This window comes from Panthera onca, chromosome D2, assembly GCF_046562875.1.
Source record: "Panthera onca isolate mPanOnc1 chromosome D2, mPanOnc1 haplotype 2, whole genome shotgun sequence".
NCBI classification, from domain to species: Eukaryota; Metazoa; Chordata; class Mammalia; order Carnivora; family Felidae; genus Panthera; species Panthera onca.
Window position 1 is genome coordinate 26,903,396 of NC_138349.1, and position 229,914 is coordinate 27,133,309.

Genomic DNA, 229,914 nt, shown 5'->3' on the forward strand with positions numbered 1-229,914 from the left:
TGAATCGTTTTCTATTCCCACAGGACGGGAAGACGGCTTCTACTTAACAGGACTAAGACTCTGGTTTGGTTGGCCAACCCAGCTGGCCAGGGGAACATAGCTTGACCATGCCTTCCACCCTAGGTCGTTACTTGTATGAGAAGGGGACTAACTAGGGCTGGGTGTGGCTTGGACCCCTGGCACAGGACTCACTCATGGCTTTTGGGGGTAGGAGGCATTCAGGCCCTGACTACCCAGACAAGTGGAGAGAACTAGGCACCAGCAAAGGTTGCCCCTCCTTCTAGTATGGAAGGGCACAGGCTGCTTTATGACATAAGATCCAAGCAGAGTGTTAGGTAACAAACCAGAGATCCTTTTTAAAGTTCACTTCCTGGCCCCAACAGAGGAGTGCCTTGGAGTGCTCCAGCCCCTCCTTCCACCCAGGGGTCTCTATAACAAGCAAGACCCTAGCAAGTCCTTCATCGCAGCACTTTTAACTGGGGAACTAAAACGCAGATTCCTGGGCCCTTGAGTCCCACGGAGTCTAAGCAGGCCCCAGGAATCAGCCCTTTTAACAAGCTCCCAAGACATGGTCGAGTTTGAGCAGTTCTGCCAAGGGGGATGGGGGTAGAACGTCTTCACCTACCTCCACGTGTCTCAGAGCCAAGTATTTTCCTGTCTGCTCTTCTTCTATGCGCGGGGGCAGGGGCCTAGACCCAAACGAAGCATGGAGTTGAGTGACTCCCCCAGTGGTGGCCAAGGCCTAGTTCAACTAAATCCCCAAAAGAGGGTCTGCTCTGTTTATGCCCATGGCCCCACACAGTGCCTGGCACTTAGCATGTGCTCAATAAATATTTGTGGACTGAAGGAGGTAATTTTGCAAGACTCAGAGAGGTATTTCTTTCTTTGTCTGTTCTAGCTAAGAACATGCTGGCAGAACCTCAAAGAGATGCCAGGGCCTATGCAGCAGGGGGCTGGGCCTGGGAGGCCCTCACTCAGCAAATATTTGTCAAATGAACCCAAGGCTGAGAGTGGACGTAGTGCCTGACAAATTGACATTCACAGGCCTGGAACAGACTAGGTCGAGCACAGAATCAAGGCAAGGAAGGCAGGGGCTTCCTTCCCTCAGTGCCCTTTCTTGGACCAACACCTAAAAACTCCAGGCCTGGGGGAGTGGGCGGGGTAAGAGGCGAGGCAGGGAGCGGGACTGCGACTGCGCCATTATGTTTATTAGAAGGTTGGATTTCGGTGTGTGCTCTAGATAGATTACAGAATAAATACCTGCGTCTTGAGAACAGGAAGTCCACGATTCATACAAAGTGCTCACTACAGGAAGTTGCTGTGTCAAAATCCAGGCAAGGACCCAACTCGGGGCAGCCCCTCCTCCCCCACTGACCTCAACAAGGGCTGTGCTATGGTTTTTTTATTTTATTATTTCTTTTATTTCTCTTTATTATTATTAATATTATTATTATTTGCTTTTGCTGTGGTCACTATCATTGGCAAAGTTCCTTTTCCCCTTTCCTGGACATGGGGTTCCTGTCTTTAAGATTCCACTCTGAGGCTGAAGGTGCCAAAAGCTGCTTGAGAAGTGGCCTTTGAACTCCATCTGGGAGGATGTTGAGAAGAAGGAAGCAGGAGAAATCATTCTTGGTTTTAAAAAAATTAAAAAAAAAAAAAAAAAAAAAAGCCCCACAATCTACAGGTCATTCCTTACTCAGTCAGTGATCAAACTGCCCAAAAGAAAAACAAGACGAGCAACAGGCCAGTGGGCACTGGTCCATCCTCCCCGGGCTGGGTGAGGAGAGTGGGATCCCCCAAGGCTTTAGGGGAAGCTGAGGCTCCTACCAGCCAAGGGGGTGGGAAGGGGAAGGAGTAGAAGAAAAAAGGAGAGACAGAGAGAGAGAGAGCTCAATGCCTTGAAGTAGATGCTTTCCCAACTCCAGGGCTACCTGCAGCCCAGCCCAGGCCAGCTCTCACTGTCACCTCCGCGTCCAGGAGATTCATTAAAAAAAAAAAAAAAAAAAAAAAAAAAAAAAATCAAAAACAAAGCCCAAAACAAAACAAAATCCAAAAGGAAAAGACTTGGGGGGGGGGGGTGAAGGAGGAAGGGAGGGAAGACAGGAAGGTAGAAGGGCAGGTCTCTGGATGCATAATTCCCGAGCCACTGGGGGCTAGGGGGGAAGATTCCCCAGCTCCCCACTGCCTGCGTGGCGTTAGCTCGTCACGTAGTGTTTGGTGGACGGCTGCCCATACACCCTGTAGAAATCCTGGTGGCCAGGCTGCTGGGAGGCGTCGAGCCAGTCTCTGACCGCCAGGCCAGGAAGGGACTGGGGGACGGAGGGTGTGGGCGGGAGCGGGTGTGAGTACTCCTGTGAGGGCACTGTCCAGGGAAAGTGGCCGGAGCGGGGGTAGGGCTGGTGGCCACCATGGTTGGCCACGGAAGAACAGTAACAGTTGTCCACAGAACAGACGAGAATCTTGCGGCCGCCATACTGGGGGAGCATGGGCTGCTGGGTGGCAGAGCCATTGGGATACTGTGATGGGGGGAACACAGGACTTGAGTGCACTGGTTGGGCGCCGCCCGGCAGGGCCACCAAGTGCTGCGTGGAGCTGCAGGGCCCCAGGGGCTGCCCTGACTGGCCCTCGCCGCTGGCTGTGCCTGCTGCCCCATATTGGCTGCCCACAGGGCCTGACGACGTCTCTAGGAAACTGGCCTCAGGGAAGGCCGTTGAGTGCTTGCGCTTTTCCGCCCCAGAGCTGCTCACGCCACAGGGGTACAGGGGGACGCTCTGCAGGAAGGGCACCGGTGTGCTGAAGGGGCCTGTGGAGAGTTTGGGGCAAAAGTCGCCAAAGCTCCCATCCCAAGCAACCCAGGTTTCCTTTCCCCACTTTCTGTCTATAGGACCAAGCTCGTTACATCATGCACCATCTTGGTCAATGCTGACTACTCCATTAGCAGGTAGATACTATTATTATTCCCATTTTACGGCTGAAGGAACTGAAGTTTAGGGAAGGCATGTGGCTTTTCCCAAGGTCCAATAGCTAGAAGGGGCAAAGCCAGGATATGAAGAAAAGACTATCTGACTAGGCCATGCTGCCTCTCAGAGAGAAGGCTCTGGCATTTACCCCTGCCCAAGGGGTTCTCTCCTTTCCATTGAGGATACCACCCTCACCTTCTAGCATCTTGCGCAGCTGCTTCTCCTTCTTGGCCACCTCATTCAGGAAGAGCTTGGAGTTCAGGTGGCCGATCTTAGGGGGAGAAAGGCTGCTGCCCGTGCAGGTCTGGGTCCTGGGGGCAGTGGACGGGGCATCTGCTGTGAGGAGGTATCACCGGTGAGCCTGCCCTACCTCCCCCCGTGGGCCTGGCCCTCCCTGCCCTCCCCCAGATGTGTTCCCCTGGGGGCTGGGGGCCATCTGCTCACCTGTCCATTAGGATTTTCACAGACTTGGTGTTCTAGGGGGAGAGAAAAGGGTTAGTCAGTGGGTAAGGCAACATGAGAAAGCAGAGCTGCCCCATGCTCCCTCCCCCCAGGCAGGGCTGATTGTCTGATTCCCCCAAAGTATGGTAAGGGCCGATGGGGGGGGGGGGGGCAGTCCTCCATTTCTAGAAGTTAAGAATAGCTAACGTTTATTGAGCACTTACTACGTGACAAACACGGTTAAGTGCTTTCTATACATCCATCATTTTATCTACACAACTACGGTAGCAAGGTGTTACAGGCACTCAGTCTTTTATCTGAAATTCATGGGGCCAGATGTGTTTTGGAATTTGGAAACTGTTGGATTGTAGGAGGGAAAATATGGTGCCTGTTCTATACGTTACGTATTATCCCCAGTAGGACACCATCATCCAATACATCAATGTTTCTGCAGCAAAATGTTTGAATACTTGTGTCAAGCAAGATAAATAAAGACCATTAATTGCCAACATGAGCTCAGGTCAATTTTTTTTTTCTGTTAAATGAGTTGTCAGAATTTTTCCTATTAGTTTTCAGAGATCTTTAAAATTTGGAATTGTGGATAAAGGATTATAGATCTGTATCATCAACCCCATTTTATAGGTGAGGGAATTTAGGCATAGGGAACATATATGACTCGCCCCCAAGCTCACGAAGCTAGAAAGGGCAGAAGAGGAGGGTTCTGAGTCCATGCAGGCTGGCTCCAGAGCCCTGGGAGCATACTGGTGGGGGAAACTGGTTGGGAGCAAAGAATGCCAGACTCCGGCTGAGGAATGACCCGGATCCCACCGGCTGGTCCCGGTCCCAGCCCACCTTCATGAAGCTGACGTCTTCTGTCTTGTCGAAGAGCAGCTGCAGGGAGCCCAGCAGCTTCTTGGCCTCCTGCATGCGCTCCCCGAGGTGCAGCGCCTGCGCTGCGTTCTCGCTGCAGAACTTGGCCTGGGCCTTGTCCAGGACCTCCACCGTCTGCCGCAGGTCCTCGTCCAGCAGCTGGTGTAGCTTTTCATACTGCAGCCGCACCTCTTCCTTCAGCTGGCTCACCTTCTCCTGCGGGCGCGGGGGCGGGAGCGGGCGGGCAGTGAGCGCCAGGGACCTCGGGCTGCGCTTCTGCCTGTCTCGCGTCCTGGGCGGTGGAGTCTGGGACCCCGAATCCCCAGGCTGCCCACGGCTCCCCACGGCGAGGTCTGAACCTGCTAATTTCCCTGCTGGTAGCACAGGGCTCTGGGCCGGCTACCCCTGACGTCAGTGGGGGCTCAGCAATCGACAGTTCATTGAATAACTGACCAAGGGATTCTGGCACAGCGTGGACCACACAACAGATCCTAGCCCCAGCAGGGAGCCAGCCCAAGGCCCTGCACCCAAGCCGGCCCACCCCATACCACGGGCTTGGGCTTAGCTACCTCCACTAGGCGCTTGTCGGACTCGAGTTTGTACAGCTGGTCCTCAATGTCCTGCTCTCGCTCCTCCAGACGGTCCTGCTGCTTCATCAGCATCTTCTGCAGGGACAGGTGGGGAAGGGGTGTCAGAGGGGACTGCGGCTCTATCCCTTACCAAGGATGGGTGAGCACCATCCTTCCTGCTACAGAACAGACTCATCCTATAGATTCTTGGACTCAGATGACCTAAATTTCTGCCATCCAACCCTTTCTGGCCCCCCATGCAATCCCAGGGGCCTGGTGACAGCTGTCTGGGAAGCCTGTTCCCAAGAACTGAAAGCCTGGAATAGCTTTCCACACGTATCTAAACCATGAGCTTTCTGAGGGCAGGGTCCAGCCAGCCCGTTCTGAGTGCTTTTCCTATACAGACTTATCTAATCATCCCAGTAATGCTGTGAGTTAAGCACTACTATTATCTTCATTTCAGAGAAGAGGAAACCAGAGAGATTAAGCAATCTGTCCAAAGTCACAGAGCTAGGACACAAACCTAGGTGATTCAGCATGTACAAGTCATGCCGCTTCTCTGGGGAGCCCCATCTTAGAGATGAGTACCCTAGGTTGCAGAGGGACAAACAACCTTCCGAGGTCATCCAGGCCCGCTGGCCTAGTCCAGAGATATCACCCTACACTTGCCTTACTTGCACTTAAGGGCATCAAGGGCAGCTTTGTTCTTGACGCTGAGGGTTAGGCCTCTGAAGTCCTTGCTAAAGCCTCAAATGAGCCTCCAAATGAGAGCCTCAGCCTCTCATTTGGACCCAAGTGGAAGGGAGACTCTGTGGCTTGCTTAAGAACCTGAGGCCAGTCTACTGGAAGGTGCTGGATGAAGCTGTTATTCTCAGCCCTTGATCTCCTGTCTCCACAATCCTCCCTTCCCGGCCCTGTCCATCCTGCCTGTTCCATCCATCCTGTCATCCTCCCTTACCAGACATGCTTCTTCGAACACGGTCTCTTCCTGCTCAAGAACCTCAATGACTCCCTCCTTCCAATATTTTGGCAATGACGGCTCTCTTACAACTTGACACCACCCCCCGCCCCCCAGCCAGGTGGGCTGGTATCCTGTCTCCAATGCTCTGTGCACACTTGAACTCCCTGCACTCTGCTGACGTTTTTCTTTTTTCTTTTTTTAACATTTTAATTTATTTTTGAGACAGAGAGAGAGCATGAACAGGGGAGGGTCAGAGAAACAGGGAGACACAGAATCTGAAACGGGCTCCAGGCTCTGAGCTGTCAGCACAGAGCCCGATGCGGGGCTCGAATCAACGGACCGCGAGATCATGACCTGAGCCGAAGTCGGACGCTTAACCGACTGAGCCACCCAGGCGCCCCTCTGCTGACATTTTTCTACAGCCCACCAGTGCCCCCTTCCTCCCTCTGTCCGTCCTTCAAGGCCCAACTTAAGGCCCACTCCCTAGGAAACTTTCCATGGCCCCTGTTCGAAGTTTGCACAGGTCACTCCCTGTCCTTGCCATGCAGTGGGGCTGTCACAGCGTGCCTTCCCTCGCAGCTGTACTGTCCAGTATGGTAGCAGCTAGTCACATGCGGCTATTTAAATTTAAATAAATTAAAATAAATTAAACATCAGTTTTAGTTGTACCAGCCTCAGTTTGAGTGCTCAATAACTATATGTCACCAATGGCTAATGTTCTGGACACCACAAATACAAAACATTACCATCATCACAGAAAGACCTATAGGACAGCACTATTCATTTTTAAAAATCATTTACTTATTTATTCATTTTATTTTAGCGAGAGGGAGAGTACGAGCGGGGGAGAAGGGCCGAGGGAGAGAGAATCTTACACAGGCTCCACACATAGTACAGAGCCTGACGCGGGGCTTGATCCACAACCCTAGGATCATGACCTGAGCCAAAATCCAGAGTCTGATGCTCAACGAACTGAGCCAGCCAGGCGCCCCAGGACATTATTCTGTAGCCTGCCTCTCCAAGTTGGTCTGATTTCCCTGCAAAGCTCTGAGCCTGCTGAAAATAGGGTTTGCTGTGGTCTTTTTCTACCTCCCTTCTCAGCCAGGCGACACAGAGACCCCAGCACTCGACAGATGCATAGCATGTTGACTGGATAAAGGCACGGTTTTGCCCACAAAAATAAGGTTTGCAAAGCAGGTTACACAGAACCTAGCTCACAGTAAGTGTCCACTCAACAAGGAATCGTTCTTTTTCTTCCTCTGCGGGGGCCTCAGAGTGACCCTCAAGTTTGACCTAAAACCCCCATTCCCACCCACACCCAGCTGGCTCCCCAGAGACAACCACTAATCCCTTCCTCACTCTTCTGACCCATTTTACATTTGGGGAAACCAAGGCCGGCAAGAGAGTTCAGCAACCTCGCTGCAAGTTGCTGGCTGCCCCAGAAACAAAAACCCGGGGACAGGAGGAGGTGGGGAGTATGAAGCCGGATTCTAAGCTGGAGAAGCCTGGGATACTGTCTGCCCCATCAACTTGACCAATGACCTAGGACAGGACCTGTAAGAACCAGCCCCAGGAGACCTTGCCCTGTCCCGGGCACTTTGCCCTTCCAGCAGGTCCCCACACCAGCCCAACATGCACAAGGGTCGCTGCCAGCCTGAGAGTCAGAGCCTGTAAGGAGACACAGCTGAGTGGCAGGGGAGGAAAGAGGCAGTCATGCGTCCTCCCTGCCAGTGAGACTGCCCACAGCTAGAGCAAGAGGGTAGCAGCTCCTGGTAGAAGTGCCCAGAACACACACAAGCACGCATCGCCACTTGGGCCCTGGCACCACCTCATGCACAGTGCCGCACAGAGCTACACGTATACTTGCATCCGGCCCCCTACAGGTGAAGACTGGGCCTCCTGAAGGCCCAGACACTTAAGGGAGGCCTGCCATAAAGGCAAGGTGGCCAGGACACCCCTTCAGGAACAGTAGGGCTTTTTACCTCCCTTGTAACAACTGGCCCTCAAATTTTTGCCTTCTGGATGCCTTGTACCCACACTGAGAGGACAGGGCCCCTCTCTGCAGATGTGTCTCAGACAGCGGGCCATTCCTGCCTTCCCAATGCTCAGGATATTGGAAAGCCCCCCACCCCTGACTCCATCCCATACATCTGCGCACTATGGTCTCCCCACCTAGCTAATTCTCATGACCAAACCCATCAGTATCAGATTAGGGGCACACCTGGGGCTAAGTCCCAGATGAGAGACAGGAAGGAGGCAGCACCAAGGTTAGCTTCCCAGCCCAATTTCCCTCAGAGGACTGGAATGGGGGCTGTTCCACTCCCATCCTTTGGAGCAGTGGGAGGCCCCTCTCCCGCCCCTCTGGAACCCTTCAAGGAACTCATGGCTGACTCCTCAGGGAAAAGCCAAAGGAGGCACCTCCTGTCCAGTTCTAGGGGTGGAGCTCAGCCCCGGCCTTCTTCCAGACCTTTCTCAGAGCCTTTCCTGGCAGTACTTCTACTCTGGGACATTGCCTGCCCAGAGCCCTCTGGGGTGGGAGCCCAATCTAGGCCTAGCAAAGGCAGGGGCCACACTCTCTAGCAAGTGGCTGGGTTTCACTCCCCCTCCCCCATCTCAGAGGACATGGAGCTCCTGTCTCTGCTGCAGGGGTAGGTAGGGGAGGGGGTAGGAATGGGAAGGAAACTGGCCAAGAGTTGCCAGTCATCACAGAGGGCTGGGAGGAGGGCCCAGGGACCCAGGCTGGCCAGTTCACCCTTGCAGGGATGGCCCTCTCTTGGGACCAGATGATCTTAATCCTGCCACAGACAAAACCTGAGGGAGCCAGAGGGTTGGGGGGAATCACTATTACCTCAGGCACCGGGAAACTGGGGGAAGGGACAGGAATATTCACTTGTTGCCTCTTCATTACCCCTCACCTCAATTCCACCAAATGACTGAATCAGGCTGCTGAGAAGCTGGAAGACAGGGGCAGAGGAAGCAAGGCCTATACCCCTTCCCGCTACCAGCAGCCTCTTTCCATCCCAATGTCCGAGGAATCGCTGAGAGCTGAGGCCCCATTTCCCATCTGGGAAAAACCCAAAGCTGAGAGATAGGACCAGATTTTCCTGCTTGATTCAGAGCAAGGGCTCTCAGTGCAGGGGGTAAGGATATGGGGGCTCTTTACAAACCCCTCCCAGCGCTCAGTGAGTCACCTGGACTGTGGCACACCTCAAGAGTGCAGTACAGGAGCACAGCGGAGTGGGGAACCCTGGTCTAGACTAGCAGCGCTGGAGGGACCAGGCCTCCAGCAGGAAGGAGGAGGGGCGATATGAGGCCCAACTCCACTCAGAGGCGCTTGTCCCTTAGAACCTAAGTAAGGCCTTTTGTGGTCTCCTCCTGGTCCCGTGAGGGCAAAAACATCAAGAAGACATGGGGGCACTCCATTCCCATTCCATCATACATGACAGGTATGAAGAACAGGCCCCAGGACATCCTGATCCTCCTACCTGTCGCCCAATGTTCTAGACTCCGCCCGGAGCTGCTCCCTCTGAGAGAGGGGCACTCCTAGCTCCTTACATTCCTGCCCCAGGAAAGCCTCACATCCCTCTGGAGTCTGACTGGTCAGGCCCAGCTGGCATTGTTGATGCCAGACTGGACTGGGCAGACGGGTAGGCCATGGGGACTCTGGGCTGCATAAAAGTTAATAAATAATACTAAAACCCTCAAGTCAACCTTGAAGAGAAGCAAGGTCAGGAGGGAACAGGGCCCCAGGGGTTGGGCCAGAGGCAACCCCTGTCTGAGATTTTCAGACAGGGCCAGTGCTGGATCCAGCAGCCCCTGTGGTGGTGGTGGTGGGGAGAGTCATGGGGGGCAAGAAGAGGGGGCTGGGCTGCTGAGCACCTCTCTCTGCTCACACCCCTGCCCAGAGAGCTGCCATTTCAGCTCTAGCTCTGGCTGCAGCCCCTGCTCAGAGCTACCCCATCCTGACCCCCTCCCCAGCTTCCAAACCTGCCCCCCACTCTCACTATAGGCCTCGTCCCAGGAGCATGCTGGCCTCCTCTCTCCCTGGGCCACAGCATTCTCCCCTTGTCACAGGGCAGTTTCCAGGCCTCGGCCCTTACCTTGGGCTACCATGCGGACCCCCAGGCAGAGGCAACCACAGACGCAGAGGGAAGAGGCTGGAGGGCAGAAGCCAAGGCAAGGAGAGAAGCAGGCTCTCTGAAACAAGCCCCGGCAGACCCTAGAGAAGGTTTCCCAGCTGCAGAGTGGAATTAGCTTTTGCCATGCAGAGAGCAGCGCTCTGGGGCAGCAGAACAAAGAGGCGAGAGAGAAAGCCCCCCTTTGTCTGGGTTTGAATACCAGGCCGGCCGGGAAGGAAGGCTTTCCCAGAGCAGGGAGGAGGCCAGCCAGGCCTGCCTGCTTGGTCCAGGGCAGGGGCCCAAGCCGGGCTCACCTTCTTCCTAGGCCCACCCACACTGCCCCCAACACAGCATCGCAGGAGCCACCTGGACCTCTGCCTCCGATACCGGCCACAGGCAACAAGCTCGCCCGAAGGTGAATTCCATCTTTTCTTCCCCTCCCCAACACCCCCACCAGTTGAGAAAGTCGCACAAGTCTCAGAGCCCGAGCAGGCAGCCACATGCTAGCAACATGGTGCTGACAGTCACGCAATACACCCTCAACTTCCAATCACAGGTATACAGCAAGCGGGCCGTGCAGTCAACCTCGTCTCTCACAGACGCGCGCTTGCACGCCTTCTGGACCCCACAGCCACACGCAGGACAGCTACACAATTAAGTCGGTCACTCACGCTGTACCTTCTCAGAGATACACACAGGAGATACAAGAAAATCGGTCACATGGGGGATGCACAACCAGACACTCCAGTTACACGCGTGCGCGCACACCTGCAAACAGACATGGACGCACGGCCATCCAGAGCTGCAGGAGGCCGAGTAATCAATAGGGTGTGCATGACAGGCGCCTGGCTGTGTCAGCAGGATCCTGGGGTGGCGGTGGCGGTGGGGGCTGGGCCTCTGCCTCAGACTCCTCTCTGCCTGGGGCCCAGGGAGGAAGGCTGAGCCAGACCCACCTTCCCTGCAGACTCAGGATGATCAAGGAAGGGACAGCTACATTGCCCTTCACCTTACACAGGTCAGCTGCCTCCCCACCTGAGAGGTCAGGAGTCTGGTCTGGGGAGGAGGGAGCAGTGGGGTCTGTGCTGCCCGAGTCAGCTGGGCCAGGGCAGCCTCCACCCCCACAGCCCACCCAGAGATGGACACATGGGGCGGAGACCTAGGGTCCCCGCCAGGGTCCCAGTGCAAGCCCTCCAGCCAGGGGCAATGGGGGCAGTGAAAGCGCCACCTCGCCTCTGGCAGCTACAAACCCCAAGTTGGCCCTGAGCGGTGGGATCCTCTCCCTGCCCCCCCACCCCACCCCAGGGAACATCTCTCAACATTAAACCTATGAGACATTTAAGGAAAAGGGTTCTGGCAACATTTCCAGTCTTGATCTGGGAGCCTAGGAATGACACGGGGGCACTACTATGACCTGAACACACACACACACACACACACACACACACACACACACACACCCTGCATAGTCCCTCATACGTATAACTAGGTCTTCTTTTCTTGTTGAAGGAGGTCATGAGATAGGGATACTCCCGGCTTACACCAGTTCCCTGTTGCTTAGATGAACCCCTAAACCTGAGGGCTGGAAGGGGCTTTGACTACCTAGGGCTGCCAGACTCAGGCCCACCTGGATAGCCCCATTTTGGGCCATTATCCTCTCATAACCCCAAGGGAGAACACATTTGGGGTCTGGGCATGTCCCACAGAGTGGTCTCTGGGGCCAACCCAATGGGCCTCCAGGCTTCAGGGCAATGTGGTCTACACAATGGCTTTGCAAGGGCAGAGTGGGGCAACAGAGTTGGCCTGACTCCCCTGCTAGTGCCCTAGGCTGCAGAGAAGCCCTGCTTGCCTCCCTGCTGGGCTCCTGCTCTAGGCTACTGGCCTTTGCACATGTGGGTGCTTGTGAGTATGTGACTAGAGCCACCAAGGAGAGGTTGATCAGAGTTTCCTATTTCTAACCGATAGGACGTTTCAGCAGCACCTCCCACCCCTACCCCACAGAAGACATAAGAGGAAACACAAGAAGCAGAGCCGTATTTTAAGGCATGTGCCAAGTCTCCATGTATCTGCTCCTATATCCCGGAGAATTCTGTTGCTCTCATCCGTATCCACGGCATCAGAGGCCCTCAGGCAAGGGAAAAGAGGCCCAGGAAAAGGCCCTTCTCCCTGGCTGGAGGAAGGACAGCGTGATGGGTTCTTCCATTCAGATTCCCTATGGCTCTTCCCCTCTCCTGAGGGTGAGGCCCCTTTCTCCACGTTCAGTAAGTCCAACTCAGACTGAGGGGTGCTGGCCTGTTGGAAGGGTTTCCAACTCCAGTGCCCTGAGTCACCAGAGAGAATCCAGAGGGCCTGGGGTGGGGGCACCCGGAGGGGAATAAGACTCAGGTTGCTGGGTACACAGACGCTGGATGCACAGAATTGCACATCTGGCCCTGATGCAACCCCCCTACTTGTGCGCCTGCCCACATCAGGAACAGGAATGAACACACACACACACACACACACACACACACACACACACACAGGCATGCTCACAGGGGCTGACAAAGTTCAGCACTTCCTTCCCAACCAGTTCCTTCCACGAGCCAGGATCATGGACCTGGTGGTGGGAACCCCAGAGTATACTCTGCATGCCTGGGCAACCCCTTCCCCCACCAATTATACAGACGGGAGACAGGTGCATTTAAGGGCAAAGCAAGCAGTCTCAGAGGCACTTGCAAACATAGACACACATCTAAAGATACCCTCCTACTACCGAATCAGGCACAATTATGTTTTCTCCCCACCCAAATGAAAAGCACCCCTAGCACTCAGACACAGTTAAGAGCAAAAGCGTGGGTGCAGGCACAAATTCACTCATCATCCTGGCTGCTGCCCCCTCCTTGGTTCCTTTCAGCCACATCTCGGTCTTTTCCCTTCCCGTCACTTTCCACTGCCAAACCCAGGACAGAGAACTGGACAGCGCTCCTTTCTCCTGCCTTTGCGCTTTTCCCTTCCTCCCCCAGTCTTTCCATCTTTATTAATACCAGCAGCTTCCCCATACTGAGAAAAGTCTGGGCTCTGCCTCCCGGAGTTGCAGGTGGGCACTAGGGGTTCACTGCTTTCCCTAGGCCTCTGATTCTCAACTCCAGGGAAAGGAAGAGAATGGCTCCTCTCTCTATCCCCTATGCTTCCTTTAAGAAACCATAGGTCCTGTCCTGTACAAAACCCAGAGTTAGCCCATCCGATTGGAAACTAATTATACAGCAAATTTTATTTGTTATCCCTGCCCTCAGCTTGCGGTGGCTCTCCTGCCTTTTGTTAGTTGTAAGTGTATGTTTTTTAATTGCTAAACAGTGACTCATTCTGACTGGTTCCCCCCCACAGGAAACAGCCCCCATCCACAACCGTCCAGGCTCAGAGCTTCCTCATACCCAAGCTCCCCACTGGCCTCAACTGCCTCCAGGGCCCCCACCCATTAAACGCTCCCAGTGCAACCAAAGCCCAACCTCACCCCCATGATATCACACCCGGGCTCCAAGCTGGGGCTTCTGAGATGGCTCAGGCCAACCCCTTCCTTCTGGTATGACTCAATGCTGAAAGCCAGGGGACCAGGGAGGGACCTAGGAGGAGCCCCCCTCCACGGAAGGGGACAGAAGTATTGCCTCAGTCCAGCTCCAAAGCCAGGCCCAGAGGCCTGAGGGAGAAGGCGGTTTTGACATTGGCCGCTGCTGCTGGGTGTATACAATGGGAGGGGATGCGGTTCTGTAATCACCCAGCCGGCAGCCCAGGGGAGCCAGCTGCCTGAAACCAGATTGCAAGGCAGCTCAACCTTAAACCCACAGGATTCTTTTTCCGTCTTCCACTTCCCCTCCCCAAATGTGGGAGGGCTGTGATAGAGGACTGGGCTGGGAGAAAAGGGTTCACAGTGATGAAGACACATACTTTAAGGTTTGTTCATGCAGACGCATGCAATATACACAGGCACACAGAGAGCAGTGATTCTCACAAATGAAGAGTGGGCAATTGGGAATAATCAGAATGGCTGAGACTGTTCAGTGATGCCGCTGGCTGTCCAGGCCTTGTCCAGATAGATACCAGAGTTCTGTTCTCCCTCCGGAAGCTCCCCTCCACCCCCCCCCCCCCCCCCCCCCCCCCCCGCCCCCAGTGTGTTTCCAATAGGGCTTGAAACTAACATGGCTGCTTTTGTTTACTTCCTCATTGGTATGCCAGCATCATGGATCATGTCAGCCACAGCAGCGGCACCAGGACACTCATTACATAAACAGCAGCTGGAGAAGCAGGACCTGGGTCACTGCCTTGGTGACTTCCCATAGGGCCCACAGAAACAAGGCTGGGGGAGGGAGCCGTGCGCAGAACAGAAAAGCAACACCCAAACTCTACCCCTCACCTCAATTCTATAAATGACTCAAAAGATGGACTCTATGTGCACAGGTGCAGAAATGTATCAAGTAGTGGGAGACCTTTCTTCCCAGGACCTTGCCCCCAAACTTTCAGGGTATAAGAGTTTGGAAGGGCGCCTCTGGCCTGATGTCACAAGAGTTAGCCTGTCTGGAAGGGTGGTCCCGAGGAGGTAGGGGGAGTGTGTGTGTGTGTGTGTGTGTGTGTGTGTGTGTGTAGGGTACTTGCCCGGATCTCATTCCTCCGGATCTCCACGTCGCACACCGAGTGTCCCTGATGCGCACCGCTGTAGTAGCAGCAGTACTGGCACACGGCCACCTGCTCGGCCTCGCAGTGGTAGAGGCGGTAGGCGTTGTGCTGGGGGCAGCTCCAAGCCCGCACGTCGTCCGCCTCCACCAGGAGGTGCCCGCGGGCGGTGGAGGGCTGCTGCAGGTGCGTCTGCACGTGGGACTGGCAGCAGGGCGCCTCGCAGCGCAGGCAGACCTTCTGCGCGGGCAGCGGGGGGCCGCGGCGGCAAAACACGCAGTGCAGCGCCGCCGGCGGCTTCTCCACGTGCAGGGCGTTGAACTTCTCCACGATGTTGGTGAGCTTCAGGTTCTTCTCCAGGCCCGGCTTCTGGTTGTAGGCCTGGTTGCACTCCGGGCAGCGCACCAGGCCGCTGTCCTTGGCCCACGCCTCGCCAATGCAGCCCCGACAGAAGTTGTGTTTGCACGGCAATTGCACCGGCTCCACGAAGACATGCAGGCAGATGGGGCAGATGAGCTCCTCCTCGAAGCAGTTCTTCCAATTCTCCGCCATGGCTGCTGCGGGCAGGGGGCCCGGGCAGGCCTCCCTAACTGCCCAACTCTGGGGGGCCGTCCGGTGCAGCTGCAGGCCCACCGAGCCCCGAGCTCCGGCCCCAGGAAGCCCCGACAGTCGCTCAGTCACCAGCGCCCTCCGCGCGTCTGCCCCCCAGAGGAGGGAGCCTCGGTCGTCCCGCCGCGCGCGCAGCCGGCTGCGTCTCCTCCTCCTCGCGAGCGCCTAGCGGGAGGCGGCGGACTGCGCCAGGGCCGCGGCCGGGCACCAGCCCTGGAGGGGAGCGCCGGGGTCCAAATTCCATATAAGAGGCCGGCCCCCCGACCGCGCGGCTAGGCCAGCGGCGGCCCGCGGCCTGCGCCCGGCTTCGCGGCTGACATTGGGGCGCGCCCCGCGGCGGACAGAGCCAGGGAGCCGCACACTTCCTCCAACGACGGCGGCGGCGGCGATGGGGCTCCCTCTCAGGTCGTCAGTGCCGCACCTCACTCGCCTCGTCCGGGGTCCGAGAGGCCGGGGAAGCGGGAGCGGCCGCGCCGAGGGCGGCTAGATCCGGAGCGGGCGGGCGAGGCGAACTGGCGGTTCTCGGGCTGCGGCGCGGGCGTCCCCCGGCTGGCCGGCCGGGTGCGGGTGCGGGCTGCGGGGCGCAGGCGGGCCGACTCCGGGGCGCTGCGTGCGCGCAGGGGCAGTCATTCAGATGAAATTCCAGTCCTCGGCCAGAGACACCAGCCCGCCTCTGCCTTCCTCCTCCCTTCACAAATAGAAACGGAAGGGGGAGGGAGAGAAGTGGAAAAAAAAAAAAAAAAAAAAAAAAAGCCAACCAGAAAGGGAGGGAGAAGCCCCGGCGGTGCTCCGGCCTGACCCCCTCTTCGCGACTTCTGCGCTTCCCGGAGGCCCGGCGCCCGGCGCCCCCGCCGCAGAAAGACCCCGCTCTCGGTCTCCGCGCTGGGCGGGCGCCTCGGCTCTGCCGAGGAAAACAAGGATTGATCAAACTAGAAAGGAATTTTTCTCAACTGCTAATGAACAGGAGGCTCGGCTCCCGGCCCTCCCCTCCCCCCCGCCCCGGCCCTCCCCCTTCGCCACCCCGGCCCCCCTCCCCCCCACTTTCTTTTCTTCTCGGCCTCTGCTCCGGCCTGGAAGGCTCGGGGCTGCGGTCGGAGCCAGCCTGCGGCGGCGGGGCCGGGCCGAGCCAGCCGGGCCAGGCTGCCTCCCTCAGAGCCCAGCCATCTTGGGCTCCTGGCGGCAGCCGCGGTGGCCGGGGGTCCGGGCGCGCTCGCTCGAGGGTCCTGCAGCGGGCTTTCTCTATCTCTCTCTCTCTTCTCTCTCGGTGGGATTTTTTTTTTTTTAAGGGGAGGGCTGGTGGCCTCCCTCAAATTAGGAGAGAGAGAGGAGAAAATGCCAAGTCCCGATTTCTCTCCACCTCTGCTCCACCCACCCCGGTCCTTTCCAAAAAATAAAAAAAGATTAGAATTGGAAGAAGTCGGCAGAAAGGCGAGCGCCGGCGGCCCCCGGCTGCTGCCCAGGCGACGCGTCCGGGGCGGGCCCACGCCAGTCGCTCGGTCTGTGGGTCCGTTTGTCCGCCCGAAGCTTCAAAACTGAGGGGAGGGCACTTCGGGCAGGGTCTCCGCAGCGGCAGTCGCCTCAGAGCTTTATCCTCAGATCAAAAAAAAAAAAAAAAAAAAGGAAAAAAAAAAAACCCAACAGTCTCATCAGGGCCACCTTCAGCCATCTTGCGCGTATTATTATTTCAGAAATAATCTGTTTAATAAAAATAGCTGCGTCTCTAGCCCCCTCCCCCGCATCCTGCGCTCCCCGCCCCCTTTTAATAATAATCTCGATAATAAAAACGAACTGCGCGCCGGGCAGTTCTTTTCCTGCCTCTGCTCTCTAGGGCTCCGGCTCTCCTTCCCCGGGGTAGGGGGCGTTGGGGGGGCGCCGCTGGGGATGGGGGGGGTTGAGTCCCTGCTGCCCGCCTGTTGGCCCCCTCCGCCTCTGCACCGAGGGAAGGGCGCCCTCGCCGCTACCTCGCTGTTGCAAAGAGGGCGGGCGGGGGAGGGGCCCGGCTCGTGGGACCGCTGGAGGGGCGCACAGGGGTCCCCGATCTTCCCGCCACGGCCTGGCCTCGGAGTCTGCAGCCGGGGGCGAGGGGATACAATGGGCTCGGAGCAGAGTGCGGCCGGCAGGGTGGGGATGCGGGCGGGCAGGGGGCTGCAGTGAGCCGGACTCTCGAGCTACAGCGGAGACAGGAGGAGGGTGGTGTCCCTACATCAAGGCCGGTCCCGCTACACGGGAAGGGGGCGGGGAGACCGGGAGGGGGACGCGAGGAGAAAGCGGCATCGCTACGGCGGCGCCTTTAATCGGCACCCGCTGGTACTGCCCACCCGGCACTGGAGACCCAGACCGACGGAGAGGGGAGGAGGATGAAGGCGGAGCATATTGTCCGGAAGTGCTGTTACAGCTGCTGTGGCTCCGGGCTCCTCCCCTTTTCCCTGTCTGGAGTTGGGGCTGTTCCGGAGGCTGCTCCTGCTATTGGTCTCCAAGCTGGGGCTCCGCCTCTTCAAGGCGGGGCAGCCCCCAGAGCCTCACGTGACTAGCACTTACTTCGGTACATTAAACACTAGGGTGGGAGGAGAGTTCCGCGCTTCTTAAAAGGGCGATGGTGCCGCTGCGTAGTGGGACCTCTTCTTCCTGGGCCTTTTCACCCACAGCTGTTTTTACCTGGGAGGAAAAGGAGGGTTTATAAGTGTGCACCTTCTGTCTGAGGGAACTGAGCAAGGAACTGCGAAGGTTCTCTGTGGGGCAGTTTCCTGATGTCCTTAACTTTTCCCCACATTTCTGACGCCTAAAACTACCAAGCAAAATAGGCATTATAATCCCCCTTCTATTAATAAGGGAACGGAGGCTTAGAAGTAGTCTGCTGGAGGTCCATTGGTCAGTTAACAAATATTTAACAAAAGCCTTTAAGTGCCCGGCATTTTTTAGGGGATTCCCTGGAAAACATATACATACATGCATACATACATATATACACAAAAAATACTAAATATGTAAGAATTTCTGTGATAGAGCTTAAGGGGCTCACACAGACCTCTCTGGAAAAGCGACATCTGAGCCAAGACCTGAATGTTCAGGAGGAATCAGGCCATTGACAACCTGAGGAAAGAGTGCTTCAGTCAGAAGGAGAAACAAATGGGAAAGCAATAGATTAGGCATGTTCCAGGGCAGAAAGGAGGCTTTGTGGTGAGAGAGAAGACAGTCACGGCCAGAACACACAGGGCCTCGTAGGTCACGGTAAGAAGTTTAGACTTGAAGCTAGTTATAAGAAGCATCAGATTTGGGATATATTTTGGAAGTAGTGCCAACAGGACTACATATGGGTTAGATATGGGGGGGGGGGGGGTGGTGAGTCCGTGCTGCCCACCTTCCCCATACAGAAATGGGATAAGAATGGGATCGAGATGTGCTTTTCACTGTATATAGTATATCCTTACGAACTTTCTGTCTTTTTTTTTTTTTAAGTTTTTATTTATTTTGAAAGAGACAGAGTGTGAGCAGGGGAGGGGCAGAGAAAGAGGGAGAATCTCCAGCAGGTTCCACACTGTCAGTGCAGAGCCCCATGTGGGGCTCAAACTCAGGAACCATGAGATCATGACCTGAGCCAAAATCAAGACTGAGGTCACTTAACTGACTGAGCCATCCAGGCACTGACCCCCAAAATGTTTTTAAGTGATTGTTAGGATTTGGGCTTCAGCAAGAGGCTGGATGGTCGTGTCATTTACCAAGAAGAAGAGAATTGAAGATAATTAGCTCTAAGTTGAATTTGAGTTGGCTCAGATATCCTAGTGGAAATGTTGGGACGACAGACTCAAGGGGAAGGTTTGTCCTGAGATTATAGATTTTGGAGTCATCAGCAATTAACGTTCTAAATGGTAGAACTGAGATTCAAATCCAATTCAGTATAACCCATGGGTCACTGATCCTTCCATAAAACCAGAGAGCCTCTCTGCTCTAGGACCTCCATGTCTTTATTCCTGATGGGGGGTGGGGTGGTAATGTAGTCCCTTTATGGACAGAGCCTCTGTCTTCAGCACTTGGCATCCCCTCACATGGGAAATCTTATCCTGAATGGATGAATAAATGAATGCTTGCATGTCTGAATGAACAAACAAGGAGAAAATGGCTTCCAAGTCCTAATTCTTAATTCCATGTTCTAAAGATGGTGAGGAGAAAAAACAAGGTCTATCTTAGAGCAGCTACAGGGTCCTTCTCTGTCTTCCTCACCAATGCCCTCCAGGATAAGGATTCTTTGCATTCCTTACCTTTCTAGACCGCTCCCCTTAACTTGTAAGACATCACACTCTTCTTCTGATTTTCTTCTTATCTTTCTAACCACAGACTTCTCCAATTTCCATCTCATAAAAGTTGACAGTCCGCAGAGTCCTGCCCTCCAACCTAGTCTCTTGCTAATAATCGACACTGGCTACCTGGAGCCTTTGGCTCCTAAAGCTTTATTTCTGTCTACTGGTGACTCCCCAGTCAGTATCTCCAGCCCACACATTTACCCTCCTGATTGCAGATCAGGTAGTCAACCAATGCTGTCCACCCAGATGTCCCACGGGCACTTTGAATTCAATGTATTGGAAACTAAACTCATCATCTTCTTCACATTCCAGCCTGTTCTCCTCCACTGCGTCCCCCATCTCAGTCAGTGGACCTGTCAGCCACTTAATCACCAAGCCAAGGATCAGGGAGGCTACCTTAATATCTCCCTGTCTTTCACCTCCCTTATCCATTCAATCAGTCATCAGGTGTTATAGATCCTTTGTTAAATATCTTTCAGATTATCCACTTGTATACTAGTTGCCTACTTGACATCTTCACTTGGAGGTACAATGAACATCTCAGTCATCATGTCCTAAATTGTACTAATTTCTGCACACTTCCCCCCACTCGCCCCTCTCCCACTGCCGTCTTCCACTTCTCGGTGAACATTCCATAGCTAAACCTTCAGCAAATCTCGACTACTTCTTCACATCTCCATTAGTTCACCATAATCTCTAGCCTGGATTGTTTCCTAGATCCTGACTGGTTTCTCTGCTTCTGCCTTTACCTTCTGGAGTCAGTTCTCAACACAGTAGCCAGAGAAATCTTTTAAAAATGTGTTAGATTGTGTCACTCCACTGCTCAAAATCTCCCAATGGCTTCCCACTTCAACCAGAGTAAAAGTCAAAGTTTTATAATTGCCTGCAAGGTCCTACACAATCTGCCATCTGTATAAGTAATCTCCCGTTATTCCTCTCTCATTCTGCTCTAGCCACACTGGCTTCCTCTTCTGTTCCTTAAGTAAACCTGGTGTGTCTCCCCCTACCCCTGGGGTCTTTGCAGTTGCCCTTTACTTTGCCTGGACCACGCTTCCTCCAGATGTCCCTATTGCACGCTTCTTCCTATCATTGAGATTGTTTGCTCAAATGTCACCTATGCAGCGAGGCCTTCCTTGACCTCTGTATTTAAAAACACACTCCACCCCAACCCTCACCGTCTCTCCTCCTCTGCTTTATTTTTTGTCCAGAGCGCATATACCCATGTACTCTGTATTCTATTTTTCAAAAACTTTTTTTAACGTTTATTTATTTTTTGAGAGACAGAGAGTGAGTAGGGGAGGGGCAGAGAGAGAGGGAGTCACAGAATCCAAAGCAGGCTCCAGGCTCCAAGCTGTCAGCACAGAGCCTGATGCAGGGCTTGAACTCAAGAACCACGAGATCATGACCTGAGCCAAAGTCAGACACTTAACCAACTGAGCCACCCAGGCACCCCTCTGTACTCTATTTTGAACAAATATTATCCACCTCCCAACACTAAAATATAAGATCTGTGAAAGGAGAAAATTTTTTAAAAAGTTTTATTTATTTATTTATTTATTTATTTATTTATTTATTTAGTAATCTCTATACCCAATGTGGAGCTCAAACTCACAACCCTGAGATCAAGAGTGCCATGTTCCACCACCTGAGCCAGCCAGGCACCCCAGGAGGAATTTTCTTTTAATGATGTATCTCTGGTGCCTAGAATGGGACCTATCATGTAGTAGGTGCTCAGTAAATATTTGTTGAATCAATGAATGAGTTCCATTCTCTCCATCCCCACTGCTTCTCCCTTAATCCGGGCCTGCCTGGGCCTTACCTCTAATCTTGCTGTCTTTCAAAATGTTCTCCATCCAACAGGCAAGGGAATGGCTCTCAAATGAAAGCTTGATGCCCTAAACCTAAAGCAATTTGAACTCTACCGATCCCAAGAAGAGTTGGGGGGGCCTTTGTCCTTGTTCCATCTGCCTGGAGGGCTTTTGAAAGTAAAGACCCCTCTTCATCCTTAAGTATCCTTCAGGTTTTGACTTAGATGTCACTTCTTTCTGGAAGCCTTTTTTAATCTCCCCAGATGGGGTTGGGTACCTTTCCTATGTCTGTACCCTAGCATAGCCCTTTAATAAATGGTTAACGCTAATTGAGCAATTACTATGTGCCAGGGGTCTCATGTGTATTGTCTCATATAATCCTTGCAAAAGCTCTGTGAAGCGAATATCCATTTGCAGATGAAAAACCTAAAGTCATACTGACAATAAGTGGTGGAGCTGGTGTAGGACGGAAAGCGGCTTACTGCCTTTCTCTTTTATGGCTCTTCCTTGCAATTGTTTCCCTGTTTTCCCCACTGCACTACATACTCTTTAAGGCTGGGCCTGTGTCCAGTCTCCCAGAGTATAGCAGAGGGCCTAGCATGCATTTGTTCAAAGAATGAGTGAACGAACACAGACCATGGACTCCCACCAGCAGGCATCTTGCCCCCTCCCCCATCCTGTCCTTAGCTCTCTCCCAAAGACTTCTGGAAGTAAGGAGGAGAGAAAGGGACTGTCCCATGGTACCCCCAAGGAAGGGGCCTGGAGATGGTTGCCCCTCCCAAACCACATCCTGACCTGCCCCGCCCTCCCCCCTTCCCCCCTCCCCCCCCTCCCCCGGCCCCCAGCCTCCCCGCTGCTGTATTGGGACAGATCTCTCCCTTTTCCTGCCCTGCGCCTCAATCCCTCACCCCCACCCTGGTCTCCCCAACTCCTCTGGGCTGCAACCTGTAGCTGCCTCAGTGCCTGGCAGGCTGCACTGAGTCACTTCCAGCTTGCATTCTCCTTCTGGTCAGGCTAGTTTGGCAAATCTCCCAGGCTCCCTAGCCCCATGGCTCTGGAGCCTGTGGGTTCCCCACAACCCAGGGCCCCTGAACCCCATCCCACCCCCTGCCCCCCAGATGGGGCAGAGCGACACCTGGAGGAATGTACAGGTCTTTTGGAGGCTACATTACGTAACACATGGCAGATTTCTAGGGTGGGGTCTCTGATATAGGCACAGGAGCCTCTTTCCAGAAATAACCACAGCCTAGTGCTGTCTCCTGGAACTACCTAAACACAGAATCTTGCAATTCTGTACTCTCTGGGGCAGGAACTCTCTGGCCCTGGGTCCTTCTAGGTTGGTCAGATGAGGAAGATTAGATAATCACCCCCCAACCTCCAAGGAGAAAAGAAAAGGGGAAGGGGTGTGGCCTGGGCCGCCCTGCGCTTGTCAGCCTGGCTCCAGACCCTCCCAGCTCCCTTGCTCTGACTGCCAGAGTGACTGAGGGCCCCAGACAGGACCTGCCCCACTGTTCCAGGGGCCAGCCACAGTTCAGTAGGAGTTCACAGGGAAGGAGTACTGACCTCGGCTTGGGGAAAGTCCCCCAGATACGACTGGTTCTCAAAGAGGACAGGGAGTCCAGTCCCTTCATAAGAAATGACACCCTTTGCCCCCTCCCTTCTCGTGATCCCCCCAGGACTTCTGCCAGTAGCTCCAGCAGAAGCCTCTGGGTGCTACGGCTCCATCCTGAGGACCAGAAAAAAGGTCCTGCTGTTCTCCCAGACAGACAGCTAGGCCTAGCAGGAAGGGAAAGAACACGTGAAGGCCCAGAGCAGTCCTGCAGGTTCTGGGTACCCTGTCTGGGTGTGGATCCTCTCCTTCCTGCCTCTGAGGTCCCAGGCTGTTGTCTTCTCCCCACGGGCACTGGGCTCTGTTGTTCCATGCCAGGCCCCGAAGAAACAGGAGCCGGGCAATCCACGGAAGGAGGATCCATCACCTCCTCACCCAGGCCACAGGAAGGGAAGGCTGGCTTCTGTGTCGCCCAGTGGGTGTGACGGCTCTGAGGCTGCCCCCTCCAAACTGCTATCAGGCAGTGGGTTAGGAGGCTGAACTTAGATGGTTAGGGGAGTGGCTGTCTCCTGGCCCTTGCTGGAAGGGACACGAGGACTCTAAAATGGGAGGTAAGGAAGGCCCACCTTCCCAAGGGGAAAGGGCTTTTTGGTGAGAGGAGAGCAGAAGGGGAATAAAGAGGGTCTTGACCCACCCACTCATCTCCCCAGACCTGTGCCTTGCACCTACCCCCACGACCTTAGAGGAATTTAAGACCAGTGAAAAGGAGCCTGTCCCTGCAAAGTCATTTCTGCATGACTGAAGAGTCACCAGCTGCGTGATCCTGCTCCTTGGCACCCCCACCACTCCCGACAACAGTCTTCTGGGGCCTTCCCCCATCCTGGCTTCTTCTAAGTGGCTGCGTCCAACCCACCCCCTCTACCAGGGCCCCAGGCTTTCCGCTCCCCTACTCCAGGCATCCAGAAAGGAGCACAAGATCCAGGCACTTCTGCAAATATGTTTAATGCACTTAGATTACACAGAGGAAGAGGGAGCAAGAAGGAAACGACATCTAAGTGAGTCACCCAAAAATTCTTACAAAAGTCCCAAGCTGGCTGCAGCCCCCAGGAACCGAGTCACAATTGACATTAGAAACTAATATAAAATTTTACAAAAGTCTGCTCACTGCAGCATTCAGGTACTTATACAAAAGGAGGGCTCTCCCTACAGGGCTCCTGTCTTGTAACAGGGACCTAGGTACCTCCCCTGGCATAGAGGACCTGGAAGCCAGAGAGGAAAGACCACCAGATAAAAAAATACAGTCAAGGGAGTTCTCTACTGGTCTGCCCCATAGGGGCACCAACCTTCAGGGTTTTTTCCCTGCTCTCAACTCAATCTCAAAACCCAGTCCCAAGACCCTGTGTTTATTTTTTAAAATGCTCTAGCCCTTTAGACTCTCCCCAAGGCTTCCTGGTTCCTGCCCTGAAGGCTTGCCTTTGGAAGAGGAAGAGAAGGGCAGGAAGAGGCACCCAGCTCCCTGGCCAGACCTGAGACCTTGCATGAACCGCTCTACCTGTCAGAATGACAGCTGGGTCTGTGGTCCTCTTGTAGCCCACACTGGACCTGAGAAGTTCCAGAGTGTACCATATGTACGTGGAAGTCCAACTGCATGGGGGAGCCCCTTCCTCTCAGAAGCTTTAGCCACAGGGACCTGGAGGGAGGGACTGGGCAAGCCACAAGGAAGCCTCTGAAAGGTGCAGATTTGGGGAGGGAGGCTTCTTACCTCCCCAACTCACTATGTCAGGGCTCCCAAAGAGCTGCAGGGAGGGAAAGAGGCATTTAATGAGTACCCACCATATGCCAGGTGCTATGCTGGGCATGCTACACGGTCGGCCTCACTTGGTCCTCAGTGAGGGTCCCTTCTCCCCAGCCAGAAGCTCAGTAGAGAGTCCCCCTCCCAGAGAAACCTCTGGAAGGCCAGGTCAGAGATGGTGTATGCTCTGCTACTCCACCAGAGCCAATGCACTGTAGGGAAAGGAGATGGACACCTGGCCTCAGCCGGACCTTGGAGGTTCCTGACATCACGGGGCAGGAAGGGGCCATAGGCTTCACGCTCATTGTCTCAGAGCTCACCTGCTTCCCGCCTGCCTCCCATACTGATGACAAAGCTTAGCCCAGAAAATACCCTCCTCCCCATCAGCCAAACCAGACAGGAAGAGGCAGGTCCCCAGAAGGAAAGAATTTGTGGAGAGGCAAGGTCAGGGTGGCAAGGAAAGGAGACAAGCTAAGGGCACCTCTCTGGCCATGAAACATCAGATGACAAGAGCTTCAAAGGCAGTGATTCTATGGTGCGCGAAGGCCAGAAAAAATGTCCTTTTGGAAAAGTCCTTGGAGCAGAAGGCACAGCTATTGCCAACATCAGGTCCAAAGGAGCTTCCTCTTCATTGGTGGAGGCCTGGAGCCTATCTTTCCCCCTACTCCAGGCTGATCTACCTTGAAGCTCTGAGTCTGATGGAGTTAACTGAGTAGCCCTGAGGGTATGTGCAGAGAAGCAGCCAGGCCCCAGTGGTCCCTTGGAGGTCCAGATCTTGCTCCCTGGAGGGCCTGGCCACTGCCCTCATGACCCCTAGAGGCAGCTCTTTGGCTGAATCTCTCATCAGAGGGGTCCTGCCCCCCATGGGCCTCCTGTAGCACTATGGTGGTGCCCACGTGTGTATGGCAGTGCAGATGGGGCAGTGCGTGGTCCTATTAGGTCCCCGACAAGACAAAAGGAGTTTGCTTTGGAAAGGCCTGAGGGGTGATCTTGAAATAGCAGTCCCTAGAGTCGGAGGTAAGAGGGCACGAAAGGGGCTTGTTGATTCCAGGTCAGAAGTGGGAGATAACCCAAGAGGAACCCTAAACCCACGGGCCAGAGATTGGTCTGTTTCTGGGAGGAAGACCATGAGTTCTGCAGTAGGGGGGCAAGAGACAATGAGAGGCCAGGATGCAGGGAAAGAGACCCAGGGAAGGAAATGGGGAAGGAAAGACGAGAAAAGAATGGATGCAGGGAGGAGGAGGGTGGCAGAGTGCGGTGTTTGCAAAATCAAAGTGAAGGACATGTTGAGAAGTTGATTTTTTCCATTTTTAATATGCCAGAGTCCTGCAGCCTGGAGGCTGGGAGGCCCAGGGGATGAGGAAATGGGACCGGACTGGTCAAAGAGCTGGAGACCTAGGCCCTGAGGGGCAGGTGGGGATGGTCTACGCAGTGCTGGGCCTCACCCTCTCAGGCGAGCCTGGCTGGGTGGACAAGGCCCGGAAGATGGGGCCGGGGCTACCAAGTCTCTGAAACCCTGGTGGTCCTTGAACTCTGCCAGGGGCCTAGTCCACTTGAGAACAAGCAGCACGTCCTCCTGGCCCCAGCGAAACTCGGCTGAAGGCTGCATGGGGGCGGAAGTCAGCTCTCCCCCTGCCCCAGGCTCCACCAGGCCCAGCTGGGAAGAAAAGCCTCTCTGTGAAGCTGGCTCCTCTGGGCCCTGGGCTGGCAGGCGGACACCGGCACCTTCTCTGGTGGTGGCTCAGGGAGGGCGAGACGGCCCTAGGCCCCTGTCCTAGAGAATGAGAAAGTTCATCTGGGAATAAAGTTCTGTTTAAAAAACATTATATACACGGCTTCTGGACATCTTTGAAGACCAATAAAATACCATCCGGTTTCTACAAAATAAAATAAGGAGGAAGAAAAGCAAACACGGCCGGAGGAGCTGTTCCGTGGCCAGAGGAGCTTGCCTACCAAAGGCTTCCCAGAGCAGAACTGGGCAGGGCACACACGCGGCCACTCCACTCCCTCGTGCTGGACTGCGTGGCAGGGGATAGGTGAGGATGAGGCCTGTCTCCACCTAAGGGCACATCGAAGGTCCAGAGTCAAATCTCAAACCACAGCCTGTGGCAGCAGCTGGAGGGGAAGGTTTGCATTTGCCGGCTCCCAGCCCAGGGGGCTTGGCTGGCTGGGGGGTGAGGCCCCTGAGCTGCAGGTGAGGCGGGGGTGCGGTGGCTGCGCAGTCATCCTCACACTTGTCCTTTTATTTGTGGGAATCTCTTTTACGCAGTTGTTATACTGGAAGTCACCAGGGAGCAGCTGGGCTCTCCCTTGGCCCCTGCAGGGCCCAGCCCAGGCTAGTGCAGTGGACTATCGAACACCACGTCGGGCAGAATGGAGACTTTCAGCTTCTTTTCAGGCCAGCTGTACTCTTTGGGAAGTTTGAACTGTGGAGGGAGCAAGCACAGAGCCAGAGTGCACACAGTTAGCAGAACTTACTGCCTTCTTTCCAGGCTGCCTAAAGAGAGGCCAGGGCCCTCACCCATGCTCTGTCCCCCAGGTGCTGGGGGCAAGAGAGGCCACTGGTTGCCTGGCTTCAACTGCAAATGCTATTCCCAGGTGGGTGGCTGGGGTCAAGCTGCTGGAGTTCGGTGACCCCTTCTTTCCCCTTGCCCTGCCAATAATTAACTGGGGTTGGAGGAGGCATGTTTTCTAACTCTTTCTTGACTGTGCTGACCTCCCTCCAGCTCACTTCCTTGGTTCTGCCTCCGGCCACAAGCATGTAAGGAATCTGCTCCCTGAGGCCCTGGGGCTGGGGGGATGGGGGGCAGGGGGAGGGTGCAGATGATACAGGGAAGTGGCTTGAGGTCTGGAACTTTGTGGTCCTGTCCCTGCCATGGCTTCTCTTCCAGAGGCTGGTGCAGAAGGACCCTGGAACCTGCCCTCTGTGCCCTTGGCCAAAGGGTCCAAAGGGAAGGAGGCCCTGGCTTGGCCTCAGTGGGAGCAGGGGAGCAGGACAAGGGTGGCTGGAGGTGATTTCTTGGGCCTGGTGCATCCCCATCCTGCTCTCCTTGATTCAAGCTCATCTGTTACCCAGGGTTACCAGCCTGAGCATGGTGCCAGAGGAAGCCAAAGAGAGTCCAAGTTCTTCCTACCCCAGCCCAGGAATCATGGATTTGCTTACACTTTTGTTTCTCCAGCTTCTGTTTGGGGTAGGGGAAAGAGGCTGATACATCTTATTCCCTCTCCAGGACCTTGCATGTGGTCTGGTACACAGCTGGTACTCACTAGATGCTCACTGACTTGGAAACTGGGTCTGCTGTTTATGTCTCCTACTGTCCCAGGGCTAGGTGAGAAGTCAGCCCAGCCTGGAAAGGTGGGAAGAACAGGGCCCTCAGCCTGCCTAGAGCTGGGGCTGGAAGTGGACGGGCCTAATACTTCCTGGCTGGCCCCCTCTCCCTTCCTCTGATGGGGGACTTGTCCAAGCCAGGACCAAAGTGAGTGGAGAGTGGGGCAGGATGTGGGGACAGCCTCTGGACAGAGAAGCAAAAAAAAAAAAAAAAAAAGTCATTTTTAGTGACCTACTTTCCTAAGCTCCCCCTGGCTCCTGTCCCTCCTGCCTGGACTGTCCCCCTCCTACCCCTTCAACACCCAAGCTCAAAGCAGCAGTCTGGCACGGTGCCATCCTAGTGCGACACGGCCTCTCCGGAAGCACTTCTGGGCAGCTGGCTCTGGTCTGAGTGAATAGGAGCCAGGCCTCAGGGACCGGTGATTTGTGGGGGTTGATTGGCTGGCACAGACTGGGTGCTTGGTGACTTTGGAATGTATAAATGAGTTAATTTATCAAGCCACATCCCAGAGGGCAGAGGTGACCTCAGGTTCTGAGGAGTTCCTGTCCACCTGGAGACCTGGATAGGACAGTCTCACCCTGTGTTCTCTCCTCCACCTGGTGGACATCAGAGGCCACCATGTCCTGGCTGATACGGCCCTGGGAGCCCTGGCAGCTGTAAACTCCAGCCCTGGCTGAAATCTAGCCCCTGTATGGCCTCCCTCTGGCTTGAAAGCCTGGCTGCTGGGAGGTGAAGGAGTTCTCCCCCAAACACACTTCCCGGCAGAAAGGCCAATAGAAGCATCTGTCTGTCTCTCGCATAGGCAGAGGAGGGCCCTCCAGAGGCCTGGCTAGGTTGCTAATGTTCCACTAACCTATGGGGCATTGAGGCCAGGAAGGCTCAGATCCCACTGGGGTGCAGCTTAGTAGGAGGCCGGGGGAGGGGACGGGACTTTCCAGGATGAGGTAAGTCCCTGCAAATGAGGATGCCAGGAACAAGGAAGAAAAACAAAGGGGATTATGGGCTCCATTCATGTACCCCAGATGAGTAGCCAGGGAAGGCACAAGCCCCCACCTGGCCTGCCAGCTCCTCCTGCTGGAAGAGGCAGACCAAGAAGGGAGAGCTCATGGCTGGAGAAGGAAGGAGGCTGGCTCCTGGGTGGCCTGAGGCGAGAGCAGGAGTCCCTTACTGCCCACCAGAACTCCCCAGTGGAATGTTCTCTGGCAGCAGGCGTGGGCTTTCTGTTCAGAACCTGCCAGGGAACAGCAGGGGCTGAGGAGAACCACTAGCCCAAAGGCCCTGGCTGCCTCTTCAATGAGGTTCTCGGAGCCACCTATTTGGACAATTTGCTGGGTGTCCTTATGGCAGCTGGGGTGGGGCAGGGGGTGGTGGGAAGACAGAAATAAAGCTGTTTAACATCTCCAGGGTCTCCTTTCCAGCCTATCCCCACACCTTGGAGACAGACAGACGGAAAGACACACACAGGCTCCTGGAGACTGGAAGCCGCTGTTAGAGAGAATCAAACAGGCTTACTTCCTCTGGAGAAGTCAAATCTTCTAAGTCCTCCAACATTTTCTCTACAAACTCTTCAGTCAACAGAATCTGGGAAGAAGGCACAAGACAGGCTTTTATTATTATTTCTTAATATATGGTCTTTTTGCCAACTGCCAAGCTGTGGATCTTTCTTCTGGCCACGGAGGAGATATGAGCCCGTGGTGGATCTGTTCTAGGGACAGAGGGAAGTGCTGGAAGCCTATCCCTGACTGTCATTTCCCCCCAACTCCCACCAGCCTGCCATATCAGAGGGACGAGGACAGTGAAGGAGGGCTGTCACAGGACAATGGGGAAGCAAGGTGCAGGTACGTGGGAGAATGGTACTGCTGGTCCCCAGAAGGGACAAAGGAAAGGGCAGGAAAAGAGCCTGTTTGGCAGTTCGGGCCCCCTGCACGAGGTAGTGCAGCAGAGGGGAAACAGAAAAGCTGATGGCTGGGGAACGGAGATTGCCAACCATCCTCCGTGCCCAACTGGGCTCACATGTTCCTCTTTACCCCCCACTTGGTAGGACAAAAGAAATCTGTTTGGATTTGGAATACAAGCCTCGTCTGGAATCTAGAAATGCCCCAGAAGGTACATCCAAGAATGTGTGAGCTGGAGAATTTGCAGATTGTGCACCAATCTCTCTCATTTTACAGATGGGAAAGGGGCTCTCAACCTGTTTCCCTCCGCAGTATCCACATCTCAAGCTGGAAGCTCCCAAACCCCTGCCCTGCTGGGCTCACTCAGCCACTGAGCTCTCCAAAGCTTCCTTCGAGAAACCTCTCCTCCAAGTCACCTCCCAGCTGTCCCACTTCACTGCTCTAGTCTGATGCCTTGTCACTTCATGCTTTGATGTTCAGGACAGCCTGGCCCCACTACTCAGCTGGCACAACCACTACCCTCACAGACCTTCTTCAAGCTGGTGGGCCATTTCCCCAACTGGCTCAGGCTGGCTCTGCAGAGCTAGGCCAAGCTCACACCAGGCCTGCACCACAATGGGCCCAGGCTGAGGACGTCTTTCCTCTTCCCAACCTGACTCTCTCTTCCACCCTTTTCCTTCCTGTGCTGGTCCAGGAGCCTCCTGGTCTCCACACCTGACCCTTCCCTACCCTCCAGGCTGTGGCTCCACCTGCCTCTGTTCTGCCTCCTCCAGCAAACTCTGAACACCTTGGGTGAGGCACAGAGGAAGAAGGACAATGGGGTGAAGACCAAGGTGAGTGACTCTTCTGAGGGAAGCCCCTTTAGAAGGATGGGGATCGAGAACTTGAGAAAATACCCTTCAGGTTTCCCCTGGGAGTTGTCCACTCTGGGAAGAAGAGAAGTTTCAATATTTGGAACACAGTCAGCTTGTGAGATGAAGTAAAATGGCAGAGCAGTGTGGGAGAGCAGCAAGCAGAGTTGCTGGGGACCACAGAGGACGGAGGGCTCCAGAGGAAGGAAGTTGATGGCCTGGAGGTGGGAGCGAGGAATGAGAAAATGACCCCAAGCGAGCAAACCACCTCTGGACCAAGCACTGTGTTGACTGCTCAGTGTATCTTATCCCCTTCAGTCTCCTCACAGATGAGGAAACTGAGGCACAGACAAGTTAGGTAATTTGCCCAATGTCACGTGGCTTGTGCGTGGCTGAGCTAAGACCATATCCCAGTCGTGTCTGGACTCTAAAGTCATCCCTGAAGTACTGCTCTTCCCCCCACAACATTTACACATTTATTCATTCTTCCACTCATCTGCCCATCAATCTGTTCAATCCCACAGCATTCCCTGGGTGCCTCTGCTAGGCCTGGCCCCGGGCGGAGCCCCAGAGACATAGGCATGAAAGCAGTCTACACTCTACCTGGACATGCACCCTCTCCTGGTTGACAGGGAGCCAAAGGACATCCTCCCAGGCTGCAAGCCCACAGTCAGCAGCAAACCGGCTCTGACCATTGGCTCCCATCTCACCGAATTTCTTCTTTTTTTTTTCTTCTGTTTGAGGAGCTCAGGCCTCAGGTGAGGGCAGAGACCAGATTTAGACAGGCAAAGTCAGTGGAGAGAAATGCCCACTTGGGGTGGGGGTGGGGCCCTCCACCCACATTCTTCTTCCAAGTGCACCTTGAGCACTCCCAGACTCCAGGGACTCTTTCCTAATCACACCTCAGTCTTCCCACTGCCAGGGCCCATGCCCCTCCATTATCCCAGGGTCCCCCCCTCTCAAAGTCCAGAGTTTCCCTACCAGTTATCGCCAGTCTGCGGGAGGAGTACAAAAGTCACATTCATGGTTTTGGCATTTCCGGGGCTTGCTGCCATCTCTGCAAATGCTAGCACAAACACGAGCATACCTAAAACCCAATTACATTACAATGGCTCCAGTCTGGGCCAGGCCGGGCTGATTTCTAAGCCACAAATAATCTGGAGGGAGGGACTTTCTGCCAGAAAGGTAAATAGGTCTGGGACTATAGTGCTGGGCTGAGGTGGAGGGGAGGGTTCACCGGGACTGGACCACCCAGTGAGACACCAAAGAGCCATTTTTCGACAAAGGGAAAGGCAACCCCACTAACATGGAGTTCCGTCCTAAGCCAGTTCCTGTGACAAAGGTCTGGAATAGGTGGGGGAGAGAGGGTACGCTATGGTGGCTTTTAGCAGAACAACCACCAAGCGCGTACCCTCTGTGTGTGGACTCATTTTATACCCGGCTGGCAGAAGGGATGGCAAGACCAGAAAAGGGGACAAACCCTAGTTACTCCTCAATTTTCACTTTTGGTGCTTTGCTGGTTCCTGCTGGAAACTTCACATTATTTTAAAAGAATTAAACAGAGAAAATTATACATAAGATCTGCACGATATTAAGGGTGACATTCCCTGCAAAGAAACACGACAGACTGTCATAGCTGCAGGCAGCTAATTTAATTTCCTTTGGGAGTTAAACCTTAGAAGCTTGGATTGAACAAGCAGGCCCTGTTCTTTGTATATTTCAGACCTGGAGCTGAGAATGGTAACAGATCTTATCCACAGGACACTGGAGATAGACAACTGTGACGGAGCAGCTCCTGGGCGCTCTCATGAGCAACAGACTCGCCGTTGTGATGCAACTGTGGGAAAAGCCTGCGATGCTACGCTTGGGGCTCTTGAAGCTCACTGGGTCCCTGTGGAGCTGCCTGGCTCTGCCACAAATGAAAACAGGATGGTTATGATGACAGTGGCAATGATAACACCACCAGTGGCAGAAGCAGTGGTGCCTCCTCCATGTGCGGGGCACTGGGCTAAGCGCTTGACTGGTATTGTTTCACGGAACCCTCCTGGCAGTCCCGCAAAGGCGGTAACTATCGCCCCCATTTTGCAGACGAGCCGGTGTCGAGAGGAGACAAGGCTCCTGGACTTTAGAACAGTGATCTGACCTCATGGTGGTAGAGGATACTCTTTTTCCTGTCTGGAGAAAATACCTCAATTCTAGAAGCCTTGTTTACTCACGGCTAACTCTTCTCTCTCTCCTCTGAAAGAGGAGGTAAAGGTGACTTTGGCTTCTACCGATGGCCTGGAAAACCAGCCATCCTAACCCCAGCCAGACCTATATCTCCTCGAGAAGAACAACCCTGATTAGCTCAAGACAGCTGAGTACCATAGACACCCAGCTGCTCAAAAATTGAGTTGGCCAACTGGAAAGGAAGGCAAACCATGCCCAAAGATGGTTTCCAAGTGGGAACAGCAAGGCAAATTTCCAGGCCAGCTTAGTGAATGCATACATAAGGGAACATTTACTCTAACCCAGAAAAGAGCAGTAGAAATAACAGTAATAATACTGAAAATAACAACAGCACTCAGTAACACGTGCAGTCCCCATGAGCTGGGCATAAAATGCTTAGGTTTCTGTATAACCAGCCCTTGGAGGCAGGAGGCTCTCTGGTGAGAGGAGAAAGCTCCCACCAACCAATCTGAACAGCAAACTCCCCTGGCAAGCTTCTGAAAATATGAAGATGCCATCCAGACCTTCAGTACTGGAATATCCTGGCAAGGCCAAGGCATCTGCACTTTTGAGGCACCCCAGGGGATCATGGGTGGGAAATACCCAGGCTCACAGGGGAAGGGGGTTTGGGCGCAGGCTTAACCAACAGGGGTGAGGTGGTGGCTGCAGCTTCAACACCTTCTATTTGGCCAAGATGTGAGGGGAGCAGTGGCTCCCTGCTCCCCACTACCAACCCCCACTGTTGGTCAGAAAGGGGGCTTGGGATCCAGATGGCAGCTTACTCCACGTGCTCGCACCAGGTGCCTTAGGACAACCTGGCTGGCTGGTGATGAGGGAGGGGTGTCAATAATCTCCCAATTCCCCAAGCCCCAGCAAGGTCCAGAAGGAACCCAAAAAGTGATCTTTCATGGGGCCTGCCCTGGGCAGGCCCTGCTGTGCCGCAGACAGGAGCCCAGCTGCTGCAGATCTGATTCAAACGTCTGTGGTTGGTGCTATTTCTGAGTCTGCAAACAGCGTTGACAATGCCCACTCCTTCCCCTTGATACGACAATCCACACTTTGTCCGGGGCCCTGTTTGCTCTTCGTGTTGACACGTTGTTCTTGCTTCCCAACAAGTTTGGCTTTCTTCTTCCCTCTCTTTCCTTCTCTCGGAGGCGGAAATGTGTTGTTTACAGGGTAAGGCCTGCCAAGGAGCTGCTCTGGCACCCACAATGGCCGAGGAGGAGGCAGGACGAGGAAGCAGTCCGGTCTGTGTCCACCCCCCTCCCCAGACTCCAACAGGCCAGACGAAAGCTGGAAAACAGCCTGGAGACCCCCCAGGCTTGGGGGCAGAGGTGTGTGTGGCACACACTCATTTCCTGTTCTCAGTGGGTGGTGAGAAGTTGGCTTTGGTGGCCAGGAGCAGGCTCAGAGCCCTCCTGCTCTGGTTGCCGGCTTGTGAGGGCAGAGTGGGCCATCAGTCTTCTCCTAAAGGGAGGGTGCTGTACTCCCCAGGCACAGTGCTAGGATTTAAACCCTGATGGGTGTACCCTGGGACAGTGAGGTCCCAGGACGGCAAACGTCTCCAGGGAGAACAAGTTGTGGCCGGGTTTACCAGAAGAAGGAGAAACAGTAGAGGCACCGGAGAGGAGCTGCCCAGGGCCTGGGCCAGGGACTGCCAAGTGTCTTCCACACAACGTCCAAATGGGTGGATGAGGACAGAAGGCGGGGGCTTGTCCAGAGGACAGTGGTGAGTCAGCCACTGGGCTAGGACGAGAGCCCAGTAGTGATTCCCAAACTTGGCCTGGAGCGGTGAGCCCACTCAGAACAGCAGCTGGGCATCGTATCCTGAGGCCGGAGCCTCCCATCAGGGCTGGCAGGGAACGGCTGGGAATGGGGGCTCCACTTGGGTGAGCTATCAGACACCACACAGCTGAGAAAGCATTGCAGGGCCTAAAAAAATATTCTCATATTTGGTGATATGACCTCCATGTGACCTCTGGGGCTGACTTCTCCCCCCTTCAGATCAACCCTGGCTGGGGATAGACGAACAACTCAGTTCTGGGCTGGGCTCCTGCTCAGAAGACTAACAACCCAATGTTGACAGCCTCAAGGGAGAGAGGCTTGTTAAAGCTACCGGGATGTGGAATGCTGGGGGAAGGTGTGCAAGAGAGGATGCTGGCAGGCCTCCCCCAGGGCCTGGAGACCCTCCTGAAAAGCTCTGGAGCTGGCTGACAGGCTTTACAATCTCCACGAGGATGAAAACAGCAGATGGCAGGGCAGATGGAGTCAAGGTGTTGACCTCCGGAAACTGAGAAGCCTATGGAATTGGTGCAGGATTCCTGACTCTCCAGCTCCTCCAGGAAGCAGGGAGTGTCCACTGAGCTCACCCTGGGGTTGCAGACGGCCCTGCCTTTCTCTGGGCTGGGGACTTGACTTTCCTGCGGCTGGAGAGTGGGGGAAGGGGAGGAGCATAGAGGGTAGGTGCAGGCCCAGGAGAAGGTGGGTGTGGAGGCCTGTGTGGGGCCACTCTGCACACTCCAGTGAGGGCCCAGATTCCCTCACCTTCTGCCTTTTCCTCTCAGCCTCTCCTTTGTCACTCTTCCCCCATGTGGGGTGTCTTTGCCATGCCTTTTCCCCAAGAGATAACAGGCCCGGGCTGGTAGCCAGAACAAGGTGCCAAGGCTGGGAGCAGGGCTTCCAAGGCTGTTGAGGCTGATGTAAGAAAGTCATCCCAGCCCCTCCCCATTCAGCTGGGATCAACAGGGAGAGTTCAAGCAGCAGCCAAGAAAACAGAAGTCTAGAGCTCTTCACGTTCTTGGGCCTGCCGCATTCAGCTCCTTCCTGCTCCTCTGTCCCTAACAGGCCTGGCACACAGAGGCCAACGAGACACCCCAGATCCTGGGAGCATGCGCAAGAGATGCCTGCAGCGGGGGGCTGTCCTCTCTGTGTTGGGGAACTCCCTCCAGAGGGGCTTGGGGCCCTTCTTGGTCCAGTGGAGAGGCCCCTCTTCGGTAATGAGCCTAATCCCAGGCCTCCAAGAGGTCCTGCAGACTCCTGGGGAGACAACCAACCCCAGAGGGAGCCCCAGAGGCCCACAAGTAATTACAAGCCCAGGTTCCCACAAGCTAGGCAGCTGCCTGTGACCACAGTGGCAAGACCCTAAAGGGGAAGGCGAACTGGCAGTCAGATGCAGAAAGTGCTGACTGCTTTGAGGGCAGGGAGGAGAGCTGTTTGGGTGTTGGCTCCATGACTGAGGACTGGCGGACGGAGAGTGGGGGGTACGGGCAGAGGGTTTCCCAGGGCTCCTTAGGCCTGAGAATCCCCTTGGTGAGTGAGGGTGCAGGCTTGGGGAATGGGGCCCCAGCCAGCCTTCCTAGGAGCTCCCCTGTGAGCTGGCCCGTGCTGGACCACACTAATGAGCCCATAACACAGGCCTTTGATTAAGCAGCTCCCCAGCACAGCAACTTTATTGAAACATGCCGAGGCCAGCGGCTGGTTCCCACCGCTCCGGTTCCCTGGGCAACAGTGCATGGGAGGGGCCATGCCCAGAGCTTCAGCTCCCTTGAGGGGGCTGCCCCAGGGTGAGGGGAGTGGGGCTGGGAGTACAACGCCAGTAGCCCGTGGATAAGCGGTTGGATTCAGAACTCTGGGGGCCCTGAGGGGCATCGTGACATCTGCTGAGTCCTCTGGGGGCTGGGGCTCCTAGGCTGATGAGAATGGAGATGATGACCAACCCCTCCTTAGGGTGAGAAGACTTTCTAAGGGGGATGGCAAGACTCTAAGGACAGGTTCAGAGTTGAAGATGTAAAACGTACTGGGGGGTAATTTCTTCTTGAGTTTGGGGAGACCCTGGTCCCTACTTTCCCAAGAAAATGTGCTTGAACCTCCAATACACACAAATGCCATCTGAGGACACTTCTGAGACCTGTCAGCACAGTCATCTACTGGGAATGATGACCTGTGAACCCTTCTGCTGGGTCCCCACCTCCCCCTTCCTTACCAGCAAGAGGCAGCCTGGCTTCCTGGGACATAGTTGGGGTGGGGCGGTGGGGGGCGGGGAGGCCCTTTCCACTTGTGCTGGGCTAGTTTCAAATGTTACACTTCAGAGCTTTTGCTACAGTAACTACCAACACCACATGGACAGAAATCTAATGTTACCAAGTGGGACTTTTAAAATGTATTTATAACTTTATGGTTCAAAGTAATTTTGTTATGAAACAATGTAATAACAACAGTGGAAAAAGGCAAGATAATTTATGGAACACAATATTCCTAAAGCACTAGCTTCCATTTCTTCCTCACTTAGTCTGAGGAGTGTGGTTGGTATTCTTTGTTTGCTGTTTGTTTTAATTAAGGGTTAGTATTTGTGCAGGGGGGCGGCGGGGAGGGCTGGCCTGAAGGAGGAGAAATTCAGTGGCAAGCTCAACCACACACACACACACACACACACACACACACACACACACACACACGCACATCGACAGTTAAGTATGTTTCACAGACCCCCCCAGACAGGGTTAACCCCACAAAACCAGCATAATTCTCTTCCCCGCTACTATAACCATCCTTCCATACACCATAAACAGGGCACAGGCACAGTCAATTTCTGAATTACGGTCAGATCCCCTTTCTTGATACTCCTCAGAGAGGTAAGATAGAGTTTTCTTCCTCCCACGCACCCAACAAACAAAGAAAAAAACAATGTTCCCCTAATACATCTGGGAGTGTGCTGGACCAGCCAAGCACCAGTTATAGACCTGGGACAGGGGTGGGGGCTGGAAGGAGGCCTGTGGCTCTCAGGTCCCAGCACCCCACTTGGCAGTGGCTCTGAAGCTGTGCTCCAGCCAGAAGAGCAAAGGAAGGACAAAGTGTTCTGGACAAGCCAGCAGGTTTCTGTGCAGAAAAGCTGGGTTTCCATTAGGAGGAACAGGACAACCATTAGATGAGGGGAGTGGGGAGGCTCTGTCTGCTGAGGCCTGCCCAACCCAGCCCCAGTCCAGGTCCACACGTCCATTCTCTAGGAGCTCTGGTGGCATTTCCACAGAGGCACCTGCAAGTGGCGTCCAGACTCCATCTTATCCTGCTTCACCCTTGGTTTCCTGGACTTTGGTTTACCCGGGGTGCGGAAAGTCTGGTACCTCTCAAACCTAGATATCCATGGCAAACCAATGGCCAGGGCCTAGAGAGTTATCCCTGGTGTCTCAGGGGATGGCGGAGAGGCCAGGAAGTACTACAGCTGATGGGATAGGCAGCAGCATCCACACTCCACATGGCTTCCCATAACCAGCCCTTCTGGAAGGGAGTCAACAACAGCTGCCAAGGGAGGGGAGGGGGAGGCAGGTGTGGGAAGAGCCCATGGAAGACAAGGTAGGGAGGGGGAAAAATAAGGTAGGGAAAGAAAAGGAGCCTCTCACTTGTAACCAGGGTCCATGGGCTGCGTAAGGGTGCTCCTCAGTGGCAAAGGCGCCTTCCACTCCCGTGGAAACAAATGTGATGGCCATGTCACCTGTGATACTTTTATACGTAAAGTGCCGTCCATGCAGGAGCCTGCCCCTGGGGGTAGGAACACAGAGACAGTGAGCAGCAGCCTGGCCAAGGCTCAGGGACTGTGGGGGCTGTGCTCCCTGGGACAGGGTGCCTGGCAAATGCCCTCCGGACTGCCCACCTGCCCGCCAACAGGGGACTGTAACCAAACACGGTCCAAGAGAAACCTCTCACGAGTTCTCTACTGCCATTCTTCCGAAGTGCTCAAAGCTAGCAGACACTAGATCAGCATTCAAAGGGCCTGCAGGGGCAGTGGAGTACAGCTCCTTCACGTCCTGGTGAGGAAACTGAGACTAGAGAAGGCAGTTAGCAATATGCCCAAGGCCATGCCCAGAACTAAGAGCAGGGTCATGTCCCCCTTTACTTTGAAGGTGGGAGTGAAGCAGTACCTAAACAAACTTCCCAAGCCCCAGGGAGGATGGCATAGTGCCTTCGCAGCACAACTCCTGTGCTCAGGGCAATGTCTGCCACCTGCTCCTGGGACCTCCCACAAGAACAAAATGGCTAGCCCCGGGGCACCTGTGTGGCTCAGTCAGTGAAGCATCAACTTCAGCTCATGTCAAGATCTCGCTGTGTGTGGCTTCGAGCTCCACATCGGGCTCTGTGCTGACACTGCAGAGCCTGCTTGGGATTTTCTTTCTCTCTCTCTCTCTTTCTCTCTCTCTCTGCCCCTCCCCCACTCGTGCTCGCTCTCAAAATAAATTAATAAACTTAAAAAAAAAAGGCTAGCCCCAAGGCCACAAGCATACCTCAAAACAAACAAATAAATCATAAATCATAATCATCACCATCATCATCATCATCAAAGCTGAAGCCAAATGGGGTCACTCTGAGGGAGCCACAAGAAGCTCCTGTTAATCCCCAGTCTGGAAATACACCTGGGGGAAGGGCAGGCAGGGACAACTAGTGAGCCAGAGATGCCAGTCAGCAAAGGAAGCAAAGCCTGCCCTTGGCTTTCTCAGGCTGCCTTGGATTAACCCTTTACCAGTCTAAAGATCTTGAGCTTGGGCCAGAGAGGGAGCTGGGGAGGAAATGGCTGGGGTCCTGGGGCAGGGGGCGGGGGGTCTTTCCAGCCCTTGTTCATTCTGACCACTTGCTATCTTTGCCCTGCTGCCCAGGGTGGTTGGCCAAGGTTGGTTAGCATCCAAACTCTTTTCTCAGGCTCTGGGCTCAGTGGGGAGGGACCAAACCAGGGTAACCCCGTTCTTCCTTGTCATGTTGTCTGAGTTCAGAGTTATTCTGGTCGCCTCCCCTGCTATAAAAGTGAGGGTGGAAACCCCAAGGGCTATGCAAGAGGCCAGCTGAACAGAGTCAGCCCAGTGCAGCATCCCCAAACAGAGAGCTGAATGCTGGCCACAGGGCTGGGTTTTCTGGCACTGTGGACAGCAGCAGAAAGGACACAGCTGGGCTTCTTGGTCCCTCAAGGAGTTTGTTGTGCTGGCCACTGGGTTTGGAGAACTGAGCGCTATGCATGGGAAAAGCAACAAGAAGAAGAAAATAGAGCCCGACCCACCAGAGCCCTGCCCTGCTATTCCAGTGCTACTGACATTGGGCTTGTGGGATGGCAGGGGCGTCTGAGATCGCCGAGACCACTGAGCCTCCCGAAGAGAGTAAGGCTGGAGGGACACCTCTCTGGACAAAGGAGTGTTCTTCCACACAGTGTGGGCTACAGGCTGGTTCAGAGTGCACAGGCCCCCCACAGGCCCAAGATGGAACTGCCTGACTGGCTCTCCTCCCTCCCTGGGTCCCAGACTCCACCCAGGTGTGTGGGAGAAGGCACGCATAGGCCCGGTGGCTCCTTGAGGATGAGCTGTGTGCTGTGGGGCTCACCTTAGGCAAAGGGGAATGAGAGCCCCTGACTCCTGGTTGAATTTCAGATGCACACTCTCAAGTTGTCGTGTGCGGATCAGCTCATGGGGAATGATGGCCGTGGAGCTGTCGCTTTCCAGGCTGTCTTTGCGGCTTCTGCAAAGCAAGCACAGGGACAGGTTCAGCACAAGGTAAATAAATACTACAAGGAGGAGCAAGATGGGAGTCTGTCAGGGTGGGCTCCCGAATAATGACAATGACCGTGACTGATGATAGTGGTTAACAACACCCACCATTCACCCTGTGCTGGCCAAATGCCAGCAGCTGTGCAAAGCACTTCTCACTGACTACTCTCAACATCCCCATGAGGTGGGTACTATTGTTATATCCCTTTTACAGATAAGGAATTGGGAGATCAGAGAAGTTAAGTAACTTGTGCAGCTCCCACTGCCAGGGAGTATGGAGCTGGAAGCTGGTCGAAGTTAGATTGGGTTCCAAAGCCTCATCTTTGGCCAATACACTATATAAAAGTTTACCTCGCAGTGGCTTGTTCTTCCCTATATAGCAGCAGGAGCATCTGGGAGCCCTTTCTCCCCACCCTGGAGTCTCAGTTCCCAAGGTCTCCAAAGCTGGAGTGCTAGAGTACCAGAAGGTGCGGCTCCAAGAGCTTCCTTCCAGCCGACCCTGAAAAGGCTATGACTTTCAGCAGGCTCCGAGCATGCTCGCTCCTGCTAATGGCTAGGAGCTGCAGTGACATACACATCCTTCATCTAACCAGGAAATGATACAATCCTCAGTGAGGGGGTGGAAACCAGATTCTTAGGAGTCAGACCAGTGGGCCTGGCTGGGCAGCAGAACCAGGCCACCATCCTGCTGGGTTTTGAGGCCCCAGGGGCCCTGTACTAGATTCCTCCTGCCTGTGGCCTTGGCCACAGTGAGCTGTCACTGCTGCCTCACACTCCCTCCTGTCCTGCTTCCCGCCAACAGCTTGCCCACAACTGGGCCACGGGGTCCCTTTGCAATCTAAGATATGTTCTTTCAAATTCAGCTGCCCCCACTGACAGCCTCTCAAATCTGCCTCAGCCGGAAATGAGGGTTACCCACTGATCCTATTCAAAAGGCCGGATCCTAGTTTGGGCTGTGAATCGCAGAACAATTCCCCAAGTGTCCATCAAAACACTGGGTAAGAAGCTCTAGTTATTTATCATTCAAGGGGCAGGAGCCATCCAGGATGTCCAGGCTCCACAGTCAGACAGTCAGTGAGGGGCAGGCCCAACCTCCTCACATGCCGGGGGCGCTGAGGTGCTAGGGCCTTTGGCCAGTGAGGCACCCCGACAGGCAGAGAACCTCCCCAGAGGGAGGGTGTGAGGTCAGCAGGCAAAAGGATAGAGGGTGACATGGGGCAGCCAGGGTCCTGCCAAGGCAGTGGTTTACGAAAGCCCTTGAGGTAACGGGGACCAGTCCTATCAGCTGTGTGGATCCACCCCCAGATGTAACCGCTCTGTCACAAAGTGGTCCCTTCCTCTGGTTTGCCAAAGTGAATTCTGAAACTGCCCTTTGCCCTAGCTTCTCTTTTGACAAACCCTTTCACAAGACCCGTGAAGGAGACAAATGCTACGTACGGCCAAGCAGGTCATGGAAGTTCAAGACTGGCAGGAAACTCTGAGGCAGTTTAATCTACTTCTTTCCTTTACAAAAGAGAGCTGGAAACAAGTCCAAGGCCACAGAGATGGTCTGTGGCAGGCCAGTGTGGGAGCCTAGGACCTCTTGCTAGATCTCCTTCCCTTACCACCAAACACCACATCGCAGTGGGTGCCCTCAGGGCCCAGACAAGAGCAGAACTCAGAAGACAGCAGCCCTATTCTGCCCCAGAGCGAGGAGGCCAGAGACTCACTCCTGAGTCTTCACAGCAAGCACCCCCTATATAGGCTATGGTTAACCCTTCTTTCACAGATGAGGAAAATGGAGGCTCAGAGAGGTGAGGTGACAAGCCTGAGGTCAGAGTGAGTTTAAGGGGAAGAGGCAGGGTGTCATTCTTACAATCGCTTCCCTGTGCCATCTCTGACAACGGGCCCAGAGACATACCACCGTGTGCCCAAAAGGAGCTGAAGCCTGGCTGCCAGGCGGGGCCTCTGAGCCTATGGGGCCCACTAGAGGATCCCCGCCTCTCTGGCATGGGCAAAATGCTGATGAACAGCAACTGGGGTAGGGGTGGGGGGTGGAGGGCTGAGAGAGAAGAATCAACAGCACACAGGGCTAGAGACATCTCACGCTGGAGGGAAAAATAAATTGTTGAAAGTCAGCTAAAGTCACCTTGGTAACTGCTACAACACACTCACCCGGAACGAGGACATCAAACCCAACTGCAAACAGCTTTAAAGAAATGGAAAAGAACTTAATCATCTGAAGAATTAATGTGACAAGTGCCCACATTTACACCTCCCACCAACCTTCAATCATTTGAAAACGTACTTTAATCTTTTAAGAGAAAAAAAAAATTGCAAAATGCTAGATCTGCAATCCTGGGGCTTGGGTATTTCCGGCATGCTGCTTCAATGGAAACGCGGCTGCTACACACACACAAACACACACACACGCACACGCACACGCACACACACACACGCAGGAGCCCAGCTTTTTGCTGATTTGTTTTTTCTGGACATCGATGCAGAAGCATGAATTATTTGTGTGGCTGGGTGAGGTATTAAATCTGCAGCCGACACAGGTTTGCAATGTTTTGCATGGTTGTCAGCTTAATCTTAGTCATAAAAAAATAAGTACTGTGCTCGCCAGCGTGGCCTAATTTTTCAGCTGGGCTGTTTTTGCCCTGAGCTCCCCGTGGAAGAGAAGGCAGAGCTCCAGGGGGCTGGAAGGGAGAAGGGCTCCCAGGGAAGCACGCCCTACACCCACTGGGGACTGCTAGGGATATGGGGCCGGGGGTGAAGGACTGCTTCAGGTGGCAGAGTGGCTAACGTGTAAGTGCTGGGTTCGACTCTCTCGTGACCTTAGGCAGATAATGAACCCTCTCTCTAAGCGCCAGTATCCTCTTGATGGGGATAAATAATAATACGCTTTTGTTATGGGGATTGAACAAGATGACCGACATGAAGCATCTAACGGTGCCTGAGATGTAGCAGGGGCTCAAAATATATCTGGGCTGGATCAGGAGGCTGCCTCTAGAAGTCTGTCTGCTCTTCCTGCAAGAATGCTGATAGCTTAATAGGGACTTATTTGCCTTTACCAGCTGCCTCTGCCAAATCAGTCTTTACTTCTGAACAAAGGTCCTTGCCCTCAGCTTGGGAGACGGGACTTCTGAGATTGGGTTGGAGGGGCTCCTGACTCCCTGAGCAGACACAGTGGGCCCTGGTCAACTGCTGGTCCTCTGAGAGGGCCCGACCACAGGCCAACAAAAACCCTTGAGGCCTTTGTTCTGCTAAGGGAGGTACCGGCAGGGCCGTCTTCCTTCTACAAAGCACAATGGTCTTCCTGCAATTCTCATCTGCTGGACCTCAAACTACCCAGAAGTAATTTAATCTCTCCTCCCATGATAGCCTTTCAAATCCCTGAAGCTGCTCCCACAGGCCATCATCAGTTTCTCTTTTCCAGTATCTGTGGCTCTGACTTTCAACTATAATCTTAAGACATGGCTCTGAAATCTTCCAGCTATCCATGTCACTTTCTCTTGCGTTTACTCTAGCACGTCAAAGCCAGAGCATCATGTCCAGAAGTGAAGTGTCGTGTGTGGAAATAAGTATAGCATGTGGTCTAACCAGGGCAGATCAAAGAGGGACTATGAGCTTTCTTGTTTGGGAAACTTTATTTCTATTAAAACTGTCATCAAATTGTCTATTCTTTATAACTTCGTCATATTACCAACTTTTACAGCACACCCTCTGTCAACATCTCCCTCAGGCTCTCTCCCATGGTCTGCGCTTGGACCTCCTCTCCCCCATCTTGTATGTACTGTGGATTAGTTGGAGCTGAGAGACAGACTCTGCATTATCTGGCTACTGTTTCAAGCAGTCCAGGTATTTCTGAAACCTGACTCTGGCATCCATCATACTGCCATTCCCTCCTGACTTCAAGTCACTGACAAAACTGATAAACTCACCATCAATGTTCTCATCCCAGGCTTTGATTAAACAGTGAACAGGACAGGGTCAGGCAGACAGGCTGACAGACTGACATCATTACTCTCTGGGTAGGCTCATCCAACCAATTATAAATTTGCCCAACCGTCCCATCACCAAGTCCTTCACCCTCCTGGATGCTCTGTGGACATTCCTCTGTCGTGCCAACAATGATGTCAGAAGACATTCTGAAAATGTCTTGCTAAACCCCACCTATAGATCTATAGCACTTCCTTTGTCTATCAGGTAGAAATAGGTAACTATTTTTTTAAGGGGAATTTAAAAAAAAGTTTTTATTTGTTTATTCATTTAAGTAATCTCTACATCCAATGTAGGGCTCAAACTCATGACCCTGAGATCAAGAGTCTCAAGCTTCTCCAACTGAGTCAGCTGGGTGCCCCCCTCTCCGCCCTGGCCCTCCCCATAACTATTTCTAAAAATAGATGAAGATGGTCCAGCAGGCCTGATTCTGATTCTTCGTGAATCCATGCCAACTCTCAGGGTTCACTGTGCCTCTTAAAGAGTATTCACAGCCTGTTTGCCTTATAATCTAGTCCAGAATTTTCCCTGATGGCTGACACTAGTTTGGAGAGTGCAAGATGCTTTTTGCATTTTGAAACTTTTGAGTGCTTTCAGTCTGCCAACACCTTTTTCTTATTCCCTCAAAGGTTGGGGACACCAGCTTCATAAATCCCATCTGCCAATTCGCCTGGTGTTCTGGGGCACAATGCATGTGGACCAGGCAGTGTGAAATCGTGGCTTTCCATCTTCTCATCAATGCCTGTGTGACTCCACTCTGATAACCATTTTTTTTTTCTTGAGATGGAAGCATAACAGAACTGGAGTAAATCTTGCTTTCTCTCTGTGTTACTGTGTCCAAACGATGGGGCTTAGGTTTTCTTCTTGTTGCTCCAAACAGAAGTACAGAAAATAAAGTCCTTTTTGCTGGTCACAGCACTGTGTTGCAAGACTCAGTTCTTCTTGCGTTTCAGCCTATTTTGACCCTGTTCCTTAATAGTCTGTGCTGGTATAACATACTTCTCCTTCTAGATTTTGTTCAAACTCTTCAAGAAATCTGAGTTAAGTAAGATTCTCTACATACCTGTACTGGTCCCTGGAGGTATTACACCTCCTTTTAGTTTCCAGGGGACTAGTCACAATGCTAATAAGAGGGGCCCTTTACTGAGTGCAGACCGTGGTGCCACGTCCCCACGAAGACCCTTTATATACTTTGCTTCCTTTCATTTTCATGGCAACTCTGTCAAGAGGTATCCTTTTCCCCATTCTACAGATGAAGAAACTGAAACTCAGAGACTTAAATAACTAGCCCAAGGTCACACAGTGAATGAATAATGGGCTGAGACAAAATCCCCAGGTCTTCCTGACGCCAACTATAACAACCACAGTATTTCTCCTCAAGAACTTCCCATCCCTTTGAGTGGGCTTTCATTCTGGGCTTTCAAGGCCACAAGGACACATCTATTTTTTTCCCTGAACTCTTAAAAAAAAAAAAAACCCAACCTACTTCGTAGAAGCCAAGGCAGGGCTTCCCAAAGGGTATTTGATGGCATCTTAGTTTCAGGGAAGCTCCTGGAAAAGCAGATGGGGCAAGAGCCGGATGCAACACACTGGGTCTCAGGTTAGAGACCTAAAATGCTGGCATTTTGAAGACTCTGAGGACTGCAGAGGGCAAACCAGCCAGTTTCATTTTATGTAAGCCACCATCTTCCAACCTTAGTCATGGAACCCCCTTTTACTTAACACCCAACAAAACCCCCTAAAAGGCTGTGACGACCCTCTATCTGGGGACGACGGGCCCGGCACTGCTCTGACAGGGCACAGGGTTTTCCTTCCTGATCTCGCTCTGCCCAGATGCTCTCTTCCAGCGCCCTATCACTTCCACTCCATCCGTCTCCACTGCTGGTCAGCATCAGGTGCACAGCCGAGTGCCCCTCACTGTTCCCTTTATGCCAAGATAGCTGCTCTCAGGAGACCTGTCGGGCGGTTACCGGCTGCTAACCTTCAGCTCTCAGCCCAGTGCTGGGGCAGCTGAAGTGCCTCTACATGACCAGGGCTGCCTTGGTGCCAATTCTGTGATTTTCAGTGAGAACAGGTTATCCTTTCCTTTCGGTGGACGGGGTGAGCTGGAACAGCTCCTACAATATCACTTCTTGGACTTTTATTTATGATTCTTTTTAAAGTTTAAAGAGTCACAGAGTCCTGGCAGGTTCATTCCAACAGGCAGCAGTCTTCCCATCCCACTCCTCGGAGACAACCACAATCCTCTCTGTAGGCTGACTCTTTTGATGTTTTCCTCGTTATTTCTGATATACTTTATTTCTTTCTACTTCCCGATATTCCCCTCTCAGGTTTTACCTATTGACTTCCTACTAAGGAATATGAGCTTTTAGCTCTCTTCTGTCCCCTACTCCAGCCCTCCCACCTTCCCAAGAGAACTGTATCGTAAGTTGGTTTGGATCAGTATCAAGTGTCTACATTATTATATGAAACCAAGGCTGTTTACAACTGAGCCTGTTACAACTATGATGTCTACTCTTAGTAAAGTATACTTCTCTGGTGCAGTTTTCTATTTTCCTTGGTTTTAACAACAATCTTGGTTTTCTACTGTGTTTATTACTAATTAAATCCTAAACTACCAATGGTCTAGAGATTTCCCCAAGACACTCATACACATCAAGTATTTATCAATTTTATCTCTTTTATTAAATTTTATTTGAGAGAGAGAGAGAGAGTGAGCGAGCAGGGAGGAGGGACAGAGGGAGACAGAGAGAATCTTCAGCAGACTCCACGCTCAGCCCGATGCAGGGCTCAATCTCATGACCCTTGGTATCATTACCTGAGCTAAAATCAAGAGTCGGACACTCAGCTGACTGAGCTACCCAGGTGCCCCTAAATTTTATCTTTTCAAAGACCTTCCTCCAGAGGTCCTTCCAAACTGGCTGCCTTCCATTCTTGCTGCACAGCTGTTCTCACCGTCACCCTGGTGATTCCCCTTGCCTCTTTCCCATGCTGGACCCCATTTCCTGTACCCCACTTGTATGCCTCACTCATTCTGCTGGAATAGTGAACAGAGTTCACTGTAGTTTTTGGCGTGCTTTTCTCAAACAGTGCCCGTTGACCTGCTACCCTCATGGGTTTCGAGGCAAACTAAGATACCAGCTTTACTCTGTACAGTGGTGTATAAACTTCCAAGGCCTACTTTCCAGTTACTTTTTCCTATGATTGGCAGGAATCCCCTCCACTTTATCCTCTTTTAAAGGCAGCACCCAAGTGGTGAAGAGGCCTGGCTCAAACAACCCAAGGTTCAAATCTTGGGTCTGACAATTATTCCCAGCTTACTGACCCTAGATAAGTTATAAAATCTGTCTAAGCCTCCGTGTTGTAATTTGTACCAACGGGGACAACAGCAGCCCACAACACGGGGCCTGGCACACGGCAGTGCTCGATAAAAACTGCCTGCACAGCCACAAGAACCTGTCCAGCCCAGGATGCTTCCTGTAGTGGGAACAGTGAGGGGTGGTGTATGGGACAGCTTAGATGCACACCTCGGTAATTCAGGAATTGATCTAAATCTTTCCATTTATTTCTTTACCACCTGTCTATGTAACACATTCTATATTTATGCTTCCCACTACATAAGGTGACTTTTTACATATCCTAAAACACTCTCTGCTTCCAGTGTCAAGAGAGATTCCTGATTTCTAGGACTGTATAGTTTATGGCACATGCTCTGTTCACCCTACCCACACTTTACAGACCGACAGAACTGTATCCATATTTCCTCTCCACACAGGTCTCTTCAGATCAAAAAGTCTTAACTTTTCCATTTAAGCATAAGGGTACTTATTGGTCATATTCTATCAATGGCAGCAGGCATGGAAAGGAGAGCAGCTGAACCTCTGAGGCTCCCTTTAGCCACAATCCCAGTCCCGTGACAGTGGTGACATCTGCACTGGCCACACGACTCGGGGCCTCCCCCTTGGAGATGCCCGGGAGTGGGAACCAGGGCATCAGAGTTGGCAACTATTCAATAGTGAAGCGGGTTTGGCATGCGGAGCCCAGCCCAACCTCTGGCTTCCGCCTCTAGCCTGGGAGATTATTCCTTTTGCTTTCAGACTGCTGACGAAAGCTCTGAACTTTCCAGAGAAAAAACCAGCTGAAGGTCCCCCTTCAGGGCAGGATTGGGACAGGGTATAGGTGTGGGGTCGGGGTAAAGGCACTAGCTCACCTCCACAGCTACTACTAAGCCCAAGGCTGTATCACCTGGTAAACACCAGTAGCCAAACGATAAAGAACCGTATTTTCACCGTGAATACCCCAAGGGCAGGACATGACAATGGAACAGCGGGGCAGGGTGTGACTAAAGAAGAGTGAGTGAGCAAAATTGCCATGATGGTGAGGGGATTCCTTCAGCAACCATTAACTCCTCTGGGCACCAGGGACCCCCGCCCCCTTGCCCAGCCCCCCAACTTGAGTGGGAGATGAGGATGCCTGCTTTCCTGAGTGAGCCCACTCTCACCAGAACGCCTAGCTTTCTGTTTTCTGAGACACTGAGTCATTTCCTCTCTCCAGCTCTCACCTTCGAGCCTTCCTTTTCCCTTCCCTGGAGAAGTGACTCACTGCTGAAGTGTTGGGTGACACTGAGGATCAAAGATGGGCGATAAAAATACTCCTGATTGTGCAACTTGAAGAAGGGGGATGCAGTGTAGACTGAGGATTCAACACGCTGGCCATGAACTCTGAGGCCACGGCTCCATGTCTCTGGGATGGTGGAGCAGAGCAAGGAGTTCAAACACCAATCGGCCTGGGCCGGATTTGCTGTGGGGCCCCTTGTTCTGTCCTCTCAAATGTTTGTCTCTGAGAAAGGCACACAAAGGCAGGCACTTAGCACAACATGCGTGGATCACAGAGGCCTGGGCCCTTCCTCCCATCAGCCCTGCGGAGCCTGGCTGGGGCCCTGTGAGCAGGGCTGTTTCTTTCTGGGTTTTCTCTCCAGTGAAAACAACCGTACTTCCCCAGCGTGGGAGTGGTGAGGGAAGCCAACGTGACAGACTCAGGCTCCGGGCTGGCCGCTGCACTGATGTGATGGATCCTTTGAGCAGGGTCACCCACAACTGCCCTGCACGTGAGCCCTGCGCCCCAGTGGCCCAGCTGTTTTCCCGGACCGAAACTCACCTTCCTTCACCCAATTCGCTAGATGCAAACTGGATATTTTCTTCTCCTAGTGAATCATCACAGACCTCATAGGGTGAGCAAAACAAAACACAAGTTTCTCTAAAGGATGACTCCCTGGCCAGGTTATAAGCTATTCAAGATGGGAACAGAGGCAGCAAAGTCACTCCGTCCAAAAGGCAAACAGATGGGAGCAGAGACACTCATAAAAGTGGGGAGAAATATATGTGCACGCGTGTGTGCGTTGGGGGGTTGTGCAGTGGAGACTGTCACAACCAGAGAATTCATGCTAAAAACCTTAATTCTTCAGGAAATTAAGACCAAAAAGCAAAAATGAAAAAAAAAAAAAAAAAAAGCCTTAAAAGCCGCTGGCATGATCCCAGAAGACTGAGAAACTTGGCTCAGAAATGATGGTTAGTTTGCTTTTTAAAGATGCCTCAACTACAAAGTGGTTTTCTCACAGTCAGGAACCTTCCCCTGCCAACACATATGTACACACACGCATGAGCCCTGCCCTTCTGTGGGAGGGTATGTGACCCAGAGAGCTTTGTAAAGGTCCTCCAACCTCAGTCAAGTGAGACCCTGGCAGAGAGAGGGGGAGGTCCTGGAACACTGCTGCAGGTTCCCAGCATCAGAGAAGTTTATGAAAATGCAAAGCTCCCCACCCAGTGCACCTGACCACACACATCCTCTGAGTCCCTGCGAGAGGCTAGGGAGCAAAGTCCAAACTCCACAGAACAGTCTAGGCAACCTCAGACAGAGAAGATGCCCGGGGCCTCTTTTCCCCCTCAGGTCCCTACCACTGCCGGCAGGCACAGTCCTTAAGCCAGGCTCTCAGTGGTCAAAAGGAGTTGCTTCCCATGCTTCCCAAACTCACCCGGGGAGGGCAGTGGGAAGGGAGGCGCCAGTGAGCCGAAGGAGGCTTTTCTCAACTGATCATCTTGGGAAAAGCCAGATACAAATTTCACGGCTGGAATGCAAGGGTTGTGAAACCCTGAAAGAAGCCCCAAAAGGGGCCAAGGACTCTCCTTCCAGGAAGGCGGTGGGAGGAGGGCTGGCAAGCGCAAGTGGGAGAGGAGCAGGTTACCCAGAGGGGCCTGCCTTTCTGGGAAGCAGGAAGTAAGGTCAAAAGAAAGAAAGGAAGAAAGAAATCCCCTAGCCCTGAGGTGGTAGAGGGGACAGAGATAGGGTTGGTTTTGCTTCTGAACATAAAGAAAACTAGGCTTTGTGTCAAAAAGTAATTCTGGTATAAACGAGCCAAATATGATACAGCTCGTTATCTCTGGGATTTGGAAGCACCGAACTGACCACATGTCCTCCCTAGAGTTAAATAAGCATAGTAAGCTTCTAACATGGGACTTAGTCTTGTCCTCAGTGTCATGTGAGAGGTTCCTAGTCCTGCTCCAACTAGTTAGATGAGGTCCCCCAATGAGGGTCACTAGTACCTCAGCCTTGTGTGTCCCTCATGCGGTCCCTGAGAATGGGGTAAGGAAGGTCACAAGTAGGGAAGACTGCCCTAAGCTCCACCCTTTTCTAACCTTGGACAAGTTACTTACTAGCCTCTTTGTACCTCAGTTTCCTCACCTATAAAAGGGGGATAATAAGATTATCTACTTCACAAAGTGACTCAGAGTAAATTAAGCTCATGTGGCATAAAGCACTTGGAACATTACTTGGCACACAGTAGTCACTATGGAGACGTCAGCTGCTTTTGGGGTGTGAAAAGAGCAAGGGCTCGACGCCCCCCTCAAGTGGGCCAGAGTTCACACTAATGCCCAGGCTCCATCGGCTCTTCTGAACCGTAGCCTTCTCAGACCATACCCAGACCCATGTGGAACCAGCGCGCCCCAGCCTAGAAAGCCTGGCTAAAGGAAAATCAGACATGCACACACAATAAGGCCCACGCTGGTTGTTCCCCCACAGGGAGAGGAGCAAACACGAGTGCCAGCACATTTTGGGCCGGCTTTCTCAGTCGCATCCATGTGGTTTATCTGAAACGGGGTCAGGTCCCAGAGTGGGCAGCATAGATATTACAATCGTGCTTGCTGATCTAAACTGAGTCCATCATCATCGATCGTGAGATAACAGCGAGCTACAGCCTCGAGACACTTGAAGAGTGTGTTGGAAAAGGTTCTTGGCAAAGCAGGAAGAACCATTTCTCAACCAATTGCTAACAAATTGGTAACCAGTACCGAGAACCTCAGAAGAGACGTTCTGATTCCCTCCAGGCTGCAGATTCCAGCACTTTGGAGACCTGACTGGGCACTTGAGCTGCAGGGAAGGGAAATGACCCCAAAGGGCCAGCACCCCTGATCTATTTCCACCCATCTACAGATAGCCCTTGGACCAGATCCAATGCCCCTCTGCCCAGTCAGGGGTGGGCTGAGTCTGGGCTGTATGTATGCATCCGGGAACCCTGAACCCTTGGGTCCCCACAACGGGTGGAAGTGCAGCAGCTGGACGTATGCCCAGGACAGGGAGCGAGATTTCAAGCCTGTTGTACAAATATAAGAGGGGCAAGTGGGGTGTGTCTCTGCAGGAGCCCCTGCCCTTCTTCTCAGAAACCTGGACCTTCCAGAGTTGACAAGGCCGTCTGAACTGAGACAGTCTACAAGTTATAGGCAATATGCTTAAGCCTTTAAGCCTTCAAGTACCTCCCGGCCTCCCCGCCAGTGCCAATGGGGCCTAGAAGGAGAAGCCAAGCTCAGGGCATGGGAAGGAGCATGGCCCTGGGACAGGGTCCAGACTCATAGGTGGAGAGCTTCCAGATGCCCCACGCCTCAGCCTGGCCATCTGCTGCTGCCAGGGGAAGATCATGGTGCCTCACGCCAGCTAGTTCAAAGCAGATGGCTGGAGAAACCCAATGGCTGGAGTTGAAAGCTGCTCGGAGGTGGCAGTGGAGGCTTCTCCAGGCTCTTGCCAAAAAGTTCAACCCGCCTGGCTTCTGGATGGCAGATTCACCAGGTGAGCCATCTTGGGCAGCCAGAGTAACCAGCCCTCCCTCCTCCACAATCTGCTCCCAGGTTGAAGCTTTGACTTTAACCAGCCAGGCCTCCCCTGTTCCATCCACGTCAGCTCCTTCTCCTGCTTGAAAGTTCTAGGGCACCTTCAGGGTCCGTCTCATGTTCTTGCTCCTCCAAGAAGCCCTCCCTGACTATTCCAGATCATGCTGACTTGTCTTTTCTGTAGACTAGTAGATCACTACCACTTCTGGGGATCATGGATGAGGAGATGGAGCTAGAATTCAAAGAGGTAGCTATTTCTAACTAACTGCATCTACACCCAGACTCACACCAACTTCAGTTCACGCACCCCCAAAGGAAGAGCCTATATCCTAGGTGGCCCTCTGGGCCCTGAGCTTGCCACACAGCAAGCATGTAATAAAGACTTCTCAGAAGAAGGATAGATCACCCTGGTCTTGCAGGAGTTCTGTGCTTCCCTTTTAGCCCAGGGTGCAGCAACTTCCTCCCTGGCAGGCAAGGTTTCTGCTCTGGGCTGCCAACTCCCAGGCAGCCCTTGCCAGCATCTATTCCCTATAGCTTCCCTGAATCAAAGGGCAGAAGGGGGTGCCCAGCTCCAGCCCTGCCTACCACTTATCACCTATCAGAGGAAGAGAGGTCAGCAGGAAGAGGATCTGACCTGTAGGGGTGGCCACAGTCTCTCCCAAGGGCTATTGGGGCCCCACGACAGGCAGCAGAGGCCTGCAAAGGACTTCCCTTCCCTTCCCTGGGCCTCATGGAAGGGAGGCAGGAAAAAGGGCCTCAGCAGCAGGCATCCACTATGGGGCTGGCCAGACAGGGAGGCCCCTGGGGCTGCAGCTATCAGCCGGAGACCAGGCTCCAGGAAGGAAGGAAGGGCAACTCTGGCCGAGGCCGAGATAAGGAGGGGAGTCGTGCTCAGCACAATGGGCTCCCACAAGGCTGGGATTTTGCCCCAACTTGGCCTCCCGTCTGCTCACACAGCCCATGTAAATATTTACTGATGTTTATATTTCTGGTCCACTAGGTTCCCTCTGAGGCCCTTTTATGACCCACAGATCTGTGTGCCCCAGAGACCCTGGGCCCATCCAACAAGGGCTATGGGCATTGTTCTCTCTCATGCAAGCCCCAGGGACGGACCCTTCAGAACAAAACTTCCCCCCACTTGTACCAGCCCTGGAACACTGCTTTCAGGAAGCTGTACTAGCCCCCTCTGTGGGCAAGGAACTTACGGGGCCCGGTCGTGGGTGAAGCCGTTCTGCCGCTGAGGGTTGATTGGCGGAAGGACAGGTTTGCTGTTGATCTCAAGTCCTCTCCTCAAGGTCTCCCGGATCTGCTCCGTGTCTGCAACAACACCACTAAGCTGCCTCATGGGCTCCTAACATCCCACTTGGAACCTGGCTCTGCAGACATGCTGGGGAAAGGCCCTGTGAAGCCCACGAGCCCACCCTAGAGCTGAGTGAGAGCAGTACGAGCACACAGGGCAGATGAGGCACCATGCTCTCAAGAAACTTCTGGTCTGAAGAGTGCCATTCTTGTAGAAGACAATAGGAGGTGACCTCCAGACTTCAGAAGGGCACCTTCCAAGACAGGGCTTTTCACTGTCCTTCCCCTTCCTGGGCCACAAGCCCTAGGTTTACCCTTAACATAGCCCCAGAGAGTGACTAACAAGGTCTTTGCCAGTGCCCAAGATCACTTAGGGATGCTTCCCACTGTAATGGGTGCCACTAAGGGCTGCAAGTGTCTTGCCATAAATGAACTCTTATATAGTTTCTGGGTTCTGGTTGGTCATATGGTATCTGGCCCTGCCACCCTTCTCCTTGGGCTAGGTCAGTGGGATGATGAAGTCACCTCTCTACCTTGGCCCAGGAACCTTGTCTCTCCATGGGTCTGCCAAGGGCCAGGGGGTGAGAGAGGAATCTCTTGGTGGGACTATTTCTTTGCAAGGTGCTTTGCTGATCTTTGGGATGAAGCTCACTATCTGGTCCCCTACAGAGATTTTGGTCTAAGACTTACCTCTGCAAACTGCAAACACATCCAAAAAAGCAAATTAATGCTGAGTGCTCCAAGGATGGGCTTAAAGTGGACTACAGAGGTAGTAATACTCACTTTTCTAACTGTCTGCCTTGTTACAGTGATGCAGGTACTTGTATAATTTTTAAAAATTAGCCAATCATGAAATTGGCTAATTGAAATTGTGGACAAGACTATGAATCCCTCCTTATACTACCTCTTTAGTCAAAAGCAACTGAATGATTTTAATAACTGCTGACTTTCTCTCGGAACTTCTGATGGGTTTAGCACACCAACAGAACAAGCAAGAAGGCAAAAGGGAGTCAGATATTTGCACCAGGGGTTTAAGTTTGTCCTTTATGGAAAGAGAAGTGCTTTTGTGCTATCACATGTGTAGGTATTTTATTCAGGACTGTGGGTATCTTACTCTTCAAACAATAAGAAAAGGTGGAGGAATTCGAGAAAGAAAGTAGAAAAAGCTGTGAACACACGTATATGTAAAGGCCTGCTTTCCTTTTGCAGTTTGGTAGGGATGCCCTTTGCTAAGAACCACAGCTGTTTCTGCTGCCAAGACCACCTTGGTGAGCTTCTAACAGGAGAGCCATATCCTCCTTCCCCAAGGCCCTGCTCAGAAGGCAGTGGGTACAGGGTGCCCGGCACACAGCCACTTACACTATATCTGCAGGATATAGTGTCCTGTCCTCAGTGAGGCAGGGAAGTTAGTGGGCTGGCCTCACACTCAGGCCTCTCTCATCTAAGGCCTGGGAGGGCCTGAGGCCATAGTGATTCTTGGGTCTGGCATGGCTTTCAAGACGGAGCTGGGCCCTGTGTCAATTCCGTGGGTGGCCGATGCTCGTTCTTTTGCGCTTGGGTGGACTATGGTCTTTTCCTGTAACTGTTCTGTGGCTTCCACTCACCTCCATGACCTCAGATAGCAAGGGGCAAATCTAAAACACAATGGTCACTGCTCGTGGTGCATCTGAAATACACACAGGAAACACAGGAGAAATGGCCCAATAAAGCTCTCCTCATGCCACCCTTTGGAAGGCTTCACTTGCTGTTTAGATCCTGCCAGGAAGGGAACTATTGAATGGGCTGCTGTTGTTAGAGACTCGTCCTAGAGAGCCCGAAAACTGGGCCTGGGGCAAGGGGAAGGGGAAGGCTTGGTGGTAGCAGCTACCTTTGCCAGAGAGCCGCCGTGGCTGCGTGCCGATACAGATGCTCCGGCTGTCCTCGTCATCCTCAGGGGGCCGGCTCAGGTCATCCCAGGCACATTTGGCACTGACGCCACTCAGGTTGGAGCCATCCGTCTCGATGCCTTTGTCAACTCTCTCCTGCTTGGAAAGAACCAAAGAGCCAGAGTTCCTTCAGCGAACCGGTGGCCCAGGGTCACCACCACCCTTCTGGTATTTAACGATTCTTGTAGGTGCTGAGCACAGGATAGGTGCTGGAAGAGCAGGATCTCTGATCTTGTTCTGCCCTGGTTACTAACACATGACAGTCTCTGCCAGCCACTGGACTCCTCCAGGGGAACCAGGGGTCAGGGGAAGCCAGGAAGCATGAAAATCCCAAGGGAAGCTTCTCCTCTAGCTCAACCTTCCAGTAAAATGACATGCACACCTGTTTCGGAGCTCTAATTCTGCCCACCTCATGCCAGCCCATGGAGCTGATGCGGCAGAGAAAGGAACTATTTCCCTGAGGAAAGGTACAGTCCTTCCTCTCCTCCCTGGTTAGCCAGGAAAAACCCCTTGTTACTGCTACAGAGAACGGGGCGGAAGCCTGCCAGGTGGGAGGGGCCAGGGCTCAGCCCAACTTCTCCAACCTCACACCTGCAGTTTCCTCTTCTAACAGCAGAGGGTGTGGTCACCCACAGAAGCGTCACCAGAGAGCAGAAGGGCAGGACTTCCTCTAGCTGCATCACTAACTTGTTTGGCAAAGGATTCTGGATGGAGTTTCTTTTCCGTGTCTTAGACTGAAATGGGGGACTGGAGGGCAGTGACCAACTACAGACCCCACCAGAGGCCCTTCCTTTGTGCAGGCCTTGGCACTGTGGAGTCCAAACGCTCTCCAAATCGCCTCAAGGAAGAGCTGTATCCAAACATCCCTGGGATTTCTGGTAAAACATAGTTCTGTGATGCTGGGCGTTGGATTAAAGGTCATCTGGAAGGCTCTAGCAACATTGCTTATAAACAGCCACGTGGGCCAAATAAAGCTCCTAAGTGAAAGCACCTCAATAAGAGTCTGCACCCCGCTGTCTGCCTGACCCTCTCCCTGCGGCTCCACAGGCATCACACCAGCCTGCTTCTCAGCCAGGGAGCTATGTGTGGAAACACAAGGAAAGGTCCTTATTTCTTGAGACCAGTAGCAGATGGCCCCGCCCTGATGCCTCCTTTCCAGCGCTACCATCAGCTTAGGTGAAGCTCAGGATTCTTTTTTTTTTTTTTTTTTTTTTAAGATTTTATTTTTAAAGAATCTCTAACACCCAGCGTGGGGCTTGAACTTGAAACCCTGAAATCAAGAGTTGCATGCTCTACTGACAGAGCCAGCCAGGCACCCCAAAGCAGGGGATTCTGAGCAGAGACAGGGAGAGGCCGACGGCAGGAGCAGCTCCATGCTCCAGGTAGGAGCGTGTGGGCCCTGCTTTGCTCAGGGTAGAGTCTGAGTTTTTCTCTTTCCATTGGCTGCCCTGAGGACACTCACCTAAGCAAAGAACTGAGGAGGTCTCCTGACTCAACTAGTTCAGCCCACTTACTTTATAAGTAAAAAAAGAAAGAATTAGGACCCGGAGAAGGGACTTCTTTAGGCACACAGCTGGCTGGTAGCAGGGCCTGGAGCAAAGGAACAGGAGCCAGCTTTAAAATGAACTGCCTATGAGCAGGCCCCAGACAGCTACAAACGAGTACAGCACAGTTCCCCTTGGTGCACAGGGCAATCAGGTAAGAAAGCTGGACTTTCTCACCAAGGTCTCCCCTTTTTTTTTTAATTTTCATTTTTTATTTTTAAGTAAACTCTACACCCAATGTGAGGCCTGAACTTATGACCCTGAGATCAAGAGTCGTGTGCTCTACCACTGAGCCAGCCCCCCAACACCTCCTGCTTGCTTTCAAAGACCAGTAGGTGCTCTGGGTCCTGTTGGCTGGTCTCAGCAGAGCCCCAAGACTAGGATGGAGAACTGTTCTTGGCATGCAGAGAAGGACGGGCTGCTTATCCTACTAGTTCAAAGGACCAAGTTCTTTCTTAGTACTTGGCACTTATGACAGGGGCTAAACAGTGGCCCATGTTGGATCCCAGTGTGGCTGCCGAACAGTGACATAGGGAAACAAACCTTCATGGTTCCTGGTTTTTGCATAAGCAGAAGCTACAGGGAAACCAAGTATAAAGCAGTGATAACAAAGGATCCTCCCAGCAATCTGAAAACTTCAGTGTTACAGGCACTAGGAAAATAGAGGAGCATCATCTGTGAATGAGGAGGGCTTCTGCCCAAGAACTCACAGGTCTACAGTAAAGAACCCACAGGGACTGCTGGCTGTATGTCTGCCTGCCACCTCTCGTTCCTCCTGAAGGACATGGAGCTCCTAGTGCCTGCCCGCGGCCTACCAGATTTTTACAGAAACATAAAAGGTTCAGAGACGGCAATGACCTGCAATTGGTGGGGGGAAGTAGAAGAAAGCGTACACAAGCCAGGGACATTCTTAGTTGTGTGCTGTCCTGTTTCATGAGCAGCCCATTAGGAAGGAAGTTATGCTCTAGGTGGTTTTCAAAATTAACTTGCATGCAAAGAGTGTTTCTTCTAAGAAACCAAAGATGTCACTGCACAGCTGGGTCACAGTGAGTGGGCAACTGCAGGCCTGCATGTATACAGACTTCCTTTAGACATCAAAGAATGCCAGCCTCCCCAGGGGAGGAGCTTGGAGTCTGACTGCCCAAGGGGAAGATGTATCTAAAAGGGGGGAATACGATCATTAGACCCATCAGAATTCCCACTGCAGCTGGGTCATGGGGTCAGTATCACCTGCTCCGTCTGTTATGGAGTGCTGGCGGTGGAGGGGTGGTTCCCTGAAGGGCAGTCTATATTCTTTTAAGAAAGGGGAAGTGGGAGGAAGAGTACTGGGCAAGCAATATTGATTTTCTGTAGCTGCTGCTGATCTTTTTTTTTTTTATGTCAGGTGTACTGATGTATGATTTACATACAATAAAATTCATCCTTTTTTTTATCCTTAAAAAAATGTTTTTTATGTTAGAGACAGAAAGAGAGAGAGAAAGAGAGTGGGGGAGAGGGGCAGAAGGAGAGAGAGGGAGAGAATCTTAAACAGACTCCATATTCAGCAAGGGGCCCGACTCGGGGTTTGATCCCACAACTCTGGGATCATGACCTAAGCTGAAATCAAGAGTTGGATGCTCAAATGACTGAGCTGCCTAGGTGCCCATTTTCATCCTTTTTTTTTTTAATGCTTATTTATTTTTTGAGAGACAGAGACAGAGCATGAGCGGGAGAGAGGACAGTGAGAGAGGGAGTCACAGATTCCAAAACAGGCTCCAGGCTCCAAACTGTCAACACAGAGCCTGACGTGGGGCCCGAACTCACGAACCGAATCGCGAGATCGTGACTGAGCTGAAGTCAGAAGCTTACCCGACTGAGCCACCTGGACGCACCCTGCCACCCCCTCCCCCCCCATTTTCATCCTTTTTAAATGCAAAAAGACACGTGTTAGAGGCAAGTTTCCTGGCCTGAAATCTCTGCTCCCTGTGTGCTCTGCAGAATTCAAGGGACAAGTTGAAATCATGCCATATTTCTATTCACTCACAAATAAAACTCCTCCATTTTCCCAGCATGAAAGCCAGTGTTATTTGGAAGAGGCCTAGGCAGAATGTGCTAGAAAGGTTTTCCTCACTCAAGACATACTTGCAGGTGTGGATCGATCTCAAATATGGTCTCTCCCCTCCGCATGTCAGTTATCAGCCAGGGGCCGCCAGCGCTGTGGACAAGGAAAGGGGAAAGGATGGTAACTGAGGGCCTGGGGCTGATGGTCTGGGGATTCAGACTGCCCTGTTTGCTGCCTTAGGCCCAGAACACAGGGGAGCAGTTAGAGGTCAGGGGCTGTCAGGGAGCAAGTCGGTAGGAATCCCTGACGTGAAAAATAGGTGCCTGAAAAGCAACGTAAGGGGAAGCCCACATATGGGGTTAAGGAGGAACCCCCACCCCCAGGCCCAGGGAGCCAGGCCCCCACCTCATAGGCTGGGGGTGTACTCACACAGGCACCGTCCGCAGCAGCTCCAAGATGCCCTGCCCGTTCCACTGCTGGGCTGCGTGGAGCTCCTCGGTACAGACGCCAACAATCTGAGACCCCGGGGACAAGATGCCGTTGTGTGTTAATGACCACTCCCCCTCCGCCCCACCCCCCGCCCCAGAAGAACCACCACCTAGGCTCTTTTAGGGTCAACTCAAGTTGGGGGACCACAGGCAAGATCTGTGGTCAGAGGCTGGTCTATGCAAAATGGGACGGTTTCCTGGCTAGGAGGGAATAGCTGCCTGGCTAGGAGATGGAAGAATTCACAGATGGGGCACTAAGGCCTGACCCTTGCCCCGTTATAATGGGCCAGACTTGTGTCTGGGTGACACAAAGTCTAGCCCTAGACTACAGAGGCAAAAATCAGTCTGGGTCCTCAGCCCGTCTCTGGAAGCAGGGAGTGTTCAGCGAGATGTTCCTGCCTGGGCTGTGATCACAGGGAATGTAAACAGAGGAGATTCTGAGACCCTTCAAGCTCAGAATGACAACCAAAGGGCCCCAGAAGTTTGCAGAAAAGCTTCCTTCCTCGTCAGGGGCTGGGCCTTTATGTAAACCTCAAGGGAAACAAGTGAACCTTCACACAGACAGCATCATGCCCACAAGCGAGCCCAGATGCAGCCAGAGTGGAGGCACACCCCTTCGGGTGAGGGCAAGGCCAGCCCGACGCTGCCTTCCTGCTAGGAGGTCCTGTGCCTACTGCTGTCTGGGTCTTTACTAGTTCATCAAATACCCACCCTGTTAGCCACTCAACTACAGCCATTCTCCAGCCACCCCCACATGGCCCCTTACCTTTCCCCCTTCTCCCATCTCAGCAGGCTAAATCAGACCATCCGACTATACCTGACGAACCATCAGAGGGGACAGAAAATGCAAGAAGACCGAAGGAAATCTCCTGTTCCCTTCACCTCCCCTACCCAAGCCCTTCTGTCCTACTAGGACTTCTCGCCCAGGGAAGGCTTGAGCCCATGTCCAACCCGCGCCTCACCTGGAGGAATGTAACTACCCCAAAGGGTGTCTGCACGGGCTGCATCTGTGGGTCTTCTGTCAGGAGCATGTGCTGAATTCTTGACTCACTGTTATCCAAAGGGCTGTGCCAAGACACGTGGTCCCCACTGCAGAAGGTGTTCTCTGTGGGAGAGACATGGCGATGCTCAGTGTTGGAGGCCTCGCATCTAGGCCTGGAACCCTGGTATCTGAGAAGCCTGGGCTGGGAAGCTGCCCAGCCTTCCAGGGGAAGCATTCACTCATATGGGAGAAAATATTGTGGATATTCCCCCAAAACCAAACGTGTCCCTGCTTGCCAGTTCTGCCAGCCTTCAGTAGAATAGGACAGCCTGCTAGTGTGGACGCTCACTTGGCCTGGCACATCCAAAAACTTATTTGGGGTGGGACGGAGCCATGATCAGGTCTGCCAAAAAAGAATAAAGTGCTTTAGTGTGGGACCACCTGGCCAGAAATCCTCAGGGAGGCTAGAGGGCAGTGAAAGCACTTCACCTTGGAAAAACACATGCGTGGTTCCAATCCTTTTCTGTGCTGCTGAAAGTGTTCTAAAAGGAACCAACAACTGTGGAGAGCCTTTGAAATTGGTCACTGGCTTCCCACAGGTAGACAGATACAGGGATTTCTGAGGAACATTGGAGGCTTCAAGTACATGGAGGTCTAAATTGGGCCTCACACACCTCAGCAGAGATGTATAGTCTGGAGGGACAGGTGTTTCCATGAAAACACAGACACTGTGCCCAGGAGAAATGTGCCAACATGGCCAACTCACAGCCTCACCCCTGCACTTCACACAGGCTCATCACTTCAAAAAACTGTTTAGGGTACCATAACCACACAGAAGAAAACACCCATGTGGTATGAAGTCACCCCTGACCCCTGACTCTTATGTTCGGCACCCTTCCAAAGGTGCTCTGCATTTACCAGCCTGTGTGCATCTACAGTTCTCTCCACCCCTTATTTATTTATTTTTGTAATACAAATGGCAGCACACTGTTTTGCATGTTTTGCTTAATGATATATCTTGGGGGATCATTTCATATCAGCACATAATAAGCTACCTCATTCTTAAAATATGTTTTAAGTTTATTCATTTTGAGAGAGAGAGAGAGAGAGAGAATCCCAAGTAGGTTCTGCACCATCAACATGGAGCCCAACTCAGGGATCGATCCCACGAACTATGAGATCAGGACCTGTGCTGAAATCAAGAGTCGGAAGCTTAACCAACTGAGCCACCTAGGCACTCCAAAAGCTACCTCATTCTTTTTTTTTTTTTTTTTTTTTTGAGAGAGAGAGAGAGAGAGAGAGAGAGCGAGAGTGAGTGGCAGAGATAGAGAATCTCAGGAGGGGCAGAAGGAGACAGAGAGAGAGAGAGAGAGAGAGAGAAGTGGGGCTCACCCGAAGCAGGGCTCATGTTTTTACCTGAAGCGGGGCTTGTGTTCACCTGAAACGGGGCTCAAGCTCACTCGATATGGGGCTCAAACTCATGAACCATGAGATCATGACCTACCTGAGCCAAAGTCAGATGCTTAATGAGTGAGCCCCCCAGGTACCTGCTACCTCATTCTTTAAATGGCTACATGGTAGTTCATTGTGGTCTATCACTTATGACCTGGGAACCTTAACAGCTGGGGAATCTTCACTTTTTATCGATATTTAAGGCAAGGCAGAACATGAAAACGCGTGCGCGCACACAAACACACACACACACACACACACACACACACACACACCAGCCAGGGAAACCTGAGAGAGCTTCTGCTCTCACTTGTCTCGGTCTGAATACTAATTCCCTCCTGTGTCAGGTGTGGTTATACAACTACTTTTTCCACCTAAGAGGCTCAGTTTTTTGGTCCTAACCTCAAAAGCATTCATTTATGAGGGTGAAGGAAGACTACTTCATCTAGGAAACATGGGTGATAAAGGGAGAGAAGACACATCTCCAAGCAGAGTCAACTAGAAACCTTCAATTTTCCCAATTCCTGCTGTGCCTGCTCTTCCCAGATTCCTTCTCCTTTTACAGAAACGTGTGTCTACAAGCAGCTTGCATGATCTACAAGTTAGAAACAAGGCAACAAGTAAAAAAGATTGAATTAGTTAATTCAAAAGCTTATCCCACAATAAGCTTACCCCATATGGCCTCACTGGCAAATTCTACCAAACATTTAAAGAATTAATACCAATTCTTCACAAACTTTTCCAACAAAAATAGAAGAGGTAACACTTCCCAATTCTTTCTATAAAACCAATATTACCCTGATACCAAAGCCAGCCAAAGGCATTCCAAAAAAAAAAGCCATAGACCATTATCCCTTATTCATACAGACATAAAAATCCTCCACAAAATAGTAGTAAACTGAACATAGCAACATAAAAAAAAAGGGTTATATACAATGACCAAGTGAGATTTATCCCAGAAATACATGGTTAATGTAACATAAGAAAATCAATGTAATACACTACATCAATAGAATAAAGATTAAAAATAACCCCACAGGATCATCTCAATAGACAAAGAAGAAGCATTTGCAAAGTCCAATACTCTTTTATGATAAAAACACTTAAACTAGGAAGAGATAGGAACTGCCTCAAACTATAAAAGCGCATCTACAAAAAACCTACAGCTAACATCATATTTGATAGTAAGGACTAAATTATTTTCCTCTAAGATCAGGAACAGAACACAGATGCCTACTCTTATCAGTTCTATTTTACATTGTCCTAGAGGTTCTAACCAGGGCAACTAGGCAAGAAAAATAAGCAAAAATCTGGGTAAGCTGGAAAGGAAACGAAAATGTATTTGCAGATGACATGATCTTGTACATAGAAAACCCTAAGGAATCCACTAAAAAACTCTCAGTATAAACAAGTCCAGCAAGGTTGCATGGTACAACAGCAATGTACAAAAATCACTTGTATTTCTGTACATTAGCAGTGAACAATCTGAAAATGAAATTAAGGGGCTCCTGGGTAGCTCAGTCGGTTAAGCATCCGACTTTGGCTCAGGTCATGATCTCGCTGTTCGTGGGTTTGAGCCCCATGTCAGGCTCTGTGCTGACAGCTCAGAGCCTGGAGCTTGCTTTGGATTCTGTCTCCCTCTTTCTCCACCCCTCTCCAGCTTGTGCTCTCTCTCTGTCTCTCAAAAATAAATGAACATTAATAAAACTTCCATTTACAATAGAATCAAAAAGAAAACAATGCTTAGGAATAAACTTAACAAAAGAAGTGTAAAACTTGTACTCTGAAAACTACAAAACACTGCTGAAAGGATTTAGAGAAAGCCTAAATAAATGAAAAAATGCAGTATTCATGGACAGAAAGAGAGACTTAATATTGTTGACCGTAATATTCCCCAAATTGATCTACAGATTCAATGCAATCCCTATCAAAATGCCAGGTGCCTTTTTTACAGAAATGTACATGGTGATCCTACAATTCATATGAAAACGCAAGGGACCCAAAATAGCCAAAAGAGGCTTGAAAAGACAAACGGGGTGCCTGGCTGGCTCAGTTGGTGAAGTGTGCAACTCTTGATCTTGGGGTTGTGAGTTTGAGCCCCACGTTGGGTGTAGCAATTATTTAAAAATAAAATCTTTAGGGGCCCCTGGGTGGCTCAGTTGGTTAAGTGTCTGCCTCTTGGTTTCGGCTCAGGTCATGATCTCACCAATGTGGGTTTGAGCCCCATGTCAGACGCCACAGCTGCAGCGTGGAGTCTGCTTGGGATTCTCTCTCTCTTTGCCCCTCCCCCCACTTGTGCTGTCTCTGTCTCAAAATAAATAAATAAACTTAAAAAAATAAAATCTTTAAAAAGAAAGGAAGGAAGGAAGGAAGGAAGAAAAAGACAAAGTTGGAAGACTTAATCCTACTGATTTCAAAACTTGATACATGGCACAAAAACAGACACTCAGATCAATGGAACAGAATAGAGAACCCAGAAATAGACCCACAAATATATGGCCAACTAATCTTTGACGAAACAGGAAAGAATATCCAATGGAATAAAGACAGTCTCTTCAGCAAGTGGTGCTGGGAAAACTGGACAGCGACAAGCAGAAAAATGAACCTCAACCACTTTCTTACACCATACGCAAAAATAAACTCAAAACGGATGAAAGACCTAAATGTAAGATAGGAAGCCATCAGAATCCTTAAGGAGAGAGCAGGCAAAAACCTCTTTGATCTTGGTGGCAGCAACTTCTCCAGAGGCACATCTCCAGAGGCAAGGGACACAAAAGCAAAAATGAACTATTGGGACCGCATCAAAATAAAAAGCTTCTTCTGCACAGTGAAGGAAACAATCAGCAAAACTAAAAGGCAACTGACAGAATGGGAGAAGCTTTTTGCAAACGACATATCAGATAAAGGGTTAGTATCCAAAATCTATAAAGAACTTCTCAAACTCAACACCCAAAATACAAATAATCCAGTCAAGAAATGAGCAAAAGCCATGAACAGACACTTCTCCAAAGAAGACATCCAGATGGCCAACCAACACATGAAAAAGCACTCAACATCACTCATCATAAGGGAAATACAAATTAAAACCACAATGAGATACCACCTCACACCTGTCAGAATGGCTAACATTAACAACTCAGGCAACAACAGATGTTGGTGAGGATGCGGAGAAAGAGGATCTCTTTTGCCCTGCTGGTGGGAATGCAAACTGTACAGCCACTCTGGAAAACAGTATGGAGGTTCCTCAAAAAGTTAAAAATAGAACTACCCTACGACCCAGCAATTGCACTACTGGGTATTTATCCAAGGGATACAGGTGTGCTGTTTTGAAGGGACACATGCACCCCAAGGTTTATAGCAGCACTATCCACAATAGCCAAAGTATGGAAAGAGTCCAAATGTCCACTGATGGATGAATGGATAAAGAAGATATGGTATATATATACAATGGAGTATTACTCGGCAATCAAAAAGAATGAAATCTTGCCATCTGCAACTACGTGGATAGAAATAGAGGGTATTATACTAAGTGAAATTAGTCAGAGAAAGACAAATGTCATATGACTTCACTCATATGAGGACTTTAAGATACAGAACAGACGAACACAAGGGAAGGGAAGCAAAAATAATATAAGGGAAGGGGACGAAACATAAGAGACTCTTAAATATGGAGAACAACAGAGGGTTACTGGAGGGGTTGTGGGAGGAGGGATGGGCTAAATGGGTAAGAGGCATTAAGGAATCTACCCCTGAAACCATTGCTGCACTATATGCTAACTAACTTGGATGTAAACTTAAGAAATTAGATTACATTAAATTAAAAAAAAACAACTTGATACAAAGCTACAGTTACCAAGACAGTGTGGTACTAGCATAAGGATAGACATTTGATCAATGTAACAGAATTTAGAGTCCAGAAATAAACCCTCACATTTATGACCAATTAATTTTTGAAAAGAGTGCCAAGACAATTCAATATAAGAAAGGCAGTCTTTTCAGAAAATGGTACTGGAACAACTGGATATCCACACATGAAAGACTCAAGTTGGATCTCTTCCTTACACCATAAACAAAAATTGATTTAAAATGGATCATACGCCCAACTGTAAGAGCTGAAACTGTAAAACTCTAAGAGACACAGGAATAAATCTTCTGACCTTAAATTAGGCAGTGGTTTCTTAGACACCAAAAGCACAAGCAACAAAGGAGAGATAAATTGGACTTCATTAAAATTAAATCCTTTTGTGCTGCAAACAGTACTTTCACAAAGTAAAAAGAAATGCAAACCAAAATCACAATGAGATGACACTTCACAACCATTAGGATGGCTATTATAAGACAAAACAAAATACCACCCAAAAAATAACAAGTGCTGGTGAGGCTGTGGAAAAACTGGAACTTTGGTGCACTGTTCCTGGAAATGTAAAATGGTGCAACCACTGTGGAAAACAGTGCGACAGTTCCTCAAAAGGTTAAACATAGAATTATCATATGATCCAGCAATTTTACTTCTGGATATATACCCAAAAGAATTATTTAAAAAATTCTTTTTAATATTTATTTTTGAGAGAGAGAGAGAGACAGAGACAGAGTGCGAGCGGGGGAGGAACAGAGAGAGAGGGAGACACAGAATCTGAAGCAGGCTCCAGGCTCTGAGCTGTCAGCAGAGCCCAGTGCAGGGCTCAAACTCACTAACCGTGAGATTATGACCTGAGCCAAAGTCGGACGCTTAACTGACTGAGCCACCCAGGTGCCCCTAAACACAATTAAAAAAAAAAAAGAGAAGAAAAGAAAATGAACAGACAATATACAGAATGGGAGAAAATATCTACATAGATCTTATAGGTATCCAGAATATATAAAGAAACTTACAGCCCAATGATAAAAAGACAAATAATCCAACTTTATAATGGGTGAAGGATCTGAATAGAATTTTTCTTCCAGAAAGATATACAAATAGCCAATAAGCACATGAAAAGATGCTTTACGTGATTAGCCATTAGGGAAATGCAAATCAAAACAGCAGTGAGATACCATCATTTCACACCCATTAGGGCAGCTACAATTAAAAATAACAATAACGAGTGTTGGTAAGGAAAGAAATTGTAACCCTCACACACTGCTGGTGGGAATGTAAAATAGTGGAATGCTTTGGAATACAGTTTGGCAATCCCTCAAATGATTAAACTTGGAGCTGCCATATGACCTAGCAATTCCAAGCCAATGTATATTCCCAAGAGAAATGAAAACACGTTCACACAGAGACTTGTACATGAATGTTCACAGCAGTGTTATTCACAACAGCCCAAAGTGGGAAATAACCCAATGTCTATCGACTAATGAAAAGATAAAGGAGAGGCGCCTAGGTGGCTCAGTCGGTTAAGCGTCCAACTTCGGCTCAGGTCATGATCTCACGGTTCGTGAGTTTGAGCCCCGCGTTGGGCTCTGTGCTGACAGCTCAGAGCTTGGAGCCTGCTTCACATTCTGCGTCTCCCTCTCTCCCTGCCCCTTCCCTGCTCATGCTCTGTCTCTCTCTGTCTCAAAAATAAATAAACACACACACAAAAAAAAAAAATTAAAAAAAAAAAAAGAAAAGATAAAGGAAATGTCGTATGTCCACACAATGGAGTATTATTTGGCAATAAAAATGAAGTACTGATACATGCTATAACACAAACCTTAAAAACATTATACTAAGTGAAAGAAGCCAGTTCCAAAAGGACATATGCAATTCCATTTGTATGTAATGTTCAGAATAGGCAAATCTATGCAGACAGAGAGATTGGTGGTTGCCTAAGGCTAGAATGGTTAGTGACTTGTATGGCACTGCTTTTGGGGGTGATGAAAAGGTTCTGGGGTGCATTGTGGTGACAGTTTCACAACTGTGAATTACACGGTATATGAATTATATCTCAATAAAGATGTTAAAAAATAAAGAATATAGTAGGTGAAAGGGAGGAATCTTGAGGGAAAGGCAAAGTAATCAAAGCAAAGCCAAGGTCTTGGATTCTTGGTTACTACCTTCTCAGGTAAGCTGTGGCCTGGGAGAAATGTGACTCATAATGCCGAGACATCACAGCATTTTATGGTCTACACGACCTGAATGACCAACGTTTTCATTTTCCACAAATCAGGAAAGGATCCGTGAGACAGACTGCCCGAAGTCATGGGGGCAAGTCAGTGATGGTGAGCACAGTGCCACATTACCCAAACTTTCGAGTCATCCGTAACACTTCTGTGTTGGTACCAGCTGTATGACAACCTGCATTTACCCCGAGATTGACTCACTTTTTAAAACCTAAACAAACTTAGTTTAAAAGGAAACTTCAGGGGCGCCTGGGTGGCGCAGTCGGTTAAGCGTCCGACTTCAGCCAGGTCACGATCTCGCGGTCCGTGAGTTCGAGCCCCGCGTCAGGCTCTGGGCTGATGGCTCGGAGCCTGGAGCCTGTTTCCGATTCTGTGTCTCCCTCTCTCTCTGCCCCTCCCCCTTTCATGCTCTGTCTCTCTCTGTCCCAAAAATAAATAAAAAAAAAGTTGAAAAAATAAAAAAAATAAAAAAATAAAAATAAAAGGAAACTTCGTATTACTACTAAATCAGGAAAATAAAAGGAAAATCAGTGTTGCTTATGGTAACTGCAAAGCAATTTCCTGAAAACAAATTTAATTTCTAACAGCTACTGTTATCTACCTGACATTATTAAAAACTGAAATGAACCAGAGTTGAAGAGCCATTAGAGGTTTAAAGAGTCATATCAAACTGATAAATCAGAAGGATTGAATCAGAGACTTGAAGAGGGAAGAGAGTCCTCACTATTTGGGTCATTGAATGCCTTGTCCAGTCATGAACTAAAATCTCCAGCTGGCTTTGGCAAACCCTGGTGTCGTGGTTAACTTTGTAGTTGGGAAGGCCCAGTTCCTATTTGCTTCTGCCCCTTACTAGTTATAACTCTCAGCAACTTGCCCAACCACAATTCCCAAGCCAGTTTCCTCATCTGTAAGCAGGGAATAGTGTGCCTCAGTTTGCTTTCCACTGTTGCATGTTATTCCTATACTGGAATACGGTACAGCTATTCCTGCCCAGGTCCTAGTCCCTCTACCAGAAATCAAGAACCCGCCACAGAGCCTGCAGCTCACAGCACAGGCCAGTAGGTGGCACCATCGCTCCTGTTTTAAGAAAGAGTTGGTCAAGTTCTCTCCCCTGACCCACATCTGGCTGTCTGGTCTATACAAATATACTCCAAACCTGACAGGAACAGAAATTGGAAACAGGGAAAAGGCTGAACGGGTTTGGAGCCATGATGTTTTATTAATCAGAACTGACCGGGTTTAAAAATAATTGTTGTACAAACCCAAACTGTTTAAATGAAATAAGAATGACCAAAAAAATACCTCGTACAGGTTTAATTTGGGAAGGGGCTTAATTTAGGCAGCTGGGAGGGGAGAGACCCTAAGGCAGAAAAGGGAGACGGACCCAGTGGCTGCTCTGGGACCAACACACGTGGGATCAGGGGTGAGTTAAAAAGAAGGAAGGGAGAGGAGAACGCATAACCACACCAGAAAGGTTTAGAGCGTGAGACGCTAACAACCTTCCAGCATAGGACATGGTCTTTCTTCCCCAGCCCTGCCTGGTGGGGGAACCAGACTTATTAGCTCTGCTGTGGCCAAGAAACAGTCTTTCTTAACAATGAAAGAGCCTTGGTCACAGTTTTCAAGCCTGGGACAAAGCCACAATGGGCTCATTCTTGAGTCCAGTCTGGTCTTTATGCCCTGGATGCTCGGCCCCATTCTGTGTGGAGCCACTGCGGGCCTCAGCACTCAGGCCCCAGCGCCCACCCCAGGAAGCTCTCAGCCCCTTCAGATGGGTTTTCAAATGCTAATAATGCCTCGGTCGGAGGCCCAGCTGTTCAGTCCAGTGGTTAGAGGGGCGCCATTTCCTCTCTCTTCAGCTCCCTGAAGTGTCCTAACCAAGACATTAGGATGCAAATCCCTGGGACCTCCACCCAAACCACATTAGCAGAGGGGCCTTCTAGGGTCTCAAGGCAGGCCATTCCAGGTGAAGCCTGGATGCTCACTTTCCCTTCCCTTCCCTCTTCCTCTGAGCTCTAGCTCCAAGTACCCTGAGAAACCTCCCTCAGCTGCTGCCTATTGGGCAAAGTCACAGGGGGGAAGGCCCTCCAGGCTGGCAAAGAGAGTCCAAAAACTGCTGGGTATACTTCTGCCCCTTGCTTAGCTGAAAGAAAGGGTTCACTACTCTGTGTCTCCTTCCCCATTAACAAACAAACCCCTGGCAAGAACTGTATGGGAACGCGAGTGCTAACAGGCCCCTCAGATTGGCCCTCACCCTACCCCCACCTCCCAAACATCCAGCTTTAGTCTAGCTGTTTGAAGTTGCGCTGTGCCGGATATAAGAAGTTAGCAAAATCTAGGGAAATGGGTTGCAGAAGAAAACAGCCATTGTTTGTAAAATAATTAGTGCTGCCTTTGAAACACTGAGGAACAAATACATTCTCTAAGAGTTCTTAATTCATCCCAACTCTGGAAAATGACTGTCGGTCTCCATTCTGTGTGAAAGTACAGTCCCAGCGATGATGTTTTCCACAACAGTTTGGAAAGCGGTGCTCCACCCCCCACACCCTTTACTCGAATTAATTCACTTGGTCGGAAGAGAATGGGTTAATGTTGTCTTCCAGAGCGGGAAAGAGTGGGTTTCTCATGGCTGAAGCTTGGACCCCTGAAGTCAAAGGCACTTTTGAGAGAGTGCTCTGAGAGGATGAAGGGCAAGGGCAGGAAACCCTGCTGAATTGTGCCAGGTGTCACATGAGTGGCTGGTATACAAGGGGGATTTTAGAGAGTGCAGGAAAATGGGAGGTGGTGCAAAGCAGGCTGGCAGACTGGAGTCTGTCAACTCCAAGGTCAAATTTTTGAACGATGGGGTCGCCATCACAGTCTCTCAAGAATTGGTCTCCAGTTTTCTTGCCTTCTTGGCGCTCACACATCACACCAGTGCTCATACCTGCTTTGACAATACGGGCTTCAGTGTCCTGTATGAAGACCCAGAGCTGGCTGGTTACTAGGAGGGCTCAGCAGTTCTTCCCTAAAATGCCAAATGCGCCAGACACGCCCCCAGCAACACAGACTGCTGATAGGGAAGCGTCAGGAAGCCTGTCCTCCTGTCTCCTGAAAGTCCCAGCATGAAACCAAGGCCCAAGGGGAGCATCTGGCAACTGCCTGACCCCACCCTCCTTCCTGAGAAGGCCTAAGAGGCTACTGCAGCCACTGTGGCCTGCTCGGCGGAGCTGGGTCCAAAGGCTCCCTCTGAGATTAGAAGACGGCCCCTTAGAGTCAACTGAAGGCCCACAAACTGAAATATCCTTATGGGGGCTGAAACACAAATCTGCACAGTCCCAGGCAGCCTCATGACACCCCAGTGAGAGGAGACAACCTGGAGGTTTTGCTGAATGAACCAGCCCTGGCCAGAGCAGTGGAGGAGGCAACGTTCAAAGTCAGTCCTGTTAGCCTCTGCCCAGCCCAGATGGTCCTAACTGGGGCCAATGAGTTGGCCCACTGCCCCCGCTGGATCTCTCACGGAATCCTATCCTAATTTCTAAAGCCCAGGTGCTTTCTCCTTGCTCTATGCCAAGCTGTGGGGAGGGGAGGGATGTGTGTGCCTTGTTTACTTGTTTCTCGAGCCTACAAAATTTTAGGAGGGCATAGGGTGTAGGACAGCCTAATGTCACTGCTACAGATTACATTTCTGGAGGCCTCAACACAGCCATGAGATGCTATGCCGATTCTGGGGAGAGTACGACCCCAGGCACTGCACTAAGACCCAGGGCCTCCTCCAGGTCTCCACTGCTTTCACATGACAGCACCCATCCAAGGACTAGTGGCACAGACCCTCTTCTCGCTGGGGAAGATCAGCAGCTCTCCTTCCTCCAGGAATCCAAACAAAGTGGTGGGTAAGCACTTCCCTGCCTGCCGGCCCTTACTCCCCATCTCCAAACCAAGGCTAGGATTTCAGCTTAGAGACTTGCAGCAGTGATAAGGCAAGGCCCATCTCAGGAACTTGGGATAGCAGTTGAGAGCAGTGAGGAACGCACACACAGAGGAGCAAAAAATAAATATGTCCTGGGTTGATTCCCCTCTAACACTTCAGCGTGGCAAGGAGAACATATAAAAGGATGGGATATTCTAGAGCTTAGAGGCTTCAGCTGGTACAAAACAACAGAATTTGGCGCCCCCGCTCTTCTTCACACACACATGCACAGCAGACAAGATGCCTGCAGGGAAGGAGATCTCAGGAGCATGATGGCACACCCCCCCTTGCAGGGTTTCAGATCAAACTTCTCCAAAGAAAGGCCATTTTCTTTTAAGAAAGAAAAAATAGCAAGAAGGCAGACAAACTGTGGGGGGAGGGAGAGAAACAGGTTCCCTGGACGTGTGGGGCTGTCCGGCAGAGTTCTTCATAGCTGGATGGCGTGGATGGTGGCTGGCTGACAAGTTTCTCCAAGCCGGTCGAGCGGTAGAAGAAAGAATGAACTCCTCCCGGCCCCTTTGAAGGTTCTGAGTGCAGTTTCATGACTTGAAAAGTTAATTTGAGTGTTTGGTTAGAGAGCTTTCCTCAACCAGTTCTGTCTGATATTAATTTGGCTAAATGTGGTTGCAAGACACTGCGAGGGAAATGAATGTGCTGTACCACTTAATTAAATAAAGAAGAGCGAGGGGACATGTTTGTTCTTACAAAACTGAAAGGAAACGTAAAGGATATTCCTTATAGGTTTTGCCCAGAATCAAAGGAATCGCCAAGGATTAGAAAGCCAGTCAAAAGAGACTCAAAATTGTTTCCCTATGTATGTATTTTCTCAAAAACCTCTGGCTCCCCAGCTTCCTCCTTCTCCCTCAAAGCCACAATCATGAAGGCAAACAGTGAAGTGTAAGGAAAATCCCTTTTATAAGCAGAGAAGCTCAGCACCCTGGAATAGGGGTCAGAGCAGTGGAGGCAGGAGGCTGGCGAGCTGCTGGGGTCTCGGGAGACTCTCACCCACAAGTGAGTCTCTGGGGCCTGCAGGACTTTTAGGACTGGCAGGACAGCTTCACTCCCCAACCCCACACCCCCCGCCCCAGAGGGTGAGCCCCTCAGTGCAAACAGAGCTCAGTAGGGTTTACCTGCCACAGCTTGTTGCTGTCACAAATCCTGTCCGTCCACCCTCTATGTGTCATGCTCTTCTATGAGGAATACAGATCCTTGCTCTCCATTTCCAGAGAGCCCTGAGTCCTAAGCTGGCAGATGCTTTCACTTTTCTTTTAAGGCAGCTCCATCTGTTTAGACACCTGTCAGTACGAGAAGGAGAAGTCTTTTGCCCAGAGGCTTGTAACTGGGCAAAACCCACTCCTGCTCCTCTCACGCTCCTGAGCCGGCACGGAGGGCCTGCCAACTGCATGCAGGTCCCTTTGTTCTTAAAGCCAAAATAACTATAGAGGGTTTTAAATGTGCAGTCCCTATATACATTTCAACCCCCCCTCAAAAGTGCCAGGAGATGCTTTGAAGCTTTAAAATCAAGCACATGCTTCTACTCTTTCCATCTTTTTCCTGAAGAGACTAGGTAGGTCTACATCTACAACAGATGCTGCCAAGCATCTGTAAAGTAGCACAGTCACCTTGGAGGGCCACATGGCAGAATCTATTAATATAGAAAGTACTTTCCCTTTGACCTAATCGTTCCACCTTGTAGTACGTATCTGCCCTAGAGCAAAACACGTTCACAAGGAGGAATAAGGATGCTCACAACATCTGTGTGCTGTTTGTGATAGTGAAGAAATGGAAACAATCTGAATGTGCATGAAGGTTAAAATATGGCTTATCCATACTATAAAATCATGAGCAGCAGTAAAAGGGAATTAGGTAAATCTTTATATGTTGAGGTAGAAAGATCTCCAAGACGCACAGTTAATTAAAAAGTCCAATTGTTAAGGACAGAACAGTTTCGCTTACATTAAAGAAGGAAAGAGGCACCTGGATGGCTCCGTTGGTAGAGCATGGGACTCTTCATCTGGGGGTTGTGAGTTTGAGCCCCATGTTGGAGATACAGTTTAAAAAAAAAAAAGGAAAAAAATATATACACAAACCCAAACCACTCTATAGGTACCCAGAAGGAGGTGAATGCACAGAAGAAGTCTGGTCTGGTGCAAGGAAGCCACCATACAGATAAAGTGGTTTGGGGAGGGGCCTGAGATTGGGTTGTGTGGTCAAGGAGGACTTTGGCTTGATTCATAGAGTCTGAATTGTTAACTTCTGTTAACTTCCAAGATGGATTTATGTATTATTTGTATGCTTAAAAAAATAAAATGAGAAAGCAGCACTCCTCCTTCACATCTCTGGCATGCAGTGCGAACTCCTTTGGCGGCTCCAGCAGCCATCACACTGGCTACCATGCCACTCACTCTGAGTGCAGCGGTTACAGAACTGGGTGGTCCCAGAACCCAGGTGCCCATCCTTGGCTTGTATCTAAAATGTCACCAGTGGCACTTTCACCAGCTAAGGCATTTAAGTTCTTGAACAAACACCGCACCTTATCTTAAATTAACTAGGCTAATGATGCTGGTACTCTTGCCACAGACTTCAAACTTTTCTTGTTTTTCTTCTTCTCTTAGTGGTTATAGTCAGTTACATTAAAACAATCCCCTTTCTCTCCCTTGCTGTTTTTGTTCTGAGTCCTATTTCTGTACACTGTACATTTTTTTCCCATTAGCACTTGCTAAAATCTAACATCAAAATGGTAGACACATCTATAGATCAACAACCAGACAGGGCCAGGTGACGATGGCTGCACACATCCATTATTCCCATTTGTTAGGGGTGGACACAGCTGATGCACTGCATCTATAACATTTTTTTTTTTATTATTTTCTTAACGTTTATTTGTTTAAAATTTTTTTTAACGTTTATTTATTTTTGAGACAGAGAGAGAGACAGAGCATGAACAGGGGAGGGGCAGAGAGAGAGGGAGACACAGAATCCGAAGCAGGCTTCAGGCTCTAAGCCATCAGCCCAGAGCCCGACGTGGGGCTCGAACTCACAGACCGCGAGATCGTGACCTGAGTTGAAGTCGGATGCTTAACCAACTGAGCCACCCAGGCGCCTCTTAATGTTTATTTTTGAGACAGAGAGAGACAGAGCATGAACAGGGGAGGGGCAGAGAGAGAGGGAGACACAGAATCTGAAACAGGCTCCAGGCTCTGAGCTGTCAGCACAGAGCCCGACGCGGGGCTCAAACTCACAGACAGTGAGATCATGACCTGAGCCGAAGTCGGATGCTTAGCCAACTGAGCCACCCAGGCGCCCCTGTAACATTCTCTTAAGTCGAAGAACTTTAGCATAGTCCTCATTCTGCCTAAATTCCAAGGAGGAAAGGCATTTTGCCCCTTTGCGGTAGTCTGGAAATCTGGAGGGACAGCAGACACACTACTTTAGGGTAAACTTTTTTGCTTTGTTGTCATTTTGTGTTTGTTTTTGGGAGTGGAGAGAGTTGTATTCTTGGCACTTACGGGCTAGGGAGGTGCAGGCAAAATAAGCATCTTTTTTTTCCCTTCAGGAAAGAGGATGATGAGGACAAAATGTGGCTCTGGCATCTTTCAAAAGGAGAATCTGGTTCTGACCTGACCCTGTGTATATAAAGCATTTGGTTTCCAATTAATACAAAAAAAGAAACCTTCTGGAGCCAGGTAAGAAGTTAAGTAGACCAAAGCAGAAATTGTTACCTTGAGCGCTACCCTCATTACAGAAAAAAAGTCTATCCTCGCCTAGACTGCAAGTTCAAGTGTAGCCAAGTATGGAACTATTCAAGGGCAGGCCTGCTGTGGAGCACAAGGTTTTGCCCTAATACTCTCAGGAAGAAGACGCTGCTGAGTGGGTCACTAGATTCAGCCTGGCAGCAGAGAAAACTGGATCAATCAATCAAACCAAACCAATAAACTTCAATCCTTCTTCCTATCCACCAACCATACTGAGACAGTCTGAAGAGAAAGGAAAGCAAGGTGGTATGAAGGTGACATGAGTACTAAAGAAGATGGTTTCCAAGGAATTCTTTTCACATAATCCACTAGGGCTTGGCCAATGCACCATACAGCTTTGGACTTCAAATGTCTCCAAAACACATTAAAAAAATTATTTTCCATTCCTGGTCTGAAACTCAGGCTTTAAAAACAAACACATACACACACACACACACACACACACACACACACACACACACGTAACTTGTTAAGGCGAATTTTTAACCAAAATCGAGAAAATAATACAATGAACTCCCATATACCCATCCCTTGGCCTCAATGATTATCAATTTATGGGCAATCCCCAAATCATCTATAACCCTACCCCCAAATTCCCACACGATCCCCATAGGATTATTCTGCAGCAAATCTCAGACACCATATCATTTCACCCATAAGTATTTTAGTACAGATTCTAAGTGGTAAGTACTCTCTTTTAAAAACATAATTATGATTACAAGCATCACACCTAAAAAATTTGGCAGTAGATTCTTAGTATTGTCAACTATTATTGTCTAAATTGACTTTCTATAAATGTCTTTTACAGTTGGTTTGTTCAAATTACTATCCAAATAAGGGCCACACAGTGCATTTGGCTGGTTTAGTTTTTAAGTCTTTCCATCTAAAAGTTTTTCCCTCTTCCTCCTTTTTTTTTTCTTATTGAAGGAACCAGGTTGTTTGTCCAGTAAAATTCCCCAAAGTCTGAATTTTGCTGATTGCATCCCCATGCCATCATTTAGCATGTTCCTTTGTCCCTTGGTGTTTCCTGTAAACGCCAAAGGTTAGAGCCAGAGATTGTGAGGTTAGCACCATGATGACAACTGCTAGATCCAGTATTTCATTAGAAGGTTCCAAAAACTATTCTATCACCCTTTATAATTTTCTTGCTGGAAATCTTCTTTAAAGGTACCCTGAGGTAATTTATATAGGAAAGGCAGAAAGTGTGGTTCTTTTCCATTATTCACTAACTTTCAGAATAATAAATTATCAAATCTTCTAAACATGGTAAGTGAAGTTTTCCATTGTTTGTTTGCCTTTTTAAGTATTATTATGAACACATGGATTTTAATATATTTGATATGTTTCAATCCACTGCAGTTGTGACTGTTATTAATATTTATATTATTCCATCTTTGGCTGGTAGATGTTTCTAAAAATAGAGACTCTCTTGGGTCTGTTGATATGACCCTGACAATCTTTGGTAGCTGCCTTGTTTTCTGGTATAAAAAGATGTCATAGGCTCATCCTGTATATTTTCTGCCCCAGAACTGGACATTTCTCCAAAAAGCCTTAGTTTGTTTTAGAAATAGTATATGGGGACCACAATCTGGAACCAGAAGTGTCTACTGCTACTGGATTATTGTTTCAAGACTTTTTCAGTAAACAAAGATAAAATATACATTTTTTAACAAAAAGAGAAAATAATCTCAGGTTCATCAATATTTCCAGTTAAAATTTAAGAACACAGAATTTTTATTTATTTGATCTTATATTTGTGCTTCTTTTTCTCTTACTGAAAATCTTGGGTTTTTAAAAAATTTTTTAAATATTGTTGATTTTTTCTTGTGAGAGAGAGAGACAGCATGTGAGTGGTGGAGGGGCAGAGAGAGAGGGAGATACAGAATCTGAAGCAGGCTCCAGGCTCTGAGCTGTCAGCATAGAACCGGACCTGGGGCTCAAACTCATGAACCTCAAGATCATGAATGACCTGAGCTGAAGTCAGACGCTTAACCAACTGAGCCATCCAGGTGCCCGAAAATCTTGGTTTCTAATATAATCATTTATTTGCTTTATCCTATTATATGCGTATACTAGTTTCAGAATAACACTATTATTAACAATATGATCACTGAAAATAGGTTTTTTTGCCTTTGTGATAGATTAGAGGTCTACAGTCACATTACTGTGTTTTAAAATCTATGTGTATTGTTATGATATCAATTGGATACGCTATGAATTTCATTTGTCTCATTTTGCTTATAATTTTTAGGAAGTGTTGGTAGGCCAACTTAAAGGTGGCCCCCAAAATTCCTCCCTACCTCCAGTGTGAACAAGACTTGAGTGTGAACAAGACTTGTAACTTGCATTTTGCTAACAGAATATGGCAAAAGCGAAGGTATTTTACAGGTATAATTAAGAACCCAAATCAATTGATGCTTTAATTTTTTAATTTTTAATTGTAGTAAAATACACATAACATAAAATATACCGTCTTAACCATCTTTAAGTTTACAGTTCAGTAGTGTTAAGTACATCCACATTGTCATGCAACCAATCTCTACAATTCTTTTCTTACAAAACTGAAACTCTGTACCCATTAAACACTAACTCCCCACTCCCTCTCTTCAGCCCCTGTCCCTGTGCATTAAACTACTTCAGGTACCACATATAAGTGGAACCATCCAATATTTGTCCTTTTGTGACTTTTTTCTAAGTACTTAGCATAATGACCTCACAGTTCATCCATGTTGTAGCATGCTCAGAATCTCCTTTCTTTTTAAGGCCTAATAATTTTCGCTTATATGTATATACCACATTTTGTCTATCCATTCATCTGTTGATGGACACGTGGGTTGCTTCCACCTTTCGGCTTGTGAATAATGCTGCTATGAACATCGGTATACAAATATCTCTTTGACACCTTGCTTTCAATTCTTTTGGATGTATACCCAGAAGTAGAAATGCTACATCATATGGTAATTCTATGTTTAATTTTTTTGAGGAACCGCTATATTGTTTCCCATAATGGTTGCACCATTCTACATCCCTCCCAGCAATGCACAAGGGTTCCAATTTCTCCACATCCTTGCCAACACTTGTTATTTTCTGGTGTGTGGTTTTTGTTTTTTTGTTTTTAAGATTTTATTTAAGTAATCTCCACACCCAATTGTGGGCTCAAACTCACAACTCCAAGATGGAGAGTCACATGTTCCACCAACTGAGCCAGCCAAGAGCCCCTTTTGTTTTTTAAATAGTATCCATCCTAATGGATATGAGGCCAAATCAAATAATTTTGAGTTAATTAAAAGGAAGATTATCTTTGATGGACTTGACTGGATGAAGGTAAAAGGCCTTAAAAAAAGGACTGTACATTCCACCTCACCCCCACACTTTTCTGCATTGCTTGCTTTGATGAAGCAAGCTGCCCAGAATCCTGCAGCTACAAGGAAAGGAGTTCTGCCAACAACCTCAGGGAACCTGGAAGCAGATCCATCCCTAGCAGAGGCTCCAAATAAGAATGCAGCCCAGGGGCGCCTGGTGTGACTCAGTCGGTTAGGGTTAAGTGTCTGACTTGGTTTTGGCACAGGTCATGACCTCGAGGTTCATGGGATTGAGCCCCGTGTCAGGCTGTGTGCTGACAGCACAGAACATGCTTGGGATTCTCTCTCTCCCTCCCTCTCTGCCCCTTCCCCACTGACATGCATGCTCGCTCGCTCTCTCTCTCTCTCTCAAAAGTAAGTAAATAATCTTAAAAAAAAAAAAAAAAAAAAAAAAGAATGCAGCCCAGCAAACACTGAGTTCAGCCTTGTGAGACTGTGAGACCCCGGTGAAGTCTAAGCAATACCCAGACTATTGACCCAAAGAGGCAATAATAAATGTGTGTTCTTTTAAGCCACTAATTTAGTGATAATCTGCTTTATAGCACAAAAAAAGCTAACACATAAAACTACTCATTTTGACTTGTCTTATAATTATATAAAATTTTAAATGGTTCCAAAGTCATAAATCTAAGAACAAGATATATTCAGAGAAGTTGGCTTCCTGTCCTCTCCATCTGTTCCCTCCTTCTCCCATAGATTACCATTTAAAAAATATTATGGTTTACCCTTCCATTTAAAAACATAAAGAAAAACATGTTTTCTTATATAAATGAAACTCACTATAGACACTTTTCTCTGCATTGCTTTTTTTTTTTTTTCTTTCTCAAGATTGCAACGGCCATAGTTTTATTTTGGTTACACTACCACCACACACTTGATTCCATATCCCTGAATATTCAACAAATCTTTAGGCTATATGAAAAACAGAATTCTTTGCTTGATTAATTTGCTGGACATTTTAAATAACTGAGAACATTGCACAGATATTCTTGACGAGGCAGTTCCACTGGTCATCCCCATCGGTGTTACCATTATTGCCATCAAATCTTTTACTGCACAGAATGATAAGGATTCATATTCCCAAATATAACTGGCTAATGTATACTGAAATATCTGAAATAGAGTAGTTGGGTATATACATTTTAAGAGACATCTTGTTAACTTAGAGTGTATTCTATTTATATGATCAAGATCATAAATCTATAAACCATGCTGTATGAATTACACGAAAGACTGCAAATTCCCTATGGTAAACTGATTGCATTAATGGCCCCAATTAATACCATCTCTGAGGGTATTAATTTTGTAACTTTGTAGTCCCCTCCCTCCCTGACCCTAGGCTTAACCATGGGACTTACTCTGGCCAATGGGATAGTCAAACAGAGGCTTGACTAAACATGCACACATTTCCACTTCCTCTCATGGCCCCACCGCTGTCATAAGAAGATCCTTGTGCTAGTTATTACAAACACTGCTTCAGCTAATAGCCATTTGTGAGTATCTTTTCATGTTTTTGCTCATGTCTTTGGGATTCCTAGAAGTGGAAGTGCTGCATCAAGGGGTAAATAGATGTGTTTTGCTGGATATTGATATGTTCTCTTCCACAGGGAGAGCACCATTTTGCATCCCACCATGAACACATGGAAGTCCCTGTTTCCTCACAGCTTGACAACAGGATATGCTCTCAAACTTGGAATCTACCAATCTGACAAGTGAGAAGTGGTGTCTGAGGGTAGTTTGACTTGCATTTCTCTTATTTTGAGTGAGATGACATCTTTCTTTTCATGTGTTTATGGGCCATTTGCTTGAAACATCAACATTTAACCCAGAGAGCTTTTTGGTTGGCATCATCTCTGGCAACTTCAGAAAAGATAAATTAATGAAACACTGACTTCTCTTAGCTCTGTCACTGGCCACCATGGTGTGAGGTGAAAGCATCACTCAGCATTGACTGATTTTATTCTACCAGATCATGGGGGCAAACAGTCACCTTAAATGTATGATATTTACCCTCAGGGAAAAGGCAAAAACAGATCCTCGACTGAAAGGTCTCCATGTAATGGTACTTCCCTTTGCTTTATTCTTGGGTGCATTTTTCTTTGCTGTTTAAGGTTACAACCTTAAACAAATCATTTAAATTCTCTGCATTTTGGGGCGCCTGGGTGGCTCGGTCGGTTGAGCGTCCGACTTCGGCTCAGGTCATGATCTCGCAGTCTGTGAATTCAAGCCCCGCATCGGGCTCTGTGCTGACAGCTTAGAGCCTGGAGCCTGTTTCAGATTCTGTGTCTCCCTTTGTCTCTGCCCCTCCCCTGTTCATGCTCTGTCTCTCTCTGTCTCAAAAATAAATAAACATTAAAAAAAATAAAAAAAAAATTCTCTGCATTTGTTTCTTTATGTATCAAAACATGATCATACTATCTACCTTGCAGGGTAGTTTTTAGAATCAAATAAATGAATTAAAATACATAAAAATTGCCCTATGTGCTGAATGTACTATACAAATTAAGCAAGTGTTATTCATTGGAAATATTCTATCACTGGAAAACACAACCACTGTTTATAAGAAAAAGATTAATCCATCCACTGTGGCAGAGCAGACATCTTCCTCAGGGAGCCAGGACTCTACTTTTTGGCTCAGGAAACTAACCTACTTCCATAGTTTACATCAAGAAACACAGCTACGGTATTTATGGGTGTTCTCAGAGATGACCCAGCTGGATGAGACCTGGAGGGTTGTGGGACAGAAAGCATCAAGGAGGAGGAGGCAGGCTATTTGCAGAAAGCCAGACTGGAGCACAGCAGAAGCGGTCATAAGCACACTGGATTAGAAGAAAAATCAGCAGGTATTAAGTGGCATCTGGGCCCAGTGGTCTGAACTCCTAGATCACCAACCCCATACTTAGCACTTAGAGCCCCTCTACAAAGGCCCTGGCCAGCAGCTGCCCAGACTTTACAGGGGCAACTTCAGAGATGGTCAGTTTACTGCCTCCTGAGGCCTATGCATGTTAGAAAATGATTCTACATCCAAAAGAATAGTTAACAGCTTCCTAGTTCTCTTCTCTGGGCAACAAAGAAAAAATCCAATTCCTCTTCCATATGGCTAGACCTCAATATTTTTAAAACACCTGTTGTAGGTCATAGCTCACCACTCCCCACACCTCATCCCAAAGTCTTTTCTTCTCCAGACTAAAATGTTTCCAGTTTCCTTACTTATAAAGCCATTTCTCACAGACCACAGTTTAAGAGAGCTTTTGCCAGTCTGAAAGTCACTCTTCTGGAGATATGTTCTGAATTGTCCATGCCCCTTGCAGAATGTGGCATCTAAGGGACTGTTGGGTTGGAGACGGAATATGAAGCAGGCACTTACTTCTGGGCATATGTGTAAAGACCAGACGCCCCACTGTCTGTGTGTCGGCCCACATACTTCCAAAATTCCCTATCAATCAGACACAGGAAGAGGGTTGAAAATAACCAATTTTGGGTGATATGGGTATGGGAAGAGGCAGCAGTAAATTATGCATGATAACATTTTGGTGCTTAGGCCAGACTCCTTGCCAGGACACTTCTTCTTGCCTGGAGGGATGGAATAGGGAGTGACCATGAGGGTGAACTTGGAAGTTTAGCTAGGTTTTCCAAGAGCCATGGAGTCTGCTAGGCCTAAAGGCCCCAGCCTCAAAGAATTTCCTTAACATTGGAGTGAAGCCAGCCTTGGAAGTTACCGAAAACTGGAAGGCTCTCGTGACTCATTCTTTGGACTTCAAAGGCTACCCAGTGCTTCCTTAGTGCTGGGTTGCCAACTGGCCATGACTACAGGTTATGGCACAGGGGCAGTTGTGGCCAGGGGCCAATCAGCCTCATGGAATGTCCTTCATGGAGGAGAGCTGGGCATATGTGCCAAACTGCAAAAGTGCAGACCTTGTGACCCAGAAATCCCACTTTAGAAATTTATTCTGAGATAACTGAACATGGTTGCCAAGACGTACATACATGTTCCTTAGAGCATTGTTTAAAGGGAGGAAAACTGGGGTGCCTGGAGGGCTCAGTCAGTTAAGCGTCTGACTTCATCTCAGGGTATGATTTCGTGGTTTGTGAGTTCAAGCACCATGTCAGGCTCTGTGCTGACAGCTCAGAGCCTGGAGCCTGCTTCAGATTCTATGTCTCCCTCTCTTTCTGCCCCTCCCTCACTTGTGCTCTGTCTCTCTCTCTCTCTCAAAAAATAAATAACAAACATTTTAAAAAAGGGAGGAAAACTGGAAACTATCTGAGGGTCTGTTTGCACTGGAGGAGTCTGTTATCTTACTATCTGTGGTATCAGGATATAATAAGAAATATATATTTTGGCTTTGGTCCCTGGCTCTTGGCCAGAGCTCTTAACACGTTTGCCATTTCCTAAGTAACAAAGGCGTTAGGAGCATCTTTTGTGCTTGATCTTTGACCCCAATTCATGACACAGAGCTCCTAAATTCCTTGGAATTTCTTGAATGATAGGAGTGTCTTTTGTGGTAATGAGGCAATTCTTATGGGCTCCTAGGTAGCTTCAGGATGGAAGCTAATAACTAAAAAGACCAAGTCATGATTAGAAGCTTGGAACCTTCTGTCTCAACCCCCATACTCTGGGAAGGGGAGAGGGGCTGGAGATTGAGGTAGTAATTGATCATGCCTACATGACGAAGCCTCCATAGAGACCCCTGAAGTATGAGGTTCAGAGATGTTCCAGCTTGGTAGTCAGGTGAAGGCACTATGAGGGTGGCACCTTAGACAAGCACGGAAGCTGTGCTCCTTCCCACATACCTTGCCCTAAATAATACACCGCTTCCATCTGGTTGTTCCTGAGTGGTATCTTTTCTTTTATTTCTTGTTGAGATATAAATGGCATATGACATCATGTTAGCTTCAGGTGTATAACATAATGATTCGTATTTGTATATATTGCAAAATGAGCACCACAATAAGTCTTGTTAACATTCATCACCACATGGAAGTCATAAGTTTTTTTCTTGTGATGAGAAATTTTAAGATTTGCTTTAGCAACTTTCAAACATATAATACAGAATTATTAACTATAGCCACTATACCATATATTGCACTCCCATGACTTATTTTATAACAGGAAATTTGTACTTTTTGACCACCTTCACTCATTTAATTTGCTCTCTATATCTATTAGTTTTTTTTGGGGGGGGCGGTATTTGGTTTCACATATAAGTGAGATCATATGGTATTTGTCTCTATCTGACTTATTTCACTTAGCATAATGCCCTCAGGGTCCATCCATGTTGTCACAAGTGGCAAGATTTCCTTCTTTTTATGGCTGAATAATATTCCAGTGTATGTATATACAGCATTTTCTTTACTCATCTGTTGATGGACCCTTACATTGCTTCTTTGTCTTGGCTATTGTAAATAATGCTGCAATTGAGTTGTATTCTTTTATAAGAAATCAGTAATCTAGTAAGTAATAAACTATTTTCTGAGTTCTGTGAGCTGTTCTAGCAAATTATTGAACTCAAGGAGGGAGTCATGGGAACTCCGATTTATAGCCATTTGGTCAGAAGTATAGGTGACAACCTGGGGCTTGTGACTGGCACCTACAGTGGGAGCAGTCCTGTGAGACTGAGCCCTAACTTGTGGGATCGGACATTAACTCCACAGAAATAGTGTCAGAAGTGAATTGCATTGTAGAACACCCAGCTGGTATCTACACAGAACTGGAGACTTGTGTGCTGTCAAGTGGGCTGGCTGTGTGGCCAAATCCACACATTTGGTCACATAAGTGAGTAGAGCAGTGGAGGACAACAATGCATTTTCCCTTCACTACCATACAATGGAATGCTGTACAACCATTATGAACACTGCCATTGATCTCTATTCACTCAACTAGAAAGACTTCTATGATGTGACACTGGGTAAAGAAAGCACGCTAACACGTACAGCATTAAGTTAGTAAAACTCTATTTTCTGTGTAGAGACATGTCTAGAAGGATGGTAACCAAATGCTAAGAGTAGCTATCTTAGGGGCTAGAATTTAGATAATTTTTTTTTAATGTTTATTTTTGAGAGAGTGAGAGAGACAGAGCTTGAGTCAAGAAGGGGCAGAGAGAGAAGGAGACACAGAATCTGAAACAGGCTCCAGGCTCTGAGCTGTCAGCACAGAGCCCAATGTGGGGCTCAAACCCACAAACCACGAGATCATGACCTGAACAGAAGTCCGATGGTTAACCAACTAAGCCACCCAGGAGCCCCAGATAATGTTTGGGTTTTTTTTAACATTTACTATTTATCTTTGCGAGAGGAGAGACAGAGAGAGAGAGAGAGGGAGAGAGAGACAAGAGTGCAAGCGGGGGGGAGGGGGGGGAGCAGAGAGAAAGGGAGACACAGAATCTAAGGCAGGCCCCCAGGCTCTGAGCTGCCAGCACAGAGCCTAATGCGGCTCAAACCCATGAACCGTGATATCATGACCTGAGACTAAGTAGGACACTTAACTGACTGAGCCACCCAGGCGCCCCTAGATAATGTTTATTTTTCATTTTCAATTACATGCCTATTTAAATTACTAAGTAATACAGGCTTATCACACAAAATTCAAACAACAGGCCTATGTATAATGTAAAAAAAAAACAAAACTCTTTTCCCATCAGTCCCATTTCTCATATATAACCACTGTTAACGTTGGCATGCATTCTTCAAGATTTTATTTTAAGCATATACAATCAAATACATCATTTTTAATTTTTTTAAATTTATTTTTAAAATTTACATCCAAGTTAGTTAGCATATAGTGCAACAACGATTTCAGGAGTAGATTCCTTAGTGCCCCTTATCTATTTAGCCCATCCCCCCTCCCACAACCCCTCCAGTAATTCGCTGTTTGTTCTCCATATTTAAGAGTCTTTTATGTTTTGTCCCCCTCCCTGTTTTTTATATTATTTTTGCTTCCCTTCCTTTATGTTCATCTGTTTTGTCTCTTAAAGTCCTCATATGAGTGAAGTCATACGATATCTTTCTTTGACTGATGCATTTCACTTAGAATAATACCTTATAGTTCCATCCATGTAGTTGCAAATGGCAAGATTTCATTCTTTTTGATTGCCAAGTAATACTCCATTGTATATATATATATACCACATCTTTATTCATTCATCCATCGATGGACACTTGGGCTCTTTCCATACTTTGGGTATTGTGGATAGTGCTGCTATAAACATTGCGGTGCATGTGCCCCTTTGAAACAGCACACCTGTATCCCTTGGATAAATACCCAATAGTGCAATTGCTGGGTCGTAGGGTAGTTCTATTTTTAACTTTTTGAGGAACCTCCATACTGTTTTCCAGAGTGGCTGCACCAGTTTGCCTTCCCACCAGCAGGGCAAAAGAGATCCTCTTTTTCTGCATCCTCGCCAACACCTGTTGTTGCCTGAGTTGTTAATGTTAGCACTTTTTCTTATTTAAAAAAAATAAAGGGGCGCCTGGGTGGCTCAGTCAGTTAAGCATCTGACTTCGGCTCAGGTCATGATCTCATTGGGTTTGTGAGTTCGAGCTCCGCATCGGGCTCTGTACTAACAGCTCAGAGCTTGGAGCCTCCTTCAGATTCTGTGCCTCCTCCTCTCTCTGCCCCTCCCATGCTCATGCTCTGTCTCTCTGTGTCTCTCAATAATAAATAAACATTTAAAAAATTTTTAAAAATAAAAAATAAATAAAAATAAAAATACACTCCTATCCACTGTTCTGTGACTGCCTTTTTTCAAGTTTTAAACACTGCTTGGATTTTTTTTAGCATCACTTTTTAAACCGGACAAACAATAAAATTATTTTTGTTTGGGGGAATAAAAGTGCATCAGCCAGGACAGAACATAATGCATGTGTGATCTGAGTGGCCCTGTGAAGAGAGGCGCAGGACAGAGGCTTCCTGTGTTCAGATCACCATGCTGACCAATATGGGTGGAGACCCTGACATGTTCAGTCAGCTCAGGAAATTGATTAGTGTCCTGTTCTGCCTAAATCTTTGAACCCACAGAGGGACTATCAGAGGTAGGTCCGGGACTCAGGAAGGCCTAGACACTGGGCTGCAGCCTGTCCCAGAGATGCTTCCCCTGCATCAGGGCCCCTAGGTACAACTTCCATAGGCTCAAGCAGGACAAGGAAGAGGAAGAATACCCACCGCCGTCTGGGAGGCCCCCTGCTACACGCCAGCAAACCACCACCTGCTGCTTGGGCTTGCTGCAGTCCCTCTTGAAAAGTACCCAAGGTCCTTTCTCTTTTCCTCCTCTGGTTCTAGTTTCAGTTGTTATATTCCTGGAGAAGGGGCTCTGTGAGGGGTCAGAAATGCTGCTGGAACCTCATCAGAACTCTGCAGGGAGGAGCAGGCTGGCTCCTGGCCCCTGAGTCCCGGAGAGAAATCAAACAACAAGTCTGTTGCCACATCTGCCCTGTAAGGCAAAGAAGTCAGGCCTGGCCATGGAGACCCAATGCCAGGGAAGCCAGAGCAGAACTGTGTCTGGCTTAGGGAAGCCATTTATTTCCCACTGAGAGAACTGTGAAGAAACTGAGCAAGAAAGCAGAATCCTTTGCACTGGCAGACCTCTGCATGGTATTCAAAGCTTGTTCCAGTAAACGCGCCAGAAGGCACACCCTGAGGTGGTGACTTGCCGTGTGGTAGTGGCCTGGGGCCGCTTCTCAGGGCTCACTGTCCTGTCCTCTGGGCAGCTCTCTGAAAAATTCACGTGTGGTTATCCTTTTGGTTTTTCTTTTCTGATAATAACACCCATGCTCTGTGCAGAAAATTCTAAAATGACAGGAAGGTCCCAAAAGGAAAATGTCAATGACTCATAACTGTGTCATCCTAAAATGGCCTCTGTGATACATCTTCATGTGTCTCTTCCAATCATCCACGTGAACATGTATATACTGTTAACAAGATTAGGACCGGACTCTATACAGTGTTGTTTGGGTTTTTTTTTTCTTTAAGCCTATTTCCTTTTTTTCCTGCAATATACTTCTTAAACAACAATGTAAATAATATTAATTGCTTCCATCTATTATTCCAGATATAGTACCAGGAGTATTAAATATATTGGGAAGTAGATATTAATATTACCTCATTCCATAGATAAAATAACCAAGTCTTAGAGATGTGCACTTAAAAAAAAATGTCTATTCATTTTTGAGAGAGAGATAGCATGAGCAGGGGAGGGGCAGAGAGAGAAGGAGACAGAGGATCCAAAGTGGCTCCGTGCTGACAGCTGCAAACCCGATGTGGGGCTCAAACTCATGAACCTCAAGATCATGACCTAAGTCGAAGTTGGACACTCAATGGACTGAGCCACCCAGGCACCCCTTAGAAATGTGCACTTTTGACCCCAGGTCCCCCAAGTCCCACAAGGTCAAGCTGGCAACCTGCCTCCTGGGCTCCTGCTCCCATCTGCACTATTCTCCAGCCCTCGTCATTGAACATCTATTCCATCATGAGCCATTTCAGGGTACCAAAGGGCTCACTCACCTCCTGCAGAGGTGCTGGGTCTACTCCTAACTCTCCAGCTGCTGGGCTCTACTTGCCCGAGGCTTGCACCGCCCCCTGCAGGGAGCATCCCTGAAATGCAGGTGCTAGAGACAAAGGAGCCACATTCTGCTTAGAGCCAACAAATTAACACTCCACAGGGGGCCAGAGATCAGAGAACTAGCCTGAGGGTGAATCATCTAGCTTAAAGGCTGTTTCAACCCCCCCCCCTTTTTAAAAGAGTTTATTTTTAAGTGATCTCTATGCCCAACATGAACCCCCAAAATCAAGAGTCATATGTTCTACTGACTGAGCCAGCCAGGAGCTCCTCAAATAACCCCTTACTATTAAGAAGCTCAAAGCATTTCATGCGGTTCTCCAGGTAAGATACTGATCCATGTAAGCTGAAGGAATTTGCCTCAGATCCTGCAGCAGCTCAGCAGGACATGCCTTCACCCCTCCCCAGCAAACCTCTAGGTACTGTGATCCTTCAATCCTGGGCCCGGGCACAAACCCCAGCTAAGGTAATTCATTTCACAGGGCATCTGGATATATCATAGAGATTTAAAGATGGCCACCCCTCCATGTAGGTAGTTATTCAGAAGTGGAAAACACGAAGTCAGAGGTTGGCAGACTTATTCAGTAAAAGGCCAGATATCAAATATTTTACACTTTGAGGGCCATATAATGTCTGTTATAAACTACTCAACTCTGCTGTTGTAGCACAAAATATGCCATAAGTAGTATGTAATGGGCATGGATGTGTTCCAATTTTATTTACAAAAACAGGTGGGTATCAGGATTTGGCCCGCAGGTTGTACTTTGCCAACCCCTGCTTCTGGAGTTTGAATCTTCCCTAAAAACACCTAGACTTACTATTGGATAGACTAAAATTTACATGGAAACCACCTAAATTTTAGGGCATACGCTCATTTCTGAGGGTTTGGCTCCTCCCACCCTCAGTGGAGTATCTTTCAACTATTAATCTAAAATCTTGGGAAACTGCAGAGAAGTCAAGGATTGTTTAGCCTTATAGTTGGTCGGTATTACTAACAGATGAAAGGGAAAATATTTTACAGATCCATAGCAACCAGAAAAGAGGATAAATCAGGCTGAGGGAAAGAAAACGTCAGGAAAATTAAAAAGAGTACGAGGAAGAAAAATGATATTAATATAACCAGGCAGTTCCATTTGGCTTCAGTTAGCTGACTGGGGCGATGGGCAGCTTATCCAAACCAGGAAACGAGAGACCTTGACAGCTCTCATTGGCAATGATGGAGCGTCTCCTTTCAGAAAACTTTACTTGAGGCAAAGATATTAAGATCACATCCACTTGGGACCTCTAGAAAGAATGCCAGGTAAGCTGCTGCTGAGAGCTAAACTGCTGCCTAGCAACATCTCACACCTGGGGACATGCTCTAAGCTCCTCACTCAATCTTCCTGACTTCCTTCACTCACCTGCAGAGCAGGAGTGAGGAAGCAAAGCCTGATCTGCCTCCTGGATCTGGAAAGAGATCCCTGTGGTATGCGGTTGGGCATAGGTATGCAGAGGCTGCTTACACCCCCAACAGAGAGGAGGGGCCCCTCCCTAGGCTGGAGGGCCTTACAAGAGAGGGGCTGGGGGGCAGGATTATACTAAGTTAAGGTCCCAAGCATTAGCAGGGCAGCACTGAGAGGAATCCCGGGGACTCCAAGTGCTGCAGGGGGCCGTAGCACCTTCTGGGGAAGAGCCACTCCCAAAATCAGGCAGAAAGTCTCCAATATGTCGAATCCAAGCACGTCTTAATTTTTTAAAAAGGGGGAGGATGGTTTCAATCCCCAGACTAGTCATTTCACCTTCCTCTTTCAAATGCTTTCTACTGCCCTTTGAATCAAAGTCAGACTCTTCATGAGACTTTAAGCGCCTGCAAGCTCAAGGTCCAGCACTTCCCCATGCCTGCTAAGCCTCCAGCTCTGCCTGAGCCCTCTCTGCCCCGTCCCCTACTTCCAGCCTCAGGAGCCTTCTTCCAGCTCCTCATATGCCTCCAGCTCTTCCCCTCTTCCGGGGACTACATACTGTGTTCCTTCTGCAAAGAATGCTTCTCACCTTTTGCCTTCATCGTGTCCTTGCTTGACTCTACAATTTAAAATGAGCCCACCATCTTATTCTTTTGAAGCACCTTGATCTTTCCCTTCCATCGACCTTATAGAATCAGATATTTCTGTGCCTGTGTTTTCAGTGTCTCTCTCTAACGCCTAAGGGGAGGGACACTATATGTTCCACGCAACTTCCTTGGCATCTGGTACAGTCCTTGGCATGTAGTAGGCCTTAAATAGAAAATACAACTGATGAGGGGCACCTGGGTGGCTCAGTCAGTTAAGCGTCCGACTTTGGCTCAGGTCATGATTTCACAGTTTGTGAGTTTGAGCCCCGCGATAGACTCTGTGCTGACAGCTCACAGCCTGCTTTGGATTCTCGGACTCCCTCTCTCTCTGGCCCTCCCCCACTTGTACTCTGTCTCTCTCCCAAAAATAAAGTCGAACATTGAAAAAATAAAAATAAATAAAAAGTATATACAACTGACAAAAAAATAGCTCCTTTCCTTCAAGTCCTCTCTTCTTTAAAATGGATCCGTGGAGGCTCAAGAGACTACAGCATGCAAACCAGTGCTGGTTAGGGTGTTCCTGGAGGCTCGCTCAGCTGCAGGAAATTCTGCAAGGCTCGCCACTTCTCTGAGCCCATATTCCCATCTGAAAAGTGGTGGCAATACTAATATCTTCCTCTTTAGGCCACCTACTGAGGAGGTTAAATAAGAGAATGCAAGTGTCTAGGATAGCTTGGTGCGTAATAGCTACTGTTCTATTCACTTACTTTAAATTATAAAAAAGCAAGTGAAAAAAAAAAGGGGGGGGCCTCAACAGGAAAAGACTGAACTGTAAGAATAACTTTAACCTTAGAAAAGGTAGGAGAAGGCAAAAACTCAAGAAAATGCCATAATTCATTGAGATTCTGTATATAAAACCTGACCAGCTGTCAATATCTGGAAAAGTCTCTCTGACTTCAGGCAGCAGGCTGTGTCCCTCACCACTTCCAACTTCAGAGCCAAGAAGCATGATGGATGTGTTCCTGTGCTAACTATAAGCCATATGAGACCCTGTATAAGGGCCTATTCCCTTCCCACCCCCAAATGTATGCCATTTAACATGTATTAACGATCTCTCTTACGCCAAAAACCTAAGAAAGGGGACCAATTCTCAAGGACTCAGGAGGCTACTTTGTCGTTATAAAAACAATTTTATATAACAACTATTCTGTTGTTTGTTGAAAACAAAAGCATTTACTACACAATCACAACAGTATTATTCTAATAATATAACCACTCATCTCAACAGCTATTAACATGTAAAATGTTCATTTCACCTAACCCAGCAATCGTGCTTCTAGGAATTCATCCCACAGAAATTCTTAGGCAAGAGTATAAAGACACACATACATGTGTGCTCACTGCAGGTTTGTGGTAGGGAAAAATTGGAAATCACCCAAATGTCCAATAATGGGAGACTAGTTAAATAAAGTACAGTGTAGGGCGCCGGGTGGCTCCATTGGTTGAGCTCTGACGCTTGGTTTCAGCTCAGGTCGTGACCTCAGGGTCGTGGGATAGAGTCCCCATCAGGGCTCTGTACTGACAACTCAGGGTCTGGAGCCTGCTTCAGATTCTGTGTCTTCCTCTCTCTGCCCCTCCCCTGCTCATGCTCTGTCTGTCTCTCTCTCTTTCAAAAATAAATAAACATTAAAAAAAATTTTTTTTAAAAAGAAAGAACATACTAACATAGGAAGATGTCCAAAGATAAAGTAAAACAAGCAAGCTGAAAAACACTATGAAAAGTATGGTCCACTTTTATAAAATAATGACTATTCTATATGGATCTATGCATTGAAAAGAAAATTTGGAAACAGGATAACCAACATTTTCTCAGGAGGGAGATGAATTATGAAGGATTTTCACTTTCTGGGTCATAAATCTCTACGTTTCAGTTTTCATAATGAGCAAATATTTCTTTTATAAATGGGAAAAGGAAAGAAAATATTAAAAAAAAAAGAAGTCTCTGTTGGCCTTAGTCTGTCAATACCACAGAGTTCAATCAGCTACCGGCTCTGGTAACTCAGGATGCTCCACTGTGCTGCCCTGTCCCCCTGCTTGGGCCCGAATCACAAATTGAGCAGACTCAGCACATGTCATGAGGTTGTCATTAAACAGCAGCAAGCGAAGGCACTGGAATTTCCACAGTGTCAGTTACAAGGTTGGGGGGCCATGTTTCTCCTAAAACTCAAGTGAAATTGCCTCGGAATCTGTGGTTAAGGCCCACCAATGGCAGAACAGGGAGCAGACAGCCTCTCCAGCAGAATTCTGAAGCGCAGCTTGGAAATCAAGCCCTGCTGAGTTGGGGAATGGTTTCTCTTTAATGAAACCCAGAGGGTGGGGGGGCAGGGGAGCAGTCACTGGCAATCTGAGAAGAAGGAATAAGCTGATCATAAAATTAAAAGGGAATGGGAAGTAAGAGAAACTGGCTGCAAAGTGGGAAGGAAAGAAGCTGAAGTGTTTGCTGGTAGTTCCTGATGTATGTACTACGGAACTTACCAAATGATTCATGACGGAGGCTGGATTTGATTCTAAATCTCCTGTAGCAGGTGAAACGACAGCTCCCCTGTCCTCATGACTAGAACATTCTCTTTCCACTTGACACCTTAGTACTGGCCAAGTGTCCTGATCAATATGCAAGGGTCCTCTGACCCCAGGCCGGGAAAGGGCTCCTTGGGTGGGAGTGCAGATACTGTTTTGCCCACCTGGAGCCATTCCCTTCCTTATTAACAGAACTCCAATTTTCTTCCTCTGCCTTTCCTTGGCTGGCCCCTCAGGGCACCAGGGCCCATCTCAGCCCTAGGAGGTGGATACTAATTTGTAAACCAACATGATTGCACCTTCCTGACATAACCCTAGCCAAGGAGATGTAAGGGGAGATCAATAAGGGCGGTTCTATGCAGTTGTTTGGTCTTTAAAAGAGACACAGGGCAGAAGTGTCTCTTTTACTGCTTATAGACTCTGTCAAATGTGATTCCAAGATGCTAGAGATAATGGTAGCCATCTTTGGACTATGAAGGAACCAGTTTAAAAAGGCAAGCCAAAGTGCTGAGTAAGGCAGAGCAGGAAGTCAGATGGAACTCAGGTCCTAAACAACTTCACTGAACAGAGGACAACCAACCCAGGAACTGCCCCGCTTCTAGATGACTTGTAAGACAAGTGCCATTATTGTTAGGCCATTTTACTCAGGATGTTCTATTACCTGTGGTCAAAACCATCCCAACAGATACAACAAGGCAGAACAAAAGGCACCCGCTCAATCTATGCACTCTCTAATGATTGGACTTCCAAGCATAACTGCACACCAAGATTACTAGGTAACAGATATCCCTGTGGCCCATGAGAGCTGCTGATTTTGCCTACCCAGAACTGTACCTAATCTTTTTCTTCCAGGAGTTGCTCTTTGTTTTAGAAGACTTCTTTCCTTCTCCATGTAGTTGGAAGTGAGGAGAGGGGAGAAGCTTAAACATAAATTCTGGTGCTCCATCTCAACCACCTCCAACAACCAGGGTGGTCACATGGCCCAGGCACAACTAATCTGAGTCCTTCCCCAAGACTGATGTAGGAATGTTGGAAGAAAAAAGCCTCCTACCTGCTGGGACTACAAACTGAGAGAACCAGGAACTAACTGGTGGTGTTCAATTTTCCTGGAATGTAGGGAGAGTCAGTCTATAGTACAAGACCAATACGTGAATCAGAGCCTTGAGGACACTGTTTGAACAGATAGATCAAGCCATGCCTGAAATCCTGGACATCCCATTTTCCTGAGCCATAAAGTCTGTTATTGTTTAAGGTAGTTTGAGCTGGGTTTCTGTCATTTCCTTTTTTTTTTAATTTTTTTTAATGTTTATTTATTTTTGAGACAGAGATAGAATGTGAGTAGATTAGGGGCAGAGAGAGAGACACACACACACACACACACACACACACACAGAATCCGAAGCAGGCTCCAGGCTCTAAACTGTCAGCACAGAGCCCGACACGGGGCTCGAACTCATGAGCTGTGAGATCATGACCTGAGCCGAAGTCGGACGCTCAACAGACTGAGCCACCCAGGTGCCCCTGTCATTTTCTTACAACTAGAAGCAACCTGACTAAAATAAACACTAACCTGCCCCGCCCCTACGGCTTGAATCCTTCACCTTCTCTGGATATTCTTTCCCAGGCCTCTCTCATTTCTACTTCCTTTTCTCTACAGCTCAACTTCCCACCTCTGAGCAAACCAACCAACCGTCCTTCGGCTAAGTTTCAGGACCATTCTGAGTCATTCTTCAGAGCTGGCTTCAGAGGCAGCCTCACACAGCCCCACAACTGGGTGTGTGCCCTGCCACCCACCACCACACTCCCTAGAGCTTTGTCCCTCTTTCCCTTGCCTATCAAGTGCCCTGATGCTACTTCCAAGGCTGTGGATGCTATTTAGACCTGGAAAAGCAGGTCTAAGCATTCCACTTACTTGATGATGCTGCTCAGCATGTTCTCACATGCAAATGGGTGGAGTGCTCCATATAAAGTCACTGAGTTTAAGGTAGGCAGCACAGGTGAGGCAAAACCACCAAGCAGAATTATATTGTTAGTTACACACGTAGGTATACCTGTGTACACATCAAACCTAAAATATGTGTTCTGTATGACAGCATATGTGTAACCCTTGTAGAGGGTACCCACTCAGGGCCAGAGCAATGCCCACTCACTACAAGGGAGGTTCTCTGCAGCATCAAAAGAAGGATCTGAGAAATCCTGAAAGGCCTAAACTCAGTCTTACAAAACAGTTACAATAGGGGCAATTATTCACACTAAAAAGATTCGGGGAGCCTGGGTGGCTCATTCAGCGGTTAAGTGTTTGACTCTTGATTTAGGCTCAGGTCATGATCTGATGGGTTCATGAGTTTGGGCCCCACGTGGGGCTCCACCTCGGCGCTAACAGTAGGGAAGCTGCTTGGGATTCTTTCTCTCTCCCTCTCTCTCTGCCCCTCCCTGGCTCATGCTCGCTTGGGCATGTGCACATGCGTGCTCCCACTCTTTCTCAAAATAAATAGACTTAAAAAACATAAAAATAAAATAAAAGATTCTTCACCTAATAAAAGGAATTACTACAAGGCCCCACTAAACTGCATGGGCTCTATTGCACTTAGAATATGAATTGATCTGTATAAGATTTTACAGGTACTGTCAACGACATAAACCAAGGAGACAGAGTTAAACTGAATTTGTTTTTTCGTTGTATGTGATGAACACAAGGTAATTTATTTGTACCACTATTACTGATTCTCTTTGTGGCAGAAAGATAATGGCATCAAATATCATCATATCAGCTGAGACAAGCATCTGATTCAGGGACAAGCAAGTCACTTCCTTCCTAACAGGGTTTTGCTGTCAAATGGCATCTTTATTGTCATTGCAAAGAAAGATCAAGGTACCGACCTTCTCCATCCATACAGTTTTTAATAAAAATATTAATAATATTACATATTTATAGTAATTGTAAATTATATATCAATTATAAATTTATATATGTTTATATTATATATAATAAATATATAATAACTACAATATTATTAATATTACAGCTAACACTTATATAGTTCTTACTTACATATCAGGTACCATTCTAAACGCTTTAGAGGTATTAGCTCATTTCATCCCCTCAATAACTTCATGTGTAGTTACTATTATTACCCCTCCTTTACAGATGAGTAAATGGGTTACACTGCCCAAAGTCAGGAGGTAGTAACTGACAAAGCCAAGAATGAAGGCAGTGGATCAGGGGCCCAGGGCCCATGTTCTTAACTGTCATACTAGGCTGTCCCCTTGATCTGGCAGTCACACACAGGATGGTGAACAGTACTCTTGGTTTAGGAGCAGAGGAGTGGAAACGGGGGCTCCTTAGCTTAGTACCAACAAGTTAAGGCATATGGCGCTCAGGACTTGTATTATGCAGTGAAATGGGGGGGGAAAAAGGAAAGAAAAGAAAAGAACAAGGGACGGTGATTAAAAGGAGGCTCAAGGTAGGTTTCTGGAGAACTAGCCTGTTTCTTGATTTAGGTGCTGGTTATATGGGTGTGTTCAGTTTGTGAAAAGTCAATTTTCATATACGTGTAATTTTTATATACATTTTTTCATGAATGAAAAGTAAAAGGGTGGAAGGACGGATTTAAGAGGATTTTGGTGATATCATGAATGGTTTCTGTTCGCTCTATTTTTCAAATGTTCCAGAGTGATAGAGTGAGACATGATGGAGCTCACAGGCCATGTGAACCAGTGGATTCATCCACAGTCTCCAATCTCATTGCCCAGCCTGAGACATCCAGTGACCCAGACAGCAGCTGAGCCACAGGAAACACAGCCTCATGGTTAAAAGAACGGCATTAAGAACTAACCTGCCTGCATTCAAATCCTGCTTTGCATCTCCTAAATGTGTGATCTTTCACATGCTACTTCACTTTTCCATACTGTCTTGCTCTCTGCAACTGTAAAGCTGGTATAACAGTGCCTAACTCATGGGGCTTCACTACATATTCAGTGAGCATCTGTAATCGTGGCTGGCACATGGAACACACAACTAAATGTGAGCTCTTGTCCTTACCATTTAGGCACACAGCCACGGTCTCCTACCTTATATTGGTTACCATATACTTTTAAAAGTCATTTTCCCATTATTTAAATAATTTATTATTCCCTGCCATGTTCCAAAAAGAATTTCAGCTAGACTTGTTTTAGCTATTATTTAAGTTGTATTATCATATTACAGAAAATCTGGAAAACAGAAAATCAAGTATCACACTTTTAGGAGTGTAGTCATCCTGCTGCTGCTGTGCAATGCCTGAAGTGATCTGAAGTCACATTAAAGACACCATGAAAGGGGCCACTGGTCCAGAAGGGACCGTGGAACATACACCAGCCAGAGTACACTCAAGGAACAGCCTCAACTTTTTATTTAAAAATTTCAGTCACATAGAAAAGTTAGGTCAGTACGGTGAATACCCATATACCCTTCACCTAGATTCACCAGGGTCATTAATATTTTGCTACATTTGCTTTCTCTTCTCTCTCCACACGCTATTTTTTTGCCTAATCATTTGAAAATTAAGTTGTAGAATTTGTGTCATTTTATTCATAAGTACTTCAGCTTTTATCTCCTAAGAACAAGCACATTATCCCATATAACCATTATATTATATCACACCCAAGCAATTTCACAGTTGTATGATACTTTTATCTAATATACAACCTATATTTATACTTTTCCAATGGACCTAAAAATATCCTTTTTTTCCCCAATTCAGGGTGCAATCAAGGATCAAAGTGCATTAAAAAAATTTTTTTAATGTTTATTTTTGAGAGAGAGAGAAAGAGAGACAGAACGATTGGGGGTGGGGCAGAGAGAGAGGGAGGCAGAGGATCTGAAGCAGGCTCCATGCCAACAGCAGACAGTCCAACGCGGGGCTTGAACTCACGAACCATGAGATCATAGCCTGAGCCCAAGTCAGAGATGTTTAACCAACTGAGTTACCCAGGTACACCCCCTGTTTTTAAAAATTTTTTTTAATGAAAAGTTCATTTAAACTGTTATGTGTCAGGGCACCTGGGTGGCTCAGTCTGTTGAGCATCTGACTTCGGCTCAGGTCATGATCTTGCAGTTCGTGGGTTTGAGCCCCGTGTTGGAACCTGTGTTGACAGCTCATAGCCTTTAGATTCTGTGTCTCCTTCTCTCTGTTCCTCTCCTGCTCACGCTCTGTCTCTATCTCTCAAAAATAAATAAAGATTTAAAAAAAACCAACTGGGGCGGCTGGGTGGCTCAGTTGGTTAAGTGTCCGACTTCGGCTCGGGTCATGATCTCGCGGTCCGTGAGTTCAAGCCCCGCGTTGGGCTCTGTGCTGACAGCTCAGAGCCTGGAGCCTGTTTCAGATTCTGTGTCTCCCTCTCTCTGACCCTCCGCTGTTCATGTTCTGTCTCTCCCTGTCTCAAAAATAAATAAAACGTTAAAAAAAAAATTTTTAATAAAAAAAAAAAAATACTGTTATGTGTCCTTTAATCTAGTATAGACCCCGACCCCTGCCCTTGTATTATCTTGCATAGCATTGACATTTTTGAAGGGTCCAGAAAGTTGTCTTGTAAAATATTCCTATCATCTAGATTTGTCTGACTGTTTGCTCATGATTCAACATAGGTGAAACATTTTTGGAAAAGTGCTACACACTTGATATCTTAATGATTATTTTTTAATGTTTATTTATTTTTGAGAGAGAGACAGCACAAGTGGGGGAGGGACAGAGAGAGAAGGTGACAGAGGATCCAAAGTGGGCTCCGTGCTGAGAGCAAAGAGACGAAAACAGGGCTCAAACTCACGAACTGCAAGATCATGACTTGAGCCAGTCAGGCGCTTAACCAACTGAGTCACCCAGGCACCTCTCCCACCACCGTTGATGTTTTATACTTCACACTGTCACACATAAGAAGGTACATAAATAATAATTTATTTCATTATTAGTATTACTATGTTCTAGCATTTGGTTAAGGTGATGTCCAACCAAATCTTGTCATTGTAAATGTATTTTTCTCTATAGCAAATACGTAAACTGTGGAGGGTTTCTCTGAGTCCCTGAGAATATCTTGCTCCCCAACAATCTTTTTATCCAATGGTTTTTTTTTTTTAATTTTTTTTTTTTAACGTTTATTTATTTTTGAGACAGAGAGAGACAGAGCATGAACAGGGGAGGGTCAGAGAGAGAGAGACACAGAATCTGAAACAGGATCCAGGCTCTGAGCTGTCAGCACAGAGCCCGACGCGGGGCTCAAACTCACGTACCGCAAGATCATGACCTGAGCCGAAGTCGGCCGCTTAACCGACTGAGCCACCCAGGCGCCCCTTATCCAATGGTTTTAAGCAACTGTTGATGATCTGCCTGAATCAATGATCACATTAGTGGTTCAAAATGGTCACTAGTGATGTTTACTGTGTGAGTGAAATGAACCACTGCAGGTTAAATCTTACTTTTCCACTTACTTGCACTATTACTTCAGAACTATAAAGGAGAACTATTTCAGAAGTTCATCTGCTTGACTTCTCCTGACAGTGATTCATAATACCCATTTTTACCTTTCTCTGATCTCTACCTACCCAAACAGGTACATTAAATGGAAACAAACATAAATGCACTGGCTTAAGCAGTGGGCAGGGAATTACCTGTCTATACAAGCAAGACCTAGTCTTTAGAGCCCCCTTTCCTACAGCAGATCAAATTCCCCATCAAGAAAAGTCTATTTTTCCAAAGACAGGTTTTTTTTTCTAATGTTTATTTATTTATTTATTTTTTTTTTTTTAATTTTTTTTTTTTTTTTCAACGTTTATTTTATTTTTTGGGACAGAGAGAGACAGAGCATGAACAGGGGAGGGACAGAGAGAGAGGGAGACACAGAATCGGAAACAGGCTCCAGGCTCTGAGCCATCAGCCCAGAGCCTGACGCGGGGCTCGAACCCACGGACCGTGAGATCGTGACCTGGCTGAAGTCGGACGCTTAACCGACTGCGCCACCCAGGCGCCCCATGTTTATTTATTTTTGAGAGAGAGTGGGGTCTGAGGATCCCAAGCGAGCTCTGCACTGACAGCAGCAAGTCCGATGCAGGGCTCGAACTTGCCAACCGTAAGATCACCACCCAAGCCGAAGTCTGATGTTCAACAGACTGAGCCAACCAGGTGCCCCTCCAAAGACAGTTCTGTATTAGAGTCAGCCTCAGGCATCCCAAGAAGGGAAAGAGGGAGGACACAAAGGGTTCAGGCAATAGACTCTTGGCACAATTTTATTTTATTTTGTTATTATTATTTTTTAAATTTATTTATTTTAAGACAGATAGAGTGAGAGCAGAGAAGGGGCAGACAGAGAGGGAGAGAGAAAAGATCCCAAGCAGGCTCCACACCGTCAGCACAGAGCCCAACATGGGGCTTGATCTCACAAACTGTGAGATCATGACCTGAGCCAAAATCAAGAGTTGGATGCTCAACCGACTGAGCCACCCAGGCACCCCTCCTGGCACAATTTAAAAGATTCTGCAAACCACATTAGGACAGTACCAAATCACATGGTCCACTGCTTCAAGCAGCCTGCTCCCCCTTCCCCTGTGAATGTTACTTCTTCCTGGTCAACCATCCTTTAGACCCCAAACATCATCCCCAGACCAGCTGCATTAGAATCCCTTGGGAAGCTGATTAAGAAACAGATGCCTCAGTCTCATCTCTGATCGATCAACTGAATCACAGCCATTCAGGGGGTCTGGGAATCCGTGTGTGGACAAACTCCCCAGAGGATCTCATGAGCAGCCAGGTTTGGGAACCCTTGCTTAGAAAGGGCCTCCTATAGTCTCCCAAAGGGGACTATCCTATAGGACACACAATGGTAGATAGTAGTTAAGGATCAGTCCCATTATGTGACAGTCACCCCGCCAACAACTGACCTCAGGGGTCTGGAACAAGGACAGATGGTGCAACCTAAAGGATCTATTGCACCTCCAATTTATAACGTACTTAAAGCTGTGGGGGGAAAATCACTCTACTTATTAGAGAAGCTGCCAGATCTATGGTTCTCCAAATTTAGTCTCTACCAGAAGCATCTTGGAACATCACCTCTAAAAGACTGAGTCAGAGGTCTCCTTGGGGCCTACGAATGTGTGTTTGTAACAAGCTCTCTAGGTGCTTCTGATGCAGGGGATCCAAGGACCACACTTTGAGAGACCCTGGCCTAGATGCTGCTCATTTATGGCAACCAAAGAGCAAATGAGTTGGACAAAAAAGTCTTGGGCTTCATCTGAAGGCTACTTACCGAACCCAAGAAACAAAATCTGAGGTCATATGGGAAATGTTTCTCAGCAATTAATTAGCCGCACAGAAACATTCAGATGATAAGAAACCCTTCATAAAAGGTACTAAATTTTGCTCTAAGGTTTCATCCCACTGAAAGACTATAGGCAAGCTGAGCTAAGAGCGGGAGACCAAGGTGCCAGCACAATGTCCCCACTTCAGGTACCATGTTAGCAGTCTGCAGAGGGGCAGTAGGAGCACAGGACCATCCCCTGGAAGCCACTTGAATCATGTGAATCAAATTTTTCTGACTGTCAAGGTCCTGCCTGATTCCAGCTTCCCCTTTACACTCTGAGGGAGCAAACTCTTGGCAATTCTCTCTCTCTGTCACACCCTCTACTGTTAATCCAAGCCTTAACCAAGATTAACACATGAGCTTGTAACCCCAGAAATAGAGATGGCTAGGCCACTGGCAGCATGGAGCAAGGACCATGCTAATTATGGGAAATGGGACAGAGAAAGAGCTAGTCAGTTCCATGCTGAGTTGGAATTTGGCTCACTGGGCATCAGAAGAATGGCTGGCAGTCTGCAACAAGGGCTCAGGGTATTAGAATAGTGGCAGGAACCAATCTTCGACAAAGCAGGAAAGAATATCCAGTGGGAAAAAGACAGTCTCTTCGGCAAATGGTCTTGGGAAAACTGGACAGTGACATGCTGCAGAATGAACCTGGACCACTTTCTTACGCCGTATACAAAAATAAATTCAAGATGATGAAAGACCTAAATGTAAGACAGGAAACCATCAAATCCTAGAGGAGAGCAACCTCTTTGACCTTAGCTGCAACAACTTCTTACTAGACATGTCTCCAGAAGCAAGGGAAACAAAGGCAAAAATGAACTACTGGGACCTACCTCATCAAGATAAAAAGCTTCTGCACAGTGAAGGAAACAATAAAACTAAAAGGCAACGACGGAACGGGAGAAGATATTTGCAAATGACATATTGGATAAAGGGTTTGTATCCAAAATCTATAAAAAACTTACCAAACTCAACAACCAAACAACAAAGAATCCAGTGAAGAAATGAGCAAAAGACATGAACAGACACTTTTCTAAAGAAGACATCCAGATGGCTAATAGACACATGAAAAAATGCTCAACATCACCCATCATCAGGGAAATACAAATCAAAACCACAATGAGATGCCACCTCACATCTGTCAGAATGGCTAAAATTAACAACTCAGGAAACAACAGATGTTGGCAAGGATGTGGAAAAAGGGAAACACTTTTGCACTGCTGGTGGGAATGCAAACTGGTGCAGCCACTCTGGAAAACAGTATGGAGGTTCCTCAAAAAATTAAAAATAGAGCTAAACTATGACCCAGCAATTGCACTACTAGGTATTTATCCAAAGGATACAAAAATGCTGTTTAGAAGGGGCACATGCACCCCAGTGTTTATAGCAGCATTATCAACAATAGCCAAATTATGGAAAGAGCCTAAATGTCCATCGACTGACAAATGGATAAAGAAGATATGGTATATATGTTCACAATGGGGTATTACTCAATAATCAGAAGGAATGAAAGCTTGCCATTTGCAATGTGGATAGAACTAGAATGTATTATGCTAAGCAAAATAAGTCCGTCAGAGAAAGATAAGTATAATACGATTTCACTCATATGTGGAATTTTAGAAACAGGACAGATGAACTTAGGGGAAAGGAAGGAAAAATAAGATAAAAACATAGAGGGAAGCAAACCATAAGAGACCCTTAAATACAGAGAACAAACTGAGGTTGCTAGTGGGGTGTTGGGGTGGGGGATGGGCTAAATGAGTGACGGGTGTTAAGGAGGGCACTTGTTGGGATGAGCGCTGGGTATTACATATAAGTGATGAATCACTAAATTCTACTCCTGAAATCACTATTACACTATATGTTAACTAACTTGAATTTAAATAAAATTAAAAAAAAAAACAAAACAAAACTGTGGCAGGAACTCCCACTTGCTGCTGGAGGTCAGAGCAGCATACCCTTCTCTTCCCTGACCCAGGTAGCTTCCCACCCAGGAAACTCCAGGCAAAACAAGCCACCTTCATAGCACAAATGGGATATGGAAGTCCCAGGAAAGGTCACTCCACAGCTATCAAAATATACCTATGAGTTCCCCTTTAAAGCCAACCAGGCTTATGGCAAAAGAACCCCCACACCCACCAGCTCGTGGGGCTCTTACCTGACTGGAACACGTATCTGGCCAAGCCCTGCATTAGTTCTGCTGGCCATGTTGGGGGGGCAGACTCTCCTGTTTCTCTCTTCAGACGAAATGTCAATTCAAAGCCAAAACCACTAGGTCCGTCTGTTCCTGTAAATCTGAAAGGAATAAAAAGCAAATGTTTTTAGTTCAACTACCTTAAGAAAACACTGTTTTTAAAGTTCATTAAAGTTCTCCCCTATTTTTGGTGGCCTCGGCATCCAAACCCCTTAATCAGAGGACTCTCCCTCAATAGCCTGTAAGGAGCCACAATACTAGTCTTGCCATCCGGCCAGCCACAGTACATGGGTCTGACCTTGGCCCAGCCAATCAAATTCCCCTGGTGGCACTCTAAATTATGAGTTCCACATTTTGTGGCTCTGGAACATTCCTCTGTGTGATTAAGGCTCCATTACTGAAAATCTTCCTTATTCACACTCCTTATTCCTTTGAACTGTTATTAAGTACCTACTTAGTGAGCTAAGGATACAATCCTACTGTATGCTCTGTGAGGATGAGATCCTTTCTCCACTCTCATCTGTACTCTGTCCCACAAGGGTACATACAATCTTTGAGCTGGGCTGGCTGGTCTCCAAACTCAGCAGTTGTGGACACATCCCCAGGCAGATTCCAAATACTGGGAAGGCCTGTATTCTTCCTGAAACCCAGCAAGCCACATGCACTCATCGATCAGCACATGCTCTTCCTGAAAACTGGCACCCTGTGTATACCTGTCAATCACTAGAATACGGGGGAAGTATGGTTTGCTCCCACTTCTCATCCCCAGGTGGCCAAGAATGATGACAGTTACTGCCTCTGTGGCCACACGCATCACAGTGACGATGAGGCAAGGGAAGAATGCCTGCCTCTGACGGCTAGGAAACACTCAGGGGCCCCAAGTCTTCAGGGAAGCCCCTGAAATGGACTTCTGCCAGAGAGGAAAACAATGTAGATGTGATAGCAAGGCCTGGCTGGGGAGTGGCATGCCCCCTTATGTGAGGGAAGAGTCCAGGGAAGAGTTCCTGAGAACTCAGGAGGCTTGCCAGCATGGGAAGGGTTAAAAGTTAAAATATGTTCATGATATAATTTCCAGTAATTATATCTTGTACAAACATGAGCCACAATGATTATACACATGTAAACTCCTCAGCAGACAAATACAAACCATAAACTAAGATGACAGCCAGCACCTCCTTGCTAGACAAGCTACCGGAACAGGCAGTCCGTGGCAAGAATTCTGAAGGGAGGGTGATGATGTCCAACTCTGGAATCCTGCGTGGCACCTTTCCTTCATCATCATCCTCATCAGCCTCAAGAGGCCAGGCCAGGAGACTGGACAAAAAGAGAGTCCAAAGTCTCCGAACCTCAGACACCTTGCTTGTGTGCCTGGGTGAGCTCAGCCGTCCTGCACTTGCTGCACCAGGCAGATCACCTCTGAGAAGCCACATCCTCCAAAGGACTGAAAAGGAATCCGTCCTTAAAGTTGTCATGCTTGTGCCTAATTACATCTAAAGGAGGTGTCCATGGTTTGCAACGTGGGAGACAGAATCCATTTTGAGGGTACACACCTAGAATTTCAGAGACCAGACTAGAAGTTGTTTGGCATGACACAGTATGAGCTATTTTCTTCCCCCGATGAGCTGTCAGGTTTGGGGGCAATTTGATGCAGGGGGGCTGAGGGAATAGCTAAGCAAGCAGAGGCCGGGAAAGCCACCTCCCTGCGGCTGCAAGCGTGAGAGGAGTGTGAAAATCCGAGGTAAGGCAAGACTGACTCAGAGTTAAAACTCCACCAAAGAAGATGGGTCACTAGGCCAAAGGGAAGATTTCAAGAAGCCTCCAATTAGAAGCAGCTTTGTAAAATGTATTAGACCATTATTCCAGGGCTTTCATCTTGGGCCAAGAAAAATACATGATTTCTAACCACAAAAACTTGAGAAACAGACAAAAAGAACATGTTCCTCAGGCTGCGCGATGGGGAGAACTCTCCGATGCAGAGAGAAATCATATGCATCCAAGCAACACCACCTCTCTAAGGAGGCTGTGCACACACACATGCACGTTGGGGCGTGCGTGTGCGCACGTGCACATGTCCACCATCTGCCTGCACGAAGGGTGCTTTCTGGGCCAACTCTGTGGTAGGCAGGCCAGCCCTCACTTGGTTGGCTGGGAAGGACAGGCCGGGCCAGATGGTGTCCACCTGCATTTGATTACCACCCACCAGGCTGGCTGGAGGCAACCTCTAAACTCTGAAACATGCGTTTGGAATGGCCCAGCCTCAGGATAAACACACAACCTGGAGCCTGTCAGAAGGTCTCTTTTTCAAAGCAGACTGCCGAGGCAATAGCCAAGTGACAAGGTCATTCAGTCTTTAAAGTCCCCCGGAGAGGCCTGGCTTCGTCTGGACTTCCTCACGTGAGCGCTTCTCCAGCCAAACCGGTTTTGTCTGACCAGAGGACGAAGCCCCTCCTAGGGGGTGGCTGTCTCTCACATCCTCTGAGAAAGAAAAGCATGAGAGGAAACTGGCACACGCTGCAGGAGGAGGAGGGAGTTGGGTCAGAGCAAAGAATGTTTCTAACACAGAAGGCTGCTAAAATACTAGCTGGTGGTAAAGAGGGCCAGTGGAGTTTCTTCCTACGGAGATTTTAAAGGAATACAATACAGACTCTCCCCAATCTGGTAGGAGGGGGTGAGGGGTTCTAACGGTCTTGTTGCAGAAGGATGGTTGAGACCGTTTTCAGCTGAAGAACTTCAGATCCTGCTCACTGAGGTCCCCAGGGGAGAGGCTGGCTTTGTCCCAGCAGTTTGGTGAGCCTAAGAACGGATGTGGCAGCCTCAAGAGTAACACCAACCTGTGCACAGAGAGAACCTGTGCCTTTAATCCCAGACACAGCTGCCCGGCACTGGAATCTGCCCCAAAAGCCTGCCCCAAGCACCTGGACTAAGAAGGTATCAGTCAGCCTCCAAGAGGCCAGAATGACCACTAACACCAGGCAGAAGATGAACAGGAAACCAGGAGACACTTTCTGGAGGAAACACAGCAGCTGGGATGGGCAGAAAAGAGCTGACCTAAAAGCTGGCATCTCACACGCAACACTGTTAGTTAATAGGGAAATTCAAATCGAAACCACAGTGAGGTACCACTTCATATCCTCTAGGATGACTAAAATAAAAGACAAGAACAAGTCTTGACAAGGATGTGGAGAAACTGGAACTCTCACACGCTGCTGGTCAGAATGTAAAATGGCAGAGCTACTTTGTAAGACAGTTTGGCAGGTCCTCCTAAAGTTAAACATAAACTTGCCATAGGACCCAGAAGCTCCACTCCTAGGTGTACACCCAAGAGATGGAAAATATACGTTTATACAAAAATTTGTACATTAACGTTCATAGTAGCATTATTCGTAATAGCCACAGAAAGTGGAAGCAACCCAATGTATCAATGGATGGACAAACAAAATGTAGTCTATTCGTACAATGGAATAAAGAAGAATGACGTACCGATACAACACAGATGAACCCTGAAAACATGATGCTAAGTGAATAAAGCCAGATACAAGAAGCCACATAGTGTATGATTCCATTTATACAGAATGTCCAGAATAAACAAATCCAGAGACAGAAAGTAGATTAGTGGTTGCCAGGAGCTAGGGGGAGTAGAGAATGGGGAGTGACTGCTAATGGGTACAGTTTCTTTTTAGGGTGATGGAAATGTTCTGGAATTAAATAGTGATGATGGTTGCACAACCTCATGAATATACTAAAAAAACACTGAACTGTATACTTTAAAAGGATAAATTTCAGGGTATGTGAATTATATCTTTAAAAAAAGGAAAAAGCTGATGTCTCAGGTACAACTAAGTGCTAGAGGAGGTAAGGCCAACCACACCAAGTAAGCTGGGTTTACCTGACTCTACCTATTAATAACCACTATGATTAACTGAATGCCTGTTAAGTCTGAGGCCTTGGGCTAAGCACTTTTCTTATAGCATTTAATTTTCCAAGACTCACCCACTGTTATCTTCATTTTAACTCACATGAGAAAAAGACACCAGAGAGAGTTTAAGTAATATTCCACATGTCACACAGCAAGCAAGTGATAGAGCTTGGACTTGAAGTCTGCCTGACTCCAAAGTCCATCCTCTTATTGCTATGTGACCTTAGTGAGACATTTAACCTCTCTGTGCCTCACTTTCCTCATCCATTAAATGGGGATAATAACAAAACAGTCACTATATCAGAGTTGTTATGAGGATTAAATGTTAGAAACGACCTGGAATACTGTAAGCATTACATCACTTACGGTAAGTAAAAGGAGCCAGTCACAAAAGACTATATACCGGGGCATCTGGGTGGCTCAGTCAGTTGAGCATCCAACTTCAGCTTAGGTCACTATCTCCCAGTTCCTGAGTTCGAACCCCACACTGGGCTTGCTGCTGTCAGTGGCAGAGCCCGCTTCATATCCTCTGTCCCCCTCTCTCTGCCCCTGCCCCACTTGTACTACCTCAAAAATAAATAAACACTTAAAACACATTTTTAAAAAGACCACATATTGTATGATTCCATCGATATGTGACGAATGATATAACTTGTAATATATAATACATATTATGTGTATATTATATAAAATGCCCAGAATAGGCAAATCTGTAGAAACAGAAAGCAGATTAGTGACTATGTAGGGCCAGGGGACTGAGGACAAACATGAAGTGTCTGCTAATGGCTATGGGGTTGCTTTTTAGGGTAATGAAAAAGTTCTAAAATTAGATAATGATGATGGTTACATAACTCTGTGAATGCACTAACAACCACTAAATTATACACATACATGATATATGACAAGTATGTATTATATATGACAGGTTTATGTTAGGTGGGTGAACTGTATGGTATGTAAGTTATATCTCAATAAAGCTGTTCTTAAAAATTGAGAGGAAAAAGAAAAGATTGATAGTGAAAAAAAAGGACAAACTATAGATATATAGATATAGGTACAGATATATCTGCTGTAAGCATACAAGGAGATGTTCAACCTCACTCATAAGAGAAATGCAACTTAAATACAAATTAAAACAAGAGACACAATTCTCATCTATCAGGTTGGCAAAAATTAAGACGTAGGATATCATTCTCTTGATGAGGCTGTGGGCAAAGAGGTATTCTCATACACTGCTCGTGGGGATACAAGTTAGCACAACCATTTTGGAGAGCAAGGTAGCAATACCTAAAAAAATTACATATATTTTACCTTTTCTTAGAGAGAGAGAGAAAGGTTGCAAGTGAGAGAGGGTGAAGAGAGAGAGAGAGAGAGAGAGAGACAGAGAGAGAGAGAGAATCCCACAAGGGGCAGAGAGAGAAGCTGGGCTCGAACTCACCCAATGTGGGACTTGAACTCATGAACCGTAAGATCATGACCTGAGCCAAAGTCAGATGCTTAATCCACTGAGCCACCCAGGTGCCCTATATTTTACCTTTTGACCCAGAAATCCCACTTCTAAGAATTTGTAATTGCAAAATAGCGGATACAATCTAACTGCCCATTCAAAGAGTATTAGGCAACTATGAGGGAGAGCTAACAAACTGATATGGATACTGTCAAGTAAAAAAAAAAAAAAAAAAAGTACTACAGAATACTACCTGTTGAGGAAGAAAGAGGGGGAAGATAGGAAAATATACATATATCTGCTCATTTGTGCAAAAAGCAACACAGGAATAATAAATCAGAAACTAATAATATTGGCTGTCTATAGGCAGTAGGCAGGAACTAGGTGGAAACGACTGCAGAGCAGGGAGCAGGGACACTTCTCTGAATATATATCTTGGTGTACAATAGGTTCTCAGTAAAGACGAAAATAATGAGCTAACAGACTCAGGCAGCAACCCTTTCCATCAAGAACCAGCCTGACCCCAGAAGAAGTGGCCCCTGCTGGTCTCGAGATACTCTAATATCCAGTGGAAGTGCTCTGGCAATCCTATAGTGTAGCTGGCAACAAGCCTTATCCCTCTCACGTCACAAATGTGACCACCCACCTATCTTTTCAAGATGTGTTTGCCTACTGCCAGCCCACAGCTCAGGATGTTGCAACATACCTGAGCTGCACAGCAAACACTCTAGGCATTGTATAATTACACTCAGCTGTGCTCTGGGCAGAAAAATTGTGCTGCAGGGGAGGGTTAGGCTGTTAGCCAGCCCAAGTATCCGGGGTCCTTTTACACCCCTCTCCAAAAAGCAGCAAACACCCACCAACCATCAAAAGACAGTTAGTTACGAAGAGTCATCACATAATCTGATCCACTGCTCTGCTGGGCAGTTTAAATTCCAGAACACCAAGTAGGAGCCCTGGTCAGTGTGCCCAGAAACAAATGTGGACAGGTCAGGGAACAGGAAGTGTATCTGGCAACTTCCTCTCATCCTTCTGGCCATCACCGGCCTCCCATGATCTGGGGAAGCTCCAGCTCTTGACCTACTTACTAAAAACACTTCATCATGGGCCCCAGGACTCCGGTGTCACTGAAATAGGGTGACCAACTTGTCCTTGTTTTCCCAGGATTTCCTTGGCTTTAGAACTGAAAGCCTCATGTCTAGGGAAAGCCATTAATCTTGAGCAAATTTGGGCAATCACCCAACACTGAAGTGTCACTATCTGACTCACACAAAGCAAAATGTTGCCAAATTAGAAAGCGCCAAATATGCATCAAGAACCACCAAAATGTCAGCAGTGCAGAAAAGAAAGTCTCCGGAGCCAGGTGACCTATGCTCAAGTCCTGGCTCTACTACTTCCTGGCTGGAGGGCAAATCACCTATCCTCTCTGTGCCTCAGTTTCTTCATCTATAAAAATGGGGACATGAAGAATAAACCCTAAGGTAAACTATGGAGTATGGGTGATAATGATGTGTCCGTGTAGGTTCACCAATTGTAACAAACGTACCATTCTGGTACTGGATGTTAATAGTCAGGATGGGGCACCTGGGTAGCTTAGTCAGTTAAGCATCTGACTTCAGCTCAGGTCATGATCTCACAGTTCACGAGTTCGAGCCCTGTGTCAGACTCTGTGCTGACAGCTCAGCGCCTGGAGCCTGCTTCAGATTCTGTGTCTCCCTCTCTCTCTGCCCCTCCCCTGCTCGTGCTCTGTTTCTCTCTCGCTCTCAAAAATAAATAAAAATATTTTAAAAAAATAGTCAGGGAGGCTGTGCCTGTGTGAGGGCAGAGGGTATACGGGAACTCTACTTCCACCCAATTTTGCTATAAACCTAAAAAATAAAGTCTGTTTAGAGAAAATAAATAAATAAATAAATAAATAAAGTCTGTTTTCTAAAATGGAGATATGAGGGGCACCTGGGTGGTTCAGTCGTTTTAAGCGTCTGACTTCGGCTCAGGTCATGATCTCACAGTTCGTGGGTTCGAGCTGGGCTTCGGGCTCTGTGCTGACGGCTGAGAGCCTCGGTGGAGCCTGCTTCGGGTCCTGTGTCTCTCTCTCTCTCTGCCCCTCCCCTGCTCATGCTCTGTCTCTCTCAAAAATAAACATTAAAAAGAAAGAGCGTGAGTCGGGAGGGGCAGAGGGAGAAGAAGACACAGAATCCGAAGCAGAGTCCAGGCTCTGAGCCCTCAGCACTGAGCCCGAAGCAGAGCTCGAACCCATGAACCGTGAGATCGTGACCTGAGCTGAAGTTGGACGCTTAACCAACTGAGCCACCCAAGTGCCCCTAAAAATTTTTTTACTGGAGATACAAGTAGCTATCATATGGTAACTACTTAAATGAGTTAATATATATGAAACACTCAAAACAGTGCCTGGAATACAGTGGGTACTGTCTCAAGTGTCAGCTATTATCTATAGTAGTTCCCAGTTCTGGAAATTCACCCTAAGAGGATAATCTTGTATTTGGAAAAAGTCTTTTGCATAAATATATTCCATGGTATTTATAAGAGAAAAGAATTTAGAAACAGTCTAAGTGTTCTATAAGCTGAGGTATTCTAAGTTCTGGTGCATGTTGTGGTGGGACATCACAGAGACATTCAAAATGAGAGTTCTGAAAACAGGAGGACTAATCTCTTAAGCTTTGAGAAGCAGCCAAGGGCTTTGCACCTCTAACTGGTGAGGAGAGAAGGGAAGATTATGTCAGAACCCCACTCTAAAGCCTCTATTATTTGCTGTTCACCTATTGTTAACTATAGAATAAACATATAAATAAAGTGGTCATGACACTAGAAGTCTTGTGAGTTGCTGACGGGAATGCAAAATAGTGCAGCTGGAAAATAGTATGGTGGTTCCTCAAAAAACAAAATAAACATAAATCTATCATATGATTCAGCAACTCCACTTTTGAGTATAACCCAAAAGAAATGAAAACGGACTTAAACAGATACCTGTATACCAATGTTCATAGCAGCAATATTCACAATAGTCAAAAGGTGAAAACAACCCAAATGTTCACTCACGGGTGAATGGATAAAGAAAATATGGTACATCCACACAATGGAATAGTATTCAACCTTAAAAAGGAAGGAAACTCTGACACATGCTACAACATGGATAAACCTTGAAAAGGTTTGTATCACTTATGGCTAAGTGATATAAGCCAGACACAAAAGGAAAATGTATGATTCCACTCATAAGAGGTACCTAGAGTAGTCAAATTCATAAATACATAAAATGGCATGATGGTTGCCACATCTCCATTAAAAAAGGAGACAAGACTAGCTAGAATAGGGGTGGGGAGAAGGAGGAATAGGGAGTTACTGTTTAACGAATACAGAGCTTCAGCTGGGAAGATGAAAAAATTCTGGAAACGGATGGTGACTGCATAACAATGTGAATGTATTTAATTCCACAGGACTGTACATCTACAAATGGTTAAAATGGTAAATACAGGGGCACCCGGGTGGCTCAGTTGGTTAAGTGTCTGACTTCAGCTCAGGTCATGATCTCCTGTTCAAGAGTTCGAGCCCTGTGTCAGGCTCTGTGCTGACAGCTCAGAGCCTGGATCCTGCTTCGGATTCTGTGTCTCCCTCTCTCTCTGTCCCTTCCCCACTCATACTGTCTCTCTCTGCCTCTCAAAAAATAAATAAATGCTAAAAAAAAATTTTTTAATGGTAAATACATATTTTACTACAAATGGTCATGAAAAAGCATGAACCAAAATTTAATACAAAATGTAGTTCAAAATATTTGTGCAGGGGCACCTGGGTGGTTCAGTCGATTGAGTGTCTGACTGCAGTTCAGGTCATGATCTCACAGTTCATGAATTCAAGCTGCACATCGGGCTCGCTGCTGACAATGAAGAGCCTGCTTCTGATCTTCTGTCCCCTTCTCTCTGCCACTCCCCTGCTTACGCTCTCCCCAAAATAAATAAACATTAAAAATATATACTTTGGGGGGCATCTGGGTGGCTCAATAGGTTAAGCATCTGACTTCGGCTCAGATCACAATCTCTTGGTTTGTGAGTTCGAGCCCTGCATCGGGCTCTGTGCTGACAGCTCAGAACCTGGAGCCTGCTTCAGATTCTGTGTCTCCCTCTCTCTTTGCCTCTCCCCTGCTCGCACTCCATCTCTCTCTCTCTCTCTCAAAAATAAACACTAAAAAAAAATTTTAATATATGTATTTGTGCATACACACACAATTTTATGTAAAAATTTTATGTAAAAATACATAAAATATATGTATGTGTGTATGTTTGTGAAAAAGAAAATACAATAAAATTATTATAGTGGCTACCACAGTCAATTTTTCTTTCTCAAAGTCTTTGCATTTTCCACATTTTCTGCTGTTATAATCTCTGGTCTAGACTGTAAACCCCACAAGGACAGGGCTGTGTCTTATTACTACTGTTATCTGCCAGACTTCTCATAGAATCTGTTCGCTGAGTGTATATATTGGACATTCATGATATGACAGGAGAGGCCCGTGGGCAGTGCACCCTTTCCCTGGTGGTGGCTTGGATATGTCCATTGGTATCTGAAGCAAGGAATGCCGGGCCAGCTAAGGCAGCTGTGAATGCTCCGCCTTGAGAAGGTGGTACCTCTAAAGGCAGGTCTAGGGACTGTGGCTCAGTCTCAAGCTCAATATTGTTATCAAAAGAAAAGGAAGAGTAGACTATTTGCCTCAGGAAACATAGGGCACAGGAGGCCAGGCCAGTCCAATTTCAGAACGAGGGGTGATGTCACTTCATTCCCTACAAAGGCTCCTCTTATCTCTTCTTCCCCCTTCCTCTTTCCCTACTCCCTCGTTGGTCTTCCCTTCTAACCAGCCCTTCTTCTTGGAAATTAAACTTAGTTCCCAGCCTTTCTGGGTTGGATATTCTCTCCCAGAAGAATGGAGCCTTTAAATCCTATCCCTGGGAACAGACCTACAGACCTTTTCCTTTGGTGGCTTCCCTCCAAGGCCACATACACCACCCCCCCCCCCCCCCCCCGCCATGCATATCTCTAACAGGCACAGGGCAAAGCCTAGCCTTAGTCCCAGCTGGACGCAGAAATTACAGAAAGACCTCAACCAAAGACCTCCAGTAGCTCTGGGGCTCTGCAAGGAGACTACCTCTTCACCTCTGCCTCCCAGAGCATGCCAAATAAATTCAAGGGCCTCTCATCCAAACTCTGGCACTTGCTTAGAGCACCAAGTTTCTCAAAAGTCAATTTGCTCCAAAGTCCTCAGTGCTGCCCCAAACCTCATGATACCCTGGAATTAGCCACTACTCTGTCCCTTATACACATGCAGAGAATATAGATTTGCTTGGCAAAAGGAGGGCACCATTGGAAAGCACTTCCTCAGGGAAAACAGAATGTGAGCATTTCTCTGTTCATGGTCTTCACCCGTCCCCTAGGGAACTCTGTAAGTGAAAAAAGGACAGAAGCCAAAGCCCCACTTCCTGCAGTTTCTGCCATCTCCTTACCATACACAATCTCTGCAGGTAACCACACAAAGTGGCTTCGGGCACCATGCCTCTGTTAAGGATTCCCAAATCTATCCCCAAACAAAGGAGCAGACTCTAACACCTCCAACTCAATATATGCAAATCTGAACTCAGTATCTCCCCAAAACTGGTCCTTCTCCATCTTTCCCTAACTGAAAAAGAGTACTGTCATGGTAGTCTATATAATGGCTCCCCAGAGATGTCCACATTCTAATCCCTGGAACCTGTAAATGTTACCTTACATGGCAAAAAGGACTTTGCAGATGTGATTAAGTTAAGGATCTTGAGATGGGAAGATTATTCTGGATTACGTAGGTTAGCTCTATCTAAGCACATGAGTCCTTCAAAGAAAAGATGAGAGATAGAAGATGTGGAAGAATAGGCAGACAGGTGTGGTATGAGGACTTGGCCTACCCTTCCTAGCCATGAAGATGGAGGAAGGGGCATGAACCAAGAAATGAGTGTGGCTTCTGGAAGATGGAAAAGGGAAGGAAATGGGTTCTCCCTTCAGCCCCGAGAATGGAATGCAGCCCAACTGACATCTTGACTTTAACCCGGTGAGACCCATGTCAGACTTCTGGCCTCCGTAACTGTGAGATCATAAATGTGTCTTTAAGCCACTAGCAATAGGAAACTGATACAGCCATGAAGCCAGAATCCTGAGTGTCATCATCCAGTCCTGCCTCATTCCCTTGCATAGCCAGACAAGCAGTCACCAAGTTGTCACCAAGTTGTCCTTCCTCCTCAGCAGCTCAAATCAATCCTCTTCTCTCCATCCTAGCTGCAATACCATAGGTTGGCCTTCTGCATTCTTCCCCTGGATGTCCATAACACTCACTGATCTGCTTCTTGCCCTCCTTAGTTATTTGCTCTGACATTCCCCAAAGGGAATATATCTCCCAGCTGCTTAAAAATCCTCTAAAACTCCCCCCACTACATCTTCAGGAGAAAGTCCAGACCTCTCCCCAAACCTCACAATGACCTGGGTCCCATCCACCTCTTCTGCCGAACACTCTAAGCACCAAGCCTAATGAATGGAATGGCAGATATCTGGATACCCTAATGACCTCCTTGCCTTCGAGACTCCACACAGGTTGTTCCCTTCTTCTCTGCCCTCTGCCAACCTTCAGGAAGGATCAGGTGTTAATCACCTTCTCTGCACCAGGTGTCTGAGCTGAATATTTTATTTGCCCGTCCAGATCCATCCTCATTATAGCAGATGGATCCTGAGGTGGCGCCTGTGATCTCTGCCTCCTCTCCCTGAATGACAACAGGACCTGTGACCTGCTTCTAACCAACAGAATATGGCCAGGTGATGGGTTATCATGCCCATGAGGATGTTACATTATATAAGACTATGTTTTGTTAGCAGTCGCTATCTCTGTTGTTGGCTTTAAAGAAGCTTCTGTAACCCCTATAGCTACAAGAAAAGGTGTTCTGCCAACAACCTGAGGGAGTTTGGAAGTAGATCCTTCCCCAGTGGGGCCTTAGATGTGAATGCAGCCCAGCTGATACCATGATTTCAGCCTTGTGAAATCTGAAACAGAACATTGAGCTAAGCTACGCCTGGACTCCTAACCCAAAGGAGACGTTGAGGTAACGTGTGTTGTTGTAAGCTGCTGAGTTTATGATAATTTGTTATGCATAGAAAACCAATATACTCACCTTGCTCTCTGCCTTGTGAAGCTGACCTGTGTCAGGGTCCTAAGCCCTCTGGCTTCCGATTGGGTTCAGTCAGTGGGAGCTCTGACAGGAAATTAGAGGGAGGCAGGAGAGAGAGGCCAGGGCTCACTCTCGCACGACTGCCTAGGGCTGGCAATCTCCCTCGATAGAAGGTCACTGCTAAAGGTCACTCTGAAGAGGAACACCCTACACAATTCTTTCTTTGCAGGTTCTCAAATCTCAATCCCTCCTCTGGTCCCTTCAGCGCTAGGAGAGTGGCAACCAAGCCAATCACTATACACTCAGACAATAAAGAATTACTATTTTCTTGGTTCACAAACGTGGACAGATTTTTCATATTGGAAATCATTTTTGCTATTATGAAAGGAGTAGAACTATCATATACTACAAAAGAGGAAATTATATATGCTCCTTTACTTGACCAAGGCTTTCTTGTAGGACAGGCGGTTGCTTCCAAAGCTGCACTCTTTTGTGCTTTGGCAAACATCTTGACGCATATTGCTTGTTTTCTTTTTTCCCCTCAAATAACCCATACTGGAGGAAATCCATATCATTTGCTTGGGTTTAGGAGTCCCAGAATAAGAGATTTCAGAAGCTGGTCTATGAGCAATAAGGAAAGAAGGCATCATGACTAGGATCCAAGTGTGTGTGTGCGTGAGTGCGTGCGTGTCCAAGACTGTATCATGTTATCATGTGTGGCTAACTTCATCCACCATTTTGTGCAGGGTCACCAAACTGGTAGGTCAAGAAAATGAGGCAGGCCACAGGTGTTGTGCAGCATTTCTGACATTGAGCAGCCTTTCTGCTCCTAGGTCCATACCATTACCAACACTACACCATGACACCCAGCAACCCCCATGTCCCAAACACATGATCCCATGACTACTGTTGACCTCCCACCCTGGAAGGCCCTTCCAGTCCAGGCTTATCTTCCCAAGTCCTCTTGTCAAAGCCCTTCTCAATTACCACATCTTTAAGTGAAACTATGCTCTTTTTTCCCACATTATGTTCTCTCAAAGCACTGTTTTATCTCTAATACAATTCTTTGTGTGGTCTCCCTTACATTTTAAGCAAGGGTCTCTCACATTATACTGTGGAGTCCTGCCATTCTTCTACCTCTTTGTAGTCTCCCAAAGTGACACACACTGAACACAGACCAATGCTGGGTACTTAGTAGGTGGCAAAAGACATCGGATGACTGACTACTGGTGACGTGCACACACTGAGACCAAACAAAGGTTTACTAACTACATTGAATCTGAGAAAAGAGGCAAAGTTTTATAATATTTAGAATGGTAGGTAAGGGGTAAGGAGGGAAATGCTCACCCAAGGTTATGGGCTGAAGGGCTTAGGCAGAGTGGTGAGCCCGCCAGCAGTGATCAGGAAGTGGGAAGTGAGGAAGGTAGATGTCAGAAATTCTTAGTCTTGATCTCCCTGGGCCCTTTGGAGGTCCCAGGGTAGACTTAGGGTGAAAATTACACAAAATTATACTACTCTAGCATCCAGTAAGATGCCAGAGACGAGTCCAGCAATGTGGGCAAGAATATTGGCAGAGGAAGATGCCTGAGCTAACACAAGCCCAGTCCACTACTCCCTCGCTGCTCCTTGGGCAAGTTAAGTTCCACATGCCCCCATTTCCTGAGCTATTAAACTGGGATAAGGATACTTGCCTCAAAGGGCAGTTAGGAGGCTTAAAATGGGATGGCCCAGTGTCCAGCACCTGGCCAGGGCCCCCCGCCTCCCAGAGAAGCTAGTATTCATCCTTCCTTTGTTTAGTGCTCACTAGAAGCAGTCTCTGCATATCATTTCTCCCTTAAAACGTCAGCAGATGACTCTAGGTTCCCAACTTCTAGGCTCTGGAGTTTAATCAGCTGCATCCTTCAAGGGCTGCCCATGTCGTCCAGCTTTGCCCAACTTCCCAATCTTGGACCTAAACATTTGCAAAGGTGACATTTTTATTTTTGAACAATTCACATTTACAGATAACTTCATTAGCTGTTCTAAAATCGTGTTTGGTGACTTACACAAATATTATACTGGGTAGTGAAACTTTGTACACTTCTTTTGAAATATGTTTTATGGTAATATTTTGACATAGCTAAGATTTTTTTAAAAACTTCCAGCTATATTATAGTAATTTTGTATAATCATAACAAAAGAAAGGGAGGAAGGGAGAAGGGTAGAAGGAGGAGGGAAAGAAGGAAGGAGGGAAGGAAGGAAGGAAGGAAGGAAGGAAGGAAGGAAGGAAGGGGTGAGGGAAGGGCAAAATAACACCCGCCAAGACTGCATTCTCACACTGAGCTGGGAGTCTGATGAGGCCACGGGGCAGGGCAGTGGCCTCAGAGTTTTAACTCTGAGTAGTAGATGCTCTTTCCACTACACAGCACCCAACCAGATTCATGGAATGCATTTGCCTCACTCAAGTAGATGTTTCCTGAGATCCCTTGCTGGGAGCCAAGGACCACATTCCCAAAGCATTCCTCAAGTTTAAAAACAGTAGCTCACAGGACTGATTCAGCTGAGAAACCAGCCGAGTTCACCTGGCTCTCAACACTTAGGGCATTTAACTCTATCCCAGGCTTTCAGTGAACAAAGAGCTTCCCCAGACTGAGACACTGAGTCTAAGAAAAACACCAGGCAGTCAAAAGGTACAAACTTCCAGTTACAAGGTAAGTCCCAGGGATGTAATATACAACATGATGTCTGTAGTTAGCACTGCTATATGGTATATTTAAAAAATTTGGGGGGGGGGGGTGCCTGGGTGGCCCAGTCAGTTGAGCGTCCAACTTCAGCTCAGGTCATGATTTCATGGCTCATGGGTTCAAGCCCCGCGTCGGCCTCTGTGCTGATAGCTCAGAGCCTGGAGCCCGTTTTGGATTCTGTGTCTCCCTCTCTTCCTCTCCTGTTCACACTCTGCCTCTCTCTCTCTCTCTCTCTCTCTCTCAAAATAAATAAACATTAAAAAAATTTTTTTAATTTTTTAAAGTAAGCTTCATGCTTAGCTCCAACATGGGGCTTGAACTCATGACACCGAGATCAAGAATCACATGCTCTTACTGGGTGTTGTACAGAAGCCAATTTTGACAATAAGTTATATTAAAAATAAAGAAAATAAAAAGAATCACATGCTCTTGGGACGCCTGGTTGGCTCAGTTGGTTAAGCATCTGACTTTAGCTCAGGTCATGATCTCATGGTTCACAGGTTGAGGCCCCACATTGGGCTCTGTGCTGACAGCTCGAAGCCTGGAGCCTGCTTCAGATTCTGTGGCTCCCTCTCTCTCTTCCCCTTCCCCTTGTCTCTCTCTCTCTCTCTCAAAAATAAATAAACATTAAAAAAATTAAAAAAATAAAAACAGTCACATGCTCTAACGACTGAGCCAGCCGGACGCCCCGATGTGAAAGTCACCAAGAGAATAAATCCTATGAGATCTTATCACATGCATACACACACAAACACATATACATTTCTTTCTTTCTTTCTTTCTTTCTTTCTTTCTTTCTTTCTTTCTCCATATAAGATAATGGATGTTAATTAAACTTACTGTGATAATCATTTCATAAAATATGTAAGTGAAGTCATTATGCTATACACTCTAAACTTACACAGTTGCTGTATGTCAACTATATCCCCATTAAACTGGAAAAAAATTTTATGTTTATTTGTTTATTTATTTTGAGAGAGAGAGAGAAAGCAGTCATGTGCAGGGGAGGGGCACAGAGAGCAGGAAAGAGAGAATCCTAAGCAGGCTCCACACTCAGCACAGAGCCCGATGTGGGGCTCAATCCCACGAACCGTGATATTATGACCTGAGCCAAAGAAAAATATCAGACACTCAACCGACTCAGCGACCCTGGTGCCCCAGGAAAGATTTTTGAATAAAATAAAATAATTTTTAAAAAGGAAAAACACCAAGCCAAGAGCAGCACCTTTTCTGCAAGGTGGTGAAGCTCACAGTTCAGCCTCCCTTAGTGGAGACCTACTATACATTCTCCCCTCTACTCCCAACTACCAGCAAGAAACCAAAAGGTTGGTCTCCAAGCCAGCTGGTGCTGTATAAGAATTCTGGGCCAATGAAGAGCCTAGTGCTTGGGTTTCTTGGCATCATTACAATAGCTCCCACTCTTGGCTTTGGCTTAAACAACATCTGTACAAAACCTTTTTAAAAATAAGAATACGTTAAAAAAAAAATTAAAAAAAAAAAAGGGGGGGCACCTGGGTGGCTCAGTCGGTTAAGCGTCCGACTTCAACTCAGGTCACAATCTCGCGGCCCGTGAGTTCGAGCCCCGCGTCGGGCTCTGGGCTGACAGCTCGGAGCCTGGAGCCTGCTTCCGATTCTGTGTCTCCCTCTCTCTCTCTGATCCTCCCCCATTCATGCTCTGTCTCTCTCTGTCTCAAAAATAAATAAACGTTAAAAAAAAAATTTTTTTTTTAAATAAGAATAGATTGGGGCACCTGGGTGGCTCAGTCAGTTAAGCGTCCGACTTCAGCTCAGGTCATGATCTCACAGCTCGTGAGTTCGAGCCCCACGTCGGGCTCTGTGCTGACAGCTCAGAGCCTGGAGCCTGTTTCAGATTCTGTGTCTCCCTCTCTCTCTGTCCCAACCCACTCACATTCTGTCTCTGTTTCTCTCAAAAATAAACATTAAAAAAAATAAGAAGAAGAATAGATAAGGGGGGGGGGGCACCTGGGTGGCTCAGTTGGTTGAGCCTCCAACTCTTGACTTCGGTTCAGGTCATGATCTCATGATTCATGAGATCAATCCCCGAGTTGGGCTCCAAGCTGAACATGGAGCCTGCTTGGGATTCTCTTGCCCTTTCTGCCCCTCCCTGCTCACTCATTCTCTCTCTCTCTCTCTCTCTCTCTCTCTCAAAGTAAATCAGTAAACATTTTTAAAAAATAAGAAATGATGGGGCACCTAGCTGGTTCAGTCGATAGAGCATGCAGCTCTTGATCTCCGGGTCATGAGTTTGAGACCCACGTTGGGTGTAGAGGTTGCTTAAATAAATAAACAAAAAAGAAGGAGGAGAAGGACGGGGGGGGGGGGGATGTGGGGAGACAGGCTAGGCCAACAGTGGCAATACCAGTCTGATATGGTAAGCAAGATGCCACCTGCATACAGGTGTACAGCTCGGGGCTTCTTACAGACCCAAGGGCCAGAGCATTCTGCCCAAGGGCCTTTGTCCACCCACTATCCTCCAGGACCCTGGGAAGCCAGCCGCCCCAGAAGATCAAGACATCTGAAAGAGGATAATGGGAAGAAACAAATCTTTTCAGCATCTCAGTTCCCCAAGGGCAAGGACTGTACTTTTTGAGCTCTGTACATGGGTACATTATGTCACAGCTGAGCAAATGCTAAATGGTAATCATATTCCCATTGCCATCCAAAGAGATAATAAGGCTGAGACATTCAACAACAAGCAAGATAAGACAGTATTAAAAAAGCAATGAGCCTTCCTCTCAGTCACTATCAAAATGACTTAGTGGCATTTCCTTTGAGCCACTTTTGCTGCTGTTTCCTTTTTAGGGAAATAAAACACATCACTCGACTCTGTTCCCATGCTTTCCTACTGGTGCTGAGGTCCCACACTACTGGAAAAGTTTCCTAAAACCATACTCCTGCTTCCCCTCATCACATCATCCCTTGACTTCCCTCGAGTCGACAGATAATTTGTTGAATGTCACATTCTTTACATTGCCTTCAAACTCTCCAGCCTCAACATGCTCCATTGTCCTTCTCTCTTACCAAGTCCCAGACATACTGGCGGGTGGTTTTTTTGTTTTTTTGTGGGTTTTTTTGTTTGTTTGTTTGTTTGTTTGTTTTAGTTCCTTAAACACCTCAAGGTCCCTCCTGCCTCAGGGTCTTTGCTCTACCTATTTTCACTGCCTACAATTTTCACATGGTAGAATGACCAGAGCATTGTACAACTCCAAGGAGCACCAAGTGCACAGAATAATATGAATGGTGCCCGTGGACTTGAATAATGTGACAGCCCTGGTTACCACTTTGTCAATGAGTTCAAATGTTATATCTTCAGGGAAACCACCACTGGTTCCCTACTAAACATACCCTCTCCACCCACCTCAGCTCCTACTTCCACTCAGGTGCTCCCTAGCACATCACCCCTGCTGTATTTTCAACACAGCACCTGCACTATCTAAACGTATATGAACCTTTTACATGTTTTTCCTATAAGAATGTAAGATCCATGAGCACAGAAACATTGCCTTCTTACTCCCATGGTACTCTCGGCATATCACAGAGCACCACACACACGTTTAGATAATGTGCACTAAACGGGTACAGAAATCAATTAAAGGTTTATCGTGTCCCAAGCATTGCGCTAGATGCTGGAAGTACTCCACCACCCCGATAAAGCAAAGTTCAGACATTTTTACCAAAATCACACCCCTCCTCTCAAAGGAACGCTCTGACTCTATGAAAATGCTGTGCACTTGGATTATCTCCCCTCTTAGGGGAATAAGGGTCCAGACTGAAGGAATCCTCCCGAAAGAGCTAAATGCTCAGGCTTGATGCTGAACCGAGAGAATTCTTCACCTCCAATGTGAGAATGCTTTCTCGACAGCCAGAGAAACCCCAAAGTTACCAGTGGGAAGCCAATGGATGGTTCTGAGCAGGGGAGTGATATGAGTAAGATGCTGTGGACAACTGCCCTCAGCCACAGAGCTAGCACAGAACTAAGGGATCCATATCAGCAATGTTCCTTCAAAGCTCCAAACCCAAAGGCTCCACGTGCAGCTACTGCCTTCCTTCTGGGCCTCTTCTCTGCACAAAACCCTGGCCACGGGAATGAAAAATTGTCAGACTGGCTCCAGGAGGGCAAGAATCCAGGATGCCTGCAACCTGATATATTGGAAAAGCTAGAGCAGAAAGGAGAAGGGGTTAGGGCAAGCCACAGCATCGTTGGCTGTCAGTTTTCACTACACTTTCTCCTCTAACCAACCAGCTTTTCAGAAGCATTTAGGAGTCAAATCCATCACAAGCAGAAAGTGCAGCCAGCTGGCTTGACCCCCTGGGATCAAATGGAGAGCCTGGGCCAGGCCCCATTCTCTAGTAGTTACCCCTCCCCACAGGCATGGCTCCTGAGCTCCTGACCTCATGTTAAAAGGCCTGAGATCAGAGTAAGGGAAACCGGTGGTCAGAGGCAGGGCTCCAAGTGCCCCCAGGCATCACAGGGCGGTCAGTCCTGGAAAAACAAAAGCATCTCCTTGACTGGCCTTCTTGTGGCAAAGCCGGTTCTATGACCGGAGCCTCAAGAAGCCTGAGTAACATGGAAGGGAGTAGGAAGGAAAGGGAGCTTTGAAGGCCACTATCTTTTACTAACACACTAATATAGAGCCTGGAGTCCAGTGGAACACGTCCCTCTCAGAAGTTGCTATGAACCCACTTTCTCCCCAACAAATGGGCAACTGGTCTAGCCCCAAACACAGGCCTCGCCATGTTTCCGAGTCTCAGGACTCCTGCTTGAAAAAGCCTTCCACCAGGCTTCAAGGCAGGGACTGCAGAAAAGAAGGCAAGGAGGTTCCGTGTGATGACCTCAGGCTCCGAGGCTGTTATCAGGCCCACCTGCCCATAATGTTTTCCAGTTCAAGGACTCTTCAGCCAAAAAGACTGGAGGCTCCGTGAAGACCAGACCAAGAGTATGCTGCCATTAATATATACCTCATGCCCAGAATTGCCCAAGCAGTGACTATCTCTGTACCAAATGAATGGCTGGCCTCCAAACAGGCCAGTGATTAATGCTGAATGAGAATCAAGTGTCCCCACCCATCAATGGGAGACCCAGTGCCAGGAGAGATCTACTATTGTTCAATTATTTGATTCCTGTGTATGGCAGAAAGCCTCACAAGCCCTGAATGACAGCCCATTTATTTCAGGCAATTACCTGAAAAGGATCTCATCCTTTGTGCTTATACTTGTGCTCATACCTATGAAACTTCTGTGCACATTGGGTACGAGGAGCCTGGGGCACTATGTAAGCCATCTCAGTCTTCTGTATCCACACACCCAAGAAAGGGAGAAATAAGGAGACTCATGGTGTCCATTTCCGGGTGATGGTGATCACCAGATCTAATCACCGATCACATTTCTAAAGGGAAAACAACAGTTGGAACAACACACATCCTCAGGGCTACCACCACCAAGCATGGTGATTTGTATTTAAGGGACTAGGTATTAACTGAGAGGTGGGTAGCCAGCACAGCACATTTACTATGGAAACTGCTCCTTATACCTGTGAGAAGTCAATCAGCTAAAGCAGGGGGGCAGGGGGCCGAGAACGAGGAGAATGTAGTTAATGCAACATGGCAATGAGTAGGAACCATCTTCCCAAACAAATGTGCTGTTTTCAGAATTTGGAAACCCTAGCAGCTGTGGGCTGATTGAATTTCGAAAAGAGCATTAGCCATGCAGTGGGGAAGCTCTGAAAGACGTTAACTCCCAAACTGAAGGGACTCGAAAAAGACAGAAGCCCTACACACACCTGGGACAGCAACACTCATCACGAATTACTTATGGAAATCACCGTGAAGATAGATATAGGATCACAGACAAAAGGTGAGAGGATTAGGAATACTTTTTTTTCCTCCCTTCTCTAATTTCCAACATTTTGGGTAAAATGGTTCAACTGTCTTTATGAGTGAAAAAAGCAAACTTATAACTAAAAAGTAACAACAATGATGGATGGAACAAGAGAGGTACAGGCCAGGAAAGTTTTGGATTTTGGAAAATCTTCTCAATGCTGGTTCAATTAAGACGGAGAGTTTGAGGTCTGGCTGGGACCTCAAGGAGCCTGCTGTATTAATTTCTCATCTAAAGCAAGAAGAAACTCACCAGGACCTAGAGTGGAAAGTTTGCTCACAAGTCCTTCTATCATCTGTACTGGAAGGCACAATCAATCTTGAACCTTGGTCTTGAGACTATGGGTCCCAGTACCAGCTACAGATTTTATGGAAGACGCCATGATCGGGGAAAAGGTAGAGAATTCACGAGCTAGCCCCAGTTAGTACCAATAGAGACGGAGGAATTCTGATGTGGACTCAGCATCTACTCAGGGGAACTAACTTACTTAATAGCTTGAGAAGTGACCAAAGGGCAAACATGCCAAAAACATGATTAGCCCCACTGTCTGAACCCATAATGTGAGAAAAAGGGTTTGTGTGTTTGGGGGTGAAGTGGGGAGTGGGAGGACGTTAGGAACAGAAACCAAGTCACCAAAGCAGAGATACAGATGGCAGATAAGCAGATGGAAAGATGCTCAACATCATATGTCATCGGGGAATTGCAAACCAATACAACAATGAGATACCAATCCACCCCGATTACAATGGCTAAAATCCAAAACACTGACAATACCAAATGCTGGTGAGCACACAGAATAAGAGGAACTATTATTCGCTGCTGGTAGGGATGCAAAATGGTACAGCCACGTTGGAAGACAGTTTTGCTGTTTCTTACAAAATTAAATACAGTCTTACCATATGATCCAGCAACTTTACTCAAATGAGTTGAAAACATGTCCACACAAAAACCTGCATATAAATGCTTATGGCAGCTTTATTCAAAATTGCCAAAAACTGGAAACAATCAAGATGTCCTTCAATAATAAATAAATTGTAGTACATACACACACAATGAAACATTATTCAGTGATAAAAGGAAATGAGCAAGCCACAAAAAGACTTCAAGGAACCTTAAATGCATATTGCTTGTAAAAAAAAAAAAAAAGTCAGTCTGAAAAGGCTATGTTTTGGATGATTCCAACTATGTGACATTTTGGAAAAGGCAACACGGCAAAATAATTAGTAGTCACCAGAGGCTTGGGGAGAGGGAGGAAGGGATGAATAGGCAAAAAACAGCACATTTTTAGGGCAGTGAAACTATTCTGCATGATACTATAATGGTATTTGTCAGGACATGTATTTGCCAAAACTTACAAACCTGGGGGCACCTGGGTGGCCCAGTCAGTTAAGCGTCCGACTTTGGCTCAGGTCATGATCTCACCGCTGGTAATTTCGAGCCCTGCGTCAGGCTCTGTGCTGACAGCTCAGAGCCTGGAGCCTACTTCAGATTCTGTGTCTCCCTCTCTCTCTCTGTGTCCCTCCCCCCACTCATACTCCGTGTGTGTGTGTGTGTGTGTGTGTGTGTGTGTGTCAAGAATAAACATTAAAAAAATATTTTTAAAAAACTTATAAAACTGTATAACACAAAGAGTGAACCCTAATGTAAACTGTGGACATCAGTTAAAAATAATGTATCAGTATTGGTTCATCAATTATAACAAATGTATTGCACTAATGCATGATGTTAATAACAGGGGAAACTACAAACAAAGTAAAGTAAAGGTGTGTATGGGAACTCTTTGTCCCATTGTTCAATTTTCTGTTAAGCCTAAAGCTGCTCTAGAATATAAAGTCCATTGAATAAAAAAAATCATTACATTTCATTCATAGGTGGAAATTAAGAAACAAAACAAATGAACAAAGAAAAAGAGAGACCAAAAAACAGACTCTTAACTATAGAGAACAAACTGATGGTTACTAGAGGGGAGGTGGGGGGAGGGAGGGGGAATGAGTGAAGTAGGTAAAGGAGATTAAGAGTATATTTATCATGATGAGCACTGAGTAATGTACAAAATTATTGAATCACTATGTTGTACACCTGAAACTAATATAACTCTGTATGTTAACTATACTGGAGTTAAGATTTTTAAAAATAATGAAACAAAATTTTTTGAATGTTTATTTTGGGCAGGGGGCAGAGAAAGAGGGAGAAAGAGAATTCCAAGCAGGCTCTGTGCTGTCAGCGAGGTTCAATCCCACAAACCATGAGATCAGGACGTGAGCCGAAGTTGAACGCTCAACCCGCTGAGCCACCTAGATGCCTCTGAAGTTTTTTTTTAATAAAATTTTTAAAATGGCTAAAATGGTAAATTCTATGTTATATACATTTTACCACAATAAGATAATTAATTAATTACAGAAATTAAAGTGTTTTTTAAAGTAATAAACTAATTTGCATTAATACAAGGACAGAGGGAAAAAAATATCCTCTCCAGGGTAAAAAGACACCTTTATATCAGAAAAAATATCCTTCCCAGATTAGCACTGCAGACGCCCCAGCCAGACGGTGTAGGCACTCCCAACTTTGAAGTGTTCCTCATTTCCACACGCCCTCCCTCCCCAGAGAGAATGATCAGAGACCCCACACATCCTGGTCAGGACACACCCTGGGCTGATGGAATGCTGGGCACATCCCTGGCCACTAAAGAAGCATGACCATGTGAACTTGACACCCAAGCTGGAAGCATCACCTTCGTGCTTTTAAGAGTCGCAGACTTTTCCTGGCAACTTACTAAAAATGACTACACTAAGGCAGCAGAGGCTCTGACTGGAGAGATGACACAGGATCCTGTCACCTACCCTCTAGTTTTACCCTCTTGCCATTACCCAGCAGGACTCTTTCTTCTCTACAAAGTTGCTTCAACATCCAGTTCAACATTTCTGCTACAAAGCACTTCCTGCTTAACTATTCACACTCCATTAAGCCAAGATACTTTTGAAGTTAGGTGCACAACTGTAACAGCTGCCCCCCACTCTGCCCCTGTGCAAGCAGAGGAAAGGACGGGTGAGGCCTGCTGGAGCCAGACTGCCTGGGTTTACGGCCCAGCTCCAGCATTCACTGGCTGGGTGCACAAGTTCCTTAACATTTCTGTGCCTCAGTTTCCTTACAAAAAAGATATCAATTCCTATCCCACAGAGCTGCTGAGAGAAAGAAATTAGAACAGTGCCTTGCACATAGTGAGAACTAAAGTACTTACAATTATTATTACATATTTTGAGTTTCTCAAAGCCCTGAAGTTCACAGGGTGAGGGGAGGCAGCCTCAAAGCCACAGAAATCAGGCAAAGCCAAAAACACTGCTCCCAGCCCCAAACCTCATTGTCTTCTTTCCCAGGGTCTCGGCCCCTTTTATCAAGCAGATGTTGGGTGTTTTGAGGACAGAAGGTAGGTGTAACTTCTCATTGTCCCCCCACCCCTCTCCAAACACATCACCTTCCCAAATGTTCTGTCTGACGGGGACCCTCGAGATAGTTTTGCCGGGGAGGTGTGCTGTGCAGCTCCAGGCTCTGTGTCAGAAAGCTCGGCAAGCAGGGCGGCAAGCTACAAAGGTACATGCCGCGCGAGGAGACCATGCCTGTGGAGCTCGGGTCAGAGAGGACAAGGTCACATTGCACACATACCTTGGGACCCGACGTCAGAACTACACTACTGAAATAGAAAAGGTAGCTGAGTGGGATACCTCAGAGGCAGGATGGAAGAATGAATTGAGGAATCAAAGATTAAAGTCCAGAGTCATGAGCTCTGAGTCAGAATTCTGGGCAAGGCAAACGCTGGCAAACTGAGACCCAGAACACGGCCGGTGCAAGGACCAGCAATCGATACGGAAAAAGCCTCATGTGTGGAAGACGGGAGACTAGCAGGGCAAGCTGAACAGGGAAGATTCCTGGGACTGAGAGATCCAATCATGTAAAACCCATAAAGGCTTCCAAGTCTTTGTTTCTCTCTGTGGAAAGAGAAGGAAATCTTCCAGTGCTGACCAGCCCAGTGTCGCTGTGAGTGGCAGTCACTCCTGATAATCAGGCTGCTCAAACTTTTTAAAGTGCGTTTGACTGGGCCAGCTCAAGGAACCTCTTCCCAATTGTCCGCTATCCGAATTGTCTCAACTGTCTGAACTGAAATATCTGGAATCCTTACCCCATGAAGGAAGAGATGATCCACACTGCAAATGAAATGCTTTTTCAGGCCACATACCCACACAGATCTGCTGGGAGCCCCACACTTCCTTAGGTCTTCCTGAGGTTACAAAAGAAACAGAATTCTCAACATTTCAAAACTCGGAGATCTGGGCCCTGAAATCCAACCCAAAGTGGTGGTTTCAGCTTCAAGAATTCTAGCCCTGCTGCTGGCCGTTACTCTCTGGGCAAGGACCAATGGCACCCCACTTTCTCTAGGTAGTCCAGACCCTCTGCCCTTAGCAGAGAGCACCACCATTTCACACGGTCCTCCCAAAACTTAACGCCTCTGGGATGAAAGGCGGAGGGGACCAAAGCTTCAGGGAGGCCTGCCCTGCCATGAGCCTGCAGAGCACTTCCTCAGCCTGCTGTGCCAGCCAGGAGGAGGGCCAGGGCCTGCCATCTGTAGGTGGCTTACAGAAGGGATTCCGGTTGTCAGTTTCTCGAGAGCTCTGGGAAGAAAGCAAAGGCCCGACCAGAGGATGGACCACGCTCCCAGGACAGGTGTGTTATGGCAAAGGCAGGATTTCCACTGGAAACCCCAGGGGATGAAATGACACATTAAAAAGTTCCTGCAGGGGCGCCTGGGTGGCGCAGTTGGTTAAGCGTCCGACTTCAGCCAGGTCACGATCTCACGATCCCACGATCCGTGAGTTCGAGCCCCGCATCAGGCTCTGGGCTGATGGCTCAGAGCCTGGAGCCTGTTTCCGATTCTGTGTCTCCCTCTCTCTCTGTCCCTCCCCCGTTCATGCTCTGTCTTTCTCTGTCCCAAAAATAAATAAACGTTGAAAAAAAAAAAAAATTAAAAAGTTCCTGCAAACCCAGCTTTAAGGAGGGAAAATTAGCATTTCCCAACTGCAGGGGACCAAGGCCACACAAAACAACAAGTGGAAAAGTTAATCTGTATCCAGTATTTTAATAAATAACTCATTGGTACAGAGCCCAACCTGAAGGGAACCTGAAGGGAAAAGGAGGTCCTCTACCAACCCAGCAGGGGCAGCCACAGAAAGCCGGGCAACAACAGTTCCAGCCCCAAGGGGAGCAAGAACAACTCCAAACTCCAGACATACCCACCAAGAAGCCAGCGTTTGTGGGGCAGGGCCCAGATCGACCATGGGAGGTAGAGGTGAGGCTCTAGCCTGTGGAGCGGCCAGCCTGTGGGCCAACACCACACAGAGTCTGTCTTTGGAACCAGCCAACATGTACAGCAGATGATCTGCTCAGTGGAATCCCACCAGGGAAATCGGCCTGAGATCACAAATACACTGTGCAACTGGCCAGCCTCTTGCACCCTGGTTAGGCCTCCTGTCGTTTGGGTCCAGCTAGGGCTGCTGGAAGCACCAGGGCAGCTAGAAATCCCCACAGAGAGTGGTGCTGAAGCCACCTCTTCCACAGCCCTGCAAATCTTCACGTCCCAGTACACAGCTGCCGGCCACAAAGGGAAGGGCCAGAGCTGGAAGCTTCCAACAAGCACTTGGCAGCTGACGCTCACACCTCCCAGCCCAGGGGAAGAGCAACACGACAATCCCGGCCGCTAAAGTCAGCTGAGGGGAGCCTTTGGGGTTCCTAGAAAAGCACTCCATTCTTGCCCGTGGCTGCCCAGAGCTGGAACTTGTTCCATCTCTCCAACTTCAGAAAGAGTCTCTTAAGAGCCTTTTAATTCAAACAAGTGCTCTCTTGTCCTGTTTCCTTTGGTGAATGTGAAGAGGGAAAGAACCTGGCCATCTCAGGGCTCATGCAACCAGCTTGCTCTTCACTCCTTTTAGGGCTACCAGGGTGGGGGTCCCCTCCTGCTCCCAAAGCAAGCCTGCTAGGAGCAAGAAGAAATGCAAGGGACCCCTGGACTTCTGCTTGTCCTTATCCTCGACAAGCTGTGAGAAGGGAAGATCTTAATGGGAGGAGGCACACTGTAGGCATTTAATAAATGCCAGTAACTCATTAAAATGGAAAGACAGGGACGCCTGGGTAGCTCAGTCAGTTGAGCATCCGACTTTGGCTCAGGTCATGATCTCACAGTTCGTGGGTTCGAGCCCTACTTTGGGCTCGCTAATGTCAGCCTGTCGGCATGGAGCCCGCTTGGGATCCTCTATCCCCCTCTCTCTGCCCCTCCCCTGCTTGTGCTCTCCAAAAAATAAATAAATATTTTTTTTAATAAATATTTAAAAATAAGTAAATAAATAAGATAAAACGCAAAGGCAATACAGCATAGTGGTTCAGAATACAAGCTGTGGGATCACTAGACATGGCTTCTAATTTACCACCAATGCAGTAAGTTCACAAAGCCTAAATGCCTGTATCTATAAGCAAGATGTAATAAGAATTCCTTGTGTCGTAGAATTACTATAGGGATTACATAAAGGGATAACTTTATAAAAAGAATTTAGCACTAACCTGGAATATAGTAAAAGCTAAAAAAAAAAAAAGTTTGCTTATGTTATTAGGTTAAAAACAAACAATATCCATGCATTCCTTTCTTCCCATTCATGAAAGAGAGCTTAGGAGAGTGGGGACACTGGGAGACCCTGCCACTCTCATTTGGTTGTTGTATGGTCTTTAGCAGCCTGCTGTACTTTCCTCCACTTACAATTAAGGGACATGGACTAGATCAGTGTTTCCTATTTGTCTGTGACAATAATAGTACTGAATCAGGGGCACCTGGTGGCTCAGTTGGTTAAGCGTCTGACTTTGGCGCAGGTCATGATCTCACAGTTCGTGAGTTCAAGCCCCGCATCAGACTCTGCTGACAGCTCAGAGCCTGAGGCCTGCTTTGAATTCTGTGTCTCCCTCTCTCCCTGCCCTCCCTTGCTTGTGCTCTGTCTCTCTCTCTCTCTCAAAAATAAATAAACATTAAAATAATTTAAAAAATAATAATAATAGTACTGAATCATTTTTTTTTTAAGTTCCCTTTACAATTCACTTTCAATTTTTCTAATCATGTCTAGGGCCAGGCTTTATTTGGTGTTAGTGTATCTTTTTAATACCTCTCTCATACTTGCTTATCTCTTGAACAAAGAGAATGCTGGCCGGGGCACCTGGGTGGCTCAATCGGTTGAGCATCCAACTTCGGCTCAGGTCACGATCTCGCAGTTTGTGAGTTTAAGCCCCGCATCAGGCTCTGCGCTGACAGCTCAGAGCCTGAAGCCTGCTTCAGATTCTGTCTCTCCCTCTCTCTCTGCCCCTCCCTTGCTCACACTCTGTCAATCTCTCTCTCAAAAATAAATAAACATTAAAAAAAACTTAAAAAAAAAAAGAAAGCTGGCCTCAGATTTAGAATCTTCTGTGACAGGCCACAGTACTAAATCAGAATTTAATAATATTGCTTTGTTATCACTGCATTTATTTCTATAGTTACCTTTAAATTATGGCAAGTGATACTGGTTTCCATACATGGTAGTGACTGAACTTTTATTTATTTATTTATTTAAAAAAAATTTTTTTTAACGTTTATTTATTTTTGAGACAGAGAGAAACAGAGCATGAATGGGGGAGGGTCAGACAGAGAGGGAGACACAGAATCCGAAACAGGCTCCAGGCTCTGAGCGGTCAGCACAGAGCCCGATGCGGGGCTCGAACTCACGGACCGCGAGATCATGACCTGAGCTGAAGTCGGACGCTTAACCGACTGAGCCACCCAGGTGCCCCATGACTGAACTTTAAAATATATATTTAATATATATTAAACTTTTAAAAATATATTTATAATAGTTTTTAAAAGGGGAGAGTCAGTTAGTTTGTTGATTTTCAGTGAGCTCTATGCCCAACGTGGGGCTTGAACCCATGACCACAACATCAAGAATATCACGTTCCTCCCACTGAACCAGCCAGGCACTCCAAAAGGGGGGTTAAAAGAGAACATAGAATAGATGATCTTACTACATGGCAAAAATCATGAAGGCAGCACTAGAAGTTTGGGAAACACTGGGCCAGAAGATTTTTTTTTTTTTTAATTTTTTTTTTCAACGTTTTTTATTTATTTTTGGGACAGAGAGAGACAGAGCATGAACGGGGGAGGGGCAGAGAGAGAGGGAGACACAGAATCGGAAACAGGCTCCAGGCTCCGAGCCATCAGCCCAGAGCCTGACGCGGGGCTCGAACTCACGGACCGCGAGATCGTGACCTGGCTGAAGTCGGACGCTTAACCAACTGCGCCACCCAGGCGCCCCAAGAAGATTTTTAAAGTCCCCTCAATCCTGACAGTGAGTGCTGGCACCCTGAAGTGTCAGGTTGCAGATTCCCCCTGTGCCGTTCCTACTGGCCTGCAGCTTGCAAGTGCCTCTTAAACTTCACCTCCTCCCTGGAGCTTCTTCCAATCCAGCAGCTTGACTAAAAGTCACACCCTCTACTCTGCTCCCAGGTCATGTTCTTCAGCCATGGATTACGGCATTTATTACCCAGTACTATAAGCCTCTCTTTATATTCATCTCCCCTCTAGAACATGACCTCCTTAAGATAGGAATTACGTCTTGGCATTTTATCCCTCAGACACCTATTAGGATGTTCTGCGTCTGGTACAAAATAGGTGCTTAACGAATGTATGCTGAATAAATGAACCAATGCTTCGGCCCTTTTTTCACTGAATGGAAAGAGAAAAGACAGTGGGAGAAGAGCATTACCAGAGACTCATTTGCCATAATTCCAATTCAACATTTCTTAGCACTTAAACTGGATGATAGAACACTCGCCTTTCTAACCTCAACTTCAAACACTAAATTAAATAAGAATTTTTAAATCTGTTTCAAAGAGGCCTTGCCACATGAAATGTTTGGAAAAGCAAACTTTTCTTTAAGAAACTTACCAGGATCGAGAAGAGACCAGTCACACCAGCACAAGGCCAATTACAAAGGTACTTTTGACTTCTGTAACATAGACCAGAACTGGGTAAATATCCAAGAACACTCCTTCCATGTCCTTCTAGATGTAGGACATAATATCAAAAAACACTAGATTCCAGTGGTGAGATACAGCCCAAATGGAGATCTCACTATTGTCATAAATGACATATAAATATCAAAGTGTTTTCTCAGACAGAAATTGTACACATATAAAGGGGTACTTTCAAACATGAAAAAACAGTAAGGAAGGCCGTCTTTAAAATTCAGAGGTTGCCCCCTGTGAAATATGGAGCTTTCTCAATTATGTTCTTCTTGTCACTTTAGGCCTTGGACCCATACCCGATAAGCAGATAGAGTGTAAGAAGCTTTAACCCAAATAGGAAATGATATTCCTTTGACTGGAATAAATCTGTCAACAAAAAGGTACAGGCTCACTGCACTCTGCAGGTTCTTATTAAAAATATACATTAAAGTCCAGCATAGTGCCTTTACTCCCCACATCTGTTTGCTATTTTATCTCCATTATTAATACTGTAATGCAGGGTCCCCATTCAGGCAAGATTAATTCACTGTTCCCAAAGCCTTCTGCTGACATTGCAATGGATCTGTTTGGAAGGCTGTAAAGGCAGGCCCAGGCATTGCTCTCGACATGTGATCAGTAAGGAGATGAGGCCTGCGCCCCCAGCTTAACAAGAGAGAAGAGGAAGTTGGATTGGACCTGTGATCAGAGAGGTAAAGTAGCCCAGTGGTTAAGAGCTCAGACTTTGGACTCAAGACAGCTCAAGTGAATCCTAGTTCTTTTATTTTAGGCAATTCATTTACCCCTAAGTGACTCCGTTTTCTCATCTATAAAACGGAGATAACAAAAGAACCTGGTAAGATTGTAAAGTATTTGATGCAATGATAAAGAAGCTAGTAAGAACTACAAAAAGCAAAAAAAAAAAAAAAAAAGATTATTATCATCTTCTTCATCATGATACCATGATCATCTCCAGAACCAGCCTCTTATGCTGAGGCAGGGCAGGAAGAACGCTGCTAGTCTTTCAACCTACACATGCTAAGTAGTCATCACCAAGATACCAAAATGATAGTATAGGAGGCAAAAGGGGACAAGAAACAAAAAAACAGGAGAGGCTATGATAACAGAAATAGAATCAGCTCTTGATTAACCATGCTAACAAGGGGGAAGAGAAGGAAAACATTTATTTGTTTGTTTGTTTTGAGAGAGAGGGCGCAAGTGAGCGAGGGACAGTGAGAGAGGGAGGGAGAGAGAAACCCATGAGGGGCAAAGAGAGAGAGAAGGAGAGAGAAGCAGGCCTCACCGAAAGTGGGGCTCAAGCTTGCCCGAAGCAGAGAAGCAGGGCTTGTGCTCACCAGATGCGGGGCTCAACTCATGAACCGTGAGATCATGACCTGAGCCAAAGTCAGATGCTTAGCTGATGAGCCACCCAGGTGCCCAAGAAAACATTTGAATTGAAGAAAAGAATCCCTCCCATGAAAAGGTGTAGATGGAAACAAAAAAAAAAATTTGTTTTAATTACAGACAGTAACTTACTGGAGTACATGACATAATTGTTTAAGAAATGGGAGAGCACAGTCATTAAGAATATGAAGTCTGGATGGGTGCCGGGGTGGCACAGTCGGTTAAGCATCCGACTCGTGATCTCGGCTCAGGTCATGATCTCATGGTTCATGGGTTCAAGCCCCATATTAGGCTCTGAGCTGATGGCACAGAGCCTGCTTGGGATTCTGTCTCTCCTCTCTGCCCTTTCCCTGCTTGTGCGCTCTCTCCCTCAAAATAAACTTAAATTTTTTTTTTTTTTTTTTTTTAAAGAGTATGAACTCTGGAGCCAAAATGCCTGCATTAGAATCCTGCTCCACCACTTCTAAGCTGCGTGACCTTAAGCAAGTTATAGATTCTCTTTGTGTCTCAGTTTCCTGATCCATAAAATGGGGCATATATGAGCATCTACCAGTATTACATGACTGTGTTGAAAATAAAATTAGTTTATATATACAAAGTGAAGAGAAGAATACCTGGCTCATCATCAATACTTAATAAATGTTAGCTTTCATTATTGTTAATGTAACTTATTTTTTGAGCGGACTTAACACTAAGTTGATGTTTAACTTAATATTAAAAATTGTTTAAATTCAGTGGTTATAGAGGGAAGTGGGGAAGGCAGGTGTGTACAGAAATGTACAGGGCAGAAATGTACAGGGCGGAAAATGGGACTAGACTAGACTAGAATAAAAAATGTACTATAGATAATCTGAGTACAGACAACCCCAGGTTAAAAGGAAGTAGACAAGGAGTAGATAAGATCAACAGAAGGATAGAGATGGATATATTCATAATAAAGCAAGTAGGTAAAATGTTAATTGCAGAATCTAGGTGGTGGGTATTTGTGTGTTCACTATAAAATTCTTTCAACTTTGCTTTATGTTTAAAATTCTTCATAATAAGCTAGAGGGAATAAAACAAGTAGACCTAAAAGCATCAACTCAAATTCTGGGTCATAGCTATGCTGACTGTCCTCTGGGCTCAAACACCAAAGCAAGCTTAGAAAACTCTGATGGTTTTGGAACACTTGCTCATCATCAACACTGTCCCACACCAGATGAGCAGAGCTCGGGTGCTGACGTGGATCACTCTGGCATATGCAGGTATAAGCAGAGGGCAGAAACCCAGAGGTTCCACCTGAAAAATGCCAACTTCACAGAACTATGACATTATCACCCCTGCTGAGGGAAACCCCAGAAATAAGGCTCAAGGCTAAGAAACAGACAGGTGGAGGGTGGGCGGGTGTCACACACTCACTCATGGACTCTGCTGTCACCATAGAGATCACTCAGGCCAAAGCTGATGTAGTGCCAGTGTTCAGGGATATTGGCAGAAGGGCTCCCCACGTTCCTGTACATGCTAACATAGTCCAAGGGGTCTGGGCCGCCCAACCTGCAAAACACAAAACACAAGGGAGTCAGTGTGAGTCTGAAAGCAGACAATGTGAAGCTAAGCAGTTATGCCTTACAAATCTAAAGACCCCATCGTGGAGGAACCTGGGATGAAAGATAACTAAAAGGAGGTCATACCTCTCTGGGATAAGACCAAGGGATGGGCAGCCAGAAACTGCCCGATTCCGTAAGCACAAGAAGCTCCCTTCTCCTGTCCCCTATGTGCAGGAACTCTTTTAGAAATAAAACAGAGTGGGTGGTTGTCCCTTTTGATTGCTCCTGTTTCAAATTACCAATCCCAAACGGGATTGGAAGGGATTATCTCTCTTCCATGGCGCCTGTAAACATGCCAAGCTTCAAAGCAAGAGGTGCATTAGTCAATCAATTGGCTTCTGTTGAAAGACCATCCTGAGCATCCCCAATGGGCATTGTTCCTGGAAGCAGAGGCTCAGCTCCACTCCTGCCTCTTAGACAGCTAATTCCTGAAAGACTATATTGTGCCCTATGTTAATTACAGTTTGTTCTAAACAAACCCAATGCTTCTAGACCCCAGCCTGCACCCCACAGACCAAAGCTCGTCTTTTATCATGCAAGTGACAAAGGCCAAACTTAGGCTAGCCCAGCTCTGCACAGAGAACCGCAGCAGGCCAGGCTGAGCCTTGTGAGTGCCTGCATTTGGAAGATGATCCTAGGAGACTGTTGCCTCAAAGGTAGAGCTAGAATATTAAATGATTTGGGGCCTCTGAGGACCACATTAAACTTCCCCCATAATTCCAACAGAGAAGCAGCTGAGGAAGAGATTCAGTCATTATCTCACTCTGAGGATTTAATTCCATAAGGGTTTATTCCTTTATTCCTTTAGTAGAGCAATTAGTGCTCTTTAAAAAAAAAAAAAAAAAAAAAAAAAAGTCCTATGTTTCTTCAGAATGAATAGGGAAACTTGGTAGACTTGAGAAACAGACTAAATGGAACCATCAGCGGAAGGAAGTCTGCATTTAGCCCACAAACACTCTGCATTTGAGCTGCCTTGGACATCTGACTGTTTCACAGACTGCAAAAACTCTGCCTGCCCCTGGGACATTGATGGAGTGCACTTTGCAATTGGGATCATATGCTGAAGGAACGCTAATGATCAAATAAAATACATGTTACATGTGATCCCAGCACGTGTGCCAGTATCATGTAATTTAAATACTATTTAAAACTAGTAGGTCTGGTTTCATCCTCCTTTGTCAGGGTATTACTTGCCTTTATAGAAATCCTTATTCTCTGCTAGGAAATGCTGAGTTATTTATAGAACTTGTAAGAGAGTTGCTACAAATAGCTAAGAATACGAACTGAGTGGATCAGGAAAGGGGACAAATCTCTTTGTCTTCCCTTAACTGTGATTTGGCCAAATCATGAGACTATTTCCACAACCAGTTGGATACAGAAAAGTTTGCTAGGGAAAGGAGGAAACAAAAGGGTAGCTACCCCGAGAACCACATGGTAGTTGCCGAACCCCAGAACAGATGGGAGTGCCTACAGGCTCCATATCTGCTTGGGTTTCCTGCTGCAAATTCCCAATCTTGCTCCTTCTTCAGCCTAGGTCCATCCAGCAACAAGTAGAAAAGAGTATCTACAGTTCCATACTCTGCCACACCCCCTGCAGCCCTCTTTCTGGCCAAGTCTCTCAGAGGATATAGCATCACGTAATGAGGCTTTATCTTAAAACTATAACTGCAGGGAATAACCAAGAGTCAGACAAAATTAACCTTGTCCCAAGCACAGAGTGTTCTGTTCTTACTCATAAACCTGATGGGAAACAGATGAGTATATAGAAAATAATCACATTTTGCACTTAGAAAAAGATGTTATCCAAGGACCCAGAGAATCCCTTGATGCTCTTCCTTGAACTTACTTCCTTGAACACCTAACTACACCCCACAAGGCAGTTGCAGGACTGTAGTGACTCCAGGTCACTCCATGCTGTCAGCCTCTTTACATCCTCCTACTGACGCACGGAACTGGCCTCAGCCCTAGCCAGTCTAGTTTCTGCCACCTCCAGATGAAGTTAAGAGGTTATCCTGGAGAAGACTCAGCCCTAAAGGGAAAGGTAACCAGCAAAGACATCCATTCTATCAACCTCCCCCTTTGGGTCTACCTGCCCCGTTGGCCACATTCCAAGCTGCTTCCTGAAGAGACAGTCTTTCAGGACTCAATGAAGGGGATCATCTAACACAATGCATGAATGCGGTTCTGGACAGATTCAACCAATTCCTCAATTTGGTCCAGAAAGACCATGAAGACAGGCTCTTTGTCAGAGTCCCTATAACACCTGTTTTGCCCAGAGGCTGCAGAAAGAGAAGGTTGCAAACAGGAATGGGAAACAAGAAAGGACCATTCCTACCCCAAGGGCAGCCCTTCTGTATACAGGTCTGATCTTAACAGGGCCACTTGAGGATTACTCTCTGCTTCCCTTAGAGACTACAGCCTAAATCCTGAAGTTTGTGGACAGGAAGCTCCTCTTAACATCTTAACTGCACTTCTTTCCTCCGTGTCCACGTCCCAGGTTTTCATTTTTTACTGTGGTCCTCTTCAATCCCAAACCATGGCTCTCCCGGATCCTGCCTCTGTTCCAGTCAATGTCCTAAAGCAAAGCGGCTGCAGAGCCAGAGGCAGCTCTGCTTGAAGAAAGAGAACCGTGCCGAGTAAGCAGAAAGTTTATCGAGAAAACTTGCTCCGTGAAACTTCAAACGCGAAAGCACGGCACCGATCTGACGTCTGAGTTCACTGGGAAGGTATCAAAAGAGACGTCCTCCTCTCTTCACCAACACAACTCTCGAAACTTGCTCCCCCTCTTAACCTACGGGAGAGCCGGGGTTCCCAGAGCCGCCCCTACCCTGTGCAGTCTCCAGCCCTCTGAGCTCCGCCAGCCGCACTCCTCCAAAGCCCTCTCCTATGCTCCCCAGGCCCCGCCTCGCCTCCCCCAGCCCACTTCAGCGGCCCCCCGCCCCCGGCTTCCCCTCGCCCACTAATGACCCCCTACAGGCGCCCCCTCCTTTCACCACGTTTACAGTTCCCTCTCTCCTGTCGCCCCCCCCCCACACACACCCCCAACTCACTCTATTCTCCTAATCCTAGTTAACCCTTCATCCTCCCTCGTTAACCCTTCGCTACCCACTGGCTCCGTTAACCCCTTTGTCCCCATTCTCAACTTGAGCCTTAACTCCTTCCCTCGCAGCAGGACGCCCTCCTTCTAAGTGCTTTAACCATTCTTCTCCACCTCCTTCTCCCCAGCAAATGACTTCGCCCTCGGCGCTCTAACCCTTCCCATCCCGCCCCTGTCCTTCTCCCCGCGGCCCAGAGCATACCAGTACTTGACGATAGCGGTAACCTGGAGCGGGTTCGGCTGGTCAGGGTAAAGGCGGCGGCACTCTCCGTAGATGGCGTGCAGTCCCGGGGGGAAGAGCGAGGCGAAGGCCGGGGGCGCATTAGGGCCAGGGGCCGGGGGCGCGGTGGGGCCGGGGGCGCCGCTAGGCCGCAGCTCCGCCATCCGGGCGCGTAAGGGCGCTGGGGGGACCGGGGAGGGTGGACGAAAGGGAGAGCACTGACGCGCCAGCAGGAGGACTCCGTGGGTGCGACTCCCCGAGGCGATGGGGGCTGCAGCGAGGTCTAGGCTCCGCGCCTGCGCACCGCGCACAGTCTGCCCAGGCCGTCGCCGCCGCAGAGACGGCCAGAGGGTGCCTTGGGGGCCGCGGGGCGCTCAAAAGGGCGGGGCGTCGGAGCGCCCTATTCCGGCATCCATTGGCTAGTGTCTGTGCCAGTCACAGGTGGGGAAGGCGTGACTTGACAGTAGGTCCCGCCTCCTTCTCCTTGTGTTGTGGTGTCCCAAGGCTCTTGGCCTCCCCCTAGTGTTAGGAGGAACCCAGGTTTAAATAGAGATGTTGCGGCATCCTGAGGTGCTAGGGTCCCACGAAAGCAGTGGGAAGTGCGCCGCCAAAGAGTTTGTCACTATTCCAACATGATGCTAACAAGAATTTAAACATAAATCTGACAATAATGGATTGATTCATTCACTCCTTAGTGTGTCATTAGTTTTAACAGATTATAAATCTGAATGTTTCCTACCGTCTTTGAATGTCTTTCTGACATTCTTACTGACTGACACTAACACCGCCAAATTCAGGAGTCCTATGTTGAAATACTTATTTTGGACTCCTGTTAAAAGTGGCAAGAGTTAGTTAAACTAGGATCAATTTAAAAGACTTGGTAATTTTTTTTAAGTTTGAGAGAGAGAAAGAGAGAGAGAGGGTGAGAGAGCACGTGAGCAGGGTAGGGGCAGAGAGAGACAGAGGGAGAGAGAGAAGATCCCAAGCAGATTCCCAAGAGAATCTCCACTGACAGCGTGGAGTCCTATGCAGGGCTGGAACTCAGGAACGGTGAGATCAGTACCTGAGCCAAAATCCAGTCAGACGCTTAACCGCTTAACCAGGCGCACCAAGACTTGATAATTTTTTTGATAAATGCTTTTAGTGATGACAATCTCTTCTTTGTTCTGTTTTATGCAGATGTATGCAGATTGCCTTGAGGAACACCAAAATTCGTTATCTACTATGGATCTGCTCTTTCCCATTACCTTTGACTTTCTGTAACTGGGAGAAGTTTTAAAAAGATTTTATTTTTTAAGTGATCTCTACACCCACCGTGGGGCTGGAACTTACAACCGCCAGATCAAGAGTCATATACCCCACCGATTGAGCCAGCCAGGGATCTCTGGGAGAATTTTTAGTTCCTAAGGCACCGGGTTGAGAATTATTTTCCTGTGTACAGTAAGGAATTCCAAGAGAAAGGAATAGAAAGAAGTCCTGATTACCAGTGCTATTGACTAAAGGGTTCTTGCAATTTGAAGCGGCGGGAGGAGGGAAGGGTGCCTAATCTGGAGAAAAATGCATTGGTGTCATTTGAAAGTAGTGACACAAAACTTCTCTTCACCTCCATTTTCTCATTCATCAATGTCAATTCTAATTCTCCATGAAAAATAGAGATATTAAAGCAGTTCCTGAAGCTATTAAATGAACGATGTTTTAAAGAACAAAAGATCATCTGTACCCGTAGTTACAAATGCCAGTCTTCAGACCAATGTTAACCTGTTGCAAAGTCTACACCTACCCAGGAATAAATGCGAAAAGAAGCAAAAAATGTGCCGGTTTTTTCCAAAAAGCAAATTTTATAAAATGCATTTTCTTTTGTTCTGAGAGTATGTCCTCCTTCCCCGTGTGCGTGTATTAAATGTTCCTTTATTAGAATGTGATGCTGATAAATGTTTATTAATGTCTTATTGACCCAAATAAAAATACAGCAATTGTCCAGGAGAACTGGTGGCAGGGACTGACCTGGAAAATCTAAACATCCACGAATTACCGGCCAATTCAAACCCAACTACAGACAAGTACTCCAGAAGACTACATACTTCAGCATGCACTGCGAATCCCTTCAATGGAACTACAGATCCAAGCGTGCAATACAGTCATCAATCTGCGTCCCCGTCTATTCATCGAAGGAGACTACAAAGCCCAGGGTACTGTGCGTCGAAATGCGACGCCCTACTCAAACTGGGCGGGGCTCCAAAGGGGCCTGGCGAGTTAAACCCAGGGGTAAGGCATGCTGGGGGTTGTAGTTCTTCGGAGGCGAGGTCTGGCCGCTCCCTAGCCGCCTTGGACCGGCGGCTAGACTGCGCATGCGTGTCAGTGGCGTTAGCAGCAGACCCGGCTGGCAGTTCCTTCCTCGGAAGGAGATATTCTTCTGCCATGGAGTCCTACGATGTGATCGCCAACCAGCCTGTCGTGATCGACAACGTGAGTTGCATCTTTCCTATCTCTAAAGGGGTTTATGCTCTCTTCCCCAAAGGGATCGCTCCCGGGTTTCGGCCTGGGCCACCGGCTCTTTGTCACTGGCCCAGCCTGTCAGGCGGGTTCAACCGCCGCCACCTCCGTCCTCCCTTCACCCGTAGTCCATAGGCAGGGCGGCTGGCCAGCAACCATGGGATGGAGAAGTTTGGGATGGATAAAGGCAAAGGCTGTAGTCCGAGCCGGGTTCTTGGGCCCTTGGCTCGAGGGGCCTTAACCGCTCTGTGAGCGCCCGGCGTCCGCCCCGTCCCCTGTTTCCGATCATGCTATTGGTTGTTCTGGCTGTCCATCTTGGCCGATGACCCCGCCTCTGGGCCTTGCCGGATGAGGGCAGCCCTCCGCAGTGATTGGCTTGCGCCCCTGCCGTTCTTCCGGGCCGCCATAGTAGTTCCTCTCTCTAAGGGGCGGGCGGGTGCACGAGGGCTGTGGGGATTGGCTTCGGGAACTCACAGCGGAGGGGCCTGACGGGCTAGGGCCCGCCCCCGGGTGGGGAAGGGCTAAGTTTCCTTCGGTCCCCAGCAGGGCGGGTGGCTTGGTGGTGTGTATGGGTGGGGCTCGGGAATCTGGTGCCGGAAATGGCCAAAGGACTGCAGTTATTTCTGTGATAATAAATTACAACGTTAATAAAGATCCAGAAGAAAGAGTGACCAGGCAAGCAGGGAGATACTATCCTTTTCGGAATGTGGGAAAAAATTACTAGACATATTTGCCAGGTGCTCTAGCACGTACAGGGGGCTTTCACATACATTTGAATTGAAAAATTGGGTGCACAGTTAGGCAGGAAGTTTGATCCTCGTTTTACGAATGAAAAAAAAAAAAAAACCTGAAGCACGAAGAGGTGAAGTGAACCCAAGGTCGTACAGTGGAGGTGACCTAAAACCAGTGCTTTATCCGCTATTCCTCCTGCTAGTAGCCAACGTATATGCATCTATAGTGACAAACGGAAAGAAACTGAATCCTGCTTTTATTTTGGGCGGAGGGTGACTTTTGTAAAACAACTCAATTTCTACCTTCCACTGAAAGGCTTCGTATCGCTGAGATTGGTTGGTACCTTCTGTGCCCCTTGAGGCAAAACTGCCAGTTCTGTCCTAAACTATCAGATTCATTCTGTTGATCCAGCCTTGAGACCTTAGGCATGTTACAAGGTGCTTTTGTTTGCATCATCTCCTTGAAGCGTCAGCTCTAGTAGGTGGATAAGAATTACTTTCCCCCCGTTTATGCAGAAAAGTGAACCTTGGAGGTTAAATAACAGTCAGTATTGAAGCCGCCTGTCTTAGAAGTTGAGCCAAGACTCAAACTGAGATCGATCGGGTTCCAAGTTCCTCACTTTTTTTTTTGGGGGGGGGGGGGGGTCTCCCTCACTAGACTGTTAAATGCTTGGAGGAAAAGATGGTATTCCTTAATTTTTTTGTTACTCTCCCCTTCCCGCCCTCCTTCATACACACAGCATCTAGAGCCTATCACCACTATGTGCTCAATAAATGTTTTTTGTTGGATTGATGAGTGGGTGGATGAGTGACCAAATGTCACAGTAACAAAGATGCCCCTAAATAAAGATTTGAGGTGGGGAGAGAAACCTAGTCAGTTGCTGCAGCGGGCTGAGTAGGGGTCCTTGTTAATTGATTTTCAGAGAACACTATTTCTATCTTCAGCCAGTTTATGGGTACTTCATCTGCCTTTTTCTTAATTTTAAAAAGAAAAAAAATAGAAATTATCGATTTCCTGTTTCCATCAGCGATGCAGAAGGAGCAGTCTGTCCATCTTATTAGATCCTTTGATTCTGGAATTGTTGGGCAGGAGTTCCATCTGTAGCCATTTTCCTTAAAGTCAATTAAGCTACTGCTTTTTAGTTCCTCCTTTGTCTCTCTCCATAGTATATCTGAAATACATCAAAGCAGTGGTGCATGTTGAGTTTTAAGACTTAAAGAATTGATTTGTCTATTTTCTCTGGGAAAATATTTTTTTATTATGCCAATAATAATGCCAAAAATTGAAGTAGGAGAAATTCTCTCACATTATTATTTTTTTTTTATGTTTATTTATTTTTGAGAGAGAGAGACAGAGTACGAATTGGGGAGGTGCAGGGAGAGAGAGGGAGACAAAGAATCAGAAGCAGGCTCTAGGCTACAAGCTGTCAGCACAGAGCCCCACACAGGGCTTGAACCCACAAACTGTGAGATTGTGACCTGAGCTGAAGTCGATTGCTCAACCAACTGAGCCATCCAGGTGCCCCTCTCCCACATTTTTAGATCTGGGGCCTCAGATAGTTCTTGCTGTTTGACATTTAGAGAGCTTTATTTTGTTTCAAAGTGAAATAAGGATAGGAAAAATAATTTGAAATATTTGAGCCAACTTTATATTATTATGAGAATGGTGTGTATCTAGCAGATTTAACTGCTCCATAGCTTAATACATTGCTACAATTTTATTTCTGGGCTACAGAGAGTATAATTAAAAGGAAAGGAGAGCAAAGAACAGGAGAAAGAGAGAAGAGGCTCATTATCATTTCATAGCCTTTCTCAGTCTTAAAATAATTGTTGACCACTCCTTTCTACCTATTCTGGCACCAAACCAATTCATCAGAATTTAATGAGGAAAATGGGAGGGGAGGTGTACATACATGTACTTTAATGACAACGATAAACTGATAGGTGTTTTTAAAAACTAAATACAAGTCATTCTTCCCAAAGGTATGTAATGGATAGTAATACAAAAGGAGGGCAGCTCCCAGGCCACATTTTGAGGACTTATTTTTCAGCTTTCTTCTTTTTATTATAGAAAATGTGAAACATAAACAAAAGGAGAGGAAGAGTATAACAAATATCCACATATTCACCTAGCTGTAACAGTTATCAACTTGTGGCTAATCTTTTTTAACTTATTCCCACCTACTTCCCACTCCCATACCTTTATTTTTTTTTTTTTTTTACTTTTTTTTAATTTATTTTTTAAGTAAGCTCTATGCGCATTGTGGGGCTTGAACTCACAACCCTGAGATCAAAAGTCACATGCTCTACCAACTGAGCCAGTCAGGTGCCCTCTCCCACACTCTTCTAAAGACATAATCAGTATACTACTATCAAACCTAATACAACTCATAATTCCTTAATAACATCAAATATTTTGTCAATGTTCAAATTTTACTGATGGACTCAATTTTATTATTATTAGCTTTTTACAATTTGTCATCAGCTCTTGAGATGTACTGATTCACTTAAGTTTAAGAAACACTAGAATTAGCTGAGGAAATGAAGTCACTATATTTATTTTCCACTGTCACTTGCAATGTGATATTGACCCCATTGGTTGTACAACAAGCAACAGCAAGAATCCATCCCGTTTGTTGGCAAGGCTGAGAAGAGGTGACTTATAAAGATAGCTCACTGTTCAATTATGTGTATTTTGAGAGCCAAGGATGTGCTTCACACCAACCTAAACACTCTGAGGGTAAAGAAACCAGGTATCATGTGGAGGGGGAATATATCATGAATTAGTTGCTGGCAATGCCTTGAATAGGAGTTTCAAACTCAGTGCTTGCAGAGGCCAAGCAGGCACACAAAAAGGGGGAGGAAGAGAGTACCTTTAAAGAAGTCTTGAGGAATCTGAAAGGTGCTTTGAGCATGTCTAACCAAAGGGCCGGCTGCTTTTCATTTCCAGCCAGTGGTCCCCATCCAGGAATGCAGGCCCAGTGTTGCCGGATTTTCTGATGTTTCAAGAGAAATCAGAAACACCAAATTTTATGTGCAGTCTCTAATTTTTAACTGTTGGAAGTTAACGTAAAAGTAATTCGTGGTCTGCAGAGACAGAAAGTAGATTAGTGGTTGCCTAGGACTGGTTGGCAGGAGAGGGCAGGTAGGATGGAGAGAGTGACTGCTAATGGGTACAGGTTCTGGGATGATGAGGAAGTTCCAAAATAAGATTGTGGTGATGATTATACTACTCTGAATATACCACGAACCATTGAGTTATATACCTTAAGTGGGTAAATTATACGGTAGCGAATTTTATTTCAATGAAATTGTTTTCCAAAAAGTACTTTGTGGGCCAAAATATATCTTTATGCCCAAATGAGCCACTAGTGCCCTAGAATCTGAGGCTCCACCTCTCAGCATCCTTTTCCCACTTGTAAAATGGAGACAACTAGCCTCTTTGCCAGCATGTCAAGAATAATCAGGAGTGCTTAGGCTAAAGGTTGCCCAAGCCCCAGGCCCATAGTTAGCAGATAACTGGGAGAGCCTTGCTGAGGGATTTGCTGTCTGTTTGCCTGCTTCAGAAAGAGAATGGTCATTGGTGACTGGCCGCAGACTTGAATCCTCAAAAATCAAATATTTATTATGGAACTGCTTTTTCAAGAAGCCTCTGCAAGGCGTTTGTTTACTTGGCTTTGCCAGAGTGAATAACAAAGAAAGTGGCAGCTCATTTGCCAGGTACATAGTTCCTAGTTAACAAATACTATTAAAGAAATTGACAGGGCCTTTTTTATAATCTTTGGTTTCAGCAGAATAGAAGCCGCTCAGCCGCCTCCTCCGTCCCACTCATTCTTTCCCCAACTGCTGGCCTAGCAGGCCAGCTCTTGGGACTGCAGGGACAAGCCGGGTCTGGCTCCACCTTGTGCATCATTCCCAATGCTGCCTCCACCTATCCAGCACCACCTCTGCCTGGGGCTTCTGGCATTCCAGCTGCTGGTTCAGGTTCCATATTTTAGGCTTCATCTGCCAATCGTTTGAGCTTGGATTTAATTTTAGGCAGCCAGCATCTATTTGAGTACCCTCAAATGCCAGATACTGCTGATATAGAAAGTCTCTGAGCTTGAGGACCTTGGGCTGAAAACAGGCAAAAATGGAAACCATAAATTCAAATAGAAGGCAGAAGGAAGGGGCGCCTGGGTGACTTAGTCGGCTAAGTGTCTAACTCTCGATTTTGGCTCAGGTCATGATCTCATGCATTCGTGAGATCAAGCCCCACATCTGGCTCTGCCCTGACAGCCCAGAGCCTACCTGGGACTCTCTCTCCCTCTCCCTCTGTCCCTCCGCCTCCCCCTCCCTGCCCCAGTGCGCTCCAACACGCGTGCTCTCTCTCAAAATAAACCTTAAATAAAAATAAACATTAAAAAAAATAAATACAGCAGAAGGAAATGCAGACTACCTTGTGGTATTGTGGTACAGGTAATGGTGATTCTGTGAAATAATAGGAAGAGGATAATTAATTCCAACGGGATTATTCTTCATGAGGAAGGCGATGATATTTGAACTGGGTCTTTATACTCTCTTGCTAGGAGGGCCAGAGAGGAAGAAACGAACCTAATATCTTCATTTGCCTTAATTTACTCAGACTCTAGTCTGATTTTGCTATTAAACTCACAATTAAATATCCAGGAAAATCGTCTCTTCAAAATATCTAGAGTCTGAAATGTAGGTCTCATCTTTACCTTTCTTGTTTTCAACCTCTGCCAGGAGGTCCAATTAGTCTGTTGGCATCACCACACCCAGGTGAAGGCAGTGAACAATTACTGGAAGCGTGAGCCAACAAGTGCCCGGAGTTCTGTACAGTGCTGTGTGCACTACCCATGCCACCGTCCCAGAGCCCGCAGGCTGCGGTACGATGGTTCTCCCTCCTTCCCAGTCTCTCAGCTCAGTTTACAGCTGCACCTTTTCCAGGCTCCTTGCTGTCCTGCCCAGGCCGATGAGTTTGCACATTGTCTCCTGTTTTTTCTGTTGGCAGAGGTTCCTGCTGTCTTAGAGAACTGGCATTCCCTATCCTTCAGCCACCCCATCCTCTCTGTTTTGCCAGAGTCAGGCACCAGAATGGCCTATCTACCCGCCCCCCCCCCTCCGCCCCCGCTTCTCCTATAGAAGAGCAGGAATAAGAGACAGAGAGGGAACCAGGGATATTGCAGGAAAGCCTTTGGTGCAAAGATAACCTTGGCTATTTAGCATCTCCTGATGTGTTTACTGCTTGCTGCGTGGGTTTGGAAATACCGCTCTCTGCCCCAGGAGAAGTGGTTAACAGGCAGCAGGAAAAGGCTTGCCCCTACTACATGTGCAGCTGCAAACCGTGTTGGGGTAGAAGGGTGAGCATATTGGGTGTAGTGGTGCAAGAGTTAAGAAGGAAGAAGACAGGCTATATTTGCAAGCAGTAGCAAACCTCGACATCTGTCCTGCACAGAGTTGGTATCTGTATCTAGAGTCCCTGTTTACTTTGGTTGGGCCCCAGGAGGTACCAGAGATGGTGGTGGGGAAGTCACTCTCTTCCCCACCCGACTTACCAAGTATTGGAGCAGCAGGATTGTAACGTGGGGTCTCTTTGTAGCTGATGCTTTAGAACTTCCCTGCTCTTTACAATCAGGAGACCAGTGAGTAAAACAAAGCATAATAAAAAACAAAAAGCAACCACAATCCTCCAAGAAAGTGTAGAGGTTTGCCCCTGCAGTAAAAACCAGACAACATGTGCTCCGTCGGAGTCAGCTTCAAGCATGGCAGTGTTCCATGGTGGTGTCTGTCATAGAGACCCTGAAGGACAAGGAGAGTTCAGGCTTGAGCTGGGAAAGTAGGTTAACAGCGTCTTGGTGGTTTAACAGAATCACGCGTTCTTCCCACCTTGGTTATGTTCCTGAACTTGGCTGCTCTGATGCTTCTAGGTACTTTTCTCTTCTCTCCTCAGGTTTTCTCTTTTTCTTCCCTGTGTTAATAGTATTTTTTTTATGTTTATTTTTGAGAGAGAGTGAGCATGCACATGGGGGAGGGGCAGAGAGAGAGGAGGACAGAGGCTCTGAAGCAGGCTCTGCACTGACAGCAGAGAACCTGATGTGGGGCTTGAACTCATGAACAGCAAGATCATGACCTGAGCCGAAGTTGGACTGAGCCACCCAGGGGCCCCAATATTATTTTCAATTCCAGAAGTAAAGCATGTTCAATGTAGAAAAGTCAAAGAATAAAAAAAAAAAAAAAAAAAAAAAAATCAAATAATACTTTGAGTGTGCAGTGAAAGCTCTCCTCCCCGTCCCTAGTCCCACTTCCCTCCTGGTGACACGTGTTCCCTCTATAAATGCTCATACAGATGGATATACTATACGCAGATAGAAGGTCGTCTCTGTTAAATAAAAATGGAACCAGGGGTGCCTGGGTGGCTCAGTTGAGGGAATGACTCTTGATTTCGGCTCGGTCATGATCTCACAGTTTTGTGAGTTTGAGCCCAATGTCAGGCTCTATGCTGACAGTGTGGGGCCCACTTAGGATTCTCTCTCTCCCTCTCTCTCTCTCTCTCTCTCAAACAAAAAAACTTTAAATAAATAAATAATAAAAAATGGAACCGTATTATACATATTGTATGATATATATCTCCTCTTGTTTTTGTCATACTTCTGACTTTTCTTTGTCTCTCCTCTCTCCTCAGGGATCCGGTGTGATTAAAGCTGGTTTTGCTGGTGATCAGATTCCCAAATATTGCTTTCCAAACTAGTAAGTAATTGTGTACCTTAGTCAGAAGCTTGAGAGGTATGTGTTGCCTGGCCGGCTCCGTTGGTGGAGCACGCGACCCTTTATCTCAGGGTTGTGGGTTCGAGCCCCACATTGGTATGGAAATTACTTAAAAAATAAATAAAATCCTTTAAAAAAAAAAAAAGCAGCAGAAGCTTGGGAGGCTTGTCAGCTTTGTTATGGGGTCAGCCCTCTACCTTTTGGAGAGAAGGGATCTCTCGTTTGGGTCAGAAATTTGAAATAATATACAAAAAACTTAAAATAATACATGTTCATTGTAGAAATTGCAGGAAATGCAGAAAAGTAGAAAGAAGAAAATCAAAATCAACTGTAACCTCACTCCTCAGAGATAAACACAGTAGAACTGAGTCCAGCTCTTCCTGTCTAAGCATACACATCTGCACATCCTTCCTGTGTTATGTCATGAAAGGAAAAGTGACGGTCCCCCTGATCTCTTTTATAGTGTGGGCAGACCCAAACACGTTCGTGTCATGGCCGGAGCCCTGGAAGGTGACATCTTCATTGGCCCCAAAGCCGAGGTAATTCCCAGTCCTACTGTAGAAGCCTCAAGCCAACAGAGGACCTTCATTATTCCCAACATGGGCAGTGTCCCAGCAGTGGGACAGCCATGAGTAAAAGGAGCAATTTCCTCTTAAATCCCCCTTTGGTCCTCTCATCCTAGGCCTGATTGGTTCATTTCTCTCAGGAGCAGCCTCTGGTTTTGGAGAGGAAATATCTGGAAACCCACTTTGGGAAATAGAAACCAGTCTAGAAAATAGGGCTTTTGCTTTCCTTCTGTATTCTGTCACTACCTTGCCAATGATGAGATTAGCTAGCTTGGTTCTTGTTTTGGCAAAAGGGATTCAGGGGGATATCCTAGCTGGGATACCCTGGGGATGAGTTAATTAGCATAGTTTGGCAGAGCCCTGGGGCAGCCTCTGGATACAGAACAACAGAATCATTGTTGCCAGCCTGGGCTGCAAGTGCTGACGCCCAGAGGTGGGAGCCAGGAGATTGTGTCCTGGGATCAGGCAGTGAGAAGGGTGCCTCCTGTCACTTGCCATAAGGGCACCCAGGGCCCAGGGAAATGCAGAAGCCCTCTGCTTTGCCAGCTAATCAGGCAGTGAGAACAGTTTACAGCGTACAGTTTAGAGACTTGGCAAATGGGGGCCTGCCTTTAGCCCTGGCTGAGGACTGTGGGGTGGGAACTCCCTGTGCTGGAAGAGTGGGCCGCCTGGCTGAGAGACTGGCTGCTGCTGTAACTCCTGCTCTCTGCCCCCAGGAACACCGAGGGCTGCTGTCCATCCGCTACCCCATGGAGCACGGCATCGTCAAGGACTGGAACGATATGGAGCGCATCTGGCAATATGTCTATTCTAAGGACCAACTGCAGACTTTCTCAGAGGAGGTGAGGGTCCTATGAGCACGGCACCCATGCACAGTGTGAGAGCTGGACAGAGCCACTACCCCAAAGAGGAGGAGGAGGAGGAGGAGGAGGAAGGGGAGGAGAAGGAGGAAGGGAGGATAACTGCCAGGAGGGTTTGAGTCTTACCGTGGCACCAGGCCATGTGCTCTTCAGACATGTTTGCATTCAATCTTGAATAGGACACCAGTCCTATGAAATACAGATAGTATTATCTCCGTTTTACAAACAAGGGAACAGAAAAAATGTTCAGAGAAGCCAAGTAGTCTTTCCAAGATCACCCAGGGAATAAAGTGGTAGAGCTAGGATTCAAACCCATGTCTTTCAGACTTCAGAGCTTATACTCTAACTTCTAAGGAAGAAACTCTCAGCTCAGGAAAACAAAGGAAGGTGTGTCCTAGACATCAGAATTTCCAGGGGAAGGAGATACAACGTCTTTCAAAAATATATTCAATATTTAAATGTAATTTTCTATTTAGAAAAAAATTTTATACTATTTTTTGTTTCATAGTAATTCCAAATTTAGAGTTTAGCAAAATCTTCTGGACAATTGGAGATTTACAGTAAATACAGAGGCCTATGTAAGAAACTTGGAGGATAGGGAGGGGAGGAAGGAGGCAGAGGCAAGGACGGAATGAGACTTCAGAGTGAGCGTGAATTTGGAAGGCTGACAAACTGGCTCACGCTGGGGTAGATGGCAGGTCCAGCTTGCCTGTTTTTGGAGGGAGGCTCACAAAGTTCCCCTCGGTTCTCTAGCATACCACACAGGGGCCTCCTGCCCGGGTGCTAATGAGAGGTAGAGATCTCACTTGGCCCTGATTGCCCTCTGGGCATCTTTCACCAGCACCCTGTGCTCCTGACGGAGGCACCTTTAAACCCACGGAAAAACCGCGAACGAGCTGCTGAAGTTTTCTTCGAGACCTTCAATGTTCCAGCCCTTTTCATCTCCATGCAAGCTGTGCTCAGCCTGTGAGTAGCAAGCAGCCTGGCCCCTTGCGGGCAGAATGGAGGCTGCCTCTCCTTTGGGTAGGAAAGGGGGTATGGAGATCTTCTCCCAGTCTCGCTTCTCTTATTCTCTCAGTGGTTTGGTGCCCAAGGCTCTCTGCTGTGCCTGCTGGGAAGGCCACACGCTGCTACAGCTCTTCCTAAAGGCCCCTGTAACTTATTGAGATATTTATCCAGTGCCTGTTTATGCCAGACGCTGTGCCAGGCTGGTGACAGAGTCGTGATGAAAACACCACCATGGTCTCCGTCTTCATACGCCTGTCATGCCTGTCCTGCGCCCAGCCTGCCTCACACTAGGGTTAGATCTAAGGCCAAGATTATACACTGGTGAGCTGCAGATAGGATGTGTTTGACCCTAGTGAGCCAGCATTTTAAGTTTACTTATTTATTTTGAGAGAGAGAGTGCATACATGCGAGCGAGGGAAGGGTAGAGAGTGGGGAAGAGAGAATCCCAAGCAGGTTCCACGCCCAGCGTAGAGCCCAAAGGAGGGCTTGATTTCACGAACCATGAGATCATGACCTGAGCCGAAATCAAGAGTCAGACGCTTCACTAATTGAGCCACCCAGGCGCCCAAGCCAGCATTTTAAAATTGGGAGATTTCCAGGGCACCTGGCTGGCTCAGTCAGTAGAACATGAAACTCTTGATCTCAGAGTCATGAGTTTAAGCCCTACATTGGGCATGCAGCCTACTTTAAAAAAAGAAGGAGGAGTGGATTTCCTATCAACATACTAATTTCTGGAAAGATCTGGCAATACTGGGCATGTATAAAACATAGGACAAAAGTCATCTAGAGCTGAAATAGCCACTGCCATGTTAGGTAGTTTGCAAGTTTGACTTCACCGCAGCCTGCTCTATTCCCTGCTGTCCTCCCAGCACGAGGCAGCGTCAGTTGCTACTTATCAAACATCATGGGTTTTTTCCCTTTGGATCACAGAAATATATGTCTGTACCCTTGTCTTTACCAAAAGAGGAAAAACAAAAAACAAAAAAAAACTACGGACCTAGGAGGCCATGTGGGAAAAAAGCAAGTGTTTTGTGGAAGTGAAAATATTCTTATTTTCCTTTCTTACCTGGCCCCTGTAGGCATTCGAGTTTTTTCTTCTTGTCTGGGAAGTAAAAACTGCCCCTGGGCTGGGACCCTGAAGCAGTTGAAGGCTAGGCTGTCTCCTGAGATTGGAAGGCCTCTTCTTCCGGAACAGGGGAGGGGCTGGGAGAGGCTGGGCTCCTTTCATTCAGGTTTTTCAGGCTTGCTTATGCTTGGACTTAGTACTGTGGCCAGTCTAAGGCCCCTAGAGAAAGGCAGGCTGCAGCTTAGCTTAGCTGACTTTGAATTCTAAAAAAAAGCGAGTGTTTTGCCATAGTAAAGAGGCAGGGGTTAGTGACGATTTGTTCCCTGTGCTGCAGTTATGCCACAGGCAGGACCACAGGTGTGGTGCTGGATTCTGGGGATGGCGTCACACATGCTGTACCCATTTATGAGGGCTTTGCCATGCCCCACTCAATCATGCGCATCGACATTGCTGGCCGAGATGTCTCTCGCTTCCTTCGCCTCTACCTGCGGAAGGAGGGCTATGATTTCCACTCATCTTCTGAGTTTGAGATTGTCAAGGCTATAAAAGAAGTGAGTGCTGCCCCATGGGCCCAGGGATGGGATGGAGAATGGAAACAGGGCAGCCGGGACCTCTGTGACCTGGAGTGAAAAGAGGCCAAGCCCCTGTCTTGGGGGGGGGGGGGGGGGGATCCCTAGTCAGGCTCTGTTCTCCCCAGCCAGGCCTCCTGGCTACCCTGTGATCCCAGCTAGGCCCCCCTCACACTGACGGTCACTGTCCCCAAGTGCTGCCATCTTGTGGGAAAAAGGGAGGTGCTGCTCTTTCTTAAGCTGGTGATGGGTGTACCAATGTTCATTATGTTTTTATACCTTATGTCCAAATCAGGTATGTTCTTTTACATCTTTGAAGAAGTCACAATACAGTTTTCTTTTTAAGTAAACCAGATCCTTCTGCCACCCACGGCTCTAGGGAAACCTCTGAGCTGGGTAGACAGGCCCCAGAACCATGAGTAGTAGAAGGAAGAAGAAGCCTAAGTCTAGATTAAAATTGGGTTTTGGTCTCAGACCCGGCTCCAGAGAGCCAGTTTCCACGCCTGCCCACAAGGAAGGTGGAGCAGGTAGGAACTCCTGTTCGAAGTGCCACCCAGTGTAGGCCGACAGGCCATCCTGCCCTGGCTCCAGAACAGCAGCTCTGTGGACCTTTAGGGCAATCACTGTGGAGAGGCTGATATCTGCAGGAGTGCATCTGGCAGCCCTGGGGCTTCGACCAGGTGGGCCTAAGTTTCATGCCTGCCTGACTCCTGCTCGGTTCTGCAGAGAGCCTGCTACCTGTCCATAAACCCGCAGAAGGATGAGACACTAGAGACGGAGAAGGCTCAGTACTACCTGCCCGACGGCAGCACCATTGAGGTAGGCGTGGATCTCCCTTCAGTCGTCCCAGGCTGTCAGAAGCTCTGAGCCCAAATAACTCCCCAGGGGGAGGCTGGAGTCAGATGCACCAGCCCTTTTACACCCTCTGCCTGGAGCACCGGAGCTCTGGAGCAGCACTGTCTCCCGCAGAACGAGGCGTCAGGAACTTTGCTTCTCCCATGTAGAGGAGAGGAAGCATCAGGGGCATTTGCCTAGGTCAGGAAGGGGTTCGGAAGAGGGTGGTTCGTGTTCTCCATAATCACTTGGGTACAGTATAGTGTGAGCTGCCTCTTCTATTTTCACTCCCAAAGGGACCTCAGCCCTGGTCCCAGCCTCTGAATTTGCTCTCCACCCTACAGATTGGTCCTTCCCGATTCCGGGCACCTGAGCTGCTGTTCAGGCCAGACCTGATTGGAGAGGAGAGTGAGGGCATCCACGAGGTGCTGGTGTTTGCCATCCAGAAGTCGGACATGGACTTGCGGCGCACGCTTTTCTCTAACATCGTCCTCTCGGGAGGCTCCACCCTGTTCAAAGGTTGGTCTTTGCTCTCGGCCCATCTCCAGGAAGTTTCCAGATCTTGCTGGGCCCAGACGCCCAGAGGATTGACATGAGATTCTCCTGTCTTGCCCATTCAGGTTTTGGTGACAGGCTACTGAGTGAAGTGAAGAAACTGGCTCCGAAAGACGTGAAGATCAGGGTAGGAGCATGGTGGGGGCTGGCGCTGGGGCTGCGTGGAACCGGGGCTCCCCTCCAAGGCTACACAGTTCCCAGATTCCACATTGACCTTGAGGTCTGCCAGCGGGAAGAACCCATTTTCCCTCTCCTTCCCCACAAAAGGGGGCAGTTCTGAGACCCTGATGTGGCAGGGTGTTAGGCTAAGGGCCCACGTGTGGTCTGTCAGAGAAACTGTAGCATTGGCAGGCTGACTCTTGCCACTCTCGTGACACAGTCTGACATCTTGGTGCCTGTTGAGGGGAGCGAAATGTTGGAGTGTAGTTCCTGCCATGGAGTCTGCTTCCCATCAGCCCCCAGCAAAGCTGGATCTTGGCCCCTGTTAGCACCAGCTTTCCTGGGAGCTGTAGATACTTAGCGCTGCTGGAAATCTGCTTCTCCAGATGAGTGTCAGGTTGGCCACAATACCCCCCAGAGAGCCCACTGGGTCCAGCAGGGACATAAGTGAAAGCCTGTTATGTGAGACAACACATCCACTGCCATGGGCAGTGGAATGGGCCGTAAGGATGAGCGTTGGGCAGAAAAAGGACAAGGAGGTTGAAAGTCTCAGATTCCTCTTTCCACCCACCTTTTCAGATATCTGCACCTCAAGAGAGACTGTATTCCACATGGATTGGGTGAGTAGTTCTCCTAGGGAATAAGAGTGTGACAGGAAGTGAGGGCATCATTACCACTCACCACCCCATCCCTTGAAAGCAGAGCCTCATCTGCTTTGGCCCCACGGGGACTGGCTGGCTCCACGAACACTTCCTCCCTCTCACAACATTCCTTGGGATTCCCTCCACTCCAGGGGCTCCATCCTTGCCTCCCTGGACACCTTTAAGAAGATGTGGGTCTCCAAGAAGGAATATGAAGAAGACGGTGCCCGATCTATCCACAGGAAAACCTTCTAATGTTGGGACATCATCTTCACCTCTCTCTGAAGTTAACTCCACTTTAAAACTCGCTTTCTTGAGTCGGAGTGTTTGCGAGGAACTGCCTGTGTGTGTGAGTGTGTGTGTGAGTGCGTGGATACGAGTGTGTGCGCATATGCGAGTGCCGTGTGGCCCAGGGATCCCAGGGCCCAGAAAGGACGATGAACTACCCATGATGGTGATGGCCTGAGGCCTGGGGTTGACCACTAACTGGCCCCCAACAGGGAAGAGTGCTGGCAGAGGGCCACTTCGTCAGCTGGGCCTTTGGCTGGCTGTGTGGGACTATGTTTACTACCATAGGGAGACAGAGAAGGTAAATCCCGGGAGACCTTGCTGCTGCCCATCCCAGGCTGGGCTAGCCCCACCCCGTCCCACCCCCAGGGTGCCCTGAGGCCCAAGGCAGCCGCTGCCTCCCTTGCTGGGCCTTCTGCTCTTGATGCCAATCAATCATGGACTGAGGACTGGGGCCAGGGTTGAGTTCTGTCTGGTTTTGTTGCAATTTGGGTTCGGGAGTCTGGAAAAGCACTCCAGGAGCTGTTACTGAGACTCTGGGGTCAGGAGACGGCAGGGTCCCCTCAACCTCACCTGGGGACCAGTACCATGCTGGGCATTCAAAGAGGCAGGAGTAGTGCTACTTCTGATTGGTGGCAGAGCGAACACCCCAACCCTTAGCCCCTGTCCAGGGGGGTCTCGGGAGAGTTTCAGGAGCCTGTCAGCCCCAGGCCCTGTTACTTGCTTTTCATCCATCCTTGGGCAATGCCATCTTCAGTTTTATTTATTGAAGTGTTTGTTCAGTATGGGACTGGAGAGAGGGAGCTCATCGCCTCCTACCCACCAGTCACCCTGTTCACACTAATGTTTACAGCACCTCAGTTTAGCATAGCGTCCAGGGCCCCGCCATTCCCTGCTAATGGTGAACCGACAAGTATCCATAGGCCTCGGGCCTATTTAGGATCAGAGGCTACATTCAAAGTCACTACCGCCAGCCTCTTTTTTCCTCTTCCTTTTGCTCACTGCCCTGGAATCAACAGGCTGGTTGCCGGTTAGATTTTCTGAAACAGGAGGTAGAATTGCTCTTTGGCAGAGGCCCCTAGCAAAGGAGGGGTACTGGGATCCAGCGCTCTTAGGACTAGAGAAAGAGCTGCAATTAACCAGGTTGCCTTTTCCTACTCTAGCTGACCCAGGGGGGTAGGCTGTAGAGGAGAGAAGGCCCCCCACTGGGCTGATTTGTGCCATTCGTAATTTTGGACTTGTCTAGTTAAGGAGGGAGGGGGCCAGACCAGAGTGCCAGGAACTAATGGGCCTAGGCTCATCTCCTCTCCAGTGGGGCCCGGTGCCTACCCTGGACTGGGCTGGCCTAGCAGTGTCCAAAAAGGCTCCTCAGCCCAGATGTGCAAAGCTGGGGCTAGCAGATCTTCACCGGCACCCTCACCTGTGACACCGAGACCCGCCCCAGTCCCAGATTCCAGGCAGCACTCCCCCCATGCCGTCCAACGACCAAAGGCCCTGCCAGGTATGGGCCACAGCAGCAGGTGTGTGTGAAAGCGATGTGGCGACCCGCAGACTGCAGTGTGCTTAACCAGCTCACCTCCCTTCTCTTAGCCCAAGCCTGTCCCTTGCACAAACCACGTTGCCTGGTGGGGCCCAGTGTACTTAAATAAAGTCGTTCCAATAGACCCGGCAGCTGGGCCTCTGTCTCTTGGTGCTGGGTGGGAAGAGAGGAGCTGCAGGCCCTGAATCTGAGGCAGTGATTGGGCCTCATCTGTCCTCTAGAGGGCACTCTTGTACCAGCAAGACTCATCTAGCTCTCAGCCCAAGTCCCGGCCTGTCAAGTGGATACAGAGAAGATGGTGTTCATGCCAAAAACCCAGGGACTGAGGGTCCCAGCCCTGCACACATACACAAAAACCCATGAGTGAGACCACCTCGAATGAGGGGAGCAGCTATTGACATCCCTGAAGTCAGAGGCTCTCAAAGCTTCCACATGGATGAGAAGCTCAGGAACTTATTAAAATACAGTTCCTGGGGCATTCTGACTAATCAGTTCTCCATTTGAAACCTGTATGCTTGGGGGGGCGGGTGGCAGGGATTGCCAGGCATTTTACAAACACTAACGTATTTGATCCAACAACCCTACAAAGTGTGTAGGTATTTTTATTATCCACCTTGCAGATGGGGAAATAGAGCCACAGAAAGATTATGTAATTTCCCAAAGCTCTGCTCTTTATTAGCTAGGATATGAACTCAGGCAATACAGCCCTAGAGCCTAAATCTTTAGCCACTGTATAGACCTTCAAAAACCATTGGCCTTGAGCAGTAAGTAGTTCCCAATCAAGCCAATTTTGCCTGTGGGACACATTTGGTGATGTCTGGAGACATCTGGTTGTCACAACTGGTAGTGAGATGCTACTGGCATCTAGGAGAGGCCAGGTGGGGCGCCTGGGTGGTTTGGTCGGTTAAGTGTCTGACTTCGGCTCAGGTCATGATCTCACGGTCCGTGAGTTCGAGCCCTGCGTCGGGTTCTGTGCTGACAGCTCAGAGCCTGGAGCCTGTTTCAGATTCTGTGTCTCCCTCTCTCTCTGCCCCTCCCCTGTTCATGCTCTGTCTCTCTCTGTCTCAAAAATAAATAAACGTTAAAAAAAATTAAAAAAAAAAAAAATAGGAGAGGCCAGGGATGCTGTTATAAATATCCATAACAAAGAACTATCTGGCTCCAAGTATCTCTAGGTTGACAAACACTGGCCTAGAGCACAGGGGCATTAGTCACAGGTGCCCAGTAAAATCACAGAGCTTTCCAAAACCCCAGTGCTCAGGCCATACCCCAGATCCATGAAATCCGAATCTGGAGGAACAGAACTCGACCTCAGCATTTTTGAGAGCTCCCAGTGACTCCAGGGTTGGGGACCTCAGTCTTGGAAGCAGCTGCTCTTGCTCACCGTGTCTGGCAGTGGTGTATAGGAAAGGCACCGGGACATGACCACAGGCCTCCAAGTCATTTCGCTCCCAAATACCCATGCAGATACCAGTCTGCATGCTTTTCCTGCTCCCTCAGTGAAAAATCTGATGAGGGTGCCCTCCCCCATCACCACCACCAACTCATCGGCAGAAGAACGTTCTCAGGGTACTTTTCCTATTAAGTGAGGAGTCCTGTTCCCCAGCCCCACCAACCCACTGCTCCCACACACAGCACACGCCTCAAGAATGGGAATAGAAATGACTGACTTTAATCAGTCTGCGATGAAATGAGCCTCTTTTAGAGGCCAGGTGGGGTGGGGAAGCCCTGCAGCAGCTAGGGCACACTCCTTCAGGCACAGCTGAAGCAGACAGCTCAGAGAAACCACTGGAAAGGTGGAGGGAGGGGGCAGTGGGACTCACAGCTTCCCCTGAGTGGGTGAAAGTGGCTTCTGAGACCGCACAAAGCACCGGCCCCAGCCAGGTAGTGGGATAGGCCCCCATACTGCCCATGCAGCAACCCCGTGTGACCACAGGGCGGCCCATCCCTTCTTGGTTCTCTTCTTCCTCCAGCCCCAAAGGGGGGGAAGAGGTCCCTGAGCACATACAGCCCAGCCCTTGCCCAAGCTGGGTCAGACAGCCAAGCAGGAACTTAGACCCCAGTGACGCTCCCGGCTCAGCCTCAGAAACTCCCACTCTGCCATCTGTCCTCCAGGCTGTGCCCCAGTAAAGGCACAGCGGCAGGATGGGGGGCTGGCAAAAGTGGCTTCTGACCAGGGTGGCAGACAGTGTCATCAGCAGGATGGCCTTGCTGTGCCTGCCTGTCACACCATCTTAACCTCCAGGGTTTGGGCCCGTGATAGGTTCTGGCGCTGGGCTTTGACCATGTGCAGGCGTCTCCCGTGCAGCGTGAACTGGGACCAAGTGAACAGCTGCAGCACAGCACAGGTGATGGGCACCAGCACCAACAGGTAGAAGCAGCCCTGGCGGAGCGTCGGGGCCTGCGCCGGGGGCGGGGCCGGGGGCTCTGGCCATGGCTGAGCACTCCCCACAGGGGCCAGCGGGGGCTGCTGGAAGAGATCATGACCTAGGACAAGAGAGCATGCAGAAAGAACAAGGTCAGCCCTGGTCTCCTCCAAAGTCCACAGCACAGCGCCACATCTCAAACAACACACGTGTACGTCTAAACCACAGCTCAATTCCTCCCCAAACTTGCTTCGCCTCCGCTCTTCCCTTCTCGGTGTCTGGTACCACTGTCTACCAAAACCTCAGTCTTCCTGGGTTCCTCAGTAAACCTCACCACTCCCCAAAAGCCAATCCTTCACTTCCCCCCAATTCCAAAACACATCCGGTACCGGGACACTTTCTTCCGGCCCCCTTGGCACCGCTTGCTCCAAGCTTCTATCGCCTCTGCCACAGCCTCCCCACAACCCACTCTCCACACAGCAGTCAGGGTGAAGTTGAAAAAACATAGATCAGACCACGTCACTCCCCTGCTTAAAACCGTGGCAAATACAATCTCTTCACAACGAGAATAAAATCCAAACCCTGTCCTGATTTACAGAGCCCTCTACTTTCCCAGCCTTGTCTCCTAACCACCCCTGATACCTGGGGCCTTTGCACTTGCCTCCCCTTCTGTCTGGGATTCACTGAGGTCTTTCAAGACCAAATCCTTGCTCTTCAGTCCACATCCTAGGTGTCATCTCAGAGAAGCCTTCCTGGACCACACTAAAGTAGCTTCTCAGTCCCACTGTCCATTGTACCATTGCTTTTACCACTACCTGCTGTTTTCTCATTTGGCTGTTCACTGCCAACCCCATCCCTCCCCTCTGACTAGAATAAAAGTTCCATGATGGCAAGGCCATTGTTATTTCCCTAGAGGACCTGGAGCAACTCTTGGCAGAGAAAGTATTCAATACACACTTGTTGAATGAATGAATGACTGAATGAATGAACGAATGAACGAACGAACGAACGAACGAACTATTGAAAGACTGGAAGACTGGAGACTCAGTTCCTCTACCCACGTAGGCAGAGGCCGAGGAGGAGTGGCCCAGGCACAGCTTCTGTCGGCCAGCTGCCATTCTCTCTCCCTTGCTGGACCCAGTTTGTCTGCTGGTGTGCCAGGTAAGCTTTGACCCCTGGAGCCTCAAGAGCCCCTGCGCCAGCTCCCAGGGCCCTCACCTGTGTAGAAGCAGAGCAGCCAGGTGCCCAGCAGTGGGGCGAAGGTCTGGCCTGGCTTGGTCACCAGGGCCACCATGCCAAAGAGAAGAGCTGAGGCCGCCTGTTTACGGTGGTTCAACACCAGGTCCTCGTCCACCAGGTCAGTGACCACCAGGGTCAACAGCTTACAGGTGCCCTCAGTGAAAACACGGTTACTGCCAGCAGAGAGAGGGGGCGAGAATGAAGGGGTGGAACAGAGGCGTGGGGGTGAGGGAGGGCAGCGCATACCTGGCAATGAAGATGCAGAGCAGGCCGGGGCGGTCAGGGCCAGCCAACAGCATGAGCAGGCTCAGGCCCAGCTTGAGCAGGAAGAGCCCCCGCACCACGGCGTAGACGCCCCAACGCCGGCACAAGGGCAGGAAGTAGAGGTTGTTGAGGTGGGGAGCGACATAGGAGATGCCTGGGCAGAAAGGGTGCGGCTTTGTCAGGGGTCACTGCCATAGCTTCCACAATTACCCACATCTTGGGGTAACCCGGGCGGGGGGGGGAGGAGGGCTCAGTCATTTGAGCAACCAACTTTGGCTGGGGTCATAATCTCACAGTTCATGGATTTGAGCCCTGTATCGGGCTTTGCATGGACAGCACAGAGCCTGCTTCGGATTCTGTCTTCCTTTCTCTCAGCCCCCTCCCCTGCTCGAGTTTTCTCTTTCTCTCAAAAGTAAACATTAAAAAAATTGTTTTTAATTATCCACATCTTAACGATCAGAATCAGAGTTGGCATTGATTGAACACTGACGACGTGCCAGGCTCTGTGCGAAGAGCTTCACATCCTTTTCTTTAATCCCTACAACTCTTTAGGGTAAGTACTATATTATTCCTACTTTACAGGTGACAAATGGAGGCCCCAAGAGTTTAAATAAAACATACCCAAGGCCACACAGTGAATAAGCAGAGTCAAGAAGCACACCCAAGCCCCTCAGCCTGTAATCCTAGTTGTTAAATAGCTACTGCGGGGGGCACCAAGAGAGCAGCCCTACCCTACTCACATCTGCAACAGGCCCCACCCCTCCCCCCCGCAAACAGGGCCGGGTGGGGGCTGGACATGCAACCCCACAGCGGCCTCTGCCCCCCTGCCCCCTGCCAGCCAGGCCCCAGCGCGGGAGGGAGTTGCGTCTGCAGCTGGGGGAGAGGTCCTGGGGTGCAAGCTTCAGTTCCTCCAGCCTGCACGAGGCGCCCACTCACCCAACAGGAAGGAGCCCGTGGACAGGGAGATGTGGTCCGACAACAGATGCTCCAGGAAGAGGGGGAAGAAGTTGCTGTTGAAGTGGCAGTGAAACACCTGCAAGCCGACAGGGGCAGTGAGGAGGCCGCTGGGCCGCAGGGCTGGGCAGCAAGGGCACGAGCAGGCTCTATCCTCATATCCCTCCACCTGGAGCATGCCAGAATAAAACCCCAAACCAAATTCCTATTGCTTATCTAATTTTGCTAAAAGGTAGAAGGAATGATAAGATGATCCACGGAATGATTAAGATTTTTTTTACTGTTTAGTTTCAAATACTTGAGTAAAACAAGCTTGACAGTATAAACACCATCTATGTCTAGGCTGGGCTAGCCTCTGCACTGCATGTGTTTTAGCTATGGCACTTAGTGTTTTAAAAAGACTGTCACAGAGTTCCCAAAAGGGCACCCCTTTTTCATATCCTCACTGTGCAGGTGAGGACACCCAGGTCTGCCCCGACAGACCTTCCCAAGATCACACAGGGAGTTAGAAGCTCTGAGGGCGCCGGAATCCAGGCCTCCTAACTACCCGACCTGTGTATCCGTTATCAAATTGCCCAGCAGTCCTCACACGAGGCCCAGAACTGCTTTCCCAGCTTTTGAGGAGCCTGTTCCCTCGAGTGGAGCGCGGCCTACCTGTCGGGCAGGGGCCTGTTCCCATACCTGCACCAGGTCCATGCCCACGAACCACAGGAAGTTCCGGTGGCGTGCCAGCTGCTGGAGGTACTGGCCCAAAGTGATGCTGCCTGCTTCCTTGCAGCCCACAAGCAGCTCCTCTCCACACAGGCTACAGGGCAGAGGGGAGTCACTGATGGCCTAAGGCTGGGCCAGAGCCATCTGCCACCCCAGGCCAGCCACCCATCAGCCAGGGGACTCAGCGTTGAAATCACACTCAGAAGTGTTGGTGGGAACCAGAAGAGCTGGGCCAGGCCACTCACCCGCCATCTACAGCCAGGGCTGGGCACTCCGGCTCCCTACCGGCTGCCTCAACCCGCCTCCTAAGCAGCCGTGTGGCCCCCACAAAGCCCAGCCCAGAGCCAGTGGCCAGTGCCACGCAGAAGGTGCGGAAGGAAGAGAAGTCTTCCTTGTTCCAGAAGGCATAGGAGGCAAAGACGGAGAGGGAGCCAGCTGCACTGAAGAGGGAGCAGTAGAAGTTGAGGTGGGTACGGTCATGGGCAGAGAGGGCCAGGTCAGCCAGCAAGGCATGATGGTGCAGGTCCACGAGAGTCAGGAAACCATCATAGAGGCACAGGCACAGCAAGAACTGCAGGCCAGCTGGGGCCCAGGGCACCCAGAATGCCAGGAACGACAATGCCAGCAGCGGCCCGTGCCAGCCCAGGGCCCGCACCCTTGCCAGCACCACGGCCCTGGAGGAGAGCCCGGCACCCGACCTGCCAGAGAGAGGAGGAAAGTTGGGAGATGCTTTTACAAACTTGATGAGCCCCAGTCCCCCCCTGCCCAGGCCCCAGAGGAAGGACAGAGGCCCAGAGTATGGAACTCACACCAGGGTGGTCCCACTGAGCCCTGAGTCCTCAGTCTCTGATTTAGGAAGCACAACTCTCCAGGGGGTACACTCTCTTGTCTGGTCCCTTGCCAAGCCTGCCAGGGCTGATGGCCAAAGGGTGGTGGGACACCTATTTCTCAGGGTTGGGGGCAGTGGTGGGCCCAAACAGGATGGGGTAAAGGAATTTGCCAGAAGCAACAGAGAGTGTTTGCTGTACAGCTCCCAGTTCTAAGGACCTGACAAGGCAAGCTGAGGTAAATCTCTTCCCATGTGAGCAGGGCAACAGTTAGTCAAGGCCATTCTCCCACATGGCCAGAGCCTGACTGACCTTGGGAAGGGAGGGAGCCTGGTCAAAAGCTGAAAATGGTTTCCTTTTTCTCTCCCCACCCCAAACACAGACACCCCCTGGGGAGGAGTGGGATGGGACAGGACCCGTTGTGACCCACCCACAGGACACAAACCGGGGCTGGGAGCTGAGGAACTGACGGTCACTCAGCCAACCGAAGAGGGGGTCGTTGAGGCTGTTCCAGAGGAGAAACACCGTCTGTGGGCAGAGAGGAGATGGGGCAGGTGGGCTCCAGGCAACCTCTTCTCCGGAGGTTTCCCCACCCAGCCTGCTCGCCACCCCTCAAGATGAGCACAGCTTTCCTGCCTGCAAACCTCTGCTCAGGTCAGCCCCTCTGCTAAAACCCACTCTACCAGCCACCGCCCCCCCATCAAACTCCCACCCATCCAGGGTGAATTTATCCAGCTGATAAATGAACATTTATCAAAGCTCCAGCTCCAGCTTTTCTTGCTGAATTGAGGTGGGCAACCTGGCCAGCCCCAAGCTCCAGACTGGGTGGGACCCAGCCTTGCAATCCGCCTGGCTCCCACCCAGTGCTGGCCTACCTCTCCAACCCAGAAGGCAGTTTTGTTGATCTTGTACACCGAGACAAAGGTGTCCACATAGTAAAGCAGGAACACGTTGTGCAGGACGGAGATGAAGAGGGCCAGGGAGCCATAGACCACAGCCGTAGGCAGGCCCAGCATCCAAGCCTGGAGCCTGCCCAGCCCCATGGCTGCCAGCTCAGCCTCAGCCCCAGGAGCACTGAGGAGCGCTCACAGCCAAGGGCAGTCTGGCCATTCTTGTCCCTGGGGAAGAAGGAGCCCGTTAGCTGCAGGGATCAGAGCCAGCTCTGTTCCCAACCCCAGACCTCTGAGTCACTTAAAAACTCATTTCCACTGGGAGAAAGTTTGTACATCAAACCAAGCTGGGGAATCATCACTGACATCAATGACTGTACAGCGGAAACAGTGCTGGGCTGGATACCACTGAGAGTAACCCAAGAAGACTGATAAAGTCGTGGGAAAAGAAGTGCTGAGCCAGGTCACATGCTAGGGGAGTGTGCTCAGTATCTTCTTTCATCCACACTATCTTATCACACACACCTTCACAATCTGGATGTGATGACTGTGGGCCTGGGCACACAATGTCCCTGTAACCTTAGGCAAGCTACTTGACCTAAGCCTCAGTTTCCTTTTCTGTAAAAGGGCAAAGGGGATGATCATGTCCACTCTGCAGTGGAGGGTAAGGGTCAAGTGAGGTAACTCACAGAAAGCATTCAATAAATGGATGGTGGTGGTGTCATGATTATCCTTATAAAATCCTACAATACAAAAATTATAGCACAATTACGATGTTATTGGAAAGCACCCCCAAGCCCAAATATGTTAAGTAATTTGCCCAATGTCAGACAGCAGAAAAGTGGGAGATTTAACCCCTGACCTGTCTGGTTCCAAACCCTTTTCTGCCATTTGACCTTTCAAATCAGGTTCCTGTTGGGTAGAATAGAGAAAGTTGCTACGATGTCAGGTTCTGTAGGTATAGAAGAATGATAAGATCTGGCAAAAGTCCACACCTACTCAAGCACTTTGATTCTGGAAATTCCACTTCAAGGAACTAGGCCCAAAGGAATATGTACAGAGACGTTCATGGCAGCAACAGTAATAAACAGCAAAAAGTTGGACACAGCCCAAGATGCAACAAAGGGACTGGCTCAACAAGGCCAATGCTCTCCAGAAAAGGCAAGCATGTGGGCCACCTTGACACGCAGGAGAGAAATTCAAGAACATGTTACATGAAAAGAGAGAATAAAGCACAGTGTGGGTTCCTGTCTTCCAACCAGGCTGACTTGTACACAGAGGCGGGAAGGCAAGACTGGCCATGAGTGGGAAGGAAATAAATCAGATTTTTATTGGAGCAGGACTTCTCAAACTGGAACGTACTTTCAAGTCACCTGGGTACTTCAAAATGTAGATTTTTGACTCAGGAGGTCTGGGGAGGAATCTGAGATTCTGTATTTCTAAAGGGCACCCAGGTGGCGTTGGGCTACTGGGCCATGACCACACTTTAAGCAGCGAGGCATTAAGTCTGCCTTTAAGCAAGGCATTAAGTCTAATCTTTTTTTAGATTCAAAGCTGCTGTTCTCTTTTCAGAATAACCCGTGTGTGTTTGTCTGACCCCCCAAAGGGAAGCTATGAGGACTTCCTTCTAACTCCCTGTTGCAAGTTAAATCAATGTCCCCCCAAAAGATATGTTCAAGCCCTAACCCCCAGTACCTGTGTGACTTTATTTGGAAACAGGATCTGTGCAGATGTAACCAAGTTGAGATCATAATGAATTCGGTGGGCTCTAATCCAGTGATGGGTATCCTTACAAGGAGACAGGAATTTGGACACAGAGACAGACACACACAGAAAGAAGACGGCCATGTAAAGACAGGCAGAAATTGGAGTGATACAGACACAAGCCAAGGAACGCCAAGGGCAGCAGGCAACCACCAGGAGCTAGGGAAGAAGCAAGGGAGGATTCCTCCCTAGAGCCTCTGGAGGGAGCACAACCAACCAGAGTTGATTCAGACTGTGAGAGAATAAATTTTAAGCCACCCAGTTTGCAGTAATCTGTTACTGCAGCCCTCTGAAATTTACACATACTCTCAAGGACTATTCCTCTTAGAGCCCTTGTGACCCAAGCCTAAACTCAGGCACACTGATGTGCGCGCACACACACACACAGTTGAAACTTCTGCTTCCCATCATAGTCGGGCCCTAGAGAGCCAATTTCAGCCCCAGTCCAACAGTAGTGACCCCCAGGACCTGTCCTTGCCCCATGACCCACTATGGCTCCCCCTCCATGTCCGCCCTTCCAGAGCCTCTGCAGTCTGGCTTCTCCCTGCCTCCCCGAGTCTCCAAGTCACCCTCTCCCCTGGCCAGGCCTTTGTCCTTGCTGGTACTCCTGCCAGAAGTGGCCTCCCATATCCCATCCTTCAAGAGACCACACCATATCCAGACTTTCTCCAGCCCCTCACGGATGCCTCCTGCCGAGACTCTCCTGACTGCCTCCACTCCAACCTGTGGGTTTCTAAGAGCAGGGCCTGCTTCTTTGCCCGCCTTCTCCCTCAGAGGGCTGGACTCCACCACTCTCTGGTAGAGAAACAGGCCCTGAGGGGAGAATAAGTAAGGAATCCCAGAGGGATCTCTCAGGCTCATTGGAAAATGAGGGCAGTTCATTCAAGAGATCCAACCTGGTGCTCGTCTTTGCCTAGTGGTGGGGAATGAGGGAAGGAAAAGCAGATGGAACAACCTAAAACCAGCCACGTCTGTGACAATGTCTCCTGAGCTACAGTGATCCTACTTTGGCATCAAAGCCAGAAGATGGCCAGGTAGCCTCTCTCTGGGGCTCTTGAGCCCCTGAAGAAACATTTGTTAGGAAATATTCCCCCCCCCCCAGTTTTATTGAGGTATAATTGATACACAATGATCTGCATATATTCAAAGTCTGCAGTGTGATCAGTTTAAACTGTTTACACCTGTGAAACCACCGCCACAATTGACATCATGAACATATCCATCACCCTAAAAGTCTCCCTGGCACTTTCTAAGGAACATAGCAGAAAGAAAACACAGTGGAGGGTCTTGTAAGTCCTGACTCTACCATTTACTTCCTGTGTGACATGGAACGATTTGCTTAACCTCTCTCTGACTTTCTTCATGTCCAATATGGCGCCGACTATCGTTAGCAGTCTAGGGGAAATTATTCTAAAGCCCTTAGCACATAAGTGTGGTGAACACTCAAACTTCAGACATTACTGCTATTGAGCCTCTCAGACCTTCCAAACCCACCACACAAGGATGGGGTGAGTGTTTAAGTAGGCTTCACGCCCAGCGCGCCCAGCGTGGAGCCCAATGAAGGGCCTGAACTTCCGACCCTGAGATCAAGACCTGAGCTGAGATCAAGAGTCAGACGCTCAACCAACCGGGCTACCCAGGTACCCCAAGGATGGGCTATTAATCTAAAGGTGCTTTGGGGCTGTGAAACACAACTTACACCTCTGTTGCTATCCTTAACCCAGGTCACTTTCTCTGATTCCCCAGGGCCTTTCAGAACCCCTTGCCCCCACACACACCCCACCCCACCTCACCTCACCTCCAAAGCCTTTGTCCAAAGGGAGTGAAGGCTCCCAGGCCCCTACCCAGATGTCCAGTGACCTGCCCTGGTTGCTAGAAGGTAAACCTTGCAGGCAAGTCCCCAGCCTCCACCAGCTGGCTTCCTGCTGAAATGGCAGAAGAAAACCTCAGAGGGGGTTGAAGTGGGAGGGAAGGGTGTGACTTTTGCCATCAGAAGAGGGAGAGTTTAAATCCCAAATGCACTTCCTACTAAGAATGTAACCTCAGGCAAGTCACTTAACCTGTCTGAGCCTAGGTTTCCTCCTGTGTAGGATGTGAATAATAATACCCATCCTTTTTTTTTTTTTTAACATTTTTTTCATTTTTGAGAGACAGAGACAGAGCACGAGCAGGGGAGGGGCAGAGAGAGAGGGAGACACAGAATCCAAAGCAGGCCCCAGGCTCTGAGCTGTCAGCACAGAGCCTGACGTGGGGCTCCAACCCACGAACCGTGAGATCATGACCTGAGCTGAAGTCAGACACTTAACCAACTGAGCCACCCAAGTGCCCCATAATACCCATCCTTTAAAGGAATGCAGGAAGGATTAAACTAATGTCCAGAAGCCCAGAGCACTGTTACATGGAAGATGTTTAGAAACTGGCTTTTTCTTGGGCTCACTCATAAAAGATCGGAGTAGGAGCAGGGGAATATCTTGGTAATCCAGTCCCTTCTCATGGTAAGGCAATTTGAGAGAAAAGACAGGGCACACAAGGGTAAATCAAAAGAGAGAATCTAGGGGCACCTGGGTGGCTCAGTGGGTTAAGTGTCCAAATCGAGTTCGGGTCAGGTTATGATCTCATGGTTCGTAAGGTAGAGCCCCTTGTCCTGCTGGGATTCATTCTCTCATTCTCTCTCTCTCTCTCTCTCTCGAAATAAATAAACTTAAAAAAAAAAAAAAAAAGGTTAAGAAAAAGAGAGTCCACAAGTAGCAGGAATGCACGCAAAATTCAGGAGTGCCAGACACAAACCCGCGCCACAGGCCAAAGCTGGAGGCAAAACAACCTGTCCAGATAAGCCTCTGCCTGGAAGAGGAGCTGGGGAAGGAGTGTCCAGGGTCCTTCCAGCAGTTTCTCTTCCAGATTCTGCTCCTCCCCCAGGAAACACCTTCTCCTACTCACCCTTCCCACCCTCAATACGCCCCAGCAGAGAACAAGAGCTCAGCCTCTCCAGGGGAGGAACAGCTTGGAACCCACACCAGCTCAGGTGCATAACCCAGGGGAAATATCCTGTAACCAACTCCACCCCTACCTTGGCACCTGGCAGGAGAGCCTGTTGGAGGCCCCCAGGGCCTACCCCCTCCCCCCGCCCCCTGCTGGTATGGTGCCAGTTATGTGGCTTTGAGCCAGCCTCTTCTTCCTAGGCCCGGTCTCCTTATCTATAAAGTGGGATGATAATGCCAGCTTCTTGGATTGCTGAGGGGCTGAAATGCAAAAACGCACCAAGCACAGAACCTGGCACATACAAGTTCCTCAATAAATAGTAGCTACTGTTACTCTTTTTCGTATCTCTGATGTCTGGTTTCTTGGTCTTTCTAGCACCCAGCACTGATGCCTCTTGCTGCCATCCCTCAAATTCTCTTTTAAATGCCACCTCCGCACCTTCGTTCATGCTGTTGCTTCCACCTAAAATACCCAAGATGTAACTACATATCATTGCTCAGGCATCTGGGTATGCCTGGCTTTTACATCCATCATCAAGAATCCTTACAACTCGTTACGATTCCCATCTCCTAAGTGAAGAAACCAAGGCTCTGAAGGTTAAATACCTGGCCCCAAATCACAAAGCTATTAGGTGCTGGAGCAAAGATTCACAACAGGTGTTTTTGACTAGAAAATCTCAGCATTTCTCAAGTCACTGTGCCCAACCCCACCACCATCTTATGAAACTCTGCTGATTCAAGGCCTAGTTCGGTGGCATGGCCTTCCTGAGTACACCTACTCACGTGTTCTCTCCCTTTTCAGGTCCCTTGGCTTCTTTCTCAGGATCCAAATACCTCCTGTACCCTCCTCCAGTACCTAAGCTCCTTAAGAGCAGGGCCAGGTCAGACCCGTTTTCTACTCCCTGCCCCCACCAGGCTTCTTCACCACACAGCAGGTACTCAATTAATACCTGCTAGGTCAATTTGCCCCAAACAGGCCGCTATGGGCATCCCCAGCACTAGGGAAGAATAGCAGCCATAGGAGTGCCACCCCCAAATCCCACTGTACCCCTCAGCTCTGCCTGGCTGTGGGAGTCAGAAAAAGGCAACCTGGGGAGCTGTGATGTACCCCGCTGAATAAAACATGTACAGCAAGGCAACTGGGGTACAGAGAGGAATAGTGATAACAAAAAGTAACATTTATTCATCTCGTACCATGTGTTAAGAAAGCAGATACAATATGGAAAGGGAGCTCAGAGCAAGCAGGCAGAAGAAAGACACCAGATCAGGAAGGGTTTTGCAGACTACACACAAGATTCTATCCTGAGGACAATGGGGTGGGGGACACGGGGGGGGGGGGGGTGAGGTGACAGAACCAGATCCGTTTGGAAGGAATCCCATGGCATAAAAACTCTCTCCTCTTGACCCATCGGGCCTCTGGAAGAGAAAGAACTAGAAAGGACGGAAATCGTAGCATCTCCCTGATTTCTGAAACTTTATCAGGCCTATAGTGGGTAGGGGGCTGGTGGATTTTGTGGAGGAAACCAAGAATGCCAGACTGGGACCCTCGAGTGAGGGGCGTGGGGAGGATGGGTGTTGATTCCCTCCAAAAGGCCTACTGACTGTAGGCAAAGCAGTTTAATGCAGAGGGAAAAGGCCACTGACAAGCATAATTTAGAGTTAGGAGCCCTGAGTCAAGTTTGAACATTATCACTACTAACTACCTGAGTTTATTCCTACATCTGTGAAGCAGGAGAAAACAATTCCATTCTCTACCTGTCCTCAGGGGTATCAAATGAAATTGAAAGGTGTAACTCCCTGTGCAAATATTAGGTGTCCTTTTCTCAAGCAGCTGACCTCTGAATTATCTGCTGCATTTTCTGTTTCACAACCACCTTGCCTCCTTGCCCAGTCTCCTCAGAGCAGGGTCCAGGCCTGGCAGGAGGACCTCCCCTGGGGGGGGACACCCTCCATTCCAAATACTCATGGACCTATTCTCCTCACTCTGGAAATGAACTTTCTACTTACTGGGGGAGGGACCTTCCTCCTCTCCCTCCCCAACAGGCAACTACAGCAGCACTACTGGATGGTCAGCGACTTCACCCTAGGACCACCTGTCCCCACCAAGCCACTGAGCAGTCTGGGGCTAACCCAGAAGCTCTTTACTCAATAGCTGGCATGCTGCCGCTGAAACATGTGCTTCTCCAGCCCGTCTGTACATTAAAATCACCTGAGGAACTGCTTAATATCGAGGTCCAGGCCTCACTCCTGACCAATTTAATCGGAATTTCCAGGGATGGGGCCCAGCATCAGTGTTCTTTTAAAGCTCCCCAAGTGGTTCTACTATGGAAGCAAGGTTAAGGGCCATTATGTTAATGAAATGGATCCCAAGCCTGATGCATCCCGCGACCTCAGCTCCCCCCCGCCCCGGGGGGCCCTTCTGCAAAGATGCCACCCTCACCCCTTGAGCCCAAGCTTCTCCCACCCTGACCAGGGGGCTCTCCCATCCCACAACCTCATCACTTCAGGGACCCCCCGCAGACAGCTCCCAGGACTCCCAGAGCAGAGAGCATTCCTGTCCCCCTCGGGTCCGTTCTTTGTGTGTTACCGGCCCCCAGTCCGGCCCTCTCCTGCCCCCGCGCCCGGGCCACGGGAGAGCCCCTCACCGCAATCGTGGCAGGCGAAGCCTAATCCTGCGGCTGCCTGGAGCCAGGTGCGAGCCAGTGCGCCTGCGCATTCCCCGCCGGAGGCTTCCCCAGCCTCTCCCTCCGCCCCCGCCCGGCGATTGGCTCCGTGCGGCTCCCGGGACCGCGCCCCGGCAGGTGCCCGCGTCCGAGGCTGCCGCCGCCATATTTGTCACGGGCGCTTACCCTTAGGGACCGAAAAGAAAACGTGGGCGCTGTCCAGAAGAGCAGTTGGCTCGGGTTCCTGACGCTTCACCCCTTCTCTTTCAACTCTGTGAAAGCTTAAAGCCAATTTCAGTTCAAATCAATAAGGCTTTTCTGAGCGCTCCCCCTTCTCTCCCCCGTCCTTCCTTAGTATTAATTCACAGAATGGAGAGCACAGCACCTTCCTACAGGCCTTGTGACCTGCCTAGATGCACAGCGAGGCAGGTGAAGAGATGGCAGTGGCAGGACCTGGGACTTCCTGACGCTGGATTGTGAGCCCCTGAGGAGTAGACGTTCCCAGCTTAATGTATGGGCACCGGGGCTCAGGCCACAGATGCCAGGCCCGGAGAGAGCAACCTTACAGCCCAACTATTTCGTATTAAAAATAGTAATGATAAGGGCTCCTGGGTTGCTCAGTTGGTTGGGTTCCACTCTTGATTTCGGCTCAGGTCATGGTCTCCTTGTTCGTGGCCCCAGGACAGGCTCTGCGCTCCACAGCTTGGAGCCTGCTTGAGATGCTCTCTCCCTCCGTCTGTCTGTATTCCTGCCCTACTTGTGCTTTCTCTCGTTCGGTCTCAAAATAAATAAACTTAAAAAAAAATTTTTTTTATAGTAATGATAAAATACAAGGTGTACTGAGCTCTCACTATGTGCCCTGTACTGTGTTAAGCCCTCTACATGCATTATGTTGTTGAGTCCTCACATCCCTGGCAGATAGGTGATATATCCCCACTTGACAGATGAGGAAATAGGTTTAGAGAGATTCAATGACTTTCATACAAGCAAGAGGCCCAGAACAACTGGAACCCAGCTCTCCTGACTCTCAGAACATGAGTCTTTCCTCTTCCTACCACTGCCCAGGCCCTAAAGTCAAGTTTTGTTTTGCTCAGTCCAGTCTGGTGAGGATGTCTCATGTCTTCTCCCAATAAACCTATAAGCCTCATTAGGTTTCCAGGCAATCAAACAGCACACACTTCAGACCTACTGTTTTCCAATGGAGCAATGCACCTGGCCTTTAGCTTCTGGGGGACCTGGGGCTCAGTCCCCTAGCTCCATTTCTTTGTTAAGGGACCCACCTTTTGTGAGCCTCTGTTTTATGCCTTATAGGGATTTTGTAGGCATTAAATGTGAAGTGGGAGTGTTAGTGTTTTGCAGGCTTTTGGCTTGTCAACAGCCTTGATGGTTGTCACCAGGAAAATCGTCCAATTCCTCCTGCCTGACAACCTGGCAAAGGGCCCACCGACAGCAAATGGTCCAACAAAAGAGCCCTGGAGTGCAGGGATTAGAGTCTGTCCAACCAGTTCCTGTGGAGCCCCAGGGGTCCCATGAACTTTGCTCCCAGCATCCACCTCTCACCAATCTGTCTCATTTCCCTCCTCCCTAATCCTGCCCCTTCAAACCTCCTATCTATTCCCTAAACTGCACAAATCATCTCTCTTTTAGACTTCAAGCAATTTCTGGAACCCATTCTGTTCCAGAAAGCCCTCATGAGCAAAAGGAAGGTGACCATTATTCCCCCATCCCAAACCCATACCCCCATCTGTGCTTTCCTGGCTGAGAATACAAGGCAGCATTCAGCATGGTGTCTGGCACACTAGAGCCTCCAGAAATTGACGAAAGGAGTTCCCTTTTCTATCTCAGACCAGCATGTGTCTTTGTTGCAAAGCAACCCTGACTCTTTACTCAGCCCTCCCTGGGTGTCCAGTGGGGAAACAGGGGACCAGGAAGGGCTGCCAAGGGGCCAGAACTTAATGTGACCCAATATGAAAATCTTTGGCCCTCATGTTGCACTTAACGTCCCACAGTTACACTGAGGTTTCTCATCCCTCTGATTTTATAGACAATGCAACCAGTTACCCTCTTGTGTCAGCACTGGGACTGGGTCTTGTAATTATCTCTGATTTCCCTTCCTGGTTGCCAACCAGAGCTAACTGGGAGGTGACATAGGGATGCAACTAGGGAGTCACAGCATCTCCCTGAATTCTTGAGTCGTATCAGAGTCCTTGAATTGTGGGACAAATAGATACATAAACACTCTCTCTCCTTGAAATTCTGTCCTCCCTTGGCTTCTGACCTCTCTGATCTACGGTCCATCATGTTCTCTCCCTATCTCTCTTCCTCAGTCCCCTTCCCTGGGTCACTTTTCCCCCGAGGCTTTCTAAAAGTGGAGGGCATTTCCTCGAGTTTCCATTTTCAAAACTCTTTTCATTTATTCTCTCCAACTTGTCAGGCCAGGGTAAAAGGGACTTCAAAAACAAGATTGCTGCCTTCAAAAGGCAGCAAAAGTGGAACCCAACAAATTGGCAGCCATGATGACAAAGTGAGGTGTGGGCCAGGAAGCAGCTGTTCCAGTCCTTCAACTACTATTTTTCCCTCCATGACTACCCCACCTCCCATCTCCAGCCCGAATACAAAACTGCCGACAGGACAGCTCCCCAAATGAACCACCTGACTGCATCATTGCCTTAACTTCCAATCACCCACTAGGTTTTTTTTTTGGTTGTTGTTTTGTTCTTGTTTTTATCTCCTGGCTTGCCTTGATTATTCTCCCAGACAACCAAGCCAAAAACATGTGCATCCACTCCTATTCTACCCTTTCCACCCAGGCAACTATATGGGATCAACTCTAGGTGAATCTCCTCCCCTCTTTTCCAACCCGTTCTCCTGTTTTGGGTGTCAGTTTTCCTGGGCTAGTGTGAGAACCTCCTCCGCAACTGGCTTCCAGCCTCTCTCACCAAACCATCCTCTACTTTGCCCACAAGACAGCCTCTGAGCATGCGGTTTGCTGTTCAAAAACCTCTCAGGGCGCTGTATTTTGAAATTTTTCATAAAATGCTGGGGAAAACACTCAGGGTGTATTGCTGATGCAAGCATCAGAAGACTCCACTCCACTGTGTGAGAACCCAAACTTTTACTTTTCTAAGGACTTAGGGTGATGGTGCTTTGTAATTAAAAATAAAAGCCTATTTCATTATGTCTTCTGTAATTAAATTTATATAAAGGAAAACACAACTGGCTATGTGGGGAAAGAAAAAATAAGACTCCACTCAAACCAGATTAAGCAAGAAAGGCATTTATTGGGGAGGGGGGGGCATAAGGAGGAGGCATTGGATGAAGGTAGTCCAAGGTACAAAATCCAGTTAAATAAGTACTAGGGATGTAGTGCACAACATGATTATAATGAACACTGCTGTTACGCTGTATGGTATATATTTGAAAATTGTTAAGAGAGTAGATCCTAAGAGTTCTCATCACATGGAAAAAGATGTTTTCTTCTCTATAAAATTGATGGATATTAACTAAACTTCATGTGGTAACCATTTCACAATATATAGAAGTTTAACCATTATGCTGTACACCTTAAACCTATACAGTGGGGTATGTAAATTATATCTCAATAAAACTAAATGGGGAAAAAAGAATTTATTGGTTCATGTAACTTTACTTTTAAAAAAGTTTTTTTTAATGTTTATTTATTATTGAGAGACAGAGAGAGGCAGAGCGTGAGCAGGGGAGGGGCAGAGAGAGAGGGAGACACAGAATCTGAAGCAGGCTCCAGGCTCTGAGCTGTCAGCACAGAGCTCGACGTGGGGCTCGAACTCACAAACTGAGATCATGACCTGAGCTGAAGTCGGACGCTTAACCAAATGAGCCACCCAGGTGCCCCGGTTCATGTAACTTTAAAGTCCAGGGTTCAAATGATGACATCAGGACTGAATTTCTCTGTCCCTTGGTTCCACTTCTGTGGTGCCATGCTCAGCCTTTACCTCTCCACCCAGACTGCATACTTTTAGATTTCCACCCAGGGGAAAGAGAGCACTTCCCTCCACCCCAAGACAACAAAGTCCTGGGCCTGGCTCCCACTGACCCAAACTGAGTCACTTGGCTACTCTAAACCAATCCCTAGGGCCAGAGGGATGGCAGGTGAAATTGATCTTGCCATAAATCATCCCTAACTTTAAGGACAGAATAGAGCCAACTCCCCCCAGAGCCACTTTACTGCATAGATTATGGCACCGAACCCCAAAAACCTAGGAGCTGTTACTGGAGTCAGGGTGAATGAATGTTGAGAAACTCAGTTTGGTCCTTATTTTTCACATTTTGCCTGAACCACCTCCAGACCAGCAGAGGTCTTCAGCAAGCGTGTAGGGACGAATTGTTAAAACACAGGCTTCTCACCCTCCCAAACTCCCAACTTGGGCTTGGTCTCACACTTTCCCCACTTCCCACCCAGGTGTGACCAAATCCCCATGTGGGAGCAGGTGGAGAAAGGAGCTAGCCCCATAGGTCCCATCATTGAGCTCCAGGCTGGGGTGAGGTCAGTCTATAGGTAGTCTTGGACATTCCTCAGGCACTGAGATTTGGAGAGGGCAAAGCTGTAAATAGGAATGGGGAGGGATATTAATTTCCTATTGACACTGTAACAAATTACTAAAAACTTAGTGGTTTAAAACAACACAAATTTGTTATCTTACAGTTCTGGAGGTTAGAAGTCTGCCTCATTAACTAAAATCAAGGTGTTGGCAGAACTATGTTCCTTTCTGGAGGCTCTAGGGAAGAATCCATTTCCTTGCCTTTTCGAGTTTCCAAAGGTCAAAAGCTCACAACCCTCTTCCATCTTCAAAGCTAGCAACAGCTGGTTCATCCTCATCACTCTGACTCTTCTGCCTCCCTCTTCCACATTTAAGGACCCCTGTGATTATATTAGATCCACCTGGATAATCCAGGATAATCTCATTTTAAGGACAGCTAATTAACATTAATACCATCTGCAACCGTAATTCCCCCTTGCCATGCAACATATTCACAGGTTTGCAGGGATTAGGCTGTGGACATAGCAGTGGGAGGCCTCTCCCAGCAAAGGCCACTGTGTTCTGAGACCAGTTCTTAGCGTGCACGGAAGGTAAGGCTCCCTTCTTGGAGCTCTGGGATAGGGAGTGTTAGGTAGATAGTCCAGCCCAGTCCCAATAGCTGTCCTCACTAGGCCAATGGCCCAAGTGAAGACTTGAGAAAGCAGCTCACTCGGGAATATAAAAGTGTGACATCACCAAGGTGAGTGTAGAATTTCCCAGAGGGCAGCTGGTCTTTGAGGGATGCTGAGAACTTAGAGGAGAACCTGTAGGGGTTACTGCTGATGCTGCTTGAGTCAACAGAAGAGGAAGAAGGAAAGTATGATGGCCTCACAGCCCACCATCTGGGAGAGAGTATCAGTTTTTAACCATCCAACAACTACCACCCACCTCACTGGAGAAGAGAGAGGTGGAGGGTTGTAGCTTGCAGCCAGAGGAGCCTGGAGCTTAGACAGGGTTTCACGCTGCCTGGATGAAACTGTCTGGTTTCACCCAAGCAGCTTCTGGGCTTTGGCCTTAGTTGGACTGGGTTCAAATCCCACTCTATTTAGACGGTGTAAACCTTGGAAAGGTTCTCACCTTCTCTGAGCCTCTAGTTCCTTACCTATTAAATGAAAATGGTATCACCATGTTCTTCACATGGCTATTAAGAATTAGTTCTTGGGGGGGGGGGCGCGGGGGTTGTTCAGTCAGTTAAGGGTCTGACTCTTGGTATCAGCTCAGGTCTCACTCATGGTCTAGCTGATGAGATTGAGCCCTGCGGCCTGGTTGGGATTCTCTCCCCCTCTCGCTGCCCCTCCCCACCTCACAATAAATAAACTTAAAAAAATAAAATTAAAAATAAAATAATTAATTATAATAAATAACTTAAAAAATAAATTAAATAATTCTAATGCAACGTTCTAGAGGCAAGGATTATGAGATAGTGTGAAAGAAGCCCCAGCATGGATTAGCAATAAAGCTACGTCTTGAGACAGACATGGGGTTGAATTTTGCCCTTACCATAACTAGTTGTGTGAGTTTGGGCAAAATATTTAACCGCAATAAGCCTACGTCACTGGGAGTGTTTCCTAGTCATAGAATATGTTTCCTGTGTCCCAAATCTGAGGCAAGCAGCTTCCTATTTAAATGGGGAAAATATCAGTACCTCCTTCCTAGGGTTGATGTAATCTTATAGATGCTCATAAGCAACTTGATTCAGTGCCTGATGTACGAACTTCACTCAAGTTAGGATAACTCAACCCATTTGGAGGAGCTGGGAGGACGGGACGTGGGGAACAGAGGGCTAAACTGATTGCAAGATATCCTCAGGGATGTAGTGGTGAGGGCATCCCTAAGCACAGGCCTCTAGGACAGGCCAGTATGAACAGCAGGCTCACCCAGTGTGGGCACAGGCTGGCTGGCTTTTGGCCAACAAAATGTGTTTCCCTTTGCCTGGAAACCAGAAGGTGTGGCTGAGGCAGGGCATGGAGAGGAGCCTTCTCTGGACCTCTCTGGTTCCCCAAATGCTGGGGACCAGCTCCCCCCGGGCTGAAGGAGACAAGTTGAGTGGGAAACCACCTGGAAGAACACTTCACGGCTGAAGGCTTGAAAAGGCCTTGGGTCCTTACTGCCTACTGGGAGCCTAGGGTTCAGGTCCAGCCCTGGGACAACAGGTGAGATGGAAGCTGAACGCCTTAGGAAGAGTTCCCCCAAGCCATGATGCGCGGTGGACGGGCTCCTACTGTGAACTAGAGCCCTGGGTTAACAGGCCCCAGGGACGGGTGGTGGAGCTAGAACAAAGGGTATCCACGCACACTTCCCACCGCAGGTGTGGACCAGGAGCCAGTATAAATGCCCGCTGCCTGAGCTTCAGACCATGTACTCGTACAGCTGCCTAGAGCCCGGAGCGGGCGTCTGGCCTCCGCTGCAGCCCCTCACTTACTCCTACCCGTCCCGCCCTCTGCTGCTGCCCCTCATCCACGCCCACAGCTGCTGCTGCCGGCTTCCGAGCCTGACCGCGGACGAGTGGCCGGCTCCGCGGGAATACCACTGCTTCCACAGCCAAGGCGCGCCCCTGGCGGCCGCGCCGCCCTCGTGGGCCTTCCCGCAGACCTACGCCGCGGCCCTGCGCCCGCCTTACCCCACGCCCGGCTACCTGGGGCCATTCCTACAGGGGTGCGCGGCGGAGGGGATGGCGGCCGCCCAGCGCAACGCGCCGTGGCCCGAAGGCAGTAGCTTGCAGCTAGAGCTGCGATGGGGCCGCCTGGAGCGTGCTCTGGGCCCGCGCCTCCAGCTGCCCGACGTGGTGCGGCGGGAGCTGCGGCGGATGTACGGCACGTACCCGCGCACCGACGTGCGCGTCACCTACCGCGGCGGCCAGTTCCTGCTTCAGGCCGCGCCGCGCGTCCCCGAGCCTGAGTACCGTGTGCAGAGGCGCGTGCTTCGGCCGTCCGCCAGCAGCGGCAGCGAAGACAGCAGCCCGGCCGCTGAAGCGGCGGAGCGTGGCCGTCGGAGGAAGAGAAAAGGCCAGAGCTGAGGACGCTGAAGGGTTCGGTGGCCGGCCGGGTGAGCACGCGTGCGGCTCTCCTCCCCTGCGCGCCGCTGCCCACCCGCGACGAGGGAGACCTCCGCGGTGCGCCGGCGCTGGGTGCATCTGTCACTCGCCTTTTTTTTTTTTTTTTTTTTTTTTTTTTAACCAAACTGCACGCCTCCCACCTGCTGCATTTCCCTGATTTCTCTCATTTTATTGCTGGATGGCGGGGGGAGGGCGAGAAGATTATCAAGGACATCTCTTCTTGTTTCTCTTCCCTTCCGCTTGGGCTTGGGAAGCCTGGGTTTGGGGTGGAAGAAGGGCCTGGACCCTTTGTTTCGTCTCTCCCTCCTCCCCATCTTAGAAGCCTGCCCTGCACCAAGCCCCCACTTTCCCTTTTTCCTCTCCTCCCTCTACCAAAGCTCCCAGAACTGCCCAAGTTCCTTCCCAAACTGAGGGCCCACCCATCCACAGATTGTAGTGAAAAGTAAATAAATGAGTGAAGTCAAGTGTATGCTGCGAGATCACTTTTCTGGTTGGGGTGAGTGCGGGTGTTCCCATTTGTGTATGTGAGCCCTACTTCCCTGCCTCTGGAAGAGCCCGTGTGCCTCCTCATGGGCCTGGCCTACCTCCCTTCTTCAGCAGCTCTTCTCCAGTGTGAGGGACGACACACTCCTAGGCCCTGCAGCCAGTCAGGTGCCCCGCCACCCACGGAGGTATTGCGAGAGCATAAGCTCTTTTCTTGAAGCATGGGTGGTAGGCGCAGCTGAGGAAGGAATGCCTAGGATGTAGATTTAGGGCTGCCACTGACACTTTCTAGTCATGTAACGAGTCTTTCTGAGCCTCAGTTTCTTCGTCTGTAGAAGCATAATATCAACCTAGTCTACCTGGAAAGTTCACTAGGGTTGAAATTTAAGATGAATGTCACTTTTCGTCTCCTAATTCTTGCTAACCGTCTTTAACAGGCTGAATTTGCAGTATTCCAGAAGTTTGCGGGAGGGGTAGGCCACACATCCTATGTGAACTATGGGTCTGACCAGACTCCACATCTGATGCCCATGCTGTACAAATTTGGCTCCTTGTTAAATTGCTTTTACTGAACTTCCACTTGTTGGATGGAAACAGCTAGCCTGGGTATACAGGTATGTTATTGAAGCTGTGCACCCCTTGATTGATTACTGCTATATCTGTGAACTTCATGGAGACGTTCTCTCAAGCCTCACTGCTTGGGAAGGGTGTTTCTCCTAATGAGTGGTTTACTTTTATCTTGGAAGCACCAAGGATCTCATAACTGGTCATATTTTTCTCTTTGTCCTGGCTTCTAGGGAGCTCAGAGGCAAATTTGCTTAGCATCTTTTGTGTAAAGCCTGGATCATGAAATTAGGATCATCCCTAATTTCATCTTATTTTCCTTTCCTTTTTTTTTTTTTTTTTTTTTTAATTATAAAAACATAGGGAGGTGGTGTAATGAGTCTGCTGTGTGACCTTAGGTAAATTGCTTAATGTCCCTGAACCAATTTCCTCATCACAAATGGGGGTGATGGGGACTTCTATCTCATGAGGTTATTGAGAAGATGCCATGAAATGCACAAAATGTTTACCGCAGCGTCTGGCATGTATTAAGTGCTCAAATGTTAGTGTTTGTTTTTAAAATAAAATAGTTGGCTATATAGAAATATATCAAATAGGATAAAAGTCTTTTTTATATCCTCAACCCCAAATGATAAGTAGGTTCCAACCTATTATTTTTCCAATTTTTTTTTTCTGTGCACATAATATTAATTGCATAAAAGGAATTTCACCGTTTTACCTGTTACATTTTACAGTAAGTATATTTTGGACATCATTCCATGGTAGTGTACCTGGAGCTACCTCATTCTTTAACAGCCACCCAATATTCCATAGCATTTGGATTCTTTCCAGGTTTTAGCTGTTAAAAGTCCATCCAACAAATGTTTTGAGTGCTTATTATTTTTTTAAGTTTATTTATTTTGAGAGAGGGAGAGAGTGAGCGAGCAGGGGAGGGGCAGAGAGAGAGGGAGACACAGAATCTGAAGCAGGCCCCAGGGCCTGATGTGAGGCCTGCACTCACGAACTGTGAGATCATGACCTGAGCCAAAGTCAGAAGCTTATCCGACTGAGCTGCCCAGGCACCCCGTGAGGGCTTATGATTTGCCAGGAACTGTTCTAGACCCTGAGGATACAGTGATGAATGAGACAGCCATGGCAGTTTCTGCCTGTACGAAGCTTACATTTTAGGGGGAGAAATGAGGATGGGGTAACAGGCAAATAGATGAAGGGAAGTTGTTATAAGTACTACAGCAGGAATAAGAGGCTGAAATAGAAAATGTGAGCAGAGTAGTGGAGCCTAGAATAAGATAATCAAGGAAGGTTTCTCCGAGGAGGTGACGTTTAAGTTGAGATCTAAAGAATGTGAAAAAGGTAGCCATGCAAAGAGAAGGGTGAGGGAGAAACCAGGCAAAGGGTATAGTGGGTTATCTGTGGGAATATAGTGGGAATGAAGAAAGTTATCTTCATTCACTCAGGAGGCAGGTGAGAATCCATAGCATGCCAGGCCTCATTCCAGGCACTGGGGTTACAGGAGAGAAGCAAACAAGTCCCTGCCCTCATGGAGCTTATTTTAGAAGTGTAACACAGAGAAACAGAGACTGACAACAAGCAAATGGGTGAAACTATGATGTAATATCAGATAGTGATAAATGACGTGGTGCTCTTTTTTTTTTTTTTTTTAAGTTCATTTTGAAAAAGAGAATCGCAAGCAGGCTCTGTGCCCAGCTCAGAGCCCGACGTGGGGCTCAACCTCACAAACTGTGAGATCATGACCTGAAATCAAGAGTCAGATGCTTAGGGGTGCCTGGGTGGCTCAGTCAGTGAAGCGTCTGACTTCAGCTCAGGTCATGACCTCATGGTTCGTGGGTTTGAGTCCCATGTCAGGCTGTGCGCTGACAGCTTAGAGCCTGGAGCCTGCTTCGGATTCTGTGTCTCCCTCTCTCTCTGCCCCTCCCCTGCTTGTGCTCTGTCTCTCTCTGTCTCTGGGAAATAAACAAATGTTAAATAAATAAAAACATAAGTAAAAGAGATGCTTAACTTAGCCACCCAGGCAACCCTGGGGTGCCGTTTTCAATAGGATAGCGAGGTAAGGTTTCTCTGAAGAGGTGATTCTTAAGTGGAAACCTAATAAAGACCTTTACGAGCCATTTGAATACCTGGGGGAGAAAAGCAGGTACAACAACCCTGTGGCTGGAGTGCCCTTGTCCTGTAAGTGAGCAAGAAAATAATGATTAATGAGATTAGAGATGAAGCCAGATCCCGTGGTACCTGGAAGCCGTGTTGAGAATTTTGGACTTTATTCTTAGGGGTGGAGGGTTATAAGCAGAGGAGAATGTGATCAGATTTTTTTTTTTTTTTAATTATTCTGGATGCTGTGTGGAAAAGAGACTGTAGAGGGGCCATTGTGTAAATAGGGGGACAAGTTAGGAGGCTTTTAAAGTCATCCAGGCAAATTCAGATGGTGGCTTGGTCTTATTTGGAAGCAGTGAGGGTGATGAGAAAAGGAGTGTCCTTGAATATACATCTTTGTTCACATATACAAGTATTAAATTGTTGAATATAAAGTCTTAGAATTAGAAATTGAATCATTGAGCAATGACACCCTGGTGGCCACAAGCACAGCCAGCACCCAGATCTTTGGTTCTAAATTCCATTCTCCATGGAAAGAAACCAAGCACATTGGGAAAATGGCTGTTTCCAAGGCTGTAGCAGGGAAGGTACAAGAAGAGCCTGGAACAACTTGTGCCAGAAAATAAAGGACTCCTCAGAAATGTCAAACAAAGGAGCCAGCTTGAAGGGACCTCCACTAGCCAAATCAGGAACAATTTAAACATCAAAACGATCACAGTAACAGATTATTATCTACTGAATAAAATAATATCTATAAGTACATACTAACATTAACTAAATAAACCAATGTGAAAGGAAAGCTTGCTCACAGCAGGAGGAACAATGAGCTTAGAAAATCAGCCCAATCAGTAATTGATTCCGGTGAGAATCATTCATAGATACTAAAATTATTGGGCAAAAGTTTGAGGATAAACAGGCTGTTATATAGTTTAGAGGTATGTTCCAATAAGATATTTATTAATTACAAAGAAAAAAGTAGTAACTTAGTAGAATTGTAGGGAAAACGAGGATAACACTTTAAGCCCACTGCCCAAGTGGTCCCTCTTGAATAAAGTCATTCTCACCATCTTTAATGAGTGTCTTGAAAATTTTTTCTTTAACAGAGACATCATGTGCTTTCTGGTATATTGAACTGAGAAAACACAACATCAACTCAGCAGTAATGCATAATCCTGAGGAAACATCAGATAAATGTAAACAGATAACCACAGTGACCTTTATTGTTCAAAAATGTCCATGTCATAAAAGACAAAAGAAGGCTAAGAAGCTGTTTCAGGTCAAAGGAGACTAAGAGACATGAAAACTAAATTCAGGGCATGATCCTGTTTTGGATCCTGGAACAGAATGAAAGTCGTTATGAAGGAGGTGATTGGGACAAGTTGCAAGATTTGAATAAGGGCTGTAGATTAGAGAAAGCAAAATGGCAAAAGGTTATTAGTTTCTGAATCTGGAAGAAAGGTAAGCAAGAGTTCTTTGCATTATTCTGCAAACCTTTTTACCTCCAGCCTCCAGCCCCAGTGAGGGAGGAGGGCCAATGATTACAGGCTTTTTGAAGGAGGTACTACCACTCAGCTCAGTCCAGCATGCTGCCATGCACGTACTTCCAAATCCCAGTGTTTGCCCCAGGCCATATGGATGTAAAAGAGCCCTGAAGGGAGCCTAGATGCCCCCTTCTTTGATCTTTTCTTTGAACTTAACCCTTAGAAGCTTATAACTCATAAAACATCTCTGCTGCCAGGGACCTTGCTGTTCACCTGGTCCAATGCCCTCAATTTACATTATGCTGGGAATCCAAGGCCAGAGAGGAGGAGTGACTCACCCAAGGTTATACAGTAGGTGGGAATCCAGAACTCCTAGATCTCAGTAGGGCTTGGTCTACCAAACCTGGTCCTGACAGCCTCCTCCTGATCTTGCCCCAGCCTTACCTGACCTTGGTATATGGTCTGGAACCCTTCACTCAGTAAACCCTGACTGATCAATTTTAAGCCTTAACCCACCCCCCAAAAGAGTAACTCACATTCTACTAAAGGAATAATCCTAATAAATTCACACACATAACTGAGAACTTACTGTGTGCAAGTACTGTGCTAAAGCCCCAAACGGAAACTATCAACTCATCTAATTTAATCCTCACAAAACTTTGATGTCTATATAATTATTTTTTTCCATTTAGAGATGAGGAAACTGAGGCCTATAGAGGTCAACAACTTACCTGAGGTCACACGTGGAGAATGCACCTGGGAAATCTGGCTGTACCTTAACTTCTAGGCCAAACTGCCTCTTCATACCTAGACACACTCAACAGAATGTGAGGACAATTTTTTGAACAGCTACTATGTGCCGAACCCTGGACTAGACACTGTGGGCTCATGAATTGAGCCCCGCTGGAGAGGTGTGTGGAGGCTTGGCAGGAGGTCGTCTGCACTGTTGGGAAGTTGAGGGAGGCTTCTTGAAAGAGGTATCTTGAGAAGACTTTGAAGGATGTCTTTGAAAGTCTCTCTGAGAGAGACCCTGTGTCCGAAGGATTTATAGGATCCTAACAGGTAACGATGGGAAGGAGGTGTTTCAGGATGAACTGAGGAGGGTTCAGCATAAGTAACAGGGAGCAACAGGGTTTCAGTAGAGGGCAGGTTATGACCAGGGAGCAATTGAATCTTGGGCTTGAAAGCTAAGTGGAAGCCATACTGTGGAAGACTTTAATGACAAAGTAAGGAGTTTGGGAGAGCCATTGAGATCTTTGAGCAGAAGCATAGGCCAAGTTGGTGTTATTAAAAGATCTGGCCAGTGCCTGGAGGAGCACCTGGTTGGGACTCCATGAGCCTCAGCCAGCAGCTTCCATGACCTCTATATTGATGTAATAGCACAGCCGAGCACCAGAACTGAGTCCCTAGGCCATTTGCTTGAGCTTACAGCCTATGGAATTCAGTTCTCAGAGCCAGGTGGCCAACGTTCTCTCAGCCTTGATTCTGCCCTCCTGTGCTCTCTTCTGTGTATTTTCCCCATTCCCAGGGTGGGCCAGATGAAGAACCTGGGTCCTATCCTAGAGAGGATAGCTCCTAATAGCTAAGCTCAGCTCCTGAGCTTAGAGCTGAAAATAGGGCTCACAGCCAGGGAAAGGGGCAAGCGTTTTCTGAATTCCAAAAGGATTGTTACAGGATATGAGGAGAGGAGAGGTTGAGGGCCATGGCAGGGATTCCATGAGTACTATGGAGTCATTTCTTGCCAGATGTGCTCCTGGCGGGACCAGATGTGGAGATGTACTCCAGGAGGAGTCAGGGCTGCGGGAAGACCCAGAATATATATACTGAGAAGGACATCTCTCTGGAGACTGAGGGGCTTCCCGAGCCAAAGGGTACCCCTAAAACATGGATCCTGAAGATAGGAGCCCAGAAGTTCCAGCTCCCTGAAAATTTCCCCACCACAAATGAAGATCTGAGATACCTGGCATAGATAGGGGAGTGGAAAAGAAACCTTTCCCTGAAACACACTCTTATTTCTGGAGAGTTAAACAGAAGGCTAGGTGCTATTCCCACTCACCAGGCAGAGCTGTAGCCTATCCCTAGAGAGGGAAAGTCAAGCATGCAAGCTCAGGAGCCACCCTACCCCCACCCTGCTTGTGTTGTGAGTCAGGGCCCACACTTACCAATGAAGCTTCCTCTCCTGTTCCTGGGGCTGGATCTGCAGTGATGCTCTTAGAGAATGCTCCTTAAATAGGGCCCCCTCCCTGCCCTAGCCAACTCCCACCCCCGCCCCATCCTGGCTCTTCTGAGAAAGGAGGAAGGTGTGGGAGGGCTGGGCACCTTGCCCAGAGAGCCCTTTCTGACCTCCAGCAAGAGCGGGGACCCCCTTTTCCCCCCCATCCTTTTGAAGTGTCCCCTTCCTCACCTCAGTCTCTGACTTTGTCCCTCCTACCCCTTGAGACCAGCCAGCTGGGCTTTTATCTCTGCTCTGAATGTCTAGGAAATCTGCCCTTCATGCCTAATTCAAGCCCAATTCCTCATTCTGAGGTTGGATGATGGGGAATTGATGTTCTAGGGGAAGCTTCAGCATAGGCTTCTAACTTTTCCCTTCAGCTGAGGGGACCTAGGTCTCCAAACACCAGCTGCAAAATTCACTTGAGGAAATGGGAAGAGAGGAGTCATCATGTCACCTTCTTTCACCTTATGTGGCTTCCGGCAGCACCCAAAGGGCAGGTGGAAGTCTGTTCCTATCTTGGGGATGGAGAGACTAAGACCTGAGGGGACAAAAAAATGAGGGGCTTAAGGTCCAGCCAGCTATGGAATGCCAAGCAGGACACATGTTCCCCAGAGCCCCTATTTTACAGTTCGTGTGTGTTGTGTCTGTAGTGGTCCCTCTCCTCAGCCCATCCTCTATCCTCTGACCCCAGAACCAAACCCCTGCTGCACAGAGTCAGGACGCTTCAGAATAGGAGCTAGTAATCAAGGGGCTCCCCCTAAGAGGTCTTTCCCATCATCCTTCTCCCAAAGCTCAGGAAGTTCTTTCTGATATCTAGCTACATCCAACTGCCATCCAAGAAACACGCCCGAGGGGAGGGGGACGAAAGGCAATGGGATGGCTGCAGGGATCTTGGGCTAGAACTAGGCACTGCTCTACTAAGGAAACGTTAAAGTTCCCGTAATGGGGGTGGTAGGGAGAGAAGAGTCATCTGCATTGTGCAATGCCTGGGGGGGGGGGGGGCGGGGGAGGGGGGGGCTGGGGGAAGGGAGGGATGGCCAAATCTTTAAAGGGCTGGCTGGCAGAGGCCTGAAGCTGATGAAGCTAACCTTCACCCCTTCCCAGGGGCTAGCCTAGCTCAAGTTCAAACCGGCTGTCACCCCACCCTTCATTAACCCTAGCAGCGCCAGGCTGGCAGCGGCAGTGTTTTTATGGGAGAAGCAGACGCCAAATGTGCTCCTTCCTCCCTCCCCTTTGCTGCTCTGTCTTCCCAGCAGTGATTGTCTAGCTTTTTGAGGCCAGAGGATCCTGGTGGGGGGAGGTGGGAGCCTACAGCGAGGGACAGAACTGAACGCTTCGATCCTTAGTCCTTCTCCCTTGGGGGAGAAGAGTGGATAGGACTGTCTACCTTGGACTATGAGCTCCTGAGGGCAGTGACAGTCTCTGAGTACCCCGCAACTTATGAGGGAACTAGCCGAAGGGGCTCATCCCTGTTGATTGGGGATGAACTAGCTCACCCTTGAAGGGAGCTCTTTCCTTCATGACCCATTGCGGGATTCCTGGGAAGGGATGGCTGCGGGCTTCCCCACAGGATAGCACCAGGAAGCTGAGGCAGCAGGAACAGAAAGAAGAAGGCGAGGCCTTGCTGGGTCCTGGAGTTCATTTGTCCTGTCCTAAATGAAAAGTCCTGTCAACATAGTCATGAAGGCCCTGGAAGTAGGCATGGCCTTTAGGCTGTCCTGGATCTGAGCTCAGGTCATCCTCACCCAGAGCACCTGCTCCCTGCTGCCCCCATCCAAACCAGGCTTCATGGTCCCAAGACCCAGACCCTGCAACCCACCCTAATTTGGGGGAATACATCGCTGTTAAGGGAACGCAAAGGGGACAGATATGGTGGGGAAGTAATCACCTAAGAGTTGATTGCATGACGGGGCTTGAACCTAGACTGGACCTAAAGGGGGAGAAACACTGGGATTTAGGAAGAACACCAGGTCTGGGTGTAAAAGGGGCCACCAGATCCAGTCAGGGAGCCAGGCCTGTGGAAGAACGGTAGGGGTAAGGGGAGAGAAAAAGCTATAGGATTTGAGGGGACAGAATTTGGGGAAAGGAAAGTGGACGAGAAGACAACTGGGTGGGGTCTAAAGGTTCTAGGTGTTTGGCGCTGACAAGGAACTGGGCGGGGATACCGTCAGCCACTGAGACTCCACCCACTGGCGGGACCTCCACGCCTAATTTCTCCCAACCCGCAACAAAAATGGCCGCCGCGGGAGCCTGTCCAAAACCCTAAAACAAATGAAAACGGGAGCAGAAGCCCCGCCCAGTTACGGGCAATTGCCCTTCTCAAAAATGGCTACCGCGGCGCTTCTGGAAGGGAACCGCTCTGGGCCCCGCCTTTGATCTCGTTGGTGGGGCTGGGGGATGAGAGCTGTACCGCGCGGGACAAGTCGCCGGCGGCGCCCGACGGAGCAGGTGATTTCCCCTCCGGCCCCCGGCCCAGGGCTAGGAGAGTCGCGGAGAACGCTGACCCAGGGTACCCGTCTTGTGTGTCCCCCCACGGTACTCCCTGGGGCCCGTCAGCCCCCCATCTCTGATTCTCGCCAAGGCCTGTATCAAGGCACATCCCAGTTTACTCAGGCCTCCCTAGTCTTGTGTCCCCAGGGCTGCAACCTCATTCCGGTGCCCTCGGGCCCACTATTCCGTACCCTTAGGGGTATCCCGCTAGCTTGTTTAGGGAGCTCCTGCTTCAGGGGTGGGCCGTCATCGCGGTTCCACTTCCTGTGCACCCCACTATCCCCGTTTGTGCGCCCGTCTGACTTTGGATACCCGAATCCCTTGTAGCCCTCAGTGTCCTTGGCGCCTCTAAGACTTGACTTGGGGGTCAGAGGACAATGATGTCCTCTGGAACCTGCATTATGGGACTAGGGCCTCAGGAGCTGGGCTTTTGAAGACCTCCATGCTGGACCCTCTGAGGGCCCACACTGGTTCCCAGGACTCCTCCCACATGGCCTTCTGCTCTCCCTCCACCTTGAGCACCTCCCCACCCCAAGGGAACAGCATAGTGCTCCTTCTCCCAGTCTCACTTGAAGTGGTCCAGAAGGTCTGTATGGAGCATCTGGAGAGTCCAGGCTTATGCCTGGTCCTGGGGCCACTCTCACGCCAGCCAGGGACAGGGAGGATGGGACAGTCAGGGTTGGCTACAGAGAGGAAGTGAGTCCTGCAGAATGAGAGTAAGAGGAAAAGGCATTCTGAGTGGGGAGAACGGTGTGAGCAAAGATTCTGAGGGAGGCAAGAGGGCAAGCTAGGCAGGACAGGAGGATCAGAACATGGGCTGGGGCCACATCATTTACTTCATGAGAGGTGGTATAGCGTAGCGTTAATAGTGAGGGTTCCGGAGCCAGAGTCCTTGGGTGCAAATGTGCCATTAACTTACTGTGTGACCTTGGACAAGTTACTTAACCTTTCAGTGTCTCCATTTCCTTGAGGGTAAAATGGGATAGTATAATACTATTAGTATCTGTATTTTAGGGTCATTGTGAAAATTAGGTAAGTTAACACATGTAAAGTGCATACAGCAACCCTTGGCACAGTGTAAGCATTCAGGAATTGCTAACTATTACCATCATCAGAGGTATTTAAACAGGACTCATGACAAGATGATGATCGCATTTCATGGATGCTAATAATCCAGTGAGCCCTGACTTAAAGACCCCAGGAAATAATGGAGTTCTGCGGACTATATCTAGAATTTGAAAAGTCCCATGGAAATCATGTTCTTACCTGGGAGAAGCCTGGCTGCTTAGGCTGCAGCTTTCCCAACTCAGAGACTGTGGAGGACAAATACTAGGAGAAACTCCTGGGCAGGAAAACAATGCTAAGGAAGGCTAGGGGGATGGAGAAGGGTGAAAGAAAGAAGTGTCAAGCTTTGAATGCTGGGTAAAGTTTGGGCAGCCCTGGAAGAGGAGAAGGGAGGTGTTGCCTTAGGAGATAAACCAGAGCAAAAGCTTAGGTGAGGAAGACTTTCTTTGGGACACAGTGAGGAGTTTCCCAGTAACAACTCCCTGGCCCTCAGACCTTGATTAGAAACCTGAAGTCATCAGACAGATCCCTTTTTCCCTAGAAACTAGACTTTCTTGCAGCACCCTTTGTCCCAGCAGAGATTGCCAAACAACTGACAGCAGCCAGGATTTGATGTAACTCGGGGTGGATATAGGTCTCTGTAGGGGGCTGACCCCTTGGGGGAACTGCATAATGGGATCTGGTACGCCTGGTGTGAGCAGTTCTGCTCCTCCCCAGGGCCCATGGTAGGGTCTGGAGCAAGGGTCGACATTCCTCTTGGTAGGCTAGAGCTTGTCAGTTCTGCTATCCAAAGTGAGCCCCGTGCTGTCACTGCAACACTGTGTTACTACTCAGGGGACCCGGGAACTGTGATCACAGATCGAAGCTCTGTCTCAACCCACTTGGAAGTCTTGATATCCTCTCGTTCCCTGGAATATACACTCAGCTAGGTGACCTGGATTTAAATCTTAAGTACCACAGTTCAGCCAAGTGATGTTGGGCCAATCATTAAACTCAATGAGCTTTAGTTCCTTTGTCTGTAAAGCGGGGAGTGACTGTTTGAGTGTCCTACTTCATGGGATACTCAGTGTACACTGATTAATAAGCCAGGAGTGGAGTCCCTGCCCTCATGAAATGACTGGAAGAAACATTAAACATTGCCCAGAGGATGATTTAATTATACCTATGAAAAGTCCTGCTAAATAAGGAAAAGTGTAGTCTGCAGTGAGGGTGTATGATGGAGGGACCAAAGCAGTTCTACAGAGTCAGGGGCAGCATCCCTTGAGGCAGGAATTTTTAAACTGAGACCCAATAGGTGAGAAGGTGTTGGACAAGTGAAAGGGTAGAGGTGGAAGGTTGCCCAGGCAGAGGAAACAGTTTGTGGAAAGGCTCTTGCCGTGAAAGAGCTTGAATGTTGGCAAACTGAAAGAAAGCCAAGGTGGATGGGAGTGATCCGGGGAGGGTGTAGTGCATGATGAGGCTAGAGAGACTGTAGGCAGGGGTAAGGTCCTGAACTAAAGGCCACAAAAAAGAATCTGGGCTAATCAGAAGGGAGGTGGGGGGTGGAGCACCTGGGTGGCTCAGCTGGTTAGGGATCCATTGGTTAAACTTCAAGCCTAGCATTGGGCTCTGCACTGATGGGGTGGAGCCTGCTTGAGATTCTCTTTCTCTCCTCTCTCTGCCTCTCCCCTGCTTGTGCTGTCTCTCTCTCTCCAAAATAAATAAATAAATAAATAAATAAATAAATAAATGGGCATTGGGAAGTCACTGAGAGATATTAAGCAGGAAAAACATGATTTTTTTTTTTTTTTAAAAAACAGATCACACAATTGTGATCTTTGTAAAGAATAGGTTCTTGGAGGCGCCTGGGTGGCTCAGTCAGTTCAGCATCTGACTTTAGCTCAGGTCATGATCTCACAGTTTGTGAATTCAAGCCCTGCTTTGGGTGAGCCCCGCTTCTCTCTTTCCCTCTCTCTGCCCCTCATGGGATTCTCTCTCTCTCTCTCTCTCTCTCTCTCTCTCTGTCCCTCACTCACACACTTTCTCTCTCTCAAAAAAAAAAAAAAAAAAAGACAGAGAGAATAAGTTCTTGGTGGGGGGGCTCTTGGGTGGCTTATTCGGTTAAGCATTTGACTCTTGACTTTGGCTCAGGTCATGATTTCACAATTCATGAGATAGAGCCCTGTGTTGGGTGCTGTGCTAACAGCACAGAGCCTGCTTGGAATTCTCTCTCTCCCTCTCTTTCTGCCTCTTCCCCCCTTGCATATGCTTACTCTCTCTCTCTCTCTTTAAAATGAATAAACTTAAAAAAAAAAAAAAGAATAGGTTCTTGAGGAAAAGACAGTAGTGGGGGAAGGGTTAGGAAGCTCTGGCAGTGAAGACAAAAGGTGGAGCAGAAAGGGAGGAGGGATGGAGAGAAGCACACGTGTTAAGGTGACAGTCAGGCCTTGGTGCCTGGATGTGGGAAGGCAAGGGGTAGGATGGTACCAAGGACAATTCCCAGACTTGTGGCAGGAGTGGCTGGGTAGGTACATGGACATGTATTTACTGATGACAGTCTTGGAGGAGCAAAGGACTTGGGAGGACGTCAGTTTGGAACAGGTGAAGTCACTCACACGGAAGTGTCAGAGAAGTAGATATGCAAATATGTAGCTCAGAGGGGGGACCTAGACTAAAGGATTGGCATTTGAGGATTGTGACATAGAGTTGGTTCATAAACATGTGGCCCAGACAAGGTCTTCCAGAAGGAGAGGGTGCAGAGTGAGGAGGGACGAGGAGCAGCTTTGAGCCTGAGCTTTCCTGCCAGTAGAAGAGAGGGGGACAGAGAAGGGAGCCTGGGACGAAATGGCCAGAGAAGTAGAAGAGAAGCAGGAGAGTGTGATGCCTCAGAAACTAACAGTGACACTGCTTGAAAGGGCAAGTATTAGGTGAAGCCATAAGAAATTGCCTTTCCTTCTTTCCTTCCTTTCCTTTCCTTCTTTCTGTTGACCAAAAACAAGCATACTGGCAAGCTTATAGGGTTCAACCTGAATAGACCCAAACTGAAAAAGTAACTCATGACCTTAGACTGAGAAATTTTTGTAGAGACGTTGTAGCAGAAGCCAGATGAACTGGGGAGAATGGATAGAAAGGACACTAATAAGGGAATAGAATCGACAGGATTGGTGATCAGCCGAGTACAGCAGGTAGAGTTGAGAGAGGGTGAAAGCAAGGGTAATTTCCAAGTTTCAGGTTTGGCAGCTGAGTGAGTGAATGGTTGGGTCAGCCAATGAAGTAGGAGGGGGATGTACACTAATCGTGAAAATATTGTTGAGTGTGGGGTAGACGGAATGTGAGGTATCTCTGAGACTTCAGAATGGGATGATGAGCTGACAGTTGGACCTGTGGCTCTGGAGCCATTCATTACCATCTATGTGTTCCTGACTCCTACATATGGACTTTGGGGAGTCAAAATCATGTAGGTGGAAATGAACTCAGTCAGTCAGTGTTTATGGAGCATCTACTAAGTGCTGGGGTTACATCAGTGAATAAGACGAAGTCCCCCTGTACCTTGGAGCTTATTACATTATATCAGGGAGGTCAGACAATAGGCAAACATAAAACAACATTAAGCTGTAGTAAATGCCATATAGAAAATAAAGCAGGGTGAGGGGTTAGGGGGTATGAGGAATACCTATTTTTGGTAGGTTAGTCAGGGAAGGTCTGTCTCAGAGGGCAACATTTGACCAGAGCTCCAGAGGAGGTGAGGGGGTGGGTATATGAAGGAGACAGGTAGGAAGAAACTGGACAAATTTGAGGACTAGCAAGGAGGCTGGTGGGGCAGGAGTGGAGGTTGGAGAGGCAGGCAAAGGCCAGACCTTGTAGGGTTTTACAGGCTTTGGGAAGGAAAATGGAAGGGCCTTTGTAGATAGCCTTTTGTGCAGGAAGAGAGAATTCCTCAAAGACTTCCCCTTCTATCAGAGCCTTGTAGCCAGAAAAGCCCCTTTGTGCGGAGGGTGGGTGGGCCATTCTGGGTGGGGGAAGGCTGTGCTTGGTCCTGGGGCCTGCTCTTTGGGGGGCTGGACAATGGGCCCCTTGTGGTTAGACTTGAGGGCCAAGTGGCCCCCTCAATGATGGGATTCCTCAGCCAGGAGGCATGTGACCCCAAGACCTTGGCTTCTTGCCTGAGGGTCTGGGCCTGCTGCTGGGGAATGGGGTGGCGAGATGGGGAGAGGTTGGGGGAAGGGTGAGGGAAACCGCTTGGGAGGCCTTCTCCTACAGCAGTGCCCTGTCCTGTCTCAGGCTGAAGGAGGTAGAGAGATGGGCAGGGAGGGGGTTGTGGCTCTGCTTGAGAGAGCGGAGGAGGGCTGGTGAGCTGGGAGTTATGGACAACAGTAACAAATGGTTTCCACAGCAGGGCAGGAGGGAGGAGCTGGCCGCCCCTGGGCCTAGTGGGTAGGAGCAGGCAGAAGAGGCCCTGACAAACCTACATCTTCTGTCCCTTCAGAAGAGGAGAGAACATGGAGCTGGAGAGGATTGTCAGTGCAGCCCTCCTTGCCTTTGTCCAGACGCACCTCCCCGAGGCTGATCTCAGGTAGAAGCAGCTTTCCTGGGAGGATCATGCTGGGGTCTGGGTTGGAGCTGCTGGGCAGTGCTCCGGGCCCCAGCCAATGGAAAGACTGGGATGGCAAGCACTCAGCTCTATTCCTGAGGTGGGGGAGGGCTGATTATGATTTGCTGGTATGGCCTTACATCCTAACCTGTCCCTGGCACCTTGTTGGACAGGTGGAAAACCAAAGCTCTGTAGGAGGATGGGATACTTTCTGGCTTCAAGACTTGAAGTCTGGCTCATAGACCCAGGGAAGCTGAGGGCTCGAGTCTCAGGCTAGGTGGGGGTGCTGGAGGTATCCCGTGTCCTACCTAGGACTTGTCCTGTCCCCTTCCTGCAGCGGCTTGGATGAGGTCATCTTCTCGTATGTGCTTGGGGTCCTGGAGGACCTGGGCCCCTCAGGGCCATCAGAGGAGAACTTCGATATGGAGGCCTTCACTGAGATGATGGAGGCCTATGTGCCTGGCTTTGCCCACATTCCAAGGTGGGATCTGGCTGGGGTTAAGAAGGGGTGGAGGGCTGGCTGATTGTGGAAGGTAGGCAGGGGTGTCCTCTTACCACCCTCCTATCTTTTCAGGGGTACAATAGGGGACATGATGCAGAAGCTCTCAGGGCAGCTGAGCGGTGCCAGGAACAAAGGTGAGCTTGGGGATTGGGCACTTGGGAAATTCATAACCCCCATCCCCCAAAGCCCCGGCAAACCTGATGCTCTGCTTCTTTAAGAGAACCTGCAGCCACAGAGCTCTGAGGTCCAAGGTCAGATGCCCATCTCCCCAGAGCCCCTGCAGCGGCCTGAAAAGCTCCAAGAAGAAACTAGGGCTTCTCCTACTGCTGCTGGAGACACCCAGGAAGAGGTACTGGTAGGAGAGGGGACTGGTGAGGGAGTCAGGGGCCAGGAAAGAAGGAAGTACTGCCTCTGGTCAACATCTATGCCCACAGGCAGCCAGTGCCGAGGAGGAGCTGCTGCCAGGGGTGGATGTACTCCTGGAGGTGTTCCCTACGTGCTCGGTGGAGCAGGCCCAGTGGGTGCTGGCCAAAGCTCGGGGAGACTTGGAAGAAGCTGTGCAGATGCTGGTAGAGGGGAAGGAAGAGGGGCCTCCAGCCTGGGATGGCCCCAACCAGGTATCCTCTGCTAGACCCCCGCTTCGACCCAAGTAGCCTTAGCTACATTCCACCTTAGTGTTAAGCCCCCACCCCTAGCCTATCCCTGCCTGCTTCTGCTGGTGCCCTAGGGTTTAGATGAAGCTTCCCTTCTCTGCAGGACCTGCCCAGGCGCCTCAGAGGCCCCCAAAAGGATGAACTGAAGTCCTTCATCCTACAGAAGTGAGTCTGGGCTGGGCTGGGCTAGGCCCTTAGAGGGTCATCCCAGGGTGGCAGGAGCTTCACCCAGCCAGTTTTTGGCAGGTACATGATGGTGGATAGCGCAGAGGATCAGAAGATTCACCGGCCCATGGCACCCAGGGAGGTAAGAGAGTTTATGGCTGCTAGAGGTGTGAAGTGGGTGGGACTCTCTCCTGGCTTCTGCTACTCACTCCCCAATTGCCTCCCAGGCCCCCAAGAAGCTGATCCGATACATCGACAACCAGATAGTAAGCACCAAAGGGGAGCGATTCAAAGATGTGCGGAACCCTGAGGCCGAGGAGATGAAGGCCACATACATCAACCTCAAGCCAGCCAGAAAGTACCGCTTCCACTGAGGCATTCGCCAGACTCTGCTGGAGCCTTCTTGGCTCAGATCCCAGAGGGATGCAGGAGCCCTACACCCCCACACAGGGCCCGCCCTAACTCCTGTCCCCCTTCTCTACCCTGCTCTCTACTTCCTTGCCCCACTATGTTGACCTCCTCTTGGAGCTGCCCACGGGCACAGTAAAGGTGGCCCCAGGAAGATGTGAGTGCATTCTGGTCATTTCTGCCTCAGCTGGGGTGCTGGGGTACTGTGTCTGTCTGACCTTCTCTCCCAACTTCACATTCCTTATCTCCAACACGGCAGCAGCGCCAGGCAAGAGGGGGTAAAAAGCTCTTTATTTGAAGCTCCAGGGTGGGGCAGGGCATCCGCCTCTAGCCAGAGGCCTCCACAGTCCAGTTTCCCTACAGTTCATAGTCAGGCCCCCGCCACACAGTCCAGCTGTGACCCATCGGCAGGCAGGTCAGACCTGCAGGTTGACAAAGGGTGCAAAACCAGCCATGTCCTGCAGGAGCACCAGGGCCTGATGCAGCGGCGGCTCCACGTCGATGTCCACGCCGCGCTTCCGCAGGCGGCTCAGGCTGGGCTCGGCCACATGGTGGCAGTGCCGCACCCGCAGCGAGCGCAACGCCGGGCAGTACTCGGCCAAGGTCCTGGGGGAGGAGCTGGGTGAGGCTAGGGGCCAGAAGCTGTTTCGCCCACGGTGGGGGAGCCAGCGAAGCCCCTGCCTCCTTCAAACTCAGAGCATACTTTTTCCCTCCATAAACCTGGATGGGGGGGGGGGTTATGAGGGGGTCTGGATGGGGTCATACACCAATGTCTCCAGTGAACTTGGGACTTCCTCCTATCTCTTAAAGGGGGAACCTGCTCCTCAGCTCCGCCCAGGATTTCAAGGTTTTCCCCTTGTTGAAAAGAAGTCTGAGAGTCGACTGTCTGTGACATCCGCTCATGCGTAAATACTGGTTCCAAAAAGTTTTTTAAACTATGGGTTCTCTGGCCTCGGCAATCCTAGAGATCTTTCCTGGTCTGAATGGGGGTGTCGTGGTAGCAGAAAAACCCAGAAACCACAGTTCTGCCTTTTGACAGCTGCACCCCGTCCCTAAACCAGAGGCTAAAAAAGTGATTGCCCTCTTCCCATCCCACCAACCCAAGGCCCAGGCACCTGACGCCGTCGCTTCCGACGCGGAGGCAGCCGGTTAGATCTAGGTGCTCGAGTTCCGGGCAGTTCCGAGCCAACTCCTGGACGGCGGCATCCCCCACATTGGCGTTGACTGCCAGCGAGAGGCTGCGAAGGCCTGCGCCGCGCCTCTGCGCCAGGTATACGATGGCCTCATCCTTGAGCTGACGGCAGGCGGTGAGGTCCAGCTCCTCAAGGGCCGGACAGCGGTCGGCGAGGCCGCGCAGCGCCAGACCGTCTACCCAGTCACAGTGCGCAAGGGAAAGGCGCTGCAGGCGGGGGCAGCCCTCCGCCAGCGCCCCCAGCGCGCGGCGGCTCAGTTGCCCGCAGCCGGCTAGAGCCACGCTCCGCAGCTGCGGATTCCGCGTCAGCACCGGCACCAGATCCTCATCCGACAGCCATTCGTGACACGGTGCTAGGGCCAGCTCCTGCAGCCCCTCAGCGTCCCGCAGCAGCCAGGCCAATGCGGCCCGCGGGATCTGCGGACCCACCTGCGGGCAGGGAGGCACCTCGACTTTCAGCTGGTCCCGAGGGCGGGGCGGGCGCTGCCTCTCCGCCCCATTAGAGTTATTTCCCGGCAGCAACCTGCCTTCGGAGTTTGCCCCCTGACTCCCAGGAGAGACCCCACGTGCCCTCTGAGTTGATACCCGGTACTCGCCCTTTGAGAGTACTTCCCGAAGGGTGGGTCGCTTCCCGGGAGTTGCTGGACGCGCAGGGGGTCGGGAAGGGTAGACAGCTGGGCTGGGGGCTGGGTTGGAGGCGGGGAGGGGGCGGTACCCGGACGGGGGCGGGGCTCTGGCCCCTGGCTCACCTGAGCGGCGTCGAAGCGGCGCAGGCCAGCCAGGTGCAGCTGCACTAGCGCCCGGAAGGCCCGGCTGACGCGCTGCAGCCGGAGCAGCTGGCGCAGCGGCACCCGGCTCAGGACGTGTGGGAGCAGCACGTCTTCCCAAGGCAGGTCCAGGAGCCTGCGGGTAAAGGGGCGTTGGCGGTGGCGTTCCCGGGCCGCTGTTACCTGCGAGTCCGCCTCTGTTATGCTTCTGCGCCCCGGCTCCTAAGAGCGACCCCCAAACCCGGCCCAGTTCAGCTCCCTTCCCCCAGGTCCTTCTTCCCTCTCTCGGCCCCTCCGGTGCTCGGTACCTGACGGCTCCGGGCTCTTGCTCCCCTCCGGACGGCTCCATCGGTGGCTCCATCGGCGGCCTATTGCGCGTGCGCACTAAGGTCCTCTCGCTTTGGCCTTGGAGCGGCCTCAGCGAACCCGCCTCTTCGGGCTGTAGAGACAGACCGATTCAATCGAGTGTGGTCTCACTGAGGATCCTATCTGAAAGCGTTCCGGATGGATATCAAAACTGAGGGCGGAGCCGACCGGTGGGGTAACATCAGACCTCGCCTTCTCGGCTACAGGGCTTGAGACCTGAAGCTGGAGAACGCGATGGTGCAGCAGAGACTGGCTCTTTTTTCGTCTTGGGCCAGTGGCCGCCGCTGAATGAAGTGGTGATGGGAGGAGCAGGCAAAGCCAAACGCAGAAGGGGCGGAGCCATGACTCCAAGGTTCTGGGCCTATTCTCTGCCCTCTGGTCGCGCTTAGCGACTTTGAAAAATGGGGAGAAACTATCCAGGCTTTTACTGTCTCGTGTGTAGTAGGTGCCCAGTAATTTGTTGAATGAATTGAATGGGCGAAGCTAGAATTTTTCTTCCTTCATCAAGCAAAATTGCCCAAACCCTCATTCCTGGTTAGTTGTCAAGTACAGGGCTGTCCAGCCCCTTCCACTCCCAGAAGATTTGGAAAAGGTTTGCATCTTGAGGGGAGGGGCGTAGAGGGCGCTAAAAAGGACTATCTTCCCAGCTGGGTCCCTTTCTTTTCCCCAGGAGGTCTAGAGTCCTGAGAACAATGAGTGCTCAGCCCAGCCCACCAGGAGTACCGCTTCTGGGCTGACCTGGGGGTTAAGCTGTGGGGTTTGGGGCTGGGCCCGCCCTGGGGCAGTGATGCCCCAGAACTCCAGGCTCAGACTCTGGGCCACCCTCTCACCGCGTCCACAGTTCCTGGCTCCAGGGTCCGCTCCGGGGAACCTCCAGAGTAGTGCTTTCCCCATCATCCATTGGTGGGGAGAGTATGAAGGACGCTGAGGGCTACCGCTGTCGCCGAGAGCTGCACCCCAACAGGGCTGCGCTCTCCCTTCGTGCAACCGCTTCACCTGCCTCTGCATAACGAAAACTGCTTCCCATCCATTTTTTCATCAGGGTCGGGCACTTCTGCAAGGTGAGCAGGTCTGTGCTGTTACTCCATTTTAAAGATGGAACCGAGGCCCTTGGAGAGGACGCGCCTTGTCCAGGGTCAAGCGAGTCGCGATAGAGAATTCAGGCATCCTAGTTTTCCCAGAATCCCTTACACAGTCCCCCCCCCCCCCACCCCCCAACGCAGCAAGAAGGGAGAAGCCAGCAGCGGGGAGGGACCAAAGCGAGTTAGCTTGGGTAAGGGACTTGTTTCCTCTTCCTCAGCCTGCTTGGGGAGGGGGGAGATGAGAGGACCGACCTATGCTAAGATAGAGCCTTGTAGGCGCGCACCACCTCGGGCCGCGCGCCTCCTCCTCCTCCTAGCTTTGTTCGCGCCTCTGCGCCTGCGCAGTGCGACAAATCTGGCGCTGTCCCCTTCAGCACCACGCGGAGCCCGCGCCCCCCCCTCCCCGCGGTGAGCCTCGCGCGCCCCCGCCTCGCACGTCCTCGCGCCCCCTGACCGCCTGAACAGACCCCTTGTTCCTCCGAGGTCACCACCTCCTGCCCTGGCGTTCCCAAGGAGAGCAGTTGCCATAGGAACTCTGGCGGAGCTTTCTTAAAATAGCTGGGCCCCTTTCTACCTTGGCCAAGGGCACAAGGGTTGCCTGTTCCCCACTTCCTCCACTCCAGGCGTCATCCCGTCTAACCTTCTACCCCATATGGGCAGGACACCTAACTCAGGCAGCAAGGAAGTTCTTTTTAAAGTCTGACTAATATCCCTCCTGCTGCATCCTGAGCAAGTGGTCAAGGGTTGGGTCTCCTGGGTCCGAGACTCAGAACCCCTTAGGGTTTGAGGCAGTGTTTCCTAGATCTCTTTTCCATAAGTTGATGGTCTCCTGGATTTAGGGGGCGGGTCCGGTCTACACCCATACAGTGTGCTTGGCGCGGCCGCGTGCTTGTGGGGGCGGGAGCGCGTGTGGCATGTAACAGGTCATGTGGCAACCTCCTAGGGACACGCGTGGGGTCTGGAGCGGGACACGCGTGTGCAACTGGGTCCGGTGTGTGGCTCAGGGGGCGGTGGAGGAAAGGGACGGGGACAGGATTAGGGTGGGGCACGTGAAGGTCTGGCGAACTGAACCGGGGGTTCCATATATCCTCCCCCTCGTCAGGGGCGGGTCTCAGGTTGGCGGGAGAGCCCAGTGGGGACCTAGCGTCGAGAAGGGGGGCTAGCCTCCGGGGCTCAGGGCCCCGGGAGAGGGCGGGGGGTGGGGTGGGTGGGGGGATTATCTCTGCCTGAGCCGCGCGTAGGGGGGAGGAGGAGGGAGTGAGAGGCAGGCGGGCCTGGAGCAAGCGGGAGCAAGCGGGAGCCGCGCTGCCTTCACAGCTGAGCTGGGCCCAGCCTCTTCCCTGCCTTTCCTCGGCCCCAGCTCCAGGCGAGCAGCGGTGAGTACTGAGGCAGCTCCAGTCGGAGCTGCACTGGGGATGCCCTGGGCCCCCACTGAGCTTCAGAAACCTGCCTGGCAGGGTTGCTGCTCCTGACCTCTGCCCCTACCCTGCATTGCCACCAGAGGCCCCTTTACCCCCTTTAAAATCTATCATTCCCTTGAGAGGGAGGAGGGAGAGGGGTCTGGTGGTCTGGTGCAGCCTTCCCACCCAGAGACAGGTGACTGGTGGGGGTTGGGGGAGAGGGTGTGTGTACCTGCTGAAGTATGTGTGAGCATGCATCTGTATTTGTGTGTAACTGTGACCATAGGTTTCTGTGAGTGTCTGATATGCCTGTGTCTGTGTGCATTGGAGAATGAGGGCCTGGGTGTATATTTGGGTATCTCTTTGTGTGTTCTTGTTTGATGACAGTGTGTGTGTAAAATAAGCATGTGCCTTTACATTACACGCATATTTGTTATGACTGTGAGACTGTATGAGGGTGTGTCTTTGAGCAATGTGTGTGTGTGCCTGGGTCTGTGTGCACTGGAGAGTGTTGCCTTTGAATGTGTTTAACTGTGTATACTGATATTGTCTCCTTGTGTGTGTGTGTGTGTGTGTGTGTGTGTGTGTGTGTGTGTATGAGCGTGTGTACCTGTATGGAGAAAAAGAATGTCTCTTTCCCATTTGGCATGTATATTTTGGGAGTAGGGGCCTCAGTTCAGGCCTTTCTCCTCCCCTTCACCCTATGTCTTTCAACCCCTCATGGTCCCTATATAACACCACCCCCCGCCATCTTCCTGCTTTTCCTTCTAGGATGGCTGGGTTCTCTCTCACTGAGTAAGGGGCCTCCATAAGAGAGACTTTGGGGGACCTGTGGATTTATGATGATTATGAATGGCTGACATTCCTGGTCCAGAGTGTGGGGTACCAGCCTTCCCCAGCCCCCATCAGAAGTAGCTCCAAAATGCCACAGGGATTCTGAACTTACTCAACTTCTGAAATAGCTTCCTTTCTCCTCCCAGGGTGATGCTCAGGGCCCCCAGAAGAAGGAAAGGAGCCAGGGGCCTATTAGGGGTATAATTCTTTTCTCCTCAGGCCTCCATGGAAGTAGCCCAAATAGGAGGCCTGATCACCTCCAGGGGTGGGGTCAATGATGCTATATTCCAAGGGTGGGCTAGGCCCCCTGGCACTCAGATGGCCTATCCAGCTTTCCCCTCCCTATCTGTGCTCTCCTGCCCATCCACCTCCCCTGCAGCTCACCCCCTGCTTCCCTTCCTCTCTTGCAGGCCTGTCCGAAGAGCATGCTGCCCCCTCACTCCCCGCCTGGCCTTGCCATCCCTGCCCCCCCAGCCTGACCCCCGGCCCCAGCATGGCCCAAGGTGCCATGCGCTTCTGCTCCGAGGGCGACTGTGCCATCTCCCCACCACGATGCCCGCGCCGCTGGCTCCCCGAAGGCCCAGTGCCACAAAGCCCCCCAGCCAGCATGTATGGCAGCACAGGCTCCCTGCTACGGCGGGTGGCAGGGCCAGGTCCCCGAGGCCGGGAACTGGGACGTGTGACAGCACCCTGTACACCCCTGCGTGGTCCCCCCTCACCCCGTGTTCCTCCTTCACCCTGGTCACCCTCTTCACCCACTGGGCAGCCCCCACCGGGGGCCCGGAGCTCTGTGGTCATATTCCGCTTTGTGGAGAAGGCCAGTGTGAGGCCATTAAATGGGCTACCTGCTCCCGGAGGCTTGAGTCGGAGCTGGGACCTGGGTGGGGTCTCTCCTCCCAGGCCCACTCCAGCCCTTGGGCCTGGCCCCAACCGGAAGTTGCGGCTAGAGGCATCCACATCAGACCCACTCCCAGCCAGAGGAGGCTCAGCTCTGCCTGGTAGCCAGGGCCTTATACATGGGCCACCAGCCCAACCTCAGATTGGGGCAGATGGCCTTTACTCCTCTCTCCCCAATGGGCTGGGGGGACCTTCTGAGCACCTGGCCAAGCTATTCCCAGGACCTGCTGACACTGGACTCCTGAACCAGGTATGCGACCTCCCTTGGGCTCCCTGGAACTCTAGAGCCCCAGAAAAGGGGCAAGGCTTGCCCCTTTGGCAGTCCTGGGCCTGTCAGCTCTTCACTCTAAATTCTTTGATCTGTCCTAAATCTGTCTCTTTCTTGCCCTCTGTGTTTGCCCCTGTGTCTTGGCACCTCTATTATCTGTCCTTGTGTGTTTTTCTTTCTGTCTTTCTGTCCCATGTTCTTGTGTCTTTGTATGTGTGGCTTTATCTCTGGATACCTGTGTCTATTTCTCCCTTCTTGGCTTAGGGGGACACCTGGTCCTCCCCCCGGGAAGTTTCCTCTCATGCCCAGAGAATTGCTCGAGCCAAATGGGAATTCTTCTATGGCTCCCTGGACCCCCCAAGCTCAGGTAAGGTCCTGGACTGAGACAAGGGGAATAGGGCAGTGTCTTCTCCCCAGCAGCTGAGGCATGGTAGGGGGCCTTCCTTTAAACCTCCCTCAGTCCTTCCTGGGGTCATGAGTTGGCTAATGCCTCTCCAGGCCTCAAACTTTCCATCTGTCTTATGATGGAGGGTTGGGGGGTCACAGCTGGGTTGGGCACCTCGAGGAAGCTAGATAGAAAGGAGGGCATGACAGGATATCAAGGGTCATTCTGCGGAGCAGAAAAGAAGCTGGTCTCCCGCAGGCCCCTCAAAGTTATTCGACAAGAACTTGATTTGAAACGAGCTCCACTGGCACAAGGAACAAGCTGGGTTCATAGCAGGAGGAATGGTGGCTAGACAGTGAAGGAACTTCCTGCCAATATGAGGCAGCGGGGAAGAGCTCCTTCCTAGAACAGAATCAGGACAGGGAGCTGACCAGGATAATCTGCTGACCGGGATGCCTATGCATACTGCAGGTGCTAAGCCCCTGGAGCAGGCCCCCCCATCTCCACCTGGGGTGGGCTCAGGGCAGGGCTCTGGGGTGGCTGTGGGGCGAGCAGCCAAGTACTCCGAGACGGACCTGGACACGGTGCCCCTGAGGTGCTACCGCGAGACCGACATCGATGAGGTGCTGGCTGAGCGGGAAGAGGCTGACTCGGCCATCGAGAGTCAGCCCAGCTCTGAGGGCCCACCTGGCACTGCCCGCCCACCTGCTCCACGTGCCAGCCCATGCCTTGGCCCTTGTCCCAGCCTGGGCAGTGGCGATGAGGACGAGGATGAGGCAGGTGGGGAAGAGGATGTGGACGACGAGGTGTTTGAGGCCTCAGAGGGGGCCCGGTGAGTGCGGGAGTGGGACAGGACAGTGGCTGGCTCCTTTGAGCTGGCCCAGAGGCAGAGCTGGGGGGAGAGGGGCTGGACTAGAGATGAGGGCTGGACCGGGAGGGTCAGGACCAAGCTAGTGGTGCCGACAGGGCGATGCACCTGGAGACCGGACAGAGGCCCGAGGCCTGGCAGAATGCTGGGGACGTGGAGGGTGTTGGCAAGAGCCCATAGGGCAGGGAGTAGCCAGGACAGGGGAGGAAAGGGGTTCTAGTAAAGAACAGGAGGCAGAGTGAGAGGCCAGGGTTCAGATTCAAGCCTGGGGGCACGGGAGCATCAATCTGGATCCTGGCTTCTGGCAGGAGAGTGGGGAGCGTGGGGGCTTTCTTCTCCGTCTCACACCCCACCGCAGCCTTGGAGCCTCATCTTCTCCTAAGATGTTGCCGGAAATAGAAACGGGATGGCAGGAGGGGAGAGGATCAGGGAGGAGGAGAAAGGGAGATTAGCAGGGAGGAAGAGAGGAGAGGGATTGGGTACTGGGGACGGGTAAGGCTGGGGTTCCTCAGGGGCACTGAATAGCTTGGTGAACCTGTGGTGGGGACTCCCTACCCAGATTCCTTAGAGGGCTGGGGACCTGTGAGAAGGAGAGGATAATCCCCTCCACAGAGTGGTATGAGAATTCAATGAAATGCTACCTAAGAACTGTCTTCTGGGCCCCTGATCAGAGACTCTCCCTGCCCCTGCAGGCCAGGCACCCGGATGCCTCACCCTGGGCCTCTCAAGTCGCCCCTGCCCTTTCTGCCTGGGACCAGCCCCTCGGCTGACGGGCCTGACTCTTTCAGTTGTGTGTTTGAAGCCATCTTGGAGTCACACCGGGCCAAGGGCACCTCCTACACCAGCCTCGCCTCCCTGGAGGCCCTGGCCTCACCTGGCCCAACCCAGAGCCCCTTCTTCACCTTTGAGCTGCCTCCCCAACCCCCTGCTCCCCGGCCTGACCCACCTGCTCCCGCCCCACTTGCACCTCTTGAGCCAGATTCTGGTACCAGCTCTGCTGCTGATGGGCCTTGGACACAGAGAGGGGAGGAAGAAGAGGCAGAGGCTGGAGCCAAGCAGGCCCCAGGGAAGGAGCCCCCTAGTCCCTGCCACTCGGAGGACAGCTTTGGGCTGGGGGCGGCACCTCTGGGCAGGTGAGTGATTCCTTTGGTTCCTCAGACTTGAGGCCCCCCCAGAGCCCCAGGAACAGTTGCTTCAAGGGAAAGATCCTGAGTGGGAAGATGCAGTTTATATTCCTGACCCCTGACAGAGTGGTTAGGGAATGCCGATGTTTGTTTTTCCATTTGGAGGACTACTTCCTTTGGCTATGAGGGGGAGCCCCTCACAGCCCACCCCTAGGACCCCCTTGGTCCTAGACCCAGTGACTTGACAAACAATGATTCAGGATTGAATGGGTCCCAAGAGAACACTCTCCTTTCCAGAAAGGCCCTTCCTACCACAGGCAGAGACTTTAACCTACTTAGAATTCTTGTGACCTTACCCCTACCCAGCCTGGAGGCTTCTCCCAAAGATGCAGCCACCAGCCTCTCTCATTGCCTCCCTCCCATGTTGCCTCCCCCCTTCAGTAAGGAGTTTCTCACCCTTCTCCAGGAAGTCCTGTCACCAGTCTAACCTTTCTGCTCTCCCTCTGCCAGCTACCCTCTCAGTCATGGAAGCCATGGCAACAGGAGGGGGTGGCCAGGGAGACAGGGTTGCCTAGCAACCAGGAGTTTCCGGCCTCTGTCTCTGGGGTGACAGGTGGCTTTGCTAGTAGAGCAGCTGGGATGGCGGGAAGGGAAGGGGAGGAGGAGACAGGGGATGAATGGAGTGCACTCTGACCCCCAATCCCCTCTGCTTGTTTGTGGGTGGAAAAAAAAGACCAAGGAGGAAGAGCCTCCTCTCCCTAAAAGGCCAGAAGAAAAAGACATAGGAGTGGGAAGGTGTCCCTGCTGCCCTCAAATCATGGTTTGACCCTCCACTGTTCCTCTCTGGCAGCCTATCTATCCCACTTTTGCCCATATTCTCAGAGATAGAGGACTATGTTCTGACTAGGGCCAGTGTGACAATGGGGAAACTATGCCTATGCCTAAGAGCAAACCTAAGACCTAAGGGCTTTGGGGAAGCAGCAGAAATCCCCACAGCAGAAATATGGATGCTTATTTGAATTTGATGCAGGCCTTCTACAGAGATATGGTAAGGATGGAATCGGCTGATGGAGGGAACCCATACAATGTCCTTCTCTGGAGAAAAGAAAAATGCCTTCTCTGTGTCCCAATCTCCCCCACTCTGTCTTCTGGGTTTGGAGGCAGAGGAAGGATCTGGATGGTCCCAGAGGGACTGCCCCACCTCTGAGCTGGTGTTTTACCCTGGCAGTGAACCACCGCTGAGCCAGCTGGTGTCTGACTCGGACTCAGAGCTGGACAGCACAGAGCGGCTGGCCCTGGGAAGCACAGACACCTTGTCCAATGGGCAGAAAGCCGACCTGGAGGCTGCGCAGCGCCTAGCTAAGAGGCTATACCGACTAGACGGCTTCAGGAAGGCTGATGTGGCCCGGCACCTGGGCAAGAAGTAAAGCCATTGGCCGGGATTGATAATACGGGGAGAGGGGATGCATCCTGTGGGCAGCACCTCCACACCCCCTCTATCTAATGCCCCCAGGTCTCTAGGTAACCCCATCTGGCCCCTTGACCCTTTCCCTTGAGACTCCACCTATCTGCCCTGCCCACAGCAATGACTTCAGCAAACTTGTGGCTGGCGAGTACCTCAAGTTCTTTGTCTTCACGGGCATGACTCTGGACCAAGCTCTCAGGTGGGTGTTAAGCCCTTTGAAGGCAGGCCCCACGCTCCAGCCCTGCTTTGCAGCGCCTCAGTTGTGCCTTCTCTGAGCACCTGTGCCTTCCCTAGGCTGCCCTGATGTCATCCTTCCCAGGCTATCAGGGCATGGCTAAAAGCTGGGGCTGCCTGGTTAGGGGACCTTGGGTAGAGGTGACATGCTCCCTCTTTCCCCCTTCCCAGGGTATTTCTGAAGGAGCTGGCCTTAATGGGTGAGACCCAGGAACGGGAGCGTGTGCTGGCCCACTTCTCCCAGAGATACTTCCAGTGCAATCCAGGAGCCCTGTCCTCAGAGGGTGAGGAAGCCAGGGGGCAGGGCTTTCCCAGCTGGTCACTGAAGCAGATGGGCACAGTGTGTGCGCATAGGAGCATGAGTGTGTATGTAAAAATGAATGCATGCACAGGCTTGCAGGCATGTGAGCATGCGCGTGTGCGGTGCTGACATGGCTACGTGGTTGTGGAACTGAGCATGCGGGCAAGCATTGCTAGGGTCTAGTGTGTGTTGCGAAGAACCAGGTGGCAGGTGTATTTGCATGCCATTGTTCACATACACGTGCAAGACAGCGTTTGGCTTGAGTGTGTATTCTGTTTGGCTGCACTGATCTGCAAACTGTGAGGGGCCCACTGGCTTTTGTGCATACTCACAGAAGCATGTAGGTGTTGGGGAAGATGTCCCTTTCAGGGATCTGCTGGAAGAGTGAGGTCTTTTGGCTGAAGGAGGTAGGGTTCACTATGGGGTTCAGGACTTATAAAAGTATGATTGTGGGCCAGAGTGGGCTGGGGGTGAACTGGAAGGCTGGGGAAGACAGCTGTGGGAAGAGTCCCTGGGAGGTAGCTGAAGCCGAATGTCAACTTTCCCTAGACGGTGCGCACACGCTGACCTGCGCCCTCATGCTACTCAACACTGATCTCCACGGCCATGTGAGTGAGAGGCTGGCAGGAGGGAACCCCCCAAAAACAGACTGCCTTGAGACTTAAAGGCCTGGGAGCCCAAGGCCCCCCTCACAGGCCTCTGTGCCCTTCCTTAGAACATTGGGAAGCGCATGACCTGTGGAGACTTCATCGGGAACCTGGAGGGCCTCAATGAAGGCGGAGACTTCCCCAGGGAGCTGCTCAAGGTGGGGGCCGGGGGTGGGGGTGGCGGGCTGGGGGGGTGGGGCAGGGTAGAGGTTGCTGGAGGGGAGGGATTGGGACCAATCGGGCAGAGTGGAGGTTGGAGGCTCCTGCTGCTGGAGCCTGGGCTCCCGTGACTCAGCTTGGGGACCGCCCCCTCCCCCAACCCCAACACGCAGGCTACCCGGGAACCTGCGCACTCGCGTGCAGTCTTGGCCGCTCAGCGGGGGAGGGGAGACGGCTCTCGAAATCCTGTTTTCTGGCGGCCTTGGACCTTGCATTTGCCTACTTCGGTGCCCCTCCTCCAGTGTTCACTGAGGATAGGAGGGGTTCCAGCACAGGGCAGGCATACTGCTTCCCTCCTTCTCCTCCACCCCCTGCCCCAGGGTGTATGACCACCAAGGCCCTTCTGGTATGTTGCACAGGAGGGAACCGGAGGTAGAGGGGCCCAAGAGGGACAAAGGCTTTTCCAAGGTCTGGAATCCAGTTACCTCCAACTTGGGACTAGATACTGCTCTCCTGACTCCCTTGTTGCCAGGCCCTGCGCCCAGGCGCCCGCACTTGAGGGGTTAGCTACACAGGGGCTAATATGCATGGGAGGAGGAGAGGGCACCCAGGTCTCATGGATTCACTCATTTCCTTGATCCAGTGGTTTTATCCAGGGATGCCTGGACCTATTTGAAACGCCTATGCTTGGCAAAGGGGCTCTGGGCCACCACATACATGTGACGCACAAGAGTGTCCTTGGGCGCGTCTGTGAGCTTGGGGTGTGTCGGGCTTCTGAGTTTGGAAATTTATTTGTGTTTGGGGGAGTCCATTGTGAGTTCGGGGTGTCAGAGAGTTGGGGTATATGTTTGAATTGGAATATATGCGCTTTAGGGTGTTGGTAAATCCGGGGATTTGGCTGGGGTTTGTTTGTGCTTACGATTTAGAGAGTGTGTCTGAGCTGGGGTGTAGATTGGGTGTTTCTGTGTATTAGAGTGTACATCTACAAATTGGCTGATTTGTGACATGTATCCATAATCAGGGGTTGTTTATGAGTTAAAGACTAAATTTTGAGGTGCGTATCTGAATTTGTAGTCTCTGTGAGTTGGGGTGAGTGTGAATTGGTGCATCTGGTTAGTTGGGGTGTATATCTGTAAACTGGGGTGTGTGTACGTAAGTGGGGGTATAGTATAGCCTTGAGCATCTGAGCTGTCTTCGGTTGGGCGAGTTGGATGAGGCTGGTGCCATTCCACGGCTGCCTCCATCCTGCGCGGCCCCTACTGCGTGGCCTCTCCTGGCTGAGGGGGGGGGGGGGGGGCAAGAGGACGCGTTCCTACCTCTCCAGCCCCTGGCCCCCCAACCCTGACCAGCCAGGAGGGAGCTGCAGACCCTACAGGGTCAGCCCGCCTTTGCAGCAGCAGGCCTAGGGACTCCCGGTGCCATCCGCAGCATCCCCAGAGCCGCCCACCCTCTGGCACTTGCCCGGGCTGGCCCCCCGAGGCCCCGCCCCCGTGGCTGCGCGTAGCGCCGCGGGGCCCCTGCGCGGTGGGACGCCTCCATTTTGCGCCGTCCCCGCCCCCAGCCCTCGCCCTCCCTCCCCGTCGGCGGCCCCCTCCCTCTCGCGCCGAGCCGCAGAGCCGACAGCGCCGCCGCCGCCGCCGCCGTGCGCTCCGTGCGTCGGTGGGAGCCGGGCCGGGCTCGGGCCGGGCCGGGCCGGGCCGCTCGCGCCGGCTGTCGGGGGAGCCGTCCGCGGGCCGTCCGGGCCGTCCAGGCCGAGGGCGGACGGGGGCATGGCCGGGGGCCGCAGCGCGCCGGCCGGGCCAGCATGATCGGTGTCAACAGCATCCACAGCAGCGCGGGGCGGCTGCGCTCGCGCTCGCTGTGCTCCGTGCGCTACGGGCGCACCCACCGTGGCGCGGAGACCCTGTGCTACGGCTGGCCGCAGCGCTCTCGCAGTCTCAAGCCCGTGCTCTACACCGACCTGGTGGTCAGCCGTCTGCAGAGCCGCAAGAAGAAGAAGGCGGTGAGGGCGTTGGGGCCTTGGCCCACGCCAGGCTGGGGGGCGGTCGAGGGGGTTGTGGAGGGCGGCGTGGCTGAGGGGGCGGCTTGAGGGAGGCACCGAAGGTGGCACGAGCTGGCGGGGGGGGGGGGGGGGGCATCGGTCAGACCAAGGCGGGAGGCCAGCAGGGACAGAACCCATGGGTAGCCAGGAGTGGGCATGGACTGGAGGGGGAAGGGCACACACCGTCGGATCAGTGTGGATATCTCAAACCAAAGGGTCTTTGGGTCTTCTGCCTGGGAGCATGACATGGGGCTCACCGATGGGGTTTAGGACTTTGGAAGGAAGACATGGTTGTGGGCCAGAGGTGGTCCTTCGAGGGGCCAGGGGATGAACTGGAAGGCTGGAGACAGGTTGGGTCTGGTTGGACACTTCAATCTCCTGGTCAGAGTTGGAGAGAGGATTAGGGTCGGGGTTATGCCGGGCTTGGGCTGGGGATGTGCTGTGAGGGCTTTGTGTGCACAAGGCTGGATTGTGCTGTGTAGGGGGTGGAGGTTGTGGAATGTACCCATCCCTGGACAGGGTGTGCACATGTGGGATGCCTGGCTAGCCATGCGGCTGAGTGTGACAGTAAGCAGTAAGATAGAGACTGTGGTATGTTGGTGGTGGAGTGGGGGACTGTGTCCCATCACGGAGAAGGCACCGACGTCACCACTGCACCCAGCTCACGCAGGCAGCATCACACGCCACACGCATAGCCCAACACGCACATGTTGGGGACACACCCACTCACAGACAGGCTGGTGGAATCGCCCCCACAGTGGGAGGTGCTGCTGTGGACGCATGCTGCAGGCCACTCCTGAGAAGAGAGGTCCCCTATACAACTCCTGGAGTCTATTCTCTACTCAGACCATCCCAAGGCCCCCACAGGTCCCCCATGCCAGCTCTACAGAGGGGAAGTGACTGGTCCAGGAGCTCACAAAGAGCTTGGGGTATGCAGGGTTTGGAAGCTGAAACGTCTGCCTTTTAGACTAGTGTTCACTCTCCAGTAACATGAAGGATGTGGGTGGGCAGGGCCCTGGCCCACCCTGGCATTCAACTTGGTGGGGCTCTCTGGGTTGGGGGAGGTGCTCAGCTTGCCCTGGGGTTAGGAGTCATGAGAGTGTGTTCTCTACTAGCCAGGGAGGGAGGTGACAGGGTGAATCCCTGTTGCTGGGCCTCAGTTTCCCCATATGTTCTGTGTGGGTTTATCCTATGGAAATAGGCCAAAGCACATGGTCCGGGAAAGGAGAGCTTCTTGGGAATGCTCTTTTCTATTCCTTCCAGGGCTGTGCTTCTCCCACCCAGGATCTGGGCAGGATGATCCCTAACAATAACAACAGCAAAGATAATAATAGCAGCTGCCATTTATTGTGCATCAGCCATATGCCTGGATGCCCTGTGCTAATTGCCTGCCCTGTGTTACACACCTGTTAGTACGTTTGTTCTCCCCATGGATACTTGCCCAAACTCATGCAGCAAAAGTGACACAGTACCGTCTCCTAATACTCTGTTTCAGAGCCCGTGTTCTTGGTCCTTACACCCTGCTACCCCCATCCCCACCCCCCATTGTCTCCTCCCCTCGAGTTTGGAGGGAGGGCTCTGAGTTCTGGCATTGGGGTACATAGTTTGCCTCCCTCAGGAGTGACCCATTCCTGCCTGATTTGTTCCTCCCTTCCTAGGCCTTGTACAGCTCCATCAAGAATGAAAAGCTGCAGTGGGCCATGTGAGTCCTGGAGCTGTGTGGTGAGGGAGATGGGGTGCAGGGAAGGGGCTGCCTGGAGAGGCTGAGAGCACTGAGGTGGGCCCTGTGAGTCCAGGTTGGATTGTGGGGCAGGGAAGGCGGGTGAGGCCATGAGAGGCACTGAGGCTGCTTCATTTCCTTCTTTGGAGATGGCTGCCTGGACTTGGGGTTCTGTGTCTTTTCTCTAGCTGGGTTGTTATGACAAGCTAGGTTGGGATGGATGGCCACTGTCAGCTGGCCTGGGAGGGGGGATGCTGAAACAGAAAGGGGAGGTCCCTTGCCAACCCAAGCGGGAAGACAGAAGTCTCTGGAGATAGAGCCCCGACCAATAGCGTGAGAGCCTCCTCTCAGGTCCTAGGGAGTCCAGAGCATCACAGAACAAGGGACCACATTGTCTACTCTTGGCCAGGAAACAGATTCAGAGTAAGTCTTAGAGGAGTCCAGTGTAAGGGAGGAGGTCCAGTTTAATGTTGGGCCCCCCAGTCTGAGGGTAGAGCCTCATCTAAACAGTCAGTAGGTCACTCATACTTGCTGGTGTCTGCTGAGAGTTCAGTCACAGATCAGGTCGGTTGGGAGCTCCCAGTCTGCAGGAAAAGACCTCAGAGGAGGCAGAGCTCAGCACTGGGATGCAGATTGGAACTTGGGGCAAGCCTTGAAGGAAGGGAAGCATTTGGAGAGAGAGAAGTTGGTATTTGGGAGGCAAATATGTGGTGGCTGAAATGAGCGTGGGTTGGGGATACCAAGAGGAGGCAGGCCTAGCTGGCTGGAGAGTGGAAGGAGAAAGAGGCAGTATGGGCAGGGATGTAGCATAGGCCTCACGCAGGCGGAAATAGGGAGCTACTGCAGGTTTTTGATCGATGGAGTGACAGGATAGAACCGGATTCTTTAGATGGTACCTAACAGAGCCTGTGGACCAGGAGGTACTAGGTGACCACTAGGAAGCCACTTCTGCCACCACGTAGCCAACAAACTATGAGCAAAACATGCTGCTGGGTATAGTTGGGACAGCCGAGTCAGACATGTCTGCCCTAGTGGAGAAGGGTGTGAGGGCTGGTGTGCAAGTGCAGAAACAGAGGATGGGGAGGAAGGGACAGACATGGCCCTACCCTTGGGAGCTCTAACCTGAGCAAGGAGATACGCTGCCCGGAGGAGCCCTCATCTGAGCAGGGGGGGGTCACAGCTACCCCTGGGGAGATCTGGTGCGAGGCGGGAAACAAGGCTCCAGGAGCCTCAGGTGGAGGGGAGCCACACCCTGTGAGAGGGGCAGTTCCCCCATTCCCTCCACAGACAAGAGGGCGCTTTCCTGGGTGGGCAGAGGCCAGGACTGAAACGGGGGTTGTGGCTGCAAGGCCAGCCCCCTCTGAGGTGATCACACCTGCAGAGACGAGGAGGAGCTGAGACGCTCTCTGTCTGAGTTGGCCGACCCCAACCCCAAGGTCATCAAGCGGGTCAGCGGGGGCAGTGGCAGCGGCTCCAGCCCTTTCCTGGACCTGACTCCTGAACCCGGGGCTGCAGTCTACAAGCACGGGGCCCTGGTGCGAAAGGTGCACGCAGACCCTGACTGCAGGAAGAGTACGTGGCTGGGTGGGGAGGGTCTGGGGGATGGAGGGGAGGGGGCCTGTCTCAGGCCCCCTGACCTGTCTTCCTTCCCCCCAGCACCTCGGGGCAAGCGGGGCTGGAAGAGCTTCCACGGGATCCTCAAGGGCATGATCCTCTACCTGCAGAAGGTGCGGGGCCAGCCCGAGGGGTTGGGGCTGAGCTGGCTCAGGGGAGTGTGGGTGGGCTGGGCCAGGCTGGGGTGGGACCATGGCCAGGACAAGATGGGCACCCCTGCAGGAGGAGTACCAGCCTGGGAAGGCCCTATCAGAGGCAGAGCTAAAGAATGCCATCAGCATCCACCACGCGCTGGCCACACGTGCCAGCGACTACAGCAAGAGGCCCCATGTCTTCTACCTGCGCACAGCTGATTGGCGGGTCTTCCTCTTTCAGGCCCCGTGAGTGCCCTCTTCCTGCCCATCCTGGACCCCTTTGCCCCACTCCTACCTTGCTCCCCTCCCTTGTCCCTGGATTACCTCCTTGCTTCCCAGGCCGCACCCTGAGCCAGGACAGGCACCCCTGGACAGGAAACCTGGGGCCAGGTCCTAAGTGGTGGTGTTGTCTCCCCAGGAGCCTGGAGCAGATGCAGTCCTGGATCACTCGCATCAATGTGGTGGCTGCCATGTTCTCTGCACCCCCCTTCCCAGCTGCTGTTAGCTCCCAGAGGAAGTTCAGCCGCCCTCTGCTGCCCAGCGCTGCCACCCGCCTCTCCCAGGTACCCCCAGCTCTGTCCACCTGGTGCCAGTGGGATGGAGTGTGGCAGGCCCAGGCCGACTGCACTCAGGGCTGCCCTGTGTGATCATGTAGATGTCACTGCACCAGGACACTAGCCATGGGGGGTGAGTGAAGGCTGAAATCCAGTCTCCACTGTACTTGCCAAGGTGTTAACCTAGATATGGTGCTTTGCTCATCCAAAGGCAGGGGCACCTTTCTAAAAAAGCTTGCACAAAGGCACTATATGTGCTCGAGTGACCCTGACCAACACTCCCCCTGGCCCCTAGGAGGAGCAGGTGCGGACCCATGAGGCCAAGCTGAAGGCCATGGCAAGTGAGTTGCGAGAGCACCGGGCTGCGCAACTGGGCAGGAAGGCCCGAGGCAAGGAGGCTGAGGAGCAGCGGCAGAAGGAGGCCTACCTGGAGTTTGAGGTGAACCTCCCTGCCCTGGCACCTCTTTGGCTCCTTTCTTCGTCAGTGGGGTCTCACTGTTGCCACATACAGGCTCAGGCTAGTGGTTAAGGGCACGGACTTTAGTAGGAGAGTGGGACCAGCTGGGTGACGTTCGGCAGGTTGCCTAACCCCTCTGAGCCTGTTTCCACGTCTGTGGGCCAGGGAGGACGTTCTTTACCCGCTAGGGTAATGAAGGGAGCTGAGGTCTGTCAAGGGCTCAGTTTTTCCCAACTCTGGTTCAGGCCTAACAAGTATTAGATGTCATAATATGCAGTCTCGAGAGAGCCCAGAGAGGGTAGCTAGCTTCCGAGGGGATCGTGTCATAGTCCCTGGGGGCTCTGGGGGCCTCAGAGTTGGGCAAGAACCTGTTGTCTCCTAGCCTTTTTTGGCATCCCTCCTTGGTCCAGATTGGGGTGAGATGGGCAGAGGGTGGAGAGCAGGCTCACAGCCCCTGCCCCTCTGCTTCAGAAATCCCGCTATGGCACATACGCAGCGCTGCTTCGGGTCAAGCTGAAGGCGGGCAGTGAAGAGCTGGATGCAGTAGAGGCAGCACTGGCCCAGGCCGGGAGCACAGAGGATGGACTCCCTCCACCTCACTCCAGTCCCTCCCTGCAGCCCAACCCTGCCAGCCAGCCCCGGGCTCAGTGTCATGGCTCAGAGCCTCGTGGAGGGGTGATCAGTGGGCGGTGGAAGCTCTGAGTTGAGGGTAGGAGCGTGGGGGTTTGGCGCCCACTGGGCACCTGCATGACATAGCCTTGCCTGAGCCCGGGCCGGCCTCGGGCCGCCCACGAGGGGCCCCCGGCCCAGGGCCCGACCGCGCCGGACGCGGTGTCCGGGGCAGCGCAGGGCTAGGGCGTGGGCCTTGGGAGCCTAGGCCAGGGGCCCCTCTGAGACCCCCATTTTGTGATAATGTTTTGCACTTTTTCGTACGGGGGCTGGGGTGGGAGGGGCCAGGGCCCCTTGGACTTTTGATGCTTTTTTTTTTTTTTTTTTTTTTTTTTTTTTTTTTTGGGTGGGGGGAGGCCTGACATTTCTGCTTTCTGCTGAGACCACCCACACCCAACACCAGCAATCCCCCCTCCATCCTGGGGCCTGGCTCAGATAGAGGCCAGGAGTTGGGGCTGAGCTGGTTTTCCCTCCTTCCTCCCTGAGGCTCACCCTCTCTCGTTCCAGAGGTGGAGGAAGGGTATCCATGCCTAGGCCCCCATACGGTCTGGGGGCAGCATGGCCTTGCTTTCCCTCCTTCAGTGGGCCCTGCCCTTTGTACAGCCTCTAATCCCATTAAAACTGCTCTGGACTTGCTGGCTGGGCCTCCTTCTCCATTCTCCAGTACCTGGCTTGGGTAGGCAGCTGGTTCCAGGGACAAGAGTCACATCAGGGGTTGCCATAAGTTAGGGAGGGAGCCAAGCACCCTCCCTTTCCCATGAGAATCTTTATTTGCCCCAACTGAGGGGTGGGCATGGGGTGTTAAATAAGAACTAGAATAGGTAGGGATGCTGTACAGAGGGGCCCAGGGAGGGGAGCTGGTGGGTGGGCAGCAGTTCAGTGCACCTGAGGCTGGGGGTGCCCGTGGCAGAGCCCTCCTGGTGGCTCAGGGGGTGAGCCCAGCTTCTCTGTCTCCTGTTCCACCGACTGGCTCCCGTATGCACTGTCCTCTTTCACCTCTGCTAGGCGAGTGTGCACGGGGAAGGGGATAGGGAACAGTCAAGGTCTCAGGCCTCCCACTGTCCAGGCCCAGACCAGCCTACCAGGTGGGGACCCCTTTACCTGTGCTGGGCAGCTTGTCTCGGGCCTCAGGGCCCCTCAGCAGCTTCACTCCTTCCTCCAGGCCCATTTCAGACAGGGCATCCAGCAGGCCCGCCAAGTCCCCACCAGCCAGCTGGGGAGAAGGAAGAGGCATGAGTCTGAGTGTGGGGGCAGGAGCCCTTGGGCCAAGGGAGAATCTGGGATCTGAGACTGGGGGAAGGAAGCCAGGCATGCAGCAAGGGATGGGGACCAACTGACCTTGTAACTGCGCAGGAGGCTGCCGCTGGGTGAAGCTGTCTTCCGATATGTATCCACCAGACTGCGCAGCCCCAGCCGTTCTGCCAGCTCTGCCCAGCTGCCCTGGGCTCCTGGCCCATCTAGCAGATGCTCCAGGTTCTGTAGGACTGTATCCTCAAGGGGCAGCTCTGGCCCTGATGGGAACATAGAGATGTGTCTGGTACGCCCAGAGATGGGCTCAGGCAGACACTTCTTTCTCAAGGTAATCTGATAGACAAGGCGGCCAGAGTACTAGGGCAGTGGGTGGCAACAGGAATGGAGCAAGGGACACCCACCCCCCCACCCCCGGCTCCTTCAGAGGTCCTGAAGAAGAGCCCTCTGTGAGCAGGGGTCTGAAATCTGGCAGTGGGTGAAGATATCTCACCTGCAGGGCTGGGAGGGGTCAGGGGGGGTGCTGTGGTGTCCTGAGCAGCATTTAGCAGCAAGGTCTTCACCTGGGGAGACAGCCTCAGCTTGATGACCTCCCACCCCAGTCCTCAAGCCCAGGTGCCAGTCATCTGGGCCCCAGCCCTAAGCCCAGGTGCTCCATTCCCTGGTGCTTCTAGTTCCGGGCTAGCCTCACCTTGGTGCTGCGAGTGAGGTCAAGAGGTGTGTGGCCCCGGAAGCTGCCTCGGGTGTCCCTCTCAGGTCCCTCAGAATCTGAGTCACTACCAGAGGTGGGGGGCGAAGGCAGTGGGCACAGGGGCTCCTCATTCTCTGCGTGGATGTCAGCACCTGAGGAGGGAGGTAGTCGTGGGGAGGTACAGTGAGAGCCCACATTAAGAACTGCCAAGTGGGGGGACTGGTAGGCACCCCTTTTCCTCCCCTCAGCCCTGTTCATATGTCCCAAGGATGAGGCTCACCAGCCTTTAGAAGGAGACGGGTGAGGGTGGGAGATCCCAGTCCAGCTGCCAGGTGTAGGGGTGTGTTTCCCGCAAAGGTGCGGGCATTCACATTGGCACGGAGCTGTGGGGTTCAAGGGAGTGATTGATGGCACCACTCACTGGCCGCCTCTCCCCCTGCATCTTCACTGTCCTTGGTTCCTCCACAACCCTTGGCCCCACCCCTTCAGCAATCCTCAGTCCCACCTTGGTAACCAGATGTGTGACCAACCCCAGCTCCTCCATCTCTGTGGCTAAATGCAGGGCTGTTCGGCCCCCCTGCCGCTCTGCAGCCTCCACTTCAGCCCCACTGTCCACCAGCAGATCCAGGCACTCGGGGCTTCGGGCACGGACCGCCAGGTGTACTGGGTACAGGCCTAGGAACATAGATACTTCGCCTACAGCTGTGACCCCATCGTGGCCCCTGTCACCTCACGCTCACTCTAGGCACTCACCAGGTACCCTCCCTGGTCCCCACACCTTTGCCCCCCGGTCCACATGAGGTGATGAACTCACCCTCAAAGTCTGGCATGTGCAACAGCTGGGGAACAGCAGGAACCCCACTGCGCAGAAGGACGCGCAGCAGTTCAGGGGCACTGGCACCAGCCCGGAGCGCTAGGTGCACTGCGGAGTCTCCATGCCGATCCAGTAGTGCCGGGTCTGCGCCCACCTGCAGCAGGAAGCTCACCACGCCTGTCTGCCCAGTGATCACCGCCAGGTGCAGCGGCGTCTGGAAAGGCAAGCAGAGTAAGCCAGGCCCACCCCTGGCCTAGGCCCACGTGCCTTCCAACCCCTGCCCCTCACCGATCGGTGCCCCTCACCTGGTGCAAGTGATTGGTGAGGTTGACAACACCAAGGTGCCGGGCGTGGTAGATGACATGGGCTATCTGCTCGATGACACTGGTCTGCCCGTGGATGATGGCTAGGTGCAGCGGCCTGAGGGTTGGGGAGTGAGACTCTGGCCTAGCGAGCCCAGCCACTCAGAGCACCCTCTAGCTCCAAAACCCCACCGCCTCCATAATCTCCGTGCCTAGGGCTTCTGGAGCCCAGACGTCTCCAAGGACATCGCTGCCTCTGAACTTAATCCTCCCGAGCACCTTGTGCAGTATATAAGTACTATCATCTTGCTCTTTTAACAGTCAACAAAACCGAAAGGTGGAGAGATCAAGCACCTTGAGCAAAACTAGTACATAATGAAGCCGGACTTGGAACCAGGTCTGTCCGACTCCACGGCTCTGGCTCTTTGCAGGGTCCTTTCCCGCCCCGTACCCCGACCTACCGTCGAGCTCCAAGTCCCGGACCCCCCTCCCACCCCCCTACCAAGGGAGCCCGGGTCGCTCTCCCTCCCTTCCCCCACCTACGTGTCTCCGTTCTCGTCTTGAGCTGTCAGCAGGTGGCGCTGTCCCGCCAGCAGCGCGCGCGCGTCCGCCGTGACGCCGTAGTCGAGCAGGGCTCGGGCGCTGCGCTGCGCCAGGCCGAAGAGGCGTGCGTTGTACTCCCGGGCTGGGGGCAACAGGGACGTGGGCGCGGGCTCGGTCCCCACCCGAAGCGTCCCGACCGCCCGGATTTTAGGGGCCGTACCTCGCTGCAGCAGGTCCGGGGTCAGCGGTTCGCGCTGGGGGGTCAGAGGGGACGCGCTCGGCTCTGCTGCTTCCTCCCCGGCATCCACGCCAGGCGCCTCGGCGGCCATCTGCGCCCCGCCCCCGCCTCCCGGGTAGCAGCCCATCGGGGCCGAGCCGGACGGGTAGGGGCTATAGGCCAAGGAAGAGGGGAAAAAGCCGAGGCTGCCACCTGTGGATATAGGCCGGGCTGTGGGTATAAGGCACCATCCAGGACTCTCCCCGATTTTTTACCCCACAACTTCTCTCCCCCTTACCCCTCCCTCCTCCATCCCCCTTCCCGCCACCAGCACCCCCCCCCCTCACCTCCTCCTCCAGCTCCTCCATAACCTCCGGCTGAGCCCCCAGAGCCTCCACCCATGTGGGAGCCACCCCCGAAGTGCTGGGAGAAGGTGGGCAAGGCTTTCCTTCGCTTCCGCTGCACCTCTTCCTTGTCTGGGGCCAGAGGGAAAGGAGATGTTAAAACCCCAACTCCTGCACCAAGCCTCAAGAACTCTGTCCCCAGTAAGGTCATGGCCCTCCCTCCAAAGGCCCTCAGGCTAGCTTCTAGGACCACCTCTTCCCGGGCCCTTCTCCACTCCTGACTTGACTCATGGGTCCCCTGATCTAGTCTGGGGACACTCCAGCCCAGCCCCCATCTTAATTCCAGCTCCACCTTCCACCAGAGGGTAATAGGTGAACTGTTTGGAGTCCGAGACATCCCCCCCACGCTTGCGTTTCAGTTGCAGGAACACGGTTACAGGACGCTCAATCTTCATCTTGTGATAGGGTGGTGTCCGGAACACAATGGCATACTGGCAGGGGGGGGGAGGGCATAAGGTGTCATTGAGGCCTTGGTCTAGTTCAGCCCCCAGCCCTGGCCCTGGCCCTAGGGTACCTGTTTATGAACATCTGTGGGAGAGAAATCCCCAAAGGCCTGCCATCCATTCTCATCATCCTCGTAGAACCGAACCTCAATGTCATCTATAAGGGAAATTGAAGCTTGGCCACACCTCCTAGTAGAATCTCCAGGGCCTTTTATCCTAGAGCTGCCCTGGCTCCCCATCTTGATACCCAGCATCCCTAAGTCCCAGCCTGGGGTCCAGTCTCACCTTTCTGCACCTTGTCACAAAGCAGATAAACCTCATCTCCACCCCGCACAGAGCCAGCTGTCTTGTCCATTCGAGAAATCTTCAGGTTTGAGGCCCCAGGAGACTCTGTGGGGGTGGGATATCAATTACTTGAGCTGACATAATAGTCATGGCCCCATTTATGGAGCCAAGTGTTTTGCATTATTATTTGAACAACCCTAAGAGGTACAGAAACTACTAGTATCTTCATTTACCCAAGATGGAAGCCATACTCAGGGGAAATGACTTACTCAAGATCACTCAGCTCATATGTGGTGGGTCAAGTTGAAACTCAGGCTGGACTCCACAGCCTGAAATTGCCCCCCATGCTTCCTCTGGCACCTAGCCCTGGCACCCCAGATGGTCAGGATACTCACTGCTGTCGTGGATGGGCTGGGAAATGACCGGCTTCAGGGGCAGGGAGAAGGAGCCATCACTGGCTCGAAGGAAGGCAGAGAAGCGCAGCCTCACAATGCTCAGGTCCATCACCTTCTTCAGCTCCTTAGCCTCCTGCTCCAGCTCCCGCCGCTCGGCCTCTGTGCGGTGGATGTACACGTGACCCTGGCACTCCTCCTTCTCCATTCCTTCCATGACCACCTCCCATGACTCCCTCTCTCCCTACAAGTGCTCCCCCCCTCAATACCCGTAAGGCCCTGGGGCCTGGAGCGGAGTCGCTGCCTCTGAAGTTTCTGTATCATAATCTCCATCATGTTCTTCTTGGTCACATGCAGGACGCCCAGGTTGTTAAATCTGAGTGGGGGAGTGGGAGTCAGAGCTTAGCAGGCATTTCCTTCCTGAAGCACCCTCCCCACTGCCAGGGCTCAGCTCAGCCCTACTTCCTCCAGGAAGCTTTCCTGGTTTTTACTTGGGACCTTGGGTTCTGGGGCCAACCTAAGTCTCTCCCCTTGGTCAGATGCTAAGCTCATCATAGAAGTGGGCTGGGGCCTAGGACAGGTGGGCCTAGGACGGAGGGGCACCTACTGGGCAGTCATGTCCTTGGGCCCCACAGACACGGCGCAGACCCCCAGCTCCGAGCATTGCTTGCCCACCAGGCTGTGGGCATGAGCACGAGGCGGGTCACTGTGCGTTACCAGGTCCACCTCGATCTTGGCTGGTCCCTCGTAGTTACAGATCTGGGGGAGGTGAGGACTGTCAGTGATGTCCCTGAACACACTATCCACTAGCCCACCCTCCAGCACCATCCTAACTCACCTTGACTGTGGGATAGGTCTTCCGGCCCTTCTCACTGGAGGCACCTGGCAATCCTCCATGGGAGGGGCCTTCACAGCCATATCGAAATCGGAAGCCACGCTGAAGGTCCCAGGGCAGATTGATATTGTGACCAGGAGAGACCCCCACCCCCCCTAGCCAGCCACGCTCCCAGCCAGCAGTGACCATAATCATTGGCAGCGTCTCTCCTGAACCACAACACAACCATTGTGATTAGCAGCAGCCAACCATCCCAACCTGAAGCGTCCTCCGGTCAGTGACCCTCCCCATGGCCACCCAACTACAACTACCCCACTTGTCCCCAAGGCTGAAGTCATCCCACACCATCCCTTCCATTCACTCACCTGTTTAGGCTGCTCCACTATTACCAGGTAGGGGCCATCAGCTGGGGAGAGAGGGGCCTTGTTGAGCCAGGATTTCTGAGCCCATTCCCAAGGCAGAGGGCACATGCTCCTCCCTCCCGCTCTCTCTAGGACATGGGAAGGTTAGGAACTTACTAACCTGTCTCTGGGGCTGGCTCCTTGGGCTCCACAATGGACGGGTCGAATTTGAAATCATCGTATTCAATCATGCCATCCAGACCCTGGTTTGGAGACAGACTGGGGTGGCAACTGATTCTGAGCCACCCCAGAGCCCTCCACTTCCCAGCCCTGAGTAACCACTCCCTTTCCTCCCAAGGCCGTTAAAAAAGCTCCTAGTAGAAGCAGTTTGCAGATAGACAGACTGACTGACAGGCAGGTTGAGATAATGAGAGGGCACTACAGGTGTAGGGAAGCAGAGAGGACTCCGACAGACAGGCAGACAAAGCAGACAGACATGGGGGTAGCCGGCTGGCTTCAGGGCCAGGTGTGACTCACTGGGTCGTAGCAACTTTCCATGTCTCTGGGCTAGGCCCGGCTCTGTCTGGTGGCTCCGGCCGGGTTCTGTTTCCCAGAGTTTCAGGCGTCCGCCTTAGGGGGGGAGGGGGGAGGGACTGGCGGGGGAAGGGGAGAGACAGATCAGGGCAGGAGTTGGGGGGGCAAGGGGAGCCCAGATTTGGGGGAGGGTCTGATCTCTTCCAGCCACCCGTCCGGGTGTGGCGGGCGAGATCCGGTGGAGAAGGAGATCCGGAGCTGGGCTGGGTTGGGCCGGGGAAGCGGCAGGAAAGTTAGAACAGCTTAGGAAAGTCCCGAAAATACCAGAGGGAGGCGGGGCCGGAGGGGGGCGGGCCTGGAAATGACGCCACTAGCCACGCCCCCGAGGCGGGAGGGGCACGAAGTCTTTGCTGGCCGGCTAGCTCTGGTAGCCTCTCTTCGGGCAGAGGGGCAACCAGACCCAGGGAAGCGTCCTCGGGTGTTGGTCCCCACCCCCTCGTGTCAGGGCGGGCTCCCGGGACTGGAGGGTCTTTCTAGGCCGGAGGACGCTCTTAGGCCAAGGCCAGGCCCGCCTCCCGCCCCCTTCGCCTCCCCCGTCCTGGAGCAACCTTGGGATTTTCTACCCCGAGAGAGGCCACGGCTGATTCACCCGGGGGCTTTTGTGGGGACATTCCTGCTGTAGGAAGGCCTCCTTTCCGAAGGCCTGTAGGCGGGGGCTCTTCCCAGTGGGGGGCCCCTGGGTTCTGCCCCAAGAACGGACTCTGGGCCCGCTGGGCGGGGGAACGAAAGGTGTCTGTTTCTTGAGATGGGGTCTTCTGTTACCTCTCCCCAAAACGTCAACAGCCATTGGATTCCCGCACCACACCTGCTCTGGGTGCCCACGCCCCCTGCCCCAGTCCCGTATCCGTGCATGATACTGGTGTGTGTCTCTACCACACGTACAGAGTGTGTGTTGTCCCATGTGCTTGCGTGCATGTTGTGTGTGCGTAGTGTCAATATGCATGTGCAAGTGAGCATGGCTGTGTACAGGTGAGCGTCCTTAAAATTCTCATTGTGGAGGCGTCTAAGCTTGTCTTGATATATAAGAGCACAGGTGAACATATTTGAGTTTGTGCGTGAAAAGTATGGGTCCAGGCACCTGTGCACGGGTGAGCAAGTTTGCGTGTGCATATGTGCATTCTGAATGGACAATGCTGTGCACTCGCCAGCACACGCGTAGGTGCACGTATGGCTCCGCGTGTTTTTTTATACAGGATGTCGATGGGTATCCATGTGTCTTGTTTGTGTGCGTACTGTGTGTGTGTGTGTGTGTGTGTGTGTGTGTGTGTGCGCGCGCGCGCGCGCGTGCGTGCATAAGCCGCTCTCCAGCCCTAGGACTCGGTCAGTTAAAGGCCCTCCTTCCGCCCTTCGCCGTGTCCTAGCCACTCAGGGGTTTGAACCCGGCCACTCACCGCGGCGGCGGATCCGATTCCGGCTTCTCTCCCGGCCCGACCCACCTTGGACGGGTAGCGTCACCTCTCCACAGCCACTGAGGCTCCAACCGGGAAAGCCCCTTTTCCACCCCCGGGAGGGGGGAATTCCCGTGACGTTCCCGTGCGTCACGCCCCGTGCCCTTTTTCATTGGCTGAAAGTTTAGCTCCGGACTCGTGCAGCCAATCATGAGCGACTCAGGCGCGCCCCTTAGAGGGGAACTATTAGCTGCGCCCCGGGAGCCTGGAGCGAGGTTGACTGTTAGCTAAAGCGCGAGCTCTGGCTTGGGGACCTGCCTGAGGCTGGATTCTCTGACCAAGAAGCATCCTCCGGCCAAGGGCCCTGGCTCCGGTCTCCTCACCCACCCTGCCTGTCCCAGACAGTTGACAGTCCCCGCTGCTACTTGGTTTATCTGCTGGACCTAATGCTTGGTCACCTCTGAAGCCGGGGAACCCCAGGGGGAAGCTGGCGGGCCCCAGCCCTCCGGTCCGCCCGGAGCCGGGCCCCACTGACGGGAAGAGTTAGGGGAAAAGGAAATTGATCTTGCAGTCGGTCCCGGGGCGCCATCTGGCGGTTCTTGTGAAGCCTCAAGGAGACTCCATAATCCTTTTTCTTGCTCAGTCTCTCTTACTCAGCCTCCCCCCCTGGAAGAGACCATCTGAACCTAAATCTTATTCTATAAATGCCCGGGTCACAGAGGGCCAGATTTTCAGATCTGAGCTCCAGAGTTCTGGGCAGAATGAAGAAAAAGAGGTGTTTATCTGGGAGACTCAGGTCTTGCTCATCCATCACGGAGATTTGTAATATTAGAATTGAAAAGGCATCCAGGGGCGTCTGGGTGGCTCAGGCGGTTAAGCGAAGGGACTCTTGATTTCGCCTCATGATCTCACGGTAGTGAGATCCAGCCCCACGGTTGGGCTCTGCGCTGGGCATGGAGGCTGCCTAACATTCTCTCTCTCCCTCTGCCCCTCCGCCCCCAAAAAAGAAAGAAAAAAAAGTTTTTTGAAATGGCATCCAAAATCCTAATAGTTCAAACTTCCTCCAATGTAGGAAATTTCCTTTTATATAGCTCCCAACTGTGTTTGAACACTTTCAGTGGCAGCAAGATCAGTACAGGATTACCTAAAGTAGGGACTCTGAGGCTGAAGATCTGTGACTGGTAGAGTTTCCCTTTAGGGGGTCCATGAGCAATCTCCTCTCCATTCCTGGAGTAGTCCTCCCTTAGGCTCATGACCTTAGGCTCATGGTAGAACACTGATTTTTTTTTTTTTATGTTTATTTATTTTTGAGAGAGAGTGTGAGTTGGGGAGGAGCAGAGAGAGAGAGGGGGGCAGAGGATCCGAAGCAGGCCCAGCGCTGATAGAAGCAAGCTGATGCTCTGCTCCAACTCCACAAACGTGAGATCATGACCTGGGTCAAAGTCGGATGCTCAACCGACTGAGCCACCCAGATGCCCTGGACACAGACTTTTGTTTCAGAGTTCCCCTGCAACTTGCCTCTGACCTTGGTAATGGAATTACAGGCCTGCATGGGTCTGCATAAAAGGCAGACTGTTATGGCCCTTGATGTGGGCTATTTCCTGTTACTTCCCCCTCCTCTTCATCTTCCCTGCAAATGGAATGTGTCAGGTAGTGTGTTAAGGTACTATTAGTATAAGTTCTTATTCTTCCTCCCAACAGCCCTTGGAGATAAATATTACCTTTACCGATGAAGAAATTAAGGCTCAGAGAGGTGAAGTAACAACCAAACACAATAGCTAGAAATGAATATACCCAGTCTACTAATTCTAGGATGAAGCTCTTCCCTAAACTGATATAAAACAAAGCAGGCCTTTCCACTGTGAGCCTCTCAAGTCAATATCATAAGATACCACTGAAAATTTTGCTGACATCCAGGGATATTGCCTACTACATTCCCCTGGTAAGTCAGATCCATAACCCTTACATTAAAATGGAATGAGGTTGGTTTGATAAACTCCAACTTAGTGAGCCTGTGCTTGTTGCAATGATCACAACTGTCCTTTCAAAGTGCTCATAAACTACCAGCTGAAATTGGCATCAATTCTTCCAGTCTCCATGACTGCCTCTAAAAAAGCCCATACAAATTGAGCTATTTTATTTTTAAGTAATCTCTCCACTCAACATGGGGCTTGAACTCACGACCCCGAGATCAAGAGTCACAGGCTCCACTGACTAAGCCAGGCACCCCAAGGTTGAGCTATTTTAGTTATAAGATTCTGAGTTGTAATTTATCAGAAGATTAAAAAAAATTTTTTACATTTATTTATTTTTAAGAAACAGAGTGAGACAAAGTGTGAGCGGGGGAGGGGCAGAGAGAGAAGCAGACACAGAATCTGAAGCAGGCTCCAGGCTCTGAGCAAACAGTCAGCACAGAGCCTGAGGCAGGGCTCGAACCCACAAACTGTGAGATCATGACCTGAGCCAAAGTTGGACGCTCAATCGACTGAGCCACCCAGTTGCACCTATCAGAAGATTTTTAAAGCAAAACTATTATAGAAAATTTCAAACATATAAACAGTGGAGAGAATAGTATAATGAACCCCCACTTATCTATCAGTCAACTCCAATTCCCACTATTTTGTCTGGAGATTTTCACTGATTCAAAGTAGTTTGTCAGTTACTATAGCCTCATCTATCTGGGATTAAGAAACCTCTTGTTTATTCCACTAATTTCCAGCCTAATGATTATCTGTTTCTGTACCTAGCCCTATCACTATACCTGGCCCCAAAGCAGAGGCACCATGAATTCACTCCATCCATTCACTAATAAATAGTGAGGGCCTACTCTAGAAAATAAGGTCTTCGTTTGTAGATAAAAATCAAATGGGTTATATCAGTTGGTGATAAGTGCTAGTAGAAAAATAAAGTAGGCAAGGAGATAATAACAAGGGTTTTCTTTGTAGCAATGAGGGAAGACTTGTCTGATGAGGTAACATTTGAACTATGACTTGAGAAAAGTGAGGAAGGAAGTGATGTGGACATTTGGGGGAAAAGCTTTCCAGGTGGAGGGACCAGTTTCAACACAAATGTGTTTGGTATGTTTGAGAAAGAGCAAGAAGCTTAGGTAGGTGGGATAAAATAAGAACTTTGGACTCTATTCTGATGAGATGTAAAGCCTTTGGAGGTTTTTTTTCTTTAATGTTTATTTTTGAGACAGAGAGAGAGAGAGAGAGAGAGAGAGAGAGAGAGAGAAGGGGGGGGGGCGGGGAAGGGCAGAGAGAGAGGGAGACACAGAATCCGAAGCAGGCTCCAGGCCCCGAGCTGTCAGCACAGAGCCCAACCTGGCCCTTGAACTCATGAGCTGTGAGATCATGAACCTGAGCCCAAGTCAGCCGCGCAACCAACCGAGTCACCCAGGCGCCCCTGGAGGGTTTTGAGCAATGAAGTGAAAATGATATGACATGTTTTAAAAAGATACACTTGCCTGCTGTGTGGAGAGTAGAGAGTACAGGACTGGAATAAAGGAGGGAGACCAGTGGTCCAACAGATGGTGGCTTAGACTTGGGTGAAAATGGGTGAGGATGGCGAGAAGTAGGCACATTCTAGATAAATTTGAATGACAGAAGCAACAAGATTTGCTTGAGGAGTCAGATGTAGGATGGGAGCGGTTTGGCTGAGAACCTGGAAGAATGAAGTTGTCCTTTAGTGACATGGGGCACACTGGGGGAGGAGTGGGTTTGTAGGGGATGATCAAAATTTTTCCTTTGAGAGCCTGAGGCATGCAAGTGGAGATGATGAGGGGGAGTTGGACAAAAAGTCAGTGTAATGGATGGTATTTAGTCTTGACAGTGGACAGTATCACCTAGCAAGTGAGTGTGGAGAAAGAATTTGAGGAACAAGGGCCAGGCCCTGGGGCATTCTAATGATTAGGACTGAGGAGCCACCAGCAAAGGAAACTTAAGAGGTATGGCCAGTGAGGCAGAGGAGAACCAAGAAAAACTAGTGTCTCCGAAGCTGAGCGAGGAGTATCGAAAGGAGGTATACTTGAACTAAATAAAATTCTTTTTCTTCAACTGAAGCTCAGGGGCTGAGTGGTTTTTACTTACTCATGGCCACCTGTCTCTCAAGCAGTGAGCCCAGAACAAAAGCAAATACCTGAGGGGTGCCTGGGTGGTTCTGTTGGTTAAACGTCCAACTTCGGCTCAGGTCATGATCTCACTGTTGGTATGTTCAAACCCCAACACTGGGCTCTGCACTGGCAGTGTAGAGCCTGCTTGGGATTCTCTCTTTCTCCCTCTCTCAAATAAATATTTAAAGGCAGTGCTTGTGGAGCTCAAATGGGAGAACAGAGACATCATAGCTCATAGCTGAAGCAGAGGGCCCTAGTGTCCACCTGACTGAAGATCCAGGCCTGTCTGCATTCATACAGAAAAAGTGCAGATCAGGGGTGTAGCTATTCTCCTAATTTTCCTAGGGATAGGGTCAGGCAAGGCTTCTGGTTAGTGTGGAAACCAGGCATGGTCTGGACTACCTGG

The 229,914-nt window shown here is 49.8% G+C and overlaps 9 protein-coding genes across 22 annotated transcripts; 4 read left to right on the top strand and 5 right to left on the bottom strand.

Annotated features, from left to right (window-relative positions):
- Positions 1–1,193: 1,193 nt before the first annotated feature.
- TRIM8 (tripartite motif containing 8) lies at positions 1,194–16,175 on the bottom strand. Its single transcript, XM_060641061.3, has 6 exons — positions 14,546–16,175; positions 4,841–4,936; positions 4,254–4,487; positions 3,405–3,436; positions 3,156–3,271; positions 1,194–2,803 (listed from the first exon to the last, which is right to left on the bottom strand). Exons 1-6 carry the CDS (start codon positions 15,113–15,115, stop codon positions 2,196–2,198), a joined length of 1,656 nt encoding a protein of 551 aa, XP_060497044.2. The 5' UTR covers positions 15,116–16,175; the 3' UTR covers positions 1,194–2,195.
- Positions 16,176–16,435: 260 nt separating this feature from the next.
- Positions 16,436–141,050, bottom strand: SUFU (SUFU negative regulator of hedgehog signaling). 6 transcript variants are annotated; one of them, XM_078434773.2, is made up of 13 exons: positions 140,655–141,050; positions 137,168–137,302; positions 104,093–104,229; positions 60,825–60,967; positions 59,804–59,889; positions 59,455–59,527; positions 55,732–55,888; positions 53,771–53,882; positions 40,259–40,393; positions 38,299–38,437; positions 29,461–29,529; positions 17,711–17,827; positions 16,436–16,763 (listed from the first exon to the last, which is right to left on the bottom strand). In XM_078434773.2, exons 1-12 carry the CDS (start codon positions 140,834–140,836, stop codon positions 17,720–17,722), a joined length of 1,476 nt encoding a protein of 491 aa, XP_078290899.1. In that variant the 5' UTR covers positions 140,837–141,050; the 3' UTR covers positions 16,436–16,763; positions 17,711–17,719. The 6 variants fall into 6 exon arrangements, with proteins under 6 accessions (XP_078290899.1, XP_060497601.2, XP_078290902.1 ...); XM_060641618.3 differs by having other exon boundaries at positions 55,732–55,885; positions 140,655–141,049; XM_078434776.2 differs by lacking the exon at positions 29,461–29,529.
- A 1,953-nt stretch (positions 141,051–143,003) lies between these two features.
- ACTR1A (actin related protein 1A) lies at positions 143,004–158,874 on the top strand. The gene is made up of 11 exons (XM_060641640.2): positions 143,004–143,138; positions 150,582–150,646; positions 151,128–151,203; positions 151,947–152,072; positions 152,932–153,056; positions 154,499–154,715; positions 155,460–155,552; positions 155,912–156,086; positions 156,188–156,249; positions 156,861–156,901; positions 157,075–158,874. The coding sequence occupies exons 1-11, from the start codon at positions 143,091–143,093 to the stop codon at positions 157,175–157,177; spliced, it is 1,131 nt and encodes a 376-aa protein (XP_060497623.1). The 5' UTR covers positions 143,004–143,090; the 3' UTR covers positions 157,178–158,874.
- Positions 158,875–160,400: 1,526 nt separating this feature from the next.
- SLC68A1 (solute carrier family 68 member 1) lies at positions 160,401–173,481 on the bottom strand. The gene is made up of 9 exons (XM_060641638.2): positions 173,389–173,481; positions 165,987–166,229; positions 165,557–165,639; positions 164,530–164,982; positions 164,255–164,378; positions 163,556–163,652; positions 162,602–162,773; positions 162,335–162,528; positions 160,401–161,237 (listed from the first exon to the last, which is right to left on the bottom strand). Exons 2-9 carry the CDS (start codon positions 166,152–166,154, stop codon positions 160,975–160,977), a joined length of 1,554 nt encoding a protein of 517 aa, XP_060497621.1. The 5' UTR covers positions 166,155–166,229; positions 173,389–173,481; the 3' UTR covers positions 160,401–160,974.
- A 6,663-nt stretch (positions 173,482–180,144) lies between these two features.
- Positions 180,145–188,822, top strand: CD2H10orf95 (chromosome D2 C10orf95 homolog). The gene is made up of 2 exons (XM_078434100.2): positions 180,145–181,007; positions 181,938–188,822. Exon 1 carries the CDS (start codon positions 180,319–180,321, stop codon positions 180,976–180,978), a length of 660 nt encoding a protein of 219 aa, XP_078290226.1. The 5' UTR covers positions 180,145–180,318; the 3' UTR covers positions 180,979–181,007; positions 181,938–188,822.
- Positions 188,823–190,185: 1,363 nt separating this feature from the next.
- Positions 190,186–197,876, top strand: CUEDC2 (CUE domain containing 2). Of its 6 annotated transcripts, none has more exons than XM_060641647.2 (9): positions 190,186–190,317; positions 195,890–195,976; positions 196,332–196,475; positions 196,569–196,630; positions 196,715–196,845; positions 196,931–197,113; positions 197,253–197,314; positions 197,396–197,456; positions 197,542–197,876. In XM_060641647.2, the coding sequence occupies exons 2-9, from the start codon at positions 195,903–195,905 to the stop codon at positions 197,686–197,688; spliced, it is 864 nt and encodes a 287-aa protein (XP_060497630.1). In that variant the 5' UTR covers positions 190,186–190,317; positions 195,890–195,902; the 3' UTR covers positions 197,689–197,876. The 6 variants fall into 6 exon arrangements, with proteins under 6 accessions (XP_060497630.1, XP_081646596.1, XP_081646597.1 ...); XM_060641651.2 differs by having other exon boundaries at positions 190,191–190,317; positions 195,893–195,976; XM_060641649.3 differs by having other exon boundaries at positions 190,200–190,317; positions 195,797–195,976.
- Positions 197,877–197,991: 115 nt separating this feature from the next.
- Positions 197,992–200,991, bottom strand: FBXL15 (F-box and leucine rich repeat protein 15). The gene is made up of 5 exons (XM_060641646.2): positions 200,878–200,991; positions 199,990–200,120; positions 199,664–199,817; positions 198,838–199,343; positions 197,992–198,328 (listed from the first exon to the last, which is right to left on the bottom strand). The coding sequence occupies exons 2-5, from the start codon at positions 200,040–200,042 to the stop codon at positions 198,139–198,141; spliced, it is 903 nt and encodes a 300-aa protein (XP_060497629.1). The 5' UTR covers positions 200,043–200,120; positions 200,878–200,991; the 3' UTR covers positions 197,992–198,138.
- An 8-nt stretch (positions 200,992–200,999) lies between these two features.
- On the top strand, positions 201,000–217,536 carry PSD (pleckstrin and Sec7 domain containing). 3 transcript variants are annotated; one of them, XM_060641641.3, is made up of 18 exons: positions 201,000–201,108; positions 202,447–202,505; positions 203,774–204,510; positions 204,793–204,895; positions 205,385–205,745; positions 206,474–206,914; positions 208,134–208,328; positions 208,489–208,569; positions 208,776–208,888; positions 209,455–209,513; positions 209,621–209,710; positions 213,411–213,454; positions 214,854–215,044; positions 215,129–215,199; positions 215,309–215,466; positions 215,639–215,783; positions 216,070–216,213; positions 216,703–217,536. In XM_060641641.3, the coding sequence occupies exons 3-18, from the start codon at positions 203,857–203,859 to the stop codon at positions 216,931–216,933; spliced, it is 3,081 nt and encodes a 1,026-aa protein (XP_060497624.3). In that variant the 5' UTR covers positions 201,000–201,108; positions 202,447–202,505; positions 203,774–203,856; the 3' UTR covers positions 216,934–217,536. The 3 variants fall into 3 exon arrangements, with proteins under 3 accessions (XP_060497624.3, XP_060497625.3, XP_060497626.3); XM_060641642.3 differs by lacking the exon at positions 202,447–202,505 and having other exon boundaries at positions 201,010–201,108; XM_060641643.3 differs by lacking the exons at positions 201,000–201,108; positions 214,854–215,044; positions 216,070–216,213; positions 216,703–217,536 and having other exon boundaries at positions 202,337–202,505; positions 215,639–215,753.
- A 79-nt stretch (positions 217,537–217,615) lies between these two features.
- Positions 217,616–225,497, bottom strand: NFKB2 (nuclear factor kappa B subunit 2). Of its 2 annotated transcripts, XM_060641645.2 has the most exons (23): positions 225,401–225,497; positions 223,953–224,068; positions 223,597–223,678; positions 223,440–223,480; positions 223,078–223,176; positions 222,847–222,998; positions 222,509–222,615; positions 222,243–222,401; positions 221,848–221,952; positions 221,634–221,719; positions 221,412–221,550; positions 221,063–221,191; positions 220,719–220,928; positions 220,499–220,640; positions 219,959–220,073; positions 219,654–219,867; positions 219,345–219,514; positions 219,120–219,222; positions 218,840–218,991; positions 218,642–218,711; positions 218,239–218,411; positions 218,002–218,113; positions 217,616–217,898 (listed from the first exon to the last, which is right to left on the bottom strand). In XM_060641645.2, exons 2-23 carry the CDS (start codon positions 223,971–223,973, stop codon positions 217,777–217,779), a joined length of 2,703 nt encoding a protein of 900 aa, XP_060497628.1. In that variant the 5' UTR covers positions 223,974–224,068; positions 225,401–225,497; the 3' UTR covers positions 217,616–217,776. The 2 variants fall into 2 exon arrangements, with proteins under 2 accessions (XP_060497628.1, XP_060497627.1); XM_060641644.3 differs by lacking the exon at positions 225,401–225,497 and having other exon boundaries at positions 223,953–224,286.
- Between the last annotated feature and the right edge of the window lie 4,417 nt (positions 225,498–229,914).

Coding starts and splice junctions, on each gene's coding strand:
- TRIM8 (XM_060641061.3), bottom strand. CDS start 15,115: ATGGCGGAGAATTGGAAGAACTGCTTCGAGGAGGAGCTCATCTGCCCC. Junction 4,488..4,840: donor CCGACAAGCGCCTAGTGGAG/GTAGCTAAGCCC, acceptor CCGCGCCCGCAG/GAGAAGGTGAGCCAGCTGAA. Junction 2,804..3,155: donor GCTGCGCAAGATGCTAGAAG/GTGAGGGTGGTA, acceptor AACTCTCCACAG/GCCCCTTCAGCACACCGGTG.
- SUFU (XM_078434773.2), bottom strand. CDS start 140,836: ATGGCGGAGCTGCGGCCTAGCGGCGCCCCCGGCCCCACCGCGCCCCCG. Junction 137,303..140,654: donor ACCGCTATCGTCAAGTACTG/GTATGCTCTGGG, acceptor TGTGTTTTGCAG/GTTGGGCGGCCCAGACCCCT. Junction 60,968..104,092: donor CAGATACGTGTTCCAGTCAG/GTAAGAGCCCCA, acceptor TCTCTCCCACAG/AGAACACCTTCTGCAGTGGG.
- ACTR1A (XM_060641640.2), top strand. CDS start 143,091: ATGGAGTCCTACGATGTGATCGCCAACCAGCCTGTCGTGATCGACAAC. Junction 152,073..152,931: donor TGCAGACTTTCTCAGAGGAG/GTGAGGGTCCTA, acceptor ATCTTTCACCAG/CACCCTGTGCTCCTGACGGA. Junction 153,057..154,498: donor ATGCAAGCTGTGCTCAGCCT/GTGAGTAGCAAG, acceptor CCTGTGCTGCAG/TTATGCCACAGGCAGGACCA.
- SLC68A1 (XM_060641638.2), bottom strand. CDS start 166,154: ATGGGGCTGGGCAGGCTCCAGGCTTGGATGCTGGGCCTGCCTACGGCT. Junction 164,983..165,556: donor TTCCTCAGCTCCCAGCCCCG/GTTTGTGTCCTG, acceptor TCTCTCTGGCAG/GTCGGGTGCCGGGCTCTCCT. Junction 162,529..162,601: donor CTCTGCATCTTCATTGCCAG/GTATGCGCTGCC, acceptor CTCTGCTGGCAG/TAACCGTGTTTTCACTGAGG.
- CD2H10orf95 (XM_078434100.2), top strand. CDS start 180,319: ATGTACTCGTACAGCTGCCTAGAGCCCGGAGCGGGCGTCTGGCCTCCG.
- CUEDC2 (XM_060641647.2), top strand. CDS start 195,903: ATGGAGCTGGAGAGGATTGTCAGTGCAGCCCTCCTTGCCTTTGTCCAG. Junction 195,977..196,331: donor CTCCCCGAGGCTGATCTCAG/GTAGAAGCAGCT, acceptor CCCTTCCTGCAG/CGGCTTGGATGAGGTCATCT. Junction 197,315..197,395: donor AAGTCCTTCATCCTACAGAA/GTGAGTCTGGGC, acceptor AGTTTTTGGCAG/GTACATGATGGTGGATAGCG.
- FBXL15 (XM_060641646.2), bottom strand. CDS start 200,042: ATGGAGCCACCGATGGAGCCGTCCGGAGGGGAGCAAGAGCCCGGAGCC. Junction 199,344..199,663: donor GCCGCTTCGACGCCGCTCAG/GTGAGCCAGGGG, acceptor CCCTGCCCGCAG/GTGGGTCCGCAGATCCCGCG. Junction 198,329..198,837: donor GTCGGAAGCGACGGCGTCAG/GTGCCTGGGCCT, acceptor CTCCTCCCCCAG/GACCTTGGCCGAGTACTGCC.
- PSD (XM_060641641.3), top strand. CDS start 203,857: ATGGCCCAAGGTGCCATGCGCTTCTGCTCCGAGGGCGACTGTGCCATC. Junction 204,896..205,384: donor CCTGGACCCCCCAAGCTCAG/GTAAGGTCCTGG, acceptor TGCATACTGCAG/GTGCTAAGCCCCTGGAGCAG. Junction 209,711..213,410: donor TCCCCAGGGAGCTGCTCAAG/GTGGGGGCCGGG, acceptor CTCCCTTCCTAG/GCCTTGTACAGCTCCATCAA.
- NFKB2 (XM_060641645.2), bottom strand. CDS start 223,973: ATGGAAAGTTGCTACGACCCA. Junction 223,679..223,952: donor TGGAAAGTTGCTACGACCCA/GTGAGTCACACC, acceptor TCTCCAAACCAG/GGTCTGGATGGCATGATTGA. Junction 220,929..221,062: donor TGGAGGAGCTGGAGGAGGAG/GTGAGGGGGGGG, acceptor CTATATCCACAG/GTGGCAGCCTCGGCTTTTTC.